The sequence below is a fragment of the Pelophylax lessonae genome, assembly GCF_965119305.1.
Source record: "Pelophylax lessonae genome assembly, chromosome: 8".
Taxonomy (NCBI): domain Eukaryota; kingdom Metazoa; phylum Chordata; class Amphibia; order Anura; family Ranidae; genus Pelophylax; species Pelophylax lessonae.
In genome coordinates, this window is record NC_138775.1 from 283282242 (window position 1) to 283533563 (window position 251322).

At 45.3% G+C, this 251322-nt stretch overlaps 2 protein-coding genes across 2 annotated transcripts; one reads left to right on the top strand and one right to left on the bottom strand.

The window, feature by feature from the left end:
* The first annotated feature begins 40378 nt into the window (after positions 1–40378).
* On the top strand, positions 40379–54528 carry PSMA4 (proteasome 20S subunit alpha 4). Its single transcript, XM_082264899.1, has 7 exons — positions 40379–40417; positions 44313–44475; positions 46021–46098; positions 48844–48932; positions 52383–52513; positions 52604–52727; positions 54183–54528. The coding sequence occupies exons 2-7, from the start codon at positions 44339–44341 to the stop codon at positions 54335–54337; spliced, it is 714 nt and encodes a 237-aa protein (XP_082121025.1). The 5' UTR covers positions 40379–40417; positions 44313–44338; the 3' UTR covers positions 54338–54528.
* Positions 54529–72972: 18444 nt separating this feature from the next.
* On the bottom strand, positions 72973–216926 carry HOOK1 (hook microtubule tethering protein 1). The gene is made up of 22 exons (XM_082264802.1): positions 216686–216926; positions 170374–170459; positions 167532–167604; positions 165274–165324; positions 161907–162039; positions 153760–153827; positions 133310–133372; positions 126267–126350; positions 114765–114922; positions 112227–112367; positions 111428–111629; positions 108604–108714; positions 101023–101110; positions 93907–93967; positions 87276–87416; positions 83734–83827; positions 82129–82163; positions 80887–80969; positions 78530–78630; positions 77609–77710; positions 75877–75945; positions 72973–73590 (listed from the first exon to the last, which is right to left on the bottom strand). Exons 1-22 carry the CDS (start codon positions 216728–216730, stop codon positions 73438–73440), a joined length of 2142 nt encoding a protein of 713 aa, XP_082120928.1. The 5' UTR covers positions 216731–216926; the 3' UTR covers positions 72973–73437.
* Positions 216927–251322: the final 34396 nt, after the last annotated feature.

A 251322-nucleotide genomic window follows, 5' to 3' on the forward strand; every position in this document is an offset into this window, starting at 1 on the left:
TGCGGTGGTCAGTGGGAGAGGGATCGCCTTAAACTGGTGGTCATTGGGAAAGGGGCCTTCTTACACTGTTGGTTAGTGGGGGAAGCGTTCTATTTCATTGGTGGTTAATAGGAAGAATGCTCCTTACATTGGTAGTCAGTGGGAAGAATGCTCCTTACATTGGTGATCAGTGAGAAGAATGCTTCTTACATTGGTGGTCATTGGGAAGAATGTTCCTTACATTGGTGGTCACTGGGAAGAATGGTCCTTAAATTGGTGATCAGTGGGAAAAATGCTCCCTACATTGGTGATTAGTGGGAAGAATGCTCCTTACATTGGTGATCAGTAGGAAAATGCTCCCTGCATTGGTGGTCAGAAAGAAGGGCCAAAAAACCCAGTGATAGAATACCTAACAAACAGAAGCCTAACTAATAACTAATTATATTCAATATACTGTGTACAAAATGGGGAACACTGAAAGGCATGAGAAAACTGGAGGTGCAGGGAGCAGACGGGAAGGGGGAACCAAAACTGAGATCTGGAACAGGGGAGAGGTACAAAGCAACAGGATTCAGGGTACAGCCTACAGGGAAGGAGCAGGAACAGGATAACTGTAGCAGTATCTGGAAACATGCAAAACACTGAAGCGAGAGCCAATTAGTAGGGGAGGGCCTAAATACTCTCCCAGCAGCCAGCATCAGGGGAAACTATGGTTTCCACTTTTTCTTCAAGCCAAACCCAAACACTTTAGCAGTGCACAGTACTTTTTTTTTTTTTTTTTTGTATACACTATAGCAGTGTTTCTCACCTCTTTTCAGTCAAGGCACCCTTTAAAAATGGTGGTCTCGGGGAACCTCATTCTGAAATGTAAAAAATATTCTAATAGTTTTGTATAATGCAGCAACATCCACAGAAGTAGGACCCCCAACGTAAGAGGTGATTTATTATTCCAAAGCAAATACACTTTTTCAAACTGGTACTGACTAGTATTCCAATGATTATTTTCTCCCTCATTCAGCTACAGTGCCCTCAATGTTAATGAAGAGGGGCACGGGACGGTCAAAAAGGATGCTATGCAGCCAACTGACATCCTCCTTATCAACTGGTGATGCCAATGTTCATTAGGATGCTAGAAGGTTGTAATGGTGCACAATGAAAACCTGTTGCTATGTGTAACTAAAAGACAGCATTATCCACACTCCGGCTTGTATACAATTTTTGGGCAATTTTTAGGCATTTTTGCTAAGGCACCCCTATAGAAACCACAAGGCACTGCAGGGTGCCTGGGCACCCTGGTTGAAAAGGGCTGCACTATAGGATTGTAACAGACCTGGGACACCTTTGGGCACTCCAAAGAGAATAGTAATGCAGCGCACATATTGCCCCTTCAGCCTCCTGTCAGGCTCTTTTCTGAGCCACATTCCTCTCTGAATAATGTGTCCGGATTTCAGGTTGACTGAAACCCGGGCACATGATTCAAAACCCGGACTGTCCAGGTGAATCTCAGACAGGTGGCAACCATAGGTGAAACTGATTACAGCAAGTCCCCTATTTACGAACGTGTTCCGTTCCGTTAGGTCCGGTTCACATTAATGCGAGTGCGGGAAGGCTGCGAATCCGCAGCCTGTTCCCGCATTGCACACGCACCCCCGGCAGTTCACACTGCCATAAGCGATACGCTGGGGGTGTCATTGTAATCTTAACGACACCCCCAGTTTGATCGCATATCGCAGTGCGATCTTGCAGTTCGCACAGGATCGGATCGCACAAGTGTGAACCGCTGTGCGATCCGATCCTGATGCGGCTGCCAAAAAGGGTCCCTGTGTGTGTTTGGTGCAGCTGCGGTGCGAATTTAGCTATACAAATTGTATGGCTAAACTCGCACCGCACAGCCGATCACATGTAATGTCGGAGCAGTGCGCTCCGACATTACATGCGAACCCCGCACACGCACAAGTGTGAACCGGGGCTGAGCTCATTCGTAAGTCCAACTTGTTTGTACTCCAAAAAAAATAAAATCAACGCTTCGAGCACTGATCAGTGTTTTCTGGTGGGGGGAGTCACCCTGTTAGAACACAATAGCACAGCTGGGGAGTTGCTTATATTGGTACGGCGATCTGTCAGTTTTTTTTTTTTTTTTCATTTAATCCGCTGGGTTGAATAAGAAAAAACTGTGCAAACGCACGTTCGCATCTTTGAAAGTTCACAACTCGAAGGTAGGTATGTAGAGCAGGCATGTCCAACCTGCGGCCCGGGGGCCACATGCGGCCCGGAACCCCAGGCAATGCGGCCCACTGCCCCCTGACAATTTTTTTTTTTTGCTGGGGAGGAAGGAAGTCGGGTTGGGGGCATGGCCACAGAGGCTTCCAACTAACAGTAGGCAGAGGCTGCCTCTGAGGGGAGGGGAGGGGGGGGTGATTGGGAGTGTTCCTTTATTATCTCTCAGTAGAAGTAAACCCCTGTATACTGATTCCATTTAATTTGATCATCCTCTAGTTGTGTTAAATTAGTGCGGGGGGTGCGGCGGCGTTTTATTACTTATATACCTATAGTATATATTTTATATGCGGCCCGAGAAAATTTCTCTACACTCAATGTGGCCCAGAGAAGCCAAAAGGTTGGACACCCATGATGTATAGGATTTACTGTACTGGGGACTGCTGGCTAGTGATGTCCGGTTCATGAACGAATCGTTCTTTTGAATCGATTCTTTTCAGTGAACCGGTTGACTCGGTTCTTCTTCCTGAACGAGTCGGTAGGAAACGGTTCAGTATGCAGTGAAGGAAAGCTGGTCTGGGCTGCTGGTAATATGATCCTAGAGTGAGGAGCTCAGCTCCTCCCTCTAACCAATCAGCGTCTCCCAGGCCAGCACACTGAATACTGTGGCCAGAAACCAGCTTGTAATGAACCGATCAGTGAGAAGAGTCGAATCATTTCCCTGAGTAGCTCAGTGCAGCGGTTACTGAGTCAAATGAATCTAAACCTATGAGTCGGTCTCTGTTAGCACTCAGTACACTAATAGAACCGTTCATCACCAGCAGCACATACAGCTGTATAAATCAAAAGCAGTTTCTGTGCATGTGAACTGCATTCTGATGGGCAAACTTCACAGTTAACATTGCCAGCTATCAGATTTGTCCGTTTTTTACAGATTATGCACAGGAATAAAAGTCTAATTTTATTACTGTGGCCGAAGTACCCACACACAGTAGTAAAATCTGATCGTTATTCCTGTGCATAATCTGTAAAAAACGGACAAATCTGATAGCTGGCAATGTTAGCTGTGAAGTTTGCCCATCAGAATGCAGTTCACATGCACAGAAACTGCTTTTGATTTATACAGCTGTCACCTAAAGTCCAGAACGTGATAATGCTGGCTAATCTGAAAAAGTTTATTGTGTCTGACACTCACATACCATAGGCTTCAGACAGCTCTGAGGAGCCAAGAAGGAGTTAAATAAAAAAAAAACATCCCCAGAGAGCTGCCGAACCTATGAGTCACTCCTCTGATTCAGCTCATTTGTATAGAGTTGAGTCGGAGCTTCGGTTCACTGCTTGTCAGTAGACTCAGCAAGTGAACCGAAGATTCGATTCAATGAATCGGTTCATTTCAGTGAGTGAGTCGAAATGAACCGATTCACTTCAAAGAGTCGAACTTCCCATCACTACTGCTGGCTGCTGTGAGACACCCGCTGGTGGATACTGGAATTACAACCGTCCTCCTAGGCAACCAGTACCAACCACAGTGCTTCCAGCAGGTGATTATAGTAGATCTATGTGGATAGGGGTGTGACAAACTCACTCAGGACAGAGGCTTTTGGAGGGGACTGCAGGCTAGCCTCTTCCCTACTGACTATGGGCCCTGGCTTTTAAAGGAACACTACTCTTTGTGAGGTTTATGCTGGGGGAGCCCTTGGAGTAATGTTACTTTGGATTCAAGTCCATGTCAATTCCAGACTCTGGGACTCTAGGCCCAGTAACCATGTTAAAGGCCTAGATGCCACGTTATCAAAGAGGACTGCTCCACACAGTCAGACTCATGGAAGATGCTAATGTCATAAGCTCAACCACCTGTCTTCCACACATTGTTAATTGTGCTAATTAACTCACCTATTGTCTACTGTGGTGATGTGTTTATATTTGTAATAATGTGTATTGCACTTTATGAGCTTGATGCCGGCAGTCTGCCCTGGAGTGAGATCCTGATTAATCAAAGCATTGTCTGGGTGTGGATTCCCATTCACCTATTGTTTCTACCTGGTGGCTAATTTGATTAACTCTTAGAGGATCCTTTATGATGGGATTAGCCTTGTAACAGCTGTACCTCGTTATCTAAACCATTGTGTGATGTTTTGGGTAAATACTTGGGTCATTGTTCATGTAGTGACTGACATACTTCTCAAGTGTATAAAACGCCTGTATTCTTGTTCAATAACCAGTTCTTAATCTGGTTTGCTCCAAAACTGGTATTGCCTAGTTCTTGGATTCAGTCTCTTGTTCCAGAGCTTAGGAAGCAGCTTTTTGGCAGAGATACCCAATCAGGGTGTCCGGGAGTCCGTCACAGCGGGTACCTGCTGGGCAAAATGGTGCATTGCTAGTTCTTGGAGTAACTATAGCCAGATTCACCGGTCTTGTGTTCCAGAGCTTAGGAAGCAGGTTCTTGGTGGAGATACCCAATCAGGGTGTCTGGGAGTCCATCACAGAGGGAACCTGCTGGGCAGAACGGTGCATGGCTAGTTCTTGGGGTAACTATAGCCAGATTTACTGGTCTCGTGTTCCAGAGCTTAGGAAGCAGCTTCTTGGTGGAGATACCCAGTCAGGGTGTATGGGAGTCCATCACAGGGGGAACCTGCTGGGCAGAATGGACGCATGGCTAGTTCTTGGGGTATCTATAGCCAGATTCACAGGTCATGTGTTCCAGAGCTTTGGAAGCAGCTTCTTGGTGCAGATACCCAGTCAGGGTGTCCGGAAGTCCGTCACAGGTGGTACCTGCTGGGCAGAACGGTGCATGGCTAGTTCTTGGGGTAACTATAGCCAGATTTACGGGTCTCGTGTTCCAGAGCTTAAGAAGCAGCTTCTTGGTGGAGATACCCAGTCAGGGTGTCCGGGAGTCTATCACAGTGGGAGCCTACTGGTCAGAACGGTGCATGGCTAGTTCTTGGGGTAACTATAACCAGATTCACGGGTCTTGTGTTCCAGAGCTTAGGAAGCAGCTTCTTGGCGGAGATACCCAGTCAGGGTGTCTAGGAGTCCATCACAGGGGGAACCTGCTGGGCAGAACGGTGCATGACCAGCCTGAGTTTAGTGGCCATGCCAAGCCCAGGTGATCATTTTTATCCCAGCATTTAAAATGAACGGTCTGTCCAGTGGCGGCTGGTGCTCCATGGGTCGGGGGGCGGCAGACAGACCTGACCACAGACCATACCAGCTCCAGCCCGCACCGCACACCATACCTCCCCTCACCCTCAGTGTCCTCCATGTCCCCCTTTGTTGGTCGGGCTTCCCCTGCGCCTCTTCCTCCTCCCTCGCCAATAGGATGGCTTCTCCTTTCGGCCAATCGGGAAACGGATCTCGGGACCCGCTTCCTGATTGGCCAGGAGGAGAATCCGTGTGACAATAGTAAATATTCATTTGCTATTGTCACACAACTGGGTGGGCTCAGGGCGCAGTGCTCTGCTCCCCGAGCCCACCCTTTTTTGAAGCCTATTAGAGCCTCGGGCTCTAATCATGTGCTTCAAAAAAAAAAAATTCCCCATTGGAATCCATGCGTCCGGTGCCCTGCATGTAGATTAGGGGGCCGGACGCATGGATACGGGGGGACGACGCCCCTGCGCCCTTAAGGGACGGGCCGCCACTGGGCCTGTCTATCGCAATGCACCACAGCGTACGCAAACAAACACCTCGAAGAGCACTGAGTCATGGTGTGAATGGGCCCTAAAAAGCACAGACTATATCATGTTGCTTCAGACTGTCTCTGGAGTCCGGTAAGGACAGTTCTCCGGCGGTGATTACACTAGCCTTTCATTATGTATTCATCAGGGGACGGTATGCGGTTCTGAAAAGTGGTGACAATGCAGATTTATGTCTGGTACATTTTTTAAAAGGTCGCGTTAACCAAGAATACAGAAAGCTTTAATCTCGGCTCTGTGACTTAATGTATTCCGGTAGCAGGGCAGCTACCACTGGATATCGTGTTGTTTGAATAGACGGCTTCGTAGAATAATGAGATAAACAATGATGATGGGAGGGTGAGCTGAGCATGCTGGTACTGAACTGATAGGAAGTTTTCAGGGACTACCTGCTGATGAATTTTAAGGTCCTTGCTATAGAACCCCCAACAAACTTACATAATTAGGTTGAAAAAAAAAGACACAAGTCCATTGAGATCAACCAATAGAAAAATAAATGAATAAATAATTAACCACTTCTGGACCAGAAGGATTTGCCCCCCCATTTGTTGCGAATCAGCATTGCGTTACTTTAACGGACAATTGCGCGGTCGTGCAATACTGTACCTAAATAAAGTTGATGTCCTTTTTTTTCCCACAAATAGAGCTTTCTTTTGGTGACATTTGATCACCTGTGTGATTTTTATTTTTTGCGCTACAAACAAAAAAATAGCGACAATTCTAAAAAACACATTCTGCTATATAACATTCCCAAAAAAAAAAAAAAATTAACAATCAATTTTTTTAACATTTTAGGCCAATTTGTTTTCTGCTACATATTTTTGGTAAAAAAAATCGCAATAAGCGTATTTTGATTGGCTTGCGCAAAAGTTATCGCATCTACTAACTAAGGGAAAGATTTATGTCATTTTTATTGTTTTTTTTTTTTTACTAGTAATGACGGTGATCTGTGATTTTTAGCGGGACTGCGACATTGCGGCGGACAGATCGGACCCCGAACTGACATTTTTGACACTTTCGGGGGGACCAGTGACATTACTACAGTAATCAGTGCTAAAAATATGCTCTGCTACTGTAATGATGACACTGGCAGGGAAGGGGTTAACACTGTGGGTGATCAAGGGGTTAAGTGTAAGCCTTGGGGAGTGTTTCTAACTGTATGGGGGTTGGGCTTTTGAAATGATCACAGAGACCTGTGATCCTATATAGAAGGATCACAGGCGCTCTGTGATCATTTCAGAGAGAAGAACGGTCAGCTGTGTTAACAACAGCAGACTGTCCTTCTCTCTCAGTGGTGAGCGATCACGGGTGGCCGGCGCCAATCGGAGGCACTGGCGCCATGAATTAGAGTCCCCGCTGCCGAGTGGGGGGGGCAGGAGCCCCCCTCTAGCAGCAGGCGCGCGACTGACGTAGGGCTACGTCGGTTCGTGCAGGAGGGCCAGCCTGCCGCAGTCAAACTGCGGCGGGCAGTCCTTAAGTGGTTAAATAGAAAACCTCTATATACAGAACCCTACACCCACAGATAACCAGAGGAAGGCAAAAAAAACCTTACAAAGCTCCAACAGGAAAAAAAAAACCTTTCTGATCTGCTAGGGCGGGGGCCTCCAAACTACGGCCCGTGGGCCACATGTGGCCTTCTAATATATTTTATCTGGCCCGCAGTGATCCTCAGACTTAAAGCGGTAGTATCCCGCTTTTTTACACTTTTACCTACAGGTAAGCCTATAATAAGGCTTACCTGTAGGTACAATTAATATCTCCTAAACCTGCACGGTTTAGGAGATATTTGCAGTGCATGCAGCCGCTCACGTGAGCGGCGCATGCGCTCTGAAGGTCCGGGGGGACCTTCAGTTTTGCTTGCCGGGAGCTTGCCGGAAAATCACTCCTGGGCACATGCGCGGGAGTGACGTCATCGCGGCTCCGGCCAATCACAGCGCCGGAGCCGCTGAACCCAGAAGAGACGGCGAGGGATCATGGCAGCGCCCGCAGCGATATCCGGGGGTCCGTGTCGGGGCTTCGTTCTAAGGTAAGTAATACATAACGAGCTAGTATGCTATGCATACTAGCTCATTATGCCTTTGTCTTGCAGGTTTTTTTTTTTTTTTTTGCGTTTTTGGGTTTACAACCGCTTTAAAACACAGGATTTTAGGTTAGTCTCCGCCTCTTTAGCCCCTCCCTCACAGGTATTCCTTAGTCATGTACAGGTGTCAAACTGGCTGTTGCGGAACTACAAGTCCCATGAGGCATTGCAAAGCTCACAGTTTCAAGCAAGACTCCAACAGGCAGAGGCATGATGGGACTTCCACAGCAGCTGAAGGGCCGCCAGTTTGACACCACTGCGCCTAGTACAAGCATCCTTACTATCATACCTGTAAAGAGCCCTGAGAAAGGAGCACGCATGCTCCGAACGCACGCCCTGACATCTACCTGCCCTGCAGTGACCTTTCCGTTCCCTCAGCAACACTTGGCTCCTCTCCCCATTCACGGACCCGAAGCACTGGAACCCACCGGCGCTGCCGGCAACGTGGCACTTGGAGGAATGGATGCTGTGCTATCTTCAACATGGACTTGCAGGATGTTATCCCATAGATGCTTATGATGTAAGAGGGGTTCCCTATAGGGACAGTAATATTCAGCCTTTACTAATTGCTGAAAATTATTTGGAATATTCATGCTTTATTTTAGTGAAGTTCTTCCTCTGTTGTTCTGACTTATACCAGGCTAATTACATACAATGTGGCCATGGTTGCCAACCGTCCGTAAATTTACAGAAAATTTGTCTGAATTTTAAACTGTCAGTAAATGTCTGTTAGGGATGGCAGCTGCCCATAAAAAATGTGGGTAGTTTCGGGCAGGGTTCAGGCTCAGGTGGGGAGTAGGCGGGATCTTGGTGACATCATAGCGCCGCTTGATGCCTTTTACTAATGGTAGGAGGGGGAGCCAGGAGCAGGAGCGCCGGGGTGGTGGAGAACTGAAGCCCAGAATGGAGGATCAAGAAGCAGAGGAGGACCTGGACCGCGGTCTGACTGTGCCTGCCCTCAGTGCCCCCACTGCCCTGCTCCCGAGCAGTCTTAAGGAGGAGGCAATTTAGTGACAGGTCCAGCCAGGCCACACAAAGTCTGTGGGGGGCCACTGATGTAAAGGGGGAATCAGTCGGAGTGAATACACTAAGGTGAGAGGGGATACTATTTTAAAAGTTCCCCCATGTATCAGTAACCCCCCTTACCTAAGTGTATTTACTCTGGGGAATGTGGTCTGGTCTGTGGTCACAAGAGCCCCCCCACACCAGAGTCCCCAGCGGTGTTCCTTCTTAAATCAGAGTCCTCAGAGTTGGCTCTTACATCAGAGTCTGCAGGATTCCCCCTTACAGTGCAAGGGGAACTTTGCAGACCCAGATGTAAAGAGGAACTCTATTTCACCTCAGGGGTCGGGCTCAAAGACCAGTTGCTATAGCAGTGGAAGCTCATACAGGAACCCACAGGATAGGAACACAAGAAGGTCACCCAGGCAGATGATGCAGGCTCACCTGAGGTGCAGAATCTAAGTATTAACCGGTGTTCGTAGTTACATAGTTAGTCAGGTTGAAAAAGACACAAGTCCATCTGGTTCAACCAAAAAAAAAAACAGTATTGAAAACCCAACCATACAATCCCATATACACAATCCTATACCCGCAGTTGATCCAGAGGTAGGCGAAAAAAACCCCCAGCAAAGCATGATCCAATTTGCTACAGCAGGGGAAAAATATTCCTTCCTGATCCCCCGAGAGGCAATCAGATATTCCCTGGATCAACTTTACCTAAAAAATATTTTAGCACCCATTTATATTATGTACACCTAGGAAAGATTCCAGGCCTTTTTTAAAGCAATCTAGTGAGCTGGCCAGAACCACCTCTGGAGGGAGTCTATTCCACATTTTCACAGCTCTTACGGTGAAGAAACCTTTCCGTATTTGGAGACAAAATCTGTTTTCCTCTAGACGTAAAGAGAGAGGGCCCCCTTGTCCTGTGTGATGACCTTAAAGAGGAAGTAAACCCTCCTCAGGAAGTTGTACCTATAGGTAAGCCTATGATAAGGCTTACCTATAGGTACTGTAAATATCTCCTAAACATGTACCGTTTAGGAGATATTTACCTTTAATGCAGCCAGTGACGTCACTGGCGCATGCGCTCTGAAGGAACGGCTGATCGTGCCGTTCCTTCAGAGCCCCGTGCCGTGACCGTCGGCTCCCGCGCGCGTGCGCGGGAGTGACGTCACCGCGGCTCCGGCCAATCAGATGACCGGATGCCGCGATCCCGGAAGACGAGCGACATGTCATGTCGCCCGTCATACAGGTAAGAGAGATGCACGGCGGGGGCTCGTTCTAAGGTAAGTATTTCATAATGAGCTAGTATGCGATGCATACTAGCTCATTATGTCTTTCTCTTGCAGGTTGTAAAAAAAAAAAAAAAATTTTAAACAAGTTTACAACCTCTTTAAAGTGAATAACTCAACACCAAGTTCACTATATGGACACCTTATGTATTTATAAATGGTAATCATATACCCCATTAATCTCCTCTTCTCAAGAGACAATAAATTCAGTTCCTCTAATCTTTTCTCATAGCTGAGCTCCTCCATGCCTCTTATCAGTTTGGTTGCCCTTCTTTGCACTTTCTCCAGTTCCCCGATATCCTTTTTAAGAACTGGTGCCCAAAACTGAACTGCATATTCCAGATGAGGTCTTACTAATGATCTGTATAGGGGCAAAATAATATCTCTCTCTCTGGAGTCCATGCCTCACTTAATACAAGAAAGGACTTTGCTTGCTTTGGAAACAGCAGCTTGGCATTGCATGCTATTATTAAGCTTATGATCTTCCTAGAACACCCAGATCCTTCTCCGCTATGGATTCCCCCAGTTCTACTCCACCTAGTATGTATGATGCATGCATATTCTTAGCCCCCAAGTTCATAACTTCACATTTATCAACATTAAACCTCACATGCCTCATTGTTGCCCAATGAAACATTGCATTGAGGTCAGCTTGTAAGTTGGAGGCATCCTGTAAGTGCCGGTTCACACTTATGCGCTTGCGCTTGCAATGCGAATTTGCAGTTTGAGTTTACCTTATGTTTTTCAATAGTACCAGCGCGATTGTAATGAAAATTTGAGTGCGTTGATTATGTTAATTAAGCTCAGGAGGGGTGGAGCTGAGGGGAAAATCAAACAAAAAATAAGAATTCGCACATATCTGAACTGATAATGCGAGTCCAGACCGATTTACATTGATGTCTATGGAGACTAAATTCGCAACGCAACGCTGTAAACTCGCACAAGACCCTTTTTATCATCGCATCACATTCGCATCTGGATCGCAACGCATAGATGTATTTTGTAAATGCATGCGATTGGAGACTATTTAGAACGCATCGCATTCGCAGTACAAGCGCATAAGTGTGAACCGGCACTAAAGAAGTTATTCCACTGCATAGCTTCGTGTCATCTGCAAAGACTGAAATGGTACTTTTAATCCCAGACCCTATATCATTTATAAAGATATAAAAAAGTAAGGGTCCCAACACTGAACCTTGGGGAACACCACTGATAACCTTACACCATTCAGAGTAATAATCATTAACCACTACTCTCTGAATTCTATCTTTTAGCCAATTTTCTATCCATTTACAAACCGATCTTTCCAAGCCTGTAGACTTTACCTTACACATTAGCCGTGTGTGGGGAATGGTGTCAAACGCTTTTGCAAAATCCAAATATACCACGTCCACAGCCACCCCTCTGTCCAAGTATACCACGTCCACGGCCACCCCTCTGTCCAAGGTTTTACTTACCTTCTCATAAAAAGAAATCAGGTTTGTTTGAGAACTTCTGTCTTTCATGAATCAATGCTGTATGTTGCTTAAAATATTTTTTTCCAGCAAGAACTCATCTATGTGGTCTTTTTTTAAACTCTCCAATATCTTCCCGACTATAGAAGTTAAACTAACAGGTCTATAGTTACTTGGCAAAGACTTTGATCCCTTTTTAAATATAGGCACCACATTGGCCCTACGCCAATCCAGTGGTACTATTCCAGTCCTTAACGAGTCCCTAAAAATTAGAAACAAAGGCATAGAAATTACAGCGCTCAATTCTTTTAGGATGCGTGGGTGGATGCCATCTGGTCCAGGCGCTTTATCCACCCTTATTCAGTCTAAATATTTCTGGACCTATCACTTTTGAGCCATTGTGGATCATTTGGAGCTGTGTCAATACCGTCCTCATTATGGTCATGAACTCCCCCATGCTCCTTTGTATATACAGAGCTGAAGAAAGTATTTAATAAATTTGCCTTCTCTTTGTCCCCAGTCACCCACTCCTGATTATTTTGTAAAGGGCCTACATGCTCAGACCTAAGCTTTTTACTGTTAATATATTTGTTCACCAGAGCTCCTGATGGTGGAGATGGATTTTGCTGCATGTTAGCACCAGGTCGCGGTCCTCAGGATCGCCCCACCAGGAGGTGAGCAAGCCAGGGTCCAATAGCAGATATAGCAGGTAGGGATCAAGCAGAAGTGTAGTCTAGTGACCAGAGACCACCTTACATCAGAGTTCCCCCTTACACCAGGTTCCTGCAGCGTCCCCCTTACGTCAGAGTTACCCTTTACATCAGGGTCCGCAGTTCCCCCTAGTACTGTAAAGAGGAACTCTGTGCTGGGTGTTTTGTACCATGATCTTCATGTAAAAGGAGAAATATTATTTTGCCTTTTGTTATACCTTAAACACATTGCTGTTCGCACTAGCTACATATTTGTAGCTCAAATATTGATATTTGCACTAAAAATTGGCATTTTTGCTAACTTTTGAACCGTAAGTAATAATTTGGCTCTGTCAGTAAATATTTTGTGTCCTGTCAATAAAAAAAATCATCTCTGTCAGGAAATGTTTTGGTATCATGTCAGTAAATGTCCCTTTGGGAGCTTGGCAACCCTGAGTGTGGCCCTCCTACTGAAAAGTTTGGAGACCCCTGCTCTATGGCGATCTGATATTTCCTAAATCAACAATCATCAATTTTCCTAAATCAACAATCTCTGGTGTTATTACCTATCAACCTTTATAGACATGTAGCAGATTTTCCAGGCATTGAGCCTGATGTGGGTCTGCCATGGTTACCGGTGACACCTTCAGCCCATTTAAGCTGGATACCCAAGTGAGATTGGAGACAATGACCATTCCGGCATCTTTGGTTTGTTTTGTTTATTTGATATTGGGGATGGGAGCAGGGAATGAGTGGGATACTCCTCTGGCTCAACTAGGTACAAATGGGACACTTTGTGGAAAAAATGCCTTTCAGCACTGTCTTGACACCGGCTGGGTGCCGACCAACGCTTGCTGGCGCTTGAAAAACACTGACTTGCTGAATTGTACTTGAACCTGACTTCTGACACTCTGATCAGCTCAAAAGTCCTGGACTGTGCTTAGACTTGACTCCTCCTGACGCTCTGGTTAGCTCAAAAGTCCTGCACCCAGCTCCCTCCAGTCCTTCCTGACCAAGGTAGCTCCTGTAACTGCTTGTGCTGCTGCAACTCTCAACTCTGTACACTGCACACGGCACGCTGTACACTTTAACACTTCAGGGCCCAACTGCTGGCGCCCCCTTTGCATTTCAGGGTCCTCTCACTAGGCACCCCCTCTACACTTCAGGGTTCTCTCACTAGGCACCCCCTCTACACTTCTTCAGGGTCAACACTGACACCCCCTTTACTTTTACTCCTGCACCGGCTAGCTAGCTCCTGGATCCCCACGACCTTCACCGAAGTGGTCCCCTCTCTCTCTAGGCAGACCCCCGGGGACAGTTTGCAGTATTCACGAACTGGGAATGCTTTCCTGAAACTGGACCCCTCCCTCTCCACTGGTCCTCCATATTGGATCCTCTCTGCAGCTCAGCTAAGCCATTTGTCACCTCAGGCAAGCCACCTGGGACACCCGATCCTGCTGACAGGAGGAGAGACAGCCGTACTCTCCCTTCTGGGACTCTGCTTCCCGCCATGCGTCATGCGCTCCCCTAAAACCTATACCCACTCCCAGAATGCTGTGCGGCAGAATCTGCCTTTCTGGGGTAGATACAGGCCTGAGTGCACCATTGGCAGGGTTTCCTCCACTGTCTAATGAGAACCCTCTCATGGAGCACAGTGGAGAGACTCCCCAGTCTCAACAGCTACACCTGGGAGACATGACAGCCCAGCTGAAAATCATGGCCCTGCTGTTAGGCAGCCAGGGCCCACTATACTTTACCTAGCACCTACTTGTAGGGTGCTACATCCACCCCACACCAAACTGAGTCATGTCCCCATGACTCTGAGGCAGCCGCTACCTATCAAAAACTGTGGCCAAAAACTCGGGAGTATCCCACAAACCTGGAAAGGGGGAAAAGGGAAAGAACGAATGTACAAATAAATTACGGTGAAAAAATATAGCTATACGTTACTCTGCTGAACAAATATACAAACGATTTAGGTGCATGAAGATGATGCACCCCCCACCAAACAAACTCACTTGGTGGGGATTTCAAGGCAAACACAATCTACATTCCCTAACTGACTGTCTCTAAGATAATCCCACCTGTAGAGAAATAGAAGCAAAAGTTTGTCAACTGTATACATTTTAGAAAATACAAGACTAAGTGTCTAGACAGTTGAATGAAAAGACCCTCCTATTAGGGTGACCTTTTCACTCCCTTCCCTAACTACCTCTGCTGACCAGTGTCTTGACTCGCTGGGTCCACTTCTTGCAGGCTTTGCCGATAATCGGTCGATCCCTAAACCACAGTTTACTATTTTTCAGTTATGAATGAACACAGTGAGTGATTGGCACCCATAACTCACTGTGTCCATTCATAAAAGGAACGGGCCTGTAAATGAGATATTTACTGGCCCCTGCTCTCCATCATGAAACATCCCCTTTGTGCCTGCAGCAGCAGCCAGCAGAGAGGAGGGAGGCCAGCAGCACTGTGGGGTGGCCGGGCCCAGGGAGCAGGGGGGAATTTGTATCGCACAGGATGATAAGGGTGTGGCCAGGCACATCTGACACACCTTGTGCGCAGGCCTATGTCTACATTCCACTAAATGATTTTCACGTATCTTTGATGATTTCAAATTTGGATGTATCCAAACCAAACTAGCACACTGGCGGCCCAGAATCCTCAGAAGATCTAAAATGGTAATGAAGTGGATATATGGATATGGATTTATAGCCAGTATTTGACAAAAAAAAAGGTGAACTTGTGACCACCTGAATTCTGGCTGCAATTGATTATAACACCTATAAGTCTCTGATATTTTATATTTGCCATGCAGCCAAATTTACCTTCCCCTTGGCTCTGACAGTGTAGTAAAACAGGACTAGATGTGCGAGTTGGAAGTAGCACGTCCATCATGCTGACGAATTTTGAAAAGGTCAGGATGGAAGCGCATTCCGCGCTATAATCCCACACAACGCAAATCCTTTACACGTGTATGGCCGTCTGGAGGGTTATATAAATCCCGCCGCCAGCTCGTCATTCCAGACTATAATTTAAGGAAAGGTAGTACATTGTGAGAATTGTCATTTTATCCAGCAATAAATTATGAGTTATTACTTTAATTGGGCTTTTATTCATAGTACAACTTTACTCATTTTTTTCTACTTTAAGAGTCAATTTCAGGACAATATACAGGATTCGGTAATAAACGGAAAATCAAAAAAGAGAAATGCTAATTGGGGCGTATATTGGGACTTTATAAATAGGGGTGCTTGATGTGGATATAGTATAAGAAAAAAAGAATGAATGTATAAAAGAATCAAAGAATTTTTATTAACAAAAGTATATATAAAATTGTATACTGATATGAACAGGATACAAACAACAATATCGTGTAATATTGTGATTAAAAACATAAGCAGTACATAGATATTTGGACATATATAATATAATTCACAAGTGATTTACAGTTCCTACATAGGGATAGTTGGCAAATACCAAAAAACTCATCCAAAAGGAGGTATCTATGCAGGATAGCCGTGAGACCCAGAATATCAACCCAACATGTTTCTCGGCCTTATAGCCGCTTCCTCAGGGGTACTTTTTCTATAGGGTATCACTTGGTAAATATGTCACACTAAGAATAAAGAAAAAAATGACAAAGAAGTAAATATCTATATAAGAAAAATATTGCATAACACATAACAGATCATATGCGATTTTACACAGATCCATACAAGGTTGTGCCGTATATTACATTTTAATAGTATTGAATCGAACTATTTTAGAGTATCTATGTTATCGCACCTGTCTGGTAGACCACAAGGCAACAGTGGTAGCGGACCTGGACCACAAAGCGAGGGGAATTCCCCCGGGGGCGGGCACGGGAGCTCGAACCACAAAACCCAAAAGGCAATACTGCACTGAATACGTGTCACTATCTGAAAGTTTGAAAGACAAATAAACCATACATAGGTCTAAGTTAGATATATTGCATGAGAAGGTATGGTCACCCTCTAGTGGTGATCCACCTACAATGCATCTAAAAAGACTGGACCTATTTGTACATGTATAAAAAGGCTAAGCAAGATTGGGAGAAAAAGGACCCCTCAATGTTGCACCTAAAATAAATATATAGTATTCGGGATTTGCTTACGAAGAGCCACTATACGCAGAACCCTCCTGAATCCAGTACTGTGCATGGTACATACCAATGTGGTAACTGTGCACGTTGTCCTTGGATTGAGGAGGGTCCTATCACTTATTTGCCAAACGGCAACAACCACAGACTTAGGAGTCATGCGGATTGCTCCACAGCTGGAGTGATCTATTTAATGCAATGCCAATGTTCAGCATTTTACGTTGGCAAAACCTTTAGACAACTTGGACAGAGAATAGGTGAACATGTGTACTATTCTGGCGGTGGAAAAATTCTCACGCCGGTAACCCGCCATATTGGGTTACATCACAGATTTAATAACACATGTGTCTCCTTTAGGGTTCTGGAGATTATCCCCCCAGACCCCAGAGGTGGGAATTGGGACCAACGGATTTTGCAAAGGGAGGCTTTGTGGATAGAAAGGCTCAGTGCTACCACTCCCCCCGGACTAAATGAGGCCCATTCCTATAAGTCTTTTTTATGATTTCATAGTGTTGGTTGAAACAATTTTATATCTTTCCCTCTCTTTCTTTTGTGTTCTTGTCCCTTGTAGTCTTCCCTTTTTTCTTTCTACGTTCTCTGTTTTCAATTAGTGCCCTTTCCTCTACCCCTGTCCTTCATCTTTACGACCCATGCTCTCTATATATATTTGGAATATGTTGATATTGCATTACACCCTGGTAATTGGATTCTTTGGTTATTGCAAACCAAGTCAATATCCGGGTTCTTTTTCATGAGATTGCCCCTCATGTTTGATCCAATTGTTTATACACCTCTTGGGTCTACTTGATATAGTCTCTCTTATACATATCTTTATTGATTATAACCTGTTGATGTTTGTTTTTTGTTTAGTAAAATGCAGGTTTTATGTATATTGAGTTATGTTTATTTACTTATATTTTGTTCTCTTGTTTTCCTTTTAGATCTATGTCCCGCGCCATGTCCTTTGGGTGTCCCTTCTATGCAGCAGTGTACGGACCCTTTCCTGTCTTTAGGAGGACCACTTTGGGTGCCTCCCCCACGGCGGACACGTGACGCTAGGTGCTCCTTCCACCTCCCCTTTGGGAGGGGAGGGCTATACGCCGGATACACGCCGTCACTTCCGGTCGCGTCATATGACGTCGCTTCTATGCGTGATCGTCCCCTGGCAGGTGAATGTCCGGTTGATGCGCGTGCGCAGTAGCGATGCGCATTCCCGGCGTCAGCCCGGATGTACGTGGGGACGTAGTTTCCTCTACGTCATCCTGGGTGGAGCTCATGAACCACTACAAATAACGTTCCTTGGCGTTCCTCCCATGCAGTTTGCAGGGACGGGACGCCATCTTTTGTACCACCATAGGTAATACCTTTTATTTTTCTTTGCTCTATCGGTAACCAGGGAATTTCTCTTTGGAACGAGATCTGGTCCTTAATTGGCTATTTATACCTCCTAGGTTGTATGCAAAGGATCCTATTGTGGATTTTGAAGGCTATACGATCCTAGCAAAGGATCCTATTGTGGATTTTGAATGGCTATATGATCCTAGATCGATTACATCTAGTACACCCGCTCCCTGTCCATTTGTCCTATCTGGAACCCATTGGGTAAGAAGATATTCGTATACTATATATTTATTTTAGGTGCAACATTGAGGGGTCCTTTTTCTCCCAATCTTGCTTAGCCTTTTTATACATGTACAAATAGGTCCAGTCTTTTTAGATGCATTGTAGGTGGATCACCACTAGAGGGTGACCATACCTTCTCATGCAATATATCTAACTTAGACCTATGTATGGTTTATTTGTCTTTCAAACTTTCAGATAGTGACACGTATTCAGTGCAGTATTGCCTTTTGGGTTTTGTGGTTCGAGCTCCCGTGCCCGCCCCCGGGGGAATTCCCCTCGCTTTGTGGTCCAGGTCCGCTACCACTGTTGCCTTGTGGTCTACCAGACAGGTGCGATAACATAGATACTCTAAAATAGTTCGATTCAATACTATTAAAATGTAATATACGGCACAACCTTGTATGGATCTGTGTAAAATCGCATATGATCTGTTATGTGTTATGCAATATTTTTCTTATATAGATATTTACTTCTTTGTCATTTTTTTCTTTATTCTTAGTGTGACATATTTACCAAGTGATACCCTATAGAAAAAGTACCCCTGAGGAAGCGGCTATAAGGCCGAGAAACATGTTGGGTTGATATTCTGGGTCTCACGGCTATCCTGCATAGATACCTCCTTTTGGATGAGTTTTTTGGTATTTGCCAACTATCCCTATGTAGGAACTGTAAATCACTTGTGAATTATATTATATATGTCCAAATATCTATGTACTGCTTATGTTTTTAATCACAATATTACACGATATTGTTGTTTGTATCCTGTTCATATCAGTATACAATTTTATATATACTTTTGTTAATAAAAATTCTTTGATTCTTTTATACATTCATTCTTTTTTTCTTATACTATATCCACATCAAGCACCCCTATTTATAAAGTCCCAATATACGCCCCAATTAGCATTTCTCTTTTTTGACATCCAGATGGGGACGTGGTGCTTATATATTTATAGGTTATTGGTATGAGCTTGTCTACCCCTTTGTAATAAACGGAAAATGAGTATCCCTTTATATGTTCTTGAGTTTTGTTTCTGAATTGCATCAATTGGAAGTAAAAATGTTCTCCAGTATAAAAATTTAGTTCTGCAAAAGACAACGAAGTTGGCTTGAGGTATAAAGTTGCTTTTTTAGGTTGTAGACACAAAGTGACCGTTGTGCTCAACGGCATCTAAAGATTGGTGTCCCTTCCTCATCATCAGGGGCAAACTGGCAACTTTCAGCCCAGGGGGCAAGTACTAACCTGAGGCCCATGGTGCAGCGACTCGGCCCCCCTCCCACTCTTCCCATCTTCCTCCTGACCCCCATTCCAGGCTGAAGCTCTGCTCCAGGTACTCTCTACTCACCGGCTGAATCCGGGTTTCCAACCTGGCCAGCAGGGGGCAGTTGGGGACAGCTGGGACAGCTCGGTTGGGGCTGGCCAGGGGAGGAGAGTCTCAAGTGGGGCATGGAAACAGCCTCTACTCAGACACAGTTTACACCATCCATGCTGGGGGGGGGGGGGGGGGGGGAGTTAGGCCTGCGGTCTGTCCTTCTCTTCATCCCACACTCAGTAGGTCATTGGTGGGGACTTTTTACTTCTCTTCACCAGGAATTCTTTAGGCATGTCTGTAGCAGAAGCTGTGCAGCCTTTTTACAGGACATCAGGGGCAGACTGGCAACTTTCAGCCCAGGGGGCAAGTACAAACCAGAGGCCCATGGTGCAGCGACTCGGCCCCGCTCCCACTCTCCCTCTTCCCATCTTCCTCCAGACACCCATTTCAGGCTGAAGCTCTACTCCAGATACTCTCTACCAGAGGTCTCCAAACTATGGCCCTCCAGTTGTTCAGGAACTACAATTACCATCATGCCTAGTCATGTCTGTGAGTTGTCAGAGTTTTTCAATACCTCATGGGACATGTAGTTCTGCAACAGCTGGAGGGCCGTAGTTTGGAGATCCCTGCTCTATACTCACAGGGTGACTCTGGGTTTCCAACCTGGCCAGCAGGGGGCGGTTGGGGGGAGCTGGGACAGCTCGGTTGGGGCTGGCCAGGGGAGGAGAGTCTCAAGTAGGGCATGGAACCGGCCTCTGCTCAGACACAGCTTACACCATCCATGCTGGAGAGAGAGGCCTGTGCTCTGTCCTTGTCCTCATCCCAAACTCAATAGGCCAGCGGTGGGGACTTTTTACTTCTCTTTACCAGGAATCTTTAAGGCATATCTGTGGCAGAAGCGGTGCAACCTTTTTACAGGACATCAGAGCGGCCCAGGGGGAAATTGCCCCCCCTGCCCCTTGGCCCAGTCCTCCCCTGCTCATCGTAGTATGTTCTGGTCGTGTGAAGGATGCAAGACTCCACACATGAGCCTAGAATTAGACACGTGTGATTTGTTTCGTTACGAACCGAAATCCAGACACAATTTTAGTTATTCGGAGATTTGAGTGTATCCAAATTTACATATTTCAAAAGTAATGAACTTCACAAATCTAAAATTAATGATCTGAAAGGAGGTTAAGAGCATCCCTCGTATGCCCACTACTAGAGGATACATGGACTATCTTGGTACCCAAGGATTACAATGAAATTTCATAAAAATATAAAGTTTTACTTATCCATAGTTAAAAATAGTGGCATATACTGTATCTGCAACAATAAGATACAACAATTTACACAAACATTTCACGACTCCTACACATTCTGAGCTGGTATTTGCTGATGAAATGTGGTTAGTCTTTGCCCCTACTCGGACGGACATTGGATTACTAGTACCGAGATACAGGCTCCAATTCAAAGTTTTTCCGGTAAGTGGGGACACTGGAGGGGAGCACCCTTGATGAGCACTTTTGAAGCACTTTTTGGACTTGATTATTTTATTGGAGCACCACGAGCACTTTATAAACTTTATAGGAGTGTTTAATTTATTGAATGCTATATTGTTTATTGGCACTACTGCACCAAGACACTTTTGCTGTACTTTATGGCACTGTAACACTTTATTTGCATATTAGTGTTGATGTGATTATTTTGACTATCTCTGTTTGTGAGATTTTATTATAAGAGCAGTGCTGACACATATTGTTTTATTATTTAAAGGCACAGGCACTTTTTTTGTCAGCAGCAGCTTGTATCCTTATACATCCATTTTTCATGTTTTATTTACACATTATCCATAAGCGCGAGGTTCTTTTTTTGATTTTTAGTCTTTGGATGTGTGCTGGATCCTCTACATGTTTTGTGGTGAAAATGGCTTCTTCAGGAGGAATGAAAGCATAATTCATCTGCAACGATACAGGTTGCAATCCCAACAATGCAATTCCGATGCCGCTCCATCTCAGCTCAGCCTGCATGGAAGTTACTGTAAAGCGGACTGTGCCTCTCAGCTTGCACGCATCCACTCTCCTTGCTTGTACCAGGGCTCCAACTGCGCCTCCATCACTCTGAGCCAGCTGACCCTCTTTGCTAGTCCGTAGAATTGTCCCACTGTCAGATGCATGGCCAACATTTCTCTTTTCTAGCACTTGTACAAGCAAGACTCGCCATAATGTAGTTGAAAAATGTCCCACTGTCATCAAATGCACGGTCAACAGATTTCTGTACAGCCTCCATTTTGCCACTATTCTGAAAGAATGTCCCGTTGTCATCAGTTGCACAGTTAACATTTTCCTGCATAGCTCCACACACACATGGCCCCCGACACACCGATCTACGTGCCCTGGGTCGCCATTTTCTCCGTCCATGCTTGCACCATTTACTGTTAAGCAGGCACAGTCCATTTTCACAGTAAGATGCATTTCTCCTGCTTTCCAGCACATCACTTGATCAGAAAATTTAGACAATTTGCAATTCTGACAGGAATTCTTTCGTTGCCACAGGCAACCTTTATTGTGCATTTGATTCTTCATCCCACTCTCCCTATCTCCCATAGAGCAGGTCTCACACTTGTCTTGAGCATTAGTACACAGTTCTTGAGAAAAAAATGAAATTTCCACAGATTTTCTTCAACTGTTCTGGTAACCCAGGGCGACATCCCGGACGAGCCCCCAAATGTAGCACTGCCCCCATGGGAGCTGCTTAGATCGGTTTCCCCTGGGTTACCCATAGCAACAGACAATTGAACTTATAGCTTTAAGTCCTCGGCTCAGTCAATGAACAGTCCAGGGGATTTGTTTTTTTTGGTATTTTATTATGGAACTGGAATGGGAGAAGGGATGAGTGGGATACTCCAACTAGCAACTATGCACAACTTGACAACAACTATCTGTGGTGTGTGCGGCAAGGCCGCTGCTTCACTTTGCCACTGAGGTGAAGATTTAAATGATGGACTGTACTTTAAGCTTCTCTTCAGGGTCTATCTTGGCACCCCCTTTCTGACCCACTGTGTGTGCTGGTTCCTGTCCACTCACTTTCCCTGGAGTGGTCCCCTTCCTGGGCAGACCCCATGCAAACTCCCTGGTACTCACAGACACTGTTTTTCGCAGGAATCTCTGCCACTGCTCCACTGTCAGTTTCCACGGGACCTGACAGCTCAGTCCCACACTTCTGGTCCACTAGGCCCACTGCCTGTGTCAAGAGAGAGAAATAGAGAGAGAGAGATAAAGAAAGAAAGAGGGGGAGAGATAGAGAACGAGAGAGGGGGAGATTGAGAGAGAGAACGAGAGAGAGGAAGAGGGGGGGAGAGGAAAAAATAAATAAGGGAGAGGGGGGGGAGAGGAAGAAAGAGATAAGGGAGAGAGGGGGGAGAGAGAGAAATAAAGAGAGAGGGGAAAGAGAGGGGGAGAGAGAGATAGAGGACGGGAGCGAGAGGGGGGAGAGAGAGTGAGAGAGGGGGAGGGAGAGAGAGAGGAAGGAGAGAGGAAGGGGGGAGAGAGAGAGTAGGGGAGAGGAAGAGAGAGATATGGGGGAGAGGAAGAGAGAGGGAGAGAGAGAGTGTGTGAGAAAGTGAGAGAGAGGGGGGAAGAGAGAGGGGGTGAGAGAGGAAGAGAGGGGGAGAGAGGAAGAAAGAAAGAGATAGGGGAGAAAGAGGGAATGAGAGAGAGGAAGAGGGGGAAGAGAGGAGGAAAGCAATAGGGGAGAAAGAGGGGGAGAGAGAGGAAGAAAGAGAGGGGGAGAGAGAGACAGAGGACGGGAGCGAGAGAGGGGGGAGAGAGAGTGAGAGGGGGGAGAGAGAGAGGAAGAGAGAGAGAGGGGGATAGAGAGAGAGGAAGAGACAGGGGGAGGGGGAGAAGGGGGAGGAGAGAGAGAGAGAGGAGGGAGAGAGGAAGGGGGGAAGAGAGAGAGAGGGGGGAGAGGAAGAGAGAGATAGGGGGAGAGGGAGAGAGAGAGAAAGGGTGGGAGAGAGAGAGTGTGTGAGAAAGTGAGAGAGAGGGGGAGAGAGAGGAAGAGAACGGGAGAATGAGAGAGAGAGAGAGAGAGGGAGAGAGATAGAGAACAAGAGAGGAAGAGAGAAAGGGGGGGAGATAGAGAGAGAGAGAGAATGAGAGAGAGGAAGTGGAGGGGGGAGAGAGGAAGAAAGAGAGAGGGGAGAGAGAGAGAGGGGGGAGAGGGGGAGAGAGCGAGAGGGGGGAGAGAGACAGAGGACGAGAGCGAGAGGTGGAGGAGAGAGAGTGAGAGGAGGGAGAGGGAGAGAGATAGAGAACGAGAGTGAGAGAGGAAGAGAGAGAGAGGGGGGAGATAGAGAGAGAGAGAGAATGAGAGAGAGGGGGGGAGAGAGGAAGAAAGAGAGAGGGGAGAGAGAAAGGCAGGGAGAGAGAGAGGGGAGAGAGAGAGAGACAGAGGACAAGAGCGAGAGAGGGGGAGAGGGAAAGAGGGTGATGGGTTAAAGCACACGGCTCTCTCTTCTCTCACAGAATGGCTGACATAGTGAATAATACTTGTTTTTCATGCATTGTGGTCTCCTGAGGTTATCTGTAAAAAACGCTTCTAAACGCAAACGCTCATTACCACTCGTTAACACACATTAACATGGTATGTAAAAGCGGCAAAATTGACTTTTTTAACCGTCGGTTGCTAGCTGTCCCGTGTACATGAAGCCTAAATAATAACTTCAGGACCACTCACTCCAGTTATACAGCAGCAGAGCAGTCCCGCTGCACTGGATCACATACATGTATGTGATTTTATTTTTCCGGATAGGGGCCGCACAGCTATGGCTATGATTTATGGCCGGAACCCACTGATCAGCTGGGCGAATGACAGAAGAGAGCTCTGTGTAAGTGAACAACACAGGGCTCTCTAAAGAACAGTATCAATGTGCTATTTTTTTTTTCTCTCTGCTAAGCAGGGAATAAAAACCGGCACATTGCTTAGTATAAACCACACACAGTACACACATTACACATTGTTAGGCACACAATTAACCTCTTTATTGCCCTAAATGTAAACCCCTTCCCAGTCAGTGTCAGTACAGTGACAGTGTACAGTATTATCACTGATTAATGTATTAGTGTCACTGGTGATGTCAGTGGCAATTAGTCAGTCCCCCGTCCCCAGCATCAGTTAGTGTCAGATTGTCCACCACACTATCGTAGTTTCATTATAAGTTGCTTATTACCGCCATTAGTAGTATTAGAAAAAAAAAAGTAAATAAAAATTCCAGTAAATATACCATAGTTTGTTGATGCTATAACCAATCAACATACACTTATTGGGATTTTCTTTACAGAAGACATGTAACAAAATATATTTTGGCCAAAACTTATGAAGAAATTGTATTATTTTTTTATTATTATTATTATTATTATTATTGCATATGTTTTATAGCAAAAAATTATAAATATTGTTTTGTTTTTTTTTCAAAATATTCATTCTTTTTTGGTTTATATCGCAAAAAATAAGAAACCCACTGGTGATCAAATACCACCAAAAAAAAGCTCTATTTGTGTGCAAAAAAAGTATATCAATTTTGTTTGGGTACAGCATTGCATGATACACTTATTGGGATTTTCCTTACCAAAGACATGTAACAAAATATATTTTGCCCAAAACTTATGAAGAAATTGTGTATATATATATTTTTTTTATTGCATATGTTTAATAGCAAAGAATTTTAAATATTGTTGTTTTTTTTTTTTTTCAAAATATTCAGTCTTTTTTTTTGGTTTTGCAAAAAATAAAAAGCCCAGAAATTATCAAATACCACCAAAAGAAAGCTCTAATTGTTTGAAAAAAAATTATATCAATTTTGTTTGGGTACAGCATTGCATGACCGTGCAATTACCAGTTAAAATAGCGCCATGCTAAATAGCAAAATGGCCTGGTCTGGAAGGGGGTGAAATCTCCTGGAGCTGGAGTGGATAATATAAACTGATTTGGGGGTATTTTTTACCAAAGAATTGTAGCAAACTACATTTTGATCTAAATTTATAAAAAAAATAATATTTTTTTGCAAAATGTTATAACAGAAAACAAAAATGTAGGCTTTTTTTTTTTCAAAATTTTCAGTATTTTTCTGTATATAGCAAAAAAAAAATAAAAAACCCAGTGGGGATTAAGTATCACAAAAAGAAAGTTCTATTTGCAGGAAAACACAATATAAATTTAATTTGTGTACAGTGTTGCATGACCGAGAAATTGCCAGTTAAAGTGGTTGTAAAGTCAGAATTTTTTATCTAAATGCATTCTATGAATTAGGAAAAAAAACTTCTGTGTGCAGCAGCCCCTTCCCCCACAATATACATGCCGTGCTGGGACAAGGTCATCCAGCGCCCAGGGCAAAGATGCCAAACTGCGCCCCCCACTTCCCTTAGGGTTTGGATGAGGGCAGCCCCATCCCTGCAATAAACCATTGTGCCCTGGGCAGCTGCTCCCTCCTGCCCACCCCTTGTCCCGGCACTGTATACATTAGCCTGTCTCTATCCAGCGATGTTGCAGGAGAGACTTGGCTGCTCAGGACTCTCCCTCCTCATTGGCTGAGACGTAGCAGCTGAGCGCCATTGGCTCCTGCTGCTGTCATTTAACCACTTCTGGACCAGAAGGATTTGCCCCCTTAATGACCAGGCCACATTTTCCGATTCGGCACTGCGTTACTTTACCGGACAATTGCGCGGTCGTGCAACGCTATACCCAAACAAAATTAACGACTTTTTTTCCCCACAAACAGAGCTTTCTTTTGGTGGTATTTGATCACCTGTGCGATTTTTATTTTTTGCGCTATAAACAAAAAATAGCTACAATTCTGAAAAAAAATATTTTTTTTTTCACATTCTGCTATAGGGCATTCCCAAAAAAAAATGTAAAAATCAAAATTTTTCAACGTTTCAAGCCAATTTGTTTTCTTCTACATATTTTTGCTAAAAAAAAATTGCAATAAGTGTATTTTGATTGGTTTGAGCAAAAGTTATTGCGTCTACTAACTACGGGAAAGATTTATGTCATTTTTATTTATTTATTTATTTATTTTACTAGTAATGGCGGCGATCTGCGATTTTTTTGTGGGACTGCGACATTGTGACAGACAGATCGGACCCCTAACTGACATTTTTGACACTTTTGCGGGGACCAGTGACATTACTACAGTAATCAGTGCTAAAAATATGCACTGTTACTGTAATAATGACACTGGCAGGGAAGGGGTTAAAAGTGTGGGTGATCAAGGGGTTAAATGTGAGCCTAGGGGAGTGATTCTAACTGTGGGGGGGGGGCGTGGCTTGTGAAATGACTATAGAGACATGTGTTCCTATATAGAAGGATCACAGGCGCTCTGTGATCCTTCCAGGGAGAAGAACGGTCAGCTGTGTTTACAATAGCTGACCGTTCTTCTCTCTCCGCGGGGAGCGATCGCGGGTGCCAGGCGGCAATCGGAGCCGTCTGCCTGCTGCATCGGCTTCCCCGCTGATGTGCGGGGTGGGGGGCGGGAGCTCGCCACCAAACTGCCTGCGTAAGACCGACGTATAGCTACGTCGGTTCGCCCAGGAGCGGCTGCCTGCCGCAGTATAACAGCGACGGGCGGTCGTAAAGTGGTTAAAGTCAGTGACCCAATGAGGAAGTCTACTTGCAGCTCTGTGTCTGAATGGACATTTAGAGAAGTTGCTAGGCTCGGGTGCCCCCATAGCAAGCTGCTTGCTGTGGGGGCACTCAACAGGAGGGAGGGGCCAGGAGCAGCAAAGAGGGACCCAAGAAGAGGAGGAACGGGGCTGCTCTGTGCAAAACCAACTGCATAGAGGAGGTAAGTATGACATGTTTGTTTTTTTTAAACACAAAAAAAAAAAAAAACAGACTTTAGATAACTTTAAAGTAGCGCAGTGCTGAAAAGCAAAAAATGCCCTGGTCGTGAAGGGGGTAAAACCTTCCGGAGGTCAAGTGGTTAAGATATGAGCTAAAGAAGGTTTGGTCAGTGGCGGCTGGTGACGTTTTAAGATGGTGGGGCGTAAGACCCTGCCCTTCCATTTTGACCCCTCCCATTTCTCAGAAGCCCCACCCTTATAGACTCCACCCATTTTGTCCCCTGTATTTTGCTTGGGTGAACAAATTCTCCAAATATATCACATATTAAGGGGTCCATCAGTACTAGTATATCCTATAATAGGGAGCAGGGGCCCTATTATGGGATATACTGTGAGAGACACCCTATTATGGGATACACTGACTGAGAGTGGCACAAACCCCACAGTACAGACCCCCCCAGCAAAAACCCCTCAAGCACAAACCCCGCACAAGCCCCTCAAGCACAAACCCCCTAGCACAAACCCCACAGTACAGGCCCCCTAGCACTAATCCAACAGTACAGGCCCCCTAGCACTAATCCAACAGTACAGACCCCCTAGCACAAACCCCACAGTACAGACCCCTAGCACTAATCCAACAGTACAGGCCCCCTAGCACTAATCCAACAGTACAGACCCCCTAGCACAAACCCCACAGTACAGACCCCTAGCACAAACCCCACAGTACAGACCCCCTAGCACAAACCCCACAGTACAGGCCCCCTAGCACAAACCCCACAGTACAGACCCCCTAGCACAAACCCCACAGTACAGACCCCCTAGCACAAACCCCACAGCACAGACCCCCTAGTACAAACCCCACAGTACAGGCCCCCTTTCAATGTAATCACCAGCATACATGCCCCCTTCAATGCAGTGACCAGCGTACATGCCCCCTTCAATGTAGTGACCAGCATACATGCCCCTTTCAATGTAGTGACCAGCGTACATGCCCCCTTTCAATGTAGTGACCAGCATAAATGCCCCTTTCAATGTAGTGACCAGCATACATGCCCCTTTCAATGTAGTGACCAGTATACATGCCCCTTTCAATGTAGTGACCAGTATACATGCCCCTTTCAATGCAGTGACCAGCGTACATGCCCCCATCAATGTAGTGACCAGCATACATGCCCTTTCAATGTAGTGACCATTATAAATGCCCCTTTCAATGTAGTGACCAGCATACATGCCCCTTTCAATGTAGTGACCAGCATACATGCCCCCTTCAATGTAGTGACCAGCATACATGCCCCTTTCAATGTAGTGACCATTATAAATGCCCCTTTCAATGTAGTGACCAGCGTACATGCCCCCTTCAATGTAGTGACCAGCGTACATGCCCCCTTCAATGTAGTGACCATTATAAATGCCCCTTTCAATGCAGTGACCAGCATACATGCCCCTTTCAATGTAGTGACCAGTATACATGCCCCCTTCAATGTAGTGACCAGCGTACATGCCCCCTTCAATGTAGTGACCAGCATACATGCCACCTTCAATGTAGTGACCAGTATACATGCCCCGTTCAATGTAGTGACCAGTGTGCATGCCACCTTCAATGTAGTGACCAGCGTATATGCCTCCTTTCAATGTAGTGACCAGTATACATGCCCCGTTCAATGTAGTGACCAGTATACATGCCCCCTTCAATGTAGTGACCAGCATACATGCCCCCTTCAATGTAGTGACCAGCATACATGCCACCTTCAATGTAGTGACCAGTATACATGCCCCGTTCAATGTAGTGACCAGCATACATGCCCCCTTCAATGTAGTGACCAGCATACATGCCACCTTCAATGTAGTGACCAGTATACATGCCCCTTTCAATGCAGAGACCAGCGTGCGTGCCCCCTTCAAAGCAGTGCGTGGGCCGCCCCCCCGAGGCATCACTTCACTTACCTCACACTGGTGCCACTGCCGTCACCGTGCCTGGCGTGCTGCTCGGGACTCGGTCGGACGTCTTCTTCCTCCTCGACCTGCATGCACGCCGTCACTGTCCCTGGCGTGCTGCACGGGAGTCGACTCGGGAGACTCGGTCGGACCGGACGTCTTCTTCCTCCCTTTGCGCCGCCCGCTGCCCTCCTCTCTGACGGCGGGCGGGAAGGTGACGTCGGGACGGTACGTGACTAACGCAACGTCACCCGGGATGTCCTCTATGATTGGTCCAGGCTGGAGACTGGACCAATCACAGCCAGGACATCAGTAAAGTGGGGAGTGTCAGAGCGCATTGCTCTGCACCCCGATGACCCCCAGAAGGCTGCCAATTGGTGGCTCTGCTGCATGCATGTGGGGTGCAAACCCCCCCCCCCATAGCCACCAGTTAGTCCGGCGCCCCTAGTGGGCTGAAAATTGTATTTTTTTTTCCTTTTGTTTATTGGGCCACAGATTGGGGGGGGGGGGGGGCGGCGCCCCTGCGCCCCCTATAAGCCGGCCGCCACTGGGTTTGGTATCAGGAAAATAACATACAAACAAGAGAGAAACAGCTTTGTGAAATGATTCCTGATGCATCTTATATGAGAGTGTATATGAGAGTTTATACTATTTGGTGTTGGTGAAAATGACCGCAGGAACTCTGGGACAGCTGGACATGTTCTCATTGGGAAGAGTGAAATTAGGAATGTTCATTTCCCAGGAGATGTCGACAAAATGCATTGGAGGTAATGAGACCTGGACCTATTCCTGTGCAGATTACATACCCATATATACTGTATATACTGCTGATCTCAGTAATAATACATGTCCTCTGCCAATCATGTAGGCTTGCTGCCATCTAGTGGAAGTCTTTATTATTACCTTCAGAGTGCAGACAGACCAATGTCTGCTGACCAGTGTTAATTTTAGCAGCAAATTTAGATTAATTTTAGTTACTGTATAGTCTTTTGACTAAAAGTCCACTTTAGTTTTAGTCGTATTTTAGTCTTTTGACTAAAATGCTATTTTAGTTTTAGTGCCGGTTCACACTGGTGCGATGCAGGAACCCTGCGAATCCGCTGTGGATTCCCACATCGCACCCAACTTGCACTGGCATATGCGAACTGCTAGGAGTGTCAATACAAAGTTAATGACACCTCCAGATCAGTTCGCATATCGCATTTGGACAGAAATGGATTGCATAGGTGTGAACAGGAAGAAAAACTGAATAAAATAAACTGAATTGCTTACTCTAGACCACCCATCCATACTAAATAGATAATCAAAGACTCACTGGAATAAGAAAATATATTTATTGTTGAAAAATAAATCAAAAATATGTTCAAAATACCAGAACAACCCAAGGAAGTTCTAGCATGATGTTGGGACATAAAAGGTACCAAAAAACACAACTGACAAGACTCACACCTCATCCCTTTAACCACTTTAAGACCGGAAGGATTTGCCCCCTTAAACTCCCTGGCGGTATTATGATTATGTCAGGAATTTTGTACCAAAAGCGGTACAATTTTTTGCATGGAAATTTGGTGTTATGTATTGTGTTTTATATATATATGCAGTGCTCTATCTTGGCCTAGGCCAACAAGGCCCAGGCCTGGGGCAGCACTTTGCAGGGGGGCAGCAAAAAAGCTGCACTCTGCACGAAAAAACAACAGCCTCCTCCTGGCTCCCGCACAAAAAGGATCCCTGCCGGCCTGCGCTACAATTTCAGTATAGTGCCAGTCCTATGGGGCGAATTGAGCTGGAGGGCAGGGTCCAGGAGGCAAGTCAGTCTGGCACCCCCATAAAGCAGTCACAGTGCTACCTGCCGGTATGATGAGGACATTCGGACAAACCGCTGGTCGCCGACCACACTTAATACAACTGACCTGATGGCCGCTAATGCTAATAAGTGTGGCACTACAGCCTAATGCCCTGCCCACACTTCTCCGCCCCCAGGTATGGCAGGCATCATGTCAATAATATAATTTCATTTCTTTAAACATCCTTGTCCTTAAGCGAGCATATTGATTTGCATCATATACAATTAGGACTTTTAATTGTATATGATTGCAATAATATTTTGGACCTGCTCACCTCCATATGTGCTATCGCTATATGTCACTGGGTTAGTAGAATTACTCCAATCTTATAAGATATATTTGGACTTGTGTTTGTTGTCACTGATTAGTTCACCTATTTGTGTAATGACTCTGGACTTCAGTCAGACAATCAGACAATCAGTCAGACAATAAGTGGCAGCAAACACAAGTCCAAATATCTTAAAAGAAAGGAGTAATCTTACTAATCCAGTGACATAAGTCTGTGCTAATGGGCACTGATGAGGTGGCACTGATAAGCTGCACTGATGGAGCTGCAGTGATAAGGCAACACTGATATGCTACACTGATGGGTACTGATATGCTGCACTGATGGGCTCTAATATGCTGCTCTGGTGGCCACTAATGAGGTGGCAATGGTGGGTACTGATAAACTGCACTGATGGGCACTAATGAGGCTGCACTGATAAGGCAGCACTGATATGCTGCACTGATGGGCACTGATGAGGCTGCACTGATGGGCACGAGGTTTGCACTGATAAGCTTCACAGATGAGGCAGCACTGATATGCGGCCCTGATGGGCACTGATATGTTGCACTGATGGGCACTAATAGGCTTCACTGATGGCAACTGATTAGGCTGCACTGATGGCCACTGATCGGGCAGTACTGATGGCCACTGATGAGGCTGCACTGATGAGCAGTAATGAGGCTGCACTGATGAGGCTGAACTTATGGGAACTGATGAGGCTACACTTATGGGCACTGATAGACCATGGTTGTGGTCTGTGGTTTACAGATGACAGGACGGGTCATAAACAGGAAGGGGTCTGGCCTTTACAGGAAGAGGTGGGCCATATTTAAATTAGGGGGTGCACAATTTTAGTCAGGCCTAGGGCAGCACAAAACCTAAATACACCACTGTATATATATATATATATATATATATATATATATACAAACCCAATTCCAAAAAAGTTGGGACACTGTACAAATTGTGAGTAAAAAAGGAATGGACTAATTTACAAATCTCATAAACCTATATTTTATTCACAATATAATATAGACAGGTAGTAATAAGAGGCTGGAAAAGTTAAATGTACATATATGGAAGAGCTGGAGGACCAATTTGCAACTTATTCGGTCAATTGGCAACATGATTGGGTATAAAAAGAGCCTCTCAGAGTGGCAGTGTCTCTCAGAAGTCAAGATGGGCAGAGAATCACCAATTCCTCCAATGCTGCGGCGAAAAATAGTGGAGCAATATCAGAAAGGAGTTTCTCAGAGAAAAATTGCAAAGAGTTTGGAGTTATCATCATCTACAGTGCATAATATCATCCAAAGATTCAGAGAATCTGGAACAATCTCTGTGTGTAAGGGTCAAGGCCGGAAAACCATACTGGATGGCGGTGATCTCCGGGCCCTTAGACGGCACTGCATCACATACAGGAATGCTACTGTAATGGAAATCACAACATGGGCTCAGGAATACTTCCAGAAAACATTGTCGGTGAACACAATCCACCGTGCCATTCGCTGTTGCCAGCTAAAACACGATAGGCCAAAAAAGAAGCCAAATCTAAACATGATCCAGAAGCGCAGGCGTTTTCTCTGGGCCAAGGCTCATTTAAAATGGTCTGTGGCAAAGTGGAAAACTGTTCTGTGGTCAGACGAATCAAAATTTGAAGTTCTTTTTGGAAAACTGGGACACCATGTCATCCGGACTAAAGAGGACAAGGACAACCCAAGTTGTTCTCAGCGCTCAGTTCAGAAGCCTGCATCTCTGATGGTATGGGGTTGCGTGAGTGCGTGTGGCATGGGCAGCTTACACATCTGGAAAGGCACCATCAATGCTGAAAGGTATATCCAAGTTCTAGAACAACATACGCTCCCATCCAGACGTCGTCTCTTTCAGGGAAGACCTTGCATTTTCCAACATGACAATTCCAGACCACATACTGCATCAATTACAACATCATGGCTGCGTAGAAGAAGGATCCGGGTACTGAAATGGCCAGCCTGCAGTCCAGACCTTTCACCCATAGAAAACATTTGGCGCATCATAAAGAGGAAGATGCGACAAAGAAGACCTAAGACAGTTGAGGAACTAGAAGCCTGTATTAGACAAGAATGGGACAACATTCCTATTCCTAAACTTCAGCAACTTGTCTCCTCAGTCCCCAGACGTTTACAGACTGTTATAAAAAGAAGAGGGGAGGCCACACAGTGGTAAACATGGCCTTGTCCCAACTTTTCTGAGATGTGTTGATGCCATGAAATTTAAAATCAACTTATTTTTATTCTGAATAAAATATTGAAATTTGAAACTTCCACATCATTGCATTCTGTTTTTATTCACAATTTGTACAGTGTCCCAACTTTTTTGGAATCGGGTTTGTATATATAAAGTACAGTAAAACTGCAGGAAAGGGCACTGGGGGGCAAACTAATGTCAATTTATTATTTTTTTTTTTTAAAGCCCGTGGCGTGTGAAACACACTCAAAAGACTTACACCCGGTGCATAAAAAAGTGCACACACGCAAACGTGGAAACACAAAAAGTGCACAGGGTGTGTGAAATGGTCTTCCCTCCGAAGAGGTAGGACCCTAACCTTGATCCCCCGGGGCGCAAGACTCCTGACAGGGATTTAAGGTACTTCCTATGGTCTGTCTGACCGAAACCAGACAAACCCCGTTCTCCAGGGGGACTGCCGAAACAGCCCACCCCAAGTACTAGGTGGGGCTCCCCCGAAGGGAGACCCCATGAGAGAGGGTCAACTAAGCCAGAAGGCCATATCCACCCCCTCCCAAGACTCAAGGCTGGGCCCAAGAACCCACACCCTCCAAGTCGTGCAGGAAAAAAGAGTGATAGTGCAGCGACACAACAACAAAGAAATAAAAACACACAAACAAAAAGGTGGGGGAAGGGGAAGTGGGGTAAGTGCTATGGTGCCGTGTGAGGTACCAAGGCAGGCCTTTCGGCCGGAATAAAAAATTCCTCTGGTCTAAGCCAAAAGGCCTGGCCCAAGAGGCAGGTGCGAAAAAGGTGTGTATGGTGCAGTGACCAAGGTGCCGAAAAACTCAAGGCGAGCTGCCCTTCAACAGTGAGAATTAAGGCACCCCTGGGCTGCCACCCCAGGGGCACTTACACCACGGGCTTTTTCGGTCTCGGCCCCCGGCCAGACCCAGTGTAGCCCTTACCTACCAGGAGGCTTGGAACGTGGACAGCTTAGGGAGAGCCTGCCTTCAACTGGGGACAAGCCTTTTGCAAGGCCAGATTCAACCCAGGAGGAAAAGCCCTCCCACTGCCATCCAAATTCCTTACCAATCACATCCAGGAGCAGTACTAACCGATGTGGTTGCCAACACCGGCTTTCCCGCTCCCTTCAAACTGATTGGGGGGGACCCATTCAAATCAGAAGGCAGCGGACCCATCCGGCTTTCTCTGACAGTGCCTACTTCCCGGTCCTCCAGTTACGCCCAGAGCGCCCCGGTTCGTTTCAGCCCCTGCCGATACTAACCATCAGGGTCCATACCAACTGATAAGAACAGATACTACACTTGATCTTAGCCAAAAGGGCGAGAAGCGATTTATTTCAATTTATTTTATTTAGTAATGCAATCCAATAGGATTACAATATATCGGTGTGTTTGTGTGTTTTACTTTTTGAATTTGCCGCCGGTTCCACCCCCCTGCGACGCTCGCAGGGAACGGAAGCCGAGGCACACAGCATCAGGCGGAAGATCCGGCCGCCGTACACTGCCGGAATACATCGTGGGATCCCGGGGACAAGGTAAGTAACCTCTACCAGGATCCAGCGATGCTCCCTGGCGGTATTCCCGAGTGTGGCTCGGGGTCACCGCTAATGGCACTGAAACTCCACCCCGAGCCACACTTGGGAATACCGCCAGGGAGGTTATGACCAGGCCACTTTTTTCAACTTGGCACTGCGTGACTTTAACTGACAATTGCGCGGTCGTGCGACGCTGTACCCAAACGAAATTATGTCCTTTTTTCCCCACAAATAGAGCTTTCTTTTGATGCGATTTGATCCCCTGTGCGAATTTTATTTTTTTGCACTATATACAAGATGTCTGCCACTATTTCGTGTTCTGTCACATTAGGAAAGCTATTGGAACGCATAGCGGCCATGTTGGAACGCATTGGCGCATGCGCAGTAAGTTGTTCTCATCCGAACGTCACTTCCGGTTGCAGAATCTGATAGGTGGCGTTATTCTGATAGAACACCGGTGTAACGTTAAAAAACCCTACCTTGTGAAAATTCCCTACCCTCATCACTTCCTGTTGACATACGTCATGGAACAGCTGAGCAGCTTATCAGTGCGCATGCTCACAGCTCCGGAGGGTAGGGAATTTTCACGGGGTAGGGTTTTGTAACGTTACACCGCATCAGCTGTTGCCGCGGTAACATGAAATCATCTCCGCTCCAACATGAAATCATCTCCGCTCCAACATGAAATCATCTCTGCTCCTACCCCTGTGACTTCCCTGATCTTGGCTCCTAAATGTAAAAGCGGCGGGCGTATGAAAATATAAATCACGGAGATCTCGGCTCCATGATTTATATTGTCATAGACCCACCGCCGCTTTTACATTTAGTAGCCGAGATCAGGGAAGTCACAGGGGTAGGAGCGGAGATGATTTCATGTTGGAGCGGAGATGATTTCATGTTACCGCGGCAACAGCTGATGCGGTGTAACGTTACAAAACCCTACCCCGTGAGAATTTCCTACCCTCCGGAGCTTCGAGCATGCGCACTGGTAACCTCCTCAGCTGTTCAATGACGTAGGTGCACCGGAAGTGACGAGGGTAGGGAACTTTCACGGGTATGTTTTTTTTCACGGAACACCGGCATCGTATTCTGTCAGATTAGTAAACCTATCGAAACGCACAGCGGCCATGTTGGAACGCATGGCTCTTGCGCAGTAAGCAATTTTGTTTGCAGGTCACTTCTGTTGCATTTTCTGATGGGTATCAATATTCTGACAGAACACCTGTGTTCTAAAATTTGACAACGGCTACTCCACTTAGGGAAAGTGGTAGCTGCTTTCCCATAACAAAGATGGCTGCCGTAGATCTCGCTCCGCCCCCTCTGTAGTTAGCGGCTGACTGCACCACTCCTGGCAAGAAAGAGACTGTTTCCAAAACAAAACATGGCCGCCAGAGGGCTCGGCTCCGCCTTCCCACTACCCAGAGGACCGAGCGAGGGGGGAAGTGCGCAGGCGCGGCGGCCATGTTGGTGACTGAGCGATCTGACGGCTGGAAGAGTGTTGCACGCCGAGCCGGGTGAGCGGGGTGTAGAATAGAAGTGGGGGGGACACCATGAGGGAGGGGGGAGTCGGCACCCCCCCCCATCTACCTGTATGGAAGGTGGAGGAGCTGTGTGATGAGGAGAGGGATGTGTGGGGTCACCTCATATATCCAGTCAGAGTCACCCCACTGAGCTCCGGTTCGGTCTATGGGGGGGTCTCCCGGTAATCCCCTCCCCCTTAACTCTTTGCTGACCAGGCCTTGTCTGACACTTTTGGTTTACAAGTTTAAGTATTTTTGCTAGAAAATTACTCATACCCCCAAATATATATATATAATGTGTGTGTATGTGTGTATATATATATATATTTTAGCAGAGACCCTGGTGAATAAAATGGTGGGTGTTGCTTTTTTTTTTTTTACATAGTATTTGCCCAATTTTTTTTTTTTTTTAACGCAAATGTCTTGGGGGGGGGGGGGGGGGGGGGAAATACTTTAATGAATTTTTCTGCACGCAAACAATATAATTACCCATTTTTTTTTTGTAAAACCTATAAGATAACGTTAGGCTGAGTAAATAAATCCCTAACATGTAACGCTGTAAAATTGCGCACGATCGTTGGAATAGAGACACATTTTAAAATCCTTTACAGGTTACCAGTTTAGAGTCGCAGAGGAGCTCTAGCGCTAGAATTATTGCTCTCGCTCTGATGATCGCGGCGATACCTCACATGTGTGGTGTGATCGCTGTTTACGTATGCGTGTCCCTGACCTACACGCGTGTGTTTGCCTTTGCTTTGCATTGGGGGGGTGGGGCGTTTTACAAAAAATATGTGAAATGTTATTTTTTACACTTTTTTTTTTTTTTTCACTTCTGCGACTTGCGTATTCGCTTCTGTGCGAGCATGGAGGAATTTTATTTATTTTTTTTTTATTTTATTTTTATATTGTCCCTTTTGAAAAAAAAAAAAAATCTGATCTTTTTTTTTGCTGTCAGAAGGAATGTACATCTCCCTTGTGACAGTTATAGGCGGTGACACCGGTACTCTTTATGGAGGGATCTGGGGGGGGTTTATAAGACCCCCAAACCCCTTCTCTCCTCTTAAAAGCATCTAATCAATCCAGGATCCGTGTGATCGGATGCTTTCCTAATTTAAAAAATTGGCGCAATCTATATCCCGGAAACCGCAAGTGACAACATTGCTCCTTGCATCGTTTCCTGTACCATAGAGATGATCAGGGACCTCTCCGTCCTCCACAAGCTCTGTGGTAAGCCGGCTGAACACTCGGGGGGGGGGGGGGGGGTCTCCTGATGGATCGGCTATATAGGTGACCACAGGAGGACATTCAATTATTATATCTCTGTAAGGAAGACGTGTGTGTAATTGAAAAAAAAAAAAGTGGATAAAAATGATATAGATACATATAGATAGAGGGATATATATATATATATATATATATATGCAGCAGACAGGTGCACTCAACAGAAGGAGGAATTTAATGTGTGTGTATTTTATTTATATATAAATCCCTATCTCTATATCGCTCTTATATATATATCTCTTTCTATATATCTCTATCTCTTATTTATATTTATATTTATATATATATATATATATATATATATATATATATATATATAGAGAGAGAGAGATGCAGAGATAGATGGATATATATATATATATATATATATATATATATTTCTATATCTCTCTCTATATATATATATATATCTCTATCCATCTATCTCTGCATCTTTCTCTCTACATATATATTTCTATATATCTCTCTCTCTCTCTCTCTCTCTATATATATATATATATATATATATATATATATATATATATATATATATATATATATCTCCTAAAATAATTGTGAGGGGGGAAATAAATACATACAGTGTATGTGTGTGTATTTTTCTTTATTTTGTTTGACATTTATAAATAGATTTGTGTTGGTTATTTTAGCGCTCCATCAAAGTTTCTCGTCCCTGCGGTCAAACACAAACGTTAGTTTGATCCCGCTAAGAATTGGGAAATGAGGAAGAATTGTATTAGTGTATGGCCGGCTTTACTGATTGCAAATTCAAATCTATCTACCTATCTGTTATATCTGTCTATCAATATGTATTGATCTGAAGAGAGGTGTGGGGGGGAGGGGTGGGAGATGGCGTCCTATAACAGGAAGTAGATGAAGAAAGGACGTTCTTGGTGGGATCACTGGGGATTATTATAACGAAAGGTGCAGAGTTGTATACAGTGTCATGTTGGAGGTGGTGTGGTGGGGGGGGGGGAGGGGCAGACTGTCTAACTTAACTGAACTGTTGGTATCCTTTACCCCTTTTTTCTGCCTTCTCATTACCCTCAGCCCCCCTTGTCTGTCCTCCCCTTTCCCCGTCTTGCCCGTCTTCCCCTTGCCCTCCCCCCCCACCTGTCCTCCCCTCCCCCCCCACCTGTCCTCCCCTTGCCCCCCACCTGTCCTCCCCTTGCCCCCCCCCCCACCTGTCCTCCCCTTGCCCCCCCCCCACCTGTCTGATTTTGACCCCCTCCTTATCTGTGTTCTGCAATCTCCCTATCCCTCCCCTCTTGTCTGTCCTCTCCTGACTCCCTCCCCTCCTCGTCTATCCTCCTTCCCTCTGTGATCTCTGTAGCCCCCCTATTGCTGGGTCCGGGGTCTCAGTTCCTCCCCCTTAGAATACAAATCCAGACCTGGAAAACATTACATTTCTATATTACATGAGACTCCCTTCCTTCCTTCTACAGGAGATCACAGTGAGAGGCCGGGAGGTGTGAAGAGATCAGACAAAGAGCAGACGGTGAACGTGTAAACCATCATTCAACATGGTGAGTGCCCCCCTCCCCCCCCTCAGCTCCTCCACACGTCACATGTCTTATAAATGGGGTGCCTGAGCATCAGGGTATGGTGACCCCCCCCTCCCCCCATTTATGCTGTTGGATACCATAGTAGAAGTCAGTGTACATGTATAACACTCCAATAGGGGTCTGTATACATGGAAACCCTCTGGGGTACCAAGGTCAGTAAAGTGATGGCGATGCGGTCCGAGCAGGACACCCACTTTTCAGAAAATCTTCACCTTTCATCATTAAATTTACTTTCTGAGCCCCGGTCCACTGACTTTGCCTGGGCTGTGATGTCATCAGTCTACTGCAGGCAGGAGGAAGCCTCTCCATCCGTGATCAGACTGTACATTGTAACTTTGGTATGCTGCTGCCGCAGGGGCAGATCTGTGTTAAACATTTGTGCACATGTACCAGAATTTACAGTAGTGTGTCCTCTCTGAGCCAGATTCTCCGTCCAGGAAGTAGAATAATCTGAATAAAGATGGCTCTGTTCTTCAGGACAGGAAAGCAGATGAAAGAATTGTCAGAGGGGGGGGAGTACTGTGATCTCAGTGAGAGAGAGGCTGACACATAGCATGCATGGTGCTATAACATTTCAGCATCATATTAGGGCTCCAGTAGAGATGTACTGTCCTGTGTGATCTGTACTGGTGAACTTTGGCACCCCAGATGTTTTGGAACTACATTTCCCATGATGCTCCTGCACTCTGCAGTGTAGCTGAGCATCATGGGAAATGTAGTTCCAAAACATCTGGGGTGCCAAGACTTGCCATTGTTCTAAAATTTAGTCTCACAGGTCCGACTAAATTTTAGAACACCATCACTGATCTATATGCTGGCTGGAAAAAAGGGGGGGAGGGGAGCAGGAAGCTGGGTAAAGATCCTCTTCTTTTCTTCCTTTTTTGTGTATTGATTTTGTTTATATTTTACAGTCTCGAAGATATGATTCCAGAACTACGATCTTCTCTCCGGAGGGTGAGTTTATTGTCGGTGCCCCCTCTGTACACATTATCTTCACTGTTAGTCTGTAAGAAAATGAAATCTCTTCTTTTTTTATCTCTGGTTTCTTTGCTCACCCCTCCTCCCATGTAGCTTTCGCTTTCACTTTGACTGGCTGCAGTTGGCTTTCATTTACAAGGGACTTTCCTTTAGTCAGAGGACAGCACTGCCCCCTGCTGTCAGTGAGCGGGTATAGTATGTAGAAAATATACGCGCTAACAACTAATACTCAGCAGCCAGCAAAAAACAAATTGACAATTTTTAAACAGCAAGACGGATATAGATAATGCAGCGCTGATAATATAAATGTAAATACATATGGTGCAAAATAATCTGTAAATCAATTCTTTCACTTTCAAGTAAAAAAAAAAAAGTGCAAAAAAAAAATGTGCAAACACAAATTTAAACGTATGTAGTGCAAAATATTATATATAGATCAATACATGCACTTTTAACCACTTTACCACCGGAGGATTTTGCTGTCTTACGTCTGGGCCACTTTTTGCGATTCGGCGCTGTGCGACTTTAACGGACAATTGCGCGGTCGTGCGACGCCGTACCCAAACTAAATTTACGTCCTTTTTTTCCCTATAAACAGAGCTTTCTTTTGGTGGTATTTGATCACCTGTGCGATTTTTACTTTTTGCGCTATAAACAAAAAAATGGCGGAAATTTTGAAAAAATAACAATATTTTTCACATTTTTTTATATGAAACCCCCCCCCCCCCCCAAAAATGTAAAAATCTAAATTTTTTTTATCATTTTTGGCCAATTTGTTTTCTGCTACATATTTTTGGTAAAATAAATAGCAATAAGCGTATTTTGATTGGTTTGCGCAAAAGTTATTGCGTTTACTAACTAAGGGAAAGATTTTTGTAATTTTTGGTGTGTTTTTTTTTTTTTTTTTTTTTAACGAGTAATGGCGGCGATCTGCGATTTTTTTTTTTTTTTTTTTTTTTTTTTTTTTTTTTTTTTTTTTTTTTTTTTTTTTTTACATAGTAGAACCGTATGATCACTATTCCTACACAGGGGAGAATGACAGGCGGATTGTTTACATTAGCCGCCTGCCTTTCTCCCTCTCCACCGACGATCGCCGAGTGACCAGCGGACATCGGGTCCACCGGTCACACGTGCGGGGGGGGGTAGGGGCGTGACCGTGCGGTAGCGCACCTCCGGGGGCGCGCGCTCGCTCCCTAGACCCTCACAGGCTAGCGACGTAGTACTATGTCGCTCTGCCTGTGAGGGGCTGACTGCCGCAGTAAATAGTCGTGCAGCGGTCGGCAAGTGGTTAAGGAAGGAAAAGTGCAAATATATGTGCAAAATTGAGCAGGGGGGAGTACTGTGATCTCTGGAGGAGATAGGCTGACACATAGCATTTTGCACCATATTATTATTATACAGGATTTATATAGCGCCAACAGTTTGCGCAGCACTTTACAATTTGAGGGAAGACATTACAGTTCAGAACTTGGATTTAAATTTATATCCTCAGCGCTGCATTATATACCGCGCTAACACTAAGAGTCGGTTCACACTATGGCGACACGACTTAAGGGGCGACTAGTAAAGTCGCCGTGCACCGCGACTTCGGCGCGACTTGCACGGACTTCACATAATGGAAGTCAATGCAAGTCGCTCCGACTTCGGTCAAAAGTAGTGCAGGAACTATTTTCTAAGTCGGAGTGACTTGAGTCGCTCCTCTTAGAACGGTTCCCATAGCACAGAATGGACCGCGACTTGCCAGGCGACCAAGTCACCTGACAAGTCGCGGTAGTGTGAACCGACACTAATACTCACTCAGCAGCCAGGAAAAACAAATGACAATATGTAAACAGCAAGACGGATATAGATAATGCAGAGCTGATAATATACATTTAAATACATATGGTGCAAAATAATGTGTGTAAATGGATACTTGCACTTTCAAGTAAAAAAAAAAAAGTGCAAAAGTACGTCCTACATTTTAGTCGACTGAAGCGTCTTACATTTTAGTCGACTGAAGCGTCTTACATTTTAGTCGACTGAAGCGTCTTACATTTTAGTCATCTATAATCGAATGGGTGTACAGTAAACCCCCCTCCATTGCGGGGGTTACGTTCTGGACCCAGCCGCGAAAAGTGAAAATCCGCGAAATAGAAAAACCCTATTAAAATGCATTGTAGGCATGTTTCTTTACTGGCAAAAAAATATACTATGTATATTAGCGCGCCAGAGAGGCAGTGACCGTAGCCTGGTTAAGATTTATATAAATAAGTAAATTAATTGTGATAATTAAGTGCAGCTGCTAGTAAAGTGCGGGTGCAAATTGGAAGAAAAAGTATTCACAATAGTGATACCTCTAGCGCTTGCTAATCCCTAGTGGAAATTTAAAATATGTGCTAAAAATTCACAGTGGATACAATTAATAAATAAACATGAAAATAAATCACTTCAAAAATAACTTAAAAATAATAGTCCATTCAATGTGTAGTGATAAATCAATCAACATTAATAATAAACCATAAAATGATAAAGTCCAAATCCAAATAATTTGTATTAAGGTGCTGGTGCTTCTTCCTTAATAACTGGTGCTTCCTTTCCCGTGATAAATAAATAAATAAATTGCCCACTCACCAGATGTTGTGGGTTCTATATGTCTTATGACATTAGAACCTAACTTGCTTCAATAGAAAATCCTTTCCAGGTTCGGGTTCCCTCTCCCTGGGTATGGACAGGCCGTTCGGTTAATAATCCACCATGGGATGAGTCTCCTCCAACCACGGGCCAAAGTATGAGATGTATTCCCTGCAAATCACCAGCACGGAAAGGTGTGAATCAATACCTTCACATTGTCATAAGACATATAGAACCCACAACATCTGGTGAGTGGGCAATTTATTTATTTATTTATCACGGGAAAGGAAGCACCAGTTATTAAGGAAGAAGCACCAGCACCTTAATACAAATTATTTGGATTTGGACTTTATCATTTTATGGTTTATTATTAATGTTGATTGATTTATCACTACACATTGAATGGACTATTATTTTTAAGTTATTTTTGAAGTGATTTATTTTCATGTTTATTTATTAATTGTATCCACTGTGAATTTTTAGCACATATTTTAAATTTCCACTAGGGATTAGCAAGCGCTAGAGGTATCACTATTGTGAATACTTTTTCTTCCAATGTTTCTTTACTGTCACTGTACGTGTAAAAGCATTTTAAGGTCTTTAAACACACTTTTAAAACAATAGAAACTCATTTAAACGCATAAAAGATACTGAGAGACATAGCAAGAGCTATGGAAAACACAAAAATATTTCATTTTTAATGATTTATATAGTAAAATAACATTACAAAAAAAAACGCAATATACCGGGACCGCAAAAACTGAACCGCGATGGAGCGGGGGTTTACTGTAGTTCAATTGTAATTTGTAATGCATTATTTAAGCATTTCTCTGCAATTTCCAAACTCATTATATACTACTGCTGGTCCTGGAGTGAAAAATCGAATATGTTATTATTTATGGTATTAAGCTTTGAGCATGCACCAGTGTTAATTTTGGCAGCAAATTTAAATTTAGTTATATAGTCTTTTGAGTAAAATGCCGTTTTAGTCGTATTTTAGTCTTAAGACTAAAATGCCATTTTTGTTTTGGTCGTATTTTAGTCATCTGAATTGTTTTAGTCGTATTTTAGTCGACTAAAATTGTGTTAATTTAGTCGACGAAAACGTTTTAGTAGACGAAATTAACACTGTTTCTGTCACCTGTGATGTGTCCCAGAAGGGATCGCCAAGCACGTCCTATATTTATTTCTAGCACCCTTTGTCTATAAAATGTGATCAGGTTGTTATGTTCTCATGTGATGTATATTTGTTCCTTAGGCCGCCTGTACCAGGTGGAATATGCCATGGAAGCCATAGGACACGCAGGCACCTGTTTGGGAATTTTGGCAAATGATGGAGTTTTGCTTGCAGCTGAGCGAAGAAACATCCACAAACTCCTGGATGAGGTTTTCTTCTCCGAAAAGATCTACAAATTAAATGAGTGAGTTCTGTGACCGGTTATACAGGGAATCCTGGTGTTGGTCTGGTAATCTTTTCATGGAAGCTGTCAATGTATGATTTAGCCCCCGTTCACATCGGGCCGATTTGACATGCCAAATCTGAGCCTATTGCCAGCAACCCGAGCTGCATCGATTCCCAAAAGCAGTTCCTGCACTGCTTTTGGCAACTTCCAGGCTATTTCAATGGACATCCGAGCATGAACCCGCACAGATGTCTCTCAAATCACCTCCCGAACTCGCACTGAAATGGTGGTTTGAAATTGTGCAATTTCAGCTGAACTTGCACAATTTCAAATCCGCAATTAGTGTGAACCTAGGCTTGGGGCCAGTTAATGCCAAAAAAGTACAGGAACCTGGTCTGCATTCCTGCGTATTTACCCTGCAGTGCCAAACGCACCGAAAAAGTAGCGCATGCACTTTTGCAAAAAGGTGCCGCCTTAAACTGACAATTGCGCGGCCGTGCGACGCCGTACCAAAACGAAATTTACGTCCTTTTTTTCCCACAAACAGAGATTTCTTTTGGTGGTATTTGATCACCTGTGCGATTTTTACTTTTTGCGCTATAAACAAAAAAAGAGCGTTTATTTTGAAAAAATAACAATATTTTTCACATTTTTTTTTATATGAAATTCCCCACCAAAAAAATGCAAAAATCTAATTTTTTTTACATTTTTGGCCAATTTGTTTTCTGCTACCTATGTTTGGTAAAAAAAATCACAATAAGCGTATTTTGATTGGTTTGTGTAAAAGTTATTGCGTTTACTAACTAAGGGAAAGATTTTTGTAATTTTTTGGTGTGTGTTTTTTTTTTTTTTTTTTTTAACGAGTAATGGCGGCGATCTGCGATTTTTGCGGGACTGCGACATTGCGGTGGACAGATCGGACCCTTGACTGACATTTTTGACACTTTTGGGGGTACCAGTGACATTACTGCAGTAATCAGTGCTATATATATGCACTGTTACTGTAAAAATGACACTGGCAGGGAAGGGGTTAATTTTATTGGAGAGGGAGGGGTTAATGTATGCCTGGTGCTTACTAACGTGTGTGGGGGAAGGGGACTGAGTGACACAGGGACAGATCGCATGTTCAGCTATGCTGAACTCTGCAATCTGTCACTCCTTGTCACTTAGGAGATCCGCCCGCTCTGTTTACACAAGCGGGCGGATCTCCAAACTAGATTCCCCGACGATCGGGGAAGAGCAGCGGCGATCGCCACCACTCCTCCCCTGGCCCGACTCCCGCTGTGACTGAAAACAGCGGGAGCGCGCAAGCGCCGCCTACAGGGGGATGAGTCCAGCGACGTAGGTCTACGTCGCTGGACGGAATCGAGCCACTTTGCCGCAGTACAGTCCCAGTGACTGGTCGGCAAGTGGTTAACAATGTATTGGTATCCTCAGCTGATCGCAAAGGAAGTGAGTTTTTGAAAGCGTGCGGGAAACGTGCCGTAATGCTTCTTTCCCCTTCCGCGTTTAAGCAACTTGAGAGGGGGACAGGAATTAACGATTTTGTATTTGTGATTTCAGTGACATGGCGTGCAGTGTGGCTGGAATTACGTCAGATGCCAACGTTTTGACTAATGAACTGCGGGTAATCGCTCAGCGGTAAGAAAAGTCAGCCCTGTTTATGGCAAATGTTTTTTATGTTATGTTTTTGTCTTTATTTTCTCAAGTCGTCTTCAAGGACAGCCCATGAGACTGAGGGCTCCTCCTACCAGGACAGGAAACGCATTAAATCCAATCAGATAAAAGGCGGCCCTATGGTCCTCACCTTCAGTATTAGTGTTTCCTCCGGACAGGGGGGGGGTAACATGTTCCTGGAACTACTCCTGGTCTCATGGACTGTCCCTTTAAAGACTGAGAAAAAGTTGCATCTTCTCCTGCCCAAGTGCGGTACCCCTACTTACTGGCATAGGGGTGACCGCTGTGTCTCAGTGGTCTGGGGAAGACAGGGCCGTGGATGTCGTCAAGGATTGCAGGGGGAGTCCTCTTCCGTTCTTGGCGGCGTCCTTGTATCATAAAGCTCCAGACCCCACAAGATTATTAGACTCACAGAACACTACAATTTAATAGATAAAGGACCAGTTCAACCAAGTGATAGTTTAGTTATTGATGGAGTCTTGAGCAGAGTCACTGATTTTTATGCCTCCATGTTTCCCAGCTTCGTTACCACTTAGAGAAGGTTTGGGTGTTCTCACTTCGCTTGCATTCTGTATGGCAGGGATTCCCAAACTATGGCCCCCCAGTTGTTCAGGAACTACAATTCCCATCATGCCTAGTCATGTCTGTGAATTTTCAGAGTTTTACAATGCCTCATGGGACGTGTAGTTCTGCAACAGCTGGTGGGACATAGTTTTAGGGTCCCTGCTGTATAGTATGAAATAAACTAGATATGCCCTGTGGTTACTGGACCTGTATGATGTTACCTTGTTCCAGGATATGATAAAGGGCAGACATTACTACTGTGATAGTTAGCATGGGGCATAACCTTGCTGTGTTGTCCCCATAGCCCGGTCACAGTGACACATTGAAGCACAGGAGGGCACGCTGGCTGTGGTCAGACCCCACTGGAACCCATAGTTGCATGGAAGCCAGGGAGACTTAAGTTGCTTTAGTGTACACTGATCTGCTCCGCTTATATTTGCAGTATACAGGTTTGAGAATAAAATACTGCAAAGTACACTTGTAATAGTTGTACGATGGTCTACTAGACCAATTGTACACATTTTTATATGATATTCTTCTGGAGATTGCGGTGTTCCAGATTTTTCACAAACAGAACAAAGTCAAAACCTACTGTTGACATTATTTGCATTGTGCAGGCACAATAAACATTTCTAAATTTTCTCTAGATCAGCAAATCATTGAGTTTAATTTAGTCTGAGATCTCTGGAAGGGATCTAGTTCTCCGTAGAGTGAGCGTATTCTTAGACCCCGTTCACACTGGGGCGACCTGGTCGCCTGACAGGTCGCCTGCCATAGAGAAGCTGTGGACCCGTTCTAATAGGAGCGACACAAGTCGCTCCAACTTAGAAAAAGGGTCCGAAGCTTCTTTGGGGCGACCCGGAGCGACCTGCATTGACTTCAATGTTATGAAGTCCGTGCCGGCCGCTCCGAGGTCGCGGTGCGAGCTGCGCACCGCGACCTGTGAGGTCGCCCCGGCAAGTCGGATCGCCCCAGTGTGAACGGGGTCTTATTGTCACTGTCAAAAAACAAACTAGAAACTATTTCAGGGGAGTGAGAGCTGGTTGTAACGGTCATAGGAGGAGGTGTGTGACCTGACAATCCAAGACCTATAAAGATCTAACAAGAATGAGCCCCATCACTGCTACATAACTTTTCACAAAAAATGTTTTCCTCTCTTTGGGACAACATCAAACAGTAACAGGCTACTCCCTTGACCCATGTCACCCCTAACGTAGGGATTCTTCAAAGAGGTGGTTGGTCATCATGGGGCACATTTGCAGCTATGGCAGCCATTGGGTTGAATAATGCTGGCCATCATTCAACTTGGAAGTCAGAGGACACCTAGTGGCAAAAAAGAAATACCATGACCAAGCGTTGGGATGAAGGTGAGTATTGCAGCTAAGGCTGCTTTTTTTTTTAATTTTATATTTTTGTGAGGTTTTTTTTTTGGCAGAAGTTCTGCTTTAAAAATTCTTTTTTTCAGTATCCTTCAATTACTGTAATATGGTAAGGAAGGCTGGTACACAAATTTTATTACAGGTCCTTGTACATCGTCGTCAATTTTTGCAGCGCTTTACATATATATTACACATTCACATCAGTCCCTGCCCTCAAGGAGCTTACAATGGATGCTCCCTGTCTCACATTCATACATTCACATACTAGGGCCAATATAGACCGGAGACAATTAACCTACCCACATGTCTTTGGAGTGTGGGAGGAAATTACAGCATGACCACAGAACATGGCTAACTTGGCAGCAGTGAAAGGTCCAGCTATTGTGACGGGTAGGCTTGCATTATGGATAAATGAGGCTGAGCCAATGAAATTATCTTCTGGGGTACAGTCTGGTTGAATTTGTGGCGCACCCCTTATTCATTGGTTCAAGAGCTGGTGTCTTTCATGTTGGTAGTTCAGCAGGCCCACTGTTGGACTTTTTGGAGGACTTGCATTTCAGGCTGCCTGCAGGGTCCTCGGCCACCAGCCTGATTCTAGAATAGAATTCTAGTAGAAGGATTTATGTAGTCGAGGTAACGGGGACACAGGATCGTGTATGGAGGAGCCTTATTGCTATAAATATAAGTTGTGAGTGGAGAACTCATTAAAGCTTGGTTCCCTTGATTATTAACAGTTCTGACTTGCTATGCCTCTGTTTTCTTGCAGATATCTCCTACAATACCAGGAGCCCATCCCCTGTGAACAGCTGGTGACAGCTCTATGTGACATCAAACAAGCTTACACACAGTTCGGAGGTAATGCAGAAGCCGTGTTCTGGCAGTAGTGAACACATCCTTTTAAGTAAAAGCATCTGTAAAAACACGTTACAGCATCATGGCACTACTTACCCACTGGTTAATCTCTTGCCGCCCATGTAACGCATATGTGGCAAAGAGGGCCACACGTATTGTGTCCATGGACGGCCAAGATTTGTTATGCTGAGAACATGCTCTGTGCAAGCTTCTGGTACAGTGATTGGGTCATAATAGACAGCTCTTGGTCACTCATGTGACCTTGATCAAGTGACCACTGCGACAGCCAGTTACTATGGTTATGTGATTGGGAAAAACTGTCCTGCCTTCCTGGGAATAGAATCAGTTAAAAGGATTCCGGGGCTGGGTGGGAAGGGGATAAGCATGCTTTGTCTGAAAATTGTAAATGTACAGATCGTCTTCTTCATGGTCTTCCTTGTCTTCGTCCTTCTTCTTCTCCTTCGTCCTTCCTCCTTCTACCTTCTTCGTCCTCCTTCTACCTTCGTCCTTCTTGGTCCTTCTACCTTTGTGGTCCTTCTACCTTTGTCGTCCTTCTACCTTTTGTCGTCCTTCTACCTTTTGTCGTCCTTCTACCTTTTGTCGTCCTTCTACCTTTTGTCGTCCTTCTACCTTTTGTCGTCCTTCTACCTTTTGTCGTCCTTCTACCTTTTGTCGTCCTTCTACCTTTTGTCGTCCTTCTACCTTTTGTCGTCCTTCTACCTTTTGTCGTCCTTCTACCTTTTGTCGTCCTTCTACCTTTTGTCGTCCTTCTACCTTTTGTCGTCCTTCTACCTTTTGTCGTCCTTCTACCTTTTGTCGTCCTTCTTCTTCCTGGCTATGTCTTCTTTTCTTCCCTCGCTCCAGAGGCTGTGGGCGAATGCTCAAATTGAAGTTTGCTGCCTTGCGTGGATGTCGCATGTTTTAAGAGCTCTTTAGCACCATTGGCAGTGAGAAGTGTCCTCAGGCAGTAGGGTGGGGATAAAGAGATGACTCTGACCCCTCTTGGCAGTGCATGCCTACAGCAGTGTCATTGTCGGTCTCCAGCTAGGGGTGGGCTGGGAAGCACGTTATCACAGGCAGAGTACAAGAGAATACTGTACTTCATGGGATTTATTTACTAAAGCTAGAGAAGGCAAAACTAGTCGCATTTCTGCAGAGAAACCAATCGGCTTCCAGGTTTTATTGCTAAAGCTTAAACAAGCTGAGGTTAGAAGCTGATTGGTTTCCCTGCAGAATTGTGACTCATTTTGCCCTCTAACTTTTGTAAACAAGAGAGTTCTCACATTATGTTATATTGTATTTCTACACTGCTCAAAAAAATTAAAGGAACACTTTGAAAACACATCAGATCTCAATGGGGAAAAAAATCTCATGCTGGATATATATACTGGTATGGACTGGGTAATGTGTTAGGATCTATACTGGTATGGACTGGGTAATGTGTTAGGATCTATACTGGTATGGACTGGGTAATGTGTTAGGATCTATACTATTATTGACTGGGTAATGTGTTAGGATCTATAATGGTATGGACTGGGTAACGTGTTAGGATCTATACTGGTATGGACTGGGTAATGTGTTAGGATCTATACTGGTATGGACTGAGTAATGTGTTAGGATCTATACTGGTATGGACTGGGTAAGGTGTTAGGATCTATACTGGTATGGACTGAGTAATGTGTTAGGATCTATACTGGTTTGGACTGGGTAAGGTGTAAAGATCTATACTAGTATGGACTGAGTAATGTGTTAGGATCTATACTGGTATGGACTGGGTAATGTGTTAGGATCTATACTGGTATGGACTGAGTAATGTGTTAGGATCTATACTGGTATGGACTGGGTAAGGTGTTAGGATCTATACTGGTATGGACTGAGCAATGTGTTACGATCTATACTGGTATGGACTGAGTAATATGTTAGGATCTATACTGATATGGACTGGGTAATGTGTTAGGATCTATACTGGTACAGACTGGGTAATGTGTTAGGAAGGAAAGGATGCCACATTGTTTGAGTAAATGAAAATTATCACCCTACAGAGGGCTGAATTCAAAGACACCCCGAAAATCAAAGTGAAAAAATTATGCAGCAGACGAGTCCATTTTGCTGAATTTTAATCGCAGGAACTCAGAATGGTCCTCAGGAGTTTGTATGGCCCCCACGTGCTTATATGCATGTCTGACAATGTCGGGGCATGCTTATGAGAGGACGGATGGTGTCCTGGGGTATTTCCTCCCAGATCTGGAACAGGACACTGAGCTCCTGAACAGACTGAGGTGTAACCTGGTAGCGTGGGATGGACAGAAACAATATTCCAGAGGTGTTCTATTAGATTTAGGTCAGGTGAGCGTGGGGGCCATTCATTAGTATTCTTCATCCTCCAGAAAATGGCTGCATACTCTCGCCACATGAGGCCGGGCATTGTCGTGCACCAAGAGGAACCCAGGACCCACTTCACCAGAATGGGGTCTGACAATGGGTTCAAAGTTTTCAGCCTGATACTTAATGGCAGTCAGGGTGCCATTGTCCAGCCTGTAGAGGTCTGTGCATCCCTCCATGGATATGCCTCCCCAGACCATCACTGACCCACCACTAAACCGGTAATACTGAACGATGTTGCAGGCAGCATAATGTTCTCCATGGCTTCACCAGACCCTTTCATGTCTGTCACATGTGCTCAGGGTGAATCTGCTCTCATCTGGGAAAAGCACAGGGCGCCAGTGGCAGACCTGCCAATTCTAGTGTTCAATGACAAATGGCAATCAAGCTCTAAGGTGCTGGGCCCACTAGAGGACGTGGGGCCCTCAGGCCACCCTCGTGAAGTCTGTCTGATTGTTTGGTCAGAGACATTCACACCAGTGGCCTACTGGAGGTCATTTTGTAGGGCTCTGGCAGCGCTCATCCTGTTCCTCCTTACCCAAAGGAGCAGATACCGGTCCTGCTGATGGGTTAAGGACCTTCTATGGCCCTTGTTCAACTCTCCTAGAGTAACTGCCTGTTTCCTGGAATCTCCTCCATGCGCCTAAGACTGTGCTGGGAGACACAGCAAACCTGGCAATGGGACGTATTGATGTGCTATCCTGGAGGAGTTGGACTGCCTGTGCAACCTCTATAGGGTCCAGGTATCGCCTCATGCTACCAGTTGTGACACTGACCCCAGCCAAAACAAAAACAGTCAGAAAAGATGAGTAGGGGAAAAAAAGGTCAGTGGCCTTCATAAAACCATTCCTGTTGTGGAGATCGTCTCATTGTTGTTCATCTAGTGCACCTGTTTAATTAACACCAAAGCAGCTGAAACGGATTAACAACCCCCTCTGCTACTTAACTGACCAGATCAATACCCTAGAAGTTTAATTTACTTGATGCTATACTCTGATTAAAGTGTTCCTTTTATTTTTTTGAGCAGTGTGTATTGCAGTATTACAAGTTCTTTCCACTTTTATTTTACAGGGAAGCGGCCATTTGGTGTCTCGTTGCTGTACATGGGCTGGGACAAGCACTACGGGTTCCAGCTATATCAGAGTGACCCCAGTGGCAATTACGGGGGATGGAAAGCTACATGTATCGGAAACAACAGTGCGGTACGGATGCAAACAGGCCACCATCAATGGCCACATATAATGAAATGGTCAGAGGCTTTGATCAGTGACTGATGTTTTATTTGTCTGCAGGCTGCTGTGTCCATGTTGAAACAAGACTTCAAGGAGGGTGACATGACACTGAAGTCTGCCCTCGCCTTAGCTGTTAAAGTCCTTAACAAGACCATGGATGTGAGCAAGCTGTCCGCCGAGAAAGGTAATCTTAGCACCGCCTTTGCTTTTCACATGACTTCTAAGTGAGGATTAACCCCCGCATGGCAAGTTAGCCTCACCCACTCATATTTAGGTTTCAAATACTAACAACTTTGCTGTCCGCTGCAGGCTCATTTTGATGACAGGGATGAGTATTAATTCTCAAAATGAGAGGGGCAGCATTTTGGCTTTGAGGTCTGGGCCTAAGATTCAAGAGGCTGCTTGGAAAAGGCCTTGTTGTCCCTGAATAGGATGCTAGGAAAATGTTAGGGGGTCCATATTACATTCAGCTGACTGAATCGTGATCTCTTTAGGTGTCCCCAGTGGTAAAAATGTTTTACTTTTGTATAGTTGTCATTTACCTCCCCCTTTCCCTCCAGCACCCAACCAAAGTCTTATACTCGCCTGTTTACCCTCACGCTAGATTTACTCTGTGGACTTCAAGGGAATCAACACAGCTGCCTCTGCCAACTCTTGTCCATCCTTTACCTTATTGCTCATGTAGGGGAATGGGGGATTTAACTGCAAGTGGTTGTAAAGACTCAATGTTTTTTACCTTCATACATTCTATGCATGAAGGTATAAAGAAACCTCTGTGCATCAGCCCCCCTAATACTTAACCTAAGCCGCATCTCGATCCAGCGATGTGCACATGAGCAAGCGGCTCTCTTCTCCCTAAAGCCATGGAGACCAGGGCCACCCTGTAGCGTGTATAGAGCCATGGAGACGAGGGGCCACCCTGTAGCGTGTATGGAGCCATGCAGACCAGGGGCCACCCTGTAGCGTGTATGGAGCCATGCAGACCAGGGGCCACCCTGTAGCGTGTATGGAGCCATGCAGACCAGGGGCCACCCTGTAGCGTGTATGGAGCCATGCAGACCAGGGGCCACCCTGTAGCGTGTATGGAGCCATGCAGACCAGGGGCCACCCTGTAGCGTGTATGGAGCCATGGAGACCAGGGCCACCCTGGAGTGAGCCATTACAAATAGAATTGAACAGAAGGCATTCACATATCTCATTCCATCACATAATCCAGAAATAAGAGGATTATTCTCTTTCAGGAGTAGGCAGAGCCATGCAAATTATCCCTTTAAACTCCCAACAGCCAGATACTCATGCAGGACAACTAGTTTATAGTGCGATAATAGCCTAATAAAATAACCATACAGGTTATAGTGAGAAGGGAATCTATGTGATGGAATCAGAGGTGAATAACCTAAGAAGTCTTGACTGTGCTAAACACTGGTGGGGTTGAGGGAGTTTTTTTATTCCTCGGGTCCCTTCTCGCCACACCCGGTGGTGGTGTACGGTCTCCAATAAAATAGAATGACACCCGGATGTCACTGATTGACAGCTAATGTGTAGCTTTTTGCACAGATTTTTGCTATGAGACATTTTCGTATCAATGACTGCAGAAGAGCCTTTATGTTACATTATTTATTTACGTTTTTTGTTTTAGTGGAAATCGCCACATTAACGCGTGAGAACGGGAAGACCAAAATCCGAGTCCTCAAACAGAAACAAGTGGAGGAATTAATAAAACTTCATGAAGCTGAAGAAGCCAAGATTGAGAAAGAGAAGAAAGAAAAAGAGCAGAAAGAAAAGGATAAATAATACCGGCATGGAGGTGAACTGATCCCTGGTAAAGTGTACCTCTCACTGATGGAGACCTGTCGCCGTTTCAGACGACGCAGCTTTATCTGTTTACTGGGAACCAGTCACTCTGCACGGCTTGTGACAGGGAGGCGAGAGTGATGTCACATGATCTTAGTATATTGATCAGCTGACTGTTGGATCGGTTCTGATTAATAGCTGTCTGTTATGAGTGAAAGGTATTCTTTACAGTTCATGACCTGTTTTGTTGGCTTCCTTTAAATTGATTATGAAATGAATTGCTACATTATTTTTTTTCTGTTCTTGAAATAAATTTTTTTTTTTCTTAATACCTGGCACTTGATTTTATTTTTATTTTTTGAGCAGTAAGATCGCATTTTTAACCACTTTACGACCAGTCACTGGGACTGTACTGCGGCACAGTGGCTCGTTCCCGTCCAGCGACGTAGACCTTCGTCGCTGGACTCCTCCCCTTGTGGGCGGCGCTCGCGCACCGCCGGAGGCTCGCTCCCGCTGTATTCAGTCACAGCGGGAGTCGGGCCAGGGGAGGAGCAGCGGTGATCGCCGCTGCTCTTCCCCGATTGTCAGGGAATCGAGTGTGGAGATCCGCCCGCTTGTGTAAACAAAGCGGGCGAGTCTCCTAAGTGACAGGCAGGGTCAGATTGCAGGGTTCAGCATAGCTGAACATGCGATCTGTCCCTGTGTCACTCAGTCACCTCCCCCCACACACGTTAGTAAGCACCAGGCATACATTTAACCCCTCCCTCTCCAATAAAATTAACCCCTTCCCTGCCAGTGTCATTTTTACAGTAACCGTGCATATTTATAGCACTGATTACTGTAGTAATGTCACTGGTACCCCCAAAAATGTCAGTAAAGGGTCCGATCTGTCCGCCGCAATGTCGCAGTCCCGCAAAAAAAATCGCAGATCGCCGCCATTACTCGTTAAAAAAAACCAAAAAAAACAAAAATGACATAAATCTTTCCCTTAGTTAGTAAACGCAATAACTTTTGCGCAAACCAATCAAAATACGCTTATTGTGATTTTTTTTTTTTTACCAATCATATGTAGCAGAAAACAAATTGGCCAAAAATTGTAAAAAATTTTGATTTTTACATTTTTTTGGGGGGAATTTCATATAAAAAAATGTGGAAAATATTGTTGTTTTTTCAAAATTGATGCTCTTTTTTTTTGTTTATAGCTCAAAAAGTAAAAATCGCACAGGTGATCAAATACCACCAAAAGAAAGCTCGGTTTGTGGGAAAAAAAGGACGTAAATTTCGATTGGGTACGGCGTCGCACGACCGCGCAATTGTCAGTTAAAGTCGCACAGTGCCGAATCGCAAAAAGTCGCCTGGACGTAAGACCGCAAAATCCTCCGGTGGTAAAGTGGTTAATGCCCCTGAACGGCGCCCCATTTAGCTGGAAAGGCAGTGGCCAGGTGTGTACACATGCCATGGCCCTGATGCTTCGCAGCAGGAATTTTACCCCTTGTGCTCAGTAGGCACTACCGTCTGCCAAACGCAACCCATTCAAGTGAATGGGGCTGCTCTGCAACCATTGCAGCACTGTAGTCTGACATTTAGGGGGTTAAAACGGGCGGTGAGGAAACAATACATCATCACCTCACTGCCTGTCAAATGCTTTTCCGAATGAGGATCACACTTCAGAAACCAAAGCCAGTGTAAAAAAAGGTCTTAAAGTGGTTGTAAAGCCTAAACCTTTTTATACCTTAAAGCGGAGTTCCACCCTATATTTTAACTTTGCAGTTTCCGTTAGATGAAAACATCCTGAAAAAGAATTGGATAGTTATTTTTTTTGTTTCACTGATTTTTTTCTGAAAATTAACTTACCTTCCTTTCACTTCCTCCTCCTGCGGCCGCGGCCCCCGACGTCACTTCCTCCTTTGCATTGACTCCTGGGAGATGAGCATCATCGATCCCAGGAGTCAATGCGCCTGCACCGGTGTCCCTTGTCACTTCTGGTGCAGGCACGTCATTCCCTGCTGAATGCATTAGAACAGCTTCTGGGCATGCGCAGAAACCGCTGCGGGATGACGCGCCTGCCCTGGAAGTGATGAGCATGGGACGGGACGCGATGAGGGACGCTGCGGCTTCAGCTGCCCACACTGGAGATGGCAGCGCTGGACAAGAAATTTTCAAGGTAAGTTTTTCTTCTTACAGGTTCACTAAGCAGGGGACAGTTCAGAGGCTATCGTTGTTTAAATAAATGCACAAGCCCTCACTGTCCTAGGGGTATTTTTATCGCAAAAAATGTTTTCGCCCAGAACTCCCCTTTTTTAAAGTGTTTATAAAGTATTTTTTTTTTTTCTATTAAAATAACAAACATGTTATGCTTACCTCCTCTGTGCAGTTGGTTTTGCACAGAGCGATACGGATCCTCCTCTTCTCGGGTCCCTGGCTGGAGCTCCTGGCCCCTCCCTCTTGATGAGTGCCCCTACAGAAAGCCGCTTGCTATGAGGGGTACCCAAGCCGAGCTGCAGGTCAGTGTATCCATTCAGACTTGGAGCTGCTGTTTGGCCCCACCCCCTCTCTCTCCTGATTGGCTAACTGAGTTTGACAGCAGTAAGAGCCAATGGCACTGCTGCTGTGTCTCAGCCAAACAGGAGAGAGAGTCCCAGATGGCTGAGGCATTCATGGACATCTGTATATGTGGTGTGGGGTGCGCTAAACAACAAATAAATAATGAATATATAACATATATCTATGTGTGAACCAAATCAACAAAAGTAAATATATATAACATATATCAATCTATTCATGGACATCGCTTGATAGAGAGGGGGCACAGGTAAGTATTGGGGGGCTGCTGCACACAGATGGCTTTATTTTACTGCACAGAATGCATTAAGATGAACCTTCTGAATTTACAACCACTTTAATGCGTTCCTTGCATTAAGGTAAAAAGTGTCAGCATCCCCCGCTTTACTTAACCTCATTCAATCCAGCACTGTGCACATCTGCGGCTCTTTGGGGTCTCGCTGGCTTTGCTAGGGCATCAGGAGCCTCTGGCTCTCAGTGCTGTCAATAAAAGCCAGTGATGAGGGGGCGGGGCTGAGTCCCGATGTCTGTGTCCATGGACACAGCAGCGAGGGGTCGGGTGCGAGCACGCATGAGTGCCCCCATGGGGGCACTGGATGGAAGGGAGGGGCCAGGAGTGCCAGCGGAGGACCCAAAAAGAGGAGGTTCATGGCCACTCTGTGCAGTTTTATTGCACAGAGCAGGTACGTATAGAGATGTTTGTTTTTTTTTTTTTTTTTATAAAAAAAAAAAAAAAAATGTACCTTTTTACAAGTGCACCTGTCATGAGAAAAGTGTGCCAAAGACTGAAACCGCTCTGTCCGCCTCTATAATATAGGAAACAGGAAGCCATTTCCCTCGATGTTAATCTTGGTGTGATCAGATGCTTTTTAGTGCCGGTTCACATTTGTGCGATCACAGAGAGCGCATGTATATTCGGAGCGCACTGCTCCTTAATTACATTCGATCTCTGTGCGGTGCAAATTTCAGCCATACACTTTGTATGGCTGAATTTGCACCGCAGTTGCACTAAACACGCACATGACCCTTTTTTTTTTTTTATCCGCAGCAGAATTGGATCGCATGGTGGTTCACACTAGTGTGATCCGATTCTGTGCAAATTTGCAGATCGCACTGCGATGTGCGATCGCAACTGGGGGTGTCGTTAACTTTTAATTGACACCCCCCCCCCCTGCGTATCGCATATGGCAGTGTGAACTGCCAGGGGTGCGGATGCAATGCGGGATCACACTGTATATCGGGCAGAGGACCTGTCACTGCCTATTACTGCTTACATTCCTTGTTACAGCAATTAAACTTTTTTTTTTCAAAGTGACAGTGTAAAAATAAATTAAGGAAATAGTTTTTTTTTTTTTTTAATCTTGATTCCGCACGGATGCAGACAGTGATTGTCCTACATGTGAGGGTATCCCCGCAAATGTCAGATCATGGACAGTAAGGCTGACCATACACTATACAATTTTTCCTTTTCAATTTCCTTTAGATTTACCTTAAACTATGTAGTGCAAGGGCCTGTCTGATCCCATACAAATTGAAAGTGTTTAGGTTTGACCTCATATTGTATGGTTTTGGTAAATCTAAAGGAAAGTTGAACAAGAAAATTGTATATTGTATGGCCAGCCTAATTCTAGCACCAGACTTCCTATGTGAATCTAAATTGATAATCTGTAGAGCAAAGGTCTCAAACTGGCTGACCTCCAGCTATTTCAGAACTACAACTCTCATACCTCTGCCTGTGTGAGGAGTCATGCTTGTAACGGTCAGCCTTGCAATGCTTCATGGGAATTTGAAGTTCTGCAACAGCTGGAGGACCACCAGTTTGAGACTCCTGCAAAATGCTTTTAACCACTTGCCGACCGCCGCACGACTATCTACGTCGGCGGTCAGCCCCTCGCAGGCAAACTAACGTAGGGCTACGTTGCTTGCTTGTGAGGGTCTAGGGAGGGAGCGAGCGCGCGCCGCCGGAGGTGCGCTCCCGCGTGGTCACGGACCCCCCCCCCCTACCCCCCCCCGCGCGTGTGACCAGCGGACCCGTTGTCTGCCGGCCACTCGGCGATCGGCGGGGGAGAGGGAGAATGTCAGGCAGCTTGTGTAAACAAGCCACCTGTCATTCTCCTCGCTGTAAAGACACTGATCACATGGATCTACTATGTAGATCCGTTGATCAGTGTCCTTACAGCTCAAGCCACAGCCAATCACAGTAGAAAGCACGCCCCTAGGGACACACACAGCCCCTCCCTCCCAAATAAAGTTAACCCCTTCACTACCAGTGTATTTTTACAGTAACAGTGCATATATATAGCACTGATTACTGTAGAAATGTCACTGGTAACCCCAAAAGTGTCAAATGTCAGTCAAGGGTCCGATCTGTCCGCCCCAATGTCGCAGTACCGCAAAAAAAAATTGCAGATCGCCGCCATTACGCGTTAAAAAAAACAACAAAAATGACAAAAATCTTTCCCTTTGTTAGTAAACGCGATAACTTTTGCGCAAACCAATCAAAATACGCTTTTTGCGTTTTTTTTTTACCAAACATAGGTAGCATAAAACAAATTGGCCGAAAATGTTAAAAAATTTTGATTTTTAAATTTTTTTTTTGGAGGAATTTCATATAAAAAAAATGTGAAAAATATTGTTATTTTTGCAAAATTGACGCTCTTTTTTTGTTTATAGCGCGTGATCAAAAAATCGCACAGGTGATCAAATACCACCAAAAGAAAGCTCTGTTTGTGGGAAAAAAAGGACGCAAAATTCGTTTGGGTACAGCGTCGCACGACCACGCAATTGTCCGTTAAAGTCACGCAGTGCCGAATCGCAAAATACCCCCTGGTTGGAATGGGGGTAAAATCTTCCGGGGCTTAAGTGGTTAAAGTGACAACCTATCAATAGTAAATGTTAGGTTTGTTGCCCATAACATCTTTTATAATCTTACCAAAAAAGCGCTGTGCAAATAGTAACAAAAAATTGCAGCACCCACCAATTTATTCTTTAGGGCCTTTGCTAAGAAAAAGTGTTTATATATATATATATATATATATATACACACACACTTTCATATTCATTCATTCACTCCATTTCTTTTGGCACCATATTTATTGCATATAATATAAATATATATATAGCAATTACGTTTCGCACTAAATTTTTTTTAGTGCACCTATCAACTCTTCTTTGTATTGGTTCACGCAACCACAGAAATCTTTTTTGTTATGTTCCCATATTGATTTCTGGGATACATCAGAACAAGTTGAGCACACCTTTTTTGTTTTTATCCATTTCTTCACTTTGTTCTTAGAGTTCAGGTGCAGCCACCCCCTTTCATTTTGAGTTAAGCACACCCATATACATCTATTCATATACACGCACACACTGAACAAAATTATAAACCCAACACTTTAGTTTTTGCCCCCATTTTTCATGAGCTGAACTCAAAGATCTAAGACTTTTTTTCTATGTACACAAAAGGCTGATTTCTCTCCAATATTGTTCACAAATCTGTGTAAATCTGTGTTAGTGAGCGCTTCTCCTTTGCTGAGATCCATCCACCTCATAGGTGGGGCATATCAAGATGCTGATTGGACAGCATGATTATTGCACAGGTGTGCCTTAGGCTGCCCACAATAAAAGGTCACTCTAAAATGTGCAATTTTACTGTATTGGGGGGTCTAAAAACCAGTCAGTATCTGGTGTGACCACCGTTTGCCTCACGCAGTGCAACACATCTCCTTGGCATAGAGTTGGTGATTGTGGTCTGTGGAATGTTGGTCCTCTCCTCTTCAATGGCTGTGCGAAGTTGCTGGATATTGGCAGGACCTGGAACACGCTGTCGTATACGCCGATCCGGAGCATCCCAAACATGCTCAATGGGTGACATGTCCGGTGAGTATGCTGGCCGGGCAAGAACTGCGATGTTTTCATCTTCCAGGAATTGTATACAGATCCTTGCAACGTGGGGCTGTGCATTATCATGCTGCAACATGAGGTGATGGTCGTGGATTAATGGCACAACAATGGGCTTCAGGATCTTGTCACAGTATCTCTGTGCATTCAAAATGCCATCAATAAAATGCACCTGTGTTCGTAACATACGCCTGCCCATACCATAACCCCACCGCCACCATGGGCCACTCCATCCACAACGTTGACATCAGCAAACCGCTCACCAACAAGACGCCATACACACTGTCTGCCATCTGCCCTGTACAGTGAAAACAGGGATTCATCCGTGAAGAGAAAACATCTCCAAAGTGGCAAATGCCACTGAATGCGAGTATTTGCCCACTCAAGTCAGTTACGGCGATGAACTGCAGTCAGGTGGAGACCCCGATGAGGACGACAAGCATGCAGATGAGCTTCCCTGAGACGGTTTCTGACAGTTTGTGCAGAAATTCTTTGGTTATGCAAAGCGATTGTTGCAGCAGCTGTCCGGGTGGCCGGTCTCAGACCATCTTGGAGGTGAAGATGCTGGATGTGGAGGTCCTGGGCTGGTGTGGTGTGGTTACACGTGGTCTGCGCTTGTGAGGCGGGTTGGATGTACTGCCAAATTCTCTGAAACGCCTTTGGCGACGGCTTATGGTTGAGAAATGAACATTCAATTCACGGGCAACAGCTCTGGTGGACATTCCTACAGTCAGCATGCCAATTGCACGCTCCCTCAAAACTTGTGACATATCTGTGACATTGTGCTGTGTGATAAAACTGCACATTTTAGAGTGGCCTTTTATTGTGGCCAGCCTAAGGCACACCTGTGCAATAATCATGCTGTCTAATCAGCATCTTGATATGCCACACCTGTGAGGTGGATGGATTATCTCGGCAAAGGAGAAGTGATCACTAACGCCCCTTTCACACAGGCGGACCGTTCAGATCGGCCTGTCAGTTTTTTAGGTGGATCTGATCGGATGCCCCATGCATCTTTATGGGTCTGCGGATGTCAGCGGAGACATGTCCGCTGACATCCAATCTGTCCGTCAAATTCGGACGGATGGAAACCCTATTTTCGATCCGTCTGGCAGATCGGATGAGAACCGACAGGCGGTCCGTTCTCATCTGATCTCCCCATAGAGGACAGCGGGGACCTGACAGCTCCGTCTCTGCACACAGATTGGAGATGGAGCTGCCCTCCGCCTGCTCAGCGGGGATCGGCAGATCGATCCCCCGCTGAGAAATATGGAGTCCGCTGATGGAGCGGACAGTGTGAAAGGGGCCTAACAGATCTAGACAGATTTGTGAACAATATTGGCGAGAAATCGGCCTTTTGTGTACATAGAAAGTCTTAGATCTTTGAGTTCAGCTCATGGAAAAATGGGGGCAAAAACAAGTGTTGCATTTACAATTTTGTTCAGTATGTATGTGTGTGTATATGTATAATAAAGTGCATTGCGAAAGTATTTGGCCCCCTTGAACTTTGCGACCTTTTGCCACATTTCAGGCATCAAACAAAGATATAAAACTGTAATTTTTTGTGAAGAATCAACAACAAGTGGGACACAATCCATGAAGTGGAACAAAATTTATTGGATATTTCAAACTTTTTTAACAAATAAAAAACTGAAAAATTGGGCATGCAAAATTATTCAGCCCCCTTAAGTTAATACTTTGTAGCGCCATCTTTTGCTTCGATTACAGCTGTAAGTCGCTTGGGGTATGTCTCTATCAGTTTTGCACATCGAGAGACTGAAATTTTTGCCCATTCCTCCTTGCAAAACAGCTCAAGCTCAGTGAGGTTGGATGGAGAGCGTTTGTATACAGCAGTTTTCAGTTCTTTCCACAGATTCTCGATTGGATTCAGGTCTGGACTTTGACTTGGCCATTCTAACACCTGGATATGTTTATTTGTGAACCATTCCATTGTAGATTTTGCTTTATGTTTTGGATCATTGTCTTGTTGGAAGACAAATCTCCATCCCAGTCTAAAGTCTTTTGCAGACTCCTTCAGGTTTTCTTCCAGAATGGTCCTGTATTTGGCTCCATCCATCTTCCCATCAATTTTAACCATCTTCCCTGTCCCTGCTGAAGAAAAGCAGGCCCAAACCATGATGCTGCCACCACCATGTGTGACAGTGGGGATGGTGTGTTCAGGGTGATGAGCTGTGTTGCTTTTACGCCAAACATAATGTTTTGCATTGTTGCCAAAAAGTTTTGATTTTGGTTTCATCTGACCAGAGCACCTTCTTCCACATGTTTGGTGTCTCCCAGGTGGCTTGTGGCAAACTTTAAACGACACTTTTTATGGATATCTTTAAGAAATGGCTTTCTTCTTACCACTCTTCCATAAAGGCCAGATTTGTGCAGTATACGACTGATTGTTGTCCTATGGACAGAGTCTCCCACCTCAGCTGTAGATCTCTGCAGTTCATCCAGAGTGATCATGGGCCTCTTGGCTGCATCTCTGATCAGTCTTCTCCTTGTATGAGCTGAAAGTTTAGAGGGACGGCCAGGTCTTCGTAGATTTGCAGTGGTCTGATACTCCTTCCATTTCAATAGTATCGCTTGCACAGTGCTCCTTGGGAAATATTTTTGTATCCAAATCCGGCTTTAAACTTCTCCAACAGTATCTCAGAACCTTCCTGGTGTGTTCCTTGTTCTTCATGATGCTCTCTGCACTTTAAACGGACCTCTGAGACTATCACAGTGCAGGTGCATTTATACGGAGACTTGATTACACACAGGTGGATTCTATTTATCATCATTAGTCATTTAGGTCAACATTGGATCATTCAGAGATCCTCACTGAACTTCTGGAGAGAGTTTGCTGAACTGAAAGTAAAGGGGCTGAATAATTTTGCACGCCCAGTTTTTTATTTAACAAAGTTTGAAATATCCAATAAATTTCGTTCTACTTCATGATTGTGTCCCACTTGTTGCTGATTCTTCACAAAAAATTACAGTTTTATATCTTTATGTTTAAAGCCTGAAATGTGGCAAAAGGTCGCAAAGTTCAAGGGGGCCGAATACTTTCGCAATGCACTGTGTGTGTGTATGTATAGGGGTTTGAAAAATCTTTCTAGCAAAAAATAAAAAAAAAACATTAAAAGTTTAAGCCGCCATAAGTCCCCATTTGTTTTTAAAAGCCCCGGACATTTCTGAAAGCACCTCCTGCCTAATAGAAAAAAATCAATCCTTCATTTTTTCCATCCTGGCAAAAATTATTACTTTATTTTTTTAATCAGGACAAGTAGCTTGGGGTCCCGATTTGAATCCCTTGGACAAGTCGTTTTTTGAAAGAAAAAAAAATTCCACACTCCTGTCAAATAAAAGAAACGTTTTATTTAAAAGTTATATTTCAAGTGAAGTCAAAATATTCCCAAAGAACACTCAAAAATGACAGTTAAATTTCCAGCATTGTGTAAAAATACAATAATACTTTCTTTTTTTAAATGACACACAACATTGCAGACAAAATGAACATGCTTCCATTTTCAGTAAGCAGTAAAACATTCTGCGGATCTGGACACAGCCCTTTAAAGTGAATCTAAACCCCAAAACAAAAGTGTATTTATATTGCAGCTTACCCGTCCTTAGATCAGGTGGCTGCATTAGTGTTCTTTTTCCAGACTTTTTCCCCTTTATTTTCACCTGGTGGTCTGCATGCAACACGCTTACTATATTAAGGTGATAAAACTGACTGTACTGGAGGAGCGGTGTTGTCACCCTAGAACAGGACTACAGAATGTTGCCCCTTCTCCTCCTCTTCATAGCATAGAGGGGAGGGGCTAGCAATAATGCAATTGATAGGAGCGCAGCACAGGAAGTTATGACCAGATTACCAGCAGGTTCAACAGATTTTTATTTTTTTGTATGTGTGCTTTCCAAATAATGGAGAAGCTACCTGCTTTTAAGCAGCGGTTCTCAAATCCGGGCCTCAGGACCCACTAACAGGCCAGATTTTAACCACTTTACCACCGGAGGATTTTGCTGTCTTACGTCTGGGCCACTTTTTGCGATTCGGCGCTGTGCAACTTTGACAATTGCGCGGTCGTGCGACACCATACCCAAACGAAATTTACGTCCTTTTTTTCCCCATAAACAGAGCTTTCTTTTGGTGGTATTTGATCATCTGTGCGATTTTTACTTTTTGCGCTATAAACAAAAAACACGTTTATTTTGAAAAAATTATATTTTTGACATTTTTCTATATGAAATTCCCCCCCCCCCCCAAAAAATGTAAAAATCAAAATTTTTTTACATTTTTGGCCAATTTGTTTTCTGCTACCTATGTTTGGTAAAAAAAATCACAATAAGTGTATTTTGATTGGTTTGCATAAAAGTTATTGCGTTTACTAACTAAGGGAAAGATTTGTCATTTTTTTTTCACGAGTAATGGCGGCGATCTGCGATTTTTTTTTTTTTTTTTTTTTTTTTGCGGGACTGCGACATTGCGGCGGACAAATCGGACCCTTGACTGACATTTTTGACACTTTTGGGGGTACCAGTGACATTACTGCAGTAATCAGTGCTATAAAGATGCACTGTTACTGTAAAAATGACACTGGCAGGGAAGGGGTTCATTTTATTCGAGAGGGAGGGGTTAATGTATGCCTGGTGCTTACTGACGTGTGTGGGGGGGGAGGGGACTGAGTGACACAGGGACAGATCGCATGTTCAGCTATGCTGAATCCTGCAGTCTGACCCTGTCTGTCACTTGGGAGATCCGCCCGCTCTGTTTACACAAGCGGGCGGATCTCCAAACTCAATTCCCCGACGATCGGGGAAGAGCAGCGGCGATCGCCGCCGCTCCTCCCCTGGCCCGACTCCCGCTGTGACTGAATACAGCGGGAGCAAGCGCCACCCACAAGGGGAGGAGTCCAGCAACGTAGGTCTACGTCGCTGGACGGAATCGAGCCACTTTGCCGCAGTACAGTCCCAGTGACTGGTCGGCAAGTGGTTAAGTATTACCTTGGGGAGATGCAGACTAGAGTACTGCAATCACTGAGTAGAAAATTATATCACCTGTGATGCATTTCAGTTATCTTGCAAACCTGGCTTGTTAGTGGGTCCTCAGGACCGGAGTTGAAAACCACTGCTTTAAAGGGTAACTCCACATTCGTGGGGGGGGGGGGGAAATCAGCAAATAAAGAAAAAACAATATAGCGTATACAACTGTGACACAAATCATATTGTAATTGAATGTTACTAAAAATGACCTTTCCTTTTTAATCTGCAGCCGCTGTCATTTTCTGAAAATGCAATACAATATGGCTGCCTGGAGCTGTTCTGTACACAGAATGTATACTGACCACACCCCCAGAAACATCATTTCCTGCTTGTGTGATTGGTTCACCAATTTTACCAGAAGTCTGCCTAAGATACAAATCAGATTTCTGGCATCCCCTGCAACAAAAATGTCATTTTTGGTGAGATACTCCCAATAGGAACACGTCTAAAGGGATGCAGGCCCAGCAGATTTCCTCATTAGAGCCCTGCAGCTGCCACAGCTGATAGATAATTAGGAAACCACTCCCATTAGACTCACTCAGCACAGAGGAACAAACAATGATTTCTTCAGAATACTAAAAGGTAGGAATCTGCAACAAAGTTTGTTATAATCCTTGTAATGTACAGAGATAACCCAGAGGGGAATGTTTTTTTTCTCAACGAAAGTGGAGTTATGCTTTCAGCAGGCCATAGAGGAGTCCAAAACAGAACAAAAGTTCCTGGTCTTTCGGTTTTCGCATTATTAGTGTGCCAGCGATTTTCGTGCCACAATAGAAACTGCCTGATCCAACATGCTGGATTTTTATAAAAAAAAAAAGATTGGCACAATTGTATGCGCCGGTTTCATTTTTCGATTGACAAAACGTTTGGTTTTTAACTGGTCTATGGCCGGCCTTAGTAGGGCTTGTGCACCCTTTAACTGGTCTATGGCCGGCCTTAGTAGGGCTTGTGCACCCTTTAACTGGCTAGTGAGGCGGTGTCATCCGTACCGTGCATTCGTTAACCAATCACCTGCAGCATCTGTGAAAGTATTTTTGTTGGGACATGTAGTCCTGACAAAGGAGGTCATGTGACTTTTATGGGAGGCGCTCACTCCCCCAACTGAGAAGTTCAGGGAAGTGGCACTGCGCAATCCAGAATAAAAGGGCTTTCAATATTACACACTGTAAGTGCCTCACTATATATTTGAATAAATAAATATAGTGGAATGCTTCCTTTTTTTTTTCTTGAGGAAAGGTGAGCACACAAAAAGAGAACGTGGTGTATGCATGGTTCCTCCTATAAAGAGAAAGAACCCCGGACCTGATCACCACGGGGTACAAGATTGCTTGACATGACAGGGACTGGGGGTACTTGTGGTTCAACCAGGCTGTCCCTATTTAGGAGACCTGCGGAGGTGAGGTCCACCCAAGTACAAGGTGGGGCTCCCCTGAAGGGATTGCGGAATGTAAAAGTGTAGAGATGAATACGAGACGTGTGCCCAGACTACAGACATTACACATTCTCAACAAGTAGTAAAGGAGCTTTAAAACAATATCCCAATCTCCTATCTAGCTGCCCATCCCCCGACTCCTAATTATAAACAGCAACTGGAAAATGTTGGTGGCCACTCTGTTGGGGGTATTGAATGAGCATGCTTCCAGTGTAAATGAATGGATTTATTGGGGGGCAAATGCCCCCCTCCATTGCAAACGTCTTTACATCCTCTATGAGCGCTCAGCGAGCTGCCCACCTGCCAGGAAGAGAATTCCATCATTCCTCGCATTCCTGCTGCGGCGCTGAGCGAGCAACTTTACCGGGGTCACCCCCCACCGAACACTGCACCGGGGTCACCCCACTAATAACACTGCGACAGGACTATCCCCGGGGTCACCACTGGATTATCTCACCTACCTCTGAGCTGTACTGGGCAACTCCACCTACAGCTGAAACATCATCGGCTCCACCCGCAGCAGCCGGGATCAGCACGTTGGATTGCTTCAAACTTGCTGCTCTGCGCGTGATCAAAAAATCGCACAGGTGATCAAATACCAACAATACCGAGGTTCATCCGGGTTTTTACCCCAATTATCCAACGCTGGTTACCCCTGTAGGGGTGCCGCTCTCTGGTGAGTGCGGGCTTTTTAGGAAGGGGAGCACGGAATTCCCTCACCCAGCACCCACATCCTGATCCACACCAGGAGACACCCCCTCTATCCATGCGATTTTCTTTGGCACGTCCTATCACCATATTGCACGTTTTTGGACTATTATATCGAGCATATATTTTGCTTTGGACTTTTTTTCTCACTTTTAATATGGACTAATTTATTATTATTTATATTCATATTTATTTAACCACCAGAAATTCACCTATTTATTTGTTTTTTATCATCCACTTGGCACATCTTATGCATTTTTATACTACTTGGCTTGTTTCTATATTTATTTGATTTTGCTTAGATACCCATTTTTTGCACTTCACTTAGATTTTTGACTTAATTATAGCACCTGGCACTTTCTAGTCACTCAGACATCTCTACTTAATTTTGATCAACACTGCCACCTAGTGTTCACACCAATTGTTTTAAGAGTCACCACTTTTTGAATTTTTGAGATACTTAACTGCTTTTATTGATTGGGTTACCTTATTAGTGTATTGCTATCAAGTATTTATTTGTGATATTTATTGATGAATGGTTAATTTTTTATTATTAATTTATTGACATCTTTAAATATTTATTGTGACTTACCATCAAGACCATTAGTTACATTATAGGGACCACCACCCACAGTAATAACTTTTTCGGAACATTTTAATGTACCTACATCTATGAGACACACTTTTACACTTTAATTTAGCATTTGGCAGCGCCAGTTACCCTAATATCTTCTCCGTCTTTACATCCTCCCTCTGTCTGAACCCTTACTATATTGCTCTAATACAGTGGTCTCCAAACTGCGGCCCTTTCCTTTATCTGGCCCTTGGGGCATTATTCCCTCCACTGTCCGCAGCAAAGGGGCACTATTCCTCCTACTGACACCGATGATAGGGTATTGTTGCTGACTTTTAAAAACACACTTACCTGTCCCAGGATCCAGCGCTGTGATCACCCAACCCGGCTCTTTCCCGGTCTTCAGTGCAGGCGCCAGCATCCTAACTGTGGGCAGCCAAATGTGACTCCTTGCGGCTTTACAAATGGCTGCCAACTGTGCGAGCTGCTCTGCGCCCCGTGATTAGTCCCGCAGTCTCCTGGGACCTGTGGCATCTCCCACGAGGCTGTGAGGGGGAAGGAAGGGGGCTGAACTTTTGCTTAGATTGTTGGGGCAATCTGACCGGATGTTGGAGCAGGTACCTGTAACCGCAACCCCCCCCCCCCCGACAAAAAAAAATCTCCCAAATATTGGAGAGGAGGAGGAAAAGTGCAACTCAACCTTTCTTCGCTTAAAGAGGAAGTAAAATCCATCTTTTAAATATTACCTATAGGTAAGCCTGTATATAATAAAGCTTGCCTATAGGTAGTGTAAATATCTCCTAAACTTGCACCGTTTAGGAGATATTTACTGTACAAACAAGATAGGGTCTGCAGGTTTGTTCTTAAGTTGAATTTGTTTGTAAGTCGGAACAGGTACATTTTTTAGGTGTGGTTACAGCACTAGCCACGCCCCTTTACAGTTAGAATCACGCCCCTAGGGACACACTTAACCCCTTGATCACTAATAAAGTTAACCCCTTCCCTGCCAGTGTCATTTTTACAGTAACAGTGCATATGTATAGCACTGATTACTGTAGTGATGTCACTGGTAACCCCAAAAGTGTCAAAAATGTCAGTTAGGGGTCCGATCTGTCCGCCGCAATGTTGCAGTCCCACTAAAAATTGCAGATCGCCGCCAATACTAGTTAAAAAAAAAAAAAACAATAAAAATGACAAAAATCTTTCCCGTAGTTAGTAAACGCAATAACTTTTGCGCAAACCAATCAAAATACGCTTATTGTGGTTTTTTTTAACAAAAATATGTAGCAGAAAACAAATTGGCCTAAAATGTTAAAAAATTTAGATTTTTACATTTTTTTTTTTGGGGGGGGGGGGGGGGGGATTTCATATAAAAAAATGTGAAAAATATTATTTTTTCAGAATTGTCGCTATTTTTTTGTTTATAGCGCAAAAAGTAAAAATTGCACGGGTGATCAAATACCACCAAAAGAAAGCTCTGTTTGTGGGGAAAAAATGAGGTCAATTTCATTTGAGTACAGCGTCGCACGACCGCGCAATTGTGCGTTAAAATCACGCAGTGCCGAATCGCAAAATAGGGCCTGGTCAGGAAGGGGGTAAAATCTTCCGGGGCTTAAGTGGTTAAATAATAGAAACAGAGTATAAACCAAAAATCCAGAAAAAAACACATGATACAAATGTTATAAATTAAGTTGCAGTTCAGTGAGTAAAATAAGTATTTGATCCCCAAGCAAAACATGACTTAGTAGTTGGTGGAGAAACCCTTGTTGGCAAGCACAGAGGTCAGACGTTTCTTGTAGTTGGTGACCAGATTTGCACACATCTCAGGAGGGATTTTGGTCCACTCTTCTTTACAGATCTTCTCTAACTCCTTAAGGTTTCTTGGCTGTTGCTTGGCAACCTGGCCAGTGGTTTGTTCCCAGTTTGTGGATGGTGGCAGTGCCTTTTAATATGGCTTTAAAGGTCGTTTCCGTATGTTGACTTAGAAAGGTAGGTGAAGAAAGGATCGCCCAGTGTCTAATGATAGGCAAGTTTAAAGGTGAGTTGGAAGGCATCTTTTAAAACTAGAAACAAGTACATCAATCCAACGTGTTTCAGGGGCACAAGGATCCCCCCTTCTTCAGGGCTGTTGCTGCATGCTAAAAGAGATGGAAGGTTCCCAACTCGGTGTGTTAAAAGCAAAGAATCTGAAAGATCACTCTCTAGGTGGTTTGTTTGCCGAGGCAGCATTGAGCTCAATGCAGCAATAGCCCTGAAGAAGGGGGGAGTCCTTGTTTGCCCGAAGCATGTTGGCTTGATATACTTGTTTCTATTTTCAATAAACACTTTCTCAATCACCTTTTAACTTGAATATCATTGGACAGCGGATGCTCCTTTATCAATCCACCTAGCTACTAGAACAGGGGTCTTCAAACTAAGGCCCTCCAGTTGTTCAGGAACTACAATTCCCATAATGCCTAGTCATGTCTGTGCATGTCAAAGTTTTTTTTACAATGCCTCATGGGACATGTAGTTCCGCAACAGCTGGAGGGCCGTCGTTTGAGGATCCCTGTACTAAAAGAATCAAAAATTCTATATAGAAAGCAGCCTCATGAAAGTGATGGGCTGCCACAAAGAAAAAACAAAATCACACTGAAAATGACTTTCAGTAAACTTCATGATAACTAATGTCAGTCTATAAAGTTTCCCAACATCAGTTTACTGCAATGTCTCCACCTTTTGGAAATTGGGCTTTATGTCCGGTCATTGCTTCTAAAACTTGGCAAAAATAAAATGGCAAAATTTTCTGAAAGGAAAACCATCTTAGAGCAGACTAGAAGCCCTGCGGTAGGTAGGCGGGGTTTTCTCAGCACAGAGGATTGCAAAAAAGTATCTACATCAAGGGTTTTGGGGTAGCCCCAAGGAAGGGTAAATTTCAAAGTGACCCTGTGCCCAGACAATGCACCTTAAAATATATACATGCTCTGAACCAAGAGTTAAATGCAATTTAAACCAAGTCCTCGGTAATCTCTGTAGCTACAGCCATTGTGAGGAAATTCATCCTTAAAGTTCACAACAGAAGCTATGAGAACTCTACTTTCCTCTATGGAGAGCAGAACTATGGGGCATCCCGCCAGTCCTCTATGGAGAGCAGAACTATGGGGCATCCCGCCAGTCCTCTATGGAGAGCAGAACTATGGGACATCCTGCCAGTCCTCTATGGAGAGCAGAACTATGGGACATCCTGCCAGTCCTCTAGCAAACACACAGCAGACCCTCTATGCTTTTAGAACCGAACTAGAACAGTCAGAGTCCTTGCTGTGATCTTTGAAGATCTCTGAGAATGAATGAACAATCAGACCTCTCCAGCTGCGGGAATGTAAATAATATAACCTCCTCCCCAATGTAATGCACATATGTATGGACATGGTAGGTGGGCCTTAATGGTGTGAGTTACATCAGAGTCCCCATCAATGCCCCACCTTACATCAGGGTCCTTATTAGAATCCCCCTTTAACCAAGATCCCCATTAAAGTTTACCCTAACATCACAGTCTGCATCAAATTCCCACCTTACATCAGGGTCCTTATCCCCCTTATATCTAATAGGTCCCCATTAGAGCCACCTCTTACATCAGAGTTCTCCTTTGATCAGAGTTTGATCAGAGTCCCCTCTTACATCAGAGTTCCCCTTTGATCAAAGTCCCCTCAGGTCAGAGTCCCCTCTCACATCAGAGTCCCCTTTACATTAGTGCTGCACCTTACACTAGGGTCCTTTTCAGAGTCTTCTTTACATCAGAGTCTCCATTACAATGCCCATCAAAGTGACCCCTGGGGATCGGAAGGGGAGGGATGGATATTGGGGAGAAACGGGGACCACATACCCATGTGAGCAGCCCCTGACCCTAGCTGCGGCCCAGAACATTTTTTTTAGCGGGACAGACTGAGCTGAGGCTGTAGTATGGAGACCCCCCTTCCCTACACCCCCTGTAATGTAAAACAAAAGCACAACCCAGTGGAATGACTGACATCTTGTACTGCAGTAAGTGGGCGGAGTCTGGAACACAGGCGCAGAGATTTCAGCAGAAGACCTGTAGCTGGCCGGTCAGTGATCCCCCATATTGGGAGTTAAGAAAGCAGACAAAAGCGTTACTCTTAAAATCAATAAATATTTCTTTTCATCGGCTGACACACATTGCATTTTTAAAGTTACATTTCATGGAGTGCGTCTTCTTTTTTTTTAAATTAAAAAATACAAATCTTTAGAATTTTTTGCCCTTTTTAAAACTAAACAAACTGTTAAAATTCGCACAAAAAATATCCGACTCCGACATCCACGTCATTTGCTTAAACAAAAATACTTCTATACAATAACCCGCGCCAAAGTGTTAGAAAGTCCGAAAAGTAAAACGTTTCTCTCTGTAGGTTATCTGTAGGTAAGTATCCCTGTTACCGTGACAACGGGGGCATTTCACATCCCGAAATATTATTCCATCAGTCTGATAGAAACTGACGTCATGGAGGAAGCGGGCGGTCGGCCACAAAGCTAACACTCTGATGTTATCAAAGCTTCGGACGCACCGAGTAGAAGTAATACCTCTTTTTAAAGATATCTTCTAAAACCAAAACTAGTAAATTTAGGAGAACGTTTCTCATATACAATGCGCACGTCATGGCATAAATATACAGTGTCTTTTTTTTTTTTCTTTTTGCAACATAAAACGTAGACATGAATTCAGTCAATGGATGGTGGAGAGCCATCTACTGCTATCTCATGACGTGCCCACAAGGGGGAGACACTAGCTGATGACCTGCATCGCCTTCTCATTCATGACACTACGCTGGAGGGGGAGGGGGGGTAATAAAATACTTGTAAGTGCACTTCTAGGTTTGTGTATACGTTTGCCCTTTAATTAGGAGTAGCGGCATGGACCGTGACGGAGACGTTCCTCCTGGCGTTGGTGACGTGGCGCTGCTGGGCCAGGAACGATCGTCCTGAGGAGCCGTTCCCTCCTCGTCCTGATAAGCGGGACTCCATTGCCAGCTTCTGGTGCTCTATATTCTGTAAAAGAGAAACTCATGTCAGTGCTGAGTTATGTATCACACAAATACAATGTAAGACGCTATGGGGGTTGGGGGGAGGATTTGGCTGCTCAATGACCAGGCCCTATTTTGCGATTCGGTACTGGGTGACTTTAACGGACAATTGCGCGGTCGTGCAACCCTGTACACAAACAAAATTGACGTCCTTTTTTTCCCCACAAACAGCTTTCTTTTGGTGGTATTTGATCGCCTGTGCGATTTTTTTTTTTTTTTTTGCGCTATAAACAAAAAAAAAAAAAAAAGCGACAATTTTGAAAAAAAATATATATTTTTCACATTCTTTTATATGAAATTCTCAAAAAAAAAAAGTAAAAATCCAAATTTTTTTACATTTTAGGCCACTTTGTTTTCTGCTACATATTTTTGGTAAAAAAAAAAAAAAAAAAAAATCGCAATAAGCGTATTTTGATTGGTTTGCGCAAAAGTTATTGCTTTTACTAACTACGGGAAAGATTTATGTCATTTTTATTGTTTTTGGTTTTTTTTTTTACTATTAATGGCGGCGATCTGCGATTTTTTGCAGGATTGTGACATTGCGGCGGACAGATCGGACCCCCAACTGACATTTTTGACACTTTTGGGGGGACCAGTGACATTACTACAGTAATCAGTGCTATAAATATGCATTGTTACTGTAATAATGACACTGGCAGGGAAGGGGTTAACCCTGTGGGTGATCAGGGGGTTAAATGTGACCCTAGGGGGCGTGATTCTAACTGTGGGGGGGGGGGCGAGGCTTGTGAAGTCATCACAGAGACATGCGATCCTATCTAGCAGGATCACATGACATCTGTGATAACTTCAGGGAGAAGGACAGACGGCTGTGGTTACATCAGCGGGGGAGATCGCGAGTAGCCGGCGGCCATCGGAGCCGCCTGTCACACGCACTAGCTTCCCCGCTGACGAGCGGGGGGCGGGAGCGCACCTCCAGCGGTGCGCGGTCGCCCCCTAGCTCCTCCCAGGTGAGCGCCGTACATGTATGGGGCTTTGCCTGGGAGAGCCAGCCTGCCGCAGTACATCTGCGGCGGCTGGGGCTAAAATGGTTAAAAAAAATGGAGCAGCTGGCAGCAAACCAGCCTCTGTCTTTAGCTTGTTCAATTAAGTTTCAAGAATGAAAGCTGATTGGTTGCCATGCACAGCTGCTCCAGTTTTGATACATTCCCCTCTATGCACTATAAGCCAACGTTCACGTTGGTCCGAGTGGACGTGTCAAATTGGAGCCAATTGCCGGCAATGGCACCATACGAATCCTTCAGTTTCTGTACTACTTTTCACGACTTTTGGTGGTGATTTCAATAGACATCAGTGCAGGAACCCGCAGAAACAAACTGATGTGCTGGATTGTGCAGTGGGGGTTTATGCCTAGAGGGACAGCCCCCTGGGCGTGTCTGTTCAAATTTTACTGCCTAGACTACTCCTGATGGGAGGAGCATAAACCCACTCAGCTCATGAAGATGTTGCTGCAGGAGGAAAATGGAGGAGATTGGTTCCTCTGTATGCTGCCCCCGCCACTCCTCCTATCCAGTTCACTTGTGTTCTGCTGTCTCTGGGCCCCTGTGTGCTCCCCTGGTCCCCCAAACTGTGCTATCCCCCCCTGTGCTCCCTCCCCTCTCCTGCCGGCTGCTGCAGGGGATGTGTCACAATAGAGAACCAGGAAGGGGTCAGTAAATATGTAATCTACCAGCTCCTTCCTTTTCTGAATGGACAGAGTCATAGTCAGTGACATTGCAAAAAAATAAAATGATAAAAAAATAATACAATTAAAATACCAAAAAATAAAAACTACTGACACCAGTGGGTGAACTTCCAGGATCGTAAAGGTCAAACTTGCGACCGGGCCCTGACATTCCACCACCGTGGGGAAGCCCCAAGATGGCAGGAAGGGGGCCCACTGCAAAATTGTGAAAGGGTCCCACTGCGGAACTGTAATAAAGGGCCCTGCAATGAGAGTAAAGGGCCCCAGGATCAGTGGGAAGAGCCCCAGGCTTGAAGGGAAGGGCCCCTGCCAGTGGTACAGGGGGTTCTTCATGGTTTCTTGCACCGGGGCCCTGACAGTTCTAGTTACGCCTCTGCTTCTGAGAGTTGAAACGCTCAGACATGAGATAAAATCTATGGGGTGGAAAATGTCACCAAACCCACCAGGCTTCCTCATTCTCAGTTGCACTTCACTGCACTGCTGTCAATCAACCGGACTCACAGGGCAGAACTGACACTCGGGTGTTAAAAGTTTGATTTTTCGATGTACCTTGTTGTACCAGGCCGTGACGATGAGCTTCTCTTCGTACTCCCGCAGCTTCGCCTGCCGAAAATCGCTCTGAAAAACAGAAATTTTAATTTATTAATTATGTCCAACTCCGGGCCATTTATTTATAAATAGAGACCCCAGCCAGATAAAATAAAAGAACAACTCGGGATGCAATATTTCCCGTAAATATAAAGTCTTCACTCGCAGTACTTCTTTTTGACCACAAGATGTCCTCACAAGATGTCTTCCGGGCTAAACGACACCTGAGAGCATTCCATGAATGAAGGGTGTCAGGGATCCGCCCTGAGGGGGCATCACCAGCACACCCTTTATTTATAGTTTATCTAAAGAGTGGGGACCGACATCAGCTTGTCAATGGCGCTTTCTGCGCCCTCCACTGGAGGAGTTGGGAGGAGAAGAAGAAGAGCCTACGTGTTACATGACCAGCCACAACACATCAGGAAAATATACTAATGGGGGGGGGGGTCTTCCAGAAGGAGAGCGAGGGGGCACCTGAGTTAGGTTTTACCCTTTCAAAAAGGAGCTCTGGGTAAAACATCGAGGTGTGTGGAAGAGTCAGAAGCTCTTTATTGGTTTCTTGTGATACATGTGAATAGGTGAGAGGACCCCCCCCCCCCCATCCTTTCCCCAATATTGGAAGCCTCTCAAAGAAGGGATTTCCCCTCACATTGGGGAGATTGCCTTTCACCTACTGTATGGTCCTAATTATCTGACTTCAGTTCTTCTGAAATGAAAACCTCCCTAGTGGGGCCCCCTTCCCACCTTCAGGCCCCATAGCAGTAGTTCAACTCTTCCCACTTTTGGACCCCACAGCAGCAATACGACACATCCCACCTTCGGGACCCCACAGCAGCAGTACAACATATCCCACCTTCAGGCCCCACAGCAGCAGTACAACCCTTCCCACCGTCGGGCCCCACAGCAGTAGTACAACCCTTCCCACCGTCGGGCCCCACAGCAGTAGTACAACCCTTCCTACCTTCAGGCCCTACAGCAGCAGTACAACCCTTCCTACCTTCGGGCCCTACAGCAGCAGTACAACCTTTCCACCTTCGGGCCCTACAGCAGCAGTACAACCCTTCCTACCTTTGGCCCCCACAGCAGCAGTACAAACCTTCCTACCTGCGGCCCCCACAGCAGCAGTACAAACCTTCCTACCTTCGGCCCCCACAGCAGCAGAACAACCCTTCCCACCTTCGGGCCCCACAGCAGCAGTACAAACCCCCCTACCTTTGGGCCCCACAGCAGTTGTACAACCCTTTCCACCTTCTGGCCCTACAGCAGCAGTACAACCCTTTCCATCTTCGGGAACCATAGCAACAGAACAAACCCTTCCAACCTTTGGACCCCACAGCAGCAATACAACATATCCCACCTTCAGGGCCCCACAGCAGCAGAACAACCCTTCCCACCTTCAGGGCCCCACAGCAGCAGAACAACCCTTCCCACCTTCAGGGCCCCACAGCAGCAGTACAACATATCCCACCTTCGGGCCCAACAGCAGCAGTACAACCCTTCCTACCTTTGGCCCCCACAGCAGCAGAACAACCCTTCCCACCTTCAGGGCCCCACAACAGCAGTACAACATATCCCACCTTCGGGCCCCACAGCAGTACAACCCTTCCCACCTCTGGGCCCCACATCAGCAGTACAACCCTTCCCATTAGAGCATCAAGCACCCTTCCTTCCACCCGCACAATGAGCGTCCTACCTCCAGCATTTCAATCTTGCGATCCTTCTCGGTCAGCTGCTTCCGCAGTGACATGATCTCCGCAGAGGCTGGGTTCAGCTTGGGATCTAATGTCTTTATTACCTGCAGAGAAATCATTGTGATATATATATTACAGGCACTTATCAATTTACACAGTGCTTTACATATACTGTACATTGTACATTCACATCGGTCCCTGCCCTCAAGGAGCTTACAATCTAAGGTCCCTAACTCACATACATACATACAAACATACACATACAAGGGACAATTTATACAGGATCCAATTACCCTACTGGCATGTCTTTGGAGTGTGGGAGTAAACCGTAGTACCCGGAGGAAACCCACACACGCACAGGGAGAACATGCAAACTCCAGGCAGGTAGTGTCATGGTTGGGATTCAAACCAGCGACCCCAGTGCTGCTTAGCTACTGTGCTGCCCATACCTAGCCACTGTATTCATTAAACTTGAGTCTTAAAGTAGAAGTCCAATTTTTAACTTGTACCTACAGGTATGCGCGGGAGTGAGGTCATTGCGGCCCCGGCCATTCATACAGCCGGAGCCCACGAACCCGGAAGGAAGACCCAGTGAAGATGGAAGCTCTGGTTAGTGCCGTTCTACAGGGACAATCCAACCTCCATTGAGTTTCTGAGCCATCTTAACCACTTTCCGTCCGCGCTATAGCCAAAAGACGGCTACAGCACAGAGCTAATTTGCTGGATGTACATGGACGTCCCCCAGAGATCGCACTACCCGCATGCCCTCTTCGGCATGTGGGCGGGCCGCTCTGTGATCATTAAGACTCAGCTGATCGCAGATGGGGGGGGCAATGACAGCGGTCCTTTAACAAGTGATCAGCTGTGTCCAATATGTGTACATTGTGTAGCCTCCTACAGACCATTTTATACAATGAACTCACATTCCTGGCCTTCTCCAAATAGATCTTATAGCGATCCTCCATTGCTTTCATGTCCTCATCCTTCTTATGTAGAGCCGCTTCCAGTTCCTCCACCCGTTGGGCTTTAAAAACAAAACAGAATTAATTTTAATGTTTTTTGGGAGGGGAGTAAAAAAAAAAAACTATTTATCTTACGTCCTCCAACAGTCGCCGCTGCCTCTAAGTCATCACCGACTGTCGGAGGATTACTTTTGTAATAAAATCAACACCTTTATATAAGTCTACATACCCTGCATTTGCCAAATCCGGGCCCTGTACTGACCTTGGATAGCAAGCACAATGCTTTTAACTAGGGATGCACCGACACCAAGCATTTGCGTGATTATCGGTACTCTCACAAATGCTCCTGATACCGAAACCGATACTTTGCAGTGCGATTTGCATCAATACAAAATGAATTGGCGCAAAATTGCACTGCAAAATATCGCATGCAATTTGAACAGGAATGCAGTGCGATTCCTGTCCGAATCACATGCAATTTACCCCACTGCGTGTGTGTGTGTGTGGGTGTGTGTGTGTAAAAGCACCATCTAGTGAGCATTTTATTAACCACTTTAAGACTGGAAGGATTTGCCCCCTTAATGACCAGGCCACTTTTTTCAACTTGGCACTGTGTGATTTTAACTGACAACTGCACGATCATACAACGCTGTACCCAAACTAAATTTACGTCCTTTTTTTTTCCCCACAAACAGAGCTTTCTTTTGGTGGTATTTGATCACCTGTGCGATTTTTATTTTTTGCGCTATACACAAAAAAAGAGCGACAATTTTGAAGAAAAAAAAACAAAACAATATTTTTCACATTCTGCTATACAGTATAACATTCCCAAAAAAAAAAATTGAAAAATCAAAATGTTTTAACATTTTAGGCCAATTTATTTTCTGCTACATATTTTTGGTTAAAAAAATCGCAATAAGCGTATTTTGATTGGTTTGCGTCTACTAACTACGGGAAAGATTTATGTTGTTTTTTTTTTGATTTTATTGTTTTTTTTTTTTTTTACTAGTAATGGCGGTGATCTGTGTTTTTTTGCAGGACTGTGACATTGCGGTGGACAGATTGGACCCCTAACTGACATTTTTGACACTTTTGGGGGGACCAATGACATTACTACAGTAATCAGTGCTAAAAATATGCACTGTTACTGTAATAATGACACTGGCAGGGAAGGGGTTAACATTGTGGGTGATCAAGGGGTTAAATATGAGCTTAGGGGAGTGATTCTAACTGTGGGGGGCGTGGCTTGTGAAATGATCATAGAGACCTGTGATACTATATAGAAGGATCACATGGGCTCTGTGATGATTCCAGGGAGAAGAACGGTCAGCTGTGTTTACAACAGCCGCCCGTCCTTCTCTCTCAGCGGGGAGCGATCGCGGGTGTCAGGAGGCAATCGGAGCCGCCGGCCCCGTGCACCGGAGTCCCCGCTGACGAGCCCCTTCCCCTAGCCTCCTGCTTACGAGCGCCGTACAGTTACGGCGATTTGCCTGGGAGCGGCTGTTATGCAGGCAGCAACAGATTAAGGCTGAACTCTGGGAAAACAGCGGATACAGAAATAAATATATACAGTGGGGAAAATAATTATCCCCTGCATATTTTTTAAGTTTGCTCACTTACAAAGAAATTAAGTGTCTACAATTTTTATCATAGGTGTATTTTAAATGATAGGGACAGAATATCAACCAAAAATCCATTATAAACACATGATACAAATGTTATAAATTAAGTTGCAGTTCAGTGAGTAAAATAAGCATTTGATCCCCAAGCAAAACATGACTTAGTAGTTGGTGGAGAAACCCTTGTTGGGAAGCACAGAGATAAGACGTGTCTTGTAGTTGGTGACCAGGTTTGCACACATCTCAGGAGGGATTTTGGTCCACTCTTGGCTGTCGCTTGGCAACTCGAAGTTTCAGCTCCCGTAATAAATTTTCTATAGGATTAAGGTCTGGAGACTAGCTAGGCCACTCCATGACCCTAATGTGATTCTACTTGAGCCACTCCTTTGTTGCCTTGGTGGTATGTTTTGAGTCATTGTCATGCTGGAAGACCCATCTACGACCCATCTTCAGTGTTCTGGCTGAGGGAAGAAGGTTCTTATCCAAGATTTTACAATACATGGCTCCGTCCAATAATGCATGTCTTTCATATTTTCCTGGGGTTCTGCTTTAATTACGTTGGCTGACTTTAATGGTTTCCATATCTGTTCATATTAAAGAGTTGCACCCAAAGTAACTCTAAATCCACCTTTCCAGCTACCTACACCCACCACCAGGGCTACCTACACCTACCCAGAGTCCCTGACATCCTAAACTCACCGTTCTGATCAGCTTTTGGCTGGAGATCTTCCAGAAGCTCTTTATTAGTCTCTATAGCATCATGAACTTCCTTTAGTTCTTCCCTGTAGAGAATAAAAATATTACAATGGGCGGGCTGGCGCCCAGTCCAGTGTTCCTGGTGATATGAGGAATATAGATAAGGATTACAGAGCCACAAACCAAGGATAAGACCAGAAAAAGCATGTTGGGGTCAGAAGGTGGAGCCAACATTTATCAGGGACACATAAATCCCTCGGAACTGTTGGCTATACCCTCTGATTTCTCATTGTGATTTGTACATTGGTTGTGGTAAGTGAGAAGAATGCCCTGCTTACATTAGGGGTGGTGAGAACAATGCCCCCCTTACATTGATGGGGGTAAGTGAGAAGAATGCCCCCCTCACATTGGTGGTGGTAAGTGAGAAGAATGCAGCCCTTACATTGGTGGTGGTAATTGAGAAGAATGCCCCTCCCCACATTGGTGTTGATAAGGGAGAATGCCCTCCTTACATTGGTGGGGTTAATTGAGAAGAATGCCCACCTTACATTGGGGGTGGTAAGTGAGAAGAATTCCCCCCCTTACATTGGTGGTGAGAAGTGAGAAGATTCCCCCCCCCCCCCTTACATTGATGGTGGTAAGTGAGAAGAATGCCCCCGTTACATTGGGGTTGGGAAGTGAGAAGAATTCCCCCCCTTACATTGATGGTGGTAAGTGAGAAGAATGCCCCCGTTACATTGGGGTTGGGAAGTGAGAAGAATTCCCCCCCTTACATTGATGGTGGTAAGTGAGAAGAATGCCCTCCTTATATTGGTGGTGAGAAGTGAGAAAAATGCCCCCGTTACATTGGTAGTGAAAAGAATACCCCTCTCTGGGTGGGAAGAAGAAGGGTTTTACTGCCCCCCCAAAATGCTTGTATGAACGAGCCCTCCATGATAAAAGGTTGATCTCTTCTGAAAAACAATACTGTTGTAAATTGTGTCAAGTCAGAAATGTATTCAGGCTGAAGTATAAAGCAACTACGTGTTCTACTTTATTACATAGATAACTAGATGTGTGTTTATCTATAAAGATGGGTGTGGGGGGGGGGGGGTAACAGCAGCACAGCTACGCTGACTTGTAAGGGAAACCCCATCATCCAACTCTGTGCCAAAGTTGTGGCCAGCAAGACTGGCTACATCAATATATGTGCCCTAGTGGGTGCAATATGTGAGAGGGGCTCCTGAAACATCGGCACATACTTACATTCGAGCCTCGATCTTCTTCTTTAGAGTGTCAGACTAGGATACAAACAGAGAGGATTAGAAACAATTATAGAAATTAATTGAGTTTTTAAAAACATTAAAGCCCAACTCCAGGCATAATCATTTTATGAGGGGTAGAGCTGTTTGGTTTCACCTACTGGCCTTTTACCAAACCCAGCCTGGTGCCAATGGGGTTTATGGATGGCCAAGCAGAGAGAGGCAGAGATGTGGCACCAGCACAGCACTCACACATGGAGCAGGCCATAGTAGGAGCTATATAAGCTTGGGGCAACAGATTGGCAATATCCTTTGATAAAGTCATCTGTGACGAAACGCGTCAACTACATGCCAAAGACAGCCTGATTTGTGTGTCCACTACATGTGCTTGTACCTCTGGATGTCCTGGGAGTTTTCATCCTCTTCAAATTCATCATACGATTGCATACTGGAGCATCCGAGGTTACAGCACTGATCTGGAATACCCATCATATACCACGTGAGCCTTATTGACCCATTTACTATATGGTAGTTTGGGTCCATATCTTCTGGTGAGCGCATTCTATATACCTTCCTGTTGGTGTTTGGATCATCGTGACTACACACATCACCTTGGGTAATGACCCCAGGCCATGAAAGGGTTAAATGCATGCTGACAACTGACCTGGACTGACTGGCAAATGCCCTCCAGTCATTAGAATGTAACATAGATATATTTTTGTATATTAAGAGGACGATGCACGAGTCTGTCATCTGTGACCAGGGCCACTGATAGCGGGGTACAGGCGTCAGGACCTCTGTACTGGGCCCAGGCCCCATTAGGTAAGAAGGGTCCTGGCCCAACAGAGGTCCCCCTGGTAACCCAGAGAGGCCCATCACGTTGCTGTAGAGTTGTACTGACAACAGTGTCCTTATTATCTAGCAGGGAAAGCAACATATGCTGGCCACCCCACCAATGAGATGGATTAAATGTTGCGCTGCCAACCTGTAGTACATTTGGGCAGCGCAACATTTAATCCATTTAATTCACAGGATACAGAAGTAAGTGTTGGCCATAAAAGGCCCCAAAAATTAGCCCACATGGGTTTACCTGACAGCTAAGAACGTAGTATTCTGTGGCTGAAGGTACATTAGGCATTCACAGGATACAGAAGTAAGTGTCGGCCAGTATAGGCTGCAAAAATTAGCTCACATGGGTTTAACTGACAGCAAAGAACGTAGTATTTGATGGCTAGAGGTACATTAGGCATTCACACAGTATACAGAAGTAAGTGTCGGCCTGTATAGGCTCCAAAAATTGGCTCACATCGGTTTAACTGACAGCAAAGAACTTAGTATTTGATGGCTAGAGGTACATTAGGCATTCACACAGTATACAGAAGTAAGTGTCGGCCTGTATAGGCTCCAAAAATTGGCTCACATCGGTTTAACTGACAGCAAAGAACGTAGTGTAGTTGATGGCTAGAGGTACATTAGGCATTCACAGTATACCACCAATGAGGCCTAAACTAATAAATGATAAAGCATCAAGCAAAAACAATCACATAAACGACTATTGGCGAAATGTAAAGCAAAGTATTGAAGGTAAGACCCTGTTCATGACACTCACCCCTGTGCCTTCTGCTTCTGTGTCCTGATTCTGTAACGTCTTCTGGAGATCTGCTATCTGCTGCTGTAACTCCTCCACACGGCCCAGGTGTAATCTGATAAACGGGAGAGAAACGTCATTATAATAAAGGAGAACTCTGCTATGCACATAAACCCATTGCAGGAAAACGACAAACCCTGCATTATTCCACTTATATTGTGTGCAGGGATAACTAAATGTGTTGCACAAATAGTCCACAACCTGCTCTTTATTCAGTCACTACCAGTCAAATGTTTTATAGCTGTGAACCCGGAAGTGATCAGTGGTGAGCGCTTTGGGGTTCATACTGTGCAGAGAAGATTGAGCAATCTAGGTACAAAAAGTAAAGGTGAGCTCACAGCTGCCATTGAAGCTGTGGACTTGTTTATAGATCATTACCGCCAAGTTGTAGTAGCTAAAGCAGTAGAGGTTTATTCGAGTTTGGCTGGTGAGGGTGGGGGAGGGGGGGATACACCAAGTGCAATATAGAGAAAAAAATTCCAGGACACTTCTTGAACCTAGGCCATAGTCACCTAGGCTGTTTTTTTTTAATTGTTTGGTTATTATATTTGCTCTTTTACTTTGTTTCATATTAGAGACCTCTGTATGCTTTTTATAAAAGGACCCCTGGGTGAGCAACTTTTACTACTGCAAACTTAAAACTGAAACTGAATCTGCTTATATTTAGCCTTCGTCTATAGTTCGTCTCCCCCCACCCCCCCTCATAAACATACTGATTACATTTTTAACCCCTCTAATACCAGGCACTTTTACCCCCTTCCTGCCCAGGCCAGCTTTCAGTTTTCAGCGCTCTCATATTTTGAATGACAATTGCGCGGTCATGCAACACTGTACCCAAATGAAATTTTTATCATTTTGTTCACAAAAATAGAACTTTCTTTTGATGGTATTTAATCACAACTGGGGGTTTTTTATATTTTTTGCTAAACCAAAAAAGGCCAAAATTTTGGGGGGGGAAAATGCGTTTTTATCCCTTTCTGTAATAAAATTTTGCAAATAAATAATCTGTCTTCATAAATGTAGGCCAAAACCTATTCTGCTACATTGCGTAGGTGAAAATACCCCAAATCAGTGTATATTAGTCTGTAGGAAAGTTATAGAGTCCACAAACTATGGAATATATATCTGAAAATAAATCCTGCTGTACTGACGGGTTATCCCAATCTCATTTTTTGAGACTTGAAAATGGCAGGACAGTACAAATATCCCCTAAATGACCTTTTTGGAAAGTAGACAGTCTGAGGTATTTAGTAAGACGCATGGCGTGTTTTTTGAAGTTGTATTTATTTGAAAAATTAAGAAAAATGTTTTTTTTAAACATTTTATTTACATTTTTTACATACTCTCACCAGTGCAGTACAGTGTCATCATATAACGGGTGTGGCGGTGACCAGGGACCCTGACTAATAACAGTATGTAAAAAAAAAAAAAAATGTAATGTTTTTTCAAAATATGTTTTCTTTTTTACATACTGTGACCAGAGCAATACAGTGTTTACCATATTAACACTGTACCACTCTGAGGAGTTGATCAGTATTTTTTTTTTTTTACATACAGTATCTAACAAAATTGAGTACACCCCTAAGTGAAATGGTCCAAATTGGGCCCAAAGTGTCAATGATTTGTGTGACCACCATTATTTTCCAGCACTGCCTTAACCCTCTTGGGCATGGAGTTCACCAGAGCTTCACAGGTTGCCACTGGAGTCCTCTTCCACTCCTCCATGATGACATCACAGAGCTGGTGGATGTTAGAGACCTTGCGCTCCTCCACCTTCCATTTGAGGATGCCCCACAGATGCTCAATAGGGTTTAGGTCTGGAGACATGCTTGGTCAGTCCATCACCTTTACCCTCAGCTTCTTTAGCAAGGTAGTGGTTATCTTTGAGGTGTGTTTAGGGTCATTATCATGTTGGAATACTGTCTTGCAGCCCAGTCTCTGAAGGGAGGGGATCATGCTCTGCTTCAGTATGTCACAGTACATGTTGGCATTCATGGTTCCCTCAATGAACTGTAGCTCCCCAGTGCCAGCAGCACTCACGCAGCCCCAGACCATGACACTCCCACCACCATGCTCGACTGTAGGCAAGACACACTTGTCTTTGTACTCCTCACCTGGTTGCCGCCATACACACTTGACACCATCTGAACAACCAAATAAGTTTATCTTGGTCTCATCAGACCACAGGACATGGTTCCAGTAATCCATGTCCTTAGTCTGCTTGTCTTCAGCAAATTGTTTGTGGGCTTTCTTGTGCATCATCTTTAGAAGAGGCTTCCTTCTGGGACGACAGCCATGCAGACCAATTTGATGCAGTGTGCGGCGTATGGTCTGAGCACTGACAGGCTGACCCCCCATCCCTTCAACCTCTGCAACAATGCTGGAAGCACTCATACGTCTATTTCCCAAAGACAACCTCTGTATATGACGCTGAGCACGTGCACTCAACTTCTTTGGTCGACCATGGCGAGGCCTGTTCTGAGTAGAACCTGTCCTGTTAAACCTCTGTATGGTCTTGGCCACCGTGCTGCAGCTCAGTTTCAGGGTCTTGGCAATCTTCTTATAGCCTAGGTCATCTTCATGTAGAGCAACAATTCTTTTTTTCAGATCTTCAGAGAGTTCTTTGCCATGAGGTGCCATGTTGAACTTCCAGTGACCAGTATGAGAGAGTGAGAGCGATAACACCAAATTTAACACACCTGCTCCCCATTCACACCTGAGACCTCATAACACTAACGAGTCACATGACACCGGGGAGGGAAAATAGCTAATTGGACCCAATTTGCACATTTTAACTTAGGGGTGTACTCACTTTTGTTGCCAGTGGGTTAGACATTAATGGCTGTGTGTTGAGTTATTTTGAGGGGACAGCAAATTTACACTGTTATACAAGCTGTACACTCACTACTTTACATAGTAGCAAAGTGTAATTTCTTCAGTGTTGTCACATGAAAAGATATTATAAATTGTTTAAAAAAATGTGAGGGGTGTACTCACTTTTGTGAGATACTGTACTATGCTTGCTTATAGCAGTGATTTTGAAAGCAAATATTTTTACTGAATGACAGTGTGTAGACACTGTGTATTGTTGTCAATAGCTGTGATTGGCCACAGCTAATCACATGGTACAAAAGGACTGGGAATGGCCCTGTCTGTACCATGTGAACACTGTGACCAATCACAGCTAGCAACACAATTGTATACAATGAATGACATACAGTCAGGTCCATAAATATTGGGACATCGACACAATTCTAATCTTTTTTGGCTCTATACACCACCACAATGGATTTGAAATGAAACAAACAAGATGTGCTTTAACTGCAGACTTTCAGCTTCTTCCAGTAGCTGATAATAAGAACAATAAATAACAAAAATGAATAAATAATGAATAATAAAAAACATAATCAAGCAAAAAAAAAAACTGCATTTGTAGCAATGATGTGAAGTGTGACATGTACCCCCCCTCTTCCTACAGATGGCGCCATGTGATGCGTTCTCACCTGTTCTCCGTCTCCATCTCGCTCATCTTCCTCTGCTTCTCCTCCAGCTGTGTCTGCAGATCAGTGATCCGCTCGTTCTCCGATCCCTCTTGCTGCACGCGGAGCATTTTATTTTCATGCTGGAGTCTGATGAACATCTCCCTAAAAAAAGCGACAGTTTGTCTAATAAATGGATGTGTGTACAGAGCCAGTACTAAACAAAGATTTTATATTCTAAGGCCCTGTGCTGGGAGAAGTCCATAAACGTCCTCCCCTTCAGAGTCACCAGCTGTGGCTGACAACTCCAGGACAATCACACTTCTGATCAGAAACCAAAGTGGATCCCAAACATATGATCACTATATCAGTTATGACACAGGGATTCCATGAACCATGGAGGTTTCAATGACAAAACAATCCTTCAGCCTGCAGAACACTGCCACCTTCAGGCTGCAATGGCATCTGTAGTGCCATCTATTTAAGAGTGTAATTGTCATATACAATTATATTATTTAAAAAAATTAATAAAAGATGAAAAAATACATAATATATGTGAAAAACAGGGATTTCATTACTATATCTAATTATTATTGAATTAATACACATATATAACATGGTAAAAATTGGATTTCTTTGAAAAAACTATTAATTCATAATTAATACAAATAGAATACACGGTAAAAAAAAAAAAAAACGGTGATTTCCTTAAAATAACAAATTATTATTGAATAATTAATTCAAATATAACACACGGTAAAAACTGTGATTTCCTTAATTTAACTAATTATGATTGAATAATTAAAACAAATATAATACATTTTAGAAACTGAGATTTCCTTAATATAAATAATATTTAATACAAATATAAAACATGGTAAAAACTGGGATTTCCTTAATATAAATAATTATGAATTCATAATCAATACAACTATAATACAAGGCAAAAACTGGAATTTCCCTAATATAACTAATTATTAATTCATAATTAATACAAATGTAATACATGGCAAAAACTGGGATTTACCTAATATAACTAATAATTAATGACTAAAAATACAAAAACAATACATTTTAAAAACTGGGATCTTCCAAATTTAATTATTAATATAAATATAATATATGGTAAAAATGGGATTTTTGACTTCCCGTAAAATCCATTTCTCTGATGTACATTGACGGACACAGCTCCTGATATTCCTAACCACTGGGTTATACTGCCACCTACAGGAGTAGGACATTGGGCAGAAAATATTTCTGGCTACACCCATGGGCAGTCCCAGGGGGTATATTCCCTCTCTCTGCTATAGCCACTCAGGTTTGTTACAAGCAGTGTCAGAATATTAACTCCAAAGAGAGGTGGGTGCTGTGTCTGTCAATGAACATCAGAGAAATAGATTTTACAGTAAGTCAAAAATCCCATTTTCTCTTTCATTCATTGATGGACACATCTCCAGGTATTCATAACCATTGGGATGTCCCAAAGCAGTGTTAAACATAAGGGGTGGGAACAACCAAAAAAATTCCCAAGGGTAAATATTACCCAATCAGGCAACAGGAGCTCAACCAAACAACTGGAGCCCACCTGAAAAAAACAATACACCCTCAAAGAGGATCAGGTCCTCTTAAACAGCAGCCTACAAAACCTTGCGGCCAAAGGAAGCATCCGCAGTTGCCCAACACATCCACTTTTGTAAAAGTGTGCACCGACGACAAGGTGGCATGCTTGCAAACGAGCGTCACTGACACCTGATGACGGAAGGCCTAGGAGGCACTAAGCCCCCTAGTAGAGTACGCCTTGACAGGCAAAGGGGAACCTGACCCCTGATGGAATAGGCCTGAGCCACCGTCTTTCTGATCCATCTGGAAATGGTTGCAGAGGAAGCAGCAACCTTTTTCGAGGTCCATCCGTGAGCAAAAATAGAGAGTCTAACTTCCTGAAAGACTCCGTAGCTGCCAGGTACACCCTAATTGCCCGGACCACATCCAAGGCATGCAAGGCAATTTCCTTTGGATGTTTAGACCTGGGACACAGGAAAGGCAACACAATGTCTTCATTCAAATGAAAATCAGAGACAACCTTTGGAAGGGAAGACAGAGAGGGGCGAAGAACCACCTTATCCCTGTGAATCACCAGGATAATGTCGCCATTTCCGACACCCTATGCACAGAGGTGATAGCCACCAAAAAGGCCACCTTCAGGGATAGCGTAAGCAGGGGAAACTCCCAAATATTTTCAAAGGGAGGCTTCTGTAGAGCTGAAAGCACCAAATTAAGATCGCAAGTTGGCAACGGAGCCCGCACTGAAGGGACCAAATGTCAGACACCCTGAAGAATGTAACGCACCAGGGAGTGTGTGGCCAAAGGTCGTTGGAAGAAGACCGCCAAAGTCGACACCTCGCCCTTGATGGTACTCGAGGCCAACTTCTGTTCCAACCCCCCATTGAAGGAAGGTTAAGATCTGAGCCAAGCAGCTCACAGCACGCATTGTACGTCTTCCATGTATGATGGTAGATCTTCCTAGAAGTAGATTTCCTAGCTTTCAACAGTGTAGGAATCACTGATTCAGATAAACCCCTATCTTTCAGCACCTGGCGTTCAACAGCCAAGCCGTCAAGGCCAGTGAGTTTAAAGCAGGATGGAAGATTGGTCCTTGGGACAGCAGATCCCCCCTGAGCTTCCAAGGAATGTCGGTGACCAGCCGCACCAGATCAGCGTACCAAGCCCGACAAGCACAGTCTGGAGCCACTAAGATGACCGAAATCCCTTCTGCCTCAATCCTGTGAAGCTTGAGAGGAGGGAAGGGGTAAATCAGACGATACTGACCCCACGGTGCCACCAATGTGTCTGTGGCATCCGCCAGAGGATCCCTTAACTGAGCCACAAACCTCTGCACCTTTCTGTTGAGCCGAGACGCCAACAGATCCACCTCGGGGGTGCTCCAACGGAGAGACAGCTGATGAAACAACTCCCCTTGTTCCAACGCCTGCCGACTGGGTAATCCGCCTGCCAATTTTCTACCCTGGGAATATGTATGGCGGAAAGGGCTGGAACAAACCGTTCTGTCCACCTTAGAATGCCGGCTACCTCCAAAGCCGCAAGGCCACTTCTCGTGGTATTGAATGCGCACTGGACAACACCGAAGACGATTCGTCCAATGATCCAGACACAGTCTGATCGCTCGGAGTTCCAAGACATTGATCGGTAGTCTGGACTCTTCCAGCGTCCAGATCCCCTGAGCAGAATGCTTGCCAAGGACGCCTCCCCAGCGGACAGGCTGGCATCCGTAGTGACCACCGTGCAATACAAGGGGAGGAAGGATTTTCCCAGCCGAAGCACCGGAGACCAAAGCCACCATATCAGGGACTCCCTCGTTCCCTGACTCAGCCGGATCTGATTGTCCAGAGACTGCAGAAGTCTTGTCCCATTTGGTCAGAATTTCCTTTTGCAGGGACCTCGTATGAAACTGTGCAAACGGAACCACTTTGAAGGTAGACACCATCAGGCCCAGCACCTGCATGCAAGTCCAGAGGGACGACCATCTGTTGGACAGCAGGAGGCGAATTGCTGCCTGCAATTTCTGGAGTTTTTCACTCCGGCTAAGGTCGAGTCTAGAGTCAGGCCCAGATAGTCCAGCTTCATGGACGGAGCCAGAAAATCCTGAAAATTCAGAATCCAGCTGCACTCCCGCAGAGTTTGTATTGTGATCTCCAGGTTTTCCACCACAGCAGAGGGAGACTCCGCTCACAGAAGGAGATTGTCCAGGTAGCCCAGTACCGTGGTCCCTCGTTGGCGTAGCAAAGCTAGCACCGGGGCTATCACTTTTGTGAAGACCCAAGTAGCAGAGGCAAGACTAAAGGGTAAGGCTCTAAACTGATAATGCTACTCGTACTCTCCCACAGCAAAGCGGAGAAAACGCTGTTGACTGGCACATATTGGAATATGAAGGTAGGCATCCTTGATATAGATCTGAACTTCTGTACCCGCACAAAGCAGTTGCCTTCCTTCCTGGGGACTGTGAACAGGTTTGAGTAAAAACCCTGAAAACGTTCCGAAGTCTGAACCAGGACGATCACCCCTTGAAGGAACAGGTCTTGTACCGCCCCTAACAGGCCCTGTAAGCGGTCTGGGGACAGGCGCAAGTTGGAATGAAAAAACCTTGCCGGGGGACAAGAGTGAAACTCAATCTTGTTGCCGGACTGACTGACTTTGTGGACACACTTGTCTTTCACCAGGGAAGTCCACGGATCTGGAAACCAGCAAGGATGTCCCCCCCCCCCGTCCCCCCCCCCCCCCCCCACCGACACGGGTGAGGGGGCACCTTCATGCTGAAGGAGCCTTATCCACGAGTCTGGAGAAGTCCAATCTTGGCTTGCCAGACCAGGTTCGCTTGGATCCTCCTGAAGAGGCCCTGAAAGGCTTTGAGCCCTTGTCAGTCGACCTTGAGGGACTAAAAAACTTCTTATAGAGCTGAGAAGGAAGGCCCACATCTACAACAAGGTTTCTTGCCCTTAGTAGCCTGCGGAAGAAAAGTACTCTTTCCCCCCTGTGAGACCTTTAATGATGTCATCTAGGGTAGCTTCAAACAGGTGATCTCCTTGGAAAGTCAGAGCCTTTTTTAAAGTCTGATCCGCAGACCAGCACTTGAGCCAAAAGACCCACAGTAGGACCACTGCAAAAACAGAGAGGCGAGCCATCAGTGGAGCCGCATCCAAAGAGGCATCACAGATAAACCGCAGCCCCTGGACTAGCTGGCAAAGGCAGGGGCAAGCTGTTCCCCTTCAAGGTCACAGCGTAAAAGCTTAGCCCACTCGGTCAGAGTTTGCGACACCAGGGCAATGGTGAATACTGGCCTCATTGCCGAACCGGCCAGAGTATACATGTTGCAGGCCACAGCCTCCACCATCCTTAAAACCCAGGGACTCTTCAACCAGAATCATAGTTGCCTTGTTCAATCTGGAAAGCGGAGGGTCCACCACCGGTGGCACAGTGCACTTCTTAAGAAGGGACTCCTCATAGGGGTAATGCCAAGTAAAGCATTTCAGAACCCCATGGGGATGCTTTGGTCGTCCCCACGCTTTAGCAACAATTCTGTCAAAATAGGCAGGAAAAGGAAACACCTTTTGTGGCTCTGGATGGCTTGTGAGTGCCAAAGGGTACCTGCGTCTCTGTCACAGCTTCAGCTGCATCCTCCATCTTTAGGGTCTCACACACAGATACAATCAGTGCATCCACCAGCCCCTGTTATTGCGCGGTCGCAGACGTGGAGGAATCATCCTCAGAGGATTCCAGGCGCATAGTTGCAGACTGAGCAGGGTGACCCATGTCCACAGCTACCAAATCAGATTCAGGGTCTGATGAGACAGATAAGGCAGGGGAAGGCGGGGGCACTTTTTTCTAGCTCACTGCCTGCAAGTCACCTCCAGCTGGGACACAAGGTACTCCAGGACTGACGGCGGGCATGGATGGATGGTTGGTGTGGAAATGTGCTCCAAAGACTCCATGAGTCACCAGGGGGACTAGAGGTGCAAAATACTGCTAAAGGACATCACCCGGTCTCCAGGCACAAGCAACAAGCGATCTTTAGCAGAGAGGGAGAGGACCCCACCAGAATCACCACCCGCAGAAAAAAGCGCATGCAGCCACCAGAATAATGCACTACACATGTGGCAATCAGGAAGTAAAATCATCTAGGAGTCAGCACCAGGGGATGAGGAGGGGCACCCTCCACCGAAATCGCCGCCCACAGGACTCCACTGTCACGGTCGCCGTATTTTTTGTGCTGAAAAAGTCCCCCTCGGGTTATACTGGAGTCATTAAAATAAAAAATGTCCGCGGTTGGCCTGACATGCACACTGTATTAACGTGTATGGGCTTTCCCTAGCGGCAGCGGCGCAAGCGCGGTGATGTGTTGGTGCCAGGCGGCGCCATTTTTAAATCAAAGGCGCCTCAGGAACAGGTAGGTGAGACTCCTCCACAGCCACACTGCCTGCCATTATGTGGGGCTGCGGGCATACTACAAGAGATGCAGTGCTGCGGGTATGGTACACCTGTACCATGCCCGCAACCCCCCATCTCCTGTAATATGCCCGCAGCCCCGCATTCTCTTGTACTTTGCCCACATCCCTGCATTCTCCTGTACCATGACCGCAGCCCTGCATTCTCCTGTGCCATGCCCGCAGCCCTGCATTCTCCTGTGCCATGCCCGCAGCCCTGCATTCTCCTGTACCATGCCCGCAGCCCTGCATTCTCCTGTACCATGCCCACAGCCCTGCATTCTCCTGTACCATGCCCACAGCCCTGCATTCTCCTGTACCATGCCCACAGCCCTACATTCTCCTGTACCATGTCTGCAGCCCCTGTTTGGGGTCTCGTGGTGGTTCAGTAGCTGCTGCATTTCCCACCCTAGGCTTATACTCGAGTCAATAATTTTTCCCATTTTTTTGTGGTAAAATTTGGGGCCTCGGCTTATATTCGGGTCGGCTTATACTCGAGTATATACGGTAATACATGGAAAAACTTGAATTTCCCGAAAATAACTAATTACTAATTAATACAAATATAATACATGGTAAAAACTGGGATTTTTTCAATAGAATTATTTTAAACTGGTGGGGCGAGCACAGCACCTGAGCATCAATGATCAGCTACTCACCGATACTCCACCGGAAGGAGCTCTGCAGCAAGATTGTCGATATTTTTTAATCCAGAATCTCCTGAAATATGAGCAAACACCAGTGGAAATAAATAATACAGGAAGTACAGTATAAAGATAAACGTAAAGTAGTGAATTGTTGGATTTAAACAATAAAAAAGAGCAAAGAATAATGTGCATGAACATGAATATGGTTTGTCCCCTCCCCTCCAACTGTCACTTTTGCTGGACAGCTTGGTTAGTTAAAGGATAACTGATTGCAAGTACAAAAATGCAATATATTCCAGGTTACAGTACTTGGATGTGGTGGCTGCATTTGTTTTCTTTGTTTTTTTTCAAGCACATACAGAAAACACGTGTTGATTTAGCCAGAAGTAGATGCACATACAGCAGCTACACCGACGCATTTCAAAATCTGACATGTGGGCAGGAGCAGATGCACGGATCTGAATGCACAGTGTCTGTATTGGGACTGATGCACCTGTTCATACCTGCATGTCAAACTTAGACATGTGATTGTTTCCATGCAGCTGCTGCAAGTGCATTCACTTCTATGGGCTGCCTGCATACAGCTCCAAGGTGGATGCATTTGCATGGAGGACAGGACTAATCACCCATCTGAATGTGCCCTAAATCTAAAGAAAAGCATTTTTGCTGAAGTTAAGACTTTAAAGCTGAATTCTATGAATTCAGCTACTCTGATATAACTGCAGGCATACCAGGGGCAGCCCGTCCATTGAGGGGGCAGGGGCAGCCTTGCCCCCCCCCCCCCCATCCATGCGTCCAGCCCCCAAATCTACATGCAGGGAGCCGGACGCATGGGTTCCAAAGGGGATTTTTTTTTTTTTGAAGCACGTGATTAGAGCCAGAGGCTCTAATAGGCTTCAAAAAAGGGTGGGCTCTGGGCGCAGGGCACTGCGCCCTGAGCCCACCCAGTTGGTTTTGCCACCCCCCAAATTTTGATTTACCAGCCGCCACTGAGGCATACCATAAATGAAGACGCCCAGAGGGAGGGGAAAAACCAGTCAGGCAAGGATAGTCAGTAACGAGTGAATTACAGCTGATCCACACTCTGTGGCAGCGATCTAATGTTTACCAATACTTTTATGATTATTGTCGATGTAAGCGCAATTGCTTTTTTTTACTTTTTTGCCCCCCGGGTTAACATTAGTGCAATGACAGACATCGGATGTGATTCGCATCGGATTCGGACACAACACGCACAGGACCCTTTTTTGGGTCCGCAGCAGAATTGGATCGCATGGTGGTTCACACCTATGCAATCCGATTGATGTCTGAACTGACAGTTCGCACTGCGATATGCAAACTGATCTGGGGGTGTCCTTCACTTTGTATTGACACCCCCAGCAATTCGCATATGGCAGTGTGAACTGCCTGCATTTTGAATGTGATGCGGGAACCTGCAGTGGATTTGCAGGGTTCCCGCATCGCATATGTGTGAACCGGCACTTAATACATTTTAATAATACTGCACTATGGAGATCCCTATCATCCTTTCCTATGTCACGGAAATGCTGCATTGAGCCTGGAGATATACTGAGAGAGAGGAGAAGGAATAGTAGAGAGACCATCCTGATATCTTTGTCTGACTCACTGAGTCCTCTATCATTGCCTGAAGATTATAGTGAGAGAGTGGAGTGCAGGAGAGACCACAGATTTACAAACTTGTCATACTTGTTTGACTCTTCCTGTCGGTGAGTGCGGGACCATAGGAAAGGAGCACAGCACTGAGATTTATCACTGAATTAAGAACTATCATTTATATTGGACTTTGTTTAAACATTTTTTACGAACAGGACTTTATGAATTGCAAATAACACAATATATATATATATATATATATATATATATATATATACACAGAGATGTATAGAAACGAAGTAGAACTACATCACTACTGTAATTTAGTACTAAAAGGCGGTATCTGTACTTTACTAGAGTAGAATTTTTTTCTCCTACTTCCACTTTTACTTCAGTACATATTTTCGATGAGTTTAATACTTCTACTCCGATATTTTTTTATGTGCTGCATCCTTACTCGTTACAATTATAAAAATGTTACGAATCATTCCGTTCCAAACCAGCACCGTTGCTGACTTTTTTTACTCGAATCTCACTGTCTCTGAGACTCACAAGTCACGACCAATCCCGACCCGATGCGATGGCTCAGGGGCAGAGCCTCGCCGCCTCTGCCCTCCCTCGGCTCGGCCCGAGTCCCGCCTCCCGCTCGGCTCTCAAGTGAAGTGGTGGTGGCGAGAGAGGAGAGACACCTGCCTGCGGAGTGATCTCTCTGGGCCCTGGCTGGGGGAGGGACTGTGAGTTATTAGAGTCTAGACTACTAGGCTGTCTCTGGGCACTGTGCAGCGTGGCCGCCCAGCGCAGGAGAACTGGATGGAAGTAGGAATATACAGTGCATTGCAAAAGTATTCGGCCCCCTTGAACTTTTCGACCTTTTGCCACATTTCAGGCTTCAAACATAAAGATATAAAACTGTCATTTTTTGTGAAGAATCAACAACAGGTGGGACACAATCATGAAGTGGAACGAAATTTATTGGATATTTCAAACTTTGTTAACAAATAAAAAACTGAAAAAATTGGGCGTGCAAAATTATTCAGCCCCTTTACTTTCAGTTCAGCAAACTCTCTCCAGAAGTTCAGTGAGGATCTCTGAATGATCCAATGTTGACCTAAATGACTAATGATGATAAATAGAATCCACCTGTGTGTAATCAAGTCTCCGTATAAATGCACCTGCACTGTGATAGTCTCAGAGGTCCGTTTAAAGCGCAGAGAGCATCATGAAGAACAAGGAACACACCAGGCAGGTCTGAGATACTGTTGTGGAGAAGTTTAAAGCCGGATTTGGATACAAAAAGATTTCCCAAGCTTTAAACATCCCAAGGAGCACTGTGCAAGCGATAATATTGAAATGGAAGGAGTATCAGACCACTGCAAATCTACGAAGACCTGGCCGTCCCTCTAAACTTTCAGCTCATACAAGGAGAAGACTGATCAGAGATGCAGCCAAGAGGCCCATGATCACTCTGGATGAACTGCAGAGATCTACAGCTGAGGTGGGAGACTCTGTCCATAGGACAACAATCAGTCGTATACTGCACAAATCTGCCCTTTATGGAAGAGTGGCAAGAAGAAAGCCATTTCTTAAAGATATCCATAAAAAGTGTTGTTTAAAGTTTGCCACAAGCCACCTGGGAGACACACCAAACATGTGGAAGAAGGTGCTCTGGTCAGATGAAACCAAAATCAAACTTTTTGGCAACAATTCAAAATGTTCTGTTTGGCGTAAAAGCAACACAGCTCATCACCCTGAACACACCATCCCCACTGTCAAACATGGTGGTGGCAGCATCATGGTTTGGGCCTGCTTTTCTTCAGCAGGGACAGGGAAGATGGTTAAAATTGATGGGAAGATGGATGGAGCCAAATACAGGACCATTCTGGAAGAAAACCTGATGGAGTCTGCAAAAGACCTGAGACTGGGACGGAGATTTGTCTTCCAACAAGACAATGATCCAAAACATAAAGCAAAATCTACAATGGAATGGTTCACAAATAAACATATCCAGGTGTTAGAATGGCCAAGTCAAAGTCCAGACCTGAATCCAATCGAGAATCTGTGGAAAGAACTTAAAACTGCTGTTCACAAATGCTCTCCATCCAACCTCACTGAGCTCGAGCTGTTTTGCATGGAGGAATGGGCAAAAATTTCAGTCTCTCGATGTGAAAAACTGATAGAGACATACCCCAAGAGACTTACAGCTGTAATCACAGCAAAAGGTGGCTCTACAAAGTATTAACTTAAGGGGGCTAAATAATTTTGCACGCCCAATTTTTCAGTTTTTTATTTGTTAAAAAAGTTTGAAATATCCAATAGATTTCGTTCCACTTCATGATTGTGTCCCACTTGTTGTCGATTCTTCACAAAAAATTACAGTTTTATATCTATGTTTGAAGCCTGAAATGTGGCAAAAGGTCGAAAAGTTCAAAGGGGGGCCGAATACTTTCGCAATGCACTGTATTCTTCTTTTAGCAGGGGTGACTGGACTGGGGACGGTGGAGAGAGAGGCTGGAGGACTCGAGACAGCCTAAGGTAGGAGAAGTAAGAACTGTCTTGAAGTCAAGTCACTCACTAAGGGGATCGGATCTATTCAATGGGGGGAGGGACCTGCCCTGGCCTGCCCTACTCTAAGGGGGATCTATAATGGGAGGAGGACCCTGGCCTGCTCTAAGGGGAATCTATAATGGTAGGGGGACACTGGCCTGCTCTAAGGGGAATCTATAATGGTAGGGGGACCCTGGCCTGCTCTAAGGGGAATCTATAATGGGAGGGGGACCCTGGCCTGCTCTAAGGGGGATCTATAATGGGAGGGGGACCCTGGCCTGCTCTAAGGGGAATCTATAATGGTAGAGGGACCCTGGCCTGCTCTAAGGGGAATCTATAATGGGAGGGGGACACTGGCTTGCTTTAAGGGGAATCTATAATGGGAGGGGGATACTGGCCTGCTCTAAGGGGAATCTATAATGGGAAGGGGACCCTGGTCTGCTCTAAGGGGGATCTATAATGGGAGGGGGGCCCTGGCCTGCTCTAAGTGGGATCTATAATGGGAGGGGGACCCTGGCCTGCTCCAAGTGGGATCTATAATGGGAGAGGGACCTGGCCTGCTCTAAGGGGAATCTGTAATGGGAGGGGGGCCCTGGCCTGCTCTGAGGGGGATCTATAATGGGAGGGGGGCCTTGGTCTGCTCTAAGGGGAATCTGTAATGGGAGGGGGACCCTGGCCTGCTCTAAGGGGAATCTGTAATGGGAGGGGGACCCTGGCCTGCTCTAATGGGAATCTGTAATGGGAGGGGGACCCTGGCCTGCTCTAAGGGGAATCTATAATGGTAGGGGGACACTGGCCTGCTCTAAGGGGAATCTATAATGGGAGGGGGACCCTGGCCTGCTCTAAGGGGGATCTATAATGGGAGGGGGACCCTGGCCTGCTCTAAGGGGAATCTATAATGGGAGGGGGGCCCTGGTCTGCTCTAAGGGGAATCTATAATGGGAGGGGGACCCTGGCCTGCTCTAAGGGGGATCTATAATGGGAGGGGGACCCTGGCCTGCTCTAAGTGGGATCTATAATGGGAGGGGGGCCCTGGTCTGCTCTATGGGGGATCTATAATGGGAGGGGGACTCTGGCCTGCTCTAAGGGGGATCTATAATGGGAGGGGGACCCTGGCCTGCTCTAAGTGGGATCTATAATGGGAGGGGGACCCTGGCCTGCTCTAAGTGGGATCTATAATGGGAGGGGGGCCCTGGCCTGCTCTAAGGGGAATCTGTAATGGGAGGGGGACCCTGGCCTGCTCTAAGGGGAATCTGTAATGGGAGGGGGGCCCTGGCCTGCTCTAAGGGGGATCTGTAATGGGAGGGGGGCCTTGGTCTGCTCTAAGGGGAATCTGTAATGGGAGGGGGACCCTGGCCTGCTCTAAGGGGAATCTGTAATGGGAGGGGGACCCTGGCCTGCTCTAATGGGAATCTGTAATGGGAGGGGGACCCTGGCCTGCTCTAAGGGGACCTATAATGGGAGGGGGGCCCTGGCCTTTTGACTACTTTCTTTAATAACTACATAACACAATACTTGTACTTTTACTTTCAGTACTTGAGTAGTAAATTTTAAAATAAACTACAGTGTACTTGCAATACTTTAGTACAAAAAATGTTAACTCCTTTAGTACTTCTACTTAAGTGTAGTGCTTAAAGAGCACTTCAACTTCTACTCAAGTCACTTTTTTGATAGAGCACTTGTACTTTTACTCAAGTCTGGGTCTCTAGTACTTTATACATCTCTGTATATATATATATATATATATATATATATATATATATTTTTTTTTTTATCTTTATATATTTTTTTGATTTATTCATTATGCAGAAGCATGTTTTTTATGTACAACCATGTTTACGCCTAAAAGTTGATAAATTTATATATGATATGATCAGATAGGAGGTTTTGTATGCACAGAACAGGTGTTTAGTGGCAGCACTGCAGTTTCCCTGATTAATACCATAAATTAAGTCTAACGAGGTGCCTGCCACCTCATAGACTTATCTCTATTATTCACATCTGACCAGTCTATTGTGCTCCAGCAAGATAACTTTCGGAGCTCTAACACTGCTCAATGTGGGTCTCAGTTCCATCATGAGCAGAGTCGCTAGAACTGCTATGCTTGCCCCTCCCCTCCTTCTGCCCATTCACAGAAGTCTTTGTATTGTAATGTGTCTAACTTATTCCCAAAATGCAAAGGCTTCTGTGAATGGGCAGCTGATAGGAGGGGTAGGCATAGCTGCTGTGTGCACTTCTCTCCTCTTTTACAGTCTTCAGTGTCCGTGTATCATCCGGGAGTGGAATAAACTTGTCACATACAATTAATGCCCCTTTCACAGGGCCGGATCTGGTTTTGCTTAGTAGCCTGTTCTGCCCTCCAATCTGGCCAGATGGATATGAACAGATCCCCTTTTGTTTGTTTCTGCCAGATCGGATCACAAGGAGCCAGGTGTTAACTGACACAAGAGGAGAATAGGAGAATAGAGGGTCTGATTGGGTCTGCCTGAAAAACAGACAGACGGGCCCGATCGGATCCCTCGTGTGAAAGGTTCCTAAAGGAGAGAAGTCCCAAAGGTGACAAACACCTCATTGGACTTAGGGGTTGATTTACTAAAGGCAAATAGACTGTGCAGTTTGCAAAGTGCAGTTGCACTCTTCCAAGTGCAGTTGTTCCAGAGCTTAGTAAATGAGGTAAAGCTTCATTTCACTTTGCAAAGAATATCCAATCACGGCAAGGAAAATAAAAACAGCATTTTTGCCTGCACATGATTGGATAATGGAAGTTAGCAGAGTTAATGCTCATTTACTAAGCTCTAGAGCAACTGCACTTTGCAAATTGCACAGTATATTTGCCTTTAGTAAATCAACCCCATAGTGTGCCTGCACTTTTTGCAAAGTTGCTGACTTCTTGGAATTCAGCTTTCATCCATCTAGTACTTAGAGCGCCCTCTAGGTGTCAGATGTCTCCAACGTGGTGGGTGGACTCACCAGACTGACTTAGGTGGTCTTGCTGCACCAAGGAACATCTCAGCTCCTCATTGGTTTCCTTCAAAGCGTCACGCTGGACAATCAGCCTCTACACAAAGCAAAAGAGAGAGTCAAATCATTGCATTCAAATAATCAATATATAGATGGTCAGGTAACAGTTTATTGTCCTCCAATACAGCAAATCAGCAGCTCACTTCTTGTAACTAAAAGTAAAATATAGGGGTTGATTTATTAAAGGCAAATAAACTGTTGCACTCTGTATGTAATTGCTCCTGTGTTTAGTAAATGAGCAGAAGCTCTGCTGACTTCCATCATCCAATCATGTGCAAGCAAAAAACGGAATTTTTGTAAAATCTTACCTGTAAAATTCCTTTCTCTGAGTCCTCCGACAGTCGCCGCCTCTTCATATTCGTCACATATGGGGGTATTAGACTTTGCTCCGAAGGAGTAGCTAGGCAACAGAATATGTTAACAATAAAGCTTTAACATATCCCACCCTCAAGGGGTGGTCCCCTCAGTCAATACCCTCCTACTTCCTGCAACCATATCTCAGTTTTAGTGGAATAGCAGTAGAGTATACATTCAAACCCCAAAAGAGGGGCGGGGGCGGCGACTGTCGGAGGACTCAGAGAAAGGAATTTTACAGGTAAGATTTTACAAAAATTCCGTTTTCTCTTACGTCCTCCGACAGTCGCCGCCTCTTCATATTCGTCACATATGGGGACGTCCCAAAGCAGTGCAAACATGAGGGGTGGGAAACGCATCCGCGCCGAAAGGCAACGCAGTCTCCACATCAAAGAAAGGAACCTTACCAAAGGAAGGAAACCAGCTGGGCAACAGCAAAAATAAGTGCTCAACAGGAGCAACAACCCAGGAAAAGACAAAAAACCAGGGGATACAAAACTTATCCCAACAGCCAGGAGTCCCCAACAAGGGACCCTAGGGAACAGCCGCACTAAGAACCTTGCGGCCAAAGGAAGCATCCGCCGATGCCTGAACATCTACTTCGTAGAATTTTGTGAAAGTGTGTACGGTCGACCAAGTCGCCGCCTTACACACCTGGGCTACAGAAGCCCCATGACGACAGGCCCAAGACGTACTCAGAGATCTAGTAGAGTGCGCCTTCACAGGCACAGGGGGAACCTTCCCCTGCAAGGCATAGGCCTGTTCAATGGTCTGCCTGATCCATTTGGCAATGGTAGAGGCGGAAGCCGCCATGCCCTTCCGAGGACCCTCTGGAAGAACAAACAAGGAGTCCGTCTTTCGAAAAGACTCAGTCGATTTAAGGTAAACCCTAATCGCCCGAACAACATCCAGAGAATGTAGTCTCACCTCCTTTGGATGTTTAGGCTTCGTGCACAACGAAGGCAAAACAATGTCCTCGTTAAGATGGAATTCCGAAACTCGTTTCGGCAGAAAAGAAGGATTAGGTCGCAAGACCACCTTATCCAAATGAACAACCAGGTACGGAGACTTGCAGGACAAAGCCGCCAGTTCCGACACTCTGCGAGCCGAAGTGATCGCCACCAAAAAGGCGACCTTTTTGGACAACATAGACAACGATATCTCCCTGATCTGTTCAAAAGGAGCACGTTGTAACACAGACAGGACTAGATTCAAGTCCCAAGGGGGCAAAGGATCCCTCCTAGGAGGAACCAGATGCCGCACACCCTGAATAAAAGTGCCAACCAAGGAGTTGGAAGCCACGGGACGTTGAAACAGAACGGCCAGCGCAGACACCTGACCCTTTATCGTAGCCAGCGCCAAACGCTGGACGACACCCGTCTGAAGGAAAGACAGCACACGGGAAACCGAGTACGTGCGGGGTGAAAACCCCCTGGACTCACACCAGGCAAAATAGGCCTTCCAAGTACGGTAATAAACCTTTCCCGAGGAAGACTTCCTCGCGTTGATCAAGGTATGAACAACCTCTGGAGAGAGACCCTTCTCCTTCAGGACCTCGGTCTCAACAGCCAGGCCGTCAAAGCCAGCGACTGTAAAGCAGGATGGTAAATCGGTCCTTGAGACAGTAGATCGTCCCGAAGAGGCAGACGCCAGGGGGCGTCGACCGCCAGATTCACGAGGTCTGCGTACCAGGACCGGCGAGGCCAGTCCGGTGCCACAAGAATCACCGTGCTGCGTTCCGAGTGTAACCTGCGAAGGAACCGGGACAGCAACTGAATCGGTGGAAACGCGTACATCAGCCTGTACTGATGCCACGGGGCCACTAACGCGTCCGACGCGTCTGCCCGAGGGTCGCGCGTCCTTGCCACGAACCTCTTCACCTTGTAGTTGAGGCGAGACGCGAACAGGTCCACATCTGGAAGACCCCACTTCGCGCACAACATCTGGAAGACAGCCGGGTGGAGAGACCATTCCCCCTGATCCAGGGTCTGGCGACTCAGATAGTCCGCCTGCCAGTTCTCCACTCCCGGAATGTGAACCGCCGTTATCGCCGGGACATGAGTCTCGGCCCAAGACAGAATGTCGGCCACTTCTCGAGCCGCTCGGGCACTCCTGGTGCCCCCTTGGTGGTTGATGTAGGCCACCGCCGTGGCATTGTCCGTCTGCACCCGAACCGGGCAGCCCTGCAGCCGGTCCGTCCAGCGATGAAGACAGAGCCTTATCGCACGCAATTCCAGAATGTTGATCGGGAGGGAAGACTCCCCTTCCGACCAGGTCCCCTGGGCGGACAGAACGCCCAGAACACCACCCCAGCCCGACAGGCTGGCATCCGTGGTGATTATCGTCCATGAGATCGGACGAAACGACTTGCCCCCGGACACCAACGGGGACTGGAGCCACCACAGAAGGTTTTCCCTGGTGCGATGACTCAACGAGATCTGAAGATCCAGAGATTGAGGTCGCCCGTCCCACTTGGACAAGATCTCCGCCTGGAGACCCCGCGTGTGAAACTGCGCGAAAGGAATCGCCTCGAAAGCCGAGACCATCAATCCCAGACATCTCATACACGTCCGCAGAGACGAGTTCGGAACGTCCCTGAGGGACCTGACTTCCTCCTGAAGAGTCCTGAGTTTGTCTTCCGGCAGGAAGACCTTCGCCTGCACCGAGTCCAGTATCATTCCCAGATAGGGAAGACGAACCGACGGACTCAGTGTCGACTTTGGAACATTTATCGTCCAACCGAACTCCTGCAGAGTTTGCATCGTGACAGACAGGTCCTTCTCCAGACCCTGACTGGTCGCAGACCGAATCAGAATGTCGTCCAGATACCCCAGGACAGAAATGCCCTGGGCTCTCAATAATGCCAGAACCGGTGCAAGCACCTTGGTGAAGACCCGCGGAGCCGAGGCGAGCCCAAAGGGCAACGCCACGAACTGGTAGTGATCCTCCGCAATGGCAAATCGAAGGTATCTCTGATGACCCTCGAATATGGGGATGTGAAGATACGCATCCTTCAAATCGATGGAGGCCATGAATTCCCCCGGAACCAGGGCAGCCACCACCGAGCGCAGGGATTCCATGCGGAACTTGCGAACCCGCACAGAGCGGTTCAGAGCTTTCAAGTCCAGAATAGGACGAACCTTGCCCTCCTTTCTGGGCACGGTGAACAGATTGGAATAAAACCCCCGAAATCTGTCCCGATGAGGCACCGGAACCACCACTCCCTGAGCCCTCAGGTCCCGCACCGCCAGGTGCAGATCCCGCAGGCGCTCTGGAGACAGTTGTAGATTTGAGGGAAAAAATCTGCTCTCTGGCCGAGAGAGAAACTCGATCTTGTAACCAGATCGAACGATTTCCAGAACCCATCTGTCCCGCACACGGGCCAACCAGGGCTGAAGAAAACCGAGCAAGCGTCCCCCCACCCCAAAACTGGGTGAGGGCGCCCCTTCAGGCCGAACTGTTATGGGCCGCAGGTCCGGATTGGCCGGACTTCTGTTTCCCAGACCAGGGTTTCTTCTGAGAGCCCTGGCCCTTGAACGGTTTGCCCTTGTAGTGCGGCCGAAAGGCACGAAAGGACCCCTGAGGGGGCCGAAAATGAGCATGCTTCTTCCCAGAAGCCCCCTTAGCCTTGGGGAAATGGGGCAAGAGAGTGCTCTTACCCCCGGTAATCCCCTTAATCAACACATCCAGGGACTCCCCAAAAAGGCGAGACCCATCATAAGGCAGATTGGCTAAGGTTCTACGTGAAGATTGGTCCACCGACCAACATTTCAACCAAACCAGGCGGCGAGACAACACCGCCACGCTGTGCACACGCGCGGCCAACGGAATCAGGTCCAGGTCCGCATCACACAGATACATGACACCCTGGTGGATCTGATCCACCATATCCAGGGTCGCCGCCGAGGCCGAATCGGCCACTAGGACGCGCCTAAGCATCTGCGTCCAACTTGCGATCGCCTGGGCCGCCATGAGAGAAGCAAACAGAGCCTTAAGCATAGAACCCGTAACAGAATAAGTATGACGGGCAAGAGACTCCAGTCTCCTATCCGTGGCATCACGGAAAACAGGGGATCCCTCTGCAGGGATCGCAGTGGCTTTGTTCAAAACCGCAATAGCATGATCCACTGGCGGAGGCACACACCACCGTTCATCAGTGGCAGGCGAGAAAGGATAACGCAGCTTAAATTTACTTGGTACCGCAAAAGGCTTGCGCAAATCGCGCCATTGGTCCTTAACAGCGCGCTGAAAATCAGCATTGCAGGGAAAAACCTGCGGCGTCCTGCGTTTTCTCTGCGTCCCATAAGCCGCCAAGGCAGCTGGGGGACACACCTCGTCCTGCAAACGTAGCGTCTGCTTAATGGAAGCAATCAACTCATCCATGATTGCAAGCTCTTCAGGCGAGCCAGGGGGAGAATTATCAACCCCCTCAACTTCAGCCTCTACCTCAGACCCCACTAGATCAAGAGAGGAGCGGGACCCCGATAGGGGGGTCCCCGCCAGAACAGCCCCATCACCTTCACCCTCAGAATCAGAGGACAGAGCAACTCTGGGCCGTTTAGTAGATTGAGCAGCCACCAGCATTTGCACCTGTGCAGCAAGGCCAGCCACAATCGTGGCCAAATCCCCCCCTGGGGGGGAAACAGCGGTCCCCTGGCTTTCCACCAATACTGTGGGAAACTTGCCCTCCTGAGAATCCATTGCCCCTGTATGCCAGACAACCAAGGGTTAACTGCCCCCTTACAGCAAGCGCGGCAAGCGCAGCCCACCGCACCACACTCAGGCACAATGAGACCCCCACAGGGAATATACAGACTGAATACAGGCAATGGAACACAGGAATAGAAGGATAAAACCTGAGGAGACTCCGCTGCTGCTGCTGCCTCGATCGGTGCTTCCAGGAGAGAGGAAGTGATGCTGCCAGGGCGCTCTATGTAAGCCTATGGAGGCTACAAGAAAATGGCCGCCGTGCATGTAAACCATGCGGCCGGAGCGGGCGCCGGTAAAATGGCGCCGTTTGGCGCCGAAATCGCCGCTCCACAGTGCATAAAATCACACACAATATTATCCCATTATATGGATACATGTTAGATCGCCGCAGCGATCGCTGTATATGCCCCAACATGCCATTAAAAACATGCCCCACAGCACACAGCTCCTCACACTGCCCAGCCTGACATACTCAGTGTCATACAGCTCCCCCCCCCCTTGCAGCCCACAGCATGCAGCCGAGATATAGGGAGACAAGCAGTGTGATTAAAGGCAGGTTACACAGTCCCAGACTGAGACCCCCCCCAGACAGACAGGTCCCCACATAGATACACTTACCTCACATGGCGTGGGGAACCCGCACAGGCGAACAAGCCGCTGCACATGAGGCAGGGAGAGTCGCAATTCAAGACGCACACAATGGCGGTTCAGAAACCGCACAGCGTCCGGTGAGGTAGCCACCTCACCAATCATCCCTGCACCGAACAGGGATGGGTCGTTCACCGTGCCAGGAGCGTTACCTGGCTGAACGCTCGATGGCAGACTGGGAAGCCACTGACCCACGACCTGCGACCAGGGGGATCAGCCCGAGACCCAGTCCGCATGATCCTCTTCGTCCGAAGAACTAACTAATGCTGACAAAAATAACAGCTAAGTAAAGGTAGAGAGAAAACTCAAACAAAATATCAAAAAGAAGAAAGAGTCTGGGACAAAAAGTCCCAGCACAGAGAGAGCCAGCCACTCCTGACAAGCTAGACATTAAAACTGGGATATGGTTGCAGGAAGTAGGAGGGTATTGACTGAGGGGACCACCCCTTGAGGGTGGGATATGTTAAAGCTTTATTGTTAACATATTCTGTTGCCTAGCTACTCCTTCGGAGCAAAGTCTAATACCCCCATATGTGACGAATATGAAGAGGCGGCGACTGTCGGAGGACGTAAGAGAAATACAGTTTTTTGTTATTTTCCTTGCACGTGATTGGTTACTCTTTGCAAAGTGAAGCTTTCCCTCATTTACTAAGTTCTGGAGCAACCGAACTTGCAGAGTGCAAACTGAACTTTGCACAGCGCCCAGTCTATTTGCCTTTAGTAAATCAACCCTGTAGTGTTCTTTTCTCTTGGAACCCTGATGGAAGCTCCTAGGCACCATCTGTAGATAACAGTATTATCAATTCCAATGTTCCTCAATGAAGAATGGAGAAAACATACAGATCCTTTTTCTTTACACATGTGGTTTGGTGCGCTGTGCATTGGGCTCTATTGTACAATGCAGTGGGGTGCCATTCACCATAAATGGCACTGCACCTGGAGCAGGTGCGTTGACATTTGGTGTGACGGCTTGTATTAACAAACACAGCGCTTTTGTGTAAATGGTCCCCTCCCCTTTTTGGCACCGGCCACAGAGTTGACTTATGGTAGCAGTAGGCAGCTGTAGTGCAGCACAGGAGGTGGGAGAGGGCATATCAGGAAGGTTTGAGCTATTAGTAAGAGAGAAGAAGAAAAAGAATCTCTATAAAATTTAACCTCTCTGGACCAAATTATGGCTTTGGTTACAGTGTGCTACAGGGGCATAACTACAGGGGTTGCAAGGGTTGCAGTTGCAACCGGGCCCCATGCTCCAGGGGTCCTGTGCGGCTCCCCTGTACACCTGGATAGGAGGGGCGGCGGGGGCAGCATGTAGAGAAATCACTTCTCCCCCTTTTTCTTCCTGTAGCTGTAGGAGGAAAATGGAGGAGATTGGTTCCTCTGTATGCTGCCCCGCCACTCCTCCTATCCAGTTCACTTGTGTTCTGCTGTCTCTGGGCCCCTGTGTGCTCCCCTGGTCCCCCCACTGTGCTCCCTTCCCTCTCCTGCCGGCTGCTGCAGGGGATGTGTCACAACAGAGAACCAGAAAGGGGTCAGTAAATATGTAATTTACCAGCTCCTTCCTTTTCTGAATGGACAGAGTCATAGTCAGTGACATTGTAAAAGAAAATTAAATAAAATTATAAAAAATAATACAATTAAAATACCAAAAAATAAAAACGACTGACACCAGTGGGTGAATTTCAAGGATCGCAAAGGTCACACTTGCGACCGGGCACTAGCATTCCACCACCGTGGGGAGGCCCCAAGATGGCAGGAAGGGGCCCTGAAGGTTCAAGTTACACCTCTGGTGTGCTATTATACTACGCTGTTTGGGGTTACCTCTTTTTCCTTCACCAGTGCGTCCTGCTTCTCGCGCAGTTTGGTAAGTTCGAATGCCAAGGTGTCCGCTCTCTTAGATTCCATGGAAAGTTTGGTGTGGAGATCCTGGACCTGTACAGAAACATGAAATGTCAGAATGGATGAGGAGCTCCAGGACAATGGAACACACTTACTGTATCTAGACCGGGGTTTCTCAACTAGGGTTCCTTTAGAGCAGGAGTCTTCAAACTATGGCCCTCCAGTTGTTCAGGAACTACAATTCCCATCATATCTGGTCATGTCTGTGAATGTCAGAGTTTTACAATGCCTCATGGGACGTGTAGTTCTGCAACAGCTGGAGGGCCGTAGTTTGACAACCCCTGCTTTAGAGGTTGCTAGGGGTTCCTTGAGCAATGAACAATTTCTTCCTCCCTGATAAGTTTCCGCTGATACCATTGATCTTTTTAGCTATCTGTAAGGGGTAATTCTTCCCAATGACTACAAGTGTAAGGAGCATTCATCCCACTGACCATCACACTAATCTATCATGTGCTGTAGATACAGGGCTTCTTTTCTCAGAAAATAGGTGCAGGTACTCCCCCTTTCTGAGTCACTCCCTGTCTCTGTCCCCTACCCACCTCTGAGCATCGTCCCTTGGTTCCACCCCCTACCCACCTCTGAGCATCGTCCCTTGGTTCCACCCCCTACCCACCTCTGAGCATCGTCCCTTGGTTCCACCCCCTACCCACCTCTGAGCATCATCACTTGGTTCCACCCCCTACCCACCTCTGAGCATCCTCCCTTGGTTCCACCCCCTACCCACCTCTGAGCATCGTCCCTTGGTTCCACCCCCTACCCACCTCTGAGCATCGTCTTTTGGTTCCACCCCCTACCTTTCTCCCAGCACCTCCCAGTACTGCCCCATTTAGAAAATACAGAACCAAGTATTACTTTGTGGTGCTAAATCATTTGTATGGAATTTGTTAATGATAATAGGAAAGTAGTAAAAATAGATCCCCTTGAAACCAGCAACAATAAACCCCCCCCCCCCCCAGTAACAACAGATCCCTAATCTATCCAAAACGGAACTTATAATTTTTCCTCCACCACGTGCCCCTTCCCCCGATCTCTCTGTCAAATTCAATGTCACTGGTTGCTTCCTTCTTCCAGTTAATTGGCCTGTTAAAGCTGGCCATAGATGCCTCATTTTTTTTCAGCTGATCAAACCAAAAAAGAAATTAAGGTATTCTGCCATCCACACAATTCAAGGTGGATGGAGGAATCCTTCCTGCTGAAACATTAGGGTTGATTTACCAAAGGCAAATAGGCTGTGCACTTGGATGTTGCGCATTGGTTTGCCGCAGCCCCCCCTGAATTACCGAGCACCAGCCGCCAATGCTAGAAAGGGAAATTTACTCCTGTAAGAGTTCTCATGGGAAAAAGATGTATCCACTGAAGCTTTATCATCAATCCTTGTTTCCACCACAACCCAAAATTTTCAAAATCCAATTGTCATAGGGACAGAAAGTGAGGTGAAATCTTCTGAACAGGGGTACAGCCAGCAAAACATACGTTACAGGGGTGATAACCCTTCCCTATGCTATGCTATCCAAAAAACTAAAAATGATTCTTTTGGCTGGAGCTACACTTAAAAAATAATGGACCTGTTCCGACTTGCCAACAAATTCGACTTAAGAACAAACCTACAGTCCCTATCTTGTTTGTAACCCAGGGTCCGTCCGGAATATGTAACTATGGGTCAGCGGGAATGGAGGACTCACCGGTACGCCTGGGCAAGCTGGGGACCTCAAGGCTGCCGTGGCCGGTAAAATCTCGGTCAGATTGGGTGTCTGCAGGATGGATTAACAGGATAGTCGGCGGAGCGAGTGTCTCACACGTTCAGCTACATCCGCTGCTCGGCCACGTCCCCCGGACTATGTAACTATGTAATGGTCCCCGCTCCCAGTGTATACATAGCAAAAAAAAACACTTGCACCCCGATGAAGTCAGCAATCGTAAAAATGTATCGTTCCAAACATCACATACAGAAGGTTCATCCAAACCCTCCTCACCCATTGCCTTTCACCTGACAAGAGCTTTACAATTAAGCCCTTACTGGGTGAAATGCATCGGATGAGCAGGGTTGGACCTTCTTTGTGGTGGAACCACGACATGCCAAGGTAAACGTCCCACACTGCAAAGCAAAGCACCTCAGAGGTGGGAATGTGGAAGGACCTGAGTGTTATTTTGTAGTCAGAGGCGATACAAAGCAGTTGAAATGGACTAAAATTGCCCCGTGTATGGTCAGCCTTGGTGTCTCGGGTCGCCCCATGTATGGTCAGCCTTGATGTCTCGGGTCGCCCCGTGTATGGTCAGCCTTGATGTCTCGGGTCGCCCCATGTATGGTCAGCCTTGATGTCTCGGGTCGCCCCGTGTATGGTCAGCCTTGATGTCTCGGGTCGCCCCATGTATGGTCAGCCTTGATGTCTCGGGTCGCCCCGTGTATGGTCAGCCTTGATGTATGGTCACCCCGTGTATGGTCAGCCTTGGTGTCTCGGGTCACCCCGTGTATGATCAGCCTTGGTGTCTCGGGTCGCCCCGTGTATGGTCAGCCTTGCTGTCTCGGGTCACCCCGTGTATGGTCAGCCTTGCTGTCTCGGGTCACCCCGTGTATGGTCAGCCTTGGTGTCTCGGGTCGCCCAGTGTATGGTCAGCCTTGGTGTCTCGGGTCGCCCAGTGTATGGTCAGCCTTGGTGTCTCGGGTCGCCCGGTGTATGGTCAGCCTTGGTGTCTCGGGTCACCTGAACCCGCAAGGTCGGAGTGCACCGTCCAGAGGTTCCCCTACCTGCCGCTTGTAGGTCTCCAGCTGATTGCGAGCAGCGTTGGCCTTCTTCAGATCCTCCTCCAGGCTCACCGTATTGTGCATGTACATTAAATTTGTGTCCTCCAGGGATTTCACTTGTTTACGTAAATCGTTGAGATCTTCCAGTTTCTTGCGGTACGTTTCCACAGCGGATTCCAGCTTGGTGGCTTTATCTGCTGTCGCTCTAAAAAAAAAAAAAAAATAGATGTAATACATCTGACCCTGCACTCTATACACTATGCTGTATGTAATACATCTGACCCTGCACTCTATACACTATGCTGTATGTAATACATCTGACCCTGCACTCTATACACTATGCTGTATGTAATACATCTGACCCTGCACTCTATACACTATGCTGTATGTAATACATCTGACCCTGTACTCTATACACTATGCTGTAAGTAATACATCTGACCCTGCACTCTATACACTATGCTGTATGTAATACAGCTGACCCTGCAATCTATACACTATGCTGTATGTTACACAGTCTGGATCACTACATGGCACACTGCCTACAATGAAACACTGCTCTCTGCATGTTGTGCTGTATGTTACATTCTAAAGACTGCTTCACACTGTTTGCTGTTTTGTACATGACACACAGAGGACCCCGGCATTCTGTATGTTGTGTTGTACATTACATACACAGGACCACTTCAGTCCGTACCCCATTCTACACATTACATACACCACATCATTGTGTTGAACACCAGTATGAATTTGTTTTTGGAATTCAGAAATTCATCCCATTTCCAATCCCATCTTGTGGTACCTGAGAACATCCATTTCGTCTTTTAAAGCCCTGGACTCCTCCGCTAGACTGGCCAACTCAACGCTGCGATTCTGCGTCTCAATAAGCTGTTTCTCCAGCTCCTCGCAGTGAACCCGATAATCATCCTTTGCCGCCTCCAGCCTGCAAGTTAAAACACACAGAAAGATGAATATGCATCGGTGTGTCCGTGTGGGCTAGGAAGGCATAAGAAACCTATTAGTCATTGGATATGGCACTGGGGCAGTTCCTCAGCGCATAGCACACAGTACCAGTCCAAAAGACTCATCTTCAACAAATGTGAGTATCAACCACTTAAAAACCAGGCCAATTCTGACATACATGTAAAAAATCTGCATTTTTCTGCTACAAAATAACTTGTAATCCCCAAACATATATTTTTTAAGCAGAGGCCCTGGAGAATAAAATGGTTGTTGTTGCAATTTTGTCACACGATGTTTGTGCAGCCATTTAGCACATTTTCAGGAAAAAATACACTTTAATGAATTTTAGTGAACACAAACATAACAAAAAACCAAATGTTTTGGTAAAATATAAAAGATGATGTTACACCGGGTACATAGATATCCAACATGTCACATTTGAAAATTGCACATTGCACACGCCTGTGGAATGGCTATGGCACATTCAATTATCCATAGGCAATGCTTTGAAAGCCCTTACAGGTTACCAGCTTAGAGGTACATAGGAGGTCTGGAGCTAGAAGGATTGCTCGCACTCTGACGTTTGCAGCGTAACCTCACTTGTGGGGATGTGCACTTTAGCATTTTTTGTTTATTTTTAATTATTTATTTTATCTTCTGGACCGCCCACTATATATATATATATTATATATATATATATATATATATATATATACACACACATCGGTACTTTGACATTAAATACTGGCGTTATGACAGCAGAAAGCTGCCATAACCCCAGTATTTTTTTAAACAGAACGCGGTCCGCTTTAACATAAAGGTGGTCCCAGCAGCCGATTCACCCTTTATGGGCGGTGGGAGAGGTAGCCCCCTGGTGTTTTCCTGGCCATTTTCCCCGCTTACCAGAGCCATCAGTAGCAAAAAAAAAAACGTTCCGGTCCGCTCTCCTCTAGAGCATTTGTGAGGTTGGTTACCAATGTTGGATGAGAAGATCTGACTCACAATTAGCATTACAATTCATCTCTAAAGAGTTCAGTAGGGTTAAGGGGGGTCAGGGCTCTACGGAGGAAACTCAAATTCCTTCACAGCAACCTCATCAAACCACGTCTTTATGGAGCTGGCTTTGTGCACAGGGGGACAGAAAGAAAAAGTTCTTCATCACAAAGACAGAGGAACTTGAAGTTACTGATGTTGGATGATGAGAAGACCTGGCTCATTATCTGTGTGCCAATTCATCTCAAAGGTGTTCAATTAGGGTTGAGGTCAGGGCTCTGTGGAGGAAATTTAAAGCGGAGTTCCACCCTAAAATGCAAGTTCCGTCCATCTTCATGCCCGGGGTCACCTGAAAAACAAATGGATAATCTCTATTTTTTTTTTTTTTTTTTTTTTACTTACCTCGTTTAGAAGAAAATATACTTACCTTACTTCCTCCCCTCGGCGGCCACGGCGATTCGTCACTTCCTGGCTTGCAATGATTCCTGGGAGCTGAACGTCATCGCTCCCAGGAATCAATGCGCCTGCACCGGCCCCGACGTCAGTTCCCGGTGCAGGCGCCGTCATACCTTGCAAAACAGCCCAGAAGCTGTGCAGGGATGACGCTGCAGCCCCGGAAGTGACGGCGGGGCCGGTGCAGTGCATCGTGGGACCGAAGAGGACGGAAGAGGATGCAGAAGAGGATTGCGCTGGCTTCAGCTGCCCACAAATGAGATGGCAGCGCTGGACAATACATTTTCAAGGTAAGTATTTCTTCTTACAGGTAAGTGCGAACCGGGACAGATCAGAGGCTAGCCATTGTGGAATGCACTAGCCCTGAGTGTCCCGGGGGTATTTTTATGTATTTTTTTTGGTTTTAGGTGGAACTCCGCTTTAAGTTTCTCCACATCAACCTCATCAAACGATGTCTTCATGGAGCTGGCATTGTGCACAGGGCACAGTCGTGATGGGACAGAAAAGGGTCTTCACCAAACCTATCACAAGGTTGGAAGAGCAAAATTGTCTAAAACGTCTTTGTATACTGAAGTATTATCAGTACCCTTCATTGGAACTCAATTAGGTCTGTGGGAATTTGTACCCAGTTAGGCAACCGAGCATTTGTGAGGTTGGGTACCAATGTTGGATGAGAAGATCTGACTCACAATTAGCATTACAATTCATGTCATTTGAAGGGAGGTCTACATATTTTCAGCCCCTAGAGTGATTTTTTTAAAATTTATATGAAGAATGCATTGGTACTAATCACGTTCTTTTCAAAGTACTGCGTGCCAAGACTGGTCACCGGGGTTGCAGTACTCCTGGTATCTAACTTCTCAGTGTGAAGACATTCTGGTGGCTTGGAGGCTCAGGTGAGTATGGACCACATCCTTACACTTTTCCGTACCTGTAATTTTCTTCTTGCAGCTGCTCCAGCTGGGTCTGAAAATACTTTTTAGCTGCCATATTGGTAGGTTCCTCGAAGGAGTCTAATTGGTTTATCCTTTCATTCTGCACCTCGTTTTCAGCCAATAAGCTGTTTCTCTCCTCTTGAAGGGCAGCCACCTGGTGAAGGAGACAACTGATGAATTATCTGTACTATACTGTACATGGAGAAAACTTTTGTATTGTAATTGTCAAATAAAAAGGGAATTCAGGAGCTCAAAATTGTCAAATGATTAAATATTTTTTTAGGATACCCCATTGATGTTCACACAGCACTCCAGGATACAAGGTGGCCCATTGTCGGGTATTTAGAAAGAGTGAAATGCTGAGTAACCTTGGCTGTGTTACAGCAAATTTAAATAGAATAATTCTGAGCAGTCTCGGAACATGTAACATTCAGGAACTGGGCAGCAAAATGAAAGCAATCAGTGAGCTTCTAATGCTATCCAGCAAACACTACAACTGTGCTAAAGTAGGGATTCTGCTAGATTTATCTGAATCAACGTTTTCTATACCGCTACAGCCAGAGTTCGGAGAGCATCTCACAGGATTACTGGGATTGTACTGCCTGAAGTCTTTGTTGTGTAATTCCCTCTCCTGAAGCTAAATCACCAATCAGATTCCAGTGCACAGGGCAGCATTAAGGCAAAACACTCATTTAATTCCAGGCTGTCCCTTTCAGTACCTATCTCCTGCCACTAGATGTCCTCTGGATTGACTGTCAGCCAGCATAATTAAAGCGGAGTTCCGGGCACAGAAGTCAATTTTCAATAAGCATACCCCCGGGACAGTCAGGGCTAGCACATTCCACAATGGCTAGCCTCTGATCTGTCCCGGTTCGCACTTACCTTTTAGAAGAAATACTTACTTATAAAATTTCTTCCACAGCATTTCCATCTCTCTTGTGGGCAGCTGAAGCCGGCGCGATCCTCTTCTGTGTCTTCTTCCGCGTCTTCTTGTCCCAGAATGCGCCTGCACCGGCCCCTCTCGTCACTTCCGGTGCGGCGCCGCATTCCTAAACAGCTTCTGGGCATGCCCAGAAGCTGTTTAGCAGGGGAATGCGGCGTCGCCCGGAAATGAGGAGCGGGGCCGGTGCCGTCGCATTGATTCCTGGGAGCTATGACGTTTAGCTCCCAGGAATCATAGCGAGACAGGAAGTGACGGGGTGAGCCGCGGCTCCGAGGGAGGAAGTACTGTGAGGTGAGTATTTACGATCTTCAATTAAAAGGTGAGTGAACAAAAAAAAAAAAAAAAATAACTATCCAATTCCTTTTCAGGTCAGGTCTACCTAGCGGAGGGGCACAAAAAAAAAATATCGTTTTTGTGCCCGGAACTCCGCTTTAAACCAATTTCCACACCCAGCCTGTGATTGGACATTGAAAGAAGCAGCACAGTGATGGGCTCATCTGCCAGTCACTCTGCTCTCTCCTTCTATTAAAACTTAGCAACAATAAAGAAATGACATTCATTAAAACTTGTTCTTCTGAATGCACCATATTCTATTTATTGTCCAAAAAAAAGATTTTATTCAGGTTTACAGCTGACCTGCATGCACCTGCCAAAAGATTTTTATTTCTGTCCACCCAGTTCCAGATTACACCGCTCTGCCACACAGCAAAGGCTTGTGTGGTAGGAAAGGAGACTGGAATTTTCTCTACTGCAGTTAAGTTCCCTTTGCAGGTCTTGTCCTGTCCCCAGTCTGTGACTGGACTGTGAAAGGAGAAGCAGCAGATTATTGAGCTCATCCCTATGAAACTCTGCTCTCTCCTATTAGCAGGAACCATGCTATATGATCACTGCAGCTGATTGCATCATTGTGCTTCTTCTACAAACCCAGTTCCAAAAAAGTTGGGACACTGTACAAATTGTGAGTAAAAAAGGAATGGACTAATTTACAAATCTCCTAAACTTATATTTTATTCACAATATAATATAGATAACATATCAAATGTTGAAAGTGAGACATTTTGAAATGCCATGCCAAATATTGGCTCATTTTGGATTTCATGATAGCTACAGATTCCAAAAAAAATTGGGACAGGTAGCAAAAAGAGGCCAGAAAAGTTAAATGTACATATAAGGAACAGCTGGAGGACCAATTTCAAACTTATTCGGTCAATTGGCAACATGATTGGGCATAAAAAGAGCCTCTCAGAGTGGCAGTGTCCCTCAGAAGTCAAGATGGGCAGAGGATCACCAATTCCCCCAATGCTGCGGCGAAATAAAGTGGAGCAATATCAAAAAGAGTTTGAAGTTCTCATCATCTACAGTGCATAATATCATCCAAAGATTCAGAGAATCTGGAACAATCTCTGTGCGTAAGGGTCAAGGCCGGAAAACCATACTGGATGGCGGTGATCTTCGGGCCCTTAGACTGCACTGCATCACATACAGGAATACTACTGTAATGGAAATCACAACATGGGCTCAGGAATACTTCCAGAAAACATTGTCGGTGAACACAATCTACCGTGCCATTCGCCATTGCCGGCTAAAACTCTATAGGCCAAAAAAGAAGCCAAATCTAAACATGACCCAGAAGCGAAGGCGTTTTCTCTGGGCCAAGGCTCATTTATAATGGTCTGTGGCAAAGTGGAAAACTGTTCTGTAGTCAGATGAATCAAAATTTGAAGTTCTTTGTGGAAAACTGGGACGCCATGTCATCTGGACTAAAGAGGACAAGGACAACCTAAGTTGTTCTCAGCGCTCAGTTCAGAAGCCTTCATCTCTGATGGTATGGGGTTGCATGAGTGCGTGTGGCATGGGCAGCTTACACATCTGGAAAGGCACCATCAATACTGAAAGGTATATCCAAGTTCTAGAACAACATACGCTCCCATCCAGACATCGTCTCTTTCAGGGAAGACCTTGCATTTTCCAACATGACAATGCCAGACCACATACTGCATCAATTACAACATCATGGCTGCGTAGAAGAAGGATCCGGGTACTGAAATGGCCAGCCTGCAGTCCAGATCTTTCACCCATAGAAAACATTTGGCGCATCAAAGAGGAAGATGCAACAAAGAAGACCTAAGACAGTTGAGGAACTAGAAGCCTGGATTAGACAAGAATGGGACAACATTCCTATTCCTAAACTTCAGCAACTTCTCTCCTCAGTCCCCAGACATTTTCAGACTGTTATAAAATGAAGAGGGGAGGCCACACAGTGGTAAACATGGCCTTGTCCCAACTTTTTTGAGATGTGTTGATGCCATGAAATTTAAAATCAACTTATTTTTCCCTTAAAATTATACATTTTCTCAGTTTAAACATTTGTTATGCCATCTATGTTGTATGCTGAATAAAATGTTGAAATTTGAAACTTCCACATCATTGCATTCTGTTTTTATTCACAATTTGTACAGTGTACCAACTTTTTTGGAATCAGGTTTGTACCTCACCTAGTATGAGTCCTGCAGCACAGGGACTGCCAGAGTCTGATACCGTGTCACTTTCAGGTACTTACACTTCTTGTTTTATAAATGTATAGATTTAATGGTATATCAATAAATACAGAGCTGAATGTGTGTATTTCATGTCTCCTACCTCCCCTCTCCAGCAGTCCATGTCTCCTACCTCCCTCATCCAGCAGTCCATGTCTCCTACCTACCATACTCAGTGGCCCTTGTATCTCACACCTCTCCCCTGAAGTGGTCTGTGTCTTCTACTTTCCCCTCTCCAGCAACCCATGTCCCCTACCTCCCCTCTCCAGCAGCCCCTGTCCCCTACCTCCCCTCTCCAGCAGCCCCTGTCCCCTACCTCCCCTCTCCAGCAACCCCTGTCCCCTACCTCCCCTCTCCAGCAGCCCCTGTCCCCTACCTCCCCTCTCCAGCAACCAATGTCCCCTACCTCCCCTCTCCAGCAGCCCCTGTCCCCTACCTCCCCTCTCCAGCAACCCCTGTCCCCTACCTCCCCTCTCCAGCAGCCCCTGTCCCCTACCTCCCCTCTCCAGCAACCAATGTCCCCTACCTCCCCTCTCCAGCAGCCCCTGTCCCCTACCTCCCCTCTCCAGCAACCAATGTCCCCTACCTCCCCTCTCCAGCAACTTATGTCCCCCTATCTCTCCACTCAGCAGCCCATATCTCCTACCTCCCCTCTCCAGCAACTCATTTCCCCTACCTCCCCTCTCCAGCAGCCCATGTCTCTTACCTCCTAACTTGTGGAACCATCTTGTTCTAGTCATATAATCTCATCCAAGTGTTTGCATAGGTATTAATCCTTCAAGTCACATGGATGAAGGTATGAACTAGTTTCAAATCTCCAGTGTAGAGATGATAGAATTACATTAATTGTGGAAGATAATGGAAAATGGTGTCCAAGACCCCCACCCCCGTTCAAGGATAATCGTTCCAATTTGATGTAGATGGCATATTTCACGACCCTTGCGAACCAGTTGTCCTCCATGTTGAATATGTGGACCTCAATGTCCTTGCAATACTGCCCCTTTTCCTAAGGTGAACGCAATAATACTGTCTGTGATACTTTATTCTTATATGCACTAAGAGCTACATTATCAGGACAAGTTTCCTGGGGGTGTCTACCCCACCTTCTCAGTCCAATTAGAGCTGATAATAAATCTTTGTATCAGAACTACTTGGACCAAGAAGAAAGGGGTAGACCACCCCCCGCCCAGGGTAGACCCCCCGCCCAGGGTAGACCTCCCCCCCCCCCCCCCGCCGCACAGGGTAGACCTCCCTCCGCCGCACAGGGTAGACCTCCCTCCAGACCGCTTCACCTAATTTGTAAATGTTAGTGCAAATAAAATAAAATAAAACAAGTATTATGGACAGGACGCAACTGTTTGATTTGGAAGATTTGGTAACGAGGACGTGACCAAACAAAGATGTGCTGAAATTATATCTTTATCTGTTTGCTTAGGAAGCTCCTAAAATAGCATTGTACCTGAAGCCAAGAGGACATGCAGAATAGGCGTGCATGAGAGTTCTGGGCGGACATGCAACATTCTGCAGATACAACACCCCGATAGCGCTGTACAGGCCGGGGAGATGATTTTCCAATGTGCAAAGTACTAAACCTAAAATATAAACTAGCTATCTACCATGATAATGATTTATAGCATCTATCAATGGTAATGTAAAAATGCTAACTGGGAGCTGCTCCTCTATGTTATTCACTGCCTTAGGATCTGTTCACACGTGTGTATTGGGGTAACAAACATGTTTAAAACAAATTGCATTAAAGCTGAACTCCAGCCTTCCCTTCAGTCCTGCATAATTGTAGCGGCTCCTCTCCTGGACTAAAATGGCTTCTTCTGATTTCACTGCACACTGTGAGCTTCTCACAATATACACTAGAAGCTGCAGCAAGTCAGATAGCGCCCGCCTCATTTCCTGGCTGGGGGAGGTCCAGAATAATCTATCCCTTTCATTCCCAGCCTGACTGTCCCTGGCCCACCCCTTTTATTCATTGGATTCCAGTTCTTTTAATCATGGAGGCTCAGCATCACATGTGGCATTACCTAGGGTGGTCTACATGCAAATACAGCCTTCCTAGGAACACCCATCCCTCTAAATCAGTGGACTCTAACCTGCGGCCAGCGGGCCATATGGGGCCCCTTGCTTGCTGTATGTGGCCCTTTGCTTGCCTTTTTCTTCGGGCACTATTCCTCTCACTGATGCAAGAAATGATTCCTTCTACAGACACCAATGATAGAGCAGTATTCATCCCACTGACACCAATGATGGGGCACTATTCATCCCACTGACACCAATGATGGGGCACTATTCATCCCACTGACACCAATGATGGGGCACCATTCCTACAACGGATACCAATGATGGGGCGCTATTCCTCCCACTGACACCAATGATGGGGCACTATTCCTCCCACTGACACCAATGATGGGGCGCTATTCCTCCCACTGACACCGATGATGAGGCACTATTCCTCCCACTGACACCAATGATGAGGCACTTTTCCTCCCACTGACACCAATGATGGGACACTATTCCTCCAACTGATGCCAATGATGGGGCACTATTCCTCCAACTGATGCCAATGATGGGGCACTATTCCTCCAACTGATACCAATGATGGGGCACTATTCCTCCCACTGACACCAATGATGAGGCACTATTCCTCCCACTGACACCAATGATGGGTCACTATTACTCCCACTGATACCAATGATGGGGCATTATTTCTCCTCCTACTGACTACAGGTGCCATGTCATATTTTTTTTTACTACCACTAACCACAAAGCCCAAGGGTTTTTTTTTTTTTACTCTCACTGGCCACAGTCCGGCCCCTTGTTTGGAGGACAGCAATAGGCCCTTTGTTTAGAAAGTTTGGAGACTGCTGCTCCAGGACAGACATCCCCGCTTCAAGGCATTTTAGTATTTGTAGAACTCCTCACAAGAGTCACCCCACTGCTTATATACTGAGGCAGGGGTGTTGTGACATTTTCAAGAAGGCAATGTACAACACCCTGCTGACCCCTCCCACCAGCCTTGCATTGCATAGAGAAGCACAGAGACCTAGCGATGACATCACTGGATCTAAAATGGGGTATGGAATGAAAGTTATGAATTTCAAAAATGTCATAAGTATGTTAAAAATTGGGGATGGAGAAACCAGGGAAGGCTAAATATAGAAGTCAACTTAAAGCAGCAATTTATTTTGAATGAGATGCCAAAGCTCCGAAACTCGCTTAAAACTGGACTTACAACATTTTTTTTTTAACTCAAGAGAAAATATCTGTTCATTGTGTTGAGTTACAACCAAGTACGTTGTGTTCGGCGCACCAACTTGCCATTCAATATGAACGGCATCACAACACATTGGGATTGATTTACTTAAACTGGAGAGTTCAAAATCTGGTGCAGCTGTGCATGGGAGCCAATCAGATTCTAACTTCAGCTTGTTTAGTTAAGCTTTGACAATAAAACCTGGAAGCTGATTGGTTTCTATGCAAAGCTGCCCCGGATTTAGCACTCTCCAGTTTTAGTAATTCAACCTCAATGTTTGGTGCACTTCTGCACTGTGATTTTACAGCATTGCACCTGTGCTTTGTCTATTCAGGGCAAATCAATAGATTTCTTTTAATCCCCACCCCTTTCCAGTACATACTCTTCTTTTCTTTGATCTCATATCTCTATGTTCAGCCGCTGCAAGCCAAAGAATATACCTGGTATGAAGGAGAACTCACTCACTTCATATGATCGCTTTCAGCCAACCAGAGCTGTCCTATGGGGAATTGTTTTCACCACATAACAGGAAGTGCCTGAACAATACTTTCATGGCGCCATCATTGAAATTTTGTTTTTTTTAACCACCGAATACTGCATCCATGGACATCCTCCTAAAACACGCCTCCCACGGGCCTCCTGGGGCGCGCATTGTCCTTTAGACAAAGCTGATCACAGATTAAGCTAAAGGATCAATCACAGTGGCTCTTTACCATGTGATCAGCTGTGTCCAATCACAGCTGATCACATGTAAACAAACTTGCCGGTTATCGGCATTCCTTTCCTCACGCAGTCTAACAGGGCACATTTACACTGATGATCAGTGCAGCCTCATCAGTTCCAATCAGTGCAGCTTATCAGTGTGCCGAGTGCCGCCTATCAGTGCACATTAGTGCCTCCTCATCAGTGCAGGCTTATCAGTGCCTCCTCATTGGTGCCTATCATGGCAGCTCATCAGTGCCGCATCATCAGTGCACATCAGTGCAAACCAGTGCAGCCTCATCAGTGTACATCAGTGCAAACCAGTGCAGCCTCATCAGTGTACATCAGTGCAGCCTCATAAGTGCAAACCAGTGCAGCCTCATAAGTGCAAACCAGTGCAGCCTCGTCAGTGAAAACCAGTGCAGCCTCGTCAGTGAAAACCAGTGCAGCCTCATCAGTGAAAACCAGGGCAGCCTCATCAGTGCAGTCTCATCAGTGCAAACCAGTGCAGCCTCATCAGTGCAAACCAGTGCAGCCTCATCAGTGCAAACCAGTGCAGCCTCCTCAGTGCAAACCAGTGCAGCCTCCTCAGTGCACATCAGTGCAGCCTCATCAGTGTATATCAATGCAGCCTCATCAATGCACATCAGTGAAGAAGAAAAATTACTTATTTGCAAAATTTTATAACAGAAGCAAAGAAAAACATATATTTTTTTCAAAATGTTTGATTTTTTTTGTTTAGAAAAAAAAGAAAAAGCCCAGCAGTAATGAAATACCATCAAAAGAAAGCTCTATTTGTGTGGAAAAAATGAAAAAAGTTAATATGGGTACAATGCTGCAGGACTGCGCAACCTGTGACAGTGTTGAAAGTTGAAAAATGGCCTGGGCAGGAAGGGGGGTAAAAATGTCCGTTATTGAAGTGGTTAAACGCTTTTATCAGATTTTAGGGTTTGGGTTGACATCTACTTGAATGGAGAAATATCCTGATCTAGGGAAAGGATCTCAATGCCTTTGGATGGGAAGAGAGGGGAAAGCGAAAAAGGGGAGGGGAGGTCGAAATTAATTTTTTTGCTCCTTTGTGGCAATTTTGGGGGGGGGGGGTTTTGTTCTTCCGTCCTCTAAACGGGGCTGCGGGAGAGGTTGAACATGTAGTTCATTCGGGGGGAAGCAGCTAATTAAATGGAAGGTAAAGCCGCACTTTGAACGCCGGGTCTTTGATCTCAGATTCGGGTTGATGAGAAGGTCAGTTGTATAACTCTGAGCAGCTTTATGTAAGGGGTAATCTTATAAAAGCTGCAGCAATGGACAGAGCCACATGTCAAGGGCAGCAAATACAAAGCGATTGATCTGGCACAAGGTGTGGGAGCGAGGCCAGCAGTATTGGCCAATGTGACCATCGAGTCTGATACCAACGTTACTCATTAACCGGACACTCAAACAACTACATTATCTTAATATATGCAATGAGTACAGTGTACACACTGATTGTGAAAAAGAGAGGCCGGGCAGCTCAAGGCTCACTGACCGTGCATGTCTTCCCCCACTGCCAGGTAGCGGCACATCAGCATCAGACCCCCATTGTGCACTATAAAGCCAGCACAGTACCAATGAGTTGGGATTTAAAGAAGGACAGCCAGATCTCTTTTGGCTGTACTTCCCCTGTGGATCTCAGTAGTGCAGATCGTTCTGCACTCCTTTGACCCGTTTTTAGCAGACAGCGGCTGAAGTCCGCTGTCTGCTGACATCACAGAGCCGGTCCAAGTTTAGGTAAGATGGCGACAGTGAAGTTGGGATCTGCCTACATGCCTCCACCAATGCCCGTCTCAGCCTCCCAGCAAGCCGTTGAGAGCCTAAGCCGGCTGCTCCCGCCCTCTCCACAGCCTAGCGCCCCAGTGAGCGCGTGGGGGGGGGGGGGGGGTGCAGAGAGCCAGTGACTGACAGTCAGCAGTCCTCTGATTAGGGAAACGTGAGAACCGAGCGATTGGGGGTGTTAGATCGCTCGGTTCTAAGTCAGAGCCGGAGGGGCACAGATGTAGCATCAGACCGATGCTGCATCCAGCTAGGCAAGTAAAATTGGAGAAAAGAAAGGATTCTCATACTTTCCGACCATCCGCCGCATATTTCCTGCGGCAGGGTGGCTCTCCTGTGCAAACAGACGTAGTGGTACTTCGGTCGCGCGCGGGAGCACGGGCGGCACGCTCCCGCCCCCACTTGGCAGCGGGGAAGTCGATGCTTGTGTCAGGCAGCTCCGATTGCCGCCTGACACCCGCGATCTTTCCCCGCTGAGAGAGAAGGACGGTCGGCTGTTGTAAACACAATTGAACAGACAAGGACTCACTGCTCAAGGTGGTGTAATTTATTAAGGATTAAGCACACAGTCAGTGTGTGAAACGCGTCTACCTTGTCACGATTGTCATTATTTGGATGTCCAGTCAATAAATCTGGATTTTGACTCAACCCGGAGTGCTGCCAATTCCTTTTCCTTTATCATGTTGTAAACACAGCTGACCATTCTTCTTCCTGGAATGATCACAGAGCGCCTGTGATCCTTCTATATAGGATCACAGGTCTCTATGGTCATTTCAGAAGCCACGCCCACAGTTAGAATCACTCCCTTAGGCTTACATATTTAACCCTTTGATCACCCGCATGGTTAACCCCTTCCCTGCCAGTGTCATTATTACAGTAACAGTGCATATTTTTAGCACTGATTACTGTAGTAATGTCACTGGTCCCCCCCAAAAGTGTCAAAAATGTCAGTCAGGGGTCCAATCTGTCCGCCGCAATGTCGCAGTGCTGCAAAAAATCGCAGATTGCCACCATTACTAGTAAAAAAAAAAAAAATAATAAAAATGACATAAATCTTTCCCCTAGTTTGTAGATGTGATAACTTTTGTGCAAACCAATCAAAATACGCTTATTGTGATTTTTTTTTTTTTTTACCAAAAATATGTAGCAGAAAACAAATTGGCCTAAAATGTTAAAAAATTTGGATTTTTAAATTATTTTTTTTTAATGCCATTTAGCAGAATGTGAAAAATATATATATATATATTTTTTTATAAAATCTTTTTATAAAATTGTTGCTTTTTTTTTGTTTATAGCGAAAAAAATAAAAATCGCACAGGTGATCAAATACCACCAAAAGAAAGCTCTATCTGTGGGAAAAAAAGGACATCAATTTTATTTGGGTAAAGCGCAATTGTCCGTTAAGGTAACACAGTGCCGATTCGCAAAATATGGCCTGGTCATTAAGGGGGCAAATCCTTCTGGTCTATGACCTACCTTAGACAGCCGCTCCCGCCCCCTCCACAGCCCAGCGTTCCAGTGAGCACTGGAGGGGCAGAGCACAGAGCCGGTGACTGACAGTCACTGCTCACTGAAGACCTAGAGCTGAGCGATCAGCTGTCTTAGAGCTTGCGGGGAGAGCTGTAGTACTGGATTGATACTGCAGCCATCTAGGTAAATATACAGGGCTGTTTTTTTTTATTCCCATACTTCTCTAAAAATATGTTTTAGTTTCTGAGCCGCGAGCATCAGTAAGTACTTTCTTTTGTTTTTGGAAGATAGTTCCTATGCACACTACAGTGACCACAGAAATAAATGGAAGTAAGGCACATACAGTTGTGTGCTCTTGCTCTTTCAATGCACAGTGCAGGCAGTCATACTGTAGAATCCAGTTTATTGCATACAGGAAAACCGGTGCAAATGCGCATCGCGTTAAGCGCACTTAAAAATACATGTGCATGCACAGGTGTCAATGGGGCCTTAAATCTGACCTCCGGCCTTGCCTTCAGTCTTGCACAGTTGTACCGACTCCTCTCCTGGACTGAAACTGCTTACTCTGATTTCACTGCACACTGTGAGCTTCTTACAATGTGCATTAGAAGCTGCAGCAAGTCCGATGGAGCCCGCCTCATTTCCTGGCTGGAGGACGTCCAGCATCATCTAGCCATTTCATTCACCAAGCTGACTGGCCGTCCCTTTTATTCACTGGATTTCAGTTATTTTAATCATGGAGGCCCAGCGTTATATATGAATGCTACCTCACCTGGAGGTCCAGCTCCTGGCACCTCTGCTTCAACTCTTCTTTCTCAGCTTCTGCTTCCTGAAGTAATTCCAGAACCTTCTTCAGCTATAATACAGAGAACAAATATTAACAATAGGAATATCAATGTAAGACCTGTGTAGATAGATAGATAGATAGATAGATAGATAGATAGATAGATAGATAGATAGATAGATAGATAGATAGATAGATAGATAGATAGATAGATAGATAGATAGATAGACAGACAGACAGACAGACAGAGAGACAGACAGACAGACAGACAGACAGACAGACAGACAGACAGACAGACAGACAGACAGACAGACAGACAGACAGACAGACAGATAGATAGATAGATAGATAGATAAAACCTGATGGAGTCTGCAAAAGACCTGAGACTGGGACGGAGATTTGTCTTCCAACAAGACAATGATCCAAAACATAAAAGCAAAATCTACAATGGAATGGTTCACAAATAAACATATCCAGGTGTTAGAATGGCCAAGTCAAAGTCCAGACCTGAATCCAATCGAGAATCTGTGGAAAGAACTGAAAACTGCTGTTCACAAACGCTCTCCATCCAACCTCACTGAGCTTGAGCTGTTTTGCAAGGAGGAATGGGCAAAAATTTCAGTCTCTCGATGTGCAAAACTGATAGAGACATACCACAAGCGACTTACAGCTGTAATCGCAGCAAAAGGTGGCGCTACAAAGTATTAACTTATGGGGGCTGAATAATTTTGCACGCCCAATTTTTCAGTTTTTTATTTGCTAAAAAAAGTTTGAAATATCCAATAAATTTCGTTCCACTTCATGATTGTGTCCCACTTGTTGTTGATTCTTCACAAAAAATTACAGTTTTATATCTTTATGTTTGAAGCCTGAAATGTGGCAAAAGGTTGAAAAGTTCAAGGGGGCCGAATACTTTCGCAAGGCACTGTAGATAGGCAGCAAAATACAGTTTTTTTGGCGGATCTGAACGGTGCCCCCATGCATCCCTAGCGAAGACATGTCCGCTGACATCTGATCCGATCCGTCAAATCTGGATGGATGGAAACCCTATTTTCCATCCGTCCAGTGGATCGGATGAGAACGGACTGACGGACCGTTCCCATCCGATTCCCCCATAGAGATGTATGGGGCTCTGACAGCTGTGTCTCCGCACATAGTGCGGAGAACAGCTGTCATCCTCCTGCTCAGCGGGGATCGGCGGATCGATCCCCCGCTGAGATAAACGGAGTCCATCCGATGGACGGGCTGTGTGAAAGAGCCCTAACTGGACAAGCTGAAGTTAGAAGCTGATTGGCTGGCATGCACAGCTGCACCAGATTCTGTGTACGCCAATTTTAGTAAATCTGCCCCCAAGCGCCCATGCCAACACACATTACACAGGCATACTCCATTAGGAAACCTGCCCTGGGGAATGCCATACATCAGCAGTGCTGAGATGCAACAAGAGATAAAAAAAAAAAAAGGGCAATGGTTATGATACATAGTGCTTTGGCAAACTAAATGTCATCCAGTTAGTGTTTACACCTTCTATAAAATACCTCTGGCCTCTCGGTGAACTGGCCTCATTGACCAGTAATTAAGGGCAGGCGCTTCCATTACAGATGGCTTCATCAAACATAATAAAAGTTTTATGAAGCCAGACAGGTAAATGACAAGAGAGGACAGACAGGTACACACAGCGGGAGGCGGCCCTTTATATCTGGGTGACTCATGCATTAAATCCTGTGCATACACGGCCATGACCGGGCTCCTGTGTGGAGTAGGTAGGGATTAGGTATAGGTGAGGCAGAGTCGGGAGTGGTGAGTAGTCTAGAAGTCATTACAACAAAACTAGTTTTATCACATCAAAATTAGCTGATGGCAATAAAATAGATACATTATGTGATTCATAGGAACTGAACTCACTTATAATATACACCCCATTATTTAGGATGGCTTCCCGTTTGTGTCCCTGGCCAATGACAAGTCAGACACCGACGTTGCTGCAATATAACACTTCTGGTTGCTCATGATGAAACAGCTTATCCTGCTTTAGGGCACCAGTCCCCATTGGACCTCTCCACCTAGCATACCATGTCTACCAGCACCTTCAATACTTTCCTCCTTCGACCCAGTTACTACAGAAGATACACACCCAACAACCTGCCCCCTGGATACACACCCAACAACCTGCCCCCTGGATACACACCCAACAACCTGCCCCCTGGATACACACCCAACAACCTGCCCCCTGGATACATACCCAACAACCTGCCCCCTGGATACACACCCAACAACCTGCCCCCTGGATACACACCCAACAACCTGCCCCCTGGATAAACACCTAACAACCTGCCCCCTGGATACACACCCAACAACCTGCCCCCTGGATACAAACCCAACAACCTGCCCCCTGGATACACACCCAACAACCTGCCCCCTGGATACATACCTAACAACCTGCCCCCTGGATACACACCCAACAACCTGCCCCCTGGATACACACCCAACAACCTGCCCCCTGGATACAAACCCAACAACCTGCCCCCTGGATACAAACCCAACAACCTGCCCCCTGGATACACACCCAACAACCTGCCCCCTGGATACAAACCCAACAACCTGCCCCCTGGATACACACCCAACAACCTGCCCCCTGGATACCCACCCAACAACCTGCCCCCTGGATACACACCTAACAACCTGCCCCCTGGATACCCACCCAACAACCTGCCCCCTGGATACATACCCAACAACCTGTCCCCTGGATACCCACCTAACAACTTGCCCCCTGGACACACTATTAACCACCTGCCCCCTGGATACACCTAATAACCTTCCCCCTGGACCACATTTCTCCACAACTACTCTAGTCACCCCCTTCCTTTATTCTACACTCTTTAAGCCAAGGTTCACACCTATACATGTTGAGATTGAGTTTTTCCAGCGTGTTTTGGACGCAACTTTGATGTGTTTTACTTTTTTTGGCCAATAGGAAATAATGACATTTTTGAATTAGGGCTAGCACTAAATATTAGAAGGGTTAGGGTTAAATGTTTGGGCTAAGGGCAATTTATTTTTAAATGTTAGGGTTAAAATGCTAACCCTAATATTTTACGTCAACTCTAACATTTAACACTAACCCTAGCCCTTACCACTAACCCGAACATTTAACGCTAACTTTAACCCTAACATTTAAAACTAACTAATATTTAACGCTAACCCTAACATTTAATGCTAACTTTAACCCTAACATTTAACACTAACCCTAACATTTAACACTAACGCTAACACTAACATTTAACACTAACCCTAATATTTGACACTAACACTAACATTTAACACTAACCCCAACATTTAACGCTAACCCTTAACCCTTAAACCTAACCCTAACATTTAACGCTAACCCTAACATTTAACGCTAACCCTAACATTGAACGCTAATCCTAACCCTAACATTTAGCGCTAACCCTAAAAGTCTTTACCCCAATATTTAACACAAACCAGAACCCAAAACTGTCATATTTTCCAATTGCCAAAAAAAAAAAAAAAATCACATCAAAAACACTTGCGTTTTTGGTGTAGTTCCATTGAAGTCTATTGCACCTAAAATGGAAACTGCTTCGGGAAAAAAAGGCCCTAACCATCTCCAAATAAAACGCAGCAGCTAAAAACGCATGATGAGAAATGTGTCCCATAGAAAAACCATGTTAAATGGACTGTAGTGAGTTACTGCAAAACGCACTAAAAAAAATGCATAGGTGTGAACCAAGGGTAACTGAAATCTTCAATCTCTCCCGCTCTGCTAGCATCTTCTCTTTCCCTGGTCACCCTCATACTTAAAAAGCTCTCGCTAGACCCCAGCAGTCTGAACAACCTAAGATTTATCTCCTTGAACCCATTTACCTCCAAACTTCTGGTCTACAACTGTCTGAGCCGCCACATCACTGATAACAACCTTCTTAACCTCTTATAGTCTGGCTTTCGGTCATAACACTCCACAGAAACTGCCATACCAACACTTACTAATGACTGACTGCTAAAAACCAATAGCCAACACCCGTACTCTTACTCTTAGACCTTTCTGCTCTATTTGACACAGTTGACCACCTGCTCCTCATCAAAAAATTCCATTCCCTTGGCGTTAAAGACTCTGCGCTTTCCTGGTTCTCCTCCTACCTATCTCATCGTACCTTGAGTGCCACCTAAAACGTTACCTCCTCCTCTCCTCTTCCCCTTTCTGTAGGGGTCCCCCAAGGCTCAGTCCTCAGGCCCCTTCTATTCTCTATCTATACCTCCACCTTGGGTCAGTTGATAATCTCCCTTGGCTTCCAATGCCATCTCATTGCTGATGACACCCAGATTTATCTCTGCTCTGCAGCTCACCTTAGGTCTCTTCACACATCACTAATTCATTCACATATAAACATGGATGTCACACCACTTCTTCCAACTCATTCTGTCCAAAACTCAGCAGGTATTTCCCCCCATTCCAGCCTCTTCCCCCAACTTCTCCATACCAATCAATAAATCAACAAACACCCCTCCTTTCTTCAGCCAAGGTGCAAGCTGTAATCCTGGACTCTGACCTCTCCTTTTGGCTCCACATCCAATCACTGTCCAAAATTTGCCACCTTCACCTTCATAACATTTCCAAAATTTGCCCAAATGACACCATAAATCTTCTAATTCCCTCACTGGTTTTCCTCTCATCCTTGACTATTGCAACTCCCTTCTCATTGGCTTACCTCTACACAGCCTATCCCCTCTTCATTCTATCCTGAATAATTATTCACCTTAACAACTGCTCGATGGCTGACCCCCAAACCCCCTAGACCAGGGGTGTCCAAACTATGGCCCTCCAGCTGTTCAGGAACTACAATTCCCATCATGCCTAGTTATGTCTGTGAATGTCAGAGATTTTCAATGCCTCATGGGAATTGTAGTTCCTGAACAGCTGGAGGGCCGTAGTTTGGACACCCCTGCCCTAGACAATCCCTCCATTGGGTGTCCAAACTATTACCCTCCAGCTGTTCAGAAACTACAATTCCCATGAGGCATTGTAAATCTCTGACATTCACAGACATAACTAGGCATGATAGGAATTGTAGTTCCTGAACAGCTGGAGGGCCATAGTTTGGACACCCCTGCACTAGACCAACAAATTAAAATCACCCATACTAAGCCATCCACATCAGCTACACCACCAACCTTTTCTCAAAATATCACTCAAACTGTTCTCTTTGCTCCTTCCTCCTCCTGCTCTCTATGCTACCTCGCCAACTCCCCACATGCTTGCCTCCAAGACTTCTCCAGAGCCTCACCCATCCTTTGCAACTCCCTACCCCAATCTGTTCGGCTATCTTCTACTTTGTCCACCTTTAGGCAATCCCTGAAAACTCATTTCTTTAGGGAAGCCTATCCCACTTGGGGTTTTTCTTTCTCCATCAACTGCTTTATTTATTTATTTATTTATTTTTTTACACTACCTGTACAAAAAGGAAAGTTTAGCCTCGAGTTGGGCCTTAAGCTATAGGTAATAGAAGTAAAAAGGATTAAAGTAAAGCAAAAAATGTTAAATTTAAAAAGGTAAAAATAATGTACCGTAATTGTGTATAATGTTAATTGGGAACTGATAAAACAAAACGATTGACAGTAGTAATAATTAGCAAAAAATGAACGTTGGTCTGAATAAATAAAACTGAATGTTCCACCAGGAGCCGATCTTCCATATCAGTTAGTACAACTGTTTAGTGATCAAACCCCTCAATTTAGTGCAATCAATTTGTGGAAGAACAGATTTTTTCATTGAAATGATCAATATATATATTTATACTATTATGTGTTTGCCCAGCATAAGGGCTGGTGTGTGTTAGGATGACAGCCAGCGGTGCTGATGCACTGACTGCGACACATCACAGCGTTTACTTTTTTTAAAAATGAAGTTCAGTTCTATTGGTTGCAGTGTGGTGCAAGGCGGTGCACTGTGTCCGCGGTGGTGTGAACCAGTCAGGGAGGAGGCAGGGCATGCCTTGACTTGCAGTAGATGAAAAGTATACACAAAGTGGCGCAAGCAGATAGCATAAGACACTAATTATTAGTCCATAGGGTGGCCATATAGGCTGTCCTAATAGTCCTTGTTATGTTGGAAAGGAAACCTTCCATAAACTCAAGGCCAGCCTATTGGGGAGCGGAAGCAATCTCCAGACATGCAAGAAACAGAGAGAAAAGACAGGCGCCTCTGAGTAAAGACTGCAGCATTTATTGAGCGAGGTACATTAAAAAAGTTACATCTGGGTAAGTAAATGTAGATATGTGGATCCTCCGGCGTCCGGGATCGGCATGGAGCCACCGCTGATGGTCGATTGTCCTCACTGTCGTTCCGGTCCTGTCCAGCAGGAAATGAGATGGCGTGTGTGGAGTAAAAGCGAGGCTTGGACCGCAGGGTGAGCCGCACCGTTGCCGTCTGAGGATCTTCCGGCGTGTTGACGACGCGTTTCAGAGCATGCGCACTGCAACGGGATAAGGAGCACGTGCTGGTATCCCATCGCAGTGCGCATGCTCCGAAACGCGCCGTGATCCTCAGACAGCAACGGTGCGGCTCACCCTACGGTCCAAGCCTCGCTCTTACTCCACACACACCATCTCATTTCCTGCTGGACAGGACCGGAATGAGAGAGGACAATCGACCATCAACGGTGGCCCCATGCTGATTCTGGACGCCGGAGGACCCACATGTCTACATTTACTTACCCAGATGTAAGTTTTTAATGTACCTCGCTCAATATATACTGCAGTATTTACTCAGAGGCTCCTGTCTTTTCTCTTTGTTTCTTGACTTGCAGTAGGACTGCACTGCACTAGTCGCCCAATGCAGTTCTACCGCTCCTGGTGTGAAAGTGCCCTAATAGAGATATCCTGTGTGGTCAATGACACAGAATAATAGGCCGTGACTATGAACACATTAAGCTTGGATGTCCATTTGCATATCCATTAAAACGACAGCCTATCCGTTTATACACCTAGACTGGTTGTTATAGAGGGAGACATACCTGCTGATCCAGATCTCCTTCTAGCTCCACCAATGGAGAGTCCACAATGTCTTTACTCATGAGCTGGAAAACACAAATGACGTATAAATTACTGCAATGGAAACAAACAGCAATCCATTGAGTCCTGGTTCACACTAACATGCTCATTGATTAAAATGTAAGTTAAAAAAATAAATAAATAAATAAAAAGGTGAACACCTCCTCGCCCCCCCACCCCCACTCCGGTCCCTGCTGTACTTACCTACTCACCTTCATGCAGGGGTGGACTGGGCCGAGGGTAAGGGGGGCTCTGATGTCCTGTAAAAAGGTGAAAGGTGGCACCACTTCCGCCGCAGACAAGCCTAAAGCTTCCTGGTGAGGCCGGCTCCATGCCCCACCGGAGGCTTTCCTCCCCTGGCTGGTCCCAATTGAGCCTCCCTGGCTTCTCCCTGCAGCTCCCAGCTGGCCAGTTCGGGAGCCCGGAGTCAGTGCAGCAAGTACTGTCCGGCCTGACCCATGAGCAGAGAGTACCTGGAGTGGAGCTTCAGCCTAGGATGGAGGTCGGGAGCAGGCAGGGAAGTAGAACGAGAGTGCACCATGGGCCTCTAGGTTGTACTTTCCCCTTGGGCCAAAAGTTGCTAGTCAGCCCCTGCCTTCATGGGTGATGAATTGTCAGTTCTCCTACAGCTGGCACAGCAGTCTGGGGATTTGAAATCCCCGTTCCTCACTCATCTATCTGCAGGGAAAAGAGGGGGGTTTTTGGTTGAGCTGACCCTTGTGTGCCATAATCCTATTAATTAGAGAAAAAGAAACTCCATGATACAAAACAAGTTTGCTCAGGGAGATAGAGATTTGGTGGACTTTAAAGGCACATATTGAAGTAGGCAAAAGACTACCATAGATATAAAAAACATATATTCTTTTATTTAACCAAAGTTTTTTTAAAAAGAACAAAAGTTCAAAAACACAGAATTATACAATGACATACATATTATTCGAAATAAGAACATTTGTCATATCTATAGGTCAAAATATTAGATATACAGATATTGTAGTAGTTACACTTTGTGAGTATTAGGATAGTGGTCTGAAGAGGTCGACGCGTTTCGCCTTAGCTTCTTCTGGACCTCAGACGCAAATATACAATTTATCTCTTTTAGTAGAAACAGAAACATGCAATTAGTACAAAGCATTTTATGTTACATTTTATTTCCATATCTTGTATTAGATTGTTAATCAAAAACAACACACCTCTCAAAATGCAGAAAACCATGTGATCCGTGGTCATCAGTATCAGTATATCATATTGATCATAGAGTAATAAAAATGGGAAGTGAAGAGGGAGAGAGCCAAGGCCCAAAAAACTGGTGGAGTAGGCCACCTATATATATGGGGCAAATGAAAAGCATATGAATCTCAAAAGGGTATCTCAGTATCCTCAAATATTAGTAATGATTTATGTTATATTTACCTCAATTCCCACACTGGAATCTATCGAGGATTCAGGTCGGGATCAGAGCAATGATATGGAGGCTGCTATTGGTTGTATCACATGAAGGTCTAATAAGAGAAGTAGTGTATATATTTATATTAGTATTCCCATATCTCATCCATTCAATAGAAATGGAGAGACAAAAACACAAATATATAAAACCACAGGGTTCTATATTTATGAATACATCTCCAAATTGATTCATTATTACCTTTGTATCCTTCTGTTTAATCTTAGACCATATTGGGACCCAGTCCCCTTATAGCAGTAGATATAGGTGTCTTGTAACGTTGGATGGAAAAATTCCCCCCAGACTTGTAGTATATCCACTAGGATGTAATCAGATAATAGTAGATTATATTCACAAAAAGAGGGTATATATCTCGATTTAAATCCCTTATGTTAATGTATACATATCGTATATATATATATATACCTATAGATATTTATTACTTACATAGTAGAGTATATTCCAGTGTAAAGCAATGATATTATAGAATTTACAGCTGAAATAACTTGTGAATATAGTTCCCAGGGATAGAGAAGGTATAGTCATCTGGTTCAAAAGGGGGCGACCTAAGACGTTTTCAATAGAAAAGCATGTCTAAATTAGTTTGAATATATTGCCAAGATTTGGGGTAGGTAGTTTTAAAAAAGCTCAAAAAACTTACTGCGCCAAGAGCCTCCATCATCCTGCTCGTATCCCGCCATGTCCTGAGTGTGTGTGCATGTCGCATATATACCTGATCATTACCTAATGAATTGTGATCTGGTGTTTGTTTGTTGCTCTCCGCGCACCGGAAGTGCGTCACTTTCCCGCCTTCGTATCTTACCTTAGGACGCGACCGGAAGTGCGTCCTTTGTTTACATCCGGTCATGACGCTCGGCGGAAAGAAAACCCGCCGGAAGCGTCAATGAGGCCAGGAATGATCCGCGGAAGTGACGAGCGCTCACCAACAACCTCGTAAGAGGGTGGGTCATCGCCGCCCTGTCACTGAACGCAGATAGGTCCTTAATGGCTCAGAATGCAAAAAATGAGATCACTGTGACCAGTATGACAACGGCTTCTGCATAAAAGAGAGGGGTCAAATTATCATTCTGTTATTTGCATTTTTATTGCATATTATAATCTGTATATCCACTCTATTGAGGGAACATTTCATATTTGTTTATTCTGAGGCATATATAATACTTTTAGTTATAACTGCATATACATCATATATCAACATTTGAATTAATATTCTTTAAAAGATATTTTTACATTATGAATGTGGCTTTTATCTAGGACTCTTTACAGGAAGTCAAGGAAAAGGTTATTACTACAAATACATCATATAATGAAACAATGAGAGGAAAGAAGAGAAAAGGGAAACAAGAGAAATCGGATAGCATCATAATTAATATATCTCTTATCACCCCAAAAGTCATTTTAGGAAAAAGTTGTTTTATTGAATCCTTATTTTATTCTATCTGTGAAGGAGGATTATTCCACATATGAGGGGAGGGGGGGGGGGGGTTTTGTTGGGGGGTTTTTTGATTTCTCAGGGGGGCCCTTCTGGAGAGGTCCCTCAAAGAAAAGGTTTGAAACTTAATGCCTCATTTAGTCCTGGACTTGTTGTAGCTTTTAGCAAATAAATCCAACGTGCTTCACGCTGTAATATAATTTAATTACATTAACATAAGGGATTTAAATCGAGATATATACCCTCTTTTTGTGAATATAATCTACTATTATCTGATTACATCCTAGTGGATATACTACAAGTCTGGGGGGAATTTTTCCATCCAACGTTACAAGACACCTATATCTACTGCTATAAGGGGACTGGGTCCCAATATGGTCTAAGATTAAACAGAAGGATACAAAGGTAATAATGAATCAATTTGGAGATGTATTCATAAATATAGAACCCTGTGGTTTTATATATTTGTGTTTTTGTCTCTCCATTTCTATTGAATGGATGAGATATGGGAATACTAATATAAATATATACACTACTTCTCTTATTAGACCTTCATGTGATACAACCAATAGCAGCCTCCATATCATTGCTCTGATCCCGACCTGAATCCTCGATAGATTCCAGTGTGGGAATTGAGGTAAATATAACATAAATCATTACTAATATTTGAGGATACTGAGATACCCTTTTGAGATTCATATGCTTTTCATTTGCCCCATATATATAGGTGGCCTACTCCACCAGTTTTTTGGGCCTTGGCTCTCTCCCTCTTCACTTCCCATTTTTATTACTCTATGATCAATATGATATACTGATACTGATGACCACGGATCACATGGTTTTCTGCATTTTGAGAGGTGTGTTGTTTTTGATTAACAATCTAATACAAGATATGGAAATAAAATGTAACATAAAATGCTTTGTACTAATTGCATGTTTCTGTTTCTACTAAAAGAGATAAATTGTATATTTGCGTCTGAGGTCCAGAAGAAGCTAAGGCGAAACGCGTCGACCTCTTCAGACCACTATCCTAATACTCACAAAGTGTAACTACTACAATATCTGTATATCTAATATTTTGACCTATAGATATGACAAATGTTCTTATTTCGAATAATATGTATGTCATTGTATAATTCTGTGTTTTTGAACTTTTGTTCTTTTTAAAAAAACTTTGGTTAAATAAAAGAATATATGTTTTTTATATCTATGGTAGTCTTTTGCCTACTTCAATATGTGCCTTTAAAGTCCACCAAATCTCTATCTCCCTGAGCAAACTTGTTTTGTATCATGGAGTTTCTTTTTCTTTTTTTTTTTATCTATCTGCAGGGCTTCTGGGACAGATCAGGGCAATTCTGATTGGTCGGCGACGGCACAGAGCATCACTCCAGTCTGTCCCAGAAGCCCTGAAGAAAAAAAAAGGTGGAAAAGAGAGTGGACTTCTACTGGACAGCTACTCCAGCTGTGTAGCCACTGATAGCTCATCACCCACAGAGGTAAGTACAGCGGGGACCGAGGAGGTGGGGAGGGTGTGCGGTGTTCGTTCACGGTGTTCATTCATTCAAAGGTAAACTAGCCGTCTAAGAGAGATTTCCCCACACTTCCTGTTTTGGAAACAAACGCCAGACAGGAAGTGAGGGAAAATCTGCACCACGGAATCAGGCAACAATGAAAAGCTAAATACCATACTATACCTGTCCTCTAATCTCAAATGAACCAATCCCAATCCCTTTATCACAGAGATAGAGAAGGTAAAAAAGGGGGAGGGGTATGTCTGTATATTAAGAACAGTATACAGGTAAATATGAGGGATGATATTAATAATGGAGCTATGGACGAGGCAGAATCCCTATGGGTAGAACTTCAAAGGGAAGGCACGGTGGGGAAGGTAATATTGGGCGCATGCTATAGGCCCCCCAACCTGAGAGAGGAGGGGGAGGCGGACCTCCTTTTACAGATAGGATTGGCAGCAAGGATGGGAAATGTCATTATAATGGGGGACTTTAATTATCCAGATATAGACTGGGCAGAAGGAACCACGCATTCAGCCAAGGCTCGGCAGTTTATAAATGTTTTGCAGGACAATTTTATGGGTCAGATGGTGAATGCACCGACAAGAAACAATGCGGTTCTTGACCTACTGATTACCAACAATACAGACCTGCTCAAGGATATAGAAATACGGGACAGCTTAGGAAACAGTGACCATAGGTCAATTATTTTCAGTATTAATTATAGTAATAGTAAACACAAGGGCAATATAAGGACACTAAATTTCAAAAGAGCCAATTTCCCTAAACTGCGCTCTCTGCTAGAAAATATCAAATGGGATAGAACCCTGGGAACAAAGAACACAGAGGAAAAATGGGAGTGCTTCAAAAGCATACTTAAAGGGATTGGCTAGTGCATTCCAAAGGGAAATACATTTAAAAGAGCAAAACTAAACCCTGGGTGGCTAAACTCCAACATAAAAATGCATATTAATGCTAAAGGAAAGGCCTTCAAAAAATACAAGGCTGAGGGGTCATTGGCAGCATTCAAGCATTACAAAGAGTGTAATAAGAAATGTAAAGACGAAATCAAGGCGGCTAAAATAGAACATGAGAGACATATAGCGGAAGAGAGTAAAAAGAACCCCAAGAAATTCTTTAAGTATATAAACAGTAAGAAAGCGAGGCCAGAACACATTGGAACCATAAAAGACGATAAGGGAGTTCTGGCCACAGAGACAGAGAAAAGGCAGAAGTGTTAAATAATTTCTTCTCTTCAGTCTTCACAAAAGTATCGGGGGGCTACACTAACCCAGCTTGTAAGGCCAAACTAAGCAACACACCTCAGGAAATACCGCCGTGGCTAACAGAAAATAGACTTAGAACTAAACTAGAGAAACTTAACATAAATAAATCCCCAGGACCGGATGGCTTGCACCCGAGGGTTCTTAAAGAGCTCAGCCAGGTGATTGCCAGACCATTATTCTTGATCTTTAAGGATAGTTTACAGACGGGTATGGTGCCAGCTGATTGGAAAAAAGCCAACGTGGTACCAATATTTAAAAAGGGGCCGAGATATATCCCGGGTAACTATAGGCCGGTCAGCCTAACATCAGCAGTCTGCAAGATTTTGGAGGGGATGTTAAGGGACCACATACAAGACTTTAGTGATGAAAACGGTATTATTAGTAGTAATCAGCATGGATTCATGAAAAATCATTCTTTCCAAACCAATCTATTAACCTTCTATGATGAAGTGAGCTGCCACCTAGGTAAGCCTGTGGATGTGGTGTACCTGAACTTCACAAAGGCCTTTGACACCGTTTCCCACAAACGCTTATTGTTCAAACTAAGGAAGGTAGGTATGGACCATAAGGGGAGTACCTGGATAGAGAACTGGCTCCAGGGGAGGTTGCAAAGGGTGGTGATTAATGGGGAGTACTCGGATTGGGCGGGTGTGGAAAGCAGGGTCCCCCAGGGTTCTGTCCTGGGGCCAATCCTGTTTAATTTATTCATAAATGATCTAGAGGAGGGGATATCGAGCAAAATCTCAGTATTTGCGGATGATACTAAACTAAGCATGCCAATATCTTCTGGGCAGGATGTGGAAACCTAACAAGCGGACCTGAACAAAATTATGGGGTGGGCAACTACATGGCAGATGAGGTTCAATGTTGAAAAATGTAAAGTAATAAGTAATGCACCTGGGTGCCAGAAACCAGAAAGCAAGCTACTCACTGGGGGGGGGGGGGGGGGGCGGGAGAACCTCTGGGTTAGTCTAGGATGGAAAAGGACCTGGGGGTAATGCTAGACAACAGGCTTGGCAGTGGCATGCAATGCCAAGCTGCTGCAAGCAAAGCCAACAGAATACTAGGATGTATAAAAAAAGGGGATTCACTCCAGAAATAAAGAGATTATTCTTCCACTCTACAAGACTCTGGTCCGGCCACATCTGGAGTATGCTGTCCAGTTCTGGGCACCAGTCCTCAGGAAGGATGTGCTGGAACTGGAGAAAGTCCAGAGAAGGGCAACAAAAATAATAAGGGGAATGGAGGACATCAGCTATGAGGAAAGACTACAAGCACTGAACTTATTCTCTCTGGAGAAGAGACGATTGAGGGGGGATATGATATCAATATCAAATATTGTACTGGAAACCCTAGCATATGGAAAAACCTATCAGAGAAAGGAAATACAATAAGACGCGTGGCCACTCACTAAAACTAGAGGAAAGGCGGTTTAACCTTAAAATACGCAGGGGGTTCTTCACTGTCAGAGCAGTAAGGATGTGGAATTCTCTTCCGCAAACAGTCGTATCAGCAGGGAGCATTGATAGTTTCAAAAAACTATTAGATGGGCACCTTAGAGACCACAACATACAGGGGTATACAATGTACAACATACAGGGGTATACAATGTACAACATACAGGGGTATACAATGTGTGGTTAACAGTAGACACACACACACATCATAGGTTGAACTGGATGGACTGATGTCTTTTTTTCAACCTCACTAACTATGTAACTATATGTAACATAGAAGCTGCTGGATAAACGAGTGTTATAAAACGAAATCTGTGCTTTATTAAATAACTCAAACAATTCATAAGTGTTTCATACCACATAACATGAAATAAAAAATATAACCATTATAAATTCACACTTATACTATATACAGTAACCACAATAGTGCATATGAGGCATAAATGTTTCAGTGAAAAGCATGTGATCAAAATCCCCATACACCAACACTCAGTGTATAACCAATCATAGTATGTGACAGTTCATAAACAGTTCATCAATCAGTGTGTTCACCACATGCCAGGTGTTCCTTCTTCCCTCAGTGCTTCACCTCTGTGCACCACATAAATGAATACAGGGCGCTCACCAAATTGATTTATTCTCTGATCTCTAAGATGTTCATATAATGATGTTTAGAAGGTTAAGCACCTCTGGCACCCATCTGGTTAAGTCCTTATTTGTCCAGCCCTCTGTTCAGCATAAAAAAAAATACAAGCTAACAATCGCCATAGGGGATAGGATTGACACCAGCGCTATGGAGTTTCAGTACATTGATTGGACTAGGGTTAGCGTAAAGAATGATGTAAGCTGCCGCAAACCTACCTCTGAGGTAGTGTGAAGTGAAAAAAGTGCAAGGTTGTTGGTGTCGGCGCTACCACATATAAAATACTTGAAGATAAAAGATGTGTATAGTGTGCGTGTTGGTGAAATAAAATAAACCATACGTTTTAAAAGAGTGCATATAGTACGTTTGGTAAAACCATATAGTGTCGCCACTTAAATGCAAAGTGCTTAGTGCTGATATCCATAAAAATCCATCAATAAAAGTGCATAAATGTGCTTAGTAAAAACATATCATATTGCCACTTAAATACAAAGTGCTTAATGCTGTGCACCTGTGTATTATTGCACAAGTGCTCGGTTGCGTGCCTTTAAATAGTAAAAAATACTTGCGCCTGTGGATCTCCACCGGGTGCCACCAATGCTTACCGCACGCTTATGGCAGATGACTCCGGTCTCTTCATTTGCTGAAACACAAAATAGCCTCCATTGCGTAGTATATGGTATTCAAACCAAAGCAAGTTAGCATCCACTCACAGTTAGGGAGTTCACTTTCAGTATATGGTGTCCGCCAGGCTGCTTCCGCGTTCCACCGATCCGAAACAACGTTACCGGAAGTGACGTACTGACGTAATAAGCCACGCCCTACACGTTTCGTCACTACGACGTCATCTGGAGCGTGCCATCTAGCGCTACTCCCGGTCTTTTTATAGGCTGGGCTGCCGCCATCTTAGTACACCTTTGGAGTCCGAACATGGCGGACATCTTTGTACACCTGCTGTGTAATTTGCCAATGATGTACAGCCTAAGGAATTAGTCATCATGTGAACTCCCATTACTGTGTTTGCCGTACAACCAAATACATTCATATTTATTATAACAAATTAAGAGTACGACAAACCATACATTAAATAGAAGAATTAGTACCAAAAGTGATTGGTTAAAACTTTAATAAAAAACACAGTTATAGTGCGATATTGGTGCGGGATGGTGATGTGCCCGATCCGATCGGGGGCTGCCGATATATTTAGTGCTCATACATCGTGGGTGCTGATGAAAGAATACCCTTTTGTTTGGTGAACTGTTAAACCTTATTCTTTGTAATCATTAGTGTGAGGGCCCCCATAATCGATGCAGATTGGTTCCTATGGTTATGTGCCCCATACATGTGACAATAAAAATCGGTAGAAAAAAAATAGGTAGAAATAAATAAAAAATTCCTTAAAAACCATAAAAACCTTGGAAATGTATTTCCAAGATGAAGTGTCGTGGTTTTTGGAAAAAATTGTATTAGTTATATACATAAAAAGGAGGAGGAGCCTTGAAGAACAACATTCTTTTCACGAATATTCCTGGAACTTTTATCACCAGAAACCTGAGGTGGGGGACACGCCCACATCTCTGGGGACAAGTCCACAAGTCTGTCGCCAGGGACCAGGAAAGAACCTTTCATAGAAAAAACAGATAAAGAACCTGGTAAAAACCAGGTAAAAATCAATAGATAAAATAAATAAAAGCCAGATAAAAACAGGCAAAAAAGGGGAGGTAATTCAAGTTCAATAATTCTTTGTAAAAAGGACTAGAGTTGGTAAAAATATATATAAAAATTATCCATACTTGTTAAAAAAGGAATCCATACTCGTTAAAAATACCCAGAAAACTAAAAACTAAAAATCTGTCATGAAGCAGTTTAAATCAATGTCTATGTTCAAGCCTTTTGGTTGGAGGGTCTGCATCAAATATATCCACTTGGTTTCGTTTCTAGACACACTTATTCTTTTGTTGCTACCTCTCCAGTCATTTTTTATTTTGTCGATAGCATAAAAAACCATGCCTGTGGGATCTTGAGAATGGTGTGAAAGACTGTCGTGAAAGACTATGTTTATCAAAACCCTTCCGGATGTTTTTCACATGCTCTCTGATCCGGACAAACAGGGGTCTGGTAGTGCGGCCCACATATTGTAACTTGCATGGGCATTCCATCACGTAAGTTACATGAGTACTTGTGCATGTTATAGGGTCTTTGATTTCAAAAGTTTTTCCCGTGCTTTGGGCTATGAAAGATGTGGTCTTTCTCTTCTTATCTCTTGATGTCCTACAAGGTAGGCACTTCCCACATCTGAAGAAACCTTTTAAGCTTGTTGGAAGGTTGATGTTTTTTGGAGGGTCAATAACATTATGCACTAGCCGATTCCTCAGGCTTGGTGCTTTTCTATAGATGAAGGTGGGTTTTGCAGGAAGGACATCTCTTAGTGTGGTATCCGCTTTAAGAATAGGCCAGTGTTTCTTTATGATCTTTTCCAGTGCTTTATGTTGTGTATTGAATCCTGTCAGGAAGGCAAATTCTGTGTTTTTATTTTTGTTTGTTTTGTTTGATGAGTCCTCTATCAGATCTTCTCTCCTCATATTTTCCACCGTGTTTTTGACATTGAGGAGTTCACTTCGTTTATAGCCTTTCTCCACGAATCTGTCGATGAGTATCTTGTAGTAAACTTGTTTTTGTTTTAATGTAAAGAACTTCTTAATATTCAGTTTCCTGACATATTTGTTAAGGTCTATATAAGCTTCAAATTTATCCAGGTTTTTTCCTGGTGCATATTTAAGACCCAAATCTAGTATTTTCAGTTCCTCCTCATCAAAAATTGTTTCGCTTAAATTGAAGATGCCTTTGCCTATTGATTCCTTCTCCTTTTTCTTCCGTTTCTTTCCTCCTCTGGTTCCTCGCGGTTTTAGTTTCTGTTTCTTTCCTGGTACCGTGTTGTATCTTCCCTGTTGCCATGTTGTTCCACTTGTTGCCGCTGTCCCGTCCAATTGTCCCCTCGTGCGGGTGTTTGATGCCAGTTTTGTTGCCAATGTCCCCATGGTCTAAATATATCAGCAACCCCCGATCGGATCGGGCACATCACCATCCCGCACCAAGTATGCCCCCAGTGCGGCTAATGTGTCTATGCAGAAGTGGGAGGAAGAGCAGGTTTTCAGTGTACCTAGGGACAACTTAAAGTACTACCGTAGGTACATTGACGACATTATTATTGTCTGGAAAGGCAATGTGGAGTCATTACAGGAATTTTTTGATGAGATTAACACAAACATATATGGCATCACTTTTTCTGGGGATTTCCATTTCGAACACATTGCCTTCCTGGATCTAGAATTATCCAAAAAAGATGGAAGACTGGCCAGTAAGACATACTTCAAGAAAACGGATAGGAATGGCTATATTCCCAAGAAGAGCTGTCACCATCCCAAATGGCTAGGGAACATCCCTAAAGGCCAACTGATGAGGATTAAAAGGAACTGCAGTGATCCAACAGATTTTGAAATGCAAGCCCAGATACTCATCGACAGATTTGTGGAGAAAGGCTATAAACGAAGTGAACTCATCAATGTCAAAAACACGATGGAAAATATAAGGAGAGAAGATCTGATAGAGGACTCATCAAACAAAACAAACAAAAATAAAAACACAGAATTTGCCTTCCTGACAGGATTTAATACACAACATAAAGCACTGGAAAAGATCATAAAGAAACACTGGCCTATTCTTAAAGCGGATACCACACTAAGAGATGTCCTTCCTGCAAAACCCACCTTCATCTATAGAAAAGCACCAAGCCTGAGGAATCGGCTAGTGCATAATGTTATTGACCCTCCAAAAAACATCAACCTTCCAACAAGCTTAAAAGGTTTCTTCAGATGTGGAAAGTGCCTACCTTGTAGGACATCAAGAGATATAAGAAGAGAAAGACCACATCTTTCATAGCCCAAAGCACGGGAAAAACTTTTGAAATGAAAGACACTATAACATGCACAAGTACTCATGTAACTTACGTGATGGAATGCCCATGCAAGTTACAATATGTGGGCCGCACTACCAGACCCCTGTTTGTCCGGATCAGAGAGCATGTGAAAAACATGCAGAAGGGTTTTGATAAACATAGCCTTTCACGACATTTTAAACAACACCATTCTCAAGATCCCACAGGCATGGTTTTTTATGCTATCGACAAAATAAAAAATGACTGGAGAGGTAGCAACAAAAGAATAAGTGCATCTAGAAAAGAAACCAAGTGGATATATTTGAGGCAGACCCTCCAACCAAAAGGCTTGAACATAGACATTGATTTAAACTGCTTCATTACAGATTTTTAGTTTTTAGTTTTCTGGGTATTTTTAATGAGTATGGATTCCTTTTTTAACAAGTATGGATATTTTTTATATATATTTTTACCAACTCTAGTCCTTTTTACAAAGAATTTTTGAACTTAAATTACCTCCCCTTCTTTGCCTGTTTTTATCTGGCTTTTATTTATTTTATCTATTGATTTTTACCTGGTTTTTACCAGGTTCTTTATCTGTTTTTTCTATGAAAGGTTCTTTCCTGGTCCCTGGCGACAGACTTGTGGACTAATGTTGTTCTTCAAGGCTCCTCCTCCTTTTTATGTATATAACTAATACAATTTTTTCCAAAAACCACGACACTTCATCTTGGAAATACATTTCCAAGGTTTTTATGGTTTTTAAGGAATTTATTTATTTTTTCTACCGATTTTTTCTACCGATTTTTATTGTCACATGTATGGGGCACATAACCATAGGAACCAATCTGCATCGATTATGGGTGCCCTCACACTAATGATTACAAAGAATAAGGTTTAACAGTTCACCAAACAAAAGGGTATTCTTTCATCAGCACCCACGATGTATGAGCACTAAATATATCGGCAACCCCCGATCGGATCGGGCACATCACCATCCCGCACCAATATCGCACTATAACTGTGTTTTTTATTAAAGTTTTAGCCAATCACTTTTGGTACTAATTCTTCTTTTTAATGTATGGTTTGTCGTACTTTTAATTTGTTATAATAAATATGAATGTATTTGGTTGTACGGCAAACACAGTAATGGGAGTTCACATGATGACTAATTCCTTAGGCTGTACATCATTGGCAAATTACACAGCAGGTGTACAAAGATGTCCGCCGTGTTCGGACTCCAAAGGTGTACTAAGATGGCGGCAGCCCAGCCTATAAAAAGACCGGGAGTAGCGCTAGATGGCACGCTCCAGATGACGTCGTAGTGACGAAACGTGTAGGGCGTGGCTTATTACGTCAGTACGTCACTTCCGGTAACGGTGGTTCGGACTGGTGGAATGCGGAAGCAGCCTGGTGGACACCATATACTGAAAGTGAACTCCCTAACTGTGAGTGGATGCTAACTTGCTTTGGTTTGAATACCATCTACTACGCAATGGAGGCTATTTTGTGTTTCAGCAAATGAAGAGACCTGAGTCATCTGCCATAAGCGTGCGGTAAGCATTGGTTGCACCCGGTAGAGATCCACAGGCACAAGTATTTTTTACTATTTAAAGGCACGCAACCGAGCACTTGGTGCAATAATACACAGGTGCACAGCTTTAAGCACTTTGTATTTAAGTGGCAATATATGTTTTTACTAAGCACATTTTATGCACTTTTATTGATGGATTTTTATGGATATCAACAATCGCCATAGTGCGGCATATAAAATCTTCCTTTTTAAAAAAAAAATTACTACTCACATTTAGGACGGCAAAAACAGGGTCCCACATAGTAAAATCCCAACACTTGCAAGTTCCCCACAGTGTCTGACACCAAGTCCACCCTCAACGCATTACGTCACAGGGACTTCTTCAGGAAGACAACCTGTCTTCCTGAGGAAGTCCCTGTGATAAAATGCAGACGGCAGACGTGATATCAGATTCTGTGACGAACCTGGAGGGCAGAGGGCAGACGTGATATCAGATTCTGTGACGAACCTGGAAGTGCGGAGATTTTACTATGCGGGACCGTGTTTTTGCTGTCTAAATGTAAGTGCACCTCTTGAAAGGGTTAGTTTGCCTTTACACCACCTTTTCAAAAAATTACCTACTTATTCCAGCTTCTTTAGTATATTAAAAAGCATTTTTAATGCTAATGTCCACCTTTCCAAAAAATGTAAAAACAAAAAAAAAAAAAAATAATAATAATAAAGTGCATAAATTTACAATTTTAAAAAAGTGCATTGATTATTTTTTTTTTGCAAATGAGCCTGCAAAGCATTGCAAAAGCTATCAGTGGATGGCGGGTGCAATGCGCAGGCTCCTGGTGACTCTTTTGTTGGCTCTGTGTTCATAAAGAGGTATGAACTTTCATTGGGAGAGCTGGAAAAAATGTCAATGGACTCCAAGTACAGGGATTACCTAGTCCATCTGCCATGGTGGAAGCCATTACTTGTAGTTCATGATCCCTGTGAATGAATGATACAACTTTTCAGGCGTAGCCTCACACACCTGTGCTAATTTCAAATGTGACAGCTGCTGTGGGGGGAGAAGTACCCCCCACAAGCTATTGGAGGGTAGGCAATTTTGAGGGTGGGGGGGCCGTCTAGCACCAGGTTACACCCTAAATATGTGTGTAACATGTAACTTGGTCTTAAAGGTGGAGTTAGGCCTAATTTCAAAGGCATACTGTAGGCCATGCACAGCCACTGCCCAGGCTATCCACAAATTTCCATTGGACACACAGCCCCATCAGCAAAATCACTCCATCCCCCTCAGTTGCAGCAGCGGTGTGCAAAAAAGGCGGCAGCACACTGTGCTGTGATTGGGAACTGGCGTGACTGGCACCCATGTGACCACTGACAGCCAATGACTAGGCAGACCTTCCCATCCCCTGGGAATTTTAGCCCAGTTAAAGAGAAGCTGGGGATAGTGGGAAGGGTTAAACCCATGAATCACATGAGGTGAAAAATCTCCCCACCGCACTGCTGCAACATGCACATGTCATGAATATAAGACCGGAGCTGGGATCTCCTCCTGAGTCAGCAGGGTGGGAAGTATATTTGGACAGTTACAAGTGTACACCGCTACATTCTGAAGATATGATGCAACCAAACACACTAGTAAATCTATTTTTGACTCATCACAAATACATATGAATTCCTCTGTATGACCGCTGTGAAAGTACCACACCCTGCCAGAGAAATAAATGTATACAATAACTTCTGTGCATATAATTATTAGTGTTTTGTACTGGCCTGACTGACCCATTGAGGTCATCTAAAGGAAAATAAGGTTTTCCCTAACTCTGGGGCTAGATAGTCAGCTCTGAGATTAATTTTTTCTTTCCTAGAAGTAGCAAATGATGCAAAATCCAATAAGGGGAGTCCAATTCTTCTTATACAAAAGGTCAAAGTCAGCCATACATATGAGCGTAGCAGCATGTGTAAGTACAGAGCATGTTCAGACTAGGATATGGACCGAAGTGTGCGAGCCTGCCAGGGAGCTGCAACCTGTACTGGGCCAATCATCTACAGCCTGGGCAATCCCTGCCCCTGGGGCTGGATAGTCAGCTCTGCGATTCATTTTTTCTTTCCTAGAAGTAGCAAATGATGCAAAATCCAATGAGGGGAGTCCAATTCTTCTTATACAAAGGTCAAAGTCAGCCATACATATGAGCGTAGCAGCATGTGCAAGTACAGAGCATGTTCAGACTAGGATATGGACCGAAGTGTGCGAGCCTGCCAGTGAGCTGCAACCTGTACTGGGCCAATCATCTACAGCCTGGGCAATCCCTGCCCCTGCAGCCGCATGTATACAAGGATTCTGGATGAACCCTCTGCACATTGCAACGCACTCTCTCTGGCAAACTTTGTAATAAAAAAATTGGGATTTTTAGTTCTTGTACATTGCAATACATGTTTAAGCTGGCCGACTGCGTAAAAAAACTCCTCTCTGGCCAGTCCCTACTCTGCTCTGCAAAATGCAAATGCTACATTGGATACAGTGCCAATATGGGGGCGCTAGGCACAAGTTGTAGGAGAGCTACAAGTCCCAGGTCTGGTCACTGATGAAATAAAAGAAAGATATACCTGTGCTCAAATTCCAATAGTTTCTACATGTAAAAAGTCTAGCAGGTGCAAAGCTCCCAACTGTCTCTGATTTTGAGGGACTGTCTTCCATTCGGAACAATGACCCTCTGTCCCTCTTTCCTCCTCATTTGTCCCTCATTTTGACCTGATCTGTAGATTTGTATATAAAATACACTACCTCAAAAAGTGTTTCCCCAGTGCTAAACCTTTCATTCAATTTCTAAACTGCTACATTTGTAAATTCCAAAAGCCAATATAAAGGAATAGTAGTGTTAAGAAAATCACTTGTAGATTTAACCAATCATTTTTTGTACAATTCTCTTTTTAAGGGGAGGAATGGCAGGGGGCGTGTCCTATGCTGACATACTTTTGCTAATAGGTGTCCCACATTCCCATCTCAGAAACTTCGGAGGTATGGCTAAAGGGGTGTGACCACATGTGAACCCTAAATTCTGGATGAACCCTCTACACCAGGGTTTCTCAACCAGGGTTCCGTGAAACCCCAGGGTTCCTCCCGAGATTGCTAGGGGTTCCTTGAGCAATGGGCAGTTTCTGCCTCTCAGATAAGTTTCCAATGACACCATTGTTCCTTTTAGCTATCTGTAAGGGGGAAGATCTTCCCAATGATAGCAAGAGTATGGAGCATTCTTTCCACTAACAGTCACACCAATGTGTCATGAGTTGTAGATTTTTAATTTTTTATAAGGGGTTCCCCGAGACCAGAAATTTATTTCAAGGGTTCCTCTGTGTTAAAAAGGTTGAGAAAGGCTGCTCTACACACTGGCCTCTCTGGCCAGTCCTATTCTGCTCTGTAAAATGCAAAGGGAAAAAGTATTAAACGCACTAACTGAAACGTATTCAATATATCGTAAAAAATCTTTTGTTGGTAATGACAGCTTCAAGACGCCTCCTGTATGGAGAAACTAGTTGCATGCATTGCTAAGGTGTGATTTTGGCCCATTCTTCCACACAAACAGCCTTCAAATCTTGAAGGTTCCGTGGGCCTCTTCTATGAACTTCGATCTTTGGTTCTTTCCATAGATTTTCTATTGGATTCAAGTCAGCTAATTGGCTGGGCCATTCTAGCAGCTTTATTTTCTTTCTTTGAAACCAATTGAGAGTTTCCTTGGCTTTGTGTTTGGGAACATTGTCTGGCTGAAATGTCCACCCTCGTTTCAGCTTCATCATCCTGATAGATGGCAGCAGATTTTTATCAAGAATGTCTTGGTACATTTTTCCATTTATCCTTCCTGATATGGGGTCCCCAAGGCTCAGTCCTGGGACCAACCTTGTTCAATTTATTCATAAACAACACTGAGGATGGGATCAGTGGCTCTATATCATTTTTTGCAGATGACACAAAATTGGGCAGGGCAATAACTGCACAGCATGAAGCAGATATCCTACAGAATGACCTGGAAAAAATAAGGGAGTGGGCAACGACATGTCAAATGAGGTTTAATGTGGAGAAGTGTAAGGTTTTGCACTTGGGGACTAAAAACATAAAAGCACAATACACTTTAGGGGGAGAAACTTTGGGGGAATCAAAAATGGAGAAAGATCTGGGAGTCCTGGTAGAGGATAGACTAGGCAATAGCATGTCATGTCAAGCGGCAGCTGCCTAAGCCGGCAGAATATTAGCATGCATAAAGAAAGGGATGTATTCCAGAGATAAAACTATAATCCTTCAACTTTATAAAACTCTGGTCCGACCACAGCTGGAGTATTCTGCCCAGTTCTGGTCACCAGTCCTCAGGAGGGATGTGTTGGAGCTGGAGAGAGTCCAGAGAAGGGCAACTAAACTAATTAGGGGATTGGAGGACCTTAATTATGAAGAGCGTCTGCAATCGCTTGATTTATTCTCCCTGGAGAAAAGACGCCTGAGAGGGAACATGATAGCAATTTATAAATATCTCAATGGTGATCTCAGCATAGAAAAAAAGCTATTCAGTCGAAAGGATTGCATGAGGACTCGAGGGCATACAATGCGATTAGAGGAGAAGCGTTTTAATCTCAGGCAACGTGAGGGGTTCTTTACTGTTAGGGCTACAAGATTGTGGAAATCTCTACCACAAGAGGTGGTTTCTGCGGGAAGTATGGTGGCTTTCAAAAGACCCTTAGACGTACATCTCAAGGAGAAAAACATTCAGGGGTATGAGAGATGATTTCGGCCACACACACAGGTTGAACTGGATGGACTATGGTATTTATTCAACCTCACCTACTATGTATGTAAGTTTGCCAGTACCGTATGCTGAAAAGCAGCCCCACACCATGATGTTCCTACCTCCAAACTTCACTGTTGGTATGGCAGTGTTTTTGGGGTGATGTGCCAAACATATTGTGTATTATGGCATCCAAAGAGTTTAATTTTGGTCTCATCTGACCAGACTATATTCTCCCAGTATTTCACAGGCTTGTCTAAATGATCTGCAGTAAACTTTAAATGAGCTTCGACATGCTTTTTCTTCAGCAATGGAGTCTTGCGTGGGGAGGGTGCATACAGGCCATGGCGGTTGAGTGCATTACTTGTTTTCTTTGAAACAATTGTACCTGCTAATTCCAGGTCTTTCTGAAGCTCTCCACAAGTGGTTCTTGGCTCTTGGACAACTCTTATGATAATTCTTTTGACTCCTCTGTCAGAAATCTTGTGAGGAGCACCTGGTCGTGGCCGGTTTAAAGTGAAATGTTGTTCTTTCCACTTACGGATTATGGCCACTACAGTGCTCACTGGAACATTCAGGGGTTTAGAAATCCTTCTGTAACCAACGCCATCAGTATATTTTCTTACAATAAGGTTGCAAAGGTCTTAATAGAGCTCTTTGCTTTTACCCATTAAGAGATGTTTTTTGTGTGACACCTTGGTAATGAGACGCCTTTTTATAGGCCATCAGTTGAGACCGAAGCAGCGGATATTAATTCGCACTGACAAGGGGCAGGATTGCTTTCAAATTACTGATAGATTTCAGCTGGTGTCTTGGCTTTCCACTTGACAAAGCGCATGCGCGCGAAACATGTAGTTGCGGCAACCAGAAAGCAAGTACGTTGATGTCCGTGACCAGCCTGACTTCCTGACTGTAGCTGATCGTCACTTCCGGTGACGCGATCCCCACGTCACTTCCGGTTACCGCGGAGGAGCCGGAAACTCGAGCGCAGGAGTATTGTCACCAGCTGTGGGACTGTGCGGCGGCCCCCTCCAGCCTGACACCAGTGCAGTGTGTTTTTTGGGGTGCCCCATCCTCCAACAGCCGGTATCTACCATCGTGACGTCTGGAGATCCCCAGTCAATATCAGGTACTACCCGCTGGGTCAGCATTTCCCTTGGAATCTTACAGCAACCCAAGGAGGTCTGGGATTTTCGGGGCTGGTGTGGCATCAATTTTATATTCATATGTTTATCTTTGATTTCTCCAATAAATGCCATTTCCACTTAAGAGACACTCTCCAGTTTTCCATCCATAGAGTATAGCATTCTATAGACACCAGTGAGCGCCACCCTTCTTTTCCAGTATTGCCATGCCTTTTTGCACCTCCCTTTCTTCAAGTGTTCAATACTTTTTTCATGTGTCATTCCATTTTATTTCACATAACTTCATTTCTGAACGTATTTGTATGTATGGATGCATGGGTTGTTACTGACATGTGGTGAACATTTCATGTCTATAGCACCTTTAGCAGAAATAAATTTACAGAGAAAAAGGTTGACGTGTTCAATACTTATTTTACCTGCTGTATCTAATGTCATATATCGAAAATCTACGCTAAAAGTACTATCAGTGCTATATCAGTGACTAAGAGCTCGTTAACACTATGGGGTAGATTCACTAAAACTGGAGTGCACAAAATCTGGTGCAGCTGTGCATAGAAACCAATCAGCTTCCAGGTTTAGGTCTCAGGTTCACACTAGCGCGGCTTCAAAGTTGCCCGACTTTGAAGATGCGCCACATAGTGCGTCTTCATCGCGGCTTGCAAACACTTGTCCTACGACTTGGGACTGCAAAGTCATACCATATAATTTCCAATGAGTACCATTCATACCTGTGCGACTTGCAGCGACATCAAAGTAGTCCCTGCCCTACTTTGGTCTGACTTTGATGCGACTTGAGGTCCATAAACCTCAAGATTACATAGGCATTGCTTCAAGTTCAGTCAAAGTCGCGCGACTTTTGGGTCGTACAAGTGTGAAAGGGGCCTTACAGAAGTCAATGCCAGTCGCTCTGAAGTCGCCCCCAAGTGGTGCAGGAACCTTTTTCTAACTTGAGTCGCTCCGATTAGAATGGTTCCATTGCACTGAATGGGGCGCGACTTGTCAGGGGACTAAGCAGCCTGACAGGTCGCCCCAATGTGAACCAAGCCTTATTGTCAAAGCTTCGACCAAGGTGAAGTTAGAAGCTGATTGGCTACCATGCAGAGCTGCACCAGATTTTGCACTTTCCAGTCTTAGTAAATCAACCCCCATGTGCAATTCACACTGGGGCACATAGAAAACAAATTGAATCTTTTAGCAGTGTTGAGTGTCACTCTACATCCAACAATCAGCAGCCACTTACCTCCTGAATGGCCGTCATCACCACGTGCTGTACGGACTCTTCCAGGGTCATGATGATCTGGATGTGTTCTGCAAAGAATGGAACACAGGAATGACAAACAGACCGTAACACTAACTAAGAACAATCCCTTAAAGCAGGGATGTCAAACTTAATTTAATCGAAGGCCGCATCAGCATCATTATTGCCCTCAAAAGGGCCAGTTGTATCTGTAAGACTAGATGTCCAGAGCATCCCCTACTCTTACAGAAGACGTCAAGAGCCCCCCCACCATCAGAAATTGAATCCCCCACCCTCCCTTACATCACAGTGCACCCCCTTATCTTGTGCTGCTGCTGGGAAAAAGCTGTAGGCATTGCTGAAAAGCAAAAAGTACAGGGTCTGGAGGAAGACCAGAAGAGGGCTGGAGCTCTCCTGCAGCTGCAGAAGAGGTGCAAGGGCCACATAAAATGGCCTGGAGGGCCGGATTCCGCCCGCGGGCCTTGTGTTTGACACCTGTGCCTTAAAGGGTCACTCCACCTAAAATCTGTCATTTCATTTTTTGATTCATGCTGACGAGTTAGGCCTCTTTTACATTTATGCGACTTGGGACTGAAAAGTCCTGTGACATGTTGTATCCTATGATTTCCAATGAGTACCATTCATATTTGTGCAACTTCAAAGTAGTCCCTGCACTACTTTGGTCTGACTTTGATGTGACTTGAGGTCCATAGACGTCAAGATTACACAGGCATTGCTTCAAATCGCGTCAAAGTCGCACCAACGTTGGGTCAAAGTCGTGGCAAAGTCCTGTCAAAGTAAGGGAATATCCAATTCAGTGACATCTTAAGAGCATTAAAGGGCCCTGGGCAATACAGGGCACTGGGACCCTGCCTACACAATCGACCACAAGAAAAGAAAAATGCAAATTATCGATAGGACTATATTTATTGGTACAGCAGTGCCAGGCTAATCCAGCAGTGCCAGGCTAATCCAGGCTTCCAAGTTGGGCGTCTGGGTCCGGTGAACACACACACGGATGGGAGTCAGATTCTACTGTCCTGTGTGTGCCTGTTCCCGTGGAGGCGGACAGGCATTCCTGCAGTTGTGGGCTCCCCCTTCAAGGCCCACGTGGCCTGACAGCAGCGCAGGGATGACAGGCGCTTGCCACATGCTAAGTTCAGCAGTGGGATGCACACGGGAATCGGGACTAATGTTTCGCTGGGGCTGGGTAGGTGGGGCCCCCGGGCAACTGCCCGTCGTGCTCATTCGGTAAGATGGCCCTGATCCGATTGCCTCTTGGGGGATCAGGAAGGAATTTTTTCCCCTGCTGTAGCCAATTGGATCATGCTTTGCTGGGTTTTTTTGCCTTCCTCTGGATCAACTGCGGGTATAGGATTGTGTATAGGGGATTGTATGGTTGGGTTTTCATTACTGTTTTTTGGTGGTTGAGGCGGATGGGCTTGTGTCTTTTTTTCAAGCTGACTAACTATGTAACTACTATGTAACTATGCAATTCCAGGTCGTACAACTGTGAAAGGGGCCTTAAACTGCCTAATGGTTTACTCCAGTGATGGCGAACCTTGGCACCCCAGATGTTTTGGAACTAAATTTCCCATGATGCTCATGTACTCTGCAGTGTAGTGGAGCATCATGGGACATGTAGTTCCAAAACATCTGGGGTGACAAGGTTCGCCACCATGGGTTTATTCTATCGATATCTAAAAAAGTGCTGCGCCAGATTATTCCATTGCATAATTAATATCCAAATAGGTGAAATAAATAAATAAATTGTAAAAGTACAACACTAAATAATTAAAATAGATCCTACAAATGTGCAAAATAGATCAATAAATAACCCATAGGTGCATCCATCAAGTGATGTCAATCTACTAGCATGACTTTAAAGTCCAAATAAAAAGGTGAGGATTAAATCAGTGCAAACGTCCAAGTGTAGAGAAATCTATGAATAATAAACTCCAGCCTTGTCTACCACCGTGGTGATCAGATCAGAGAACAGTGCTCCGTGTTCCACCACCACCATAAATTCAAGCCTCTCACCTTCCTATCTGACCCCTGTGTCACCAGAGGGTCAGATAAAGCAGTTCCCTTAGGGCAGTGGTCCTCAAATCCGGTCCTCGGGGCCCACTAACAGGCCAGGTTTGCAAGATAACTAAATTACATCACAGGTGATCTCATTTGCTGCTCAGTGATTGCAGTATTCTAGTCTGCAATTCCCCAAGGTAATACTTAAAATCTGGCCTGTTAGTGGGCCCCCGAGGACCTGAGTTGAGGACCACTGCCTTAGGGAATAATATATCAATGGGCAGATGGAGACCTGGAGCTGAAGGATTATCCCAGGACCCCAGCAACCTATCACTGGCCATCCAAAGCGGACATGAATGTATGAGGGAGAGTAAAAAACACATCTAGTACTCTCTGATTTAATCCCAAGAACATTTAATAAGAAAGTAATACACTTACAAACGCGGCACTTCAGCAGTGCGGGCTGTATTGGATGTATCAGCGCTCTCAGCAGAGAGGTGATGTGATGTGTGACTGACAGGCTCCGCCCCCTATACGCGTTACGTCAAGCGTTGACTTCTTCGGTAGGGGTGAAGTCTGGCTGTCAGAAGTCTGATTAAGAAGGCTGGCCTTTCCTTTTCAATCCGCAGCCACTGTAACTTTCTGTAAAATGCAATATGGCAACCTGAAGGCGCTCTGTACACAGATGGTATACAGAACGCCCCCCAAAAACATAATTTCCTACTTGTGTGATTGGCAGACCCAGAAGTCTGCACTAAAAACTGGATTTTTGCCTTACTGGATTTTTGCCTTACTGTAAAATCCTTTGCTCTTAAGTTCATTGACGGATACAGTTCTCTCTGATTTATATCAGTAGGGTTATACTGCCCCCTACAGGAATAGGATGCTAGGCAGAACTGTTTGTTTCAGATGGGCCTTATCTTTTGTTCTGATGAGTCCTATGTTGCCTGGTCGGCTATGTGTGGCCTTGGGGACTTGCTCTTTTCTGCTGTTCCCACTCCTCATTTTATGGCACTGCTTTGGTACATCCCTACTGATATGGATCAGAGAGAACTGCGTCTGTCAATGAACGATAGAGAAAACTGGATTTTTGACTTACCATAAAATCCTTTTCTCTTAAGTTCATTGGGTTGGTGTTACTTTCTGACACTGCTTTGATACAAAACTGACATCCTATGCAGGAAGAGAGAGGGTGTACCCTCCGGGACTGCCTATAGGCGTAGCCAGAACTTTTTTCTGCCTAGTGTCCTACGCCTGTAGGGCCAGTATAACCCTACTGATATGAATCAGAGAAAACTGCGTCCGTCAATGAACGATAGAGAAATGTCATTTTTGGTGAGATATTCACAAAAGGAAATGAAATGTAAAAGGGACGCAGACCCTGCCACTTTCCTCATTAGGACTGCAAGTGTAGCAACTGATTGATAATTATAAAATCACTCCCATTCACATTCACTCCGCACATGGACACAGACAAACAAACGGCTATTTCTTCAGAATAACAAAAGGTAGGAATCCGCAACAGTTTGTTAAAATCCTTGCAATGTACAAAGATCAGTCAGAGGAGAATATAATTTTCTAAGCAAAAGTGGAGTTACTCTTTAAAGCCAAATTGCAGTTTATCTGGCTACAATACTCAACTCCTCACTCTGTGATCATTTCAGAGAGAAGAACGGTCAGATGTGTTTACAACAGCAGACCGTCCTTCTCTCTCAGTGGGGAGGGATCGCAGGTGGCCGGCGGCAATCGCAGGCTGCCGGCCCCGTGCATCGGCATCCCCGCTGCCTAGTGGGGGTGGAAGCGAGCTGCCGTTGGCACGCGATCGCCCCCCAGCACCAAGCGCGCAACCATCGGTTTGCGCAGCCAAGCCAGCCTGCCACAGTAAAACTGCGGCGGACAGTCGGCAAGTGGTTAATAAACCTCCCAGCCGGCTCCTCTTCATGCTGCATAAGTGCTCTGCAGCCTCATTCATTCCTATTAGTAAGCTGTACCCCGAGGGACCACTGGAGGTCACCATGAGCATGGCTACCCATAGGAATGAGTTGGGCTGCGGCGCACGCACGTGTACAGGATGAAAAGGAGCCGGCTGGGACCATGTCAGAGAAAAGCCTGCTGGATCGGAGAGGATGAATTATCCCAGGGTTGTAAGGTATTTAAAGGATAACCTCACTAATCTAAGTGCATCCAAACCCAGGAACAACAATGATTTATATTGTAACTTAGTAAGATGTGGAGGCAGGATTCATTTTCTATTTTTTTGGCTATTAATCCTGAATAGTCACCTGATGATCCTGCCAGTAGCACCCTTCCTGTCCTAGGTTGACAACGCTCACTCATTCTACTGCTATTATGGAGGAGCTGGATTGTCACCTAAGGACAGTAAGCGTGTTAGGACTACAGAACACCTCACTATCATCTCATCCCCACAGAATAGCAGAAAGTGTTCTGTAATCCACAGAAGTAGCCCGGGCAGGGCTGATACCACCATAGGCGTGCGCACAGGGTGTGCCGGGTGTGCCTGGGCACACCCTAATCACCTAGGGCACATTAGCATTATCGCTCTGTTTGCCAGTGAGGAGATGGGAAAGATCTCCCTTGGACCTGCTCTGCCATAAGAGAAGTGCCACACACTTCTATTTCACTTTGCCAGCAGGGAGAGTAATGTACCGGGGCCATATACATGTAGGCAAACACATGCATGTGTATTTAAACTTTGGGGTGCACACCCTAATGCAATAGGCTGCGCACACCTATGGATACCACTGCTTAAAATTGAAGGTCAGCAGAGAAAATGTATTGTCAGCTCATCATAGCAATATGTCAGCTCTCTGGGTTATTTCTGGCAGGATCAAAACTTGGACCGTAGTATGAAGACCCCCTATAGCCAATAAGTTCCCTGAAATACTTAAAGCATAACTCCACTTTTGTTGAGAAAAAAAACATTCCCCTCTGGGTGATCTCTGTACATTGCAGGGATTATAATAAACTTTGTTGCAGATTCCTACCTTTTGTTATTCTGAAGAAATCATTGTTTGTTCATCTGTGCTGAATGGATCAAATGGGAGTGGTTTTATAATTATCTATCAGCTGTGGCAGCTGCAGGGCTCTAATAAGGAAATCTGCTGGTCCTGCCTCCCTTTAGATGTGTTCCTATTGGGAGTATCTCACCAAAAATGAAATTTTTGTTGCAGGGGATGCCAGAAATCTGACTTGTATCTTAGTGCAGACTTCTGGGAAAATTGGTGAGCCAATCACACAAGCAGGAAATGATGTTTCTGGGGGTGTAGTCAGTATACATTCTGTGTACAGAACAGCTCCAGGCGGCCATATTGCATTGCATTTTCAGAAAATTACAACGGCTGCAGATTGAAAAGGAAAGGTAATTTTTTATTACATTCGAATACAATATGATTTGTGTCACAATTGTATACGCTATGTTGTGTTTTCTTTATTTGCTATTTTTTTTCCCCACGAAAGTGGAGTTACCCTTTAACCAGTTGCCGACCGCCTCCTGTATATTTACTGCGGCAGGCTGACTCGTACAGGCAAAGCGACGTAGGGATGCGTCGCTCGCCTGGGAGGAGCTAGGGGGCAAGTGCATGACGCCGACGGTGCGCTCCTGCCCCCACTCGGCAGCGGGGGAGCCGATACGTGTGTCAGGCGGCTCCGATTGCTGCCTGACACCCGCGATCGCTCCCCGCTGAGAGAAGGACGGTCGGCTGTTGTAAACACAGCTGACCGTCCTTCTACCTGCAATGATCACAGAGCTCCTGTGATCTTTCTATATAGGATCACAGGTCTCTATGGGCGGCACAGTGGTGTAGTGGTTAGCACTTTCACCTAGCAGCAAGAGGGTCGCTGGTTCGAATCCCAACCACGGCACTACCTGCCTGGAGTTTGCATGTTCTCCCTGTGCCTGCGTGGGTTTCCCCTGGGTACTCCGGTTTCCTCCCACACTCCAAAGACATGCTGGTGGGTTAATTGGATCCTGTATAAAAAAATTGGCCCTACTGTGTATGTATGTGAGTTAGGGACCTTAGATTGTAAGCTCCTTGAGGGCAGGGACTGATGTGAATGTACAATGTATATGTAAAGCGCTATACAAGTACCTGAAATAATAATTTCACAAGTCCCTTCCCCATACAGTTAGAATCACTCCCCTAGGGTCACATTTAACCCCTTGATCACCTATACTGTTAACCCCTTGCCTGCCAGTGTCATTATTACAGTAACAGTGCATATTTTTAGCACTGATTACTGCAGTAATGTCACTGGTACCCCCAAAAGTGTAAAAAAAGTCAGTCAAGGGTCCGATCTGTCCGCCGCAATGTCACAGTCCTGCAAACAATCGCAGATCGCCGCCATTACTAGTAAAAAAAAACAAAAAAACATTAAAAATGACAAATCTTTCCTGTAGTTTGTAGACGCGCATAACTTTTGCGCAAGCCAATCAAAATACACTTATTGTGATTTTTTTTTTTTTACCAAAAATATGTAGCAGAAAACAAATTGGCCTAAAATGTTAAAAAAATTTGATTTTTAAATTTGTTTTTTGAGAATGTCATATAGCAGAATGTGAAAAATATTGCTTTTTTTTCAAAATTGTTGCTCTTTTTTTTGTTTATAGCGCAAAAAAATCAAAAAAAAAAAAAATCGCACAGGTGATCAAATACCACCAAAAGAAAGCTCTATTTGTAGGAAAAAAAGGATGTAAATTTTATTCGGGTACAGCGTTGCTTGACCGCGCAATTGTCCATTAAAATAACGCAGTGCCGAATAAATAGGGCCTGGTCATTAAAGGGGCAAATCCTTCCGGTCTTAACCACTTGCTGACCGCCGCAAGTACATATACTGCGGCGGTCAGCCCCTCACAGGCAAAGTGATGTATGGGTACATCGCTAGCCTGTGAGGCTCTGGGGAGCGAGCGCGTGCTGCCGGAGGCGCGCTCCCGCTCGGTCACGGACCCCCCCCCCGCGCGCGTGTGCCCGGTGGACCCGATGTCCGCCGGGCACTCGCGATCGTCCGTTAGAACGTGAGAAAGGCAGGCAGCTGATGTAAACAAGCCGCCTGTCATTCTTCCCTGTGTAGGAACAGTGATCATACGGTTCTACTATGTAGGACCGTTGATCTCTGTTCTTACACCTCAAGCCACAGCCAATCACAGTTAGAATCACGCCCCTAGGGACACACATAACCCCTCCCTCTCAAATAAAGTTAACCCCTTCACTGCCAGTGTCATTTTACAGTAACAGTGCACATGTATAGCACTGATTACTGTAGTAATGTCACTGGTAACCCCAAAAGTGTCAAAAATGTCAGTCAAGTCCGATCTGTCCGCCGCAATGTCGCAGTCCCGCAAAAGAAAAAAAAAAAAAAAAAAAAAAAATCGCAGATCGCCGCCATTACGCGTTAAAAAAAAAAACACAACAAAAATGACAAAAATCTTTCCCTTAGTTAGTAAACGCGATAACTTTTGCGCAAACCAATCAAAATACGCTTTTTGCAATTTTTTTTTACCAAAAATATGTAGCAGAAAACAAATTGGCCGAAAATGTTAAAATATTTTGATTTTTACATTTTTTTGGGGGGGGAATTTCAAATAAAAAAATGTGAAAAATATTGTTATTTAGCAAAATTGTCGCTCTTTTTTTGTTTATAGCGCATGATCAAAAAATCGCACAGGTGATCAAATACCACCAAAAGAAAGCTCTGTTTGTGGGGAAAAAAAGGACGTCAAATTCGTTTAGGTACAGCGTCGCACGACCGCGCAATTGTCCATTAAAGTCACGCAGTGCCGAATCGCAAAATACCCCCTGGTCAGGAAGGGGGTAAAATCTTCCGGGGCTTAAGTGGTTAAAGTGGTTAAATGTCACTTCGAATAGCAAACTGTACATAAACAGTGCATGTTTATTATTTTTCTCTGATTATGAAATGATCGAATGTTCACAATGCTTTCCGTTATTACAGTAACGCCATCAGCAGGAATAGACGGACTTCCTTCCAGGGTGATAAGTCTCAGTCAAAGGTCATGAAAACAATAAAATGTGGGTGAGAAGTCACGGAATACATGGAAACGTTCCTCCTGGGTGACGGGCCGATGTCGCTGTCATGGGCTCGGTCCTTACCTTGCTTCCTATCACAGTTAATGGCGCACCCCAGGATCAGCTGTAACAGTCGTCCCATTTCCGTCGGGTCGGCATTTTCTGCAATCTGGCTGAGATCCGGAAGGAGGAATTCGGAGATGAGCTGGTCCAGAACCTGCGGACATTGTACACATAGTTACATAGTTACATAGTAGGTGAGGTTGAATAAAGACAATAGTCCATCCAGTTCAACCTGTGTAGGTGTGTGTGGCTGTAATCATCTCACATACCCCTGAATGTTCTGATCCTTGAGATGTAAGTCTAAGAGTCTTTTGAAAGCCACCATACTACCCGCAGAAACCACCTCTTGTGGTAGAGAATTCCACAATCTTGTAGCCCTAACAGTAAAGAACCCCCCACGTTGCCTGAGGTTAAAACGCTTCTCCTCTAATCGCATTGTATGCCCTCGAGTCCTCATGCAATCCCTTCGAATGAACAGCTTTTTTTCTAAGCTGGGATCCCCATTAAGATATTTATAAATTGCTATCATGTCCCCCCTCAGACGTCTCTTCTCCAGGGAGAATAAATCGAGCGATTGTAGACGCTCTTCATAGTCAAGGTCCTCCAATCCCCTAATTAGTTTAGTTGCCCTTCTCTGGACTCTCTCCAGCTCCAACACATCCCTCCTGAGGACTGGCGACCAGAACTGGACAGAATACTCCAGATGCGGTCGCACCAGAGTTTTATAAAGTGGAAGGATTATAGTCTTATCTCTGGAATACATCCCTTTCTTTATGCATGCCAATATTCTGCTGGCTTTGGCAGCTGCCGCTTGACATTGCATGCTGTTGCCTAATCTATCATCAACCAAGACTCCCAGATCCTTCTCCATTTTTGATTCCCCCAAGGGTTCCCCTCCTAACATGTATTGTGTTTTTATGTTTTTAGTCCCCAAGTGCAAAACCTTACACTTCTCCACGTTAAACCTCATTTGCCATGTCCGTGCCCACTCTGTAATTTTGTCCAGGTCATTCTGTAGGATATCTGCTTCATGCTGTGCAGTTGTTGCTCTGGCCAATTTTATGTCATCTGCAAAAACTGATATCGAACTACTGATCCCGACCTCAATGTTGTTTATGAATAAATTGAACAAGGTTGGTCCCAGGACTGAGCCCTGGGGCACCCCGCTTACAACCTCAGACCAGTCTGAGTATGCGCTGTTTATTACCACCCTTTGGACACGCCCTTTAAGCCAATTCCGTATCCAAGAGCAAACCCTGCTGTCGATACCTGCAGATCTTATTTTATAAATTAAGCGCTTGTGGGGAACTGTATCAAACGCCTTAGCGAAATCCAAGTACACCACATCCACTGGTCTCCCCCTATCATAGATTAGGTGAACGAAAAGACTCAAAAGATGGTTGCCAGGGCTGAATATGACTGAACTCCGACCTTCCCTTCAGTCTTGCACAGTTGTATCGGCTCCTCTCCTGGACTGAGATGGCTTCCTCTGATTTCACTGCACACTGTGAGCGTCTCACAACGTGCATCAGAAGCTGCAAGCTAATCAGATAGAGCCCACCTCATTTCCTGGTTGGTTAGAGGAGACCCAACATCATCTAGCTTTTCCTCCCCAGCCTTACTGGTCCTGGCCCCCCCGTCACCTTTCATTCATTCATTAGAAGCTGCAGCAAGTCAGATAGAGCCCACCTCATTTCATGGCTGGTGGACATCCAGCATCATCTAGCTCAGGGGTCTCCAAACTTTCTAAACCAAGGACCAGTTTACTGCCCTTCAGACTTTAGGGGAGTCAGACTGTGGCCAGTGGGAGTTGAAAGTGTCCTGGTATCAGTGGGAATAAACAATGCAAAATCTTTAGTGGGAGGATTAACACCCCATCATTGGTGTCAGTGGAAGGACTAGTGCCCCATTGTTGGTGTCACTGGAAGAAATAGTGCCTCATCACTGGTGTCAGTGGAAGGAATTACGCCCATTGGTGGTGTTAGTGGGAGGAATAGTGCCCAAACCTTGGTGTCAGTGGGTGCAAGGGTTGGTTGACCATTGTTGGTGTTAGTAGGAGGGATAATGCCCCATTGTTGGTGTTAACGGGAGAAATAGTGCCCCATCATTGATGTCAGTGGGAGGAATAACACCCCATCATTGGTGTCAGTGGGAGGAATAGTGCCCCATCACTGATGTCGGAAGAAGGACTAGTGCCCCATTGTTGGTGTCAGTGGGAGAAATAATACCCAATTGTTGGTGTCAGTGGGAGGAATAGTGCCCCATCGTTGGGGTCAGTGGGAAGGATAACACCCCATCATTGGTGTCAGTGGGAGGAATAGTGCCCCACCGTTGGTGTCAGTAGGAGGAATAACACCCCATCATTGGTGTCAGTGGAAGAACACCCCATCATTGGTGTCAGTGGGAGGAATAGTGCCCCATCACTGATGTCAGTAGAAGGACTAGTGCCCCATTGTTGGTGTCAGTGGAAGAAATAATACCCAATAGTTGGTGTCAGTGAGAGATATAGTACCCCATCGTTGGTGTCAGTGGGAGGAATAGTGCCCCATCATTGATATCAATGGAAGGAATTATGCCCCTGTTGGTGGTGTTAGTGGGAGGAATAGTGCCCAAATGTTGGTGTAAGTGGGGGAAATAGTGCCCCATTGTTGGTGTCAGTGGGAGAAATAGTGCCCCATCACTGATGTCAGTGGAAGGATTAGTGCCCCATTGTTGGTGTCAGTGGAAGAAATAGTACCCCATCGTTGATATCAGTGGGAGGAATAGTGCCCCATCATTGGTGTCAGTGAAAGGAGTTATGCCCCTGTTGGTGGTGTTAGTGGGAGGAATAGTGCCCAAACATTGGTGTGAGTGGGGAAAATAGTGCCCCATTGTTGGTGTCAGTGGGAAAAATAGTACCCCATCATTGGGGTCAGTGGCAGGAATAGTGCCCCATCATTGGTGTCAGTGGGAGGAATAGTGCCCCATCATTGGTGTCAGTGGGAGGAATAGTGCCCCATCATTGGTGTCAGTGGGAGGAATAGTGCCCCATCATTGGTGTCATTAAAAAAATAAAAATAAAGGTTTTATTTAAAAATCTTATTAGCATTTTTAATGTAGGGAGGAGGCAGGGACCAATAACAGCAATAAGCAAGTAAACCTCAGCTTTAAATAACCTGATATAAAGGAAAAAATTTATGGAGGTTGCCAAGGGCAACCAGATTTTTGTATTTTTCTCTTGAAACTCAGGAAAGCAAAGGAATACACTGTTGAAATACAAATGTGGCCCTGTGAAGTAGTCTGTGTGGGGCCCCATGATTTCGAATGATGACCCTGACCCTTTGCACCGCCCTAGCTGCAGTCACTGAATGAGTTCCCATGTCTGACACCGTGTGCGTCCCCGCCTTACCTCTTTGTAATAATCCACAATTCCTTGAAGAATCTTCTTCAGATTGTTAATCTAAGCAAACAAAAAGGAGATTAAACTCAAACACAGCATTAGGCGCCCCAGACATATCATTATACAGTCCATATACTGCTATTACCCAGAATAAACAGAGGCGCCTATTTATAACAGTTACCCTGAAGTCTGTACACAAGTCATTTTCATAGCTCAATATTTGCATCTGTTTAAGATTCATCGGCTCGCAGTTTGCTGTCATAACATCGCCGGTCCTGTCTGAATAGTGCTAGGAGACGGGACAGACAAAGGCTGAGATTCAAGAGCAGACAAAGGCACCCTGCACTGGCCAGAGCGTGAACAGAATGTATGGACTTTAAAATTATTATTACGTATAAGAGAGACCAGCTGAATAGAAATAGGCTTATCCAGGGCCAGGCCAAAGGGTAGGCAGAAGTGGCAACTGCCTAGGGCTCTTCAGCAGGAGATGGGTGCAAAATGGGCTAAGCCTGCAACTTATACTGATAAAGTAAATGGATAGTGGTGCACTATTCATGTGTGTTCACTATAATCATAAATGAACTAAAGTGAACAAGACAATAATTAAAAGCCTAAAATCTTTCCTTAACGAGCAACATATTAACCACTTCTGGACCGGAAGGTAAAATCGGACGATTTACGCTAGTGTGTACACAACTTTCAGCAGCCGATGCTGACATTTTCAACGAAAAAAAACTGAGGGACAAACACCAAAATTTTTATCGCCTGTCCCCAGATGACCAATTTTCGTTTAATGAGTATGCAGTACGTCCGCAAAAAATCGGATACGAAAGACCGCGCATGATCTGAAGTTGCTGATGACCCGGAAGTCTAGGAACAAACGTCCCAAAAAATATATCGGATGAGAAATTTCGTGAACATTTATGCACTGTCAATTAAAAACGGTGAGCATGAGTGAGAAAAATCGGAGGATATTTCGTCCGATTTTCGTCAAGTGTGTACGAGACTTTAATGACCGGGCCATTTTTTTATAAACGGCACTGCGTTGCTTTAACAGACAATTGCACGATCGTGCGAAGCTGTACCCAAATAAAACGAATGTCCTTTTTTTTTCACAAATAGAGCTTTCTTTTGGTGGTATTTGATCACCTCTGCGGTTTTTAGTTTTTGCGTTATAAACAAAAAAAGCAACAATTTTGAAAAAGAGAAACAATATTTTTTACTTTCTGCTATAAAACATTACCAATAAAAAAATTCAAAAAATCAAATTTTTTTTTATCAGTTTAGGCCAATTTGTATTCTGCTACATATTTTTAGTAAAAAAAAAAAAAAAATCCCAAAAAGCGTATAATAATTGCTTTACGCAAAAGTTATAGCGTTTACAAACTAGGGAAAAGATTTGTCAAATCTATGGAATAGATTTTTGGGCTTTTTATTTATTTATTTTTATTAGTAATGGCAGCGATCAGCAATTTTTATCAGGGCTGCAACATTAACTTGCTGACTAAGTGACACTTTTTGGGGACCTCATAGAGGTTCATGTCAATCAGTTTAAAGCGGAGTTCCACCCAAAAGTGGAACTTCCGCTTTAGGTGGTCCTAGCCCCCTGACATGCCACATTTGGCATGTCATTTTTTGGGGGGGGGGAGCGGTACCTAGTTTTGACAGGTACCCGCTCCCACTTCCACTCGGAGCGCCGCGGCGCCCTGAGTGGAAGTTCTCCTCTCCCCCTCCCTCCCTGCAATCTTCTGGGACATGTCAAAGGTCCCAGAAGATTGCCGGGCAATCACGGCACGTAGCGCAACTCGCGCATGCGCAGTGCGTACCCGGCTGTGAAGCCGCAAACTAACAGCCGGGTGCCCACAGCAGTGATGCTGGCGCCGAGGGAGAGGATCGAGGCTTCGGGCGGCCGCATCTCTGGACCGTTGGACAGGTGAGTGAAATGGCTGGAACTCCGCTTTAAAGTGGACCTCTCATTAAAGCACATCTAGGGAACACATTTAACCCTTTGATCACCACAAGTGTTAACCTCTTCCCTGCCAGTGTCATTTATACAGTAATCCGTGCTAAATAATATGAACTGTTCCTGTATAAATGACACTGGCAGGGAAGGGGTTAACACTTGTGGTGATCAAAGAGTTAAATGTGTTCCCTAAATGTGCTTTAATGAGAGGTCCACTTTAAACTGATTGACCTGAACCTCTATGAACTGTATACAGATTAGATTATTTGTAATGTACAGAATTCAGTGAGAAGCGGACATCTACCTTTATCCTTCGATTATCTCCCACGTCGTCTTTTATTCGTCCCAGCCAAGACTCGGTAAACCAAGCGCCATCTCTACAATGGAGGGGAGAGAGAGGAAACGTCAGTCTCTACATCACTGTGTTCTACATTTATAATCCACTCGATTGGCAATTCCCCCAAGTGACTCCATGGGGAGCAGAGCAGATGGCATATAGGAACCCTACCCCCACCAGGAGTGGTGAAGAGCCCAATACCTATCTGCAAAGGGGCATCGGTGCTCTTGCTGAAGAACCTCCATTTTTTCAGGGGGGGGGAACCCCACTCAAAGGACTGCACCCAATATTGAAGGATATATAATCCACCCCTCTTGCCAGCCTGATGCTTGCAATCACTTGAATGTCAGTGCTTTGGTGCTAAAGACCCCCACTGTCCATCAGCAAGGAGAAATTGGTGCTTTGACAGTGGACCTCCATTTTTTTGGAGGGAAACCCCTCTCAAAGCACCATTCCCAAAGCTGAAGGACATTCAAGCCATCGCTCTTGTCGACACCCTCTTCTGAGCACCCAGGGTGTCAAAGAGCCTGATGCTTGTTACCACTGGGGCATCAGTGCTTTGGTGCTGAAGACTCCATTGCCCATCAGCAAACGGGTATCAGTGCTTTGGGCACTGTAATTTCGGGGGGGGAACCCTTCTCAAAGCATTGCCACCAAGGGCACTGTAGATTCTGGGGGGGAACCCCTTTTAAAGCATTGCCATCAATGCTAAAGGCCACATAATCTACCCCTCTTACTGGCCCAGAGGTGTGAAAGAGCTTTGTGCTTACCCCATTGTCCATCAGGAACAGGGTATCAGTGACGCCCATTTTTAGGGAAAACCCCTCCAAGTACTGCTCCTAATTCTGAAGGGCATATAATCCACCCCTCCTACCAGCACTGCCGAAGAGCCTAATACTTGTCACCAATGGGAAGTCAGTGCTTTGGTGCGAAGATCCCACTGCCCATCAGCAATGTGGTATTGGGGCTTTGACAGAAGCCCTTCATTTTTTGGGGGGAGCCCCTCTCAAAGCACAACCCCCAAAGCCAAAGGCTATATAATCTACCCCTCTTGCCAACACCCTCTCCCGAGTACCGGGGGTGTCGAAGAACCTGGTGCTTGTTACCCCTCAACAATAGGGTATCAGTGCTCTCATAGGGCACTGCAATATCTAGGGGGAACCCCTCTCAAAGCACTGGCACAAATGCAGAAGGGTATATAATCTATTGTTCTGACCCACCCAGGGGTGTCAACGAGCTTGGTGCTTTGATGCTGAAGACCCTATTGCCCATCAGCAATAGGGTATCAGTGCTTTGAAAAGGAACCCCCATTTTTGGGGAAAACTCCTCCCAAATACTGCCCCCAATTCTGAAGAACAAATAATCCACTCCTCTTGGCAGGACCAGGGGTCCTGAAGAGCCCGATACTTCCCACCACTGGGGTATCAGTGCTTTGAGGCAAATACCTCATTGCCCATCAGCAGCAGGATATTAGTGCCTTAAAAGGGAAATCGCATTTTTGGGGGGAACCCCTCAAAAGAGCAAAACACCCAATGCTGAAGGGAATATAATCCACAGCTCTTGCCAGCCTAATGCTTGTTACCACTGTGGTGTCAATGCTTTGGGGTGAAGACCCCATTGCCCATCAGCAACAGGGTATCAGTGCTTTCACAGGAGACCTTCACTTTTGGGGGAACACTTCTCAAAGCACCACCCCCAATAATGAAAGGCATTTAAGCTCCAACCCCCTTGCCACCATCCAATCCTGGTCACCAGGGGCTTTGGAGAGCCCACTGCCAGTAACTATCAGTGTGTCAGTGCATGGCAGGGGGACTCTTTTTTCAGAGTACCCCTCTCAATGCTGAAGAACATGCTTAACAGCAGGGGGTATACATGCCTGTTACCTGACTCCATTCCTTGGTTAGCTGTGAAAGAAGGGGGGGTGGCGCATTTCCCTTTTTTTTTTATTTACATGAAGTCAAATGTCACTTGGGTGAATAGCAATAAAGTATTTAGTGGGTAATTCAAAGAGCCTGGTGCTTGTCACCAATGGGGCATCAGTACTGCTAAAGACCCCCACTGCCCATCAGCAATGAGATGATGGTGCTTTGATAGGGGACCTCCAGTTTTGAGGAGGAACCCCTCTCAAAACGTCACCCCCAATGCTGAAGGGCATTTAGGCACCAACCCCCTTGCCACCATCCAATCCTGATCACCAGGGGCATTAGAGAATCCACTGCCAGTAACTATCAGTGTGTCAGTGCATGGCAGGGGGACTCTGCTTTTTCAGGCTACCCCTCTCAATGATGAACATGCTGAACAGCAGGGGGCGTACATGCCTAATACCAGACTCCATTCCTTGGTTAGCTGTGAGAGGAGGGAGGAGGGGCACATTTAATACTAATACTTGTTACCACTGTGGTGTCAAAGCTTTGGGGTAAAGACCCCATTGCCCATCAGTGCTTTCACAGGAGACCTTCACTTTTGGGGGAACCCCTCTCTTTAAGCTCCAACCCCCTTGCCACTATCCAATCCTGGTCACCAGGGGCATCGGAGAGCCCACTGCCAGTAAATATCAGTGCGTCAGTGCATGGCAGGGGGACTCTTTTTCAGGGTACCCCTTTAAATGCTGAAGAACATGCTGAACAACAGCACATTTCATTTTTTTCTTTTTTTTTTACATGCCATCAAATGTCACTTGGGTGAATAGCACTAAAGGATTTAGTGGGTGAATTAACCAGTGAATCCTTTAACAGACCCCAACATAGTCCTTAAAAATGATAATATTGGTGAGTATGGTAATCAGATGGGTGGGGGAGGGGTCACTTACATCTGGTGGAGTGCTTGCCCCATGGCCACGCCATTGCTAAGGTCTTCGATTGTCTTACATGGAGCGCTGATGTTAAATGTTTGCAACTGTAAGAAGAGAAAATAACGACATTAAACTCGGACAGAGAAAAGGAAATAGAATACACCTCACAAATGTATCATTCTTCATTTCACTTACCACATCTGTATAACACCCATATATAGGTGGTAGATCTCTACAGGGAAAGTGATCTCCAGTCACATAAATCCCTATCACAGCAGAGCTTACAATATAATGTCCCTACCAAATATACACTATGAATGATCTTATTATTATTATTATTATTATTACAGGTCGGAATCCATCCCAGGAGACAAGAAGTCAATGTACTAAGTTTTTTCTAAACAGAAAATGGAGGTCAGATCTCCCAACCAAGGAGAGAACATTCGTACCAGACTCCGTCTATACCCAGAGTATGCGATTTTGATGACATGACCCTTTAGATGGCTACTGGAATGTGCTCACTGCCTCGAGATTTTTACATAACTTTGTCCAAACTGTATTATTATACATGAATAGAAGAGTAATATATTCCACAGCAATATGCAAAGGACGCCAAACCATTCTGTGCACTAGAGGAGCTTACACTCTGATGACTCTGCACCAGACAAGTTTACACGCTGTCTCTGTTCACCACAGGAGCTTATACTATAGTGTCTCTGTGCACCAGAGGAGCTTACCCTCTAATGCAGTGGTTTTCAACTCCAGTCCTCAGGACCCACCAACAGGCCAGGTTTGCAAGATAACTAAATTACATCGGAGGGGATCTAATTTGCTGCTCAGTGATTGCAGTATTTTAGTCTGCATCTCCCCAAGGTAATACTTAAAATCTGGCCTGTTAGTGGGTCCCGAGGACCAGAGTTGATCTAATGTCTCTGTGCACCAGAGGAGCTTACCCTCTAATGTCTCTGTGCACCAGAGGTGTTAACCCCCCTAATGTCTCTGTGCACCAGAGGAGCTTACCCTCTAATATCTCTGTGCACCAGAGGAGCTTACCCTCTAATGTCTCTGTGCACCAGAGGAGCTTACCCTCTAATGTTTCTGTGCACCAGAAGAACTTACCCTCTAATGTCTCTGTGCTCCAGAGGAGCTTACCCTAATGTCTCTGTGCACCAGAAGAGCTTACCCTCTAATGTCTCTGTGCACCAGAAGAACTTACCCTCTAATGTCTCTGTGCACCAGAAGAACTTACCCTCTAATGTCTCTGTGCTCCAGAGGAGCTTACCCTAATGTCTCTGTGCACCAGAAGAACTTACCCTCTAATGTCTCTGTGCACCAGAAGAACTTACCCTCTAATGTCTCTGTGCACCAGAAGAACTTACCCTCTAATGTCTCTGTGCACCAGAAGAACTTAACCTCTAATGTCTATGTGCACCAGAGGAGTTTACCCCCCTAATGTCTCTGTGCACCAGAGGAGCTTACCCTCTAATATCTCTGTGCACCAGAGGAGTTTACCCCCCTAATGTCTCTGTGCACCAGAGGAGCTTACGCTCGAAGGTCTCTGTGCACCAGAGCAGTTTATCCTCTAAGGTCTCTGTGCACCAGAGGAGCTTACCCTCTAAGGTCTCTGTGCACCAGAGGAGCTTACCCTCTAAGGTTTCTGTGCACCAGAGGAGCTTACCCTCTAAGGTCTCTGTGCACCAGAGGAGCTTACCCTCTAAGGTCCCTATGCACCAGAGGAGCTTACCCTCTAAGGACCCTGTGCACCAGAGGAACTTACCCTCTAATGTCTCTGTGCACCTGAGGCGCTTACCCTCTTAATGTCCCTTTGCACCAGAGAGCTTACCTCTAATGTCCCCGTGCACGAAATAAGCTTACATTCCAATGTCTCTGTGCACCAGAGAAGATGCACGCTGTCTCTGTTTACCACAGGAGCTTACCCTCTAGTGTCTATGTGCACCAGAGGTGCTCACCCTATAAGATCTCTCTACATCTGAGGAGCTTATACTCTAGTGTCTCTGTCCACCAGAGGAGCTTTCCCTTTAATGTCTCTGTGCACCAAAAGAGCTTACACTCTGTCTCTGTGCACCAAAAGAGCTTACACTCTGTCTCTGTGCACCAAAGGTGCTTACCCTCTAATGTCCCTCTGCACCAGAGGTGATTACTCTCTTATGTCTCTGTGCACCAGTGGAGCTTACACTATAAAGTCTCTGTGCACCAGAGGAGCTTACACTATAATGTCTCTGTGCACCAGAGGAGCTTACCCTCTTAATGTCTCTTTGCACCAGCGAGCTTACCTCTAATGTCTCCGTGCACAAAAGGATCTTACATTCCAATGTCTCTGTGCACCAGAGAAGTTGCACGCTGTCTCTGTTTACCACAGGAGCTTACTCTCTAGTGTCTATGTGCACCAGAGGTGCTTACACTATAATGTCTCTGTGCACCAGAGGTGATTACCCGCTAAGTGTCTAAGAGGAGCTTACCCTTCTAATCTTCAAGTACCGTGACACGTTGCTATTATTGTATGTTTATATAGTGCTGAAGGAAGACTAAGCCATTCACATCAGTCACCAGAGGAGCTTACACTCTAAATGTTCCACAGTCTCTATTATACATTTATAGAACTCTGATATATTCTGCAGTGTTGTACAGAGAACCCTGAACCAGTCAAATCAGTCTCTGCACCAGAGAAGCTTGCACTCTAATGTTCCACCAAAGTCATACACTAATGTTATTATACACTTACATAGCATCAGACATATACCGCAGTGCTGTACAGAAGACGCTGAGCCAAACACATCAGTCTATGCACCAAAGGAGCTTATGCTTTAACATCCCATCACAGTCACACTATTATTATTATTATTAATAATAAACATTTGTATAGCTCTGACATATACTGCAGTGCTGTACATAGACACTGAGCCTTTGCATCAAAGGAGAATACACTTTATTGTCCCCGTACATTCACACACTAATATTATTACTATACATTTATATAGCTCTTACTATACATTTATATAGCTCTGACATATTCCTCAGTGCATTAGAAAGAACACTTAACCACATCAGTCTCTGCACCAGAGGAGCTTACACTCCAATGTTTAAAGGTGCTTCACAGATCCCTCCTCCTCGAAGATCTGCAGAATGTACTAATAAAAGAAGGGACATTTTATTGTTTATAGCTTTAGATGGAGAGAGGAAAGTTGGGGTGACAGAAAAGTTTGATCCTGGAGTTCAGCCTAAGGCACCTTTCACACTATCCGTCCGTCGGACGGATTGCGTTTTTCTCAGCAGGGGGGGGGGATGGGGGGGGGGGGGTCGAGCCGCCGATCCCCAGCTGAGCAGCAGGAGGACAGCTGCGTCTCCGCACTGTGTGCGGAGACACAGCTGTCAGGTCCCCATGCATCTCTATGGGGGAAATCGGAAAGGAACAGACCGTCGGTCCGTTCTCATCCGATCCCCCATAGAGATGCATGGGGGGACCGTTCAGATCCGCCAAAAAATTGACAGGCGGATCTGAACAATCCGCCTGTGTGAAAGGGGCCTTAAGATTATACACAACACTAGCATGGTGGATACAGAATGATGCTATCCACACACTACTCTCTGATTGCTGGTTACATTATTATAGACATGAGACCACATACATTAAATGAGCCATATTTGGCCAATGATGTCAAGTATAAGGACCCCTATGCATGGCCAATGATGTCCAGTTTAAAGGCCCTAATGCATAACCAATGATGTAAAGTATAAGGGGCCCTATGCATGGCCAATTATGTCATGTTTAAGGGCCACATGCATGGGCCATGATGTCAAGTTTAAAGGCCCTATGCATGGCCACCTTCTCTCAGGGGGGTGAATCGGTCGGACAATGATGTCAGATTACTACTATCCACAATGATAAACAGTCAATGTTGTCAAGTTTAAGGGCCCCATGCATGGGCCATGATGTCAAGTTTAAAGGCCCTATGCATGGCCTCCTGCTCGCAGGGGGGTGAATCGGTCGGACAGGTTGGACAATGTCAGATCACTACTATCCACAATGATAAACAGTCAATGATGTCAAGTTTAAGGGTCCCATGCATGGGCCATGATGTCAAGTTTATAGGACCTATGCATGGCCACCTGCTCTCAGTGGGGTGAAACGGTCGGAACAATGTCAGATCACTACTATCCACAATGATAAACAGTCAATGATGTCAAGTTTAAGGGTCCCATGAATGGGCAATGATGTCAAGTTTAAAGGCCCTATGCATGGCCACCTGCTCTCAAGGGGGTGAATCGGTCGGACAATGTCAGATCACTGCTATCCAAAATGATAAACAGTCAATGATGTCAAGTTTAAAGGTCATGATGTCAAGTTTAAAGGCCCTATGCATGGCCACCTGCTCTCAAGGGGGTGAATCGGTCGGACAATGTCAGATCACTGCTATCCACAATGATAAACAGTCAATGATGTCAAGTTTAAAGGCCCCATGCATGGGCCATGATGTAAAGTTTAAAGGCCCTATGCATGGCCACCTGCTCTAACAGGGACGAATCGGTTGGACAGTTTGGAAGATGTCAGATTTTTACTATCCACAGTGATAAATGATACTGGCAGTGTCTGTCGGTGTTCTCCCCCTCCACCCCATACCACCAGATACTGGAGCTCGAAGGCAAATCAATCAGATCATGCCTACACATCCATCTATCTTTGTAGGTCTTTAGGATCCTATAGGCTCTGGCCTGTTATGCCTCGTTTCCACTGAGTGGTACGGTACGGTTCGGTTCAGTACGGCACAGTTCGGAACGGTACACCTTGCGTTTCCACTGCCAATAGTACCCTTTCATGATAGGCGTGGTGTAGCAGGAAAGCTGTGATAGACGATTCTCTGTCAACCAATCAAAGTTCTGCAGAGTGTAGCTCCACCCTGTTGGTACGGTACTAATGTGCTTGGTACCCCAACGAAAGGGTACCAAAAAGTGGTACGGTACGGTTCAGAATTAGGGTACCATTCATAATGGAAACGGCATAAATAGCGTACCGTACCGAACCGTACCAGAAAGCTCAGTGGAAACAAGCCATAAAAGACAAATTCTAGTCTACTATGAATACAAAGACTACCACTACAAATACTAAGCTGTCTTTGTACCCGAGACATGCACATTGCTCTGTTTTTATGGTGTCTCACAGCTAAGTAAATACGATTTAAAGCCCAGCACCTAGTACTTCCAAGCTGGCTGTGTCTTATCATGGTTCTAAGGGCAGAGGTCTCTAATCTCCGATTTAAAAAGATCTCTGTACAAAAAGCAGGAAGAGCAACTACCGCAGACTGCTAACCCAGCATCTGGGCACACAAGGCTCAGGGCAATTAGCTTTTCGAAAAATGCTCTACCCATCTAAAATTCTCTATTTTCTTCCCAGAAAGGATGGAGGCTTTTAGAGTTATAAAGGGGGGCCAACTCCATATTAATGCCCATAGTTTGAGAATGGAATGTCCAACAAGGTCGTATAGATGTGATGATCACTACGTTTTGGATACAGTGTGAAAGGGTTAAGGCTCTGTTCACACCTGAGCAGAGCGACTTTCAGGCATTTCTATTGGAGAGTTTTTAACCACTTTAGCCCCTGAGGATTTGGCTGCTCAATGACCAGGCCCCATTTTGCGATTCGGCACTGCGTGATTTTAACGGACAATTGTGCGGTCTTGCGACGCTGTACCCAAACAAAATTAACGTCCTTTTTTTTCCACAAATAGAGCTTTCTTTTGGTGGTATTTGATTGGCTGTGCAATTTTTATTTTTTGCGCTATAAACAAAAAAAGAGCGACAATTTTGAAAAAAATAACAATGGGGAACCTGACATATGGGGAGGAGGCTCTAATGGGGACCCTGACATAAGGGGGAGGGGGCTCTAATGGGGATCCTGACATAAGGGGGGGCTCTAATGAGGTCCTTAACCACTTTACCACCGGAGGATTTTGCTGTCTTACGTCTGGGCCACTTTTTGCGATTCGGCACTGTGCAACTTTAACTGACAATTGCGCGGTCATGCAACGCTGTACCCAAACAAAATTAACGTCCTTTTTTTCCCACAAATAGATTGGTGGTATTTGATTGCCTGTGCGATTTTTATTTTTTGCGCTATAAACAAAAAAATAGCAACAATTTTGAAAAAATAACAATATTTTTCACATTCTTTTATATGAAATTCTCAAAAAAAAAAAAAAGTAAAAATCAAAACTTTTTAACATTTTAGGCCAATTTGTTTTCTGCTACATATTTTTGGTAAAAAAAATAAATAAATCGCAATAAGCGTATTTTGATTGGTTTGCGCAAAAGTTATTGCGTTTACTAACTACGGGAAAGATTTATGTCATTTTTAGTTTTTTTTTGCTAGTAATGGTGGCGATCTGCGATTTTTTGCGGGACTGCGACATTGCGGCGGACAGATCAGACCCCTGACTGACATTTTTGGGGGTACCAGTGACATTACTACAGTAATCAGTGCTAAAAATATACACTGTTACTGTAAACATTACACTGGCAGGGAAGGGGTTAACAGTATAAGTGATCAAGGGGATAAATGTGAGCCTAGGGGCGTGATTCTAACTGTCAGGGGGCGTGGCTTGTGAAGTTATCACAGAGACATGCGATCCTATACAGCAGGATCGCATAGCCTCTGTGATCACTTCAGGGAGAATGACAGACGGCTGTGTTTACATCAGCCGTCTGTCCTTCTCTCTCAGCTGCGGAAGATCACGAGTGGCCGGCGGCCATCGGAGCCGCCTGTCACACGCACTGGCTCCCCGGCTGACGAGCAGGGGCGCTCGCCCCCCAGAGTCTCCTGAGCGAGAGACGTAGTACTACATCTGTCTGCCCAGGAGCGGCGGCCTGCCGCTGTAAATCTGCAGTGGGCAGTTGTTAAGTGGTTAAAGCATAGTTCCAGCCATTTCACTCACCTTTCCAACAGTCCAGCGACCGAAGCCTCGATCCTCTCCCTCGGCGCCGGCATCACTGCTGTGGGCACCCGGCTGTGACAGTTTGCGGCTTCACAGCCGGGTACCCACTGCGCATGCGCGAGTCACGCTGCGCGTCATGATTGGCCGGCAATCTTCTGGGACCTCTGACATGTCCCAGAAGATTGCAGGGAGGGAGGGGGAGAGGAGAACTTCCGTTCAGGGCGCCGCGGCGCTCCGAGCGGAAGTGGGAGCGGGTACCTGTCAAAACTAGGTACCCGCTCCCCCCCCAAAAAAAATGACATGCCAAATGTGGCATGTCAGGGGGTTAGAATACCTAAAGCGGAAGTTCCACTTTTGGGTGGAACTTCGCTTTAAGCATTTTTGGAAGTGTATTACAAGCGTTTTACAGCTTCGGGCATTTTTGTTTAGCCAATAGAAGGCCCTGGGGGGGAGGAGAGGGAGAGGAAATTAGGGGTGGAGAGCTGCTGTTTGACCAGAAAACGCACTCGTAAAACGCTCAACTCACGCGTTTTTAGGCATTTCTAAAGCCAAAAACGCTTGATTTCTGCCAAAAAGAGGCTCAGGCAGAGACGACAGGCATTTTGCTTCAGGCAGCAGAATGCTCATATGTGAAAAGGGGCCATTGAAATGAATAGGATTTGGCTTGTAGAGCATTTTACAAGCTTCAAACAGAAAATCGCCCCAGTGTGCTCAGGTGCCTGAAAACCCCTACATTTTTGTTATGTCCCTTCAGAAGATTTCCCTTTACTTCCTGTAGAAAACGCTTCACAATTAGCTAGTAGTAGTTGGTCACATTTATCTGGACTGGTTCTGTAATGCTGTATACAGTTTGTAGCTTATCCAAGCCACATTCAACTGGACTTGAGGCGGGTTGTTTCGACGCCTTAATCCAATCACCATGGCGTGTCAATGCAGATGTTGGTTGTCAAAGAACAGGATGGGAGGTGTGAAGGTTGTGGAACCATCCTCTTCTAGTTATATAATCCTATCCTTGCTGCCAGAAAGTCTGTATAGGTGTTATTTCCTCAGTTTACAAGGCTAATGGCGTGAATGGTCAATTCTCTGGGGTAGAGACGTTAAAACCGCATTTCTTGTGGAAGAAAGATGTTCCTCGAAGGTTCCCACCTCTGTTCAGAGATGGCTGCTCCAGTCTGACGTAGATGGTTTCTTTCAGGCCTGAAAATTTGCACTCGCTACCCCTTTTCCTAAAGCCCCGTACACACGCTACGAATTTCCGCCGACCGGTCATCTGTCTTTTGTCCAGAGTGGTGTCTGTTGGTTGGAATGTGCTCTAGACTGCACACGAATTTTCCCGCACAACAGAATTCTACTTCAGAAGTGATGTCATGTGTTGGTTTGCTTTCCATGTGTTCTTTCGTCTCTGAGCATGCCTAGTCTTGCTCATAAAAATTTTCCCTGTCGAAATCTGTATTAATGAGACGAAAATCGGACGTGTGTTGACGGAGGACAAAAATTTTCGGCTGTCGAAAGCACTATACTAACAATCCGAAAATCGGCAGATCGGTCGTCGGACGAATTTTCCCTTCCGAATTTCTTATCGTGTGTACGGGGCTTTAGGGTTTAGAAAGGCTGCTAAGTCTTGAACCATAGAATGTGTCCCCCCCCCCCCCCCCCATGTTTGGATAAGCTTCGAAACATCTTTAACATTACAAGTCTAATTTTTTGTGACTAACTAATACAAGCTTTATCATCACCGTGATAAATGAGAACCTTCACAGACATACTCTCCAAAGTTAGGGGAATCTTTACTTAGACAGTTGTCACTGCAACAAGTGTCCCCATTGGAACACTATCCCTCCAATTCTGTTCTGGTTGACAACTCACAATGGTCATCAGGACAAATAAAGAGGGTAAATCTCACTAATGCAAATGCAGACAGCAACTGGAACTTGGTTGAGGTGCTAACCCTTCCCTACTACATCAAAAAGGAAAGGTTTTGCTTTAGATAAATTTTAAAATAGGCAACTGTCCCCTTCCCAGGCTGGGCAGAGAGACAGAGTAAGTAGATAGCCCACACCTCCTAACCCCCCACAGCAAAGTATGCTTACTTATACACGTGCTTTGCTGCCTACCAGCTGCAGGAGTCTACTGTGGGTAAGCTCCAGTGTCAGAGCTTACCAAGGTGGATGATGTCACTGCCCCTCCCCGCATTGAATAGGAAGATCACACCCTATAAGAGCCATTGGGGAGAGCTGGGATGCAGCAAGGGAGCATGCATTGGTGAGTATTGCTGGGAAGGGGAATAGGGAGGTAGGCAACTAGCAGGCACTGTCACTGTGCTATGAATATGTATTGGTTGGGTAGATGGTGAGCAAGGGTAGGGACTCCCAGAAAACAGAACTGAATTACAGAAACAAGAGATATGACCATCTGGGTGGCAAAGGTTGAAGGACTCAAACGATAAAACATGAAAGTTGGTTTCCCCGGCGCAACTGCTGAGAATTCTTGAAGTTAATGAGCTACCCTGTTGGTTAATTTGCTGAGAGTGAGGCTGAAATTTCCCTTGTCTGTTTTCCCTTCCTAGCCTTACCTTATACCCTACCTCGACGCACATCACAATGCTCTATGTTGAGTATCCTTCTGGCTGCTTTTGGAGTGCACCCAATATCGCAAAGTTTGCTTCTCTATGAATGCTCATACCTTTTGGTCTAGTCATTGGTCTTCAAATTGCAGCCTCTTGCTAGCGTTTATCTGGCCCTTGGGGCAATATTTAATCTTTTCACACCAACATTGGAGCATAATTCCCTCCACTGACACCAACAGAGAGGCACATTTTTTCCCAAGGACACCAATGATGGGGTACAGTTCCTCTCAGTGACACCAATGATGGGGCATGATTCTTCCCACCAAATGACACCAATGATGGGGCATAATGGAAAATCTTGGGCAATTTTGGGACTTTTCCATGTTGCCAGGGATGGAGACGCTCGCTTTACAGGCTGGTGTTTCATCTAAAGTCCCAATTTACCTTTACCATCTATATTACTGGGTTGGGGGTGTGTCTCCCAGCTGGTCATTTTTTAGTTTGCACCCTATGCCTTTCACATAGCCATTCATTTTTCAATACCAGTCATGGCTGGGAGCAGGTTGGGGGAGGATTGGGCCACCTCCAAGCTCACCTGTTTCCCATCCATTAGCATTCATGTACTCCCATGTTGGAGACACTCAGTAGACACTCAGTTTGAGTAGTGTTAGGTAGTGTTAGGACTGCAGGATACACAGGGTGCCTTGGAGTGGCCTGCAGCTTATACATGCGTTTGCAAATGTGTGTTAAATAAACCCCTGTTTTTAACCTATTATGTTAGACAGGTTTATTTGGTTTGTCAGCAGACTGGTGGGTAAGTATAGAAAACTAAGGGCCGGTTGGTTTCTACACACACACACACCTTCTTTAATCCCCTTTCTCTCTTCAGTTATGATGGGGCACAATTCCATCAAAGATGGGGCATTGTTTACTCCCACTGATACTGGGACGTTTTCTACTTCCAATGGTCACCGTCGGGCCCCAAAACTCTGAAGGACAGTAAACTGGCCTTTTGTTCAGAAAGTCTGGAGACCCCTGGTCTAGTCTACTGGTATTATGCACATGGGGTGTGATGTACTATATTGTACCATCTAACGTTTACCCCAGACTTTCCCAACCTTTTCAACACAGAGGAACCCTTGAAATAAAATTTCTGGTCTCAGGGAACCCCTGAAAAAAATTAAAAGTCTACAATCTTGGGTACTAATATTTATAGGTAATGTTAATCCAGGGAATATCTGATGGCCTCTCGGGGATCTGGAAGGAATTTTGTTTCCCCTGCTGTAGCAAATTGGATCATGCTTTGCTGGGGTTTTTTCGCCTTCCTCTGGATCAACTGTGGGTATAGGATTGTGTATATGGGATGGTATGGTTGGGTTTTCATTACTGTTTTTTTTTGGTTGAGCCGGATGGACTTGTGTCTTTTTTCAACCTGACTAACTATGTAACTCTTGACACATTAGTGTGACAGTCAGTGTCTTCCCACTTCCTTAAAGCGGAGTTCCACCTCCCCCTCCACCCCCTCCAAAAATTAAAAGTCAGCAGCTACACATACTGTACACATACTGTAGCTGCTGACTTTTAATATTAGGACACTTACCTGTCCTGGAGTCAAGCGATGTCTGCACCGCAGCCGATGATTCCATCGGCTGTCGGGTGCTGCCTCCGCCATTGCTGGTAAGGGAACCCAGCAGTGAAGCCTTGCGGCTTCACGGGCGGGTCCCTTGTGCGCATTCGCAAAGCTCGCTGCGCATTCCTATTGGCTCGGCGGCGGAGGAGGGGGCCGAACTTCCGCAGCACCGTATCTCGGAAGTGGGGAAGGGTACCTGTCAAAAACAGGTACCCGTTCCCCCCTCCCCCCTGAAAGGTGCCAAATGTGGCACCGGAGGGGGGAGGTAAACAAAAGAGCTTTTGGGTGGAACTCCGCTTTAAAGCGGTAGTATACCCATTTTTGTGACTTTTACCTACAGGTAAGCCTATAATAAGGCCTATAATAAGGCTTACCTGTAGGTACAATTAATATCTCCTAAACAGCACGGTTTAGGAGATATCTGCACTGCATGCAGCCGCTGACGGGAGCGGCGCATGCGCTCTGAAGGTCCGGCGGACCTTCAGAGTTCCTTGCCGGGAAGTGGCCAGAAAGTTAATCCCCCGCGCGCATTCGCGGGATGACGTCATCGCGGCTCCGGCCACTCACAGCGCCGGAGCCGCCGAACCTGGAAGAGACGCCGAGGGATCATGTCCGCTCCCACAGCGGTGTCCGGGGGTCCGTGTCGGGGCTGCGATGCATACTAGCTCATTATGCCTTTGTCTTGCAGGTTTTTTTTTTCTTTTTTCTTTTTTTTGACTATACTACCGCTTAAACGCTTGTCATCATTGGGAAGAACTTCCCCCTTACAGAGAGCTAAAAGGAACAATGGTGTCATTGGGAAATTATCTGAGAGGCAGAAATTGCCTATTGCTCAAGGAACCCCCAGCAACCTCAGGAGGAGCCCTAGTTGAGAATCCGTTTTACGCTGTTATTGATGGAGAAAATTTACCACTGCGGTTTGTAGTGTTTTGTTAAAACCTAATAAAGATTTCTGTTAAAAAAAAAAACAAGCGATGTATTTATGGTTTGTTATGGCCTCCCTCTATACTCAACGCCTGTCAGTAAATGCAGAGGAGTGGTTGGGGAACGCAAATCCCGAATGAACGCTTTGCAGAGTAAATATTTCAATAATGAATATAATTCACACTTTGGAATCCTCCGATTACAATTAGTTCCTCTAAACTGCATCCTCTTTCAGACTGTAAACACACCCAGGAGCCACCAGAACCGGTTCTACGACTCCTCTGTATACACTCATCTGCATGTAATTGGCTTACGTTGTCCAACAGATGCCAAGAGTCACATATGCATAACCTATAAATTATACCGTACCGATCAGCCGACTAATTCACAGATTTGAAATTTATTCTCAGACTCCGTACATCATCTACAAAGGGCCCTGTGACAACCAGTGACGTTCCCATTCACAACATTTCTTGGGATAATCGGCTACGTCTGACCTCCTGGGGGTAATGAGCCCTTCCAGCAGGCCGGAGCTCTTATATCTCCCCGTGTGAAGAACTGAATCCTGTATGCTTTTAACCAGGGCTTTTTTCTCCAAGAATAGGTGCAGGTACTCCCCTCTTCTGAGTCACCCCTTGTCTCCACCCCCTACCCACCTCTGAGCGCTGTCCTTTGGTTCCACCCTCTACCCACCTCCCAGTACCCCCCCCCCCCTTTTAAAGAATACAGAACCAAGTATCATAAGTTGTGGTTCTAGGTAATTTGTTAATGATAACTAGAAAAGTAGTAAAATAGATCCCCTGGAATCACCAACAATAGATCCCCCCAGCAGCAATAAATCTTCCCCCGCAGCAATAGAAAAAAACTGTAAAATAGATCCCCTGCAATCAGCAACAATAGACCCCCAACAACAATAGCCCCCCAGCAACTATAAATCCACCCCTGCAACAATCCCCCCCCAATAAATCCTCCCCTGCAACAATAGACTCCCCCCAACTACAATAGCCCCCCAGCAACAATAGTTCCCCCAAGCAACAATAAATCCTCCAGTGCAAAAAAAGCCCCACCCACAACAAAATGCCCGCCAGCAACAATAGATTCACCCCAGCAACAATAGATCCCCCAGCAGCCAGCATCGATAGGCCCTTCAGCTCACCCCACTGGCCCCAGCATCCCTTTGCCATTGCATACATTCAGACTGGAGGTTCCGGAACTGCGTTCCCCCGCTTTCCCGCTGAAAAAAAGCCCTGATTTTAACCAGTTCTGTACCGGAAGGATTTGCCCCCTTAATGACCAGGCCATATTTTGCGATTCGGCACTGCATTACTTTAACTGAAAATTGCGCGGTCGTGCGACACTGTACCGAAATAAAACGTACGTCCTTTTTTTCCAACAAATAGAGTTTTCTTTTGGTGGCATTTGATCACCTGTGCGATTTTTATTTTTTGAGCTATAAACAAAAAAAGAGCGACAATTCTGAAAAAAAAAAATAAAAACATAACATTTCCCCCCCACCCAAAAAATTTAAAAATCAAAAATTTTCATTATTACATAGTTACATAGTAGTTAAGGTTGAATAAAGACAATATCCATCCAGTTCAACCTGTGTCGGTGTGCGTGGATGTATTCATTTCCCGTACCCCCGAATGTTTTTATCCTTGAGATGTACGTCTTTTAGGCCAATTTGTATTCGGCTATATATTTTTGGTAAAAAAAACAAAAAAAAACGCAATAAGTGTATTTTGATTGGTTCGCGCAAAAGTTATCGCGTCTCCAAATTAGGGGAAAGATGTCATTATTATTTATTTTATTTTTTTTACTAGTAATGGCGGCAATCTGCGATTTTTAGCGGGACTGCGACAATGCGGCGGACAGATCGGACCCCTAACATTTTTGACACTTTTGAGGGGACCAGTGACATTACTACAGTAATCAGTGCTAAAAATATGCACTGTTACTGTAATAATGACATTGGCAGGGAAGGGGTCAACCCAGGGGCGATCAAAGGGTTAAGTGTGAGCCTAGGGGAGCGTTTTCTAACTGTATGGGGGTTGGGCTTGTGAAATGATTGTAGAGAGCTGTGATCCTATATAGGAGGATCACAGGCACTCTGTGATAAAATCAGAGAGAACAACGGTCAGCTATGTTTACAACAGCTGCCCGTCCTTTTCTCTCAGCAGGGAGCGATCGCGGGTGCCCCGGCGGCAATTGGTGGCGCTGGCCCCATGGATCGGCATCCCCGCTGCCTAGTGGGGGCAGGTACTGTAGGTGCCGCCGGCCGCACGATCGCCCCCCGAACCGCTCCCGCACCCCCGAGCCAGCCTGCTACAGTATATCTAAGGCGGGCGGTGGGCAATGGTTAATGTTTGAAACATCCAAAAAACAAAATCACCATAACGAATGATCCAAATTGATTCGAATCCATTTTGTTTTAATTTTGCATTAACATTTTTCATTCTAAAAAATATGTTACATATGAAATGAAAACATATTGCCATAAGTACAGTGAGAGCCCATTCACATTAGCGCGACTTGTCAGCCTGACAAGTCCCAGTATGTCGCGGTCCATTGAGTAGCACAGGACCCGTTCTAATAGGAGCGACACAAGTCACTCCGACTTAGAAAAAGGGTCCAGAGCTTCTTTGGGGCGACCTCGGAGCGACTTGCATAGACTTCCATTATGTGAAGTCCCTGCAAGTCGTGCCGAAGTCACGGTGCACGCGACTTCACAGGTCGCCCCCCGAAGTCGTGTCGCTTCAATGTGAATGGGCTCTTAAGGTATAAAAGTGAAATAAGATGATTCCTACTTATCCACTTGACCTCCGGAAGATTTACCCCTCTTCATGACCAGGTCCTTTTTTGCGATACGGCACTGCGTTACTTTAACTGAGAATTGCACAATCATGCAACTTTGTATCCAAATACAATTTGTGTCATTTTTTCCCCAGAAATAGAGCTTTATTTTGATCACCTCTACGTTTTTTATTTTTTGAGCTATAAAAAAAAGAAAAGGCTGACAAAAAAAAATAATAATTATCCACTTGCCGACCGCCGCACGCCGATCTACGTCGGCGGTCAGCCCCTCACAGGCAAAGTGACGTAGGGCTACGTCACTAGCTTGTGAGGGTCTAGGGAGCGAGCGCGCGCCGCCGGAGGCGCGCTCCCGCGTGGTCACGGACCCCCCCGCGCGTGTGACCGGCGGACCCGATGTCCGCCGGCCACTCTGCGATCGGCGGTCGAGAGAGAGAAAGTCAGGCAGCTTGTGTAAACAAGCCGCCTGTCATTCTCCCCTCTGTATGAGAGCTGATCATATGGATCTACTATGTAGATCCGTTGATCACTCTGCATACAGCTGAAGCCACAGCCAATCACAGTTAGAATCACGCCCCTAGGGACACACACAGCCCCTCCCTCTCAAATAAAGTTAACCCCTTCACTACCAGTGTATTTTTACAGTAACAGTGCATATATATAGCACTGATTACTGTAGAAATGTCACTGGTAACCCCAAAAGTGTCAAAAATGTCAGTCAAGGGTCCGATCTGTCCGCCGCAATGTCACAGTACCGCAAAAAAAAAAAAAACGCAGATCGCCGCCATTACGCGTTAAAAAAAAAAAACAACAAAAATGACAAAAATCTTTCCCTTAGTCAGTAAACGCAATAACTTTTGCGCAAACCAATCAAAATACGCTTTTTGCGATTTTTTTTACCAAACATAGGTAGCATAAAACAAATAGGCCGAAAATGTTAAAAAATTTTGATTTTTACTTTTTTTTGGGGGGGAATTTCATATAAAAAAAAGGGAAAAATATTGCTATTTTTGCAAAATTGACGCTCTTTTTTTGTTTATAGCGCGTGATCAAAAAATCGCACAGGTGATCAAATACCGCCAAAAGAAAGCTCTGTTTGTGGGAAAAAAAGGACGCCAAATTCGTTTAGGTACAGCGTCGCACGACCGCGCAATTGTCCGTTAAAGTCACGCAGTGCCGAATCGCAAAATAACCCCTGGTCGTTTAGCAGCCAAATCCTCCGGGGCTTAAGTGGTTATATATATATATTTTTAACTTTCTGCTATAAAACATATCCAATAAAAAAATTTCAAAAATTTAATTTCTTCATAAATTTATGCCAATATGTATTCTGCTACAGAATCCCATTAAGCGTATATTGATTGGTTTACGCAGATGTTATATCGTCTACAAACTAGGGGAGATATTTATAGAATTTATTATTTTTTTATACTAGCAATGGAGGCGATCAGCGACTTATAGCAGGACTGTGATATTGTGGCAGACTATCAGACACTAACTGATACTCTGCGGGAACCAGTGACACTAATACAGCGATCAGTGCTATAAATATGCACTGACACTGTACTAATGACACTGGCTGGGAAGGGGTTAAACATCTAGGTTTCAAAGGGTTAAATGTGTGCCTAGCCAGTGTTTTTGTGTACACAATGTGCTGCTTTTACTAAGGGAAGAGATGTATTTTATTGCAAGGACACAAAATCCATCTCCTCCCCCATGTCAGAACAGGGATCTGCCTTGTTTACCGATGATCCGCGGACAACCAGTGATTATTCACAGCAGAAGGGGTGAGCCCCCACCCGCCCCCCCTGCAGGCAGAAGTGCAGAATCATGTATGTATATATATATATACACACATGATCCTGTGCAGGAGGGCAGCCCTGTAGCAGTAAATCTACTATAGGGCAGTCCAGAACTGGTTAATGTTTGAAGCATCCAAAAAATTGGAGCAAAGTGTAACTTTTTCAGTATTGTCACACGAAAAGATATAATAAAATATTTACAAAAATGTGAGGGGTGTACTGACTTTTGTGAGATATTGTACATTGGGAAATGAACACCTTTGCAGACTTGGGATGGGATTATGCAACTAGAACAGGGTGGTTCCTCAACATCCACACCTCCCATCCTGTTCATCGACACATTCCATGGTGATTGGATCAAGGTGGCACTGCCACCCGTGTGAATATAAATCCTGGGGTATCTTCCTGACGTGCATTAGGAAGTGGCCTGGAGAAGAGCAAAAAAAATGCAGATTTTTACATGTATGTGAAAAAAAAAAAGACAGAATTGGCTCGGACGGCAACTAAGTAAACTGACAACTACTGCTAAACCGGGTCTGTGCCTCTAGACTTGAACGACTGCCGGTCATGAAGGGGTTAATGACTACAAACACAGAGAAGTAACGTGGTAATGTGTCTTTTTGGCACACGGCATTAAGACATTAAGTGTAATCGTTTCTAGTCTTGCCAATCTGGGGGAACGCAAAACCAGCTTGGACTAAGCCGCCGAGCAAAGCTGATTCAATTAAGTGGCAGTATTTACTGATCGCTGGTTATGGGGCTATATATAGCCGGCTCTTCACTCTCATTCACAAGAATAATAGCCGGAGAAATGGAGCGTGCAGCAAGATTGCTTTCAGTATGGATGTAAAACTGCGTTACCTTCTGTCCTATTCTGCAGAAATCCATGCAATGGGATTGCGCTGCTTTAGGACGAACATCCATGTGCAGAATCCGTGCGACTTCAGGGATAGGCAAGCGTGGTATGAGGACCTCACCTGCAGAGATCTCACCTGCAAAGGTCTCGCATGCAGAGATCTCACCTAAAGAGACCCCACCTTCAGAGATCTCACCTGCAAAGATTTCACAGGCACAGATCTCACCTGCAGAGAGTTCATCTGCAAAGATCTCACCTGCAGAGATTTCACCGGCAGAGATCTCACCGGCACAGATATCACCTGCAAAGATTTTACAGGCACAGATCTCACCTGCAAAGGTCTCACCTGCAGAGATCTCACCTGCAGAGATCTCACCTGCAGAGATCTCACCGGCAGAGATCTCACCAGCAGAGAGTTCATCTGCAAAGATTTCACCTGCAGAGATCTTACCTGCAGAGTTTTCACCTACACAGATCTCACCTGCAGAGATCTCAGCGGCACAGATCTCACCTGCAGAGATTTCAGCGGCAGAGATCTCACCTGCAGAGATTTCACCTGCACAGAGTTCATCTGCAGAGATCTCACCGGCACAGATCTCACCGGCACAGATTTTAGTGGCACAGATCTTACCTGCAGAGATTTTAGTGGCACAGATTTCACCTGCAGAGATTTCGCCTGCAGAGATCTCACCGGCACAGATCTCACCGGCACAGATCTCACCTGCAGAGATTTCGCCTGCAGAGATCTCACCTGCTGAGATTTCACTAGCACAGATCTCACCGGCACAGATCTCACCGGCACAGATCTCACCGGCACAGATCTCACCGGCAGAGATTTCGCCTGCAGAGATCTCACCTGCAGAGATCTCACCTGCTGAGATTTCACTAGCACAGATCTCACCTGCACAGATCTCACTTACACAGATCTCACCTGCAGAGATCTCAGCGGCACAGATCTCACCTGCAGAGATTTCACCTGCACAGAGTTCATCTGCAGAGATCTCACCGGCACAGATCTCACCGGCACAGATTTTAGTGGCACAGATCTCACCTGCAGAGATTTTAGTGGCACAGATTTCACCTGCAGAGATTTCGCCTGCACAGATCTCACCTGCAGAGATTTCGCCTGCACAGATCTCACCAGCACAGATCTCACCTGCAGAGATTTCGCCTGCAGAGATCTCACCTGCACAGATCTCACCTGCAGAGATTTCACCTGCTGAGATTTCACCTGCACAGATCTCACCTGCACAGATCTCACCTGCACAGATCTCACCTGCAGAGATTTCACCTGCTGAGATTTCACCTGCACAGATCTCACCGCCACCATTCTTGAGAGATTTGGGAAATTGTAAGGACTAGTTTCGAACAGTCCATCACATACACGAGTTTAGACTGTGCCAGTGTTCTCCCAAAAAGTCCAACTCACCAAAATCTCCAACCACATCATTTCTGGTGACTGTACAGCAATAATTGGAGATTTAGATGAGTTGCTGTTTCCACCCCGGCAGCCATACACTCCGGTACACGATATAATGAGTGGACATTGTTAGTCCACCAAAGCCCCGCCCTGGCCATCAATCTGCTATAGGCCGGGTGGGAAGGTGTAAATCCAATCATTACTGATTGGATTATACATTTTGCTACTATTTGGGACTTTATGTGAGACAAGCAGGTCATGCTATTGGTCTCCATCCCTGTCTACGGAAAACACTAAGGTCAAATCAAAACTGCATCCACCAAAAACGCACGAAAATCGCACGGTGGGAATTTAAATGAGGCACCAAGCTGTGAGCAAGGCGTCTCCATCCCTGGTTGCTTAAACATATTGGACTAGGTGGGACTTTAAATGAGACCCAAGCTGGTGTTGCCCGGCGTCCCCATCCCTATAACAAGAAAAAAAGAGGTTGAAGGATTGTAAGAGGTGCATGGAAGCCAGCCCCCAGTCTGATGTACTCACCCTCCAGTCTGTCACCAACCAAATAAAACCTGTCTCTTGGTACAAAGAACAGGGGTTTAGTTGACACACATTTGCAAACGCATGTTAAATCCCAAAAAGGAAATTAGGGATTTCAAAGGCAGTGTGCTTTACAGGCCATGCCCCATACATAAAATCCCTTCCTATCTATATGCTGCATCCACCAAGGGGATGGAGGTGTAATGCTTTTCAGCTGGTCTTTTCCAGTTTGCACCATGGTTATAAACCTAATTATTTGAGTCTTTGAGACAAGAGCCAGTTGTGGATGAGGATGGGTTGGGGGAGGTTGGGCTGTCTCCCTCTCACCTGTTCCCCCATCCACCCATTAGCGGCCATGTGCCTCCAGTGTGAGGACACTAAATTAGGAGTGTAGGACTGCAGATATAACAGGGTGCCGTGAAGTGGCTCTGCAGCTTTCACATGCGTTTGCAAATGTGTGTCAACTAAACCCCTGTTCTTTGTACCAAGAGACAGCGGGAGTCGGGCCAGGGGAGGAGCAGCGGCGATCGCCGCCGCTCTTCCCCCGATCGTCGGGGATCTAGTGTGGAGATCCGCCCGCCTGTGTAAACACAAGCGGGCGGATCTCCTCAGTGACAGGGAGTGACAGATCGGACTGTTCAGCATAGCTGGACATCCGATCTGTCCATGACTCACTCAGTCCCCTCCCCCCCACACGTCAGTAAGCACCAGGCATACATTAACCCCTCCCTCTCCAATAAAATTAACCCCTTCCCTGCCAGTGTCATTTTTACAGTAACAGTGCATATTTATAGCACTGATTACTGCAGTAATGTCACTGGTACCCCCAAAAGTGTCAAAAATGTCAGTCAAGGGTCCGATCTGTCCGCCGCAATGTCGCAGTCCCGCAAAAAAAAAAAAAAATCGCAGATCGCCGCCATTACGCGTTAAAAAAAAAAACCACCAAAAATGACAGAAATCTTTCCCTTTGTTAGTAAACGCAATAACTTTTGCGCAAACCAATCAAAATAAATGGATTTTTGTAAGATCTTACCGTAAAATCCTTTTCTCTTAAGCTCATTGACAGACGTAGTCTTCTTGATTCTCAAGAGCTGGGTTATGTTGTCTCCGCAGGAGTAGGACTAGGCAGAAAGACAAAACGTTCTGGCTCCACCTTAGGGGCAGTCCCTGAGGGTATATCCTCCCTCTCTCTGCTACAGGGAATCAGTTCTGTTTTAAAGCAGTACAGAGAATTTAACCCAACCCAACTCAATGATAGAGGGGCGGGTACTACGTCTGTCAATGAGCTTAAGAGAAAAGGATTTTACGGTAAGATCTTACAAAAATCCATTTTTCTCTATCGCTCATTGACAGACGTAGTCTTCTTGATTCTCAAGAGCTGGGACATCCAGAAGCAGTGCCACAAATGAGGGGTGGGATTGACAAAATCAAATCCAATCTAGAAGGCCCAACCGGTGCCAAACTAGAAGTTTTAAAGGCTCATTATAAACAAAGAATGAGACTAAAGAAAAATTTTCCAACGGAAAAAACCCTCGAGGTAGACCACTGGTCTCCTCAAATTGCGGCCTGCAAAACCTTGCGGCCAAACGAGGCATCAGACGATGCCATTACATCAACTTTATAATGTTTAGTAAAGGTATGCACCGACGACCAGGTAGCCGCCTTGCACACCTGGACCACTGACGCCTGATGGCGAAAGGCCCATGACGCACTAAGTGCCCGAGTGGAGTGCGCCTTAACAGGGAACGGGGGCTCCCGACCCTTAATAGAATAAGCCTGTACTACCGTCTGTCTGATCCATCTGGAAATGGTCGCGGCAGATGCAGGCAACCCCTTTTTGGGTCCATCTGGGATCACAAAAAGTGAATCCGTCTTGCGAAACGAGTCTGTCGTTTTCAAGTATACCCTGATCGCCCGGACCACATCCAAGGAGTGTAAAGCAAACTCCCGAGGATGACTGGGCTTAGGACACAGGGAAGGTAATACAATTTCTTCATTCAGATGAAATTCTGAAACCACTTTTGGTAGGAAGGATGGATTCGGACGAAGAACCACCTTATCTCTATGAACCACCAGATATGGTGAACGACAAGATAATGCGGCCAGTTCTGACACCCTGCGTGCAGAAGTAATAGCCACCAAGAAGGCCACCTTCTGGGACAACGTAGGTAGAGGAATCTCCCTAATATCTTCAAAGGGAGGTTTCTGAAGAACCGACAACACTAAATTAAGATCCCAGGGGGGTAACGGCGCGTGCACTGGCGGAGCCAGATGTCGCACCCCCTGGATGAAATTCCGCACCAAGGAATGAGTAGCCAAAGGCTTCTGAAAGAAGATGGCTAATGCTGAGACCTGACCCTTGATAGTACTCAAGGCCAGTTTCTGCTCAACCCCTTGTTGCAGAAAAGCCAATATTCGACTAATCGAATAAGACCGAGGACGGAACCCCAAAGGTTCACACCATGCAATGTAGGACTTCCATGTGCGATGATAAATCTTTCTGGAAGTCGCTTTCCTAGCTTCAACTAGAGTAGGAATAACTGAAGCTGACAAACCTTTGTCCTTCAGCACCTGGGTCTCAATAGCCAGGCCGTTAAAGCCAGCGATCGTAAAGCAGGATGGAAGATCGGTCCCTGAGACAGTAGATCCTCCCTGAGAGGAAGTCTCCACGGGACGTCCGCCACCAGTCTGACCATGTCGGCGTACCAAGCTCGACGAGGCCAGTCCGGAGCTACCAGAATTACTGGAATTCCTTCCTCCTCTATCCTGCGAAGAAGTCTTGGCAGTAACGCGAGAGGAGGGAAGGCATACATTAGCTGGTATTGCCCCCACGGGGCGATCAGTGCGTCTGCGGTTTCTGCTAGAGGATCGCGGGAGCGAGCCACGAATCTCTGAACTTTCCTGTTGAATCGTGATGCCAACAGATCCACATCCGGGGTGCCCCACCGTAGGCACAACTGGTGGAAAACGTCTGGATGGAGGGACCATTCCCCCTGATCCAGAGTCTGACGGCTGAGATAATCTGCCTGCCAATTCTCCACCCCCGGAATGAACACCGCAGAGATTGCTGGAACAAATCGTTCCGCCCAGCGAAGAATGCAAGCCACTTCTTTGGCCGCTCGGACACTCTTGGTGCCCCCCTGGTGATTGACATAAGCCACGGCCGTGGCATTGTCCGACTGGATCCGAACCGGGCTGCCCTGGAGCTGCTCGGTCCAGTGAATCAGACAAAGTCTGATCGCTCTCAGTTCCAATACATTTATCGGTAACCTGGATTCTTCCGGGGACCAAAGTCCCTGGACAGATAACTGACCGAGAATTCCTCCCCATCCGGATAGACTGGCATCCGTGGTCACTATCGTCCAATATATTGGCAGAAATGACTTTCCCTGGCTGAGCATTGGAGACCGAAGCCACCAGACCAGAGACTCTCTGGTCTGTTTGCTCAATCGGATCTGATTGTCCAGGGATTCCGGATTCCGATTCCATCTGAGAAGAATCTCTTGCTGAAGAATTCGGGTATGGGACTGGGCAAATGGGACTGCTTCGAATGAAGCCACCATCAACCCCAGAACCCTCATGCAAGTCCGAAGGGAAGACCAGCTGTTGGACAGTAACAACTGGACTGCTGATTGAATCTTTCGGAGTTTCCCTACCGGAAGAAAAACTCTTGTCTTGACTGTGTCTAAAATTAGACCCAGATATTCGAGCCTCTGGATGGGAACCAGAAATGACTTTTGCTGGTTCACCAGCCACCCGAATTCCTGTTAAGAAATCATAGTAATTTCTATGTTTTGTAGCAAGGTCTGAGGAGACTCTGCATGAAGCAGAAGATCGTCTAGGTAACCAAGGATCGATATGCCTCTTTGGCGCAGAAGTGCCAACATTGGGGCCAACACCTTTGTGAAGACCCGCGGAGCCGTGGCGAGACCGAAAGGTAACGCCACAAACTGATAGTGGTTCTCTTCTACGGAAAAGCGTAGAAACCGCTGATGTCCTGCGAAAATGGGAATGTGAAGATAGGCGTCCTTGATGTCTATGGACGCTAGGACATCCCCTGGATGCAGGAAGGCTGCTACTGTGCGAATGGACTCCATTCTGAATCTTCTTATGTTGACAAAAGAATTGAGTGCTCTTAAGTCCAGAATTGGACGCACTTTGCCCTCTTTCCTGGGTATTGTAAACAGGTTTGAATAAAACCCTTGAAACCGTTCTGTCCAAGGAACGTGGACTACCACTCCTTGTTGTAGTAAATCTGTGACTGCTCTCCGCAGATCTTCTAAACGATCTGAGGATAGTCGGATATTGGAAGGGAAGAATCGCGCCGGTGGGAGAGATCGAAACTCGATCTTGTACCCTGACCTTATGACTTCGCAAACCCATTTGTCCGGGATTCTGGAAAGCCATGGATCCGGGAACCGGCGAAGACGTCCCCCCACCCCAGTTATGGGTGGGGGCGCACCTTCAGGCTTTGGATGGTTTATCTTCAGGTCTGGAGGGGGCGGGCTTTTGCTTGCCCGACCAACGACCCCTGACGCCTCCTGCAGGAGCTTTGGAGGACTTAGTTTTTTCACCCGCGGGACGAAAAAAACCTCTTGTGAGCAGAAAAAGAAGGCCCTCGTCTTTGACGAGTTCCTCTACCTTTAAAATTTTGCGGTAAAAAGGTGCTCTTTCCACCCGTGAGATCTTTAATGATCTCATCTAAGTTGGCTCCAAATAGACGCTCTCCTGAAAAGGGGATATTAGCCAATGCTTTTTTGGAACCTTGGTCGGCTAACCAACCTTTTAGCCACAGTGTACGCCTGAGAACCACTGCTGAGACTGATGCTCGCGCCAATAATGGAGTGGCGTCTAACGCCGCATCACACACAAACTGTAACCCCTGTATCATTTGTTCCAACAAATCTGATACCGCCTGAGGGACCTCTTCTAAGTCCCGGCGTAACCACTTGGTCCATTCAGTTACAGCCTGCGAAACCAGACCAATAGCTATTATAGGTCTGAAAGCTGATCCAATCAAGGAAAACATGGTGCGAGACATAGCTTCTATCTTGCGATCCACTGGATCTTTAAAAGACGGAGCGTCTTCTAAAGGAATAACCGTGGCTTTATTCAATCTAGCAATTGGTGAATCCACCACAGGTGGTTCTGTCCATTTCTTAATAAGGGTTTCCTCAAACGGATAACGCCTGTCAATGCGTTTAGAAATAGTAAAAGTGCGTTTTGGCAGACGCCATTCTTCTTCGATTGGATTGCCAAAACATTTGGGCAATGGAAAAACCTTCGCCACTTTGATGCGTTTTTTAGTCCCAAAGGGGATTTCAGTTTCAGCTATTTCCGATGGAATACCCTGTAACCTTAAGGTCTCTTGAACAGATACAATGAGTGCGTTTACCAACGCTTCCTCTCGGGCTATGGCGGATGCCGAAACATCCTCCTCACTGTCTGAAGAGACAGGACCCGAGACACCAATCCCAGATGAAGTACCTGCAACTGCAGAAATGGGCTCAGAGTCTGAATCCGAGGTTTCAGATAATATGGGGTTAGGCGGGGGTCGCTTTCTTGCGCCCTGTCCCTGACAAGCCACTTCCACCCGGGACACAAAAGTTTCCATAATAGCTGACAATGATTCAATTGTCAATGGGGTGCTGGAGGATCCCGCAGACCCCTCGAGGGGATCCGGAGGAGATACATGAGTGGCAGGGTCCATGTTAATTCAGGACACCTTTGCCAGCAAAACAAAAAAACTTTTTCTTTTTTTTTTTTTTTTTTTTGTGTGTCTCCCCCTAGCGCAATAGCGCCCCTCAGAGTACCTGCTTCTCGATCCCACAGAGAGAGAGAGAGGGACCCCCAAGGCTCACCAACCGATGCAGTGCAGTTTCCACCAACTGCAGTCAGCGTCTGTCTTACACAGACTGGAAGGAGCTGTTTGCTTTTTCCCGGGTAGAAGGATGTGGCTCCGCCCCCTGTGTACGCCTTCCGGCGTTCCCAGCTCTCCACGAGGTAGCTGGGCTCACAAAACATGGCCGCCCCCATAGAAGAGACATAAGACTCCAAAAACATGGCGGCCGGCGTGACCTGAGGACATACATGCATTTGGTCTACGGCAAAATGGCGGCGGACCGCCGAAATCGTTTTCCCAGCACATCCACCTGCATCTCTGCTAAGAGGCGATATATGGATCTACAGGAGATACACTACACATAAGGTAGGATTATACCTCCTATGTCTGCTGTAATGTTACAGTCTGCTGGGTAGAGTGTTAGCTCTTAAACCAAGTCCACTTCCCACAAACACATGCTGTATTACAAGGGGGACTTATTAGTATCAGATATATACTGACCATATATGGAGGGGCCCATAATACATACTGCCTCATAACGAGGAAAAAAGGGAACGTTTACTCACCATACCGAACCGACAGGCACCCTCTCTTCACAATACCCTCTCCACCGGGGTGGGGGTTTGTGGACCACTCCGGACGCCTCGACTCTCTGGTTCCTGGCGTCCAAGCGAGACTTTTAACTCGCAAGGTCAGTCCCTCCACTGGGACTCCGTCGCGGCCGACCCAACGCGGAGCTCTGGTCTGCACGCGCTCGTAGGCAGAAACCGGGGTGACCACTGGATCTCAACATCCAGCCCGTCGCCCGGCCCCGCATACTTACTTGAATGTGTCGCGGCCGACCAAGCGCAATGCCATGGTCTGCGCGCGCTCGTAGGCCGGCTGGGGTGACCACAAGTGTCGCCCAGTCCGGCATTTTTGCTTGAAGATCTCACAGGAAAAAACACTGGAGAAAACTACCTAAAAAATGTCTTTTTCTTAAAGAAAAAAGTCTTGCCAGGACCAAAAGATCCCAGCAAGGAACTTAGGTCCTTACTCCTGACTAGACAGAAAAAAACTGATTCCCTGTAGCAGAGAGAGGGAGGATATACCCTCAGGGACTGCCCCTAAGGTGGAGCCAGAACGTTTTGTCTTTCTGCCTAGTCCTACTCCTGCGGAGACAACATAACCCAGCTCTTGAGAATCAAGAAGACTACGTCTGTCAATGAGCGATAGAGAAACGCTTATTGTGATTTTTTTTACCAAACATAGGTAGCAGAAAACAAATTGACCAAAAATTTTTTAAAAAATTGATTTTTACATTTTTTTGGGGGGGAATTTCATATAAAAAAATGTTAAAAATATTGTTATTTTTTCAAAATAAACGCTCTTTTTTTGTTTATAGCGCAAAAAGTAAAAAAATCGCACAGGTGATCAAATACCACCAAAAGAAAGCTCTGTTTGTGGGAAAAAAAGGACGTAAATTTCGTTTGGGTACGGCGTCGCACGACCGCGCAATTGTCAGTTAAAGTCGCACAGCGCCGAATCGCAAAAAGTGGCCTGGACGGAAGACAGCAAAATCCTCCGGTGGTAAAGTGGTTAAACTAACCAAAAACATGGCCGCCACCAAGGCGGTAACAATTTTTTTTCTTACTTACCTGGTGTTCAGTCAAAACACTCAACTTGTTGTTTACCGGAGTGTATGGCTGCCGGTGTTCTGTGAAAACAGCAACTTGGCGAAATCTCCAATTATTGCTGCTGTACAGTCACCGGAAGTGACGTGGGTGGAGATTTTGGCAAATTAAGTTTTCGGCTGAACACTGGCATGACCTTGCTTACTATTTGTTGGCAACTTGCAAAGCTTGCCAAGTGTCACAGTTCAAGTCAATGTAATGAAATAAAGTAGAGGTGTTGGACCGGATGAATGACTTTCTAAAGATATAGGTTGGTGTTTGTTCTTTTCAAAGGGATCTTGGCCGCTAAGAAAAACACAAAGTGGGGGGATTATTCCAAAGAAGTGAGACATCCCCAAATTGAGGAGTTCATGCAAACAGAAGAAATCAGAAAATAGTAGCAAAACGTATAATCCAATCAGTAATGATTGGATTAACACCTTCCCACCCGGCCTATTGCAGATTGATGGCCGGGCGAGCCTTTGGTCCTATTGACTGGATGTCTTTTCAGAAGGGGCCGTGCAGCTGCGCTCTCTATTACCGGCTTGGTGCCGGTACCATGTGACCGCTGTGACTAATCACAGCAGATCACATGACAGTTGTAAACAATGAATGGCTTCCTTTCATGCCATCCATTGTGTACAACTGTGATGCTAGCTGTGACTGTGTCAATGTAATCACATGGTACAGACAGGGCCAATCAAGCCCACCTGTACCATGTGATTAGCTCTGCAGCTAATCACAACAAAACAAACTTAAAGCGGAGTTCCAGCCCCAAAATCGACATAGCCGATTTTGGGCCATCCGTTTGCTATAGGTCACCTGAAACAGAAAAGGATAATTACGATTTTTTTTTACTTACCTTTTAACCACTTGCCGACCGCCGCACGCCGATCTACGTCGGCGGTCAGCCCCTCACAGGCAAAGTGACGTAGGGCTACGTCACTAGCTTGTGAGGGTCTAGGGAGCGAGCGCGCGCCGCCGGAGGCGCGCTCCCGCTCCCGCCGGAGGCGCGCTCCCGCTCCCGCGTGGTCACGGACCCCCCCGCGCGTGTGACCGGCGGACCCGATGTCCGCCGTCCACTCTGCGATCGGCGGGGGAGAGGGAGAAAGTCAGGCAGCTTGTGTAAACAAGCTGCCTGTCATTCTCCCCTCTGTATGAGAGCTGATCATATGGATCTACTATGTAGATCCGTTGATCACTCTGCATACAGCTGAAGCCACAGCCAATCACAGTTAGAATCACGCCCCTAGGGACACACACAGCCCCTCCCTCTCAAATAAAGTTAACCCCTTCACTACCAGTGTATTTTTACAGTAACAGTGCATATATATAGCACTGATTACTGTAGAAATGTCACTGGTAACCCCAAAAGTGTCAAAAATGTCAGTCAAGGGTCCGATCTGTCCGCCGCAATGTCACAGTACCGCAAAAAAAAAAAAAAAAAAAAAAATCGCAGATCGCCGCCATTACGCATTAAAAAAAAAAAACAACAAAAATGACAAAAACCTTTCCCTTAGTCAGTAAACGCAATAACTTTTGCGCAAACCAATCAAAATACGCTTTTTGCGATTTTTTTTTTTACCAAACATAGGTAGCATAAAACAAATTGGCCGAAAATGTTAAAAAATTTAGATGTTTACATTTTTTTGGGGGGGAATTTCATATAAAAACAAAGGGAAAAATATTGCTATTTTTGCAAAATTGACGCTCTTTTTTTGTTTATAGCGCGTGATCAAAAAATCGCACAGGTGATCAAATACCGCCAAAAGAAAGCTCTGTTTGTGGGAAAAAAAGGACGCCAAATTCGTTTAGGTACAGCGTCGCACGACCGCGCAATTGTCCGTTAAAGTCACGCAGTGCCGAATCGCAAAATACCCCCTGGTCGTTTAGCAGCCAAATCCTCCGGGGCTTAAGTGGTTAATTGCAGAAAAATATACTCACCTTTCTTCCACTTCCTCCCCTCGGCGGCCGCGGCCCGCGCCGTCACTTCCGCTTTGCAATGATTCCTGGGAGCTGAACGTCATCGCTCCCAGGAATCAATGCGCCTGCACCGGCCCCGACGTCAGTTCCCGGTTCAGGCGCGTCATACCTTGCTAAACAGCTTCTGGGCATCCCCAGAAGCTGTGCAGGGATGACGCTGCAGCCCCGAAAGTGACGGCGGGGCCGGTGCAGTGCATCGTGGGACCGAAGAGGACAGAAGAGGACGCAGAAGAGGATCGCGCTGGCTTCAGCTGCCCACACCTGAGATGGCAGCGCTGGAGAAGAAATTTTATAAGTGAGTATTTCTTCTTGCAGGCAAGTGCGAACCGGGACAGATCAGAGGCTAGCCATTGTGGAATGTACTAGCCCTGAGTGTTTCGGGGGTATTTTCATTGAAAATTTTTTTGTGGCCGGAACTCCGCTTTAAAGAATCAGTTTGATTTAGTAAAATGCTTGCTTATAGCAATGAAATTCACTGCTATAAGCAATCATAATGTATATATATATAAAAAAAAAAGAAAAATCCTAAATCGCTTCCCCAGAGTAGTACAATGTTACTATGGTAACATTATATTGCTCTAGTCACAGTGTGCTTAAAAAAAAAAAAAATTATAAAAAAAAAAAATAAATAAAAAAATGTAAAAAATAAAACAATTAAAAAAGAACTAAAACAACTTTTTTTTTTTTTTTAATACTGTCACCAGCAGTCTGTGTCCCTGCTCACTGCCACACTAGTTATATGATAATGCTGTACTGCACTGGTGTAAAATAAATAAATAATTGTAAACATTTTTTTTTTTCTTCATGTTCCAAAAAAAACTACAACTTTAAAAAACTCACCATGCCCATTATTCAATACATTGGACTATCTACTTTCCAAAAGGGGTTATTTTTTTTGTTTTAATACTGTCACCAGTCTGTGTCCCTGCTCACTGCCACACTAGTTATAAGATAATGCTGTACCGCACTGGTGTAAAATAAATAAATATATAAATAAATAATTGTGAACATTTTTTTTTTTTTTTATTAATTTCTTCATGTTCCAAAAAATAACAACTTCAAAAAAACTCACCATGCCTATTACTCAATACATTGGACTATCTACTTTCCAAAAAGGGCTAATTTGGGGGGTATTTGTACTGTCCTGGCATTTTCGGGCCCCAAAAAAATGAGATAGGCTGTCAGTACATCAGGATTGATCGATTTTCAGATATACAGAGCATCCGGAAAATATTCACAGCGCTTCACTTTTTCCACATTTTGTTATGTTACAGCATTATTCCAAAATGGATTCAATTTATTATTTTCCTCAAAATTCTACAAACAGTCCCCCATAATGACAATGTGAAAGAAGTTTGACATTTTTGCAAATTTATTAAAAATAAAAAAAAGAGGAAAAAAAAAATCACATGTACATAAATATTCACAGCGTTTGCCATGACACTCAAAATTGAGCTCAGGTGCATTCTGTTTCCACTGATCATCCTTGAAATGTTTCTACAACTTGATTGGACTCTACCTGTGGTAACTGCAGTTGATTGGACATGATTTAGAAAGGCACATATATATATATAATATTCCACAGTAACGGTGCATGCCAGAGCACAAACCAAGCCATGAAGTCCAAGGAATTGTCTGTAGACCTCCGGGGCAGAATTGTATGGAGGCACAGATATGGGGAAGGGTAGAGACACATTTCTGTAGCATTGAAGGTCCCAATGAGCACAACTGCCTCCATTATCCGTAAATGGAAGAAGTTAGGAACTGCCAGGACTCTTCCTAGAGTGGGCCAACCGGACAAACCGAGCTTTCGGGGGGAGAAGGGCCTTAGTCCATGGTCACTTTGACAGAGCTACAGCATTTCACTATGGAGAGAGGAGAACCTTCCAGAAGAACAGCCATCGCTGCAGCAATCTGCCAATCAGGCCTGTATGGTAAAGTGGCCAGACGGAAGCCACTCCTCAGATAAAGGCACAGGACAGCCCGTCTGGAGTTTACCAAAAAGGCACCTAAAGGAACCTCAGACCATGAGAAACAAAATTCTCTGGTCTGATGAAACAAAGATTGAACTCTTTGGCCTGAATGGCAATCGTCATGTCTGGAGGAAACCAGGCACCGCTCATCACCTGGTTAATACCATCCCTACAGTGAAGCATGGTGGTGGCAGCATCATGCTGTGGGGATGTTTTTTAGTGGCAGAAACTGGGAGACTAGTCAGGATTGAGGGAAAGATGAATGCAGCAATGTACAGAGAAATCCTTGATGAAAACCTGCTCCAGAGAGCTCAGGACCTCAGACTGGAGTGAAGGTTCATCTTCCAACAGGACAACGACCCTAAGCACACAGCCAAGACAACAAAGGAGTGGCTATAGGACAACTCTATGAATGTCCTTGAGTGGCCCAGCCAGAGCCCAGACTTGAACCCAACTGGAGAGATCTGAAAATGGCTGTGCACCGACGCTCCCCATCCAACCTGATGGAGCTTGAGAGGTCCTGCAAAGAAGAATGGGAGAAACTGCCCAGAAATAGGCGTGCCAAGCTTGTAGCATCATACTCAAAAAGACTTGAGGCTGTAATTGGTGCCAAAGGAGCTTCACCAAAGTATTGAGCAAAGGCTGTGATACTTCTGTACATGGGATTTATTTCATTTGTTATTTTTAATAGGTTTGCATAGATTTCAAACAAACTTCTTTCACATTGTCATTATGGGGGATTGAATAGAAAATAATGAATTTAATCCATTTTGAAATAATGCTGTAACATAACAAAAAGTGAAGCGCTGTGAATACTTTTCGGATGCACTGTGATTGCCAGTAATGGCGAACCTTGGCACTCCAGATGTTTTGGAACTACATTTCCCATGATGCTCCTGTACTCTGCAGTGTAGTTGAGCATCATGGGAAATGTAGTTCCAAAACATTTGGGGCGCCAAGGTTTGCCATCACTGGTATATACCATAGTTTGTGGACTCTCTAACTTTCCTACAGACTAAACAATATACACCGATTTGGGTTATTTTCACCAAAGAAATGTAGCAGAATACATTTTGGCCTAAATTTATGAAGAAAGATTATTTATTTGCAAAATTTTATAACCAAAACAAAAACAGGTTTTCTTCTCGAAATTTTCAGTCTTTTTTTTGTTTAACAAAAAATAAAAACCCAGTGGTGAATAAATACCACCAAAAGAAAGCTCTATTTGTGTGAACAAACTGATAAAAATTTCATATGGGTAAAGTGTTGCATGTGGCGGCTGGTCATTCGGGGCGCAGGAGCGCCACCCCCCTTATCCATGCGTCTGGCCCCCTAATCTATATGCAGGGCGCCGGACGCATGGAGGTCAATGGGGCTTTTTTTTTTTTTTTTTTTTAGCCATGTGATTAGAGCCAGAGGCTCTCACAGACTAAAAAAAAAAAAAAAAAAAAAAAAAAAAAGGGTGGGCTTGGGGTGCAGAGCAGTGCGCCCCGAGCCCACCCAGCTGTGTGACAATAGCGAATGAAAATTCGCTATTGTCAAATGGATCCTCCTCCTGGCCAATCAGAAAGCAGGTTTTGAGACCCGTTTCCCGATTGGCTGAAAGGAGAAGCCATGCCATTGGGCATGGAGGAGGAGGGAGGAGATGCAGAAGACAGGGAAGAAACCGAAGCTGCCACCGCCTGCTGCTGCATCCGGGCAGGGCGAGTGACGGTCCTGTCTGCCTGTCCTGTCTCTGTCTGTCCTGTCCTGTCTCTCTGTCTGTCCTGTCTCTCTGTGGTTGGGGGGGGGTTGGTACGGTGTGGTGGTGGGGGGGGGGGGGGTGTATGGTGCGGTCGGTCTGCCGCCCCCCCTGGCCCATGGAGCACCAGCCGCCACTGATGACTTCGCTGAAAGCTAAAAAATTGGCCTGGCAGGAAAAGGGCGAAAGTGCCCTGTATTGAAGTGGTTAAAAAGCTCATCGCATCACAAAAAACATAATTCCTCCACGTCCTTCCTCTCCACGTCACACACAGCTCTATATTCACCCAAAAATACAGAGATGCAGAAATTGCCAGCTCAATCGTCGACCTAAACACGGAGGAAAAGGTAATAGAGATTCCAGCGGCACGACTTCGAGATTAAAAGCCGGAGCTGCATTGTACTTCCATAGAAAATCTCATTATGGCTAATGAATTCTTCTCGACTCACAATGAGGACAGGCGCGATGGCGCAACAGCACGACGTGGATGGCGCTTTTGTGGTACGGCTGACTGAGAGCCAGAAGGGCACACAGGGGGCATTGTTAAATCATCCGCCACCCAGAAAAAGGTCCCTGCCGAGGAGAGGGAACATATTGATCTGTCCGGGGGGGCCAGGGGGGGGGGGGGGGGGAGACGAGAGGCAACCGGTGACAGATCGCAGCCAGGAAACGCTGTCTCTTCACCGGGTATAAAAAAATCACATAGTGGAGATTCTTCAATCTGCTGACCCAGACATCAAAGAGATCTGTGATCTAATTAGTCACGGATGAGCTTCTTCTACAGTTAAATCCAGGGATGATTTGATTTAAAAATCGTGATTTAACCACTTTAAGACCGGAAGGAGTTGCCCCCTTCCTGAGCAGGCCATATTTTGCGATTCAGCACTGCGTTACTTTAATGGACAATTTAGCGGTCGTGCGACACTGTACCCAAAAAAAATAGATGTCCTTTTTTCCCCATAAATAGAGCTTTCTTTTGGTGGTATTTGATCACCTCTGCGATTTTTATTTTTTGCGCTATAAACAAAAAAGAGCAACAATTTTGAAAAAAAAAAATCAATATTTTTCACATTCCGCTATAGGACATTCTAAAAAAAAAAAAACTTAAAAATCAAATTTTTTTTAACATTTTAGGCCAATTTTTTTTCTGCTACATATTTTTGGTAAAAAACGCAATAAGCGTATTTTGATTGGTTTGCGCAAAAGTTATTGCGTCTACTAACTACAGGAAAGATTTATGTCATTTTTATTGTTTTTTTTTTTTTTTTTTACTAGTAATGGCGGCGATCTGCGATTTTTTTAGCGGGACTGCAACATTGCAGCAGACAGATCGGACCCCTAACTGACATTTTTTAAACTTTTGGGGGGACCAGTGACATTGCTACAGTAATCAGTGCTATAAATAGGCACTGTTACTGTAATGACACGGGCAGGGAAGGGGTTAACATTGTGGGTGATCAAAGGGTTAAGTGTGAGCCTAGGGGAGTGATTCTAACTGTGGGGGGACGCGGCTTCTGAGATGACCATAGAGACATGTGATCCTATATAGTAGAATCACAGGCGCTCTATAAACATTCCAGGGAGAAGAACGGTCAGCTGTGTTTACAACAGCTGACCGATCTTCTCTCTCATCGCGGAACGATCACGGTCAGGCGGTAATCTGAGCCGTCTGCCTGCTGCATCGGCTTCCCCGCTGACGAGCGGGGGCGGAAGCGCGTCACTGGCAGCGCGCGCTCGCCCCCTAGCCTCGTGCTCGCGAGCACCGTACAAGTACGGCGATTTGCCTGGGAGCGTCTGCCTGCTGTTGCCGTATAACTGCGGCGGGCGGTCAGGAAAAGGTTAAATCAGGATTTAAATCAGTAGTAAAAGGGCATGATTTAAATCAACTCGATTCAAATCGAGCAACTGTCATCTATGTCCCGTTGTTGACTCACCGACAGTCCTATTCACTTTAATAGGAAGGCTGGTGATGTGGCAGCAAGGCGAGGGACGTGGCGGCGGCAGCAAGGCGAGGGACGTGGCGGCGGCAGCAAGGCGAGGGACGTGGCGGCGGCAGCAAGGCGAGGGACGTGGCGGCGGCAGCAAGGCGAGGGACGTGGCGGCGGCAGCAAGGCGAGGGACGTGGCGGCGGCAGCAAGGCGAGGGATGTGGATAGTCTCTGCTCACTGTGCAGAGAAGGACCTGTCAGAATCCTGCTCTCCTCTATGAAGATATAGGATGAAAATGGACAGCATCTGTTTTCATCCAATCCGACCCGCTGGACGGATGGCGAACGTATTGCCATCCGTCTGTTTTCAGCGGATCTTGTCGGATTGGATGCCAGGCGGGTGTCCGCTGACATCCGCCTCCCGCATAGAGGAGAATGGGTGGCTCGATCAGATCCGGCGGACCAAATCGGTGTGATTGTGTGAAAGGGGCCTAAATGCATTCTATGCATTAAGATGAAAAGACCTTCTGTGTGCAGCAGCCCCTTTAATACTTATCTGAGCCCTATCTCTACCCAGCGATGTTGCAGGAGTGTCTCAGCTGCCCAGGACTCCCCTTCTCATTGGCTGAGACAACAGCTCCCGCTGCTGTCAATCAAAGACAGTCAGCCAATCAGGAGAGAGAGAGGGGGCGGGCCGGGTTGCGGCTCCGTGTCTGAATGGACACAGGGAGCTGTGACTCAGCTCAGGTGCCCTCATAGCAAGCTGCTTGCTGTGGGGGCACTCACCAGGAGGGAGGGGCCAGGAGCACAGAAGAGGGACCTGAGAAGAGGAGGAGTCGGGCTGCCCTGTGCAAAACCACCTTCACAGAGGAGGTAAGTATGACATGTTTATTATTTAAAAAAAAAAAAAAAAAAGACTTTACAATCACTTTAAAGATAAAAGCCACATAAAAACAAATCAAAAAGTCCCTTTGGACGAAACGCGTCGGGACAGGGTAATTGGCACTGGCGTGTGATTCCGGTGTCACCAGCAGCTGCATATGTGAGTTTTTGTACTATTTGATTTGTTTTTATGTGCTCTGTACGTAGCGCACCCCTGAACCCTGCGCTCTGTAAGTAGCGCACCCCTGAACCCTACGCTTTGTACGTAGCGCACCCCTGAACCCTACGCTTTGTACGTAGCGCACCCCTGAACCCTGCACTCTGTACGTAGCTCATCCCTGAACCCTGCACACTGTACGTAGCTCATCCCTGAACCCTGCACGCTGTACGTAGCTCATCCCTGACCCTGCACGCTGTACGTAGCTCATCCCTGACCCTACACGCTGTACGTAGCTCATCCCTGAACCCTGCACGCTGTACATAGCTCATCCCTGAACCCTGCACGCTGTACGTAGCTCATCCCTGACCCTACACGCTGTACGTAGCTCATCCCTGAACCCTGCACGCTGTACGTAGCACACCCCTGAACCCTGCACACTGTACGTAGCTCATCCCTGAACCCTGCACGCTGTACGTAGCTCATCCCTGACCCTGCACGTAGCTCATCCCTGACCCTACACGCTGTACGTAGCTCATCCCTGAACCCTGCACGCTGTACGTAGCTCATCCCTGAACCCTGCACGCTGTACGTAGCTCATCCCTGACCCTACACGCTGTACGTAGCTCATCCCTGAACCCTGCACGCTGTACGTAGCACACCCCTGAACCCTGCACGCTGTACGTAGCTCATCCCTGAACCCTGCACGCTGTACGTAGCTCATCCCTGACCCTGCACTCTGTACGTAGCTCATCCCTGAACCCTGCACGCTGTACGTAGCTCATCCCTGAACCCTGCACGCTGTACGTAGCTCAGCCCTGAACCCTGCACTCTGTACGTAGCTCATCCCTGAACCCTGCACGCTGTACGTAGCTCACCCCTGAACCCTGCACGCTGTACGTAGCTCATCCCTGAACCCTGCACGCTGTACATAGCTCATCCCTGAACTCTGCACGCTGTACGGAGTGCATCCCTGACCCTGCACGCTGTACGTAGCTCATCCCTGACCCTACACGCTGTACGTAGCTCATCCCTGAACCCTGCACGCTGTACGTAGCTCATCCCTGAACCCTGCACGCTGTACGTAGTGCATCCCTGAACTCTGCACGCTGTACGTAGTGCATCCCTGAACTCTGCACATAAAGTACTCCTTGTATTTACTACCACACCCACCATTCAATGCAGTTTGATGGGGGGTGGGAGGGGGGAGTTTCTGCACCTATTTTCTGGGAGAATAAGCCCTAAATAAATTCATAGTCTTACAGACACAATCTGCCCTTTGAGGACAACCATAATGCTGGTTTGGCCCACAATGAAATGGAGATTAACACCCCTGGCATAGGCTTTTCTTTCTGGTGGTTTTTATCATATTGGTTGAACTCAATTGACTTTACTACCTCTCTGTTCCTTACTGTGTAAACTGTGGACAGGCAGCTGAACCGTTTGTGTTTTTTTTTTTTATCACTTTTTCTTTTTTTTACCATTTTCCAATCTTTTTTTCTCTAACTTTTTATAAAGAATCTTGCTGAGGGTAATATATCAAAGGTGGTGCTGACCATGTCCTGCAGCGTGTCTGCAGTCTCTGACCATCTCCTGCAGTGTGTCTGCAGTCTCTGACCATCTCCTGCAGCGTGTCTGCAGTCTCTGACCATCTCCTGCAGCGTGTCTGCAGTCTCTGACCATCTCCTGCAGCGTGTCTGCAGTCTCTGACCATCTCCTGCAGCGTGTCTGCAGTCTCTGACCATCTCCTGCAGTGTGTCTGTAGTCTATGACCATCTCCTGTAGTATGTCTGCAGTTTCTGACCATCCCCTGCAGCGTGTCTGCAGTTTCTGACCATCCCCTGCAGCGTGTCTGCAGTTTCTGACCATCCCCTGCAGCATGTCTGCAGTTTCTGACCATCCCCTGCAGCGTGTCTGCAGTTTCTGACCATCCCCTGCAGCCTTTGATCATCTCCTGTAGTGTGATTACAGTCTCTGACCATCACCTGTAGTGTGATTACAGTCTCTGACCATCTCCTGTAGTGTGATTACAGTCTCTGACCATCTCCTGTAGTGTGATTACAGTCTCTGATCATCTCCTGTAGTGTGATTACAGTCTCTGACCATCTCCTGCAGCGTGTCTGCAGTCTCTGACCATCTCCTGCAGCGTGTCTGCAGTCTCTGACCATCTCCTGCAGCGTGTCTGCAGTCTCTGACCATCTCCTGCAGCGTATCTGCAGTATCTGACCATCTCCTGCAGCGTGTCTGCAGTATCTGACCATCTCCTGCAGCGTGTCTGCAGTCTCTGACCATCTCCTGCAGCGTGTCTGCAGTCTCTGACCATCTCCTGTAGTATGTCTGCAGTTTCTGACCATCCCCTGCAGCGTGTCTGCAGTTTCTGACCATCCCCTGCAGCGTGTCTGCAGTTTCTGACCATCCCCTGCAGCGTGTCTGCAGTTTCTGACCATCCCCTGCAGCGTGTCTGCAGTTTCTGACCATCCCCTGCAGCCTCTGATCATCTCCTGTAGTGTGATTACAGTCTCTGACCATCTCCTGTAGTGTGATTACAGTCTCTGACCATCTCCTGTAGTGTGATTACAGTCTCTGACCATCTCCTGTAGTGTGATTACAGTCTCTGACCATCTCCTGCAGCGTGTCTGCAGTCTCTGACCATCTCCTGCAGTGTGTCTGCAGTCTCTGACCATCTCCTGCAGTGTGTCTGCAGTCTCTGACCATCTCCTGTAGTATGTCTGCAGTTTCTGACCATCCCCTGCAGCGTGTCTGCAGTTTCTGACCATCCCCTGCAGCGTGTCTGCAGTTTCTGACCATCCCCTGCAGCGTGTCTGCAGTTTCTGACCATCCCCTGCAGCCTCTGACCATCTCCTGTAGTGTGATTACAGTCTCTGACCATCTCCTGTAGTGCGATTACAGTCTCTGACCATCTCCTGTAGTGTGATTACAGTCTCTGACCATCTCCTGTAGTGTGATTACAGTCTCTGACCATCTCCTGTAGTGTGATTACAGTCTCTGACCATCTCCTGTAGTGTGATTACAGTCTCTGACCATCTCCTGTAGTGTGATTACAGTCTCTGACCATCTCCTGTAGTGTGATTATAGTCTCTGACTCCCTATATCAGGTAAGTTGACCCTCTCTGGCCTATGATGTCTGTCCATTCTTGGCTGAAGCCCATCAAAAATGTGCTCACCATCAAACAAGCAGCAATGTCACAACTCCTCGTTAGTTCGGCCAGGGAGAGAGCGATGCAGCAGGAGCGTGTACTGTACTAAGAGCTCCCTTCACCTCCAGCAACAACATCGCCAGTGTGACACCTCTACAAATCATATTTATTTCTTAGAAGCCAAAAAAACACCAGGAAAAAAAATCCAGTTCACATTCAGTTTTACAAGAGTGATGGCGTATATTCCTGCGCGGTGAGCACCCCATCCTCCGACAGAACTCTACAGAAAACATTGTAAACACGACAGGAGGCTCGTAAACAGCGCTTGCATCTGACAAATGGACTGAAACTGAAGTCATGTGATTATTATGAGCGGAGAACACACTGACCTCAGACAGAAAATAAATAGAGGCGATCAATAAAAAAACATTTCAATGTCTTCTCTTATAAAAACCCAAATATACAACTACAGCCTGTGTGCAATAAAATCCATCCTCACACACAGGGGTGAGAAGGGAGAGGAGAACTTCCAATCACTATCATATTATTAATTCTGCTGCGATTTCTATTGTTGTAAACTTAAAGCGGAGTTCCACCCTAAATTTACACTTACCTCCATCTTCTCGCTCCGGGTCACCTGAAAAACAAATGGATAATCGCAATTTTTTTTTTTTTACTTACCTTGTAGAGAAAATATACTTACCTTACTTCCACTTCCTCCGCTCGGCGGCCGCGGCGATTCGTCACTTCCTGGCTTTTGCAATGATTCCTGGGAGCTGAACGTCATCGCTCCCAGGAATCAATGCGCCTGCACCGGCCCCGACGTCAGTTCCGGTGCGGGCGCCTCATTCCCTGCTAAACAGCTTCTGGGCATGCCCAGAAGCTGTGCAGGGATGACGCGCGTGCACCGGAAGTGACGTCGGGGCCGGTGCAGTGCATCGTGGGACCGAAGAAGAAGGAAGAGGACGGAAGAGGACGCGGATTAGGATCGCGCTGGCTTCAAGCTGCCCACACCTGAGATGGCAGCGCTGGACAATACATTTTCAAGGTAAGTATTTCTCCCAAAAGGTAAGTGAAACCCGGGACAGATCAGAGGCTAGCCATTGTGGAATGTACTAGCACTGACTGTCCCGGGGGTATTTTTATTAAAAAATGTATAACCAGGGTGGAACTCCGCTTTAAAAAAAAAAAAAAAAAAATTAAAAACATCAAGCAAAACAAAAAACTCAAGACCAGGCAAATGCCCATTTTGGGTAATGTTATATAATTACATTTACCACATTAAAATATATTGTTAAATGATATTAAAAATAATAATACTTTTATAATACACACATACATTTACACACACACACTATATATATATTATACTGTTAGGATATGGTATAATATATATATATATATATATATATAAATAAAATTATATAACAATAAATATTAAGTATATACATTTAAAAATACCAATTTTTTTAATGGATCATAAAATATATATCCATAGTTTTTGATAGAAAATATATATTCTTTATCATTACATGAAAAGAAAAAAAAAATTATGAAATAAATTATATTTTTATAACACGTATTTAAATATACATTAAAAATTGCATTGAACATTTTTTTTTTTTTTCTATTACATAACCATTTTTGTCTTTTTTTTTAACCACTTAAGCCCCAGAGGATTTGGCTGCTAAAAGACCAGGGGGTTTTTTGCGATTTTTTACTGCGTGAATTTGACGGACAATTGCGCGGTCGTGCGATGCTGTACCTAAACGAATTTCACGTCCTTTTTTTCCCACAAACAGAGCTTTCTTTTGGTGGTATTTGATCACCTGTGCGATTTTTTGATCATGCGCTATAAACAAAAAAAAGAGCGTAATTTTTGTAAAAATAACAATATTTTTCACTTTTTTTATATGAAATTCCCCCCCAAAAAAATTTAAAAATCAAAATTTTTTAACATTTTCGGCCAAATTGTTTTACGCTACATATGTTTGGTAAAAAAAAAAAAAAAAAAAAAAAAAAAAAATCGCAAAAAGCGTATTTTGATTGGTTTGCGCAAAAGTTATCGCGTTTACTAACAAAGGGAAAGTTTTTGTCATTTTTGGTGTTTTTTTTTTAACGAGTAATGGCGGCGATCTGCGATTTTTTTTGCGGTTCTGCGACATTGCGGTGGACAGATCGGACCCTTGACTGACATTTTTGACACTTTTGGGGTTACCAGTGACATTACTACAGTAATCAGTGCTATATATATGCACTGTTACTGCAAAAATGACACTGGCAGGGAAGGGGTTAACTTTATTGGACAGGGAGGGGTTAAGTGTGTCCTAGGGGCGTGTTTCTAACTGTGCAGGGACATGGCTATTGGTGTAAAAGCAAAGATCAACGGTTCTACATAGTAGAACTGTCAGATCTTCATTTTTACACAGGGGAGAATGACAGGCGGCTTGTTTACATAAGCCGCTCTGCCTTTCTCCCTTCACAGGAGCGATCGTAGTGTGACCGGCGGACATCGAGTCCGCCAGACACACGCACTGACTTGTCTGTGAACGAGCGCCCGCCCGCAATAGGCTCGCAAGTCAGTGACAGGCGAGTGACGTACCGATACGTCACTCTGCCTGGCCGGGGCTGACCGCCGCAGTATATAGTCGTGCGGCGGTCGGCAACCGGTTAAAAACATGCTGGGATTTGTCTTCCCACAGCAGTTATGGCACCACTTGGGTGATATATAAGGAAAAGTGGGAGAAATATTAATAAACCGTTATATGCTATAAATATAATCATTTTATTTTTTTTTAGAATTATTATAGCTTTTGATGGATTATATATATATATATCTATCTCACTTAGAGATTGAGCTGCAGCACAGTATTCCAACATAATAACGACCCCAAACACACCTCCAAGACGACCACTGCCTTGCTAAAGAAGCTGAGGGTAAAGGTGATGGACTGGCCAAGCATGTCTCCAGACCTAAACCCCATTGAGCATCTGTGGGGCATCCTCAAACGGAAGGTGGAGGAGCGCAAGGTCTCTAACATCCACCAGCTCTGTGATGTCATGGAGGAGTGGAAGAGGACTCCAGTGGCTACCTGTGAAGCTCTGGTGAACTCCATGCCCAAGAGGGTTAAGGCAGTGCTGGAAAATAATGGTGGCCACACAAAATATTGACACTTTGGGCCCAATTTGGACATTTTCACTTAGCGGTATACTCACTGTTGGTGCCATCAGTTTAGACATTAATGGCTGTGTGTTGAGTTCATTTGAAGGGACAGCAAATTTACACTGTTAGAGCCGGTCCACACTAGCGCGACTTGTCAGCCTGACAAGTCGCGGTCCCTCGCAGTCCATTGACCGCTACAGGACCCGTTCTAATAGGAGCGACACAAGTCGCTCCGGCTTAGAAAAAGGGTCCTGTACTACTTCGGGGCGACCTCAGAGCGACTTGCATAGACTTCCATTATGTGAAGTCCCTGCAAGTCGCTCCGAAGTCGTAGTGCATGGGAATGCACAAGTCGCCCCCGAAGTAGCAAGGAGTCGTGTCGCCTCAGTGTGAACCGAGCCTTATACAAGCTGTACACTTACTACTTTACATTGTAGCAAAGTGTCATTTCTTCAGTGTTGTCACATGAAAAGATAGAATAAAATATTTACAAAAATGTGAGGGGTGTACTCACTTTTGTGAGATACTGTGTATGTATTATATAGCACCCTTCTAGGTAGCTGCTAGGTAACCTATAGAGGAGGCCTTGTCTGCTTATCAGCAGGGTCCAATTATTCAGTCAGGCTGTCATGTGCTCTCAGGTGTGACTGTGGAGTTGGGGGGAGTCTCCCCACTGTATCCAATGAGGGCTCTCATTGGGCAGTGGAGGAAACCTGACCAATAGCACACCAGGGCTTGTATCTATCCCAGAGAGGGCAGAATATGCCGCAATGCATCCTGGGATGGGATATAAGTCTGAGGGGAGCACATGACAGGGTGTCTTTGGCGAGAAGCAGAGTCCCAGGAGGGGGGGGGGGGTGACGGCTGTCTCTCCTCCTGTCAGTGAGGGAAGGTGTCCCGGGCGGTTGGCCTAGAGGACAGAAGGTTGAGCTGAGCTGCAGAGAGGGATCCAGAGTGCTGAGGACTGTGCGGAGCTGTAGGGGCCGGAGTTTCCAGGAAAGCAGAGTCATGAATACCTTAAACTGCCCCGGGGTCTGCCTAGGATAGGAAACCACTCCAGGGAGGTCAGAGGGATCCAGGAGCCAGCTAACCAGGAGGAAGCTTAGAAAAGGGGGTGCCTGAGTCTAAGCCCTGAAGAGAAGTATAATAGTAAAGAGGGTGCCAGTGCGTGTGGGCCCTAAAGTATTAAGAGCTGCAGCAGTGTTTCAAGTTCTGGAACATCATCCTATGGACAGATGAGACCAAGATCAACTTGTAGCAGAGTGATGGGAAGAGAAGAGTATGGAGAAGGAAAGGAACTGCTAATGATCCAAAGCATACCACCTCATCTGTGAAGCATGGTGGTGGTAGTGTCATGGCGTGGGCATGTATGGCTGCCAATGGAATTGGTTCTCTTGTATTTATTGATGATGTGACTGCTGACAAAAGCAGTAGGATGAATTCTGAAGTGTTTCGGGCAATATTATCTGCTCATATTCAGCCAAATGCTTCAGAACTCATTGGACGGCGCTTCACAGTGCAGATGGACAATGACCCGAAGAATACTGCAAAAGCAACCAAAGAGTTTAAGGCAAAGAAGTGGAATGTTATGCAATGGCCAAGTCAATCACCTGACCTGAATCCGATTGAGCATGCATTTCACTTGCTGAAGACAAAACTGAAGGGAAAATGCCCCAAGAACAAGCAGGAACTGAAGACAGTTGCAGTAGAGGCCTGGCAGAGCATCACCAGGGATGAAACCCAGCGTCTGGTGATGTCTATGCGTTCCAGACTTCAGGCTGTAATTGACTGCAAAGGATTTGCAACCAAGTATTAAAAAGTGAAAGTTTGATTTATGATTGTTAATCTGTCCCATTACTTTTGGTCCCTTAAAAAGTGGGAGGCACATATACAAACTGTTGTAATTCCTACACCGTTCACCTAATTTGGATGTAAATACCCTCAAATTAAAGCTGAAAGTCCGCAGTTAAAGCACATCTTGTTTGTTTCATTTCAAATCCATTGTGGTGGTGTATAGAGCCAAAAAGATTTAGAAACCCCAGGAGGGCTAAAGGGAGCAGCGCAAAGGACTTTGTGTCACCGGGGAAGTGTCAAAGTCAGTACAGAGTTAACAGGACAGCAAGTCAGCGTTAGCAAGCGCCAACCGGCGGTGACCGGCATTCAGCCGGCATCAAGAGGCATTTTACTCAATTGTCCCAATACAGTGTATAGCCGAGCCAGAGGAGGATCCCACTCATTCCCTTCTCCCATCCAAGTTCTTAAAATAAATACAAAACCCAAAGATGCCGGACTGTTCCTTGTCTCAGTGCTCACACTTGGAGAGCATGTTTAAATGTGCTGTTGTTAATAGCGGTAACCCTGGCAGACCCAGATCCGGCACAATGCCTGGAAATTCTGCTACATATATATTGTTTTCTTACTCTAATATTATAAAAAATTATTTTCATGAACTAGAAAAAATAAATAAAAAATGCGTGTATATATATATATATATATATATATATATATATATATATATATATATATATATATATATATATGCATTTATTTATTTTTTCTAGTTCATGAAAATAATTTTTTATAATATTGGAGGAAGAAAAAAATTTTCATGAACTAGAAAAAATAAATAAAAATGCGTGTGTGTGCGTGTATGTATATATATATATATATATATATATATATATATATATATATATATATATATATATATATACACGCATTTTTTATTTATTTTTTCTAGTTCATGAAAATAATTTTTCATAATATTAGAGGAAGAAAACAATGTATATTATATCTCACATACATATTTATATTACAGGAAGATAGGAAAATATATATAAATTAAAAAAATATTTTATATACACATAGATACACAAACAAAACATGAATATGCATGCACATTTAAAAAAAAAAAAAAAATTATATATATATATATATATATATATATATATATATATATATATATATAAACAAACTTGCATTCATGATCCTGTCAGCCGTTTCCTACTAGGTTAAATCTGATTTTTTTAATTATTATGATGAAAACAAGCTGGGATTTGTAGTCCCACAGCAGTCAGAGCATCACTTGGGTAATCTAAGAATTATAGTTTTTGGTGGCAAATACACATATATACAGTGTGACTGTGTGTATCTATATTTTTCTCTTCCACTAATAACATAAAAAAATTAATAATGATAATAACATATATATATATATATATATATATATATATATATATATATATATATAATATATATATATATATAAAATTATATTATAATACAAGAAAACAAAAGTAATTTATATATATATATATATATATATATATATATTTTTTTTTTTTTTTTTGGCTGCAAATACAGGTATATACAGTGTGACTGTGTGTATCTATATTTTTCTCTTTCACTAATAACATAAAAAAATTAATAAATTAATAATGATAATAATCATAATAAAAATAATAATACACACATATATATTTATATATAATTATATTTATAATACAAGAAAACAAATGTATATATATATATATATATATAAAAATAACAAAAAGAAATATGCATATTTAAAAAAGTAAATAAAAAAATAGGCTTGCATTTTTTGTTTATTTTTATTTACATAGATAACCCTTTTAGCCTTTATCTGGGTTTTTGTGATGAGTATGCTGGGATTTGTAGTGCCACAGCAGTCAGAGCACCACTTGGGTAATCTAAGAATTATAGTTTTTGGCGGCAAATACACATATATACAGTGTGACTGTGTGTATCTATATTTTTCTCTTCCACTAATAACATAAAAAAATTAATTAATAATGATAATAATCATAATAAAAATAATAATACATTATATATATATATTAAATTATAAAATAATACAAGAAAACAAATGTAATATATATATATAAATAACAAAAAGAAATATGCACATTTAAAAAAATAAAAATTAAAAAAATATGGTTGCATTTTGTGTTTATTTTTATTTCCATACATAACCATTTTAGCCTTTCTCTGGGTTAGTGTGATGAGTATGCTGGGATTTGTAGTGCCTCAGCAGTCATGGCACCATTTCGGTATTTAATTTATGACCGGTATGAGAAATGTCGTTACACATTCTATACATATATAAATTCATAGAATATATCATTAGAGTTTTTGATGGAAAATATTTGTTTATATTAGAAGGAAGGAAATATATATCCATATACTGTATACCTATGATACACACACACGCATATTGCAGATATCAGTGTACACATGACACCCCCCCCCCCCCTCCTTATTAAATGAAAGCCCCTCATTGGTGGAACTACCCCCAAGCCCCCCATATATGACGTCATAGCCCCTCCCCCTCGCTCTCACCCAGATGATGAGGCTCTCGCACAGCTCGTTCTCCTTGCCGGCCATCTCTTCCCCGGTCACCCGTTCCTTTTCCCTCTGATCCGGCTGACCTCACCTGGGAACAGGGAAGGAAGGAGGAGGAGCTCACAGGGACAGGCTGCAGTTTACGCCTTTTTTCCTCGCTCCGGCGTAAGCTTCTAGAGCCTTAATGGGAGCTACGCCGCCGGAGCAGCGTAAGTGTCCTCTGTGAATAGAACCGTGACTCACGCCCCCTCTATTGCCCCGCGCTCTAGCCACTCCTATAGCGGATGACAGGTGCGTGACACGCCCCCCAAGCCTTGCAGCAGGTGACTGTGCGAGCCTCGGAGCCAATCGGGTGGCGCAGAGCGAGCCAATTCGCTTTGAGCAAGGGGGCGGTTCTTTGCGCTGGATTGGTGTGGAGGAGGCTGTAGGCGGAGTAGGATTGAAACCCCGCCTTTTTTGAGACTTGAGTGACGGCTGTTCTGTCACATGTGACCAAATCTGTGAGGAGAATGTGGAGAGTGATAACGAGTCTTGTTGCCCATAGCAACCCCTTAGCTCCTATTTGTTAGTTTACATTCAGAATTCTGACTGGTTGCTATAGGCAACTGGAAATGTTCTGTCAGCACACTTTTCATACATATCCCCTTCATACATGGTACAAGATGGTCCCCAATGTTTATTAACCACTTCTGGACTGGAAGGATTTTCCCTCTTAATGACCAGGCCATTTTTTGTGATTCCGCACTGCGTTACTTTAACGGACAATTGCGCGGTCGTGCAACGCTGTACCCAAATAAAATCAACGTCCTTCTTTTCCCACAAACAGAGCTTTCTTTTGGTGGTATTTGATCACCTGTGCGATTTTTATTTTTTGCGCTATAAACAAAAAAAAAGCGACAATTTGGGGAAAAAAAACAATATTTTTCACATTTTGCTATAAAACATTCCCCAAAAAAATGTAAAAATTAAAATTTTCATCCTTTTAGGCCAATTTGTTTTCTTCTATATATTTTTGGTTTACAAAACATCGCAATAAGCGTATTTTGATTGGTTTGCGCAAAAGTTATCGCGTCTACAAACTAGGGGATAGATTTATGTCATTTTTTTTTATTTTACTAGTAATGGCGGCGATTTAGCAGGACTGCGACAATGTGGCGGACAGATCGGACCCCTAACTGACATTTTTGACACTTTTGGGGGGGACCAGTGACATTACTACAGTAATCAGTGCTAAAAATATGCTCTGTCACTGTAATAATGACACTGGCAGGGAAGGGGTTAACCCAGAGGCGATCAAAGGGTTAAGTATGAGCGTCGGGCAGAGATGGTGAACCTTGGCACCCCAGATGTTATGGAACTACATTTCCCATGATGCTCAACTACGCTGCAGAGTGCATGAGCATCATGGGAAATATAGTTCCAAAATAACTAGGGTGCCAAGGTTCGCCATCACTGGCCTAGGGGGTGTTTTCTAACTGTGAGGGGGATGCGCTTGTAATATCAATGCAGAGACCTGTGATCCTAAATAGGAAGAACACAGCAGCTCTTTGTTGATAGCTGAGAGAACAACGGTCTGCTGTGTTTACAACAGCAGACCGCCATTCTCTCTTCACAGGGAGCGATCGGTTTCCCCGCTGTTGAGTGGGCGCGGGGGGCACGTGCGCCCTCGGGAGCACTCCCACGAACCGCGGTACAGGTACGGCGATTTGCGGGACCCTACTTAACTGCTGCCATATAACTGCGGCGGCTGGTGGGCAAGTGGTTAAGCACTTTAAGACCGGAAGGATTTGCCCCCTTAATGACCAGGCCCTATTTTACGACACTGCGTTACTTTAACAGACAATCGCGCAGTCGTGCGACGCTGTACCTAAATAAAATTGATGTCCTTTTTTTCCCCACACACAGAGCTTTCTTTTGGTGGTATTTGATCACCTGTGCAATTTTATTTTTTTGCGCTATAAACAAAAAAAGGAGCGACAATTTTGAAAAAAAAAAAAAACAATATTTTTCACATTCTGCTATATAACATTCCCAAAAAAAAATTTAAATCAAATTTTTTTTAACATTTTAGGCCAATTTGTTTTCTGCTACATATTTTTGGTAAAGAAAATTTTGATTGGTTTGCGCAAAAGTTTTCGTGTCTACTAACTACGGGAAAGATTTGTCATTTTTATTTTTATTGTTTTTTTTTTTTACCAGTAATGGCGGCGATCTGCGATTTTTTTTGCAGGACTGCGACATTGCGGCGGACAGATCGGACCCCTAACTGACATTTTTGACACTTTTGGGGGGACCAGTGACATTACTACAGTAATCAGTGCTACAAATATGCACTGTTACTGTAATAATTACACTGGCAGGGAAGGGGTTAACACAGTGGGTTATCAAGGGGTTAAATGTGTACCTAGGGGAGTGATTCTAACTGTGGGGGGGCGTGACTTCTGAAATGATCATAGAGACCTGTGTTCCTATGATCACAGGAGCTCTATGACCATTCCAGGGAGAAGAACGGTCAGCTGTGTTTACAACAGCCACCTGACCCGTGCATCGTCTTCCCTGCTGATGATCGGGGGCTGGAGCGCGCCGGCGGCACGCGCTCGCCCCCTAGCTTCCATCAAGCGACCTACGTACCCGTACGTCGGTTTCCCTGGGAGAGCCACCCTGCCCCTGTATATAAACGGTCGGCAAGTGGTTAATAATGTATATACATTCACCTGCCACTTTATTAGGTACACCTTGCTGGTACCGGTGCTCTGCCAAAAACTCCAATTTGCCGAGAACTCCAATCACGTTATTTCCGGTGAGCGTACACCAGGAATAATTGGAGATTTCAACCACTTGGTGTTTTCACAGAACAGGCAGCAGCCTTAACGCTATACATGCTATAATGAATGGACATTGTTAGTCAGCCTGATAGTTGTCACCACCTTGGAGGCGGCCATGTTGTTGGTTATCAGCGGGCGGGCTAACAATGTCCACTCATTATAGCAAGTGTCGGTGTTCTATCAGAAAACCCTACCCCATCAGATTTTCCTACCTACGTAATTTCCGGTGCGGGTTCGTCATGCACCAGCTGTAGCCACGTCACACGTCCTACTGCGCATGCGCGGAATAGGTAGGGAGTTTTGATAACATCGTAAGGGGTGAGGCACAAGTCCTACTGCGCATGAGCGGGCACATGCGCGCCAACGGATCGGGTAGCGGCATCTCTTATAACAAACATACATCCGATCTCCATGGGACAATCCTATTCCCTACACACATACGCACGCCCACTGTCGGGTCGGCGCAGTGTGTGCCATGGAGATCGGATTGTCAGCTTGGCAAAGTGTCGGCTCGGCGCAGTGTCAGCTCGGCGCAGTGTGGGGCATGGAGATCGGATGGATGTTTGTTATAAACGATGCCGCTGCCCGACCCGTTGGTGCGCATGCGCCCGCTCATGCACACTAGGACTTTTGCCTCACCCCTTACGATGCTATCAAAATTCCCTACCTATTCTGCTCATGTCCAATAGGACATGTGACGCGGCTACAAGCTGCTGCATGACGAATCCACAGCTGATCTCAACCGGAAATTACGTAGGTAGGGAAATCTGATGGGGTAGGGAAATCTGACAGAACACCGGAGTGTATAGGCTGCCGGTGTTCTGTGAAAACACCAAGTGGTCGAAATCTCCAATTATTCCTGGTGTACACTCACCGGAAGTGACGCAGTTGGAGTTCTCGGCAAGCTGGATTTTTCAGCAGAACACCGGCTTGAACCCCCTTTTGCCTTCAGAACTGCCTTCATTCTTCGTGGATAAAATAAGAATGTCATCAAAAACGTAATTTATTTCTGTAAGGCTCGGTTCACACTGGGGCGGCTTCAAAGTCCCCCGACTCTGAAGCCGCTCCGTACAGCGCAGCTTGCAAACTACTTCTTTAATACTAGTCAATGCAAGCCGCTCGGAAGTCCCCCCCCCCCAGTAGTGCAGGAACATTTCTCCGATTAGAACGGTCCCATTGCACTGAATGCAGCACAACTTGTCAGACGGCTTAGTCGCCCTAGTGTGAACCGAGCCTAAGTCAATTCAAAAAGTGAAACTTACATATTTTATGAGTGATATATTTAAAGCATTTCTTTCTTTTAATTTTGATGATTATGTCTTACAGCGAGTGAAATCCCAAAATTCAGTATCTAAGAAAATCAAAAAATTACATAAGACCAATAGGAAAAAGGATTTTTAATACAGAAATGGCTTATTGGAAAGTCTGTCCATGTACAGTATAGGATGCACTCAGTACTTGGTCGGGGCTCCTTTTGCATGAATTACTGCATCAATGTGGTGTGGCATGGAGGCGATCAGCCTGTGGCATTGCTGAGGTGTTACAGAAGCCCAGGTTGCTTTGATAGCGGCCTTCAGCACATCTGCATTGTTGGGTCTGGTGTCTCTCATCTTCCTCTTGACAATACCCCTCAGATTCTCTATGGGGTTTATGTCAGGTGAGTTTGCTGACCAATCAAGCACAGTGATACCATGATCATGTGACCAGGTATTGGTAGTTTTGGCAGTGTGGGCGGTGCTAAGTCCTGCTGGAAAATGAAATCAGCATCTCCATAAAGCTGCTCATCACTGACTGTGTATAATGTTGCATTTAATTTGGAAATCACAGTCCCAGAGTCTGGAGGAAGAGGTCCAGTGTGAAGTTTCCACAGTGAGTGATGATTTGGGGAGCCATGTCATCTGCTGGTGTTGGTCCACTGTGTTTTATCAAGTCCAAAGTCAGCGCAGCCCTCTAGCAGGAAATTCTAGAGCACTTCATGCTTCCCTCTGCTGACCAGCTTTATGGAGATGCTGATTTCATTTTGTAGCAGGACTTGGCACCGCCCACACTGCCAAAACTACTAATACCTGGTCACATGATCATGGTATTACTGTGCTTGATCGGCCAGCAAACTCACCTGACCTAAACCCCATAGAGAATCTGTGGGTTATTGTCAAGAGGAAGATGAGAGACACCAGACCCAAATATGCAGATTTGCTGAAGGCCGCTATCAAAGCAAGCTGGGCTTCCATAACACCTCAGTATTGCCACCTAGAAAATTACTTCCAATACAATTGGTTTTGTATATGCTGAAAATAGACAGAGAGCTAAATTAGAGGATTATGAAGGGCCTGAGGGACCTGGGATGGAGCCAGAGAATAAGTACTGCTGTATGGACCTTAGGGAGAGAGAGAGGGAAGGATCACTATGGTATATGGAAGGAAGGATCGCTAAGGCACATAGAAGGCAGGAAGGAAGGATCACTATGGTACATGGAAGGCAGGAAGGATGGATCACTATGGCACATGAAAGGAAGGATCAATATGGCACATGGAAGAAAGGATAACTATGTCACATGGAAGGAAAGTTTACTATGGCACATGGAAGGAAGAAAGGATCACTATGGCACATGGAAGGCAGGAAGGAAGGATCACTATGGCACATGGAAAGCAGGAAGGGTCACTATCATACCTGGGACGCAGGAAGGATCACTATGGCACATGGAAGGCTCACTATGACACATGAGATGGAGCCAGAGAATAAGTATTGATGTACGAAGCAACCCCTAGGGAGAGAGAGGGGGAAGGATCACTATGGTTAATGGAAGGAAGGATCACTATGGCACATGGAAGGCAGGAAGGAAGGATCACTATGGCACATGGAAGGCAGGAAGGAAGGCTCACTATGGCACAGGGAAGGCAGGAAGCAAGTGTTACTATGGCACAAGGAAGGTTTACTATGGCACATGGAAATGAGGAAGGATCAATATGGCACATGGAAGGAAGGATCACTATGGCACATGGAAGGCAGCAAAGGAAGGATCACTATGAAACATGGAAGGCAGGAAGGAAGAATCACTATGGCACATGGAAGGTGGGAAGGATCACTATGGCATATGGAAGGCAGGAAGGAAGGATCACTTTGGCACATGGAAGGCAGGAAAGACGGATAACTATGACACATGAAAGGAAGGAAGGGTCACTATCACACCTGGAAAACAGGAAGGATCACTATGGCACATGGAAGGCTCACTATGACACATGGAAGGCAGGAAGGATTACTATGGTATACAGAAGGCAGGAAAGAAGAATCACTATCACACATGAAAGGCTGGAAGGATCCCTATGGCACACTGAAGGCAGAAAGGATCACTACGACACATGGAAGGCAGGAAAGAAGGATCACTATGGCACATGGAAGGAGAAGGGAGAGTTCACTCAACCAAGGCTGCATTGTCTTAAGAGGCTTGGAGACATCAGGAACACTATCTGCTTTAAAATCTCCCGCCCATACCCCCTTCCTAGGCACAGATTGGCTGCATGCGGGGGTTGTGGGTGGGCAAAGGGGGGCATGGAGAGAAGATGTAAAGCGGCAGGGTGAGTGGCGGCAGAGGTTGGGGGACTGTTTTGCTGGGCAGTGAGCGAGGCTCAGCATGGCACGCACTGGACAGGGGAGTAGTGGAGTCCAGTGCCTGAACATATTACTTGAAATCTCGGGATGGTCCTGGCAAATCTGCGACGGTTGGGATGTATAGATATGAGCTTTGTAACATGGTGCATTATCCTGCTGGAAGAAGCCATCAGAAGATGGGTACACTGTAGTCATAAAGGGACCCCTACCCTACTATCTGAATGTCACAGCTGAAATCGAGACTCATTAGACTAGGCAACATTTTTCCAATCTTCTGTTGTCCAATTTTGGTGAGCCTGTGCCAATTGTAGCCTTCGTTTCCTATTCCTAACTGACAGGAGTGGCACCCGGCGTGGTCTTCTGCTGCTATAGCCCATCTGCTTCAAGGTTCGATGGGTTGTGCACTCAGAGATGATATTCTGCATACCTTGGTTGTAACGAGTGCTTATTTTGAGTTACTGTTGCCTTTTTATCGGCTGGCCCCCCAAATCATCACTGACTGTGGAAACTTCACACTGGACCTCATGCAACTTGGATTCTGTGCCTCTCCACTCTTCTTCCAGATTCTGGGTCCTTAATTTCCAAATGAAATGCAAAATTTTCCAGTCAGTGATGATTTGGGGAGCCGTGTCATCTGCTGGTGTTGGTCCACTGTGTTTTATCAAGTCCAAAGTCAGCAGGAAATTCTAGAGCTCTTCATGCTTCCCTCTGCTGACCAGCTTTATGGAGATGCTGATTTCAATTTCCAGCAGGACTTGGCACCGCCCACACTGCCAAAAGTACCAATACCTGGTCACATGATCATGGGATCACTGTGCTTGATTGGCCAGCAAACTCGCCTGACCTAAACCCCATAGAGGATCTGTGGGGTATCGCCAAGAGGAAGATGAGAGACACCAGACCCAACAATGCAGATGAGCTGAAGGCCGCTATCAAAGCAACCTGGGCTCCCATAACACCTCAGCAGTGCCACAGGCTGATCACCTCCATGCCACGCCGCATTGATGCAGTAATTCATGCAAAAGGAGCCCCGACCAAGTACTGCATCCTATACTGTACATGGACAGACTTTTCACTAAGCCAACATTTCTGTATTATAAATCCTTTTTTTCTATACTAATTTTATGAGATGCACCTGTATAAGTATATTTAAACCCTGAGAATGAACATCTCTTATTTGAAACCTTTCTCTTATTTAGTTACAGACATGTCAACCTGGAAAAAAGTGTTAGGGCTCACGCACACATTTTCTCATTTAGTGTAAAGACATGCGTATTTTGGCGCCTAGGAGTCACAGTACAGCCCCTGCCAGAAGACCTCTCAAAATCAAGGACAGGCTGAAATACGCAGGGACTGTGTGCATAGAGAAAGTCCACAGACAAGGCATATGTCCGTGACAAGGCGCATACAGCCCTGTACATGCATACCGCTCAGATGTACATATTTTTGCCATTGATTCTGACAAGTCTGCCAGAAGCGGGCACACCCCACCTGCGACTCCCGACCCCCAAAAATGTGCCAATTTTTCTACACTATGCGAGCAAATGTGTCTGTGTGTTAGCCCTGTAGGTGATAAGGAAGTGAGGCAAGTTGGTCATGGCCCCCTTTGTTACATCGCTCCTCTCCTGGTCATGGCCCTCATTGTAACAATGTTTCTCTTCTGGTCATGGCCCCCATTGTCACAGCGCTCCTCTCCTGGCTCTGTCCCCCATTGTCACAACGCTCCTCCCCGGTCATGGCCCCCATTGTCACAATGCTCCTCCCCGATCATGGCCCTCATTGTCACAACGCTCCTCTCGTAGCTCTGTCCCCTATTGTCACAATGCTCCTCCTCTGGTCATGGCCCTCATTGTCACAACACTCCTCTCCTGGCTCTGTCCCCCATTGTCACAACGCTCCTTCCCAGGCATGGCCCCCATTGTCACAATGCTCCTCTCCTGTCTCTGTCCCCTATTGTCACAATGCTCCTCCTCTGGTCACGGCCCCCATTGTCACAACACTCCTCTCCTGACTCTGTCCCCCATTGTCACAATGCTCCTCCCTGGTCATGGCCCCCTTTGTCACAACGCTCATCTCCTGGTCATGGCCCCCACTGTCACAATGCTCCTTCCCTAGTCATGGCCTCAATTGTCACAATGCTCCTCCCTGGTCATGGCCCCCATTGTCACAGCGCTCCTTTCCTGGCTCTGTCCCCCATTGTCACAACGCTCCTCCCCGGTCATGGCCCCCATTGTCACAACGCTCCTCCTGATCATGGCCCTCATTGTCACAACGCTCCTCTCGTAGCTTTGTCCCCTATTGTCACAACGCTCCTCCTCTGGTCATGGCCCTCATTGTCACAACACTCCTCTTCTGGCTCTGTCCCCCATTGTCACAACGCTCCTCCCCAGTCATGGCCCCCATTGTCACAACGCTCCTCTCCTGTCTCTGTCCCCTATTGTCACAATGCTCCTCCTCTGGTCACGGCCCCCATTGTCACAACGCTCCTCTCCTGGCTCTGTCCCACCCATTGTCACAATGCTCCTCCCCTGGCCATGGCCCCCATTGTCACAACACTCCTCTCCTGGCTTTGTCCCCCATTGTCACAACGCTCCTCCCCAATCATGGCCCCCATTGTCACAATGCTCCTCTCGTGGCTCTGTCCCCTATTGTCACGACGCTCCTCCTCTGGTCATGGTCCCCATTGTCACAACGCTCCTCTCCTGGCTCTGTCCCCCACTGTCAGAAGAACACTTCTCTCTATTTAGAGACATCAGAAGCCTCCATTGATTGGTGGTATAAATGAGTTTTTGTTTCTTCAGATTCATTCATAGAAATTACTTCACAGCTCAGATTTAAAGCTTTGTGTGACAAGTCGCTTTTCTTGTATAGCGATTTATTCATTCTGCAACTGATTCATAGAAGCAACTCACCTTAAGACCCCATTGACATTATAATGTGCATTTTAAAGGTCTACCCTAAGCAAAATTATTGCGATTTCATGTGAAAGACACGCATCTACTTATCTTCTTATCCACTTGCCAACCCCTTGATCGCCTCTGATGTTACCCCTTCCCAGCCAGTGTCCTTCGTACAGTGACAGTGCATATTTCTAGCACTGATCACTGTATTAGTGTCACTGGTTCCCACAAAGTGTCAGTTAAGTGTCAAACTGCCTTCCATACTATCACAGTCCCACTAAAAGTCGCTGATAGCCGCCATTACCAGTATTAAATAAATAAATAAATAAATAAAAATTCCAGTATATATACCAGAGGTCTCCAAACTTTCTAAACAAAGGGCCAGTTTACTGTCCTTCAGACTTTGGGGGGGGGGGGGGGCTGGACTGTGGCCATTGGGAGTAAAAAATGTCCTGATGTCAGTGGGAAAAAATAGTGCCCCATTGTTTCAGTGGGAGTAATTCTGCCCTCTTATTGGCATTAGTGGGAAGAATTATTCCCCATCGTTGTTGTCAGTGGGGGGAATTATACTCCATTGTTGGTGTCAGTGGGAGGAATTCTACTCCATTGTTGGTGTCAGTGGGAGGAATTATACTCCATTGTTGGTGTCAGTGGGGGTAATTATACCCCATCTTTGGTGTCAGTGGAGGGAATTATACCCCATTGTTGGTGTCAGTGGGGGGAATTATACCCCATTGTTGGTGTCAGTGGGGGGAATTATACCCCATTGTTGGTGTCAGTGGGGGGAATTATACCTCATTGTTGGTGTCAGTGGGGGGAATTATACCCCATCGTTGGTGTCAGTGGGGGGAATTATACCCCATTGTTGGTGTCAGTGGAGGGAATTATACCCCATTGTTGGTGTCAGTGGGGGGAATTATACCCCATTGTTGGTGTCAGTGGGGGGAATTATACCCCATTGTTGGTGTCAGTGGGGGGAATTATACCTCATTGTTGGTGTCAGTGGGGGGAATTATACCCCATCGTTGGTGTCAGTGGGGGGAATTATACCCCATTGTTGGTGTCAGTGGGGGGAATTATACCCCATTGTTGGTGTCAGTGGGAGGAATTCTACTCCATTGTTGGTGTCAGTGGGAGGAATTATACTCCATTGTTGGTGTCAGTGGGGGTAATTATACCCCATCTTTGGTGTCAGTGGAGGGAATTATACCCCATTGTTGGTGTCAGTGGGGGGAATTATACCCCATTGTTGGTGTCAGTGGGGGGAATTATACCCCATTGTTGGTGTCAGTGGGGGGAATTATACCTCATTGTTGGTGTCAGTGGGGGGAATTATACCCCATCGTTGGTGTCAGTGGGGGGAATTATACCCCATTGTTGGTGTCAGTGGGGGGAATTATACCCCATCGTTGGTGTCAGTGGGGGGAATTATACCCCATCTTTGGTGTCAGTGGGGGGAATTATACCCCATTGTTGGTGTCAGTGGAGGGAATTATACCCCATTGTTGGTGTCAGTGGGGGGAATTATACCCCATTGTTGGTGTCAGTGGGGGGAATTATACCCCATTGTTGGTGTCAGTGGGAGGAATTATACCCCATTGTTGGTGTCAGTGGGAGGAATTATACCCCATTGTTGGTGTCAGTGGGGGGAATTATACCCCATTGTTGGTGTCAGTGCGGGGAATTATACCCCATTGTTGGTATCAGTGAATAAAATAGTGTCCCAAGGACCGCATAAAACTCTGATCCCTGGGCCACAGTTTGGAAACCACTGATATACTGTATATGATAGATTGCAGATGCTTTAACTTTTGCGTAAACTAATCAATATACGCTTTTTGGGATTTTTTTTTACCAAAAATATGTAGCAGGCAGGATACATATTGACCTAAATTGATGAAGAAATTTAATTTTGTAATGTTTTTTATTCAATATGTTTTATAGAAGAAAGGAAACAAAAATTATCGGTCTCTTTACGTTTATAGCGCAGAAAATAAAAAACGCAGAGGTGATCAAATACCACCAAAAGAAATCTCTATTTGTGGGGATAAAAATGACACAAAGTTTGTTTGGCTACAGCGTTGCATAACTGTGCAATTGTCAGTTAAATTAATGCAGTGGCAAAAAGCAAAAAACGGCCTGGTCATGGAGGAGCGTAGATCTTCCCGGAGCTGAAGGGGTTATGGAAGTGTTCAATAAGGGACATGGTACACAAGGAGGGATCCTGAGGGGATCACTATAGATGCTGGTTTGGGCTTACCTTGCATCTGGACCGATCATCAGGCTAATTACCCCACAGGATCCCTCCACTTACATCAGTCCAGCACCAGGCCCTGATAGAGGGGGACCCATAACCCCCCCCCCCCCCCAAATCATGTTGGATTTTTATGCTTTAGGAATCTGAATAAAAATAAATCTGGACTTCATACTTTCTACTTTTGGCGCTGCTCCCTGATCACCCAGTCCCTACTCGAGCGAAGAGCTGACCTTCGTCCACCACTCCTTGGAGAGCTGCCTAAAAAGAATCATGGGATGTCACAGGGCAGGTCAATATGTAAACCACAATACCTCATTATTAGTATATAACGCATGACAATAAATAATATCAAATTGGCTTGAAAAATGACGTAATGGGGTTGAGTTACGAAAGCTGGAGGGTGAAAAATCAGGTGCAGCTGTGCATGGCAGCCAATCAGCTTCTAACCTCAGCTTATTTAACCAGTTCTGGAGCGGAAGGATTTGCCCCCTTAATGACCAGGCCATTTTCTGTGATTTGGTACTGCCTTACTATAACTGATAATTGTGCGGTCATGCGATGCTGTACCCAAATAAAATTGATGTCCTTTTTTTCTCTCAAATGGAGCTTTCTTTTGGTGGTATTTGATCACCTGTGCGATTTTTATTTTTTTGCACTATAAACAAAAAAAGAGCGACGATTCTGAAAAAAAAAAAAAAAAAACTATATTTTTCACATTTTGCTATATAACATTCCCCAAAAAAATTTTATAATCAAAATTTTTTTTATCCTTTTAGGCCAATTAGTATTCGGCACTTCCGAACCTTTAAACTCCAGGCCCCAATCCTGAACTACCAACTACTTCCTCTTTAACCGCTTGCCGACCGCCGCACGACTATATACTGCGGCGGTCAGCCCCTCACAGGCAGAGTGACGTAGGGGTACGTCACTAGCCTGTGAGTCTCTGGGGAGCGAGCGCGCGCCGCCACGGACCCCCCCCCCCCCGCGCGTGTGACCGGCGGACCCGATGTCCGCTGGTCACTCAGCGATCGTCAGGGGAGAGGGAGAAAGTCAGGCGGCTAATGTAAACAAGCCGCCTGTCATTCTCCCCTGTGTAGGAACACTGATCATACGGTTCTACTATGTAGCACCGTTGATCAGTGTTCCTACAGCTCAAGCCACAGCCAATCACAGTAGAAATCACGCCCCTAGGGACACACACAGCCCCTCCCTCTCCAATAAAGTTAACCCCTTCACTGCCAGTGTAATTTTACAGTAACAGTGCATATGTATAGCACTGATTACTGCAGTAATGTCACTGGTAACCCCAAAAGTGTAAAAAATGTCAGTCAAGGGTCCGATCTGTCCGCCCCAATGTCGCAGTACCGCAAAAAAAATTGCAGATCGCCGCCATTACTCATTAAAAAAAAAAACAACAAAAATGACAAAAATCTTTCCCTTTGTTAGTAAATGCGATAACTTTTGCGCAAACCAATCAAAATACGCTTTTTGCGATTTTTTTTTTTTTTTACCAAACATAGGTAGCATAAAACAAATTGGCTGAAAATTTGAAAAAATTTTGATTTTTACATTTTTTTGGGGGGGAATTTCATATAAAAAAAAGTGAAAAATATTGTTATTTTTGCAAAATTGTCACTCTTTTTTTGTTTATAGCGCATGATCAAAAAATCGCACAGGTGATCAAATACCACCAAAAGAAAGCTCTGTTTGTGGGAAAAAAAGGACGTCAAATTAGTTTAGGTACAGCGTCGCACGACCGCGCAATTGTCCGTTAAAGTCAAGCAGTAAAAAATCGCAAAAAAACCCCTGGTCAGGAAGGGGGTAAAATCTTCCGGGGCTTAAGTGGTTAACCAGTTCTGGAGCGGAAGGATTTGCCCCCTTAATGACCAGGCCATTTTCTGTGATTTGGTACTGCCTTACTATAACTGATAATTGCGCGGTCATGCGACGTTGTACCCAAATAAAATTGATGTCCTTTTTTTCTCTCAAATGGAGCTTTCTGTTGGTGGTATTTGATCACCTGTGCGATTTTTTATTTTTTTGCACTATAAACAAAAAAAGAGCGACGATTCTGAAAAAAAAAAAAAAAAACAATATTTTTCAAATTCTGCTATATAACATTCCCAAAAAAATTTTATAATCAAATTTTTTTTATCCTTTTTGGCCAATTTGTATTCGGCACTTCAGAACCTTTAAACTCCAGGCCCCAATCCTGAACTACCAAATCCAGAGAAAACACAGAGCAAAAAAAAAATGAACAGACTTTACTTCCTCTTTAATTCTCTCCTTGCCCGGCCGGTCAGTTTAGGTGGACGGCCATGTCTTGGTAGATTCGCGGTTGTGCCATTCTCTTTCCATTTTCGGATGATGGATTGAACAGCGCTCCGTGAGATGTTCAAAGTTTGGGATATTATAACCTAACCCTGCTTTAAACTTCTCCACAACTTTATCCCTGACCTGTCTGGTATGTTCCTTGGCCTTCATAATGCCGTTTGTTGACTTATGCCCCGTACACACGTACCGATCGTCGGCCGTAAATATTCGGCCGACGACCGATCGGCCGATTGTATGCTTGTTAGTATGATGCTTCCGACAGCGCATTTTCGGCCGAACAGAATCTGTCATGCAGGCATTAAAATTTTTGTTGGCCAACACCAGAACGGCCGATTGTTCGCCAGTCAGTACAGATTTCGGCCGACAGACAGCAGATTAGCAAGACTGGGCATGCTCAGAGAAGAAAAAACATGCGGAAAGTTAACCATCACATGACATCACTTCTGCAGTCGGCTGTTGTTGGCCGACAAAATTCGTGTGCAGTCTTTTGCACTTTTCAGCCGACAGGACAGCACCGGACAAAAGACGGCCGATCATTCAGCCGACATTCGGTACGTGTGTACGGGGCTTTATTCTCTCCTTGCCCGGCCTGTCAGTTTAGGAGGACGGCCATGTCTTGGTAGATTTGCGGTTGTGTCATTCTCTCTCCATTTTCGGATGATGGATTGAACAGCGCTCCATGAGATGTTCAAAGTTTGGGATATTATAACCTAACGCTGCTTTAAACTTCTCCACAACTTTATCCCTGACCTGTCTGGTGTGTTCCTTGGCCTTCATAATGCCGTTTGTTGACTTAGGCCTCTTTCACACGGTCGCTCCAGTTTTTTTGTCCGCTGCGGCAAAAAACAGAACAGAACTGAAAGGACAAAAATCGGATGTCAGCAGATGGTCATCTGCAGACATCCGCAATCCCATAGACATTCATTATGTCCGTATATCACCCGCAAAAAAATAGGATGATTTACGGACATACGGAACGTCCGTGTGAAAGAGCCCTAAGGTTCCCTAACAAACCTCTGAGGGCTTCACAGAACAGCTGTATTTATACTGAGAATGAATTACACACAGATGGACTCTATTTACTAATTAGGTGACTTCTGAAGGCAATTGGTTCCACTAGATTTTAGTTAGGGGTATCAGAGTAAAGGGGGGGTGAATACAAATGCACGCCACACTTTTCACATATTTATTTGTAAAAAATATTGAAAACCATTTATCATTTTCCTTCCACTTCACAATTATGTGCCACTTTGTGTCGGTCTATCACATAAAATCCCAATAAAATACATTTACGTTTTTTGGTTGTAACATGACAAAATATGGAAAATTTCAAGGGGTCTGAATACTTTTCCAAGACACTGTGTGTGTGTGTATATATATATATATGTGATTATGTATACTGTATATTTCATATTAGGGCTCTTTCACACGTCCGTGTTGCTCAGCGGGGATCGATCCGCTTGCAGAGCGGAGAGGGAGGTGTCTCAGCCCCTGCTGCCCTCTATGGGGGATCGCATGAGAGCGGACCGCCTGTCCGCTCTCACCCGATCCGATCCGCTCCTATTACTGAACGGATGGAAAAATAGGGTTTCCATCCGTCCAGATTTGACGGATCGGATGTCAGTGGACATGTCCCCGCTGACATCCGAAGCCCCATAGAGATGCATGGGGCATCCGTTCAGATCCGCCAAAAAAACTGACAGGCGGACCTGAACGGTCCACCTGTGTGAAAGGGGCCTTATTGTTTTTTTTTTTTTTACTAGTAATGGCGGCAATCTGTGATTTTTTTGCGGGACTGCGACATTGCGGCGGACAGATCGGACCCCTAACTGACATTTTTAACACTTTTGGGGGGACCAGTGACATTACTACAGTAATCAGTGCTAAAAATATGCACTGCTACTGTAATGACACTGGCAGGGAGGGGGTTAACACAGTGGATGATCAAGGGGTTAAATGTAAGCCTAGGGGAGTGATTCTAACTGTGGGGGGGCGTGGCTTGTGAAATGACCATAGAGACATGCAATCCTATATAGAAGGATCACAGGAGCTCTGTGATCATCCCAGGGAGAAGAACGGTCAGCTGTGTTTACAACAGCTGACCGTCCTTCTCTCTCAGCAGGGAGCGATCAGGGGTGTCAGATAGCAATCGGAGCCACCTGACACACGCGCTGGCTTCCCCTAGACTCCCCAGAGCAAGCGCCGTACATGTACGGCGGTTTGCCCAGGAGCGGCTGCCTGCCGCAGTATATCTGCGGCGGGCGGTCGTCTAATGGTTAAAGCATTCTATGCAATAAGATAAAAAACCCTTACCTGAGCCCCATCTCTGTCCAGCGTTGTCCATGAGTTCTTCGGCTGTCCAGAACTCTCTCTCCTGATTGGCTGAGACACATTGGCTCCCGTGGCTGTCAATCAAAGTCAGTTAGCCAATCAGGAGAGAGAGGGGTGGGGCTGGGTTATGGCTCTGTTTCTGAATAGACACACGGAGGTGCCCCCAAAGCAAGCTGCTCCCTGTGGAGGCACTCAACAGGAGGGAGGGGGCCAGGAGCACAGAAGAGGGACCCGAGAAGAGGAGGATCGGGGCTGTCCTGTGCAAAACCAACTGCACAGAGCAGGTAAGTATGACATGTTTGTTATTTAAAAAACAAAAAAAAAAAAATGAGACTTTACAAAACTCAAAACATGATATATTTTCTAAAAGCTGAGACCCTGTAGAAAAAAAAAAAAAAAAATGGTGGTCGTTCACATTTTGTAGCCACAGAGTATTTTCACTACTGTTTATCAGATCTATATTTTCAGTGAAAAATACACTGTAATGGTGGCCATACAGTCTTGGGCAATAATATTGGCACCCCTCCATTTCTGGCAGATAATGCACCACTTTGCCCAGAAAATTGTTGTAATTACAAATGTTTAGTCATTCTCATGTTTTTTTCTTTTGTTTATATTTATAGGAGATGCAGGGGCTGCGGGCATGGTGCAGGAGATGCAGGGGCTGCGGGCATGGTGCAGGGGCTGTGTGCATGGTGCAGGAGATGCAGGGGCTGCGGGCATGCTGCAGGAGATGCAGGGGCTGCGGGCATGGTGCAGGGGCTGTGTGCATGGTGCAGGAGATGCAGGGGCTGCGGGCATGCTGCAGGAGATGCAGGGGTTGCAGGCATGCTGCAGGAGATGCAGGGGCTGCGGGCATGGCGCAGGAGATGCAGGGGTTGCAGGCAAGGTGCAGGAGATGCAGGGGCTGCGGACATGGTACAGGAGATGTAGGGGTTGTGGGCATGGTGCGGGAGATGCAGGGACTGCGGGCATGGTGCAGGGGCTGCGGACATGGTACAGGGAGATGTAGGTGTTGCAGGCATGGTACAGGAGATGCAGGGCAGTGGGCATAGTACAGGAGATGCAGTGCTGCAGGCATGGTACAGGAGATGCGGAGGGGCTGCGGAGGAGTCTCACTTACCTTTTGGTGAGGCGCCATACATTTAAAAATTGAGCTGCCCGGCGTCAACGCGCACAATGCGCATGTCGGGCCGACCGTGGCCATTTTTTTTTACATGTATTAGCAGCCCCATGGCAGGGGGACTTGCCGACCTACCAGGAAAGGAGGTGTGTAGGGGGCAGAACCAAGGAACCGTGCTCAGAAGTGGGTAGGGGGTGGAACCAAGGAACGGTGCTCGGAGGTGGGTAGGGGGTGGAACCAAGGAATGGTGCTAGGAGGTGGGTAGGGGGCGGAACCAAGGAACAGTGCTCAGAAGTGGGTAGGGGGTGTAACTAGGGAACGGTGTTCGGAGGTGGGTAGGGGGTGGAACCAAGGAAGATGTCTCCGAAAGGGGAGTTTCATGCACCTATTATCTTTTAAAAACAAAAGCCCTGCCTATAGGTAAAAATCATCCATGGGAGTTTACTCCCACTTTCACTGCAGTAGGGAACAGCCAGGTCCCCCACCTCCACTCTGCAGTCTGACAGAGCTGTGTAAATCTCAGGAATGGATGGACAGGAATACAAATCCTTTGGTAGATAAAACAGTTCCCTTATGTGTATATCATCTGTGTATTAAGCTGACTGCTGCCTGAAAAGTTCAGCTTTAAGGCTTTTCTAAGTAATAGACACTGCAATGTGACTGGAGCATGAATCAGTTAATTAGTAGACACGGCAATTAATGGCTGCTCCTAAATAGTGAGACTTTCATAGAATATAATTATTTTAATGGTAATGAGTGGAAGAGACAGCCGTAATTACAGACACCAAGAAACAGCTGCTAAATTTCAATGTAATTGCCAGATAGGATATATAAATGAAGAGCTCTTAATATTGCTAAACAAAGCCAACTGTAATAGCTCATTCCTTGTAAAAAGATAGCAAGAAATGTGCAAGCCCGGTGCATGGCACCCTCACAAACCTTGTAGCTGTGCACACCCCTTAGGGCACATGTGTTAAGCACAAGGCCGCCAGGCCATTTCATGTGGCCCTCACACCTCTGCTTCAGCACCCCCCCCTCCTTATATCTGCCCCCCAACAGCAGTTGGCAGCAAAAAGGAGGACAGAACTCCTACAGATCCCGGGGCTCTCTGTGCAGCATCTCCTTTGTCTCTGCCCCGACCTTGTCTTCGCAGTCAGCAGAAGAGAGGAGGACGGAACTCCTCCTCCAGGTTCTGCGCTTCTCAATGCAGCCATGGAGAGGCTCATCTCTGCCCCCCCTAACAGCGGTCAGCCGCAAAGAGAAGAACAAAGCTCCTGCAGATCCTGCACCTCTCTGTGCAGCTGCAGCACCCCCTCATCTCGGCCTCCCCTGGTCTCAGCATTCATCAGATTCTGGCAGCTGACTCCAGCCCTCCTCAGGTCCTCCTCCAGACCCTGCGCTTTCTTCGTCCCAGCTCCACCCCAGCTTCTTCCCATCAGCTGCACAAGGTAAGGCGGGTGCACTGTGATCTAAGGGAGGGTAGGGGACTCTTGACTTCTGATGGTGGGGGGGGGCTCTTGATATCTGATGTAAGGGGTTCTGGGGTGCTTTACATACATTCCAACTGTTCTGGATTTGCTGGAACAGTGACACATCTTGGCCCTCTGTCCGGCTGATGCTGTTTCCTGGGCTATGTCCTAGGATCACAACATCAACTTTATTTTGAGTTATTGCACATTTGCAGTAATGCAAAAAGGGGACCCGGGCTACATTATTAGAGGCGGGGTCTGGGTGGGAACAACCTGTAAAGTGGGTGTGATGGATGGTCCAAGTATAATTAGAGACCGGCTCAAGACAAAATGCGGACTGTGAGTGGGTTAACAGTCCTGGAATGCAGGACTATAATGCTGGTAAGTATGAGTCTGGGAACCAAATTTTTTTTCTAGGTCAGGCCAACTCAGCTATGATAACAGGAGGGCATCATCTAAGTGTAGTATATTATATATTTATTGTCGTGAAAGACAATTGGCAACTCACATTAAACTGGCTCATCAACAAAGTGGGGCCTCTGGTGGACAACCTCAGCACTGCAGCGTACCTCAATCCACGGCAGACATACTGGTTTGGTTGGTGAATCAACCTGTAGGGCCGAGAAAACACACCAGGGGGCGCCAGACTAAACACAGTAATGAGTGCCACTGGTCGGTGAATGTGATAGGGCAGCTCACACATATAGAAGAAACTGAGTACAAAGAACATAGGGTGCTTCTGTTAGGGAGATCAATCCTTAATGATGAAAGGGGGGTTGGGGGGTGGTTGATTGGCCTCCGTCATACAGGGGGTGCCGCGCTGACACTGGGGCAGCTCTTCTGGAAAGTAGAAGCGACTCCAACTGATAGGACAAGAAAGGGAGAAAGCACTTGATGCAGCGCACCTCTGGAGAGACTGAAGTATCTCTTTAGCTTGAGAAAGAGGCTTGGGTGGCCTCGAAATGCGTAGCTCTACCCTCTGAAGTGCCGATGATGTCACATACAGGCCACTTAGCATTCCATGGGGACCTCCTTTCTCCATCCGAGCTAGCACCCAGCCCCACATCCAGTCCTCGAATTTTTTGGATAAGACAAGAAAGGGAGAAGTCGCCTCTAAGTGCACTACCTTTATTGGCACACAAAGAATTAAAACCTACAGGATGGGGCGGTAACGCGCTTCGGAGCATGTGCAATAGTGCTCCTTCATCAGACTGAAGGCACGGTCTGACAAAGGATCACTATTGTGCATGCTCCAAAATGCGTCACCGCCCCGAGCTATGTCAGTTCACGCAGGAGGGGCTACCTGCTGCAGTAAATCTGCAGCGGGCGCTCGTTAAAACCTGATGGAGTCTGCAAAAGACCTGAGACTGGGACGGAGATTTGTCTTCCAACAAGACAATGATCCTAAACATAAAGCAAAATCTACAATGGAATGGTTCACAAATAAACATATCCAGGTGTTAGAATGGCCAAGTCAAAGTCCAGACCTGAATCCAATCGAGAATCTGTGGAAAGAACTGAAAACTGCTGTTCACAAATGCTCTCCATCCAACCTCACTGAGCTCGAGCTGTTTTGCAAGGAGGAATGGGCAAAAATGTCAGTCTCTCGATGTGAAAAACTGATAGAGACATACCCCAAGCGACTTACAGCTGTAATCGCAGCAAAAGGTAGCGCTACAAAGTATTAACTTAAAGCGGAGTTCCGGGCACATAATCGGTATTTTTTTTTTTGTGCCCCTCCGCTAGCTACACATAACCTGAAAAGGAATTGGATAGTTATTTTTTTTTTTTTGTATACTCACCTTGTAATTGAAGATCGTAAATACTCAGCTCAGGGTACTTCCTCCTCCAGCGCCGAGGCTCACCCCGTCACTTCCTGCCTCGCAATGATTCCTGGGAGCTGAACGTCATCGCTCCCAGGAATCAATGCGACGGCACCGGCCCCGCACGTCACTTCCCGGGCGACGCCGCATTCCCCTGCTAAACAGCTTCTGGGCATGCCCAGAAGCTGTTTAGGAATGCGGCGCCGCACCGAAAGTGATGAGAGTGGCCGGTGCGGCGCATTCTGGTAGAAGAAGACGCGGAAGAAGACACCGAAGAGGACCGCGCCGGCTTCAGCTGCCCACAAGAGAGATGGAAACGCTGTGGAAGAAATTTTCAAAGTAAGTATTTCTTCTAAAAGGTAAGTGCGAACCGGGACAGATCAGAGGCTAGCCGTTGTGGAATGTGCTAGCCCTGACTGTCCCGGGGGTATGTTCAGTAAAAAATAATTTCTGTGCCCGGAACTCCGCTTTAAGGGGGCTGAATAATTTTGCACGCCCAATTTTTCAGTTTTTTATTGGTTAAAAAAGTTTGAAATATCCAATAAATTTCGTTCCACTTCATGATTGTGTCCCACTTGTTGTTGATTCTTCACAAAAAATTACAGTTTTATATCTTTATGTTTGAAGCCTGAAATGTGGCAAAAGGTCGCAAAGTTCAAGGGGGCCGAATACTTCCGCAAGGCACTGTATATATATATATATATATATATATGGCGGCGATCAGCGTTTTTTTAGCGGGACTGCGACATTGCGGTGGATAAATCTGACACTAAGCGGTTTATTTACTAAAGCTAGAGAGGGCAAAATTTGTCACAATTCTGCAGAGAAACCAATCAGCTTCTAACCTCAGCTTGTTTAATTAGGCTTTAGCAATTAAACCTGGAAGCTGATTGGTTTCTCTGCAGAATTGTGACAAATTTTGCCCTCTCTAGCTTTAGTAAATAAACCCCTAAGTGACACCAATACAGTGATCAGTGCTAAAAAAAAAATGCACTGTCACTGTACTAATGACACTGGCAGGATAGGGATTAACATCAGGGGCGATCAAAGGGTTAATTGTGTTCCCTGGGAGTGGTTGCTAACTGTGAGGGGGGGGGGATCTCCATCTTTCCCTCTGACAGAACAGCGATTTGCCTTGTTTACATGGGCTCACCGCCATTCTGCCCTGCTGATTGGCTCCCGCTGTGTCCAATCAGAGCTGGAGCGGGTCACTGGTAGCGCACATGTGCGCCTTAGACCCGGAAATTGAAACGACGTACAGGTACAGGATTTCATGCTGAAGGGCCGCCCTGCCAAAGTATATGTACGTGGAGCAGTCCAGAAGCAGGTGAGACACTGGTTGATAAAGCCTGGACCTCACAGCTGCATCCTGGGAAGGCCACATAACCAGTGGGAAATCTTGTCTGTAAACTGCAAAATCTCACGAGATTTTGGGGGAAAGGCATTTTTTTTTTTCACTTCAGATGATGTGCGATAAAAAAAAAGTTAGATAGATTCAAAGAAAAATAAAGTATTCAAAGAATAACAAGCTTACAATTATCCAAAAGTTTCTGTTTGAAAATGACAGTTACTAATCATTCCTAAAGGTGCCTTTGTTGCAATTTATAAGAAAAGGGTGAAGTTCCTCTTTAAGGAGAATGAGTTATCGGTTGGTATATACAGACAGATCAGATCTATCCCAGTTACACAATCCCGGATATGATAACCAGTTACAGTTAAACAGGGATCTCTGATATCTTATCAGACAGATTGGGCTGCTGTACACCATTCTCTCCGTGCGTTCTCCCCGCTGTCACACAACTCATAGGTGTGACGTTGTCTGGCATGTGATTGGAATTTATGGCAGATGTCAGCCCTTCCATGTGTTATTATGATTTTACAGCCGGTTATACAATAGTTGAAATGTTTCCACCTAGTTTCTAATGCCACACTTATACAGTTGTGCTTAAAAGTTTGCATACCCTGACAGAAATCTTGAAATTTTGGCATTAATATTGAAAATATGACTGATCGTGCCAAAAATTTTATTTAGGGATAGTGATCATATGAAGCCATTTATTACCGTGTATACTCGAGTATAAGCCGAGTTTTTCAGCACATTTTTTTTGTGCTGAAAACATCCCCCTTAGCTTATACTCATAAATAGTCATAAAAAAAAAGAAAGTCCCGGTCAGCCTGATGTGCACCTATTAGCCTTAGAATTAAAAATGGCGCCGCCCGGCGCCAACATGTCATTGCACATGCGCCGCCACCGCTCAGGACAGGCCGTACAGGTTCGGCTATTTCCGGAAATAGCCGAACATATACAAACTTTCCAGAGTGGCGGCGGCGCATGCGCACTGATGTGTTGGCGGCGCCATTTTTAAATCTAAGGCGCCTCAGGAACAGGTAATTGAGACTCCTCCACAGCCGCAATACCTGCCATTATGCGGGGCTGCGGGCATACTACAAGAGATGCAGTGCTGCATCTCCTGTAGTATGCCCGCAGCCCCGCATTCTCATGTACTATGCCCACAGCCCTGCATTCTCCTGTACCATTACCATGCCCACAGCCCTGCATTCTCCTGTACCATTACCATGCCCACAGAGCTGCATTCTCCTGTACCATGCCCACAGCCCTGCATTCTCCTGTACCATGCCCGCAGCCCTGCATTCTCCTGTACCATGCCCGCAGCCCTGCATTCTCCTGTACCATGCCCGCAGCCCCTGTTTTGGGTCTTGTGATGGTCCAGTTTGGTCCAGTAGCTGCTGCATTTCCCACCCTAGGCTTATACTCGAGTGAATAATTTTTCCCAATGTTTTTGTGGTAAAATTAGGTGCCTCGGCTTATATGCAGGTCGGCCTATACTCGAGTATATACGGTAGTTGTTTGGCTCCTTTTTAAATAAAAAAAGGAGCCGAGTGATAGTCCGCCGCTGTAGGGCTTCGTTCTAAGGTAAGTTTCACATGATGTGCTAGTATGCGATGCCTTTCAGGTTAAAAAAAATAAAACATAGCCGGCGATTTATTTAAGTTGTTATTATTATTATTATACAGGATTTATATAGCGCCAACAGTTTGCACAGCGCTTAAATAAACGAAGGCAGACAGTACAGTTACAATAGAATTTATTACAAAAACAATCAGAGAGCACTGCTCGTTAGAGCTTACAATATAAGAGGGAGGGTCATTTGATACAAAAGGTAATAACTGTGGCGGATGAGCTGATGGAGAAAATGACACAGAGCATTAGGTAGAAGCCGGATAGGCTTCTTTAAAGAGAAGGGTTTTCAGGGATCGTCTAAAGATGGATAGATTAGGGGACAGTGGGACAGATTGGGTAGAGAGGATGGGAGAAGCTCTGGAGAAATCCTGGAGGCGCGCATGGGAGGACGTGACAAGGGAGCTAGAGAGCAGGAGGTCCTGGGAGGACCGAAGAGAGCGGCTTGGTTGATATTTTGAGATCAGATTAGTGATGTAGCTGGGGGCAGAGTTGTGGATGGCTTTATAAACTATTGTTAGTACTTTGAATTGTATTTGTAGGGTGAGTGGAAGCCAGTGAAGGGATTGGCAGAGAGGGGTGGAGGACACTGAACAGGCAGTAAGGTGGATGAGTCTTGCAGCAGCATTCATTATGGACTGAAGGGGGGATAGACTATGTAAAGGTAATCCAACGAGGAGGGAGTTGCAGTAGTCAAGGTGAGAGATAACCAGGGAGTGAATTAGATGCTGTGTGGTGTCGTAGGTTAAAAAGGGGCGTATTCCAGAGATGTTGCGGAGGTTAAGGCGGCATGATTTGGACAGGGATTTGATGTGGGCCTTAAAGGACAGTGCAGAGTCCAGGGTTACCTCCAGCACCCTGGCATGTGTGGGAGGATAGATCGTTGTTCCACTGATCTTGACAGAGAATTCAGGGTAAGGGGCATGTGGGGGAGGAAATATTATGAGCTCGGTTTTAGATAGATTCAGTTTGAGGAAGTGGTGTGACATCCAGGCTGATATCTCTGTTAGTAGATCAGTGATGCGGGAGGAGACTGATGGGGTGAGCTGAGGGGTAGAGAGATAGATTTGGGTGTCATCAGCATAGAAATGGTAGTGGAAGCCATGGGAGGATATTAACTGACCCAGGGAGGAGGTGTAGATTGAGAATAGTAGATGTCCAAGGACAGAACCTTGGGGGACCCCAATGGTAAGAGGAGTTGCAGAGGAGTAAGTGGAGTTGTAAGTGACAAGAGATAGGTACGATTCAAACCAACGGGGAGAACAGTCATGGAGACCAAGCAAATTTAGTTTTTTGAGGAGGAGGGGGTGGTCAACTGTATCAAAGGTAGCATAGAGGTCCAAGAGTAGGAGTACGGAGTAGTGACCGTTGGTTTTAGCTGTTAGTAAGCCATTTGTGAGTTTTAAGAGAGAAGTTTCTGCCGGCGAAATCCAGACTGAAGGGGATCATGAAAGTTATTCTTAATGAGGTGCTTGCTCAGTCAGTTATAGACTAGACGTTTAAGGAGTTTGGAGGCAAAAGGGAGTAAGGAGATGGGTCTTAGGTTGCTAAGATTGGGGGGGTCTAGTGAGGCTTTCTTTGGTATGGGAGTGACTAGTGCAGGTTTTAGAAGGTTGGGGAAGATGCCAGTGGAGAGGGACAGGTTGAAGATATGAGTTAAAGAGTGTAGGAAAGAGCCAGAGGGTGACCGTAGTATTTGAGAAGGAACAGGGTCCAGGGGGCAGGAAGTTAGGTGGCCATTAGAAAAAAGTTTAGTCACTTCCTCTTCACTATTTCGCTTAAAAAGTAGTAAGAAAAAGGAAGTATTGATTGTGCAGGAGGACAAGGAGTGTAAGGTGAGGGAGACATCTGTAGAGTAGAGATCCCATCACAAATTGTATCAATCTTATTTTTGAAGTGATTGGCAATCTCTTGGGCAGTGAGTAAGTTAGTGGGTGGAGGTAATGGAGGATGAAGTAGAGCGTTGAAGGTAGAAAAGAGTTGACGGTGACTGTGTGAGAGGGTGTTAATGAGAGTGATAAAATAGATCTGTTTGGCAGTGTGGAGGCAGGAATTGTATTTTTGGAGGGCAGATTTATATTGGCTGAAATCTTGCTGTGACTTAGTCTTACACCACAGACGCTCAAAAGCATGGCTACGTTCTTTGAGGCATTTGGTATTGTCTGTCTGCCAGGTTTGTTGCGGCCTGATTCTGAGTGTAGTGAGGGGGGCTAAGGTATCCAGGGTGGATGACCGTGAACTGTTGTAGACCGAAGTGGCCAGGTTGGGGCAGGACAGGGATGAGATTGTGTTGTAGAGACTGTAGCAGAAAAAAGAAGTGAAGGGTTAAGATGGTGAAGGTTTCTACCGGTAATTGTTCGGTAGTTGGAAGGTAAGGAGCAGGACAAGGAGAGAGTGAAACTAATGAGGTGATGATCAGAGAGAGGGAATGGAATTTTGGAGAGGTTGCGAGGAGTGCATAGGTAGGAGAACATGAGGTCAAGGCAGTTGCCATTAGAGTGAGTAGAAGTGTGTGTCCATTGTTTTAGGTCAAAAGAGAAGGTTAGGCTCAGACGTTTAGAAGAAGCAGGAGTGTTAAGATTAACAGGGATGTTGAAGTCACCAAGAATGATTGTGGGAATTTCAGAAGAGAGAAAGTAGGGTAGCCCAGCAGAGAAGTCATCAAGGAAGCCTGTTACAGGTCCAGGAGGCTGACAGACCACAGCAATTGTCAAATAAACTGGAGAAAATAGACAAATAAAGTGAGCTTCAAATGAGGAGGGGGACAGAGACGGGGGTGGATGAAGAACCTAAAAAGTGCCTTGAGGGGAAAGGAGAATTCCAACCCCACCTCCTTTCTGTCCGCTAGGCCTGGAAGAGTGAGTCCACAGGAGGCCACCGTGGGAGAGGGCAGTAGGAGAAGGAGAGTCAGATTCTTGAAGCCAGGTCTCAGTAATTGCAAGCAGGTTGAAGGAGTGTGTGATAAATAGGTCATGGACCGAGGTGAGTTTGTTACAAAACAAAGCAGGCATTCCAGAGGGCGCAGGAGAAAAGAAGGCAGGCTCTAGGCAGAAGAGGAATAGAAACCAGAGTGTGTGGATTTCGGCTGCTGTCAGAGGATAGGGGGAGCCGCGTATGTTGGCCAAAGGTAAATGATGGGGGTCTAGGATTTGGGGAAATATCTCCAGAGGTTAGGAGAAGCAGAAGGGTGAGAGAGGTGATATGGGAGTGTGACTTATGTGGGGGGACACGTCTCAGTGTCCTGGAGGTTTTATTGGTGTGTGGGTTCAGAATCAGCAGGAGTTGATGATTGCAGTAATAAGGTGAGGATAGGAATGAGGGTGATATATACAAGCTGTGGGTGGAGAAGAGGGGTGAAGGAGAGAGAGTTTTAGGAGAGAGGATGCAAATAGGAGAAGGGGAATTAGGGATTGCATAATACAGGGTGGTGAGATTGAGAAGTATACTAAATGAGAGATGGAAAAGTTGTATAGAGATTTAGTTCACCTGTAGTCTGTTTTGTGTTTTGCATCTGTTTTGCAGTTTTCTGCTTTGAATGTTCGCTTTGTTCATTCGCTGAAGTGCTGAGCCGAAGTGTAATACTTAATCCAATATTAATACTTTATCCAAGATGATCATTGCCAATGCAATCTTTGCCTGTGTGATCCCTGCCTGTGCATCCCTTAGAAAGGGCCTAGATCTGAGTTGGGTGGGGGTATTGGGTACAATACATTAATACAGGATTTTCTCTATAGAGTATTTCATTTAAAGTTTTCCTTTTTTTTTTTTTTTATTGATTAATTTCTTCTATCTTATGTAAACAATTTGGGAAATCTTCATTGTAATTTTCTTTTAGGGTCAAATCAATATTATTTTGATCCAGGGCCCTTAAACGGTATGTGCCCATAGGGCCCAAAAATCAATATATATATATATATTTATATATATCTCTATGTATATACACATTTATGCTTGCTGAAGAAGGATCTGTGCAGGCCTGAAACTCTTGTACGCTTTTACATATGAACTTTACATTAATAAATTGTGCAAGGCGCTGTAGATATTAGATCATTGGATTATTTTGTATTTGGGAGTTGTGAGTTAAAACTCCTCCTCTGCTTGTACTACTGTTGAAGCATTGGTAAGTGAGTGCTTCCTGAAATATATATATATACAGTGCCTTACAAAAGTATTCAGCCCCCTTGAACTTTTCGACCTTTTGCCACATTTCAGGCTTCAAACATAAAGATATAAACTGTAATTTTTTGTGAAGAATCAACAAGTGGGACACAATCATGAAGTGGAACGAAATTTATTGGATATTTCACATTTTTTTAACAAATAAAAAACTGAAAAATTGGGCATGCAAAATTATTCAGCCCCCTTAAGTTAATACTTTGTAGTGCCACCTTTTGCTGTGATCAGAGCTGTAACTCGCTTGGGGTATGTCTCTATCAGTTTTGCACATCGAGAGACTGAAATTTTTGCCCATTCCTCCTTGCAAAACAGCTCGAGCTCAGTGAGATTGGATGGAGAGCGTTTGTGAACAGCAGTTTTCAGTTCTTTCCACAGATTCTCGATTGGATTCAGGTCTGGACTTTGACTTGGCCATGCACTGTATATATATATATATATATATATATATACATACATACACACGCGCACACACTTTTTTTATTTATTTTTTCCAGTTTTTGAAATTAATTTTTTATAATTTTAGAGGAAGAAAAAAATATTTATACTTGTTGTGTTGTTTCTTTTGTTTGTTGTCCTGAGGAAGACAAGGTTGTGCTTTGTCGAAAACCTTTCTTGTGCATTCCCCTTTCAAGATCACTGAGTGCTGCTCTCTCCTCTGGATTTTATGCACTACAGTCTTTGTTGTCCACCCAGGCCCATATTTTATATCTGATATGTGTGCAGTGGCAACCATTTTTTATTTTATTTTATATATATATATATGTAAAAGTGAGCATCCTGGTACTAGATTTTTACTGGCCAGCATACCAGCATAGGGAGCCGTCAGAGAAGCTAAGTACAAACCTCCTTCCACTATCACATCATGTTTCTAGGTATGGTGGAGCATATGGCCTTTTTTCCCAATATGCAATGCACTGACATATGGGGGAGGGGTGACTACTCTCTCTTGTAGGGCTCATTTAGCCTGCATTCACAATTGAGCAGAGTATATTTCTGGGGATTCCGAAGCATTTTTTTTCATGTGTTTTTTGCCGATGTTTTACATACATTTTACATTGTGTCCTGACTCTCATATCTGCAGTGTAAGATTATCTAATGCACAGCAGGCTCTCACCAGATCTGGAGTGTGCTGCTCACTGTTCTCCTTGCTGGAGAGGAAGCTGTACATGAAGATCTGCAGTGCAAGGGTCTCCCTGCTTTTATTTCATTAATTCTGTAGATCTGTGCGTTCTCCACTTCTCCTGCTGCTTCCTTAACCACTTAAGCCCCGGAAGATTTTACCCCCTTCCTGACCAGGGCCTATTTTGCGATTCGGCACTGCGTGACTTTAACGGACAATTGCACGGTCGTGCGACGCTGTACCTAAACGAATTTGGCGTCCTTTTTTTCCCACAAACAGAACTTTCTTTTGGTGGTATTTGATCACCTGTGCGATTTTTTGATCATGCGCTATAAGCAAAAATAACAATATTTTCCACATTTTTTTATATGAAATTCCCAAAAAAAAATGTAAAAATCTAAATTTTTTAACATTTTAGGCCAATTTTTTTTTTTACCATATGTTTTGGTAAAAAAATCGCAAAAGCGTATTTTGATTGGTTTGCGCAAAAGGTATTGCGTTTACTAACAAAGGGAAAGATTTTTGTCATTTTTGTTGTTTTTTTTTTAACGCGTAATGGCGGCGATCTGCGATTTTTTTTGCGGGACTGCGACATTGGAGCGGACAGATTGGACCCTTGACTGACATTTTTGACACTTTTGGGGGTACCAGTGACATTTCTATAGTAATCAGTGCTATAAATATGCACTGTTACTGTAAAAATGACACTGGCAGGGAAGGGGTTAATTTTATTGGAGAGGGAGGGGTTAATGTATGCCTGGTGCTTACTAACGTGTGTGGGGGGAGGTGACTGAGTGACACAGGGACAGATCGCAGGTTCAGCTATGCTGAACCCTGCAATCTGTCACTGTTTGTCACTTAGGAGATCTGCCTGCTCTGTTTAACCGCTTGCCGACCGCCGCACGACTATATACTGCGGCGGTCAGCCCCTCACAGGCAGAGTGACGTATCGGTATGTCACTAGCCTGGGAGGGTCTGGGGAGCGAGCGTGCGCCGCCGCCGGCGCGCTCCCGCGCGGTCACGGACCCCCCCGCGCGTGTGACCGGCGGACCCGATTTCCGCCGGCCACTCTGCGATCGGCGGGGGAGAGGGAGAATGTCAGGCAGCTTGTGTAAACAAGCTGCCTGTCATTCTCCTCGGTGTAAAGACACTGATCATACGGTTCTACTATGTAGATCCGTTGATCAGTGTCCTTACAGCTCAAGCCACAGCCAATCACAGTAGAAAGCACGCCCCTAGGGACACACACAGCCCCTCCCTCCCAAATAAAGTTAACCCCTTCACTACCAGTGTATTTTTACAGTAACAGTGCATATGTATAGCACTGATTACTGTAGAAATGTCACTGGTAACCCCAAAAGTGTCAAAAATGTCAGTCAAGGGTCCGATCTGTCCACCCCAATGTCGCAGTCCCGCAAAAAAAATCGCAGATCGCCGCCATTATGCGTTAAAAAAAAAAACAACAAAAATGACAAAAATCTTTCCCTTTGTTAGTAAACGCGCTAACTTTTGAGCAAACCAATCAAAATACGCTTTTTGCGATTTTTTTTACCAAACATAGGTAGCATAAAACAAATTGGCCGAAAATGTTAAAAAATTTTGATTTTTACATTTTTTTTGGGGGGAATTTCATATAAAAAAATGTGAAAAATATTGCTATTTTTGCAAAATTTACGCTCTTTTTTTGTTTATAGCACATGATCAAAAAATCGCACAGGTGATCAAATACCACCAAAAGAAAGCTCTGTTTGTGGGAAAAAAAGGACGCCAAATTCTTTTAGGTACAGCGTCGCACGACCGCGCGATTGTCCGTTAAAATCACGCAGTGCCGAATCGCAAAATACCCCCTGGTCGTTTAGCAGCCAAATCCTCCGGGGCTTAAGTGGTTAAACAAACTCCAGACTCGATTCCCCGACGATCGGGGAAGAGCGGCGGCGATCGCCGCCGCTCCTCCCCTGGCCCGACTCCCGCTGTGACTGAAAACAGCGGGAGCGCGCCTCCGGCGGCGCGCGAGCACCGCCTACAAGGGGAGGGGTCCAGCGATGTAGGTCTACGTCGCTGGACGGAATGGAGCCACTTTGCCGCAGTACAGTCCCAGTGACTGGTCGGCAAGTGGTTAAGCTGGATACACACTATCCAACTTTTGTGGTTAGATTTCCTTCAGATTTACCTTTTCTATGTAGTGCAAGAGCCTGTCTGATTGCATACAAATTGAAAGTGTTTAGGTTTGACCTCATATTATATGGTTTTGGTAAGTCTAAAGGAAAAAGTCTTCAGAAAATCTTATAGTGTATATGGCCCATTATACTCTCCTTGCTGGAGAGGAAGCTGTACCAGAGAACAGGGGAGGACTGAAAAGGGGGGCAGGGTGGCAATCGCCCCCCCGGGCTGCTCTGTTGCCAGGTAAAAAAGGCCACCCTTGGGGCTGGATTAATGTAGGGGCCAGACACTGTATACAGTTGCTGGTGGCCGCTACACAATATTATATTTGCAGAGCTGCAGCGGAGCGGTATGAGTGTGCAGAGTCGCTCCTGCACCTGGCTGGCACAATACTAACACATTCACTTCCCTGTCAGGCAGAGTGATCTCCGCCCGACAGGAGCTTCCTAGGTACCGCCTGGCGTGATGTCATGTATTTCTGTTAAACCTCCTTTGTTTCTATTAACATTAAATAATGTTACCACATTGCATCATGTTTGTCTTGCTTCATAACATCAATATCCATTATAAAACCAGGTGGGCATGGATGGTGAGCTGATTCGATGGTTCAACGGGCCACTTGACTGGACTTGCCCCCCAGGCCTAAGACTGCCAGCCCTCCCCTGCCAGAGAACCTGTACTGCAAATTGCTTCATTCATTTTGTGGCTCTGTGCTTCCTCCACTTCTCCTGCTGCTTTTTAATCATTACCTCACTAGTCATCAGGACATAATTTAAGGCTTTAAAATCTTTGTCTAAGTATAATTATATATATATATACTGTACATGGTGCAGCCTTATGTGTTCATTACAAACACTCTGTTTCCTCTCACAATGCAAGCCTTTGAGTCATCCAACAAATTCTTAACAATGTATTCTCTGAGTGGCTGATATTTTTTTTTCATCATTTGCTGAATTGATCTTTCATAAAAAATAAAAAAATAATTGCAGGTACGTACAGCACCCCTCATATACAATAGTGCATTGCTGAATAATGATAATTAAACACATTAACCACTTTACTACTGGTCACTGTGCTGCTACTGCGGCAAAGTCGCTCGTTAAGGTCTGGCGATGTAGACCTACGTCACCAGACTTTCCCCTCTCTCGGCGGCACGCGCATACCGCAGGAGGCTCGCTCCCGCTGTATTCAGACACAGCGGGAGTTGGGCCAGGGGAGGAGAGGCGGTGATCACCGCCGCTCTTCCCCGATCGCCGGGGATCGAGTGAGGAAATCCGCCCGCCTGTGTAAGCAAAGCGGGCGGATCTCCTATGTGACAGGCAGTGACAGATTACAGGATTCAGCATAGCTGAACCTGCGATCTGTGTCTGTGTCACACAACCCCCTCCCCCCACACACACGTCAGTAAGCATGAGACATACATTTAACCCCTTGATCACCAGTAAAGTTAACACCTTCCCTGCCAGTGTCATTATTACAGTAACAGTGCATATTTATAGCACTGATTACTGTAGTAATGTCACTGGTACCCCCAAAAGTGTCAAAAATGTCAGTTAGGGGTCCGATCTGTCCGCCGCAATGTCGCAGTCCCGCAAAAAAAAAACGCAGATCGCCGCCATTACTAGTTAAAAAAAAAACAATAAAAATATTAAAATATATATTAGAATGTAAAAATTACACTGGCAGGGAAGGGGTTAACTTTATTAGTGATCAAGGGGTTAAGTGTGTCCCTAGGGGCGTGATTCTAAGTGTCAAGGGGCGTGGCTTGTGATGTAACCACAGAGACATACGATCCTACATAGCAGGATCAAATAGTATCTACAGTTACACCAGGGAGAATGAAAGGGCGGCTTTGTTTACATCAGCCGCCTGCCTTTTTCCCTCTCCAGCGGGAGATCGTGAGTGACCGGTGGACATCGGAGCCGCCGGACACTCACGTGGGGATGGCCATGAACGAGCGGGGTGGGAGCGCGCTCGGCCCTACAGGCTCCTGGGCGAGCGACGTAGTACTACGTCGTTTTGCCCAGGAGAGGCTGACTGCCGCAGTAAATATACTGTGGGCGGTCGGCAAGTGGTTAACATTGGCATTTTTCGGAAATTTGGCCAGCTTGGCATGGCACTACTCCCTGTCTTTAACATTGGTGTCTATGGGAAATCTTGGTCAAGTTGGCATGGCACTGCTCACGAACCAAAAGTTACAGGGACTCAAAACTTGGGGAGCACCGAGAGGGGACTACATACATTTTAGAAGTGGAGTATGCCTGTACTCTACACCGACTGGGCTAAACTAACTCAACACACTATCCACTAACTACCTCCCTAATCTCTATTGTCACACATTATACACGGCTGCCATATAAGCAGCAGCCTTATATAGTGTGGGGCGTGGACTTAGCCCCTGAGCTATGATTGGCTAAAGGCACCCTGCTGTTGCCCAATTATGGCTCTGACAGGACATTGTGCTGTGATTGGCCAAAGCATACAGGTCAGGTGCATGCTTTGGCCACTCATCAGCAATCAATGCAGTGCAACGGCAGGCAAACTTCCTGCTGAGCGCCCCAGTGGTTCGTGTGTTCAGCGAAGACACGAACAGCTGATGTTCAAGTCGAACTTACGTTCGACTCAAACATAAAGCCCATCCCTACTGGTAAGCAGCTTGTGATTTACACTGTGGGTGTGGAGTTGGTCTATCCCTCCTTAATTGTTATCAATATTTCTTTCTGCACTTCTCATTGCACGGGACTTTTGGACAAGAATTCATTTTACTTCCCTTTCTTGTTTGGACAATTTATTTTTACCTTGCGTTTGATCATTTTATGCATTTTAATGTGTTTAATTATCATTATTCAGCGATGCACTACTGTTATGAAATTTAGTTTGGAGTTTATGCATTGTGACTTCTAGTGCTGGCTCCCCATCTTTATTTTATTTTTCTGACTTTGCATAGAGAAGCACAGAAACCCAATGATGACAATACAATAGGGTATAGAATGAATATGGAAAGGTTTTATTTAAACATGTAATCAGCATGTTGATGAGCAGTGTTGGGGGTAACTAGTTACAAAGTAACTGATTACAGTAACTACATTACTTTTTTTTGGTAACTAAATAAAGTAACTAGTTACAATACTAATATTGGTAACTACACTACTTTACTAGGTTATAGGAACGCGCTTTCCTGCGTTACCCAAGCCGTGCGATACAATCGTTATTTCGAAGAATAGAGAGGGATGAAGTTTATGACTTTTTGTTGCACTTTATGTTTTATTCTGTTTTTTCAGGTTTTGTTCTCATGTTTCCCAAAGCCTGTGTTTATACAATAAACTCTATGCAGAAAGAGTGTCATGTATCTTCTTCTACACGGTCAATTAAGAAAGAGGAAAGTAAAGTAATAAGTAGTGAAGTTACTTTTCAAATGCAGTAACTAGTAAAGTAATCTCATTACAATTTACAGAAGTAACTAGTAACTAGTTACATTTTTTGAGTAACTACCCCAACACTGTTGATGAGGGGGGTGAGGGAGAAGA

What these genes read in the sequence shown, in the direction of transcription:
- PSMA4 (XM_082264899.1), top strand. Translation starts at nt 44,339, where the DNA reads ATGGAAGCCATAGGACACGCAGGCACCTGTTTGGGAATTTTGGCAAAT. An exon ending in AAGATCTACAAATTAAATGA is followed by an intron (nt 44,476 to 46,020) that starts GTGAGTTCTGTG and finishes TTGTGATTTCAG; the next exon opens with TGACATGGCGTGCAGTGTGG. An exon ending in GTATCGGAAACAACAGTGCG is followed by an intron (nt 52,514 to 52,603) that starts GTACGGATGCAA and finishes ATTTGTCTGCAG; the next exon opens with GCTGCTGTGTCCATGTTGAA.
- HOOK1 (XM_082264802.1), bottom strand. Translation starts at nt 216,730, where the DNA reads ATGGCCGGCAAGGAGAACGAGCTGTGCGAGAGCCTCATCATCTGG. An exon ending in GCCAGGAGCTGGACCTCCAG is followed by an intron (nt 114,923 to 126,266) that starts GTGAGGTAGCAT and finishes CTCCTTCACCAG; the next exon opens with GTGGCTGCCCTTCAAGAGGA. An exon ending in ATTTGGAGAAGGCCAGGAAT is followed by an intron (nt 77,711 to 78,529) that starts GTGAGTTCATTG and finishes ATTTCTCTGCAG; the next exon opens with GTAATAAAGACATTAGATCC.